The sequence below is a fragment of the Gymnogyps californianus genome, chromosome 2, assembly GCF_018139145.2.
Source record: "Gymnogyps californianus isolate 813 chromosome 2, ASM1813914v2, whole genome shotgun sequence".
NCBI classification, from domain to species: Eukaryota; Metazoa; Chordata; class Aves; order Accipitriformes; family Cathartidae; genus Gymnogyps; species Gymnogyps californianus.
The window spans coordinates 36,958,386-37,225,792 of record NC_059472.1 but is presented as its reverse complement, the minus strand read 5'-3'; the positions used below and the strand labels follow the sequence as shown (position 1 = coordinate 37,225,792).

At 37.8% G+C, this 267,407-nt stretch overlaps 1 protein-coding gene across 1 annotated transcript; it reads left to right on the top strand.

Annotated features, from left to right (window-relative positions):
• The first annotated feature begins 31,676 nt into the window (after positions 1-31,676).
• C2H8orf34 (chromosome 2 C8orf34 homolog) lies at positions 31,677-195,421 on the top strand. Its single transcript, XM_050892351.1, has 13 exons — positions 31,677-31,745; positions 65,055-65,202; positions 66,199-66,330; positions 75,088-75,216; positions 88,399-88,427; positions 95,507-95,676; positions 100,018-100,184; positions 147,035-147,170; positions 168,490-168,575; positions 173,673-173,746; positions 184,792-184,912; positions 189,555-190,057; positions 195,311-195,421. The coding sequence occupies exons 1-13, from the start codon at positions 31,677-31,679 to the stop codon at positions 195,419-195,421; spliced, it is 1,875 nt and encodes a 624-aa protein (XP_050748308.1).
• The last annotated feature ends 71,986 nt before the right edge of the window (positions 195,422-267,407 follow it).

The window sequence follows — 267,407 nt, the reverse complement described above, 5'->3', positions numbered from 1 at the left end:
TGATTTGAAAGTCAAAATGTCTGCAAAGGGACTTGCTACACTCACATGTCAGAGGTCATGTGAAGCACAGTGCGAGTCCGTGATTCAAAAAAGATATGTATCTGTATCAAAGTATGTGTCAGCTAATCTTTGAAAGTTAAGACGCTTCCTTTTAAATGTTACTCATAAGCTTACTTTTACTATGTGTTTGATTGCTTTTTTTTTTCTCTTATTGCTCATTATGTCATGCAGAAACAGGATAGATGATGCTCATACTTTGCTTATACTAATGAAGTGGAATTGCTAACAATTACTTCATTCTTGCTTGTAGAAATCGTAGTTCTCTGAAACTGCTTTCCCAGACAGTACTTGATTCCGCCGCCCCCCCCCCCCCCCATTTCTGTATACATTGTCCTCTGTGGAGCTGCCAGGGTCCCGAGGGCACTAAAAGGCCCTAATTGCCCCAACCAGCCTCACCCCTGCACCCGCTGGCCATGGATCTGGGGCAGCATTTCAGCTCAGGCCTGGGCAGCTCCTGTCTCCAGCCTCATCTCCCCGTTGGACCTTGAAACCTGTGTTATGGGTAGCTTTGTCTCCAGTCCCATCTTATGCTGTTTCTGACTGGACTTTCTGGATGGACCCTGCACCTGATCAATATTTTACCTTGTCTGATCATCCCTGGACTGTCAGCAGAGCCTGTTGTTGTCCCGGTCCTGCCAGGGGGAGGCCACTGCGCTGTGTTCACCCACAGGTCCCGGCTTGTCCTCTTTCAGGGAGTGGACCTGCTCTTGTGGCTCCCCAAGAGGAATATCCCGTGCTGGTACAGGTTCTGCCACATCTAACGTACTACTGGCTTGTGTTGCATTAAAGCAGATTAATGGATTAGAGTGCTGTTGGGGGGGAAAAATGCCCGTTTCCAGTCACAAGACGGATGGGAGGCCTCTTCCATTGATTTTAATCCTGGGACTAGGGGTAGCATCCAAAAATGCTCTATAGCCCTAATTTGGTAAAAAGATTCGAAAATGCATCTCCAGAACATGACAGGACGGGGCGGGGGAAAAAGGTACTGGTTACTGAAGAGTGCAAGATAAGAGAAATGCTGAGCAGTGTCAACATAGCAATGAATGTCCTGAACATTTGACTGCATTTTTCCAAGTATTTAGCACAGTTGATATGTTATTAAACAACTGCATCCTTTATAGAAGACTCAGTGTAAATTCTTACTATTTTGATTTACATCCAGAACTTTTTTTAAAGCTCTAGGTTTTAGCTAGTCATGTTTTATTCTTGTTATTTAGATTTCTTTATCAGGGCAGGAGGGGTTTTAACATCTGGAATAAATAATTGGTGTCTTTCCTTGTGAAGCATAACAGCCTCTAAAACTAGGAGGAAATTGTACAGGATGTATTCTGGGAGCATAATCAAATAAAAGAAACACCAATAGGTTTTGATTCTGCTTTCATTAAATGAATAACCAAATTTTCATTGACTACAGAGAATGAATCCATAATACTGGGCCTATTCTGCCAGAACCGGACTAGCCTGAATGCTTGTCAACGTGTTTAGTTCACCTAATTAATGAAACTATTCATGTCTCAAGACAGAAAGCTTGACTGGAAATGAGAAGCAGACCACATGTAATCAATGGGGTTTTGTCATCAACCAGCCATACAGTAGGTCTAATCAAACCAATACAGGGCATGATTGCAAGCAAATGAACATCAGTACTGCATTAACTAAAGTCAGTGCATCATCGCAAAGTTAATGACAAAGTATCACCCAGATTAAGACAGAAATTATGTCTGATTCTGATCAGTGCTACTTGCTCATATTGTAATACGTTTCAAAATACGTTGAGTGACAGTTGAATTCAAATTCAAGACAAAAAGTGAAGCTTGATTGAATGTTTAGCAATATATTAGATGCTGTTCCGAAACAGGAAAATACATAAAGCTTTTATATATTAAGAAGTCAGGTAGGTGTTTGGAATTTTGACAGCACACCCTGGAAAACTGGTAGCTTGGGAAACATATGGAAATAATTATAATCATGTGCCAATTTTAAAGGACATTTGTGGGCCTGATACAGACAGAACAGACAGTAGGCTTTCATTTCTGGACTAGTTCCCATGACTTTGAGAGAAAGCATTAATATTTGAAACTGTAGTGTGGGACTAAACTACATTATCTGGGTACTCGTCACACAACAGTCATGAGGAGAAAGAGAATCTCTTTTAGTCTTAATCCTTATCTTTAAAGAAACACAAATTCCTACCTAATCATAGCTCCTATTTTTATTTCTAATGTGAGAAATAATCAGTGTCTCTCTACTGTCGTCAGTAAGAAAACAATGTGTTAAATGGGATTTTAAGACTTCTTCCTCTTTTTTTTTTCTTCCTCTTTCGTTTAATAAATTCATTTATTCATGCCAGGTGAGATGCCTTTCAGAGGAACAGTAGAAGTGAAGATTCCAGTCACATTGATGTTATGGGCCTGTTGTGCCTTCAACACGTCTCTTGCAGGCCACAGTCTGTTTGGAGCTTCCTGCAGGAGCGCTTGTCCCGGTGGTGAGCAGTCAGGCAAAGAAAGGACTCTGAAGATGGAGGAGTGACCAAGGTGCTTTCTGTTGAGATTGTGGTAAAAATGCACCCCATTTCCACTGGAGTTTAGCTATGATCTAAATGAGCTTATAACAAAAAATACAGTTCAGTATAGTGAAAGTAGAATATGAGCCTTACTGATGGTCTTTCATAGATCTGATTGCTAGAAAAACAGGAAACAGATATTCTGTCCCAGTTGGAATAAAAGTGGGACAACTGCTTATATCATGTTTTAGAATCGTAATAAAGTTTGAATGAGAAGGGCAGAAAAAACAGTGGAAATCCCTACTTTGTCCCTAGGTATCCTTAATATTTAAATTTGCTTTAGGCCCAATTAGATCAAAAGAATGAGGATGTATCCCTCGTTATAATCAGGATTTCAATAAAATTCAAAGCAGTTCAAAATTCTCCAAAGAAGTAGAAAATTCGATATAAAATGAGGAGCTCATTCTACTGTTCTTCCACTCTCCAAGTCCTGTTTCCCTGTTTCCAAACAATAATAATGCCTGTGAACCTTCCTTAGAGTAGACTCAGTGGGGGGGCCAAAGAATAAACCAGCATGGAAAATGGACTCTGCTCATGTTCAAAGGAAAGAAAATCACAGGTGCCGAAGGCTTTTCAAATGTGCTGAGCCACAACCATTTTCTGTTTTGTTCAGCATTGGTCTGATGTATGTCACTGAGCAGAGCTGTTGGTGCAGTGCAGGAATACAAGCTCTGCCAGATTATTTCAAAGTTGTGATATGTGGAAGTAGGTCTACTTTGAATAAGGTGGGGTGAAATGGAACAAATGTGATTCCCCTTCTTGTGATATTTGCTGGATCACATACAAGACTGTTCAAATATGCTGCTGTGGGAAATAAGACTTTTTGTCAACCTGGATGTTAACAGTCAGTCTACTGAAAAATAATCTGCTATCTGCATCCTGAAGTGACAGCTGTGTAGCGTTTCAGCTACTGGATAGTAGCATGAAGATGTGGGAGGACAGACCAGAGACTATGCTGAGTTCCTCTGGCTTGCACTCTTGTTAGTCCAGTGCATCTTCTGTAGCTTCAGCAGGAGAGATAAAGAATTGCTCCTCTTCTAGAGCACAGCCAGGCCACTGGTGCGCAGTCCCAGGATAAGCACGTTCAACTGTTTTCAGGCAGAGGAGAGTATGATGTTTAGTTTGGACTAAAAGCTTTCGATTGCCAGGCCAAAAACTCTGAGAAGATTTTTATACCCTTTCAGCATGTGGCCCAGTCTCGTGTGTGTTAGATGTTATAAACGTATGTGCTTTGGATCAGGCCTCCTTTGTTTCCAGATCCTGGAGGCACTTACATGAGAGTTAGGCTCCAACCTATTTGCCTGTCAGCCCTAGGCATACCCAGAGCAGAGCTACAGTCATGCAGGGGATTTTTCAGCCAGAACGGAGGCATCTGGAGAGTTTAGGCAGACTCACGAGCCATTTTGAGTAATATCTTTGGACTTAATGATTGACATCCTGGTATAGGTACTGAAGTTGTAGTTATCTAAAAGTAAAATCAGAAATTATGTCATATTTTTCAAAAGTGATTCAGGGCTGGGTTATCAGAATATATATATATATATATATTCAATTGGCGTTCAGATATGGATCAAAGGAATTAATCCAACTTTGGACTTGGATTCTGACATGCAACCTGGCTTCTATTCATTTAGCCACTGGTGTCAACAAATGCTAAGTGTCCAGGTATATCAGTCACTTCTGAGAACAGAACTAATGCTCCTGTTCCATTAGCCAGCTCTGATAATTTTACAGCGAACACCTAAGTTCTTCTGACTTATGGCAAGAAAAGTCTTAAATCCCTTTTATGAGACATTTGTATTTGGATACCTAATCATGAAGACAACCACTTGTTAAGATTTCTGAAGCCTAGTCCAGATTATTTCCATGGCAGTTAGGCATCAAAATGCTTTTGAAAATCCCACCAGGCTATCTGCACCATTTGTAAAGAGGTAGCTTTAAAAGTCTCATCTAGATGCATATAAAATGTAAGATGAAGGAGGTAATATTCATGGTGTCTTAAACTTCCTTCAGAACAGAAGTGAAATACCAATTCTTATAAAGAAACTTGATCTTTCATTTATGATTTTCCAGTCATAAGAGCAGTGCACATTTTTTCATACTCATATGAAGCTCCAGTATTTAATATTGTCAAAGCAACAGCCTTTGACTTGTAGTTCAATTCACTAGGTATTTGTCTAATTTGGCTTGAGTCGTTGCTGTAGAGACCTTTCCCCGTAACTGCCAATCCCAGTGTATGGCAAGTTATATTTAAATTCTTACTGGCAAAATGATCAGTTATTCAGAGATTCTGGTTTATATTCAGAGCTTCCTCTTCTCTAATCTCCTTTCCAAATGTCCTTGAATATATAGATGTCTCGGCTAACCACCTAATGACAGGCTCTCTGGCTGGCTCCCACCCACTGCGAACCTTATTACTCACGTTGTATTAGTACCACCACAGCTTCCCAGGTATCTCAACTACCCCAAGATTTTTAAAAATTGTGCATAATCTGGAAGATCAGAACTCAAGTAAGTCAGTGTTTCTGTTGAAACAGCAGGGATAGAACTAATCCTCAACAAGTATTCCCTGAGGATAATGAAAGGCACCATAATAATCTTAAAGGATTGTTACACAGTCATCATATTGATGCTGTTATTCAGTCCTCTAGATACCACATCATTCTTAGATCCATGTGGAAATGCTATATATAGCCTCCCCGTCCTACTGCAGGATTGCAACTAAGTTAGGAAAGGATGATAGTTCATGACCATGGCAAGGAATTAAGTCTCGGATCAGTTTCCAATCACTAACATGCATATTTACTTAAGGTAAATACTTAATGCATGGAATCTTTTCTGCTTCAACATCTGTGAAAGGTGAATAATACTATTCATTTAACGTTTAAGGTCTCTCTGTTTCTGTTCTTTCTCTATGTAGAAGCATGCAAACGCTGCTTACAAGCATCTGTATCCAAGTTTTTGATGCTCTTAATGCCAACCAACCTTAAAGTCATGATATTTGCACCAGTAAAACTCCATAGTTAACTGCCTGCTTACCTGCCTGCCTTCTTTGGGGCATCCCCAAAACTATGCATGTCTCTATCGTTATCTAGTAAATTATTTAACCTCTTTGGAAATAGAAAGTAGATATTCTCCTGCATATTTCGGCAGCAGTTGTTTTCTTAGAACACAAATGTCAGATCAGAGCTCACACACAACTTTGAGAGTGAGGTGGTATAGCCAGGTCATCCTCCAGCAGATAGGGAGTTCAGCCCACTTGTGTTTATTGATTTTACTAGCAGTAAAGCACTACGTACAGTTACATGAAAGTGGGAGAGGAAGATCCATGTCCTCTGGACTTTCTGGAGAAATGATAACTTTTCAGAAGCACCAACTGAGAGGGGGTGTGTGTTGCTGAATCATTCAGTTCTTCTGGCAGAGGCTTCCAGGAACAGCTGAACCCTAATTATTTCATCACATAACTATAGATTATTCCTATAAGGGCTTACATGGGCCAGACATGCCAAGTCAGGCCCTTGTCAATACTCTTCAGGCTATTAGGATGGTATTTATTCTGAAGCTATCAAAAGAGAAACTATGCAATTTGCTGTCTATAATTCTGCTTGTGATAATTACCTTTGTTTTGCCCTAAACGTTCTAACAAATGTGTTGTTTGCAACAAAATATGTTCAGCGATATCTCTGTATTCTGTCTACATAGTGAGCAAGACAAGTAAAGTTTTATATCAGTGTATTAATTATTTAGCATGTTCTCATTCACTAAGCATACAGAATCTTTCTTTCTCAAATGCCTCCAAATTACCTAACTCGGTGAAGAAGAAGAGAGCAGCTGAGGAGGAGGGGAAGATAAGTAAGCTAGTAAGATAAGTAAGCTCTTTAGATAGAGGCCGTGCTCAAAATCCAGTAACATTAATGGCAAAACCTCTTTTGGCCTCAGGTAGCTTTGAAGGAGCCTTCATTTGAATGAGAAGATGAGAGAAAGCGCTCTCACTCCTACAGATGAAACTAAAAGAATGATCAGAATGGCAGTATAAAGTCTTTCCAAGTTGAGTTCTCACATTACGTGGTGGTTGGAAGCTGGGCAAGTACACAGAGCATTGTATATTCAGGAAAAATACAGACTCTGATCTATGATGTATATTACTCTTACATGGAGAGAAAGCAACTATGGAAGAATTAGAGCAACAGATTCATCTTTCATATACCTGTAGATGTGAACAGGTTTTGGATTGCATTCAGGGTGATTTTTTTTTCTTCATAGAATTTGCTCAGATAATGACATAACTTTGTAGTCTTATTATGACTTGAGCTGAGTAAGTTGTATAAATTGTAATTTTGTAATTCTGCAAAGAAGGATATAAAGGCTTTAGCCATTGATACTGCTCAGAAGCTATATTAAACATACATAGTTGATTGCCATAGTGTTGTTAATGCTGAAGGGGTTTCTGGGAGCAGGATCAAACCTACGATCATAAGAGAAGAAAATGTGTTTCAGAAATTCTGCCATTTTTTGTTGGTGGCAAGTATTTTGTAGAGCCCTTGAGGATGCTTAATGTGCAGAAGTGTTTTCCAGGCTCAGGTGGCCAAGCTGGCAGTGGTTTAAATTTAGATTTGACTGAGCCTTAAAGTGCATGATTGCTTTAATTTGTTTGGAAGTAATGTCTCTAGGACGTGTACCTGGAACAAAACATTCTTTCTACTTTTTAGTTATTTAGGGTTCTTTAGATGCACACACTGTGCGTGTGTATAAAAGTTGTGAAACAGGAAAAAAAAGTTTCATATTGCATCCCAAAGAAAGATTATTCAGGATAGGAATCAGTAAAAGGACTCTATTGCCATTATGCATTTGCTTTTATGTCACTGCAGAATACTTACTGGGAAAGTAATGCATTAATGCATCAGTTACCTCTTAATTTCCAATACAAATTTAAAAAAAAAAATCCAGAGACTGTAAATGTGATTTCTTAGGACTTTTAAACTTCATTCTTCCTGAAATTTCCTTGACATGGCTGTTTGGTATCCAAAGAACAATTTGGCAATTAATTTTCAACAGTTCTTCAGAACTTGCAATGAGAAAAGTGAGGTAGAAGAACATGTGCCTGAGGAAACAATATATTTGTAAAACATAAACAAAATCACCCCAAGCCCTCCCCCACCACACTTAGGTAGAAAATTCGGTATGGTTGGATTACAGTAAACAAAAGCAAATGAAGCACCAAAGAAATGTGAAGAACAGGGAGCTTCTGTGTACTGAATGAAACTTTAATTCCAGGAAGGCGGGGGTGGGGTGGGGTGGGTCTGCTTTGCTGATACTTTTTCTTTTCTTTTTTTCCCCATTGGAATTTATGCAACACCAAACAGCTTTATCTGCTGTGGAAAAAAACCCAATTTTTTTTTTTTTCTGTGCTAAAGAAGTGTCCTGGTTTTGGCTGGGACAGAGTTAACTCTCTTCTTAGTAGCTGGTACAGTGCTGGGTTTTGGATTTAGTGTGAGAATAATGTTGATAACACTCTGATGTTTTAGTTGTTGCTAAGTAGCGCTTATCTTAAGCCAAGGACTTTTCAGTTTCCCATGCTCTGCCAGCAAGCAGGTGTGCAAGAAGCTGGGAGGGAGCAGAGCCGGGGCAGCTGACCCGAACTAGCCAAAGGGGTATTCCATACCATGGAACGTCATGCCCAGTATATAAACAGGGGCAGTTGGTCGGGAGGCGTGGATCGCGGCTCGGGAACTAACTGGGCATCGGTCAGCGGGTGGTGAGCAATTGCATTGTGCATCACTGGTTTTTTTTTCTCCCCCCCCCCCCCCTCCTTTTTTTGTTATATTCCTTTTCATTACTATTATTATTATTATATTTCATTATTATTATTGTTAGTATTATATTTTGCTTTAGTTATTAAACTGTTCTTATCTCAACCCATGAGTTTTAAATTTTTTTTTTTTTCTCCTTTCCTCCTCACCCCACTGGGAGGGGGGAGGGGAAACGGCTGCGTGGTGCTGAGTTGCTGACTGGGGTTAAACCACGACAAGAGATATTAAGAATCTCCTTAGGAGAGAAGGACTATTGACTACTGAAAAACTTGAATTACTAAGTACCTGGGACTGAAATCACTAAAACTGTATGTAGGACTGGTATTGATTACTTGGAGTGAATTCCTGTATTTTCAGTGAAGCATTTAAAATATCAGGAGTCACCCCTCCTAGGAAAAAAATTAAAGATGCTTTTTCATTGTTGCACAGTATTTTCAAAATTCTCAGACATGTCTGCTCCTACAGATTCTACTCTCTAAAGGATGTTTCAGGGCTCAAACCTCAAGCTTAAATTAAAACAAACACAGGGATAAAAATCTACTTCTTACCATTTTTCATTTTAATGGTTGCAAAAGGAAGTCATTCCAATGGAAGCAGCTGAACCATCATGTCTCCTTATCCCTAGAGGAGATTGGAGGGAACCATGTTCAAGTAAGTGGCACTAGCTTAAGTTTCTTGCTACCTATCTCAGAAACAACTCAGAGCTGGCATTTTATAAGCTGTGAAAAGGCTGAAAAATCATTGTGACTTGTCAGTTGAGAAGACCTGCTAAGCAATTACATAAAGCTGTGAGATGGAAACTGCATCAATTGTTTCAGTTTTTCAGACTCCATTTGGGAGTGTCTTCTAGAGCTGAACATTGGTTAATGAAAACTAGAGCTTTGTTCTTTGCAGTAGAGACAGCTATGTACATCTGAATTAGATTGGTGTTATTGCCTTTGGAAAGGAAAAAGAAAAGAGTGCATTTGGAGCCTTAATAGACTAGAAATTTGGTGCTCCAGTGGTTCCAGAGGCATAAACACCATCCTTATATGGATCTGCCTCTTGTGCTGTTTGCAGAATAAGTGTTAGCAAAGATATTTCTACTTGGCTGTATTGAAACAGTGGAGAAAGGGGTGGTTAGTTTAAGACTAGGTGTGTTTGGCTCTGACTGACTCTCTAATGTCTCAAGTAAGTCCAATTTTATTCCACCTTTTTGAAATACCAGTGATGGGACTTATCCAGAATGTCAAGATGTTTCTTTTGGATGAAGTTATGATACAGAACTGAATCTGGATTTCAGCATGGTCCATGGCCTCTCACTGGACGCAGAAGTACTACGCATGGTTTTGCACATCTAAATTGAGCACTGGATCAAAAGCTACTTAAGCCTTGAGTGAAGAATAATAAGATTTAAGCCCCTGAATGCTTAAGTTATTTTTGAAAACAGGACATATCAGCTGAGTTGGTGAGTCTCTCCAGGGCTGTGTTTTAAGGAGTCCAGAGTATTTTAGTATAAGCCTTCATGTTTAGGCCTGTAGCAAAAAAGCTTCTGAAGAAAGGCTTTATGTAGCATGATGACTATGAATATACAACCAAACTACAACTATTTCTACAAGATTTTTCTGGTAAAATGAGGCACTGTCAATATCACGTCTTGCATCTGTGTTCTGCTATGTATAATGTAAAAAACATTTTGAACGCTCTTACTGTAAAGGCTTTTTTGCCAGACAGGAGGTAGAATTTTCTTCGATACTCTAATATTTTGTTAGATTTGTGACATTGAGAAGACAGAGAAGATTTATATTTTGTACTTAAGCAAAACCTGCCGTCATTTGGAAGTTTCTTTTTCCAAAAAATATACATAGTAGCAGAAAAAATAATGCTTATGCAGTTTTATTATGGGTGATACTCTTTTCTGGAGCAATTCCATATACTCCAGAGGTCTTACATGACCGCTGCACATGCTCATTATGACAAGATTTTCAGTAGTACTGAAAACCAGAATTTCCACTGATTTCACCAAGATCCCTGTGTGTTCACTGAAGCAGACAGTTCCATCTTGGTGAAACACTGAACATGAAAAAATAAGGCTTATCGGCTCATTGAGAGACTTCAAAATTCAATTGGTACAGGAAGAAATTTTTAAAAAGTAATGTAATTAAACCATTTTAAAAAATAAAGAAATTCTATAGAAGAATAAATCCAAATAATGAAGCCTGCTACCAAGCAATCACAGAAATTCATCCTCTCCTCCAAAATAAGATTTTTCTAGAACAAGCCGCAATAAGCTCTTATTGCATTGATTTCTATAAAGGACAGCTCTATAGAGAGCAGTGTATTGTGTAAAAAAAATCAGCCCTAACTTTTTTTTTTTTATATATTACCAAACTTAGTTCCAAGCCTTCTACAAACCTTTCATGAAGCAAACTGCCGCCTTATACATTTGAGGTCAACAATGGGACAGAATCAAACTAGGATGAAAGTTGGCTTTTTCAAACTTAAAAACAATGAAAACACTTTTGTAAAGTGTTTTGCTTTGTTTTGGATTTTGTTTTTAAATACCTCAGCATTTTCAAACATTGCCTGAATTCATATGATAGTTAAGTGATGGGAGTCTTCAGAGAAGGCTTTGAAAACCTGTACTTTAAGTTCCATACCTTAAGGCTTCGATGCAAGTCGTATCTTCCAAGGAATGAGCCCACCCCAGCCATGCTCCTAACAGCTGCAAAACTAGAATACTGGTTTCTTAAGCAGATGGTACATGCAGCAGTATAGAATATTGTGCATTCCCAGAATAAGAAAGAACGTGCATTCTTCATATCTTTACTTTTCCAGGAACAAGTGGAGAAAAGGAGAAGACTTCAGCTCCAAGTACACCAATCATCAGGCCCAGGACTGTGAAATTCAGGTTGTCCAAGCAGTGGGTACTGGAGATCATCCTGGAGCAAATCCACGGTCAGAATCACTGAAGGTATGGGCCTGCTGTAGCACAGCGACTGGCCACAGAGGCAGTGACTACCAGAGGGGCTCTGTAAGGAACATGAGGGCAAGAGGTGAGGGACATTAGAACAAGTCTAACAATGCTTCTGGGAGCTTATTAGGTTTCCTCTCATACCTGACCATCATGCTATCATGGTGGCCTTCCTTTTGGAGGAGCCACCACCCTCACACCTCACTGTGCTTACTTGGGGTTGACACTGCGGCTCATGCTGTCTGATACAATCATCAATGGGCTGAACAATGGGATGGCGTGTACCTTCACAGCACAGCTGTGGATGGCACCAAAATGTGGGGAGTGGTAGATGCACTGGAGGATGGGGTGCCATCGTGAGAGGCCTCCAGGAGCTGGAGGAATGGTCCCATGGCAACCTCATAGAGTTCAACAATGGTAAATGCGAAGTCCTTTATGTGGAGCAGCAGTGCAGGCTGGGGTAACTGATTGTCTAAGTGACAGCTCTGGAGCTAAGGGCTGGGGACTGTAGTGATGAAGCTGGTCATCAGTCAGCAGTTGCAATGAAAGCTAACCACATGCTGGGCTCTCTTAGAGCGTAAACAGCAGATCAAGTGAGTAATCCCACATACTTGGCACTCAGGAGACCACAGCTGGAATACTCTGTCCAGTTTCAAACCTTCCCACCATCCCAGTACAAGAGATGTCTACAAACTGTAGAGAGTGCAGCAGAGGGAAGACAGGGCTGGAGCACATGGCATACAAGGTGAGGTTGAAGGATCTGAGCTTGCTCAGCCAGGACAGAAGGGGGTTGCAGAAACAAAGCCAGATTCTTCTGAGAAGTGCAGAGCTGAAGCACAAGATGTGATGGTCACAAGATAAAATATGGGAAATGCAGCATGACCAGTGTTAAGGGAAAGAACATTCATCACCTTAAGCACTGGCACAGCTTGCCCCAGACAGGCTGTGAAATCCATCCTCATCCTTGGAGATTTTCAACACTCAGCTGGAAAACGCCCTAAGCAATCTGATCTAACTTTGAAGTTAGCATGGCTTTCATGTCCCCTGTGACCTAAATTACTCTGTTTGCTGAATCAGTTGCCACCAGATGAAGATCTCAGCCACCAGCATGTTCCTTCCAGACACGCTGACCCCAGACTGGTTGCCAGCTGTTCAGTACAAGCTAAGGCCTCTAGGCTCCACAGGCTTCTGAAGGTGCTAGATGTGGTGAGCCACATTCTCAAATATGGCTCTCTGCCTCTGAAAATTCTGGACAGGCTTCCTGGTCACGCCAGGAGTGTTGAACCTTGTGTCTTCAACAAGTGGCATTGATCTTCTGGACTCAAACTTCCTCTTTGTGATGGGGAGCCTGGCTAGAATGGTGTCAAACAGTCCAGTGGTCTGGAAATGTCTCCTCTATGCACTGCCAGTTTTCAAACACCAGTTCTTGCAGATAGTTGACAATCTACATAGCAATTGCTCATGTTATGCAATGCTGGAGGCTAGGGAAAGCCAGATGCACTTCAGATGGCATAGACTCTTGAGCAGGAGGAGCAAGAGGGGCACCAGCAGGCAGCAGTTACTGCTGAACTGCAGTTGGTAGCTGTGGATACCTCTGGCTGTGTCTACTGCATGATGTTCCACCAGATGTCACACGAGAGGCCTCTGTGCAGGTGTGAAGATATGCAAGGTAAGTGGTATGCCAAGCTGCACTGCAGCTACTCTGCAGTGTGGATGAAGTCAGTGTGCTCAAGAAAGCACTAGTCTTGAACTTGACCTTACCATAAGTAGTTGGCCTCTTTTCCCTTTTATGGATCTCAGAGATAGTGGAGACACATATTTACAGTTCTTCACATGCCAAGAACATGATTACATACCACTTACCCAATTATTACTATTGATTTCAAATGTGTGGTGGATGTGTCAGCAATTTCATTAGACTGTCAAATGAAAGGCAAAGAGATAAAGATCGAATGCTTCACCACTTCCGGATAAAACTATTTGATGACAAAATACAGTAGAAAGGTGAATGCCATTTTGACACTAATAACACATTTTTAGTTCTTCTCAAATAGCCCTGGACACCTGCATGGGAGTTAAGACATTTCATTTTCTGTAGTAAAGGGACTTAGAAAAAGCATAACAAAGAGCAAAAGTAGGAGGAACAGGAGTCCCAGGCTGCTAACTCCAGTCAAGTGCCATCAAATAGTTGCCTACAGTAGTTACTTGATCCATGAATACAACATGACTTTTTGACTAAGAAGTCAGAACTTCTTTACTATAATAAAAAGTTTCAATCCAAGAACATATCAAGAAAAGGGTTGTAACTCATCTTCTAAGTTTTAGGGCCTGGATGTGAGATGGAGAACAGAATCCTAAAATAGAGCTTTAAAAGAAGATAAGGTACGCATAGGAATATAAAAAGGAGAAATACTTGAATACTTAGTTTTCTTTGCCGCCAATAAAAATAGTGAATGGGATTCCTCAGGGGAATGTAGAGATGGAAATCTGGCTAAAATATAGCCTCCCCATGAGGACTGGAAGACTCTACTTCCTCCCTTTTTGGAATGGTCTTGGTTACCTATTGAAAAATTAATAACAGAATAGAGAGATAGTGATGATAAAGAACACATGCTTTCATCCCTACAGCGTAGCAACCGGTGACAGCAAAACAATTCAATGAGATTTAGAGAGCCAAGAATCATTAGAGAGAGAAAAAGCAGAGAACAAATGTGCTTTCCTAGAATGAAACAGCATTGTTTTCTTAGCTGTCTGAATATTCTACAGAAAACTGTACTTTTAAAAAAAAAGTTGGTTTACTCTAAGTACACTTTTTGCCTGTTAAACCTTTTTTAACAGCTTTTCTTTGTTATTGACCAGAAAACAAACTATTTCTTTTTTTTTTTTTTTTTTTTTTTTTTTTTAAACTAGAACTGCGTTTCACGGATGTTGAATGCTGCTGCGAAGAGGATGGGGATTTTTTTCCCTCCATGTCTTTTGTGTGAGAGATCTCAAATAGCAGAGGAAAAACAGGTGAAAATTAGGAAATGCTTTCTATCATAAAGTGAAGAGCTGGAATAGGAAAAGTGTGCAGTCACTCACATTGCAGGTCTTAAGGAATATATTTGACAAACATATGTCACAAATGATACAGATGTAGCTGATTTTGCCTTTGGACCAAAGAATGGCATAAAGGACTTCTCACAAACCTTTCTAGCCCTAATTTTCAATGTTTTTATGACATTCTAGTATGAATCTGAGCTTGCCCTGACCCACAGGCTGATAATGAAATGCAGTCAATGTTCATTTTGTATCATTTGTGGTTTTGCACATCTGCTGGCATCAATAGAAAAAAGCTCACCCTTTGAATGTTCAAAGTCACATTTTGGAACTGATAGTATCTGGTCATTTAGAACAACCATAAAACTACTTCAAAAGCAACCATTACCATAAAATTTCTATTTTAGACTTGAGCGAAGTTATTTTGTTTTATTTTGTGTTAATGTAAAGTTATGCAAAATAGAAGTTAAGCATGAAGATATCCACTTTCAGCTGCTATAAATAAGAATGGCATTATTGAAATAAATTAAACCATTTCTGCCTGTTCCAAAAAGTTATCTGATCATAACCATTTTGCTACACAACTGTGTGTGCATTACAGAAGTAAAAACTATTGTCTGCCACTGCTTTTGGGAAGATTCTTGCTATCTTACCTACCAGGATTTTGAATAAATTGGGTAGTATGCAAGATCTAAATCCAGCAAAATGTAGACTAGAACAAACGTATGGGAGGTCTACCTGTGCAAAAACTGGAATTGGGACCAAAAGGAACTGGAAAGGGTATTCTGCACTCTATAGCAAACATTAATAATGGTTGGTCTAGCCTGTGGAATATGGAGGCTTTTCAAACGAACTGTGCTTTGGTGTTATTTTTTCAAGGCACTTACAACCAGACATGTAATCTTGTACATCTTTATTTCTTCCTCTTCATTCCTTGGGCATTATATATACATGCATATATATACATACATATGTGCATATATACACACATACATATGTGTATGTATATATACCTGTGTGTGTATGTATGTATGCACATATTTCAATCTGTTCTGTTCTTTTGCATTTGCCCTGGCTTTTTTTCTTTCCCATTTGTCCTGTCTGCCTCTGTGGACTGGTCTCATGTTTCCCGAGACACAAGCCACTCAGTTCCTGTTGACTCTGTGCTCATGAAGCTATTAAGATCTGTAAAGTTAAGCATATGTGTAAATACTTCCAGGAACAAGGTCTCAGTTGTCTCTAGATGCCTAAATTTAAACACCTGGGTATTGCTTCTATTTGATCTTACAGTTTCTATGACTTCTATTACAACAAGGCTAACCTAATTGCCTGTGTGCTCCTACGGGCCCTGGCTCCCTTATTAGATATTGGGAATACTTACACAGTACATTTTCCAGTCTTTGTGGATTTTCACTGAATTGTGGTAAGCAATTTTCATCTGCGCGCCTCACTGTTTTGACTTGCCCCTCTTTGTCTAGGAGTTTCTAACCATGCTGAATTCTGCAGTGAATCTTTTTCTAACTAAGAAAATTTGTTCCATTAGTCATTACGAGTTTTAATTACCGAGTTTTCCCTCTCATTTGCATGTATGTTTACGATTTTACTATGTTCTGTGATGTGGGTTTTTTTCCTAAGTATTACTTGCTCTCCAGATGCAGTATTTGTTTGGCTTTGCTCTATAACAAACTTACCAACCCAAAAATCTAATTGCCACTAAAAGCATTAGTTCTGTTGAAATATGTCATATATGTACATTTACACTTCTTTTAATAATAGAATGGGGTTTTTTTGCATAGAGAGAACTTACCTCAAAAGATTTTAAAGGTTTTTAAATTAACCTATATACACATTAAAAGAAATGCATAAATGCCCAATGAAGTTAAAGAATAGAAGTAGTTACGATTTTTGTCCATATTACCTGTTGAAACAATTTCAGAAATGACACTGAAACTATTTAGTAGATATTGTGCTAGTAGTTTTGATCCCACTTGATTGAAAAATCTTTTTTTTTAATTTGTCTTACAACTCACCCTCCCAGCTCTGATAATTTATGAATAATCTTCCACCAAATTTCATATGCTAGTCCTTGTTTTGCTGACAAGTTTATACTGTATTCTCTGCCATACTCCTCGAATTCCTACCATAATAGCAATCACATTTTTTTTAACCATTCCTCAACAATGTTTACCCAATCTGTAGAGCTGCGTGTCTTATAGATGGTCTGCAATTCCATTATAAATGTACTGGTTCCTTGTTTTTATGTTACATTCATTCAATATATCAATTACAATTTTGCAGTACTCCTGCAGTTGGGTAGAAGATTTTACTTTTGTGGACCTGCTTCCTAAAGAAATTGTAATCTTTTCTTTAGAAAACAAACAAAACCCCAACTCCCACCCACAAAATAACCCTCTGCTTTTTAAAACCAGTTTTGAACAGTTGGTAAAAAAATTGCAAGGTGACACAAAGGCAGGAAAACAGTAAATGTAAAAGGTCCAGAGATTAATTTAGAAAACTTTCTGAAGTGGACTGGAGAATTTGCATCATTGTAAGAATAGGTAGGGGAACTGAGGATTTGGGGAAAAAGTAGGTCTCCTACTTCCTCCTCCTCCCTTGGTTTTTAATTTCTGGAATTGATTTTCACATGCAGAGAGCAGACATGAGGGGTTCTTGTTCAGTACTTGAGTCTGCAACAGAGGGTGAGTTGAAGCCCTTTGAAGAGTTCTGTGTACCTGATAGCCACTATTCATTTACGTGATTAAAAGGGAGATCCCAATAAATCTTTGGAACAAATTCTGCTACCCTTATTCATCTCAGATAGCATCTTTGTCCACAAGTATCCTTGATATATGTGTAAGTGGAAAGTTTTATTACATATGTTAATGGTAATGATATTACTTGGATAAAAACTTTCTGAAGAAGGAAGTCGAATTTGGTCAGGAGCTGGAATCCACTCTTTACCTCACAAATAATTTCTGCAGCAATCCAGTGTCTTCTAGCTCATTTGGCATTAAATCACACCAGATCAATCGTCAAGTTGCAAATCACAAATTCAATCTACTAAAGTCCCTTTATGTGTTTTGGAAGAGCATCCAAACCTGGTGCAGCCTGACCTAAATTAGTTTGTGTGAGCTGGTGAGATCACGGAACAATGAGAACTACTGTTCGTTTCTGCCATCACTTAAAAAAAAAGAGTGAATACAATGACCATATTATACAAAGGAGAGCCATAAGGACTTGCTCATTACATAAAATAATTAAATATTAACATATGCATAATAGCATCTAAATAGTTAACGGCTGCAAAATAAAGTACTCATTTGGAGTAGAAAACTGTCACAAATTGTTGGTATAGCTGTTTACTGTGATGCTGAAAGTTCATGCTGATTGCCAGCTGGAGGAAAGAGAAGAGGGAGATGTAGGGCAGAGGGTATTTTTTATCCAGTGATAATTACAGCTGCAAAAGCCAAACACTTTCCTACCTACTGGCTAGTTTCAGCCGCACTCTGTGGAATGAGCATATAAATGTCCTCATGAATAGACAAAAAGGGTTATCGTTAAAGGTATTGCTTGCAAACTCTTGGATTTTTAGGCTTTCTGTAATTGAAACTCTAAGGTTTTTTTGTATATTTCTATTGCAAGTAATAGTGTGTGTCTCCATTGCAGAATTGGGTAAGACAAGGCCAAGCCAAGCAAACTGAACATCTGTATCTTTGCCAACCCTACATAGTTGTATCCATGTTCATTCTATATTAACTTATAAGAAGAGCTAAAACTTTGGGGTGTGTGGAAGGATCACAAACCTCTTTGTAATGTATTAAGCTGTACCATTCTGCATTTTTGTGTAAGGGGAAATGTGTATACCAGAGATCTTTACTACCCACTCCCTTCCCCAGCGCATTATAGCTTATTGGAAGATTTCTAGTAAGTCCACTTGGTAGAAATTCTGAACTGGAAAAGGGAATGCCTTTTTCAACTGCGGGTAGAAAGTAACACACTTACATGGAAAAGCTCTTCTTTCACCTGATAAAGACTTGGTGCCTGGCAGTCTTGTGGCCTAGTCTAATACAGAACAGGAAAATTGTTCTTTCTAGAATCCTGACCTAAGAAATTTGAAATTTCTTCCAACTGAAAAGCTCCCCTATGTTATCCAGGAGTAGAATAAAGTTCAGGTAAACATAAGAAAAGTGCTGATGATAGAAAATACAGCACCACAGAAAGGTCTTTGTAACAAGTAACAATTGTTTTTTTCACCTGGATTGCACTTTTGAAAGGTTTTGCAAATGTTTTAAATGTGATTCTGCTGTGGTTGTCACCTTGCCAAAGTGTTGGGTAGCATTTTAAGAATCTTTTGGGCGGTATATTAATATCAGACTGCAATTATAATCACAGTCCAGTTGCTTTAGGAAAATTTAATTGAACAGAATGTATATGAAACCTATTTGATTCCTAGTCTGCCACTAGAGTATTTTGTATCTATATGGCCCAATTTCTCATTCTTCTTTTATCCAAAGTGATATTACTTTTGTCATTAGCATAGATCAACCACTGCAATTTACATCTTCCCAAACTCCAGTTCCAGTCCACTTCTTAAAAGCACAGTACGTCTTCTTGCAGCATGCATTTTGCACATATCTTATATCTGATTTTATTGTAATCACTCATTTCCTAATGTTCCCTCAGCTCCTATCTTTTATGCTCTGCTTGGCATGCTCCTTGGACTATATCCAAAATGGTCTTTGATCTTATTGTTCAGTAGGCCATATGAGAAAACACATCTGATCTTATCCCACAGCTCATCACCACCATTGTATTCCACATAAATTTTCTTAGTCATGCTAGAATTTTTATTTCACTTACTCTACAAATCTAACGGAAGCTCTATAGGACTTATGAACTTTTACAGGTCACTTTAATGTCCAAGCAGAGCTACAAGCATCGCTTTTCTTGCTCTCAGGGATCAGTATTAGCTTTCTGTTAATACATGGTGGCAAATCTTACTCTAGTTGAGCACTAACAGCCTTACTTTTGCATCTCCACGCTCCAAATCAGTTGGGAGATCACCACTTCCCCATTGGTAACTTTATCCTCCAGTCCAGGCTGGACACTGAAGGCTACGTGTGTCCTCATACTCTTTACTTGCATTCTGTGTGGGCGTAGTCGTGGGCTGATCTGAAGCCTGTAAAAAGAAAGGGTGTGTTTTGGGGCCTGAGCAGTTCCTTTATCCCACGTTCTTGTGTCCCTTCATTTTGAAATGATACTCTGATTCCTTCCTTGCACCCCCTCTGAAGTTTGCTGGCAGTACGGCTTTCTCTAGTGCTCTGTGGGGCTCTTGACTCCATTACCACACTCTCTGCCACTTTATCCTTTGCCTCAGAGTCTGAGGGCAGAATTTCATATAAAGAACATAATGTCTTAATCCAGTAATTTTGATGTATATAAGCTTCTCTTTCAACAGCCTTGTAATTATATTATATACTCATAAAATAAACTACAATTACAGTTAATTTCCTGATTTAGCTACTACCCAGACCAACTGCATTATATTTGTTTTTAAACGTATTGTATACATTTGCATTTCTGATACGTTGTTTTTCAAGCTTCTTGAATGTGAACTGAAACTCAATTACACTCTGTTCTGTACTTGTAAGGAAAATGTCTTCTTGTAGTATTTCCATTTCCTTCCTTTGTCCTTGCAATGCTTTCTGTGAACATTTAAAACTACTTTAAAAACACTTTAAGATACATTTACAATGTTTTAAGAATAATTCTCAGGTGTCAATTTCTCTCCTGCTCTCCTTAGATAATATCCTCATGGGAGGCAGGAGTGATTTCAACCTCTTTCAGAAACCAGAACCGGATAATTTTGTAATATTATGTATTTTTTTAATTTACTGAACGAAAATTTGAAGAGGATGCCTATATGCTAGCCAGCTTTTGACTGGAATGTACTGGTTTATGGTGCTGGTTACAGTGGAATGGGAATTCATATGTGAAACATCAGTTTATTCAGATTATGAGAAACACTAACAAACTGAAGGGTTAATATTTCTTATTGCTAACCTACTTTTAAACTAAGAAAAAAATTTTGTTTCTGTGAGAGTTAATTTTGTCATGAAAAGACTTATAACATGTTAACTTGTATTGGTGTATATCCTACTTGAATTTGTTAAAATGCAATACAGCAGAAAACAGCTCATCAATTTGGACCAGCCAGTCATAACTCTATCAAGGAAATATATCGGTACATAGCTTGATTTCTGTCATGCACAATGACTCAAATGGGTACACATTTTTAAACTAAAAAGAAGTAAAAAATTTGTTGTGATGCTAGCAAATAAATTATTTGGAGAAATATTCCAAATATTAATACTCCAATAAATGACACAGAATATAAACTTTTCATCATCGCAGACTATGGATCAGGAAAGAGAGGACACCAACAGTGCATAAGAAGGGCAGTGACTGAGATATTGAAAAATTCTTGTCAAGAATGGTGGGTGGAAGGGGGATTGAAGAATTTTGAAAATCAGTGCAACTTCAATCTCAGTGCAGGGGTGAATGCAACTTGATGATGGAGGAGAACACCTGCAATGAAACAATTCTTTCTACAGAGCTGGTGTTAGATAACTACAATTATTTTTCTATCCTAAGAAGCTTGAGTAGAAGACTAAAATGGTGATTTCTTGAAGCAAGACTTTACCATTGGTGGAGACAGAAGACTAAATCCTGAGGTACAATTTCTTAATGTCATTGAAGCAAAGTTGTACTGAAGCTGGTTACCTTCTTTACAATTGAACTGAAACATCAGATTTGCAACCTTAAACAGAAGTATCTTTACTACAAATGTTTCAGCATAGGCAGATGAGAAGGGCAAAACAAAGCCTAAAGTAACAAAAACTGAGATTCCCATCCTTGGAACCCATGTTAGCATCTGAGATGAGAGTAGTTAGGGTAGATCCTGGGATAAAGATTTTTTTCAGTGGCAGGAATGCTTCATCTATGCTAAAGAAAGGGGTAGAAGGGAAAGTGGGGTGTGTAAGAGGCCTTTGCAGACTAGACAGAGGAAACTCAGTGCAAAGTAGGAAAAGAGAAAGATGCTGATTTTATGGCAGGAAAATGCATTGTTAGTGAACATCTGGATTGTTCTGTGTAATGTGCTTAGGTACGGGAGACCAAACCTCAGTCATCTTTGGTTTTCTTTTCCCTGCACTCACATTGAATTTGCAGAGCATCCTTACTAATAAACAGTAAAGAAGTAGATAATGTGCTTATCTACTTTGATAGATAATGTACTCATCTATTTTGAATACCTCTTCACAGCAATCATAACTGATAAATAGGTAGTGAATAGGGGGAAAAGAAATGGGAAAAACATTTCAGTAAGAGAGGTACTGCATTCCTGAATGGGCTTGTGGATTAATTATTTAGGAGAATGTTCGCTACCAACTTAATCTCTGATAACTATCCAAACTGATTCTCCAAACCTTTCAAAATGTTCCAAATACCAGTGTACTTTATCTAAAGCTCAGTAATAGCAACCTGCGTACATGCTCACAATCTGTTGGCGATACCGACAATGCTGTTATCTTTCTTACATTTTCTCTGTTTTGAACAGAATGTTCATTCATGCATTTTTTTCTCAAGTGCAGTATGTTGCTACTTAAGAAAAAGGCTGCACCAACAAATCTGGCAGATCAATGTATTTCTGTTTTCTGAAATATAACTTTTCAAAATTCCTTTCAAAGCTTCAGGCTTTCTGTTCTTTTTACCTTTTATCCTTACTGTGGACCTGATACTGATCCTACTAAATTTAGAGGCATAAGCTCTGTCTTGCAGGTGTGATTCCAAACCTCTTGGAACTTTTTCCTCTCTTCTTAGGTACAACTAGACAAAAGTGTTATTTGTCATTTTGACAAAACTGCCAGCATAGCATAGTATAGTGATACCATTTTCTAATGAACCATCATACCTGGTCTACAATCCTTTCCACATTCTCCAGAGAATGTTGAACACTGCATGATTCTAGTACTTTGCTCACTCCCACTATTTATGGTAGTTATGTAGATACTCGGTTTCCTCCCTTAATGGTTTTCCAATCACTTAGCCCTTGTGCTTCTCTCCATGCTTTTTCAGCTTCCATGCCATCGTTTAGACATCATCAAAAAGTCCTTATGTAAATTCACAATTGTGAGTATCCCCCTTTCTTTTTAAAAATCCCTCTCCTACAGCATTTGCCAAAAAGCCTTAAAAGCCAGTCAAATGTAAAAAATTTCTTATGCTTAAAATTCTTATGTACTGAAATCCATAAATTACAGTCTTTTAAGTCATGTATTAATGCTCACCTAACAATTAGAGAATAGTTCTTGTTGTAAAGAAAGCCACTATGCTGAATTTCTATAGTGCATTATGAAAAATACACTATAATTCTACATGGTCAGTTGGCACGAATATTTCCCACCGAACAAAACATTCAAGACTCAGTCCACAAATCCAGCTGGAATAGAACTGCGGTCCAATTCATGTAAACACACTAGTAAGAAGATTTGAAGCAGGTCAGACAATGATTACCAAAACATTAAAATCTTGACTCCTAGAACACTTAAAAATACAATTAATAGTTAATTGCAGTGTTGTTTATAAGCACTGAATTAGTATCTCTATAATATATGTGGCCTATACTTGCATGCTTTATGCTATTGAGGGGAAGTAGGTACCAACCCTCATATTATTTTTTATATGTAGAGTATGGAATTTAAATTTCCTTATAAGAACATGACTGAACCTAAAATATTTCTGTAAAATAGACAAGACATTCCTCTATTTGCATGAAAAAAGTTTCCAGCAAAATAACTGTCTACATCTTTTCATAAAAAAGCTCAGGCACATAGGTAACCTAGTCTCCAAATGAGCCTTTCAATTTTGCTACAGAAGATAATCCTTTATTTCAAAATTGTTTAGGACAATGAAGCTTATGAAATGTAAATAGCTTTATCAAGTACTCGAAAACTAATCCTAGATTAAAAATACATTTTAAAATGTTATTAGGGATGTCATGTTACTAATAACAAGCCAAGCTTTTCCCTCTATTTTGGGACAGGAGACAAATTCAATTACCTTTTTGCTAATTGTCTGATGTACGTTCTTATTGTAATGCATATTCTTTTAAATGTTTCAAGTTCATAATTGCTAGTGGGAGACAGCTGTATGGCTAAGATTTGGTGTATCAGGTGGAAAATGCAACTCATTAGCAAGGCAGCAGCCTATGAAGACCTGTGCATGTGCTGCTTTAAGAAAATCAGTTCAAACTTTATGAAAGCACATAGATGCAGAAATGTTAAACACTAGTTACTTTCATAGCAGAAGTATCAATCTCTCTTTCCAATTAAGCAAATCAGCCATGATGAAATAACGTTGTGTCCAGCATTTTCCATGAGAAACAAACCCAAGGGGATGGATCCCAAGCCAAGAATTTTTCCCCTTTAGAAAGAATCAGATGTGTGTGTGATGGCTGCAACGCTGCCAAGGGCAAGCATTCAATGGCACTTTCAGTCCAAGGTCCTTGTCCTCCTCTTCAAGGACTGTAATGGGCATTGGCATTAATATTTCAAGGACTTCCTCTAATTTCACATCCCTCCAAGTATAAGCAGTAATCACCTAAGGAGATATTATTACCGAATCGTTGCTAAGCTTCCTACTACAGGAAATTAAATGGGATCATTGCTAGCCTCCCTCTCACTAAAAAGCAACACATAACCTCTTTGCCTGGATTTTTGTGTGAAGATAGCAATCTTTAGGTTAGTAAATTTTCAATTTTTACGCTCTTGTCCCTGGGTATTGTCTTCAAATCCAGCTCCATTATGTCTGGAAAAGAAGATACAGCAGTGTTGCCAACTCATATATTTTTTACCATTACTCCTTTTATGTTTAGTGTTGGGTTTTTTCCGCCTGTAGTTCCTGCAATCAAATGGCTACAACAGAATCTTTGCTTTCATTATAAAAAAAGAGTTAGTAGAGATCACAGCTTTGTGTTAGGGGAGAGAGCAGGGGATGAGGGGGGCCCAGAGGCCTTGAAACTGTGAAATGTAAAGGCTTAAAATCTATTTTAAGGTCTCTTGATGATTTTGGCTTAGACTCATATTTATTTTTTTTCCTTTTTTAAATGTTGGAAGTTGGCATTACTGGTATGCTCATTGAGCATAATCCTGTTCATTCTTAGGTATGTTCTGGTAATAAAAAGCAACCCGGAAAACAGTCTCCTGTGCATTTTGGGGATTCATGATGAGTAAGGAGAATCCTTGACTAGTGTTAACTTGTGTTGTTAAGAGCAGAGGAGTCCAACTGGTATATGCAAAAGCTATCTCGAGCGTTGGAAAACTAGTTGTCCTAAACTTCCTCTATCTAGATTGGCTTCTGCACTGGTTTGCTCTTTAGCAGCTTTAGTAACGTTACCTGCTTTCAATAGCTTCGCGGAGGAGTGTCTTATAGGCAGCTAAGGCTTAACAACCCTCCTAGGCTAGAGTTAGCTGTGACTGATCTCCTCTGCTGGCTGCCCCCCCCCTTGAAAACGTCATCACCTAGCAACACACTTCAAACATGTTTACCTTTAAGCACCTGACAACCTTACATGTATGTTTTTAGCCAAAAAACATGCTGAAATGCTTGCTGATTCAGAGCCTACATGACTTTACCACCACAAGTAATTAGGATACAGTTAGCAGTACAAACATTTATAATAACTATGCAGTAAGTATACAAACATATTCCAGTTTTATAGGCCCTTAAGTAAACCCTGCTGTCTGAATGCAATATGCATGCACAAACCTAATCGGACTACAGCATGAACCACAGTTGCCAGCTCAGTCAGGTACAGCACTTGTTCATGGCCATGTCTGACATCTTCCTGCAAAGCCGTTTACAATGCAGTAACCCATGTTAGTAGAGTGTGACTCTTTATTCCCCTCTAGTGGCTGGTCTGCATAATATTAGTTACTAGTAACGGGCTAGAAGAACTAGATCAAACTCTTGGGACAGCGGTACATGCCAAAAGGTCTTGGTTCAGTCCCCGCTGCCGTCCACGCTACCAGAATGCCAACAGTGCACAGACAAATGCTCTGTGGTCTGGCAGTGCTGGAGAGGGAGGGGAAAGGAACAGTTTTTGAAGGCTTGCATTTTTATGCTCTTAGCCACTACCAAATAATTAAATTAATATTTGTATCCCTCAGAAAGGAAGAAGAATGTAACTGTCAGTTGGTGTGGTAAGTCTTTTATTTAGCTATTTGAGTCCCTGGGTGTTAGTGTAGCTGAACATGAATCTGACCTATCCATCTTTAGGAGGGTACTAAGAGCTCTGCTTAGCAGGCTGCATTGTAGTCTTAGCTGGCTTCCTAATAATGCCTGTCTGTAGTCTTCTGTACTGCACTTAAACTGCGAAATCTCAGAGCAGAATTGTCCTTGAAATGTATTTAATATACACAGTCAGGTCCTGCTCTATTATCAGTGTGTTCATAAGTACTGCTACTTTTCCTTTTACTTGTGTATTATGTCTATGTGTAGCCAAAAAGAAAGAAAACAACAATAGAAGTGTTAAAAATGGATATAAGCTGCAATAAAGTCTTGAAAGAGTAGTGATTTCTGTTAATGGTTGGATTGGTAATACGATATTAACTGAATTTTTAAAGTTCAGATGGATTTTTCTCTGAATAAGATGAGAGAAGAGCATTCCTGAACAAACTATTGGAAGCAGGAAAGTGAACATGATGAATGAAAACAAATTACACAATACATCTGAGAATAAGAGGAGTCAAAGAGATAGTCAGTCATCCTCCTTAAGCACAGTGTGGGTTTATGAATCTTGGATTTTCTAGTGATTTGTTCTTGTCCTTATTGAGAGCCTGAGGATAATGCAAGCTTTTAAGTTCCCAAGGGCTCCTGCCCTGCAGGGAATAAGAAATGTTTTACCACAGAGGCTGAGCGTTTGTGGCCAAGATCACAATGTATAAAGGACAAAATATCCAAAACTGAGGTTGAATTCTCTAGGAGAATGATGATGCAAAGGAATCCTTGCTCTTTACAACAAGTCTGAGTCTAGCCCAGATTTTGAAGTTGTATGGCTCTTATCTTGTTGCGAGTAGAAAACCGTAGAAAGGATATTCAAGGTTGTCTAAACTCAAGCTGATGCTTGTGGGGATATTATCCTTTACTGAGTAGGTTTAAAAAAAACCCACCAAACAAAATTAAGTATACCAAAGCATTAGCATGAGCCCTCCAGTGATGTTATTCCCAGTTCTGTCTGCTAACTTGATATGGGATAAAAGGTAAATTGGATATTTCAGTACAACGTACTAAGATGCTTCAATTTCTTTTGACAACATGCTATCTGAGCAGAGCCATTTTTAGGGGAATACTAAATAAAAAGCTAGATGGCAGCTTTCTAGGTCAGGAACTGCTAGACCTCCATTATTTTAAACAGCCTGAAGCACTGCAATATTCAGCCAGTGTGTGTGCGTGTGTGTGTGTGTGTGTGCGCTGTTTTAGAAAATTTTACAACAGGGGTTTGTAAAGTTCCAAGGCTATGCTTTAGCAATAAAAAATAATGCCTCATGTATAAAGTGCAGGAACTCAGAGATTTTATTTTCCTGAAGGTAACTTCAGTTGCATTTTTTTTAAAGTACAAGCATACTTTAAGAACTGCATTTAGTCAGCTGTTGACTAATGGCTCTCTTACTTCTTCATGAAGTAGCTAATGACTTTGCATAGACTATCAAACTCAATAGAAACAGACCACAGTAATGGAAGAAGAATTCTTTGTTATAAAGTTATTACATTAAAGGAAACATTGACAAAACTGAAAGCTTTCTAAAGAAAATATCACCAGGTTTTGAAGAATACTGGCTCTTTTAATGTGCCTGCTAGTTGTTCTGTTTTTTTCCCTAATTGTTTTTTGAAAGGTTCATTAAGGAATTTCTGATGATTTTTGATAGCTGAAACATAAAGCACTTAATGGGAGCTAGAAAGCCATGTAAAGGTCTGTAATAAATTCATATATTGCCACTATAGATTTCTTAGATCTTAATGTCTCTTTTGCACTCCAGATGCCATCTCAAAAAATAAACTTCCTACAGAGCATATGGATCAAATTTTAGCCAGCAGGCAAAAAACTGTTGACTTGGCACTGGGTATTTGTGACCCACAGAGTACCTTAACAGACAGCCAAGTCATCAGTTTCCTTTTCGGCTAGGCAGTGGCAGCTCTGACTCCTGAAGAACACCTTCTTTGCATGTAAAGCCTGGGTAACTTAACTCCAGCAATGATGAATGGGTACTGCAAGTGCCCATAACTTTGAAAATTTGGTGCTCAGCATTGGAACTGCAGCAATCTTATTCCTGAAAAATGGATGACAGGACTGAAATTATGTAGAATACTACGGAATTACTTAATGGGCCCCTACTCCAGTGAAGTCCTTGAACTAAGTCAGTCAAACCGGAAACAAACTACCAAAACATGCACACTCTTCTTCTCTTGGTGAGAAGAGCGAAGGATGAGAAAACCACCAACATATGATGGTAAGAAGCACGGAGCTCAGATATCACAGGTTCAGACACAGGATAAGAACTGAATAGAGTGTGGTCATAAGCATCTTAAAATTAGCTCTGTTCTTTTGTCCCCCTCTCTTTTTTTGGAATCTTATGGTTTTTACTTTGTGTGGTGCATATAATTTGAAATTGGGACACCTTTCATTTTTTGATGCCTGTGTGCAAATTCTTGAAGTCATTTCTGTTCTTGCAGTTCAGTCCTAAGTGTTACGTAGATGTGCATGCTGTATACTGTTCTTTAAAGAAAAGTATCTACAAAATGAAACAAGGATCACAGCAAAGTACAATACAGAGACTATATTTTATTAATTTGGGTTGTAAAGTAATTTAGTGTTCAGTTGCTCATACAAAAAGATTGCTGAGACTAATATAAATTTATGCATGTCCCAATCAGTAACTTTAATCCAAGAGATTTTTTTTTTAAATCTGTGATGCTTTGGTATTAAAGTTCATTTTAAAAGACCTGTATTAGTACCAATTTTAAAAACTAACTTAAAATATCTTAATTAAATTTAAAAAAATGTTTTTCCCGTAACAACTGAGAGGACAGAAGGGACATACCCAGCTCTCTGTGCTTTTTCGCAAATTACAGGTATTTATTGATAGCTATCTTAGTGTGGCTTGTCTCAAATCTAGCAACAGTTTTTGTGCTTTCTTGGGAAAAAAGAGGAAAAAAAGCTAACAGTGAAGTTCCTTTTCCTACTCTATCATGTTACCGAGCCTATGCAGGAGACACCTGTGCTCCCATACTTCAGCACTCAGAGAGCTTTCTGTCAGGGAGCTGCTGGAGACCTTCAGCTAGGAAACAGTAACACGAAGCTCTTGGTGAGGAACTGTCTGTGTTCACGTCCCCCCTAAAGTGCCTAATCCATATCAAAGGATAACCTGTCAGTTAAGTGTTATGGGAGCTGTGGGATTACGAGATGTGTCTGTTTAGAAAGCTAATTCTGCATTTGGCCTCGGAAGCTTTCCCAGCCACAGCAGGATTGCTAGTGTGTCTCCCAAGCCAACTGGAAAGTCTAGATTATATGTCTGGGTGAGAATAAAGAGAGGGAAAAGAAGGTCTAGGGAAATAGGAAGCAAAAATGACAACATATACCAGAAAAATCCAGCATCCTTCGAGATATTCAAAAGCCATCTGGAAATAGTGCTGGGCAATCAGTTCTAGATGACCCTACTGTAGCAGGGGGGTTGGACCAGTCCCTTCCAACCTCAACCATTCTGTGATTCTGTGGGAGAAAAATAAAAACCACAACCAAAACCCTGAGGTTTTAACACCGAGAACTTAGGATCCAGCTAATTGCACAATATGCAACCATAGACAGTTACACTATCTTTAAAACCTCCTTTAATAAATTCTCTTTTCTATTTGTATTGCTGATAGTCTTGTTTCTTTTCTTCAGTTCTCTTACTGGTCTACACAGAGCAGTGACAGTTTGCAGGTCCTGGTGCGGTCAGGTCCCAGCAGGTCTGGAAGTACTGCTGCTTTCAAAAGTCAGACTGTGTAGGGCTATAGAAACATATGTTCTCATTTTTGGATCATGGGAGGGAAGCATCATTTTGCAAAGTGGGAGACTTTTATCCATTGGAGCCGTCTGGGTTCTGGTGAGATTTGTGAAATTTTACAAACATCCTCATCTGATGGGAATCATTAGAGCCACTATAGAGAACCTGCATCAGTGGCAATTACCCTTATGATTGTATGATCCTCATTAGGCTGATTAAACTAGCTTAGCACCATATTATTTAAGTGGCACCAGGCAAAGCAGCTGTACTTTGCTGGAGATGATATGGTAAAACTCTGAGCTGATACGAATTTTAGAAGACTACCCACACACTAAAAATCCAAATAAAAACCCGCCATTTTTTAGTGGCTACTATGGCTAATAAACACACTGCCTCACTAAGACTGGGATGAGCAGTGAAACTGAGCACGTTCCAGCAAAACCATTAAAGAATTCTACAAGCTATTGCTTATGTTACAGGGTGCACTGCAAACTCTCTTTATAATGCACTTACACCTGACCTCCTTCTAGGTAGAGGCATGAGTTTTAGGTCAGTAAGGAGGACTTTGAAGTCAAACAGCAGTCAATGGTTGTGGGAGCAGAACTCACAGTCTTTTGACTCCTGACAAAATTCATCCTTTAACGGCTTCTGAATCAGGAGAGGCTTGTACTCTTGCATTTGCAGAACACTGCTTGATTGGGAGCAGGCAGCCTGATTCAGCAGATGTGCTGAATGTTCCCAATATTCTTCAAAGCTATTCTGTGCTTTTAAAAAATTCTTATGAAAAAATAAGATGTCTTTTTTACTGTTTTTTTTTTTATCAGGTGAATGCTGGTACAGCAGAATCAGTTATTGCAGAAGAACAAAGTGTCAAATCCCGAGAAGCATGTTTTTGTTTGTTCTCCTCTAAAGAGAGAGAGAGGAAAAAAAGCTGGTTATGACTCTGCTTCCAGAAAAGGTGGGGAACTAATTACTCGAAGTGGAGAAAGAATAAATATTGCTTCTTTGATGTAGCCGTTAACTCACTACTCCCTGAAGCTAGCTGGAAATTTCTCATTTACTCCACTGGATTTTGGACGAGAGCCCTTAGCTGTTGGAGGGAACTCGACACAACCTGCGACCAGGTTGCACCTACATAGCTACTTGAATTATTGTATTAAGATGCTCGGTGTCCCTAATTGGGAATTTCATTGGCATCATAAGAAAGGCAGCATTTTAAGATTTAAAAATAATTTAAACAAAAATTAAGGAAGAGCACTGGGTGTAGTCCCTGCGCCCCCATTCCGTGCTCTCCGAGAGACTCGTTCCGCTCCCCCGCGACCCTCCACCAGCTGAAGTTTTCAGGTGCCCGTCAGGCCCCTCACGCCGGGCGGTCCGCGGCCCTCACCCCCCCCGCCCGCAGGACTCCCAGGCTGAGGGAAGCGGAGCCGGGTGGGGTCCCTGGCAAAACGCCGGCCCGCAGGCAGCGCCCCTGGTAAAGCGGGAACTCAGCTCCGCTGAGGGAGAAGCCCGTCCCCGGGAAGGCAGGTGAGCAGCAGCAGCGGGAAGGGGGCAGAGCAGCCCCCACCTCCCGCCCGCTCTCCTCCCCCTTCCCTCGCTCCCGCCTTTTGTGCGCCGGAGCTCGGGCGCCAGCGGCCGCGGCGCTGACGGGAGCCCCCGGCCATTGGCTTCGGGAGCGGCGCTGTGGCGAGGGCGGCAGCTCGAGTCGCGGCTGTTCCCGTAACCAAGGCGCTGCCAGGCACAGGCGCGCGCGCGCACACACATACATACATACACACAGACAGACAGACAGACAGACAGACAGACACAGAGCGCGGCGCGGGCTCCGGGGCCGCCTTTGCAGCTCTTCTCCTCCCTGCACCATGCTCTGCTCCAGGCAGCGCCCGCCCGCTGCTCCCTGAGGGGAGACAGCCCGCCGCCGGCCCGCGCCCAGTTAAGCGGGCGACTGGCACCCGGCTACCTCCTCCCGCCCCCCGGTTACCTGAGTTAGCTCCGTCCCGGGGACTTCGGGCTGCCGCCCCTTCGCAGCGCCTCCCCCCGCTCCCGCTGTGGCAGCCCTTGGGCGGCGGGGGAGTGAGCCGCGAGCAGCCGGAGGGACTGCAGCCGCCGCCGGGGGAGAGGAGCTCCAGCCCCCGCCTCCGGAGCTCTTCATGGCGTCTCACCAGCAGACCAGGATCCAAGCCTACCTGGAGAAGAATAAGATCGGTCCCCTCTTCGAGGTAAGGTGCGCTCTTGCCGGCCGGCTCCTCCGCGGTGGAGGCGGGGATGCCCCCACGATGGCCGCGGCTCCCCGCGCAGCACAGGTGAGCGCAGGGGCGAGGACGAGTTTGAGGCGCCGCTTCGGCGTCTGCCCGGCCGGGGAGAGGAGGGCAGGGCAGCGCCGCCACCCCCGGCCCTGCCGCCCCGCACCACGCGTGTGCCCTCGTGTCCCTCCTCCACGCCCCTCCGAGTGTCGGAGCTCCGCGCAGCCCTGCCTTCCCGCAGCCCTCCCTTCCCGCCTATCCCGCGGATGTGCCCCGCTTCTTCGCCCCGCCACGGGCGCGCCGCTCTGTGCTTCACAAGCGCCCGGGCGGGTCGTGAAACAGCTGCCCCTTCGCCCTCCCACCCGCGGCCCCAGTCCCTGGAGGCCCCCCCCGGCCTCGGAACCGCGCGGTGGTGGGACGGCGGCCCGGCCCCGGCCGTCGGGCCGCGGGGAGCCGCGTACCGGCTCACCTTCCGTGCGCTGTGAGGGGGAGGTGGCGCTCCCAAGCCCCCCCCCCACCGTCTCCAGGGCGGCAGCGCTGAGCAGCGAGCCGCGGGGGGCGTGGGCGCCGCACGGCCCGCGGGCGAGACCCGAGGCGCTGTCCCTCCGTGACCGGCTAGCGAGGAGGGAGAGGTGGATGCCTGCCCACCGGGAAACCCGCCCTCTGGACCGGGCACTCGGGAGGAAATCTGTCCTCCGAAAAGTCCGTGTCGATGGTGTTTTCTGAATTTTTTATCTGCAGTCATACACTTGGGAACCGTATTTTTGCTATAGATTTTCCTTGGTCTTACAAAGATGCACTTGCTTGGATTTGTAGATGCACAGATGTGCATATTTTACTATTTCTGTGCATAAGCTATGAATACTTAGAATTTTAAAGGGTACTAGAGCAATCGTGATTGTTACCATTTTATCATCCTGTTTCTCATACAGTTTTTACATCTAAATGCACATATATTATACTCTGGCAGTATTATCCGAAGACACAAGTCTCCCTTTTTCAGTATTTAACTTGTTCTCAATCACGCTTACTACGTATGAAATCTCTTTTATTCTGGTGTGGTGGATGCCTTGTCTTCAGTCTGTGTTTTGGGTAGCATTTGCCAACCCTCATAAGAAAGGTTCAAATTTTCTTAGAAAACTGTTCGCTAAGGGTCAGTTTTTCTATTTTGCATGGGCTGAGGCTGTTGTGACAGATTATGTTGGCTCAGTGTCAGAGGTGTTAGATATTTTCATTTTGCAATAAATAAAACCCCATTTGATGGAATGGTAACTGGGTACTAGGGAACAGCAGGTGATTTTTCTAGTTCTAGAATTCATAGAAACTGAAACATTTGTGCGGTTCAATTTCTGAATAAAAGACTGTTCAATCAACACAGTTGCTACGGCTATATACGTAACTGACTCCTGTATATTTCAATGGGAATTAAGTGCCTTGGGGTTGTTGAGGAGTTAGGCCCTTGACAACTGTCATTTTCTTCTAAATTTTCTTAACCCATTGTTTTACACGTTAAAATTCAAACAAACTACTTGACATCACTGTTGTGAGTCACTGTGTTTTAACCTAGTTTCTCAGTAGTGTAAGAAGCTCATCTCTATTGTTTAAATAGTAGGATGCTTTAGTTATCAATAGTGGAGGAAAAAATGAAGAAGTTGTATTTGTTACAGCATTTCATATATCACTAAATATTTCACTAATCACTGTAATGTAAGAATGTCATCATGGTAGAAGGAATCTGTGGAAGGCTCTTCACATAACCTTGCAGGCTGTCTACAGGTTGTTAGCGGACTCCTGTATACCAGGAAGAGATTTTTGTGTGAAATCCACTTAGACCTGAATACTAGGGAGTGGATTTAAGATACAAGGCTGTAGCATTCATGTAGCTGTTCAAAGTTATTTTAATCCATAACACTGGGAGGAAGAGGATCGTAATTCTTGTCTCCTCCACTTCCTGATTAGCCATTTAAAATCTACTTATATATTTCATTTTGGTGATGTATTTTTTGTTCTCAACAGTTTTTTTTTTTAAGATCTACAACCTGTGCTTGATCTTGTAGTCCTTAGTAAGGGGAAGACATGTATTTGAAGTTGATGGGAATTGATCAAAGACTGTGCATAGGGTGAAGCTTTATGCTCTATGCTAGTATTCCTATTATATATGCATTGTGGTGTATCAAGAATACCATGTGTTCACAGTCAGATATATTCATTAACGCATCAGTTTTTCACGTCTCTAAAAGTTCTGACACATTGAGAAGAGAGACCTGTGCTTCGTCTTTCATTCAGGATCAGCTAGCATTTTCTTACACCACTTCTGTTCTTGATGCTAATTAATCACCACTTGTCATGGATGACAGCCATCTTTTTTTGCAGTGAGTACTAATTTTCTAATACCAAGTCAGAACAGAGTGGACTTGGATTCAGTTTTCTGCAGTGTTATTTGCTGAGCAGGTTGTGACTATAATTGCTCAATATATGCTTCAAGCCAACATTTTAGGGAGTGCGTAAAATAATATTGGGTAATTGAGGGCAGTCACAGGAAAAAAGAAAGTGGAAAGAGGACATGCAGGCTTTCTGAGATGAAGGCAGGGATGGTGATGCATAAACAGATTGTATTGCATACTTGCATAATGAATGATTAGTGATCAGGAGGACTTTACACCATAGGCATCTACATCTTAGGCAGTTACGCAGGCACAGTTAGCTGATGGCTGGAACAGTCGGTGGTTTCCTGATGATGAAGTACAATTCCCCTGCATTACAGTCAAGAGTAGAAGTACAATTCCCCTGCATTACAGTCAAGAGGAGTAGATGCTGTTAGTTGCTAGTTGGTCATTCTGTTCCAGTTGCTTGCAGTTATCCTGGTAGTGTCTCTTTTCTCCATTCTGTCCTGTATTTGTGGCCTTCTGTTACCATGGTTAGGGCTTTTTGTACTTCATTAACCAGCAGTATCTACTTAAGAACATCTGTTCTTTTGGACTTCATCTTTTTTTTTTTTTTTTTTTTTTTTTACCTTCAGGGCATGCTGCATAGGCAGATGAGTTCAGTTGTATTTCTTTGCTGAAGTTTTGTATGGTTTGACACTTGAATTAGCTTTCTAACTTGTGTAAAAGAGAAGTGTTCAAGAGAAGTCCTGACATGTGAGATGCAGGAAGACTGTAGGCCCTCCCTTGGTTAAAAAGTTGTTTCCATCTCTGTAAAGAAAGGTAGGAGTAACCTTCTGGAGAAAGAATTAATGAGCTTAGGCTGACTCAGCAGGCATCAGTCTTCTACTGACTACCAGTACCTGTTAACAGATAGTAGGAAGTCCTATCCACTCAGCTATGAATGGTAACACACAGATTCACTTGATTCCAAACATTTTTACTAGTTAAATTCTTATTTATGCCTTAGAGAGGTGGGAAGGAAGGTGGGTAGGAATTAGTGTGTACATCTGAGACTGTGTCAATTTTGAGAGTCAAGACAGATGGCAAAACAACTTCCATACTTCAGCCTTGTTTCCCCCTGTTGAATGTAGGTCCTCAAATTGTGTTTTTTCAAAACTGTTACTTCTCTGCCATTTCATCTTACAGCTGCCTAAGGTTTTTGCAGGTAAAATTCCTCTGAACCCTATAGGTCAACTTCTAAATGCCCCAGGCCATGCAGGTGTTGTTAGTGCTGACAGTAAGGTCTTAAGTTAACCCCTTAAATTCTGTCAGGTTTCATGAGGTGGCTTATCCTGTTCTATGCAGGTTTTGTGTGTTGTGGTTTTTATTTTTTTTTCCTTTTGCTTTTGAAAGCTTAAACATCTTTCTGTAAGAGATTATTGGCATCTGAGAATACTGTGGTTAGACACTTAGTTTAGATTTGAGGAATGCCCTTTAGAAACGCCTCTCATGAGATTTTTGTGGTAACACGTAGCATAGCACTACCTGATTTTTTTTTTTTAGATTTTTTTTTTTTTAGATTTAACTTGGAATGTAACAAGAATTCTAAATATGAATTATTTCTGCGATGAAGCTTCACTGTTGTTTTTTTCCATCTTTCTAAAATGTGAACAGGAGGTGTGCGCTTAAAATTGGCTGGGACAGAGTATTCAGAATCAGCACCCACTCATTTCTGTCTGAGTGAAGTGTTGACCTACTTTGCATTTCAAGCATCCAATCCAACAAATTCTTTTGTGTGCTAATAATCTCAATGAATAATCCTGCTGCCTGTGAGTATCCGTACATCTAGACTTCTGTATGACTATATCTTTTCAGCATCCAGTTATGTTCTCATTTGGGCAACCTGACAGTTAGTTTCTGTGAATTTGAAAGCTGGATCAGCACTCTTAAGAACAGATTGCAATAAATCTTCAAGAGCTCCGAGATAAATTTAGTGTTTTGGAATTTTCTCATTTATAGAACTGCAGCTAAAAAGCATCCGGCAGGTACATTGTTGTTATGCAAACCAGAAGACTGTAATTTCTTTGAGTTATAAAAAACCAAAATAACTCTTCTCAAAATAAACATACCAAACCTGTGGTTACCTAAGAATTTTTCTCGAAGTAATGTGGGTTTAGAACTATAATTTTTATTTTGAACAACATAAAGGCTGTGTTCATATTACCACACTTACCTTGTTTTCTTTTAGCAGACAAAATTCCTGAAGCAAATATAATAGGAAACTAATTTTTTTTAAATTTACGGTGGTTTTTTTCCTAAATGAGATGGCATTATTGGTGTATATTATACACTGGCTTCCATTATTTTATTTAAATAAAATAACTATGCTTCTGACTTAAACCTTAACACATCCTAATGCACCTGTTTGGTGACTAACAGTATTTATAGTGCACCTTGTGACTGAGTTAGTCAAAGTTTTGGAATGAATTTTGGAGTTTGGACCGTCTTCTGAAGCAACATTCGCCCTCAATTCTTAAATACACAAATGTAGACACAGTTAACTTGAGTGTCTCATTTACCAGTTTAAGATTCCTCACAGTATCAAATTATGTTTTAAGCGGCAATATCTGCTATGTGAATGATACGGATGCTCTCAAAGAATTATTTTCTTTTGAGCTTGCTCAAGTAATCATTTTCTTTTGGTATTATGCTTAATTGGTTAGATTCTGTTGCTAGCATGAAAGGGTCTGTATTCTGGATGATGTGAATTTACATAGAGAAGCATTTAATTTCAGGCAGCTAGATGGAGCCTTTGGAAGACCAAGTTTTTCAGTACTTAGACATCACGAGCATCGTTTTAGGTAGTAACTAGATTACCCGGTGACATTGTTTCAGCCTGGCAGTCTCTCTTTCAGAGGAGCCAATATTAGCTGTTTTTCAAAGGATGTGTGGAAACCAGCAGTGATCTAGAAATGCCACAGTGTTACACAGTGGGGGTAGGGAATCATATGTAAGTTCTGATTTTTTTTTTTGTTTTCTGCTACAGTAGGACTTTGTGGTAGCCTTGATGTGCACTGAAGTAAAAGACCTACTTAAGGGGAATGAAAGTCGAATGGAAGAAAATGGTGCAGAGATGTCCTTTGCTTTTCGGAGAATTCACTGTGTGTTCTGATAGTTGCCTTGGTAAACTTGTCTTTAAGGGAAAACAAGTGGAAAACCCTAATTAAAACTGTAGACAGGCACTTTTCATGGAACAAACAGTTCCATGAACAATGGCTTTATGCATTTTGCTTGGGTTTTGTGGTGACCAACAAGATGCAAAAGTTGTCAGAAATATCCCTGTGGATGAGGCATTCATAATTCTTTTCTCCTGTAGAATCTGAGTTTAAGAAAAGAGGTTGTTCCTGAATGAGGAAAATCACATGTTTTGTTCTTGCTACCTGACTAGTTAATCTCTCAACATTTGAAAGAACTTGCATTTTTGTGACGTCTACTCCTCTGGGAATTTGTCTGAAATTAGTCGAAGGTTTAAAAAAATACTGGAAAGAGACAGTGAAAGAGATCACAGATACAGGTGTGCATTTGTGTGGTCACAAACATAGATGATAATCACATAAACCTTGTTTCCACAGTGGCAAAAACATTACTTTCCTGAAAGGGAAATGTGGGCTTTCTTAATTGCTTTTTAAAAAAAATTCCTTCTGGGCAGAAGACACACAAAGAAATAAAAATCAAAGTTATATTCTTTGTCTAATAGTAATTATTAAATTTGAAGTATTGTGTCTAAAATATGGAATGATAAAATGAAAGAATCATAATAACTTCCTCTTGTTACATTAACTTCTAATGTTTTTAAACTCTCAAAATGACAATTACTTTGTTTCTTGAGAGGGCAAGCAGAAGGCATAACTAGCTTGCCATAAAAAATAGCTGGGAAAATGAGAGGTAGTTCTCAATTGAGTTGCTCTCACCATCATGTACCAGCAGAGCCTGGCTGCTCAATGCTAAGGTCTAGAGCTAGCAGATGTTCCTGTTTAAAATAAAATAAAATGCCATGAGTCTAATGTCTTTGCTGTAGGACATGCACTGGGACAATGATGATTTTGAGTTTTTGTCTGCCAACCCGTGTAGTAATGAATCAGTCTGGATCAAAATAAGCCCGTTACTACTGCTCTTTTTTTCTTCGTGTTTTATCACATTATGAAGTCTCTTCCAAGCTTTGGATGATATTTAATGCATGGTGTTAGTTAAACCTGAAGTAAGCTCTTCAACTGTTTTGTTTCTTTTGATTAATCCAGTCTTTTGGTACAAAGGACAAATTTAAATATCAAATATTAAATAAAAAACTTTAACGGCTTTAACCGAGTCTTTAATTTTTTCTAATGTGTTCTTTGCTGTTACTGATTTATGCTTTTCCAAGTGGGCTAGATGCTATCCGTACCCCAGAGTCAGCACAGTCTCAGCCTTCTAGTTGTTTTGGAGCTTCTGAAAGGGAAGGGGGCAGCTAGTACCTTAACTGGCATTTCTGCCACGTGTGATGCGCTTCTTTACTGTTCTGGAGCAAGTGGGTTTCTTAGTTAGCTTCTTTATCTGCGCATTGACTAAAAAGACGCACCTAGAATGACACCTGTTATTAGTGCTTGCATTTTTTAAAAGTGTTACTTGGTAAACGGAAGCGTTAAAGAATTGAGTTAGAAACGTAACATTTAAGACCATTTTAACATCATGTTCTTTTACAGTTTGCCTCTAATTTTGAAGGTCTAATCAATACTCTTTCCGTTTTTTCAATGTCTTTTCTTCCCACTCGATACTTTTCATTTTCTGTCTTGTTTATGTAAATGAAAAGGTGGGGACCAATAATTTCTCATTTTCATTTGTCTAGTGATTGTGCGGGGTTTTTTGTATAGTGATTTTTTTTTTTTTTTGGTCCTGTGATATTTTATTTTTTTGGGAAAGCATATGTGTTTTTGTATGAGTGAGAGGTAATGGAGATACTTTGTTACCTCTGGACTTGAGAGGTGGCTTCAGGCATTTTTATGTTCCCCAACTTTTGGAACAAAGACTACCCAAACCCCGTAATGTCTGTAATACCCAGATAAAAATGAGGTGTTATTGACTGTATTCTGTATTATCCCCCTTGCACAGATGTACACTTTCTTATTCTTCTAGCTGTGAAGTATGAGAGAGGGATATCTTCTGTGTTAAGAGAAGATGCTTCTCTACCTAAAACCATGAGAAACAGTTAAAACTCAGCTGAAAGCAAAATCATTTTCAAATAGAATTGTTACAAAACTGTTGGTCTCCTGACTAAGGCAGTGTGCTGTTTCAGACATTACTGAAGGTGACGAAAAGCAGCACTCATTTGATAGGAGGAACGAGGATTCATGAGTTTAATTCTAGGACGTAGGAAAAGAGCACGATCACTTGAAATGCACACCCATGCCTTTGCTAAGACAACCCAACATCCGTATCTGCTCTCAGTATAGAGGGTAATATCCTTTTAAAATCTTGCAACAGTCACATTTTTGATGGCCTTAACTTTTATGCCAGGTACCATATGCCGTGCTGTGTTAATTTCTCCTTTGGCTACTCAGTTTCACTGAATACCTATTTTTAGTTCCATCCAAAAGTGTTCAGGCAGAGTTGTTAGGCTGAAGTTATGATGCTCTTCTGGTTTTGCTCTTCTGTTGGCTTGGGCAGTTTTCTTTCCCTGTTCACATAAAATTCAAGTATTATCTTTGCATTAAACATAGAGTTTCCAGTGAAACACGTCAGTTATGTTCAAAACTTTACATAGCACTGTGACGAAATGTGCTACAATTATGGGAAATGCCCATACAAAATGAAGAATGCATGTGAACTCGCTTACCCATGATAAGTAGAAGGCTATTTTACATTAGCTACCTCTTATAAAATTTCTGTCCATATGGCGAGTGGAAATTGTTACCTTCTTGTGTATTTACATGAAGCATTCTTTCTCTCTCCTCATTTTGCCAGCTCCCTGCAATATTCAATGAGTAAAATCACTCTATTCATGGACCAAATTTCTCTATAGTGGCTGGAACAATATGCTTATCAAGCTCTTTTGTTGGCTTCTGGAGGAGCTGTTTTCTGGGGCAGGAATCATAAGAGTTTGGGTCTTTCAGCTGTATTGAAGCCTTTTTAATTGAATCATTCCTCCTCTCATAGCTTGTTTTACTCCAGACACTCTGGTGATTTAGTATGCAGAACTGCAGGTTGTGAGGCTGATCTAATAGCCACTTGCTGCAGGTCCTGTTCATCTTCATTGCTGGCTGCCCATTCCTGCTGTCCTTGTTCCAGAACTGGCAGTTGTCTCATACTACAGTTACCCAGTTTGGGAAGATGAAATAGAAGAAAAGGAAATCTGCAAAGAAGTGAAAAATGTTCAGTTGGTTTAGCTTGGTGGGTCACCGTGTGGTCTGATGAGGAGCACGGCATTGACTCAGGAGAGAAAATGTAGGTGGCCAGAGGGTGAGGAGTACAGCTGCCTTTTTCTCCAGTAGCAAGCTGCTAGATGGGCACAAGTGATCTCCAAATCATTCCATGAGTTCTAACTAACTGTTCAGCCCTGTGTACCAGGAGCTTGTGTGCTTAAGTTAGCTTCATATGGATCTTGCCTTTTAAAGGTGCAGTTCCCCATAGGTCAGCAAGATGTCATGGACTCCAGCCCAGTCCCTTCTGTAAAGGAGCAGAAGAGAGAATTGAATAATTAGGGAGGATGGCCTAACGAATTAGGAGGAAATGGACCATATGAATACACTAAGTGTGAAAGTGAGAATGGATAGGAAATGGAAGGGGATAGGATGACAAAGATTAATGCTATGTTGCCAATGCATTCTTTTTCTTTTCTATTTTTTTTTCTCATAATCTCAGTCCCTACTTTCTTTTTTTAAAAAAAGGTTCTAGTGCTTGTGGTTGCTGAGAGTATGACCGAAGGGTGAGGAACACAGGGCAAATACAAGAATATATAACTTCTTATCATCTAAAGAAATGTGCATATTTTGCACCATCTGACTCATACTTCTAGTACTTGATCTTGGCAACACTGCTTGGGTATAGATTTGCCAGGAAGTTAAAGGTGTCCTTAGCACTACTATTAACACTGGCTGCTGTGCCACAAACTCCTTCATCAAGATTGCATTGCACTCCAATTTGATAGGCATTGCGTCTCTGCTGACATTTGTATGAGTGGAGAGGTGAACTGATGGTTGTGAAGGATTCCTCTAGTCAGGTATCTATCTCAAAGAAAGGAATCCTGAATTCTAAGTTCCGTGTTTCTTTTGGTGCACTAATGCGGAATAGCTGCTCTGTATTTTTGATAGCAGAATTCGTCCTAGAAGCCTAAATAAGTGGAAGCTGTCACTTCTGGAGACTTGGGAGATGGTTCATAGAACTGAAAAGGAAGGGTAGTTTCATCTGTAGATGACCTTAGGAGGGAACCTGTGGAAACAATTATGGATAGGGCAGTTAGGAAGAAAAAAAATTTATGAGGCAGATTCTGTGATAGTTTTGTAGAGATGGAATTGGGGGGCACAGGTGTGAGTAAGGCTATAGTTTCATTTGAAGGAGAAGAAAAGAGAGAGACAGGATAAGATTACTGGATTTCTGTGACTGGGTTTACTGGGATTTCTCAGACTGAAATATGTGTGTGTGTGCATGTGCACGTGCTACGCAATGCATATAGATGCTCTGAAGCATTGGGACACACCTGAGAATCCCATGTGCGCTGGACAAAGATCCTGCATAAATGCAGTAGGTGCTGTATGTTCCTGTTCAGACACATTGTATTAACTGTACGTGTCCAGGTCAGTTGAGCGTGACATGCTCAATACACCCAGTGCGACCTGGGTATTCATCTTCCTAAGCATTCTGAAGAATCTTGTCCTTCCTGCCTAATCAGGACAAAGCAGAGATGTCCAGGGAAACGCAGGCTGAGGACAAAACCAAGGTTTGCAGATGCAGAAATTCCTCTGGGTGTGCCATCATGAAACACCACCAATAATTGTGCTGAGGACGCACTCTGCACAGGAGTAACCTTGGAGAGATGGCAGGCTGCAACTCACTCACTGAGTATCTTTTTAAGACACATCCTTTTGCATGATGTAGAGCCCCCAGAAGAAAAAAACGGTGTTTCAGAGCTCCTCCTAAGCGTGCACCGGTTCAGAATAATGCCAGTAGGTAATAATGCCTGTAGTCTAATACAAAGTTGTATTGGGTTTGCGTGGCAAGGTTTTGGTAGTGGGGGGGGCTACAGGGGTGGCTTCTGTGAGAAGCTGCTAGAAGCTTCCCCTATGTCCGATAAAGTCAATGCCAGCCAGCTCCATGTCAGACCTGCAGCTGGGCAAGGCTGAGCCAATCGGCGATGGTGGTAGCGCCTCTGGGATAATGTATTTAAGAAGGGGGAAAAGAAGTTACTGGGCAGTAGCAGTTGCAGCCAGAGAGAGAGGAGTGAGAAGATGTGAGAGAAACAACTCTGCAGACACCAAGGTCAGTGAAGAACGAGGGGGGAGGAGGTGATCCAGGCACCAGAGCAGAGATTCCCCTGCAGCCTGTGGTGAAGACCATGGTGAGGCAGGCTGTCCCCCTGCAGCCCATGGAGGTCCACAGTGGAGCAGATATCCACCTGCAGCCTATGGAGGACCCCATGGCAGAGCAGGTAGATGCCCGAAGGAGGCTGTGACCCCATGGGAAGCCCGCGCTGGAGCAGGCTCCTGGCGGGACCTGTGGACCCATGGAGAGAGGAGTCCTTGCTGGCAGGACTTGTGGCCCCATGGGGGACCCACGCTGGAGCAGTCTGTTCCTGAAGGACTGCACCCCGAAGAAGGGACCCACGCTGGAGCGGTTCGTGAAGAACTGTAGCCCGTGGGAAGGACTCGCGTTGGAGAAGTTCGTGAAGGACTGTCTCCCGTGGGAGGGACCCCACGCTGGAGCAGGGGAAGAGTGTGAGGAGTCCTCCCCCTGACGAGGAGGGAGCAGCAGAAACAACGGATGATGAACTGACCGCAACCCCCATTCCCCATCCCCCTGCACCACTCAGGGGGAGGAGGTAGAGAATTCGGGAGTAAAGTTAAGCCCGGGAAGAAGGAAGGGGTGGGGGAAGGTGTTTTTAAGATTTGCTTTTATTTCTCATTATCCTACTCTGATTTGACTGGTAATAAATTAAATTATTTTTTTCCCCAAGTCAAGTCTGTTTTGCCTGTGATGGTACTTGCTGAGTGAACTCCCTGTCCTTATCTTGACCCATGAGTGTTTCGTTATATTTTCTCTCCCCTGTCCAGTTGAGGAGGGGAGTGATAAGAGTGGCTTTGGTGGGCACCTGGCATCCAGCCAGGGTCAACCCACCACAAAAGTGTAAGATAGTGAAGCTATTTGGAGACAAAGGCTGAATGGAGACTTACCAATATGGAACAAAGAAGGGATACACAAAGACAAGACTAAATTGCTAGAGTAACAGATTTAATCTCGATTTCTTATCCTGTGAAGGAGGAATTCCTGAAAGACAAGGCAGGGGAGAAAAAGGAACAAAGGTAAATAAGAAACTCAAGAGAATTTATTTTATTCTGTGTTTCCTTATGATAATAGAAAAAAGATTAGAAAAATGAAGTTGGCCAAAATGAAGATCTACTTAACATTTACTTAAACGCTGAAGAAAAAGTTAAGAAGTCAGGAGAGGAAATAAAATATACAGTAGTTAGGGTACTGAAATGTTATCTGGCTGCTGTTCCTACTTCTGCTACTGCTGTCCCGCTGCATTATCATGTATTATTCTGTGCTTGTGTTTCCCCTTCCTGTCTGTCTTGTTTATCTGCACAGAGACTGCAAACCCCTCTGGCTCTTAGAGTCTTCACACGGTTTAGGAGTTTTCACAGCAAGGCCCTGAGCTCATTATGGCCCTTCTGCTTGCTCTTCTTTCTTTGTGCTGCCTCAGTGCCTGGGAGTGCTATTAATCCCATTAATTGGTGCCACACATTCAAAAAAATTGATTTCTCCTCCCTTCTTCCCTGCTCAGTGTGGCGGTTCAGAGCATTGACAAGTCTCAAGGCTGCAGTGCAGTCCATGTGAGCACGTTGTGTTCCCACAGGGAGCCCTGCTGCAGTTGGTGAGGCCCTGATTTACAAGATGAAGGCCTTTGCTTGTAACCAGGCAGATTTAGTCTAACATTAAATTAATAGCAATCAAATCATCAGGAAGCTTTAATTGGGCAATCACTGTCAGGGTTGGGAAGTTCCTTTGCTGTGTCAGAAACAAACAAAAACATACACCAGTGATTTGCAGGTATTGTTTTCTAAATAAAAAGCATTAGAAAATAAGATTAATAATGCTTTGGCTGTTATTAAAAATAGCTCTACAACCCAAAAACTTATCACAGCTTCTAAAATTATTCAGATCTCAGCTTCTAGAAATGAAGTGATTCTTAGTTGCCTAAGCCGTTGCAGTCTTGGTGGTAGAAGTGTCTGATGAGAAATGATGGACCTAACTAAAGTTCTAGGTACAATTCAATTGTCTGTCCTTAAAAATTACCATTACTACCCATTTAAAGTTTTCAACCGTTAGTACAGTAGTACTCATTTAAATATCCACTTAAGGCTCTAGCTTTCTTGTAAAATATACTCTTTTAGTCCTTTGTTTGAAAACCTAAGCCAGAGGACAGCTCGTGGATGTTGCAGGTTGTGTCCTGGGTAGGTTAGCGAGGGCATGCGGACTAGATCCGCGGTGCCAGTTTACACGGAAGAGATAGTCAAAGTGCAAATGACAGTTTTTAGAAATGTACCAGTTTTGTGTGTGAGTTGAAGTTACCTTGTGTGGCCTAGAAAGTTATTTCAATAAGTTGATCCACATGATGTAATTAGAACTCGTATTTTTTGATGACTTCTTTTAAAGCCATTTTTCCTGCTGTTTTTTCTCTTGGAAAAAAATTTATTCATTAGCTTATATTTTTGTTACACAGAGACCAATATTAATATTTTTTCTTATTTCATACTTATGCTTTGCATAATGGGAAAATGGCTTTAATATTGCAATCATATATGTAAGGTAGCTAATCTATAACTTACGGAGTGGAAAGTGTATCCTGCTTATGTAAGCTGATATTTATTTAGCTGTCCCCATTATCTCAGACCTACTTTATTTGTGAGCATGATATGATAAGTGTCAGCCTTAAGCCTGTGCAACCAATGCACTTGTCCTCCCAGAGGCCAAACAGAAGTGTCCAACATCCTCTCATTTCAGAGACTTTTTTTCAGCTCAGTATTGACATAGTTCTCAGTTTTCAACTGCTCTTTAAAGCTAGTGTGAAGGAGGTTTTTCACATTACTTAGGACTTGGGTATGCAAGTAACTTTTTAATGGAACAAATAATGAGTAAACCATGTGACAAATCATGAAGGTAAACTATATACATGCTTCAGCTTTTTCCCAGTAGCATTACATATGAATCTGCATTTGAATGAATCTTGTTTTCAGCCAGAAGTGCTGGTGTTACACTGAGAGGTACAAAAGAAAGAGATCCAAAAATATGATTAACAGTAGTTGGGTCACTCATACTTTAGCTTAAGTCTTCATGTATCATATTTTGTGTTTGTCCTCAGGATGCAAGGTATGCTACCTTAAATTCCTTCATAATGACACATTGATGAACAGATGTGGGTAGGTCTGAGAATATAAAATTTGTAGCCATCATTTTTGGAAGACAGGGATTGACAGCAATGTATGACTTAGGGCTGGGTAGAAATATTTTATTCTTTTTTTATTCTTGCTGAAAAACACAGCTCCTTTAAACCTTTAAGTTTGATAAATTGAGATGTTTTGTTAAAGCAACTTGTAGTGTTTTTGTGATGAGTTGACTTTCAGCTGAACTTCCTCATTTGGCTAAATTGCTTGATGGAAATTATAGTTTGGATGTCTCTTAAGCTCCTACAAGCTCTCTCCGTGGCTTGACTATGCTGAGAACAAACTGGTAAATCCTGTGTGGAAAACATAGGCCTTAAATATCAATGACATTAATTCTGTCCTCCCTCTTCATGGTTCTCTTTCACCTTGACCAGTAGTGATCACAAATATAGGCCATCCATATAAAATTAAATCACTACACAGGAATACAAAAGTAGGATAGGTAGTGGTTTTTGTTTGGTTTTTTCCCAGAAGTAATGTGAAAAAAGTCTATTGCTGATGGATGAAAAAGTGAGCATTAGTATTTGGGTAAAGCTAGATTATTGCTTTAGATTTGAAAAAGAAGCCCATGAGGATAGACTGTTATGCCTGTGATGGTGTTTCTTTCTGGAGATGGGCTATGAAGTTGAATGGCTATTCTCAGAACCTTCAGAAGAGTGTTTGGCCAAATTTTTGGACTGGGAATAGGTGGACATTTATTCACTGGAAAAATATTGCTGTATCTTATTTATGCCACATTACCATTTGTGTTCAGCTGTAAATAAACCCTGGATAATTTGAGGCTTTTTCCCATTTTAAAAAATTTGAAATAATTGGAAGCATTTGAATTTAAGATGTTGCAAATAATAGCTGTTATACTGCAAAAGTACTTGAATTGTTTTTTCCATGACTACTTATACAGTGTTTTTGTCTAATATTTGAGCATAGGAAAATTTACCATAGTATTACACAAAATGGGATCTCACCATTCTCGTAAGTCCTTATAATAATAGGTACCATTATAATAATCAAGAAGCCTTTCTCATAGCATCTTTTTGCCCTACATTCAGTGGAACATTGAGTTTATTTCTTCTAGTTTTCTATGTTATCAAAAGATTTTGTGAGCCTGATGTATATTAATAATATAATATATATGTATATATATTTGTGGGAAAGAGGAATGCTTTCTATGCCTCCCACCAGCTGGATGATTTTTGCATTTGATCCAGTACTTGAGCATTATTTTTATATTGTATACAAAAACTGTTCAAATAATGACATTCAAGTTGAAAGTCAAGCTGAATGAGTGTTACAGAATGTGTTTTTAAAAGTCTGTGTGATTACTGTGATATATATGAAAGTGAACCACAGTAAGTTTGTATGAGCAATTATAAACCTAACTTTCAAGTGTTTGTGGTGTTGTTTTTTTTTTTTACTTTGAAGCATACTTTTGTTTTAACATAGGAAATAAGATTTGAAAAACAAATATGAAATTTATCCAAATCAAAAATGAAGAGGACAAAACCCAGTTATGTGCTATTATAGTCCAGGGAGAGTTACAGCCCCAGCCTGAAGTGGAGTCTGCAGCGTCGGTGCAGCTGTATAGTGCTCAGTGTTTAGAAATATGCATTTAGCATTGGACCATCTCTTCTGTTAAACACGTGCCTGTCTGTAATCCGTCGTATCTAATATCCGTCGTATATTGTCAACAAAGTTTGATATTTTCCTTTGTAGAGTACAACAGACACTGTTCTTACACTTCTGCTAATCAGTTGTCTTATGATGAAGAGTCATTTTCTGGGACACCCTTTTCTGGGCACGATTGTAGGACATCCAGCCTCTGAGGAGGAGGTGTTTTGTCTGAAGCAAGTTTTCCAGTGACTCTTTCTGTGCAGAAGTTGTATGGGGATCTGTTCTTCCTCATGGTGTTCCAGAGGAAGGGACACGCTTTCCAATACACTGAGTCTGGAAGGCACGGGAGTAGGGTGAGAGGCTTCTATCTCTTCTGATGGTGATCAGATCTCTCTCTGATTTGTAACATCACCTGTGTAAATGCAATTGTGCACTGGTTAAAGGTATTTTTTTGGCTCTCTGATTCCAGTAGCCAAACCTGGGTGAAAAAAAATCATTCAAGTTACAGTTCCACACAAGAAGTTGTAGTTGTGTTTCAGCATAGGGAATTGATGTTTGGATGTGGAAATAACTTGATTAATGCAGAACTGTCCTGATACAAGTGTTTAGATTGAGTCTTTGACATTACATCCTCCAGGCTTAAAATAAAATACAGTATTTCTTAAATGACAAAGGTAAATATTACTTAGATATCAGTGCTGTTCTTAACATGACTACTGAATTATGCCTGCCATTTTTTGTCTTTCCATGCCTTTTAGGGAATATGGTCGTGTCTTCTTTCTCGGTATATTTCAAGATGTGCAAAAGGAATGTAATAGGTTATCCTTCCTGTATGTAGTTAAATCAATTATCTGCTGAAAAACTCAACTATCTTTATACTGTATTTTCATCTGCTGGCTGCAACAAGGAAAAGGTACCCTATTGTGATAGAAATTGTGCAGACATATTGCAAACGAGAACTTCTGCCCAACAAGTTTTGAGTCTTATTTCAAGGCAGCACAAAGCCAGTAGATGAGGTAAGCAAGTAAATGTGTGGAGGGGATCTTGGAGGGATGGTAGTATGAGCATGCATTTTTGGAAGGTAAGCTTGATGCCTGCTTTGCAAGCATAGGTTTTGCTTTGTAGGAGCAGTCAGTTAGGCTTCTTGTTGTTCAGCTTCAGTAGGTTCTGTATTCTCCTAGGTTCAGACCTCAGCCTTGCCAGGTCTGTGTGTATTCAAACCTTGACACTGAAGGGCCTGCTTTTCAGGAGAATCCCAGACGGCAGCCTGGGGGTTGTTCAACAAGCCTGCGCCATTTTTAGACAGAGAAGGAGGCAGTGACTGTACCTTCTCAGGGCTCAGGCAGAGCAATGAACCTGGTAGTGCCAGCAGGAAGCAGTCTGGGAACCCTGGAAGGTGGCTGGAGACACGTAGACCATGCGTAGCTCTGCACTCAGTGTTAACGTTTCCTTTCCCTAGCAATTTTGCTACTGTATCTCTCATACCTGATTCTTCCTGGTTCATGTTGCACTCTAAACCTGAATACTTCAAGCCTGCACTGTTTAGGTCAAAATGGACACCTGCATGTCTTTTTCCCTATGTGTGCCTAATCTTCAATTTGTTTTTTAGTTTGGCTATGATGGGATAGTGATTCTCAGAAGTTTCTCCGCTTTGAGCAGCAGATTTTAATTTGACTTGAAATAAAGAGATTATCCATGAAAGCAGAGCATGTTAGAAATCTGTCAGAACTTTGAAAATAAGAAAAAAAAGGTATCATTAAGGCAGTTCTCTGTCATCTTGCTTGCTGATGAGGAAAATCATACAAGTAATCTTGGCTTAATTGATGGATGATAAAAATGCATATGGAAGCAATCACAGATGGATTTTACTTCCAGCTGGACTGGAATTATTAATGTGTCTTCCCAGTTGGGGCCAAAGATAAATTCAGGTACACTGATATCCAACAGAAATAAAATAGTTGCCAGTATCATGTGGTAGCATGTAATAGATGGTAGTATACAAAATGCTGGAAGAGTATAGAAAAAATTTGGTCAATATTGGTTTTTTTATTAGTTAACATAGTTATTTAGCTACTTATTATAATATTATTAATTCATGCATTTATAATCAAATTTTATTGTTATATCCATGGGCTGATGGCTTCTGCATGGCAAAAGATTCCCATAGTCTTGCATTTAAAGAGGCCAATTCTTTTCATTCCGATTTCATTGTGGGTTTTGCGGGTATTTTTGAAATGGCAAAGTTCAAGTATATATATAATTAAGCAAAAGCTTCATCTACCCCTAAATGAACACAGGTTAAAATAACTGCTAATATAAAAGTGTTACTCATAATAGTAAACAAGGAGATTTTTATAATTGCCGCTTGCAGTTAGAAAAGCACTGAGTAAGAACTGTGTCGAACCAAACTGAACATGACTGTGTGTTCCCAAAGACGTTTGAGAGCTATCAGGTATCTGCTTGCAGATAGTCTGCAGTGGCTTTGGTGATTATTCTGACAAGATAGTGTGGATCTTGTGTTACCTGTGAAAGGCAAATCAGTGTGACCTTTCCTGTGGGGGGAAAAAAAAGATACAAGTAGCTTTAAGTCAGTCAAGCAACTGCTTATATGTGAAATAACCTTTTGTTTTCTTAAAATGCTATATAAAAACTACTTGTTAGTCTTATTTAAGGAGTTCCAGCCACATGTGCAGTGTATAAATTCTGCAGATATAAAAGAACCCTTTGTATTTTGCTGTGGTGAAAATGAATTTCCGGATTTTTCTATGGCAACAAATTCTGACCTTTCCAGTTCAGAAATCTCTGTTGTATTGGTGCATATTAAACATTTAGTTCTATTTAAAAAGCTGATTACAATATTGGTATGAAGTCTTATGAGACCAAGTCAATCTCTCACAGGTAAGTAAAAGAAAATTAAGATGCATATCTGAATAGATATTCATCTATTCAAAGTGTATGAATAAAACTTGTAATTAGACTGAGTATTACCAGCAATTGTTTAGCTGCTGTACTGAAGGAACATCGCCAAATGACATGATTTAAGTAAATTCTAACAATCGGGGAGCATCTGTTAACTTCATTGGAATTTGTTTAGTGATCATTACTTGAGCAAATTTAGGGTTAATTTATGTAGGCAGCTAAAGTCAGGATAATTAAATCTGTGTTAGAAGTTCCCTACCCTGGACTCTGGTAACTCACATTCTCTATTTCGTGTCACTGTAATTGCTGGTTATTATTTGAACTTCCATGTGAATTGTGTAAGAATTCTTGGTCAAGATTTAAAAAATATGAAAGCAATTTTTATAATTATTTTAATGCATAGAACTTACACAGAATATTTAATAACTTCGGCTACACACACTGGACAGCAGAACTCTAAAACATCATCTCATATTTATCTTCTATATAACTGGAGTAAATGTAATGTTGTAGTAATGCAAGGTTAGTTGTATCCTTTTTCTGCAGGAGAAGTAATATTGATTTGCCTTTTACAGGTAATGCAAGAGCTACAGTGCCTTGTTCCAAAATGTGTCAGAGCAGAGTGCCTGCTAACGGACACCTGATAGCTCTGAGTTTCAATTTTTCTGCTAACATGGGCTTCACTGTCTGCAGCTTCATCATGTCTGTTTTCCTGTGGTTTGTATGTTACATATTAGTTGCAAGCGCTGGTGAAACCTGTGGAAGTTTCCAGAGGCAAACATCAAATTGTGGAATGAGCATCAGGCCAAGGCTCCATTGAAAATAAGGCTTTGATGTCTGAATGGGATTTTGTTGTGTAAAAGTGATGCTAACTTAAAGAGGTTCCCTAATATTCATACTTCTGTGATTGCAGTTATGGGATTTCTCAAGACCTCCTTTTTGAAAGAAGGCCAACAAAGCAAAAATCATTGAGGGTGTGATCAAAAGAAAGATGTGCATTTAGTTACAAGCCAAATTGCTGAAATTTCAGTGGAGTCTGGGATTTGTTAGTCACATTGTTAGGTCTGAACACTGTGTGGGTAGTATGTGTCTCAAATCGGTGATCCAGAAACCCCACATACTAAGCAAGAACTCACCTGTAGTACTAAATGCCAAAGCACAAAGCTATGTGTGAAATATTAGCCAGGTCTAGAGTGTCAAGCTGAAGTTGAAAGCAAGTGTTGCTGTGCAGTGTTTCAGAGATAACAGTTCCCTGTTTTCAAGTGTTGGTAGAAGTGAAGCAGCTCTCCACAGTATCAAAAGACTGTGTCTGTATTTTATCTAAATGCTTTTTAATACTAGCCACTGGATTGTCAAATCATGCTCCCTCTTATGTCACTACCTGAATTATCTATCTGCCTGTCTGTCTATGTATCTATCTTACTGTGCAGTAGCATAGGTTTAGCAGGCAGCTTAGAAAGTTTCTTTCCCCTGATATAGCATAGCCTTGAGTTTAAGACAGTATCCTGTGTGGTGAGGAAAGTGGGTTTGAATTTCCTCAGGCTGATGGCAGCCTTATATTGTATCTAGGTTCCAGTATCCTGAATGAGAACCAGAGCTCGCATGCAGCTGGCAGGTATTGGCTTTACTATATTTGTGAGGGGTCTAATATTGGTCACGTATTAGGCATGGTCAGAGAACAGCAACTCCATCAGGCCTCTCAGGAATCTTAGGTGCCAGTCTGTCTAGTCTTCATCAGGTTTTGCAGGATCTGAAAGACTTGTTGTTGGGAAAGTTCTGTGATTTTCTTAGGAATCTCTTGTAGATCCTGTTATCTTCTCTAGTACCTGAGTTACTAATCTCCACAACTGTTTACATCCAAAGACTCTATTACATGGACAGATGATCCCATAGTGGCCTTATAAAACCAATATTCTAAATTCTTTTTTATGTCATTACATCTTTAACTTTAAATGTGAAATTTAAACATGGTAAATGTGTTTTGTAAATCTTTAAAAATTACAATCTTTCATGCTGAACAGATCTCTAACTAATCTATATGAATCCAATCCTATTCAGAAACCTGAAATCCAATGTCATTATCACCTCTCTCTTCCTATAACCGAGGCTGCTTGCCACAACTTTGTATGCAACAGAGGTATGGACTTTGTTCATATTAACCTAATGTTCATAGATACTTCCCACCTGCAATCTCATGCAGTCCAACATTGCCTATTGACAGTTGTTACTTTCATTATACTTCATAGCATTTTGCCCCAGGTATAACATTATATCTGCATGTGAAAGCACCACCCAAAGCCTTAATTAAGAAGGCAAAACCCTATTTACTCAGATTGTTTGGTGGGGTGGTGGTTTTTTTTTAGCACACTCAGTCCACTCTAGAAGATTGGGGTCTGCTGTTTTTCTCAAAAGCACTGATCAAGGCTTGCATCTTGAACTTAAAATGTGGTCAGAAAAGATGGTCACAGAATCCCTCTTCTATTCACTTGCTCAGGGACTGTGAGATCCTGTGTTCAGTGTCCTGTTCAGTGTGCAGGGATTAGACTCACATCTACCACCTCCTTGCAGGTGAGTGTCAGCAGGCTGTAACATAGCTATTCAGGCAGCTACCTTGGAAAAGTAATCTTGGGTTGTGGTCTCTTCCCCATGATTGGCTTTGTTTGATCCTGAAGTTTTTGGATAAAATAGGCGCGTCCCTTAGGTACATCAGATCACAAAGGTTCACTTACCGTTTATGTACCTGGAGTATTTTCAAGTCAAACTGATGGTATCAATACTACAGAGATTGTCAAGATGCAATTTTAGTTTGGGATAACTTCAGTAGCTCTCAGTTTAGATACTGAAATCTTTTACTGGCCCGTAGTGTTCCTAGTACAATCATGAATAACCCCACAGTCCTTGAAATTATGATTTGAACTCTGGTAATAAAAACTTTAATTTTAAATGATTGAACTGAAAATTAAACAGATTCACTCACTCTCTTTCGTAATAAGCCATACTTAAAAAAAAATTATGTTAGATTAAACCATCTGTTAGATTGTACTCATACTTTAGAAGTAAATTTATTATAAGGGAGCTTATTGAAGAAAGTGGATATTTAAGTGGACAGAAACTTTATTTCTAATTCTAAATTTATGGCCAGTGTATGATTCTAGTATCTTCGTTCAACAGGTAATTTCAAAACTGTTTGTATAGTAAAGCCACCACCTAAGTAGCACCTTAGTAGAATTTCTAGAACTGCAAATTGCTTAAAAACTGGAAATCTCTGCCTGTATATATACATATACACCTATGAGAGATTACTGGCCAAATTCAATATTTTAAAGCCTTAGGTCTGTGACCTTTGAGTTTATTTTTTTTTTTACTTACACTTCCAAATATTTGTATTTATGTTAATATGCTTATGCTAAATATATTATTGCTGGTTTACTTTTCTCTTGTTTTGTTGTCTCCTTCGTTCATGTGTGAGATCAGCCTCAGAAGTCTTCCTCATGCCTGCTGGTAAATTATCCTGTGGATAAGTGAGCATTTGGTGGCTGATAGTGTACCTGCTATGCTGAAACCAATGAGTGGGCAAAGCTGCGTGACCGACTTGAGTGAAGGATCTAGGATTCGGAAACGTGTGTCCACAGCTCACCCAATAGTCCTGAGTGTGCTTTTCTTTCTTTCTCTCCTGCTGCGTGGGTGACTGCAAAACAGTTCCCAGTGGGAAATCAGTGGTACATGCTGTTAAACGACTCGCGGTGACTTCTTCCGGAAGTCAATGTTCAAAAGAGCTCTGCTCCTTGCTGGTGTTCTGCATCAGGTGCTATGGTTTTGCATGCAGTTAGTAGCTTTTAAAATAAAACTGTAAAAAAAAAGCTTGTAGAAAAAATGATTTTAAACAAAATTTTTAACGTTAACTGTTGACATGTAAATGTCATATTGTCATTTTTTCTTCAATACTGCTGTCCACAGGGGAAGTTGTCTGAGTACAGTATCAGGCCTTCTAATGTGACTACTCACACCAGTTTTTATTATAGAGCTAGCAAAGTTTTGACAGGCTTTTAAAAGGTTGAAATATGAAGTGGAGAAAATTTAGATTTTTCATTTTGAATGTCTATAGTCCATGTATATGAACAGCCATTTTGTAATGTTGTCGTGGTTTGACCCCAGCCAGCAACTAAGCACCACGCAGCTGCTCCCCCCTCCCAGTGGGATGGGGAGGAGGATTGGGGAAAAAAAGTAAAACTCGTGGGTTGAGATAAGAGCAGTTTAATAACTAAAGTAAAATAAAATATAATACTAACTACTACTAATAAAAATATAATAATAATAATAATAGTAATGAAAAGGAATATAACCAAAAAAGAGGGAGAAATAAACCCCATGAAAAGACAAGTGATGCACAGTGCAATTGCTCACCACCTGCTGACTGATGCCCGAGCAGCGATCCACCCCTCCCGGCCAACTCCCCCCCCCAGTTTATATACTGGGCATGATGTTCTAGGGTATGGAATATCCCTTTGGCTAGTTTGGGTCAGCTGTCCTGGCTCTGCTCCCTCCCAGCTTCTTGTACACCTGCTTGCTGGCAGAGCATGGGAAACTGAAAAATCCTTAAGTGCTACTTAGCAACAACTAAAACATCAGTGTGTTATCAACATTATTCTCACACTAAATGCAAAACACAGCACTGTACCAGCTACTAAGAAGAAAATTAACTCTATCCCAGCCGAAACCAGGACAAACGTGTAAGCGATATAAATTTGACTGGTTTACATGGACAATTCATGGACTATGTGCATTTCTAACTTCTAAGATACATCACAGCTTGTAATATCAGATTTATGTTAACATAATTTTACAGCAAATAAATTTCTTAGAAACAGAAGGAATTAATGCTTTTATGTTTTAGGTAGAGTTTGCATTGCACATTATGAATACATTAATGAATATATGAATTACCATTTACCTCAGTTGTCCAGTCATTATAATGATAATGAATGTATTCTCTTGAATATATGCAAAACACTGAAAAATCTTTTTCACTGTTTTTTGCATATGTACCCATAATAATAAAAAAAAATACTGAATATATTCAGTATTTCCAGCTATGAATGTTTTGTCCCCACATGTATGTATTTTTTCTGCATGAGACCAGAAATCCTACTCCTATAAGGAATTTAAGTTATTGTATTTAAGCCCTGTTTTTAATCTATTTTCACTGACCATTTTCTGAGTTAGCCTGATGCTTTCAGTATTAGTAAAATTCAATACTGTGAAATTCAGCAGTGCTGAAACTCCTGGTGTTAGAAAATAGTCTTTACTTACACTATGAATTTATTTGGGGTGTGGCTGAGCCCTAAGCTTTTTCAAAGTTGACTGTTTCTCTTCCAGTTGCTTGTGCTCTTAGCAGCATTTTGGCAGCTGACGTAAGCTAGAAGTTCATGGGAGCAATCGAAGGCAGTGACTCTGTAGCGCGAGCATGTTAGATTCATGCTGCCACTAGGTACTTTGTAGTTATCTACAAAAATGTAGTCTTATTATTCACTTGTATATGGTTTATGTGTACAACAGAAGAGTAGTAGCGAGCCATGTGAAATGGGGGAGAGAGGAGCACAGCACCAGGCTATCAAACTTGTGGCTCCGAAGAGTTTGCTGTGACAATTGATGTGACAGTGCTTTCTTTGAGGCCATGCCACTGTTGGTGGAATGAACCCCAGTGCACACCTTGTAGCTACCAGTGCAGTGAAGCAAGCAGGGGGATTAGGGGATGTTGCTTCTGCATTATAGCCAGGATTGTTCTTTGCTGGTTGTAACATGGTTTCAGGTGATGGGTGTGCACCTTGCTTATGAGTTTAGGTAGGACTAGGATTTTCACCAGCTTTACACTAAATCATCACTTGTTGCTCAACTCCAGATTTAGGTCATTCTGTCTACTGCTGGAAAAATTAAGAGTAACCGTGTTGAAATCTGAGATTTTAAGTAGTAAGAAATTGGGACTCCTAATTCCTAGACCAAATTTATCAATGTCATACTTCTGGTATTGTGCTTTTAGATATTATAATGTGACTGTAATTGAAAAAAAAAAAAAAAAGAAAGTATAAAATCATGTCTTGCACAGTAATTTTCTTTAAGCATGGACAAATTAATCAGTTTAATTCCCCTAAACTGTGAGAACAGGAACTAGAAAAAAGCATGAGAAGTGATAAATGTGCAACATGTATTTCTGATAAGTTTTTATTCTGGTAATTTATCAGTAGTATATCTAATGTGTGATCTAATTCAGAAATATGTATTTACACTTTCTAACTTTACTGGGATAAGTGATCCGGGGGGGCAGGGGAGAAAGAAAAGCACCTGACAGGGTGGTTGGTTGCTGCACACATTTTGAAAATGTGTATTGTCCAACTTTTCCATGGAATGCAATTGAAAGTATTTCCTTCAATCTTCAAAACATTTGCATAGTTAGATTCTAAAAAAGACCTGGTTATGCTCCTGGAAGGAAGGAAATGCTTGCAATTCTACATTCACAGAGCAGTGATCTAATTCATCAAGGCATTTTAAGCATGCACCTGGCTTTATAATTATTTACTTCTCGTGCATAAAAAAAATACCTAAGCTTAAGTGCTTTGCTGAGTCAGTGCCTTAATATACCAGTTGTTTTTTTCATGTACAGCCTTCTCCTTCTGATCGCCACTCATAAACCCTTAATAACCCTTACTATAGTGGTACTGTACTGGGTCTGGCTGGGATGGAGTTGATTTTCTTTGTAGCAGCCTATATGGTGCTGTGTTTCAGATTTGTGACTAAAAAGTGTTGGTACACCAGTCTTTTCGCTATTGCTGAGCAGTGCTTGCACAGGGTCAAGGCCTCCTCTGTTCCTCATTCTGCCCACCAGTGAGCAGGCTGGGGGTGGGCAAGAGGCTGGGAGGGGACACAGCTAGGACAGCTGACCCAACTGAGCAAAGAGATTTTCCTTACCATATAATGTCATGCTCAGCAATAAAAGCTGGGGGGTAAATTTTCTGAAGTAGCCATTGCTTGGGGACTGGCTGGGCAGTGGGAGGTGGTGAGTGATTGCCTTGGCATCGCTTGGGGTTTTTTTTTTTCTATTCTCTTTTGGTTATTAAACAGTCTTTATCTTGACCCATGAGTTTTTCTTGGTTTTGGTCTTCCCATTCTCTCCCCCATCCTGCTGGGGGTGGGAGTGAGTGAGCGGCTGGTGGGTGCTTAGCGGCTGGCTGAGGTCAACCCACCAGAGGTAGCCAGAAAAATACCTACTGCTTTAGTTCCTACTGTCACCCTTCCTCAGAAAAAAAATTTGTGCCAGGTAGGTAGAAGCTAAGTCAGTGAAGTTTAAACTGGAAATATGATCCAATTTTTTTAACAGTTGCAATAATGAATCGTTGAACACAGAGGAACAAGTAGCTTCACTTTAGACCTTGAAATTGGAATAAGATTACTTCAGCTGATCAGAGAAAGATCAGTTCTAGCCTGTTGAGTTAGCTTTTAGGAAAGGCAGTGATGTGCAGTCAGTGTTGCTTTATGGCTATAATTTAAGGAAATCAGTCCAGGTTGTAATAGTCTTTCCTAGCCTTTATCTATGAGTATTCCTTTCGATGTAAATCCTACAGACCTTTCAGAAAACCAGTAGTTTTCATTTTCTCTTGGTTGAACTGTGAAGTGCCTTGCCTTCAGGGTAGAATTTCCACTGGTTGATAGAGTGGGTGGAAACTGAGGAAGATTTCTGAATTACACTTTAGGGAAAACTTACAGTGTTTCTGCCATAAGACAAACTACTCCCGTTTGATAAATCCTTGCTGAGTTCAGGTAATGATATGGTAGCATAATTCCACAAGCGTGAGATTGTTATGCAGAGATACAGGACTGCTGAAAGAAGTGTAAGCTATTGTAGAAAATACTTGTGATTTGAAAATTGTGGGAGAAAACGTGGTAACTGTTGACATGCTTGGCATATCTGAAAGCAAGTCTTTAAACTTTTGTTCTTTTACTGAATAGTTAATGTTTTAGAGTAACCTAGTACCAGTGACCTCCCTTTTGACAGCATTCTTGTCTGAAATCATTGAATGGGAGAAAGGAAATCTTCAACAAGAAAGCCAACGAGCAAAGGTGTTTGAAGCTATTTTGTGAACTCAGAAGTGGTATAATACATTTGGGACAATTATATTTGAAATATCAAGAATAAGATGAGAGGGAAAAAACCCTCAAAGGATACATAAGTGAAGAAATACAGCAAGAGGTACAGGTAGATATTGCACATTACGATGTGCATGGTGGATTTTGATAAACTGTCATGAGCTCACTCAGTGAAACTTCGGAATTGTCCACCAGACCTCATCTATGCAATAGATTTTTGTTTCTGGTTTGCTAAGTAAGATCAATGATGCATATTTTATCAGCTATTACATACATGAGGACTGTTAGCTATTCAATGATGTTTGTTTTCAGAGTCCCTCTTATTATTCTCATTGTATGAATGAAAAGTTTACCACTTTTGTATGTCAGAGTTAACACCCTGATCTGAGATGCGAAAAAAGCAGTTTGAGACTTTGAATGGGAGTAGTCTGAGTCTGAAAATGTTACCTGCGCCACTAGTCCCATGTTGTAGATTTCCCTACCAGTGCCACCTTTAGGGGAATTTTGTTTGCACCATAATATCAGGGCCACCAGATCAGCTTTGTACTTTCTCTTTAGTTGTACGTTCAAAGTAATTTCTTTGTGGGGTGCATTCCGTGCTGTGTACTGCAGTTTTGTGATATTAAATTTAGCTGCACAGCTAGCTGACATGGCGGGAATGAGTAGTGTTGAGGCTTTGAACAAAAAAAGAGTTGGTTGAAAATTTTTTAGTCAATTCCAGGTAAAAGTTTGAATATTTTCACAAGCTGAATAGGACTACTAATCCCATAGAGGTTTGCTCTCAACTGTTTTTCTACTTTGGTTAGTTTGAAACAACTAGGATGATGCAGGCATGTGAATTGTGTTTATGTGGAGATTTGCTTTGTGTTGAATTTTATTTCATAGGGAGACGTGGTGATAACTTCACGAATGCTTGAAATATGTTGAAGTCCATTTTGATTATAATGTGATTTTCTTTTAATTCTGAATTGCTTGAGAAGATTTAAAGCCTAGCTATTTTCCGAAAGAAGGATGCTGGTATTTTTCCTTAATTTCCATAGAAAATAATCTTTTGTGGTAGAAGCAGTGATGTTTACCTTTCTGCTCTCGTGTAAGAATTGCAGACTTTTATTTTAGCCAGTAAGAATAATGTTGAAATATGCTTTTTAATTTTTTTTTTAATTTCCTTGCTTTATTACTGCAGAAATCAGAAAGGAATTCTAAAGAAAAAAATGTCAATCACTAAAAAGTTTATTAAACTTACTTCCACAGGTTTTCACTCAATTTTATATCTTCTTTGTTCACTCACAGCCTGTATGAAGTGATTAGCAAACCTAAATTTAGACGTCTGCCTGTCTTCTAAGTGTCTAAGCTCCATTGTAGTCAATTAATATATAGCCAATGCAGTCAGTGGAGCCTGGAGAGCAGTTCTTCTTACGCTAAGTGGACATACACTGGCTAATCAACTGCGAGCTCTCTAGGCTCCCTTAACTTCTTCATTGACAAGATCATCATTGACATCGGTGTGAAGACTGCTGTATTTAATTGTCTTAATATGGAACTGCATCCCATCAAAACCTTGTAGTTTAAGCTAAGCCACCTAGTCTCTTTGTTTGGTCAGGAGAGACAGACAGACATCTTCTGAGGGCAATTCACTCTACCTACTTTAAACATCTAATTTAAACCATGAAATGAGAGCATAATACAGCCAAAATCTGTGCACACTCTGCCATAGTCTGTAGACGTCTATATAGTTAAAAACAAAACCTGTGATTGTTGTGTAGTTACTGTAATCAATTACAGGGCAAGATAGAATGTCTCTTACTAAACTTAATAACCTGATAGGTATGTTTAGACATAGCTAATTAGACCTTTCTTGTAATTGGGCCTATGATTAATAGACTGTGAAGACTGTTTCATTTGTATTAAATGCATGGACAGTCACCAGGAAATTAAAATTTGAGCCTGCATTGAATAACTAATAGAGGACCTCAGGATAGCACAATAGTGAAAGATTATTCTCTTTATAAAGAACTAATATATTAAGTTGCTAGTTTAGACCTGTTTTTTTCAAGATCTTTTGCAGCCTTATCAATATGTGCATGAATCTCTCTTGGAAACATCCATAGATCAACTTCTGCAAGTTTCTTTTGAAACAGTCTATCTTACATAGTTTAATAAAACTAGTGAATGTAAAAGCATATGAAGATACCATTACAGAAGACAGTAGAAATAACTGGTTTCGTTTCTGGTTTGGACAGTGCAAGGCAGACGCCTTGGAGGAGTTAACTGCCAGTTTTTCTGGAGCTTATATCACCTTTCTGCCCGTTCTTTCTCATTCTGGTCAGGGCAGAACCTAATTTGGGGCAATACAGTGGGGAAGCAGCAGAAATGCATGTATTCACCCTAGTGCCCTAGTCTGTAGTAATCATGGAAGTTCCTTTTCACCCCTTTTCTGTGCTGTGGTGTCTCTCATGGGTGCACAGGGAATTAATAGCTACTGACATCTGAACAGGCTTCTTCACTTGTTACACATCTGGAAGGGAGAGACTGAGGGGAGTCCCACTGATAGAAAAGACAAAAGGACCTAGAGTGAAAGGAAGACATAGCAGTGGAAAGAAGGTAGAAGGACAGAGATTATGGGTAGTGAACATTTCATCTGGCAGCATGGAGACCCGATCTGCCATGACTTTTTATTTGTTGTTATAAGGCATACTGTGCACAGAAGAACATGTTATAAAGGTAGACAAAATATTTATTTTTCTTATTTAAATTAGGTGAAATTGAGAACCAGTAGAAAACTTAGAAATTTGAGTTAGAAAGGCAAAAAGTATAGTTAATATCTTTAAGAGACGTGTAAGTGTCTTGCATTTCTGTTTTCATGCATAGTTGAAACTTATCTGTTGAATTTTTCATCAAGAAATGAATCTCAGTTTCAATGATCTTGTGCCATTTTTATTCTGCTGTTAATGCAGAGGCGGCTTCATTGAGACTAGTTGGTCTTTTTCCTTTTCTTTTTCTTGTGAAACCTTGCCTACTTAGCACATTGTGAGTCAGATCAGACTGCTGCTAACCAAAAAGGAATTTTATTTTTGTAACTACTTGTACACTTCAGTTTTTCTTATTTAATACCTTCACTTTTGTCATCTTTTTTTAAAACATTTCGAACTTGTAAGAGTATATTTAGAGTACCATGTAGTATGTTATTCCTGCTGTCTATTAAGATGTCATCTGAGCAACAGATGAGAGCATCAAATAAACTTTGGATAATTTCATCAGAAGTTTAAGATGGTTTTACTAGGGAATGGTGCTAAGATGAGAATATCCCTAATAGGCGTTCCTAATCTGTAATGTCTTTTCACCTTCAGTGAAGTATATGTTTTTATGTAAAAAATGAGCTGAGTGCTCACTAAGTACAGTTACTGCCTGTGTGAAGATTTTTCCTTTTTTTGTTGCGTGTGTTGTTTTTTGGTTTGTTTTTTTTTTTTAATTTCTCTTGCCCCTCCCACCCCTTCACCCCATGGCATAGCCAAGCAACCGAACACAGGCAGATAACATATTTCCTTGTAATTGCCAATTTGCTGAGGATGACAAGAGTCTAAAAGGAAGCATGAGCTTGAAGAGCATGGGTTGGGGGCTGAGCGGATGGAGTTAGGTGCCTTGATGGACTGGGTGGCAGAATTTGGTAGGAGGGCAAAGGCAGTGAGGATCATGGAGTCATGATTCTACTGCTGGGATCTCTGACAGTGTGTGTGGCAGGAGGATATGGAAGGAGATAACACCTCCTGCACGTGAATGTGGATTTACACAGAGCATATGTCTGAAGCTATTGTCACTGCTATTGTTATCGCTGGTTGGAGTGGAGGTGTTCTTTGCAAATTCTTCAGAGTTTGGGAACCCAGCTGTGGTAAGTTGGAGACCACTTTCACACCTTGCTTGGAGCAGCTTGTAAAGCAAATCCCTAAGAGCTTCTTCACTCCCCTTTTGAAATGGAATACTCATAGTAAACAGCTATGTCTTCCTTAAATGGCAGGCTTTGTAATCTGTGTCACCTTTGTATTGACTTGAAGTTGTGTTTACTTTTAATGACATCTCTGAAAGTGCTTGAGGCAGATCAGTTTGAGGCTTATTACACAAATAAGTAGTATTTTTTTAACTGCATACTATTTTCAGTTTATGAGGATTACAGCAATGTTATTTCTTTTTTACTTTAGGTGTACAGGATTGGTACAACTCATTTGTTACTCCAGATAGATAAAAGTAGCCTATATCTCTAGTTCTTTTAACTTTTCTAATTGTTGTCACAGAATAGAACTGATTATGGTCTGGGACAGCACAGATCTCTATATCACTCAGGCCTTATTATCAATATGTTAACAGTAGATAAAAAAGTGGTCCTTTTGAATAGGAGCTAATTTCACATCACCTTGGAATAGCACTTTTTTTTTTTTTTTTTTACTTTGTGCAATTATGTTCTTTAGCTTTATTGCTATGTCTCAGGATAAGGTAACAAATCCTATAGTTAGTTTTATTTTATTAGGTCTGTTTCTGTTAATTAACGACCATTTCTTCCTGTGACAAGCAAGTCAGTGATGGCAACAATCAGGTAGCATTTGTCTTACATTGACTTGTAGGCATTCTAAAATTTTTCATCTCCGTATTATCTTTTTTAATGCTACATTAATTTTGTAATGTATTATTAATAGATTGTCACCCATGCATGCCTTTAAAAAATTAATAGTATCAGTGCATGTATCTCAGTTCTTATCATCTTGGTTTTATTAACCTAAGACAGAAAAATCATTTTCAAACCATGATTCAGAGAAATGATTTAAATTACAAGTCAACTATTACAGATCGACACTTTTCCTTTGGTAATAGAATCCTCTGCAGTGGAATTCCTACAGCTATTGTGGTCCATTACAAGCACAAGATTACATCTTTCCACTTGTCACTAATTTTGCATTTTGGCAGGGAAAAAAAAAAAGTTTGCTGTTAGAGTGTTGCCAAGCAACCAAAATATGAATTACTCCAATTTCTGGATTTTTCTTGTATGATGTATATCAGAGGGTTTCTCCTACCTTGGTGAGAGACAGTCTAGATGAAGTTACACTCCATAGCTTTACCATTTCTAAGATTAGTAAGTAGCTTAATTTCTCCCTGTGTAGTTCCATTTCAAAACCAAAGACACTTTTTTTTTTTTTTTGGTTCCCTGTAGATAGTTATCAAAAATCACGTCACAGATGATCATGTCTTCACAAGACATGAGATTGGGCATGTTTTCTCCTTTTTGTTTTCTGAAGTTAAATTTCTCTTTCTGAAATGGAAAGCTTGTTTCTGTCTCATTTTCACTTATACCTATTTGTTTATGTCACTACTTGAATAAAAAGAATGGAAAGTCTTGGAGTGGACAAAGATAACTTGCTGTGTCTTAATAATCCTGCATGCTGTTATTCATGTTTACTGTTATTTGGTATACTCCCTCTTAAGTATCTTTTTCCAATACAATTAACTGATGGTAATACCAAGTAACTACCGGTATTTGAAAAATTATTTATTAAATGAAGGTGTGTGGAAAAGATGAAGTGGAGATAGATTTAAGTGTGTGGAAGTTATGGTAAGATTTATGCTTGGGGATAGATGAAGAGAGAATAAATGCTCTTAATAACTTAGCCATTTTTTTGGCCTGATTTTGTTGGACATTCCTGTAATTTTTTACTTCTGTGGAGCTTTTTCATTTTGCAGTGGCAGCCACAGATTTCCTGTGGAACTATGTGGATTTCAGGGTCACCTCCCACATTAGTCATTGATTTCCTCGCAGGGCACATGCCCAGCACAGAGCCACAGCTTCTTTCTGGATTCCTAGTCTGTGTTTTATGTGTAGGGAGCCAGGAAGAACCTCATCAGCGATATGGAGAGTGCTTCTCTTTACACCCTGGCCTTGCAGGGCTGCAGAAAACAGCAATTAGACAGTATCAATGCATGACATAGGACATGGTTTCCTGTTGATATTGGTTTTGTATCCATGTCTGCAACAGTGTACTAAAATATTTGCTCATGTCTATACAATAATGTTTTGGAGGACTTGCTTTAAAAAATGTCTGCCTGTTTGACCTCGGAGTTCCCAGATATGAATGCATATTCTGACCAGATCAATGTTCCATGTCTGGTTGAGATCAAAAATGCACCAACCTTCCGGATACACCAATTTCCAATGAGAAGAAACTTGAATGTATGGGTCAGAGAAGAGCTACTTGCTGCTCTGAAAAGTTGCTTGTTCTGAATGGTTAAATGAACAGTATTCAGCTTGTTTTTGGGTAAATTTGAGCAGGTAGCGGGGGTTGGGTTGTTCAACATAAATTCCAGTAGATAAGTGACTGTATAGGCTAAGAGCTCTTCAGACATGAACACTTCATAGGGCAAAACTAGCAGTAGTTTGAGGAGGTAGGTGTTTCCAGCTGTTTTCTTCAAAGTTGTAAACAGGCTTTTCCTTTATAAACGCTCCTTTACTTTTGGTAAATACAAGATTAGTTTAGGTGCAATATCCCACTAATTTTTTGTTTTGTTTTAATTTTCTAAAGGAGTTGATGACCAAGCTGATAACAGAGACACCTGACCAGCCAATCCCATTTCTAATTGATCATCTTCAGTCCAAACAGGGGAACCGCAGTCAGCTTCAGAGAACGTTGTCTGGCTCTGCTGCCCTTTGGGCAGAGAGTGAAACATCAGGTATGTTATATATGCTGGAAAGGGCTAGTCTCCAGTATAATCTTCCCACACTTTTGTCCATGATTTCCTGGATGCACGTGTACCTACTGAACAGGTACTACTCTGGTTTTGAGCATGCACAATAAATTCTGTTTGTCCAGTAGATACTGTATTTAATATATATTGTTGGCTATCAGCTCAGCCTATATACATATCATGTGAGTATGGGTCAGAGTTACAGGGTGGAAACAATCCCAGTCTCAATGAGAAAGAAAGTGCATATAAAAGTCCCTTGATTCCCCTGCTGCCCTCTTTGCTTTCCCTTTTCTCTTTGCTTTGTTTTCCTTTTCCCTCCCGTGGTGTATTTGTGCCTGAGATTAGCCTCTATTGAGGTATTTTCTGTAATAATACACATTTTTAACAACCCATCATTCAAACACTTAATGAGAAGATGCTATTACTACTTTATGAACTCCAGTGTGAATAATTTATGATTGTAGATCTTCAGAAGCATAAAAAAAATTTCTGAAATAATATCTGCTCTGATTCTAAAATAGACATTTTAGCTTTGATATTCTGGTACAAGCTACTATTAGAATGTTGATTTTGTATTTAAAAATTGACTGATGATCTGTTTCAGACTGTAATAGATCTCAAATAGTTGCTGATAGTCAAAATGTTAGTTGCTTGACAAATCAACTTTTTATTTATATCAAATGCAAAGTTTTAAGCATAGGCAGTCAAACATGTAAGTGAATAAATGGAGGTTAAGGACTCTTTCATAACAAAAAATAAGACATGTTTTTAATGAAAAACATATTAATGAATGTCTAAATTTTGATGTTTAGGAAATGGAAGAAATATATGAAATTTAGCATAAATCAGAAACAGGAGAACAAAAAGAGCTGACTTTGTTTTGGACTGACAGGTCTTGTTTTTTCTGGATTAATTGTTTATTAAGTCTTTGAAAAATGACCCTACAAATGTTATAATTGCCTGATTCGATTCTTTTAACAGAAAATAAAGGAACAAGGAGAGATTTTAGAAGTTATGATAAACCTTGGCAGGTAAATGCAAAAAAGCCTAAAAAGTCAAAGAGCGACCTTGCCGTGTCCAACATTTCTCCACCGTCACCGGAGTCCAAGTCATGTAAGAAAGCTTCACTGCATTATTAATTCATGCATACTTCCAAAGCCATAGTATGTTTTTCTGTTGAATTAGGATTAAAACGGAAAGCAAACTATGAGCAGTTGAAATGGCTAGATATATGTTAGAAGAGCTTGATTCTTGCTTTACTTTCACTTGAATTATGAGTATTTAATAATACCCTATGTTGTCATCTATAGATAGAAGAGAATTCTAGATAGCTAGATAAAAAAAATAGCAGAATATCTGGGTGTCGTGCACAATTTTATGTTCAGACACCAATTACAATTTGATGTTTTAATTTGCATTGCCATTTTGCATGTGTGAAATCTGTTCTGTTGATATTGGTCCTAACAGATTATTTCAGTGGCAAGATATGGGGGCAGTGTCAGCAGAACAGCTGTACCACTCTGAGAGTTGCTGAAGGAATCTAAATGTATGGTTAAAGAAAAGGCAGAATAGAAATAGAGTGACTGAAGAGAATATTGTCAATGACCTGTAAAATAGAAGTAGTAAAAATAGAGGCAGCAAGCCTTAATGAAATATAGTGCTTCCTTTGTACTGGCTATTGAAGAAATTTAGGTTTTAAGCTTGATTTTTAATGGTTTTTTTACACAAATAAATATATCTACAATATACATACATATATATGTATAGGTACACACATACACACAAATGTATACAAAATTTGTTCTCCAAAATAAAGTGCAAAATTATGTTTTCTTCTGTTGACTATTGTAGCTTTTTGAAATTTTTATAATAGCCAAATCTTTTTCATAACTTGGAGTGTGATTAGGTGGACCAGATGAGAACAGAGATATCTAGTATGCTGCAATAGGCGGCTTGCTGTCTTTCCTCTAAAAGCAAGATGGGGAAGTCTAGACTTCAGTGGAGTCAAAGAAAAATCTCCCAGTGGCCTCAGTAGGTCAAAATATAGCACAACAATGGGTAAAGTAAGTCATGATAGACTTATGCAATAGAGACACTGTGCTTTTGGGTAATTAGCAGTCTTGTATGGTTATGAAACCTTTTTGATTGAGAATAAATAACTGTAACAAGTAAAAAATAGCTGTACAGGTAGCTGTGTCCCATAGCCCAGCTTTTCTCAGGACTGTATTGTTCTAGCAAGATTTATGGATTATTTTTTCTGGAAATGGAGCGTGTGTCTCTGTTTCTTCTTCATGAAGCGCATTCCCTGCTTCAAAAAGACTCAAATTTGGTCATTGGTTCCACTATACCTCTCTATGGGCACATGAATTTTTAAGTCAGTCCAAAAGAAGCATGTGGATTTTAATTCACTTTCAAGAGTAAATAGGGATATTCAGAGAAGTGGTCATAGTCACTCATAATCTGAGTCTAATCTAACAGTCTTTGCTGGATAACAGCAATTTATGGAGATACACTGTTAGAAACAGTGGCCAAGGGTGTTGTGAGCTGTTCCTGTCATCATACTGTGTTCTTCTCCTCCCTCACTGTGCTTGCACTTCAGACTCTGTGATACACATCAAGTAACTTCCATGCCATCTCCTAAAGATCTCAAGTTCTCAGTCTTTATCCCAGGTAGGGGCATGATATCATGTCACTCCGTTCATTCGTGTGCCTACTACAAGTTTCATGCTTGTTGATCCTTAGGTTGTCCCAGGACAGGGACAAATGGGAGGCTGGGCACTCTAAACTACCAGGTCACATGTCAAGCAAAGAAGTAATTTATACATCCATAACAAGACTGGAATCAAGGATCTGTCCTTGTGGACTGAAGGGCATCTAATAATCCTCTTCAGTTGGTAAGGCTTGCTCTCAAGCTACCCAAGTCCCTAAATCTAGCAACAGAGTTTGTGGGACTGCAGCTTTACCCACAACAGAGGAAGATAGAATTAGGGTGTGCTTAAGGCAAATGGAAATACATAAATGGATGGCACTATATGGCTTCATTCTGAGCATGCAGAGAGAGGAGACTAATGTAATTGCAAGGCCATTCTGTCATCACTGAAAGGTCATGATGATTGTGGGAGGTTCCTGATGACTAGAAAAAGGCAAACATTGCATCGATTTTGAGGAAGGGCAAGAAGGAGACTTTGGGGACTACAAACTGATCAGCCTAACCTCACTCTCTGGGAAGGTTATTGAGCAAACTTTCCTGGAAGGTGTTCCCAGCCACAGGAAGAAGGAAAATGTGATTGGGAACCGGAAGCATGGATTTATGAGATCATACATGCCTGATCAGATCAACCTGATTGCCCCCTTAGATGAAATAACTGGCCCTGTAATCAGAGAAAGAACAGTGGATGTTTAATACCTTGACTTGAGCAAAACCTTTGTCAGTGTCCCATAGTATCCTTATAACTCAACTGGTAAGATATGGACTGGATAAGTGGACAACAAGATGTGTGGAAAGTTGGCTCAACTGTTGGATTTGAGGGATTATGACTGGCAATGCAAAGTCCGGTTGGAAAGCCTATCATTAGTCGCATGCTTAAGGGACTGGTACTGAGACCAATACCATTTAAAAGTCTTTCTTAATGTCCTGGTAGAAAGTTCAGTTAGGTTTGCAGGTGAGACCAAATTGTAGGAAGTGGTTGGTATTCTCGGTAGAGGGCTGCTGTTCAGAGGGACCTCAACAGGATTGAGGAATGAGCTGAGAGGAACCTCATGAAGTGCAATGCAGGCAAATGCAAAATCCTGCATCTTGGATGGAATAACCCTGAGCAATAGTATAAGCTGGAGCCTGAATGGCTAGAAAGTAGCTTTGCAGAAAAAGACCTGGGGTGCTGATGGACAAGAACTTGAATATGAACCAGCTGTGGCTGTGTGCTCTTGCAGTACTGAAGGTGAGCTGGATACTAGGCTGCATTAGCAAGAGTATAGTCAGCAGTGTTTATTTTGCACTTTTGAGATGGCATCTGGAGTACGTCATGATAGACAATGGTGTACTGGAGCAAGTCCAGTGGAGCTCCACCAAGGTGATGAGAGGGCTGGAGCATGTGATGGACAAGGAAAAGCTGAAGGAAATCGGTTTGTTCATCCTGAAGAATTGAAAGCTAAGGGGACATTTCATTGTAACCATCAACTATTACACTGGAGAGTGGTAGAGGAGACGTAGCCAGATTCTTCTGTAAGGTGTGTAGTGAAAGGACAAGAGGCAACAAAAATTATACTGCGAGGGTGGTCAAACACTGGAACAGGTTGTCCAGAGAGGCTGTGGAATCTCCATCCTGGGAGATACTCAAAACTCAACTGGATAGTCTGAGCAACCTGCCCTCAATGGACCAGTTTTGAGCAGTAGGTTGGACTAGAAGACTTTCAGAGGTCCTTTCCAGCATCATTATCTTCTGATTCCATGCTTTTCTGTTTATGCCCTTTCCTATTTTTTTGTCCATACCACTGTTTTAAACCTTGATTCCTCCTATTATTTTCATGACTTACTCACCCCTGCAAGTATTTGTCTCTGCAACTTTTTGAAAATACCTTGTGTATTTGAACTATGTTTTTTTTTAATTGCTATCACAGAGGCTGGTTTCAGCCATGTGCCTTTTTGCCATATCTTGCTTCTCTTATTTTCTGCCAACAACCAAATTAATACTCATTTTTTTGGACATTTTTTTTCTGGGTTTATGCCAATATCAGTGGGTACTGTATGCCCCTTCAACCACTCAGATCAGCAGAAAGCAAGCATGTTCAGAAGCCATTTATTACTCTGTCCAGGCTTCCATAGCATATTTCATTCGTTTTGTGCCTTCAGCTTGTACCTCAAAACATTTTTGGGTATCATTGTACATTTGTTTCCAAAGCCTCTCCAACGAGGTAGTAAGGACTCTTCTGAGAGACAGAATGTTTTGGGCCTGCTGAAACCTAAAGATTTACTCTCAGATTTGTGTTTAAAACAAACAAACAACCCCCCACACCCAACAACCTAAAAAGCCCCCCAAAACAAACCTAAAATTTAATGGAGTCCTTCAGCTGTAATGTGTTCTGTTGCAGAGCTTTTGTCTTATGACTGTCTTGTTCAAATGATCCTGAACTTGTAAGTGTATTCAGAACTGAGAATTGTCATTTCATAGGAATCTTTGGAAACATCAGGAGAATTGATTTATTTAATTAGGAAATATTTTTTTTCCTTCAGCAGAGCTGATGTTGAATGCAGTGTGCATGTTATTCCTGCACAGATATCTCTTCCTAATGCATTCGACTTTTTTACTGGAAAGATTCCTCCAGTCCCTCCTCCTGCCTGTTATATCTCAGTTGCACCTGAAACAAACACACAAACAAGAAACCGTGGTATCTAAGGGATCTGACCATTTGTTTGGTGTGTGCAGAAACAGAATAAAGCAGAAGCAGCTGCTGTTGTCTTGCAAGGAAGAGGCTTGAAGCTAGGGCTCTCTGTGTGTGTGTGTTTGTGTATATATAAATATATCTAGTGAAATGTTTAGATGATCACATTCTGTATTTGAAGAACAACAAATTTGGAAGTTTCTAAATAGTTTGTGAACAGACTTCTTGCTTCCCAGCTAGCTACTTTTAGGCAAAGTAGATTGATCTCACCACCTCCATATTAAATCAGATCACAGATCATCCTTTCACTCTGCTTCAGTTCACCATTCTCACCGTATCCCATTTACAATTACAATGTTGTGTACTTCTAATTGCCCTTGGTCAGTCTAGGACTGTAGACCATCGTTCTCTTAGCCTTTTAATGTCCAGGTACTATGTAAACCAGTTTGGCTGTATTATCAAAGAACTCTAATATGAATGCTATTGCAAGATTTAAATACAAGAGTAATTTTATGCTCAATAATAACACATATATTTTTGTTCTTTGAGATGTAAGATGATCATACAATGTATTAATGAAATGCAGGATTTAATGAGCAACTGGTCTGATTCTGTCTGCAAATTATGTCTTGAAAAGACACATATATGTAGATAAAAACAGTGCTGATCTTGTACCATCATCCAGTAGAAAATAAAGGTCTGCTGATTTGTGACAGAATTCATAACACATCTGCGAATGAATCTGATGTGCTTTTGTTGGAGGGGGCGCGCCACCAGAAAATCAGAAATACTGGAAAGTATGTCTTTGCAGTCTTCTAAGATGAGATGGGGAAATCTCAGCTCCATAAAGGGAAAACCTAAATATTTCTGTACAAATGCTGTGGTGTAGATGTAATAAATCTTCTGAATGGTAGGCAAATAACTTCAAGAGAAAGTGTTATATAAATCTCTCAAATAACAGAGAAGTTGAGGCAGGTAATGTGATGAGGGATTTAAAATTACTGATACGATTTTGAGGAATGAGTATAATAAAGAAAGAGGAGGGTCAGAATATTATGAAGGGATTTTACTAAGTGTGTAGTGGCATATGCATGGAGATGATATATGATGGACTTCATATATCATTTGGACAGATCATGGACAGAAGAAGATCATGTATTTCAAAAGATCTCAAGGAAGGATCATATGGTCTTTATACAGTTCTGCATGCTTCATGCAAAACCATCCATTTGCAAATGACCAGTGCTTGCTGATCCTATAGTTGGGAAGATACAGGTTTATATTTTAAAAACATTTGTAAGCAAGCAGAAAATGAACCTTGAAAGGACGGACACATGTCACATGAAGTAATGAAGTAGATTTTAGTTTTAGTATCCATTCATTAGTTGGAAGAGTAGGTAAGTAAGAAGAACTGTGTCTTCTCTAGAAGTAATAAAAATTTCAGTCCGTTCTAATTCTGCTTAACTTTGCCCTCAGTTTTGGTTCAATAGAATGAGCCAAACTCATTGTTGAAACAAATTCTATTGAAACTCAGAAATCTTCCATGACAGCATATCTGTTTTGATACATTTTCACTGAAGTACAAAATGGTTCACTGAAACACAGACTGTAGTACACCAGCAATGCAGAGCAAATTTCCACAATGTTTTTGACTGGTTTCCCACCATCCATCTAGTGAGATGCAGTCCAAGCTTCCTGTGTTTGTGGGACATTTCTCTGAAACTAGGGATCAGACCATTGTCTCTTGAGCAAGTTTCCCTGCTTTCCAAGTATAGAGTCTTGATGCTCTCATTTTCCTGATGCAGGTTGGTCCGTATACTCGGCAGTGGCTGATCCTGGAAGCTCCAGAGCTGTTGAGTAGAACTTATGTTTGTTTCATTCAGCTTCTATCCCATGACAAATTTTATTTCAAAATCATATGGTTTCTCAAAAGTTCTGTCCTTTGGTATTTTGAAAAATATGGCTTGTTCCAAATTGACATGATATCAAATTCCAGCTTGTTGAAATTTTCTGCAACCTGGAAGCTCTAAGGTTTGGTCATCTTTGTATATGGTTTTACTATATTAAATTATTGCCTGTTTGTATTTTGGTGGTACTGTGAGATTTCTGTGGTGAGTTCAGTATAAACATGGAAAGAAAAGTCTGTCAAACTCCTAGTAGGCTAGAGTGAGTGATGCTGTAGAATATAGTGTTGGTACACTGAAGGGGGAATATGAGATGGCTGAAAAAGCAGGCAGTAAAGGAGCATGTGATCTCAATATAAAACAAAGGTGAGCGAAAATAGAGAGACCTCATTATATAATTTCCTTTCTAGTTTACTAAATATTTATATTTACAGTTAATAAAAGTTTACAAAAAGTGCTAGATGGGACATTTTGTTTTCTGTAAATAAGAAAAAGGATGAGAAATACTGCAGTTGTGCTATTTAATTTAATTATGCTAGGGTCTATGAATAGAGGCAATTTTTGGTCACACAAAAATTTGGATAACTTTTAATGAACATAGTGGTTCCTAAACCAGGCAATTATAAATTAAATAATTGGCATTTAAAAGTATCAACAAAAATTATAAGCTGTCCATCTGAGTAGAGGCTAGTCATACCTTAATACCTTAAGGCCTGTATCTGTTCACTATGGAACCACCGTAGCTCATTATTTCCATTGTCCTCAGAAGGAAATACATGACTTGTCTTTTTTGAACACGAAGCAGAACTGGACTCTGACACTCCAACTTGCCACTCTCTTCCCTTCTCCTTATTGAGGCTTCCTGTGTCTCCTTCCTCCTACTCTTACCTCTGTAGGTCCTTTTTGATGTCTCGTTTGTCTTCTGTCTTTGAGAATGTCTGTAATTGCAGTCTAATGTATTAACTTCCCTAATACTTAGCCAGGTTCCTGAGTGGGTGTTACAGACCAGAATATACTCTGGGTTCTCAGACTCTGTATAGATGTCCGGTTTGAAGATGACTTGGTTTATGTCTACAGGAGATGGAATCACGTTCTTTGTGACAGGACGACTTAAACATACCGTTGTCCCATTTCTTTACCTGGAAAAGATGGCTATTGACTTAACTTCAGCTTTCCCTTGTGGAGCTGATGCAAAGTGGAACAGATTCTATATTCACACATAGGGCAGTCAGCAATAAGGCAAATTTCAATAGCAACACTTATTTAACACATTTTTGTAATAGCTACCAGTACTCGAAGTCTGAGCATAATTTCCCCATACCATCATAAACGCACTCTGAAATTCCAAATGATCATAAGATACCACCTTTTTTGCATGATTTGTAGGAGTCTGCAAGTTTCCTTCTTAGCATGTAATGAAAACAAAGTTTGTAAGCATAAATTAGTTATGCTGTCAAAATAGTAAATAAATATTTCAAAGCTGGCCAGGATATATTGGACATTATAGGCTTTGTTTTTGAAGTTATTTTTAAGTGAGTAGTTAGCAACCATTGATAAATGCAACTGGTCCTTTCTGTTGGAAATGTGGACTAGGCATCATCATCTTCACACCAGCATGTGCAGTTCTCAGCACGATAATGCTGTGTTTGGAGACAATCCAACAATTGCATTTGGTGGCGAAGGCAGCAGATCGCTTAGTTCAGAACACTGGCAAAAAGAACATATTAAACTTCAGTTCCGGAGACAGCATCATTTTTCTTTTCATTTCTACAAATTGTTCAAAATGTTGACTTTGGTCAATGCAGCTCTGTTCATTGTCGGTCCTACATATCACAGAAACTCCTTTTCTTCTTCCCTGCCATTGTAGGTAAAGTTAGCTCAGCAGTTGAGAAACTGTTATTTTAAAATTAAATCAAAGGTTTTGGTAATAGATAATGAGTCAGAGACTGTAAGTTCAGGACTGTGCTTCCCAAAGATCGAGTTTGTTTACTTTAAGTATTGGATTAAAGATTATAGGCTGTACAGCATGAACAGTAGGGACATATTTTGTTTCACTGTTTTTATGAACTGTGGTGTCTACACTTTATGATCTTTTTAAAAAAAATTTATATACATCTTGTTTTAAAAGCTTTGTCTAAAATATTTCTTTTTTTTCTTTTTGATAAAATGACTAGCAAAGCCAAAAGTACCAGTTACTCATTTTCATTTTAACGTTTTTCCTTATTGGCCCCTAGGACACACAATTCTGTTTTGATGTAAATGAAGTACCTTCATATGCAATATTTTTATTATATTTTTCTGTTATTGCATTATTTTTATTATTTTTAATTGTTAATATTAATTATTCCTGTTTATACCAATTAATTCAGTTGCAAGAATCATTCCAAGTATAGATTTGTTCATAGATGTTTTCATTTTTACTTCACATTGACCAAAGAAAATATTTCCAGCTGTTAAAATAGGAGGATAGCTAAGTAATTTCCACTCAAGGTACTTGAGCTTGTAAACTCATTGTGCAGCTTTTTTTCTACTGTAGGAGTCTGAACTACCAAATCTAAACTTCATCTATATATCTGTGTATATTTAGTGCCAAGGTCAATAGAGCATCCTAAATGGGATTGGAGGACAAAACCGGAGAACCATGATTTTGATGAACTAAATCATATTCTTCAAGAGAGCAAAAAACTTGGAAAAGCCCTTGAGAATCTGTCTCGCAGTAAGTTGATTGATTTCAGTTTTTTAATGTAACCATGCAGCCTGAATTGTAATTTGGAAGTATATATCAAGAAGGTGGTCTTCTATTCAATGAAGACCAAGTTCATTGACATCAGCAGTTAGATTCCTGTTGATGAGCTTTGCAGAATGTCTGAGATAATTTAGCAGCTCTCCCACTCACTGAAACTACTTCCCCTGCACCTCCTTTTTTGTTACATTAGTTTTCTGCCAGTTTAGTGAGCTGAATTAGCTCATAAAGAGATCAACACAAGAGGCTGGTTTGAGGAAAATGGTGGGAACGTGCAGCAGTGAGACTGCTCCTTCAGGTAGCAGCAGTTAGATTGGATTAATCTTTGTGAAACCTTAACCTCATTGATGGAGATCAGACCTGTCATTGAAAAACAATTAGGTATTTGTTTCCTTGACCCCGATTAATTCCTTCCAGTTTTCAAAAGTAATTCAAATAAATATTTTAAAGCGTCTCAAATAAATACTCAAAAACATGGTAACCAATTATTTCATAACAAAACCCAAGTATTATCCCTTAAAAGACATAGTCAAACAGGAGCAGTATTTAAAAATAGCATGCTTATGTAAGGAGTAGCTCTGAGACTTACTGGATATGATGAGGAATAGCTCCCCCCCCCCCTTTCCTGTAGAAGAGAATTCTGAAGCACATTGGTGGGAGCAAACACTACTAACAATTTTCAAAGTATGAAAAGTACTCTCTGTCATGGTACATGAAAACTAAGTATGGCGTGGTCTGGGAGACATTTGAATAAGCAATATTTTCTTTCTCCTCTCATTAAATTTTATCCATGGCACTTCTTGATTCACTGGAGAAATTGCAGATGGTGAGGTCAGAAACAGAGCTGAATGAAGAATGGAAGATCTGTTTTGTGGAGAATTTTGAGATTCAGCATTTTTCCAAATTGTGTCAAATACCCAAAACTAGTTTGCCCAAATTCCCTTTCTTCCAAATGTTTTAGGTTGATCACAACAATTATATTCTGAGCAGTTTTCACATTTATATTAATTATAGTAGTATAGTTACAGGGCTCTTTTCAAATACATTTCTAGTAAATTGGTCTATCTGTCTCTAAGGAGCTAAACCACCTCCAATCAGGGTCTCTGATTTGCAGCCCCACTATTGCCTGACCATGTTACTGTGATGGGTGCGAGTGTCGTTTTCAAGCCTTTCTCCTTTAGAGACTTGTAACCGAGCTTAACACAGATACAGAAACAATTTTTTTTCAATTGCACAAAGGATTATTTATCCATGCTTTGGAGATACAAACCAATCAGATGTGAGAGTTCAATAATAAAGGACTAAATCCACTCTTCAATCCTACATCTTTGTCTTTCCTTGTGAATATTGTGTAGGTTCCACTGAGCTCTGGCTTCCTTATACCTAAAACACAGTTTGTAGCATTCTGTATCTCTCTTTGCCACAGCGTTTTCTAACTGGAGTGCAAAACACTGCAGGTCTTCTGGGTCCTACACTTGGACTGGAGATGAATGTACCTGGTCAGTGTTGTTAGAGTCAGCTTTTCATAGTTATTTCACAAATGAAACATTCTTCACTATTTCTTGCTAGTACTTGATGTTTTCTGGTGATTTATCAAGATAATACGGAATTTTAATCCTATCCCCCAGAGTGCTTTAAATCACTTGCAGCCTGATACTAAGTTCATTTTCATGAATGTGCTCTCTATTTCTTCATCCAGATCATTAACGGAAATATTGTCAGACCTCTTCATGATTCCATTTCAGATCTGACAACCAGCCCTTGAAAGCTACTCAGTAAGTGTGTTTTTTCCCCACCTTGCAGTGGTTTCACCTAGAATGTAATTCTCTAATTTGTTTACTGGAATATCATCTAGGACAGTAAACAAAGACTTATTGTAGCTGAAGTATTTTACATCTACTTCCTCCTCTTATCCACTAGGCAAGTTTCCCAGTTGAGAAAGCAATTAGACTAATTTGATGCGATTCATTCTTGATAAATTCATGTCGGCTGGTTCTTATCACCTTTCCTATACATTAGATGTTGATAAATGGTTTATTTAACATATTTTATCAAATATTCTCGCTGCTGTTAGATTTAGGCTTGCTGGTTAGTAGTTTCCCATGTCTTCCCTTGTTCTTTTCCGAAGAAAGATATGGTATTTGCCCTTTTCTGTCCTCTCCATTCCTAAAAGACAGTTGCTAATGGATTAGAGGTTTCTTTAGCTAGTTAGTTAAGTGCTCTAGAGTGAATTTCACAAGATTCTGCCAACTTGAATGTATCTAAGTCATCAGAATATCTTTCAGCTTTCCATCATCTGGCTTGCAGTTTTTCCTCTTAAAATCACTAGCGTAAAGCATCTGGCCACAATTAATTTTTTTGTAAAGACTGAAGCAGGGAAAGTATTGAACACTGGGATTTCTTTGTATCATCTGTTATTTGATTTCCTTCTCTTTGATGTAATAGTTCTGTATTTTACTTTGTCCTCTTTTCCTAGTGTATTTATAGTATCTTCTCTTGTGGCTTTTTTTGTTCTTTGATGGTTGTTACTCATTTTGCACTTTAGCCTTTTTGGTTGTATCATTTAAACACTTGCATCAGATTAATTCTAAGCTGTATGTCCTTGTTTCCACTTTTTGTACTCCTGATTTTCAGATCATTTCAGGAAATAAATCTGTTCTGTGCTGTGATTTCTTACATGTTAAGATGATATAAAAATTCAAAATGAAAAATGTGAAAAGTTTGGGAAAAAAGAAAAGGTATAATTTTGAAAATAAATGTGGTTTTATTGTTCTGCCAAAGATAGAATACAGATTGCGCATAGAAAATATCTTAGAGCGTTTCAATGAATAGACACGTCTAGAACTCTAGAAGTATAAGACATGTGAAACTCATTCTGTGCCGTACCTAAACAAGCATCCCACGTGGTGAATTTTACAAAAGCCATGACAAGGTCTCGTAGCTACCTTCTCCAGTGTTAATGCTTGTTTTGGGCAGGCTAGTCAGTGCTTTTGGTTCTACAAGCACGTCCGTAAAGTCTATGAGTCTAATGCTACATTTGATACTAATCTTGTTTTGAAGCAGTATGGGACAGGCACTGGGCTCAACAAATAGATGAGTATGCAGATGATCACAACGTGCTATCAGTGGCTTTTTACAGCACCCTCTCATTTCGTTCTTGAGTATTTTCACAGCGAAGAGTGCCACATAAAACGAGATGTTTGAAGTTAAATGAATTTTCCATTAAGTCCTGGAATTCATTTCCATTTTTAAAGATAAGCTTTGGATCTTGTAGTGAGTTTCCAGGACTTCATTGCCTGCGATGCAGCTGACATAACCTGTGAATTAAACTCTAGTTTCTATTGCTTCATTCACTATGCAGTCTAGATATCTGCTTTGAGAGAAACCTGTGCACTTCACACAAAATTAGAACAGTGTGAAAGCTTTGGAAGGTGAGGCTCAGGCACTTAGATGTCTGGTCTCTCCTATGTTCAGTCCTCCTAGTGATTAAAACTGAACTTCCTTATATTTGGAGCCTTCCTCCCAAGCCCCATCAAGACAATATGTGAGTAATTCTGTGCTACAGTAGATCTGAGAAACCAAAAGTGACTTCACACTCAAAAGTATCTTATGAGTTTTGAGAGACTGGAGAAGAGTATTGCCAAAATTATGGTCTAAGTGCGTTGGAGCTTGGTGATTTAAGTATACCATTTTCCAGAGACCTACCCATGTAGGAAACCTGGGTTTTGTTTGCTTCTCCAATCATATGTGTGTCATTGAAGTGGATTTTGAACTATCAAGTCAACTATTTAGGGGAGATTTTGGTTTATGAAGCAACATACAGGAATATACTGTATTTCCCTTGTGCATGTTTCATTTTCTTCGATTGCAAGATCTCTCAACTTTATTGCTGTCATCCTTCTTCCTCAGCTGATCATAAGTAAGAAAAGTTCCATGCTGTTTCAAATGTATGCTCCTGTATTCGCCTTCTGGCCTGTTTGCCATTTGAAGAGAGTTAAAATCTCCTGTATAGCTAAGGATCTTGCTCATGAATATATCTGTCTTCACCCCCCATCTTCTGAGGATGGAAAAATAGATAACAAGAGATGGAAAACGGTGAATTATGAGTGTTTTGAGTGGAAAAAATGAGGACTAAATCAGCAAGAGCTTGCTGCAAAATAGGTGTGAAGTCTGCCTGCTTTCTGAACAACTTTACATCTTTTGTATGAACAGTTAAGGATTAGAGTGCATCTTGAAAATGTGTGTGTATTGGATGTTTCAGTTTACACATGGTAACAGCATTTGATGACAATGTGTTCTACTGTGAGATAGGTACTTTTTCATAATTACACATAGCCTTTCAACAGTGATAACCAACATTTTGTTAGTAATTTTTAAGTCCTTGTTAAGGCCAGGTGTATACTACAAATCAGAGGGGAAGAAACAAATTTATCATGCTTTGAATTCAATGGACATTCTAAGGTCAGAAAATGGTAGTAACTTAACATTAACCAAAGCTATTTGGTAACCAATCCAAGTCAGTTAGTTGAAGGGGATCCCAGAAATAACGGTATCTAGCTATAACCAATAGGAAAAAAAGTACTCTTTTGTTTCTTAATTTGGAAGGAGAGTAATCAATAAATAAATAATCAGTAAATAGGAAAGTCATCTGCAATCTAGTAGGAAATATTGCTGGAAACTGTAAAGAATCAGAATCACAGCATGGTTGAGGTGGGAAGGGACCTCTGGGGGTCATCTGGTCCAATCCCCCTGCTCAAGCAGGGCCACCTAGAGCTGGTTGTCCAGGACCATGTCCATGGCTTTTGAATATCTCGAAGAATGAAAGATCTCTGAGTCCCAACAGTTATTTCTCATAATGTTAGAATCAGTTGATGTTGTTTATACATAGCTTAAGAAAGACAAGCATGATCTTACCCCTTTAAGAAAAAGATAAAATAGTGAAAAGTAAAAGCCTATGTTCTGTTTATCTTTTATGGGGAAGAAGATAAGCAACAAGAGTAAAACTCTCATAACAATAAAGGTAGAACTAGTTCAAAAAAAAATCAGAATATGTTAACAAACCACTAAAATCATGTCCTTGGTTTTGTGGATGAACCTGCAAGTATGTGGGATGTCTGAAGTTTAATATGTACATCATGAACTACTTCAATGTATTTAGCAGTCTCTGAAACACATTAGAACAGGGTTTCATTTAGAAGCTTCTACACTATAGGAAACTATTAATGATTTACATTGCAGTTATGGAAGATGTACTTGAATGGAATGCCACTAACATTTATCAGACCTCTGAATTTTCCCATTGAAACCAGGCGTTTATGATGATGATGATGATATAACTGCAAATGCATACCTGCATGACCTGTAACTAGACTTTTATCAATCATCTCATGAGGGGCATTGTTTTAAGACGTAATACTTTAGTGGTTTTTTTTTTCAGTCATACACAATTGTTGATCTGAAATGGACTTTAGTCTGTAAAAATGACTTATCTATGATCAGTTGAGCATCTAGCCCTAAATGTCTTCTGCTAATTGAACCACAAAACTAGTCATCAGTATTCTGTAGAGGATTTTTCCTTTCTTCTGTTCAGGCTAAACTTTAAAATCGTGTTATTCTTGTGTGAGATCAATGTTTGTGATTTATTTTGAGATCGACATTTTTAGATAAGCTCAATCAAACCTTTAAGGAAGATAATTTTATCTCAGTACTGCAGCTGTTATCCGATACTGCCTTTGCTCATAAAATCCATTTGCTTTTAGTGTGATGTATGAGTAATAATACAGAATAATGATATTTTCTGAGATTGAAACAGGAAGAATGTGAACATAATTATTGCTATTCAATTATAAAGTAGGGTTTATATGGCTGGGAGATCACTGTTACTTCAGTTATGAGTATCTTTTTCCTACAGATGTTAAATTTTTAATTACCTTTGTGGAGGTATTTGCCATTCTGATCTAACCCACTGTAAGTTTCACGACTAGAGTCTCTTTTTGAGTTACAGTGTCCTTTTCTGGAACAGTATTTGGCTTGCTAAAAGGTTCCCTAATGCTATTGCAGAACTGGGGTTTGTGTGACTGTCTTCTCAGATATGGTACTTTCTAGTTCTTAGAAGAAGGGGGTTGGCATTCAGGGGGTGGTAGAAGGGAGAGCTATGACTCTGTCCTTGGCTGCTGGCCATTGTGGGCTACCCACCTTAACCAGCCTACTGCAGTGTACACCTTTCCCTAAAATCAAGAGTTCTGAAAGATTCTGCAGTGTTGATTATTCTCTTCTGAGATGACCTTGGCCTAGGAGAATTTCTGAGACATAATATTTGGTGGGTACTTTGCATTTTATTTCTCTCTGTTTGCCTAATTCATTACTCACCAAATCTAATCCTGAAACCTGTATTCTCAATTGGAGCCACTCAGAAATTTGGATATAGAAATGCTGCAAATCTAAAGCACAGATTCTTTTGCTGGGGATTAATTATTTTTATTTTTTAAAACCACCATGGGGAGGAGAGATTAAATCCGTGTTTCCTAGATAGTGACTATACTGATACATAGTGTGCTGATATGTTAATGTGTGGTGCCTTGTAGATGACATGGTTTCCCTTGTTATTATATGGCTAGATATTGGGAGGAATATTATCCTAATTCAAGATGGATACCACTACAGAAACTTGATACGTAGTTGTTTAATAATATAAGGACATATGCCCCTCATTGGCAAGAACTCTGAGGTTTCAATTCAATACGCCTTCACAGAAAATCTCTGAGTTACTACTGGAGGAAATATGTCTAATTTTGAAAGTAGCAAAATGACTCAATGTAAGTAAAGGAAGTAATACAAGAATGTCTTTTATGACAGTCAATGACAAATCTATTATGAAGTTCCTATACAGAAATGACTGAGCTGGTTTGGTTCTTGTGTACACATTTTCTGGGGGAAATGCTTTGTTTGGTGCAACCAGAGCAACCATTTTGTGTCCTTTATAATACAAGGATGGTGTGAAATAAATAATTTCAATTTACCTTGTGTTTAATACGTGGTGCAAACAGGCACAGAGCCTAGAATTTACTATGCTGCCAGCTGCAGTATGGCACGAGGTTTTGCCATGGGAAATGCAAGTACATCTGAGATGGCCTGTCCCACGAGTGAGGGAACATATGCTTCCCCTGATTTACAATGGATAGGAGAATGCATTGGGACAGTTAACTACCAGGCAGTTGATACATAATACAGTATTCCTGTGTTCATGCTCAAAGCTGCAGTATTAGTAATGGTAGAATAATAATGCTGTTTCTGTCCTGGAGTTTTTTACAGAACTCGTGATGTACTGTGAGGTTGACAGTCCAGCCGTCCACAAGTTCCCTGGCCTAGACGGATCCTGAGAATAAATTTTGTCAAGCTAGTCAGAGTTGCATTGGGGTTATCTTAGTATGTCTACACTCTCTATGTCAAAACCTGTATGTCAAATCCAGAAGGCTTTGTGTGGCAAGTAGGAAAACTGGCTATTGGGAGCTCTGTGGCCATCTTCTGGATGTTTAGGAAAATGCATAAGCTATTTGCTCCAATTGAACTGAATAATGGTAGTCTGGCATACATTAAAGTAGTAGCATTTTATTTTCTTATGACTGGGTACACATTAGACTTGTCAAATGTACGTTGTGCATTTAGAAAAATGTAAGTCCTAAAAAAAACCTCAACTAATTTTTATTTTGTGTTATCTCTTCCTATAATTATTTAAGGACTACAAATAAAAGGAAAAATGGTAGATGTCTCTGAAGTTTGACAACTTTCATTCTTATCAGAACACCTGTTCTATAATTTCAGGTGTGTATAGCATATGAAGATATTGCAAGTTTTTAAGCTACTGTAAAGCTGATCAGGAATAATGCAGCAGGCAGGGATTTTATGACTTGCCATTTCAAAAAGACCTGAACTCGTGTGGTGCCTACTGTTTTGAAAATTAATTTTATGCTGTTGGATTGAGAGCATTGAAGTCTAAAAATCACTCTTCAAAGAGGAATAATACCACTGAGTGGAGAGGCATTAGGTACTGGATTAATTGTATTTGTTGCAGGAGAGCAGCAACAAATAAAACTCTTCTGCTAAGAACTGCATATGAAAGAGCTAGGCATTTTTAAGACTCATGGAATTGTTATTAACAATGTTCATTTTTCTTTTGAAAGAACGTTCGTTTCCTGGTAAGCTAGAAATTAAGCAGAATGTCCTAAGCACAAAGTCTTTTCTTTACTGTGGAAGATACTAATTCTAGACTCAAAAGGGATTTTATTTCATTAAAACATGGTGCAGATACATTTTGGGAGGTGGCTTTTTCATCCAAGAAGACGCTATAATGCTGTAATGATCATCATCTTTATTTCTCCATTCTTACCACTGTGCTGCTGCAAATTGCCATAGGGATAGAAGATTGGGAACAGAAATCTAAGATAACTGTGTAAAGAATGGTTTTAATAATCTGTGCTAATTTTAAAAAAAGGCATGACAAACAACTGATTTAATATTTTAGGTATAAAAAAGCCGTAAGGTACATGGCTAATGCAGTGAGATATGCTTTTGGGCAATCTGCTTAATCTAGGCATGATAATAGTAATTAAAGTATAATAAGTATTAATAAGTTGTGTTGTTATTACATTGTCTGGTAGTCATGTTTCATTTAATCCTAGTGTGCTAGACCTTTCTTGCAATCAGAGAGTACCTTGTTCTTCCAGTTCTCTTCAAAAACCAAGCTATTGACAGGATGAAAGTGTTCCAGTTGAGAGAGGCTGTGCTAGCATGAAGAGCCCCACTCCAGATTTGTTGCTGATCAGAGATGGCAGTAGTTGTGGCTGTGGAGCAGTTCTGAAGGACTGTGAAAGCATGTTCAGACCAATTGCTTTATTGTTCCAGCATCCTTACAGCACAGAGGGTCATTACACTCAAAAGTAGAAACGAGTGCCCTGAATCTGTCTGTGTAATTCACCAGACAGCTGAGTGGGCTGGGTACTTGTGATGCCTGATCAAAATTCATCACCCTTAATTACTTGTAAAAGGGAGGATTTTTAAAGACGTAAAATTGGCAGTTAGGTACCTAACTAATTCCTGCTGTAAACCTTGTCTGTGAGCCTTAGCTGATGGTGGCAAGCAAACCTCTCACCCCATTAGTTGGAATACTGCGCTTTCTCATTGCAAAAAGTAAGAATGGTAGGACTATTGTATAGTTGTCAATCATAGTATGATATAAAACTATAGCAAATGTCTGTGAGGAACAGCTGCTATGAGAGAAAGGGTAGAGCATACTCCTTTATTTCTGAAGGATTTGCCTTTGACATCAGAAGACCTTCCCCAACAAAGGCAGAACTTTTTCAACAGTCCCCTTTTCATCTGCTGCTCAGTGACTTGAGGCAGAGCAATGATGAAGCAGCCCTACAACTTCCATTCTCTACGCTCACCATCATGCAGAGTCAGGCTTTAAATGCTTTAAGCTGAGGGAATTCAGAAACAGTTGTTCCTAATAACTTGTATTCTAACAAAGCCATTGGATTCAAGCTTGAATAAACTAGATGTGTCAGTTTTTCTGGTATTAGAGCTTTTTGGTGATTAGGATTAAGTTGTGATGAAAAAAGGCTACTGTTTGAGAAAGTGACTAAATTGTTAGGTAAAAAGTTTTTAGTGTATGGACATTTTGGCTACACCTATGGATGTTTTGCCTAAACCTGAAACATACCTATTTCCATTTAGAGTAGTTTCATGGAATAGGCTGTCCCTTTGTCTCTAGTATTCTGTGATTTTACAATAACATTTTCCTGTTCAGAATATATAAAAAGTAAAATTTATATTTCCTCTTTTATGTTGTATGAAAGCCACAGAGAAAAAAAAGAAAATAACTGTACAAGGTACAGAGAGCACAACCAATTATTTGTTGTCAAATATAGAAAATAAGTGAAAAGAGGGTTTTCTTTTTGAAAAACGTTGATCTCTGGATATTAACAATTGCATGAACCAGAGATAGCAACCATTGTTACCATTACTTTGTAGAAATTCAACTATTTTAAATTGTCAATGTATTACTTGAAAATAAAGTAACTGACAGTAACCTATTTGACTATCGAAAAGTCAGGAGTGTGCTAAGGGTTAAGAGAATAACAGAAATCCTAAATACTCCTGTATGATAATTATGACTATCTCTAGTTGCGTTCTCAGGATTCTGGATTAAGGTGTTTTGGTTTTTTTTAATGTTATGGTAAATATGCAATGGGTTTAATTTTTTGAGGAACTACTTTGTGAAAACTGGAGTCCATATTATTCTACCTGAGATCTGCACCCAAAAAATGACCTCACTGTTGTGATTTTCTGTCTACTGCACACAAGGTGCAAGTCCCCCCTCCTCTCAGCTTCAGCCGTGGTATTTTGTCAGTTTGGCAACTGCAAAAGAAAGTTGGTAAGAGTGACCACGCGCTAAGTGTGTGGTGCAGTAGTGTCTTGGAAGAAAATGAGAAGATTTTTTACACCCACCTTTTAATGGGTTAATTTATCCCAGTCTCTGCTAATGGAGTTGTATTATCAGTAACTAATGGAGTTTTGTTAATGTTAATGGGGCTCAAGCCATAACATAAAGGTCTTTATGACTGACAGTATAGTAAATCTCGTCTCCAGAAGAATCACCATGCTAAGATTAGCTAAGATTGTAACAAGCTCCTTAAGAAATTTCTTCCCAAGAATCCTTTTTCTTTTCTCTTGATACCACATCAGAGAGAGAGAGATAAAAAGAGTTTGCAGGTTTAATTCTGTGATTGCAAAGATAAAAGTTTTCTAAACTTTTAAAATTTTATTTTGGCAAAATGTTCTCAGAAACTGCTCTCTCTCCACATGCTTATCTAAGACATACAGTTAGTTTTGGCATCTGTTTGCAATTTAATAAAGAAGAAATTTGAGGCATACTGGTCAATTCAATTACTCAGTCTTCTCTAAATTCAGAGTAAATTCTGGGGAGCCGATGGGACTTATACAAAAAAGCATTTTACTAAAAGCACTCCTTTAGATTATGGATGTTTTTCAATTTTATGTGCTTATATGTAACTTTATTAGAGAAGTTAGTAGAGCTTTTTGTGTGAGGCATATAGTTGTATGTACAGTTTTTCCTATTTGCTATTTGGTACTTTCAGTACTGATCTTCGATTAGCAACATAGGCAGTTGAATAGTAAAAGCATTTAGCATTTTTTGGAATGGAGTGTTGGAAATGGCAGGGTTACCTTTTGTAGTTTCTTTTACCATACTTGAAAAAAAAAATTTTTAACAAGTCAGCACAGGGAAAAATTACTCTTGCGTCCACTCCCAGGTTTCAAAGATCCATTCACAGAGCATCTGTGAAAGCAGAAGAAAAGGGGACCAACCTCCAATCTGAGGAAATAAACCTGTATCAAAACAAAATAAACTGTCTTAACATTATGGGAAATTGCTGAGAAAAGGTAGTTGGTCTGTTTAGAGAGAGCATTTGTGGTTGTAAAATGGATTGAACTTGGTTATGCAAAATACATCCAATGTGATGGAGAGCTGGTTGATGGAAATCGGGTTTTCAAAGTTGAGATAAAGAGAACCTTGAATTAGGTTTTTACTACCTCCAAGAGTGCAGTTATCTTCTCTCTAGTAAATGGCCATTGGGGATTGAAGAAACTCATAACACATTAAAGTCCTGTTGAATGATTCAGGTTGGTGCAACCTGCTGATTATACTGTATGGACATTAGTGTAGTGTCTGGGCTAAATAAGAGTCTGAAGTTATTAAAATGGGTTAATTACTGTGAAGGATAGAAGGGTTAGGCAAAATGGATCTTTTTCAATATAATCTACTTCAGAATTATTGAATGACTGAAAATATTTTGTTAACGCCTGACATATTTCTTATGTGTTGATGAGGTCTTAAAATTATAACTGCATTTCTTCTAGCACTTCACTGTTTTTAAAACAAAAATTGATATAAGGAAGTCCTCTAAACTGAGAATTAGCCATATAGAGTTAATGATTAATAATACAGTAAAAAACCAAAGAATTCTTGTAGTTATGGTATACCAAATAGTAAGAAATAAAAATGTCATGGAAATAAGCTTATACTGCTGTAATCTTTAGTGTGATTTTAGAAAGAGTAACTCTCCACTCAGCTGATACTACATAATTTGCAATAGCATCTCTTGCATTCCTTGGAAGAAGTTGTCTTGATAACATGGTATGAATTAGAAAACAACTTTCCAGTGTGTGTTCTTCCTATGCATGAGTACTTCTCCACTTTATTTTCACCGCCAGGAGATGCTTGTCTTTGGTGTTTGAACTGAAGTTCTAGCCTGGAAGTGTTTCTTATCAAACCTCATAGGAACCTGGGAAATGCTTTGCTTTCAATATATCAGAATTTTCAACATGATAGCATTAAATGTATGATTACTTGATCTCGCCATGTGATATGACTGAGGCATGTAGATGTGTTAAAAATTGAGACCAACTGTGCATATTTAATATGCTACAGGATGGTCATAATTAAAAGGGTTAGATGACACGATGGAAGCAAGCGTAGGAAAGCCTCAGCCAGGCATCAGCAGAAAGGACAAGAGCAAATAAACAAGTTCTTGTTCAGAGGATTTAAAAAAAACTGTTTTGCATTCTACTGTGAAATTTTACTTTGAGATTTTCCTTTCTTTAAATTCCATCTGTTTTCATAGAATTGTTTCTACATTGAACCATGGAGAAAGAGAGAAGAGTCATGTCCATGTTGCTCTGTAATTGCAGCATGATGTTATGCATGCTGGTTGGGGTGAGATTTGCATAATAATGTGTCCATATGTAAATATTATGTTGCTGGTTTAATTTTAGAAAGCAGGTAGAAGTATACTTAAGCTCGTTGTCACTTACTGGCACATCTGCTGTTTTCATTTCCGTAGTTTTTTGAAAACTCATTTTGATAATATTGCAGCTGAGGAAAGTTAAGAGTATATTGTTTCCAGGCAATTTCACTAATGGAACAAAGTATGATACATTGTATGGTACAGCAGTGTGCAGAGAAGAATATGTAAACTTTTCAGATTAAACCTTACTTTTACATACTGTAGTAAAAGACATTTATAGAAAGAATGTTTCTAAATCTTTTTTTTTCTTTTTAATCTGTTTTGTTTTCAGGCATTGCTATTTCTGATGAACTTGATAAGGTAAGATTTACTGTATGCCTAATGAACAGTACAAAAAGACAGATGATTGTGATAATTTTAGGCAATGAGAGCTGCATCTCCCTGTCCTGGCATACACACTTCCGTTCTGTTGGGTTCAGAGGAAGTTTGGGTATGGAAAGCTATATGGGTAAGTACAGTATATGTTGATACATTAAGAGCTTGATCCAGGATGGGCTGTCAACTATGGAAAAAAAATCTCACTGACTTCAAGAGACTCTCAGTGAGGCCATGGAAATGCTTTTCATCTTGATACTATCTTTGCTTAATATTGTTTGTTGGGTTACTTTGTGTACTTTTGGAAACATTTAGCTTTAAATAGCTTTTATTCATGGAGTCATGAATTCTGCATTCTCAGATATGATTTGTAAGAATATTTAGGAATAATTTTTGCTCCCTGGATTTGATCAGGAATGCACAGGGCATAAAGATCAGTCTTTACTTCCTTGCTGAATGCAACAAACAATGATCTCTTCTGTTTTGGCCCTTTTGATACATTACACAGTTAACATGAATTTTAGTTTTAGCTGTAATGAACTCTACGCTGAAAGAGTAATCAAGCTAATTTTTCAAAGTCCCAAAGGAAACAGAACACCTTTATCTTCCCTGTTCTCACCAGTGAACAGCAGTACGCTTCTAGTGCCAAGAATCTTGGGTTGTGTTCATGGTGTCAGAAACCATTACTCTCAGGGAAATAAGATCAAAAGGTATATAAGACACAGGAATAATGCCTAATATAGGAGACAATTTTTAAAATATCTTTCCTTTCTCCTGGTAAAATGAGGGCACGAACATTTCTGACACAAGTGCGTATAAAATACCTCCACTGGGTTCTCCAGGAAAGGCCAGTTAGACAAGATTGATCACTGTTACCATGCAGTCATGTGCATATGGGGCTGCCATTTCAAACCCATGGCCTTTACTTACTGTTTTGCCCTTGATCTTGCTTTATCTAGTTGCTCATATTAAGAGTCTAACAGTATCTAAGTCTTCCTTTCTACTATTTCCTTAACTGTGCTCAGAAGTGATGAGAAATACACTTAGAAAGTCCTTCCATTAGAACCCTTACCTTTAAGAATACTTACGAAGAACTCCTCTTCATTTGATTTTCTTTGCTGAAAAAAACCTATGAAATGCTGTTTGTGGGAGGAAAAAGACATTTTGGGCTAGAGCCTGTTATCATGTATTTTTTACATATTTTTTTAGGAGATGCTTCTGTGTTAATTTTTCTTAAATTATGATAGATTATTGTTCAAAAACATTGATGTTTTTCAAATTTAATTATTTAGTGTGAAAATTGAGATGGGGAACATCATTGGTGAATTTCCTCAGGATCCAGTCTCAGTGAAGAGTTAATTTTCTTTTTGTTACCGTATACGTTATTGTTTATGATTTAAAATTGGAAGGTGGTGGGGTTTTTTTTAAATAAAACTTGACATTATGTTATGTACATTCAATACCATACATTACCTGGCACCTTTACAATACCGCATCTGCTTTAACATCTGTTTCTGATGAGGACAGGTAAATTGAATGTTCTTGAAATCAGAAGCTATTTGTAAAATAAATAAAAAACCAAACCATAAAGCTCTTAACATGCTTCCTTTGTGCAGCATTGCTCAACAGGCTTCCAGGATAGATTTACAGAAGAAGTGCAATTTTTTGTCTCCATGGGCTTTAGTGAACATCATTTCTATTTCTTGTTTTGCCCCTTAAGGTTTTTTAATGGACATAAAGGCTAGTTCTGTGTTAAGAAATTAAGCATAGCCAGGACCATTCTGTGGAATCCTCCCTCCTAGGAATGATCCCTTACATGAGCTAATTCCTGAAATGTTCCTGTGACTTGTTTCTAAGTGTATTGTTTGGCTTGGGCCAAAAGCAACCAAAGATTACCTGATAATGGTTTAACATTAGACAGAATTTGGTTCCATTTCACCTGAGCATGTTCCCAGGCGATGTTTATTTTTCAGGTATAAATGTAGTCAAGTTCATTGTAATTCCTTTCCCAGAAATACATGCTGATACTACAGCTGCCTTATCTAGGCTGTGGCAGCACTGAATCATTTTTCAAACCACATTCATCTGTGGTTTGGATTAACCATTTAACCCTTCAGGTGCATGTCATAGGTCTAGAACAGCATGCCCAAACTTGGCATTGGATTCTGTTAGAACATTGGCATTACACAGATGTCATGAGAGACATAAAACTAGACACAATAATAAATTATTTTATATGCTTTTCCTTGCTTTATTTTCCTGACAATCAGGAACATTCTTGGGGATTAGGACAGAGCCCATAATCCTGCTGTTTTATCTGTGGTTTAGATTATGAACCCGGAGAAAACAGAGAATGCATGTGTATGTTTCTTTATTTTTGTTTCTCATTATGTAAGTATTTTTTAAAAAATCATTTCTTTCTGGCTGCAGTAACCTCTAGCTGCCTTTGTCAGGGGAGTACTTGATCAGTATTGTTGGTTGATGTAACTCCTCCTCCAAGTAATCCAGTTAATTAGTTAGTTGCTTAGTTACTTGAGCATTTGGATTTGGAAAACCAGTTTGCTCTGAATTACAATCACTTTTGTGGAAGGGTGTTTCATTTAAATGGATTCTTGTCAAATACCTGCTATTATTAGCTTTGTGCCAGTACTTAGGGCTTCAGTCCAAGACAGAGGTAGAGAAAATACAGGCAGACAAGGTCAGTCTTTCAGTCAAAATGGAAGCTTTCTGTTTGCCACAGTCTAATAAAATTTCTGAGTTCACTGGTATCATGGCAAAAAAAAAATAATCCTGAGATTACTGCAATTAAAACAGATTTATTGTATGGATTCCCTCCTTTTTAATCTCGTTTACTTCAGATTGCAGAGTTTGGTGTTCTGTCTCTCTTGATGATTCAGCCCGCGTGTCTAGGCCATGGAAGCTATGTAAAATCAGCAACTGGCACTGCAAGAACGGTGTGTAAGGAAAGAAAATGAGAAGGGATGCTTTGTGACTCACAGATTTTAAGGCTAAAGTGCAGAGTTAGTATAATACAAATTTCTGAATTGACTTGCCCTCCTCACCACTGAACAGAAACTATGCATGAAAGTGTGTAGTTTCCTAAAGCTCCTCAATAATGTGAAGAATTTCATGTAAACGAACAAGTTGAGCTAGGATTTAGCCTTTCTGTGAAATTCACAGAATTCTAGGCTGATTAAAAAATTCTAGAGAAAAACACTGAATTCATTGTGAATTTCAGGGTTTTTTCCTCAGTCTGTTTGGACGCTTCCCTGGGAAGTGGAAGTTCAAATACACACAGAAGTATAGAATATCCATACTACTGAAACTCCGGTGTCCTAGGTGAATGCTCTGACCATGGGGCTACTGATGATGTGCCTCCTCTAGAATTTGCTGCTGCTGGAAGACTCTACTTGTCTATATGTCACAAAATAAGCTGTAATATATGTTGCACTGTAGGATGTCTGCATTGTAAGATTCATTGAGGCAAAATGTAGCCAGGATGCTGCAGTGCAGAAATATGTTTAAAATGGGTTTATAAGATAGTACCCATTTCAGCAATGTTTCTGAACCAGACCGTGCAAAAAAAAGGAGTCATGCCCTTTACCTCTTGCCACAGTTGGAGACTGACTAAAATATTGTCATTTTAAAGCAATTTAAAAGGAGGTAGGGGAAGGTTTATTCATCTTCTGGCTTTTGATTCTCTAAAGAACACTTAGTGAATGTTTTCCAAGCTTTTTTTTTTTTTTTTTACTGCAAATACAGAGACTAGAAATATTTTCTTTTTAAATAGATGAGATTTTCACATAATCCTGATATTCAATGGATGCTTTACTTAAGATTCATGTAGTGGAGCTCTCTCAGATAATGTGAGACCTGTCATAACATTGTGGGATTTGTCCTGAATTCCCAACAATGTCTTTCAGTCACTTTAATAATGGGAGACACCTAAGTGTTAGTGTGTTAGAATCAGACTCGAGTGAAGATGATCTAATAATTCATAACAGATTTTGACCCTCAATGTTAACATTAAAACATTTTTTCTGTGCTTTGTCTAGGGTATACTTTCTTCTTATATGTAGTATTACTACAACGAACACAGGTTATAATTAATAAAATAGCGGAAACAACTACTCTAAGTCATAAAAATAAACAAATTTCTTCTCACCCCAAAGTATTTCTCACTATGGAGGTTCCCTCAAAATCCATATCAGAAATTAGGAATACTGAGCTTTTTAAACTATGCTTAAATAAATGAATACACAAATGTTGTTCTGCTCCCTGATAGGGGTTGCATACTGCAACCACATCTCGGCCCAAAGTGAAGATGACATTCCACTGTCCTCCAGTTGTTCCCTTCTTCTCCTGGTCTCCACATAAAGGAAGCTTGAGTGTGTCAATTTGGTAGCCACTGATGTGGATGATAAGTGGATGACACCTGGTCTGCACCATAAAATAATCGTCTAGGTTCATTTAGTGCAGATTTAAATACCTGCCTGTCCTGAAAATATTTCTGTGCACACTAATGTCACTGTCAATCTCTTCTATTATTTATAGGGGAATATAAATTGGAAATCAGTTAAGGTTCTAAGGTTTATAAAAAAAAAAAAAACCTATAAAAATTTGTTTGAGAACAGCATACTTCATCTGAATTTATTGAAGCTTTTGAAATAAGGTGACAAATAAACATCCTGGTGTTCTGAATAGAGCCGTGTCTGATTCTCCATTTACTGTTTTCACTGTGGCTGCTTATATAGTTGAAAGGAGGAGAATAAATTAGGTTACTGAAACTGTGGTATACTAATCTAACAAGATTCAAAAAGGAAAGCAAGGTGATAAAGTGAGGCAAAGCATGGCTATGTAATGTAAATTACATTTCTATTAAGTAGAGTATGAAAGTGCTACTTTAATCCCTAAAATGTCTAGAAAAGAAATCAGCGTAACAAGGATAGACACAACATTCATGGTTTACTTATTCATATGCTGATGGTGCAGTGTTCAGTGTCAGGAAAAACTTACGGTACTGAAAAAAGGGAAACTTTTTAGGTGGTTTTCATTTTCACTTAAGGGACTGAAAGCTTTTAGCAAGATTGACACTGCAAGTTGTTGCAAGTTTAACTAGCTCCAGGAACCATTTTTATTAATTATTAGAAATTATCCTAGGGAGAAAGGGAAGGGAGAAAATGGCTAGAGTAGCAGGAATAAACCTTGGAAGGGGCCAAATGGTTCTTACTGAAAGAGACTAATGTAAGCACCTTGTGTAATGAAGGCATTGTGGGCAGTGGAATAATCTTTTTTTGTAGCTCATAGGCATATGATGGTAGTTTCACCTGTGACAGGTTACACCTGTCAAGTGACCGGAGGCCACTGTTGTCTAGTCTACATTACCTGACTATGACACAGCACCAGACAGATGCACAAAATTTGTATTTGTAGGTACATAAAAGAAAGACACCAGTGGTTAGGTATTCTAAAACCTCTGAAGCCATGGTGTTTTCCTCAGATTTCTCTCTTCTGTATTGGCTGCATTCCATCTTCAGTGGTCCTACTGTGTCATGTCAACCTTGCAGAAAACAGACATTGTGTGAAAAGTGAATTAGTCAAGTGATGGAGTACTCTGGAGAGACATATGGAGAGTGGAGTGCAGTAATGCACTCACAGGCACATTGCAGAAAGCAGAACAAAAGAACAAGGGTGAATGAGTCTGATCCAGGGCCTGGGTCACATTTGGCTCTGTCAAAATGGAAGCTCTTTGAGTTCTGCTGAACTCAGATTTACAGCATCTAGCCAGAGCAGGGTAAATATATTCATATGAAAGCAGTTTGCAGCCTTTTTTTTGTTTCATTTCAGTAGAGGCCTCTACTTCAAACTGTGCTTTTACCATATCAGTGTCAATTAGGAAGAGACTTTAAAAATGGTTTGTTTTTAGGAATATGAGAAAATATGGTTGCTAGGCTAAGTAATCACTGTGCTGTACTTTTTCCAGATGCTCTTTGTTTGGAAAGCATTGTTTTATGGCAGGAATATTTATTGAGACACTGAGCTAGGTAACAGCCAAGGATTTGTTTTCCTAAAATTTTCTCTCGTTAAAGCATAGGAATAGAATGTATCTCTCCTAATTAGGAACACTGTATTTGAAATGTCTTTACTAGCCTAGAAAAGAGTTTAATTAAAGCAAAATAAATATTCCTATCCCATCATTTGATATCTATTTTTTTGCATACATGCATGTTTTTTAATTTGACTATACTGTTGGACGTGACCCTTTATCTACAACCGTTCTAGTAACATTGAGAACAGAGATACTCACCACTCCAGACCAGCTTTTTCATACAATTTTTAAGGACAATTAGTTTCCTTAATCTAAATTCCTAATATAATGATGCAAATTATTGCTATTGTCTTGAATATTCCAGTTGCATTTTGCTTGCTTCTTGTAATCCTCTCCAGCTATCTTCTTCCAGTAAGTGGTTAAAAATATGAGTACTAGTTTCAGAAATGCATTTTATTAAAATGTTAAATACCATTTTCAGAATTGAAAGATACATTATGTAAATCTCAGCAGGGTTATTTTTAAAATGCCAAATGCAGATGTATTTATTAGTTTTGCATTAATTCATAATGCAAATAAGAGTGATGCTATTAATCTACAACAGTCTTTTGGTTGGGATGTTCATTATACAAGTGACCTCATCTGTTGCTTAGCAGAACTGACACAGTGCTGATTTAAGAGTTGTGCGTTTATTAAAAAAAAATTATAATTTTTCAAGATGATACCCCAGATTTCTACAGTTGCTATTGAAAAGTAAGAAATAGGAGACATATGAGGCATTGGGGTGAGCAAACCTCTCTTGGAATTTTGTTAATGGGAATCTTTTCATTAGTCCATGATTGTTTCTGGGTATTTTGTAGCCCTCTGAAATTATAATGTACTGTACTGTTTTTGTACTTTTTTAATAAATAGTTTTATTTTCTATTTCTTCTTTTCTTTTCCTATTTACATGTGTGGTTGAGAACAAGCAGTGCAGTGTTTCTGTTTTGTTTTTTTTTTTTTAATTTTGCTTCAGGACACAACAGGTTTTAACACCCCCCTTCTCAGACCTCGTGTGATTGGAGAATGGATTGGCCGTGAAGAGAATGATGCAGACCCACTGGCTGCTGAGATGCTGCAGCCACCAATACCAAGAAATAAAAATGAGCAGTGGGACAGCGAGGATAGCAGCAGTCCTGGAGGAAGGTGGGGTTTTGGTTCGGCCTAGAAATTTTGTAATTTGTGAAGCAGCGCTGTCTTTATAACACTCTGTTTCTGAGAGCATAGTGCAGGGCTTTTAAATTCCCATGCCATAGTATGGGCAGCATGCAGAATAAATGGAAGACATTAATATGTGACTGGTTTCTTCTCATGCTTTTATATATGATTGACTTTATACTCATTTGCAATCCCATGGTTTATTCCCGTGTATAAAGCTAAGTGTATGTTGACATGATTGGGGTCCATTGTGTAATAATTTTGTGATGTATAGCTTCATTCAGATACTTCAAAACCCTTCTGACTTTCAGCGGTTGGTAGTAGCTGTTTGTTAATCTTCTTGACACTTCAGTGATAAATCCGATTTTCTCATTTAAAGGAAAGATAGACAAGGGAAACAGTATCTATGTTATTTTTAACAGGACTTCCTAAATTCATCTTCAGTTCTTATACTTAGCATCTTGGTGTTAATAACATTTCTTTCTCAAAGAAAAAATTGTATTCTCTGCAGTAAATAACTTCTGATGATCTATTGCGCTTGACTGAGGGTGGGGGAGTATGTTTATTTGTTAATGTGCTTCAGCTACATGGAAGAGGTTATAATTTTTACAAGGAGTCCATTTTCTGTGATTTAAAGATACCTGTTTATCACAGAAAGTGAAGTATTCACAACCTTTCTTTAAAAGGGATTCATGCTTTTTTTTTTTTTTTTTTTTTTTTTAAGTATGAAGCTTGTGCACTGCCTCTGTTAATTGGCTTAAACACCTACGGTTCTCCCTCAGCCCTGTAGCCTTTCTCCTTGGTTATAAGTAGTACTCTGACTGCAGCAGACGCCTTTTTCTTCCTCTTTTAAGAAGGCAGAAACTCTTTGCTTTCCCTTTGAAAAGGTCTAAGGTATTCCTTCACTATGTCCTCCATGTGCCTTCTACATTGGAATTCACCTCCCTGTCGCAAGGAAACTAGTCTGTCACTTGCTGTACTCTTAAAGGCTGCATTCATTAACTTTCCTCACATGTTGGGAATGTTTGTTATCCATGAGTACTTCTTTCTTCTTTTAATTAGATTATTGTGGGGGAAGCTGCGAGTACTACTATTTCAAAGAAGTAGCAGCATGTAGTAATGATCCCTCAGTTGGACTGGAACCAACAGAACTCAGACACTGGGTCTCTCCAGTGCAGTTCCTGGGAAAGTAACGGAGTCAGCAGCTGGCACTGCAGCTTGATTGTGAGGGCCTGGGTTTCTTTTTCCTTATTCAGCAGTCCAATAAAGACACTGAATAAAGATCTGTTCCATGTTGCAGAGCAAATTGAGGATATTGTATCCCTTCTCTCAATAGGAAGGAACAGAAATAAGCATCTCTGTCTAATCCCTAGAAGGGAGCAAAGAGGTTTAGTTCTGAGTAACAAAGATGATTCAAAGCAGTGTATTTTTCTCTTTGTAGAGGGTGGTACAAGCTGTGAGAAACCTCACAGCTAATGCTGTAATTAAAAAAGTGTGATTAAAGGCTTTGAGAATAGTATTTGAGAAGTCTTGTTGAGTATCATGACAAAATCACATTGCCTGGCATATGAAATAAGGAGAATATGGGGTACTTGATGCCAGGAAAGATTCATGGGACACTGATATCTTTAGTTTTCAGGTGCAGTAAGTGCTGAAGTCCTGTTGAAAAATATGTGCCATTAAGTGGGAATACTGATTTTCAGTGGAAATGAATAACTACTAAATTACATGCAGCGTATGGATTTACATTTGGATGGCTGATTTTATGTCTGGGATAATTCTTTGCTTCATTAGCATTTCATCAGCTTTTGTAAGGCATTTATAAAAAGCATGTTTGCCGTCTTGTAAAATAATCATAAAATTGCAGAACTTCAAGACAGTGGTGATACTAAAATTGATGCCACCTATATATGGAATTTTAAAAGACCGGTATTGATCAAGGTTAATCTGAATGTTTAATAATAGTTCACTAATAACAGGCAGTTTCTTCAAGGTTTGATTCAATGTTACTGGGAATTAAAGTACTATTAACAGAATTTGGAATTGACTATACACCAAATGCATGAGACAAGTAATAGGTAATGATAATTTTGTTTTAATGTAGCATATACCTAGTACATACAAAAGTAGTGGGAATAATATGGATTTTATGAGATTAAATGAAACTCAAAATAGTGAAGTTGTTATCAGTTGTAAAGATTTTTTGGCTACCTCATCTGTATTTCATTCGCCTACTTCATACTTAATGTAGCCTAAAATAATTCAATTAGTTACATTTTTACCTGGCAACTGAAAGAGGGAGCAATTTGAAATTCACATTAAATGTTTCCAATTATATCTTGTTAAATTTGATTTAGCAACACTTTTAATAAAAAGTGATAGTTTATTGATCACTAATTATCAGGATTTATGTGATAAGCCAGCAAACTCTCAAAACTAATCCTCATCTTCAGTGACAGCATAAGAACAGGAAAGTGAAAATTGTAGTTGTCCCATTATTTCCAGGTAATATGTTTTCTTTTACCTATCACTAAACATAAGGAAATGCTACATAAATGAAATACTATATAAATATCCAGAGGATTAGGCATTGACAGATCACTGGTAGAGTAATTGCCATCAGTGTCATGCGACTCCCTCTCTCTGTGTTTTTTTTACAGACCATAGCATACAAGTTTTTTTCCTGTTTGGTGGAAGGGGAAGCCCTGGGTCCTTCCTTACACATTCATAGCATTCTATAGGGGACTGAATAGGCTGCAGAGAACAGCATATTCCTGTAGACCACTGGTCTGTTGATAACACGCCCATTTTCAATATTGGTCTTTTCAGCATAAAGCAGATCATAGTGAGTACACGTAGTACATGATATTTGGGAATCTGTGAGTTGTCTGCTTTTTCTGTCTTTGCAACCACAAACCTCACTTTTTGCTTCATTCAGTAGTGGACAGTGGGAAAGAACCACTATTTCCTCCTTAAAAACATACATTCTGGTGATGATAAGCAACAGAAGCACACATGTTGTATATCTGAAAGCCAGGTGCAGTTACTTAAAAAAAGAAGGGGAATTAATTTTGAGTAACTGAAAAGACAGGTTTCACTACTACTTTGACTGGGAAAGATATCTAGCCAGTCTGAGGTAGCTGTATTAGTGATGTCGTGTCAAACTGATGAAGGGTCACCTTTTTGCCCTTAACATTCTGGATTGCTACAGAGGAAAGATTGTATTTGTCACTGGTTTTGTACTACTCTCTGTTGCTGCTGTAAGGGAGCAAGGCAAGGTATTAATATGTGATAAGGGACCATATAAAAGTGCTGATGGCAATCCTGCTGGTACCAAGCTTTCAGAAATTTGAACACCATGAAAATAGGATTAAACTCATTTCCAAGTAATTTTTAGTACTTTTCTATACGAAAAATTGCCTGGAGAAATTCTGAGAAGAAGCAAGGCTCTTGGGAAACTTCCTCAAGGGATAATGTATGTACACAGTGGGGAACTTGAGTGATTTTTAATATGATACTCGTGTTTCTTAGAGCCCGAAATGAACTAGAGCTTGCAGAGGCCCCATCCATATTCTGATGTCCTAAACTCAAAGCCCGTTCTTCATCTCCAAGGTCCACTTTGTCTTATTAGTGTTTATCTTTGCAGTGGGAAATGAACTATCATTGATTATACTAAATTTCATACATTTGCAACAGATCTGCCTTCCTGCAACAGACTGTAAGACAGTCTGAGGTGTTGCTGACACCCTCATGTCGGGCACCAAACTTCTGGCCTGTTGTCTTAATCTTGATATTGTAAGGAATCAGAAATTGCTAATTGCAGCAAGTCCTGCCTTAGACACTTCTGCTAACTTCTGTACAGTTCCAGTTGTCTGTTACTTAGGTTAGGGACACAAGTCAACAAACCATGAGCATTGTTATAACTATGTAGTCCTTAATCCTGTGGGGTCGTGATAATATAACCACTCAAGGGAGCAGTTCTTTGTTGTCAGCTTTGTTGCTGTGCGATCAATGCCTTAGCAATACTGATTAGTAATTGACATCCTGTTGTTCTGTATATGTAGCTTATTTAGACTTGATTAATGCCCATAAAGTCAATGGGAAATTTCCCATCATCATTCAGTCAAAACTTTAGATAGGAACTGAAAACACAAACTGACTTATAACATCCAATGATCAGGGAGTGAGTGATAACCAGCTGGTTTATGTGTGATCTGATGGCATTAACCTTCAGATCTGGAGGACATCATGGGCTACAGTAATTTGACAAACGTGTGACATATTTTGTAGAGAGCACCAGTAAGAGAAAGTTGTGCTTTCCTCCCTCAGCTTAAAAATGGAGCCAAAGACCAAAGGACTGAAACAGCAACAGCAACAACATAAGAAACTGCTGGCTGCCATGCTTTCTCAGGACTCCTTTGATTCTGCTCAAAGCACAGCTCCATCTGTAACCGAAGAAGATATTGATAATGAAGATGATGCAATGGAACTGCTGGGTAACTGCAAAAAATTATGTGTATTTTCTGATACTTTTTTTATTATAGATTAGTCTAAAAAGTGTAATATCCGATCAAACATAGATTAGTTTGAAACTGCTCCCTCTGTTTGAAGCTGAAGTATCCAGCAGCTGTGTGCAGGTTCATAGGGTTTAACTTGCAACTTTCAGGAGTGAATGTAATGAAGACCGTATATGTGTGTGAATAAACTGCCAGCTGCATCAAAATCCCATGAAACATCAAATGCTTAAGGTGCTTAAAGTAATTAATTTGATTTCCTACATAAACCACTTGCAGGTTCTACTTGGAGAATGTATTTATGTACAAGGAGCATAATCAGCTTCACTGGCTTTCATTTGGTTCTTCTTTTTCTTAGCTATATCACAGTTCTAACTTCAGTGGGTTTTATTTGAGACTTACTAGCTACAAATAGCTTACGCAATGTGAATTTGTAACCTCTTCAGAGGATTTGATTCTAATTTTCCAGTAGACTATTGTATGTTAAATTGCGCTCTACAAGGCTCTATGCTCATTGCTTCCTCCCTTTCCTAGAATTACTGGTTGTGAAAGGAGGGAAATTGTTGAAGAAAGTTAATTAATAGTCTCTTTTTTGCCATTTTTTAAAGCTTCAATGTAAGGTGCTTAAAAGGTCGTCACGGATTTAATTTTTTTTTTCCTCCCAGTTTTTGCTATATAGAAATTTGTGGGATCAAAGCATAGGAAATATGCAATTTCAGGATAGCTCAGCATTCTTACATTTATGAATTCTATCACAAATTATTTGTTTCAAGTTGGACCTTAATCTAAAGATCAGAAAAACACATGGTGCTCTACTCTGTTTCTGTTATATTTCTGTTGCTTCCTTACTACAGTCTTCATAGAATCACAGAATAGTTGAGGTTGGAGGGGACTGCTCGAGATATCTAGTCCAACCCCTTGCTCAAAACAATCAGCTAGAGCAGGTTGCTCTGAACATTGTTCAGCTGGGTTTTGACTCTCTCCAAAGATGGAGAGACTACAACATCTCTGGGCAACCTGTTCCAGTGTTTGACCATGCTCAGGGTAAAAAAGTTTTTCGTTATGCTTAAATAATTGTGAATTAATACATACTTTCTTTTTTTCAGTAGTTTTAAGTTTGATGCATGCATTTGTTTTTACAAGAAAGTAGAGATAGTGGGCTGGGTAACTCAGGTGTCACAATGGGTCAGTTAGTTCTTTGTGTTTGAAGGAAGTCACAGTGTTTGTGACTGTGGGTTGCAGTCTTCATGGAATCAGTTGGTATTTCCAGAACTAATCCATGGATTCCAGGGAAGGCCATAATTAGTCTGTAGCTGCGTTACCTCCTTATTTCCTCCTGCAATTTACGGATCTTTCCAACTTTATCAAAGTGACATAAAAAGAAAGCTGAATGGGTATCTTGTGCTGGCATAAACCACAGACACTCCTCTAGGATTCTGTGGCATCTGGAAGGTACAGTAGGTAAGAGTGTGTGTGTGTGATGTTATTGGCCTCATTACATAACAAAAGATTCTATTCTGTATGTGATAACTTCTGTGGAGATAGTGAGGAAAAGGTATCCAATAGATGTGTAGGTCTTTCCTTTCAGACACCTGAATCCCTGAAGGTATCTAGAACCAGAAAGGCAGTATAAAGGAAATTTTATTTTCTAGTGTCTTGACCTTTGGGCAGAATATTATCTGTGTAAAAACAAGTGTTTTGTTTTTTTTTTTAATAAGGACTCTATTGTAAGAATCCATTCTGGTTTTGTGTCATGCAAAACCTGGAACATTTTTCTATCATGCATTTCATTGAAACTGGCAAAGTTTATACAAAATCAGCTTAAAACTAGGAAAGGTCACAAGCAGGACCTCTGGTTTGGGTAGGCTGTTATATAAGTATTTCTGAGATTCTGAAGCAAAATCATGGCATATTTGATGAGTAGCCATGGTTATAGTGATTATAATATAGCAATACTATAGTAACTACCACTGATAGGAAGTTCAATATGCAAATCTTGGTCTTGAAAGTGCTGTGCTTCTGAAAGACTGGCTTTTATTTTAATTCTCATTTTACAATTTGCTGACAGTATGTGTTTTATATTTGATATAACAGTTAGGTTACATCCCGCAGAACTGCTCAAAACTTGAGGATATGACAAAGTGTTACACAGGAAGGGTGTTTTATTTTCTTTTGAAGGTAATATAAAGAACTTGAGTTTCTATCAGCAAACATAGGTATTTTTCATTGCTATATTTTCCAGATCAGTAACTGTATGATACTGGAATTGAATTTTTTTATTATGTACTGCATTAATCCATTAACTGCTTTGATGCTTTTTACACTGCTTATATGCAGTATAACTAATTTCAAATCATGACTTTCTGCCATCACTGAATTGCAGGGCATTGTTGCATATAGCTATTTGACTTGTTCCCTTTAGAGTTCAGTATTTGTTGCTTTTTCAGCCCTTTCTTAAAAAATTACAAAACCCCACGCTCCTAAGTCTGGATTCTGGGAAAACAAATTCTACTATTTATAGCAGATGATTTTAATGCGCACCCTACTTATAATGCAGGTTTTTGCAGAACACAAACTTCCATCATTATGTGTGTTCAATAGAATCTTTTTCAGAGTTTGGTTGATTTATTTAGGTATTAAAAGCCTGAAACTGAGTGTTGGTATATTTTCTTTTAAAAAACCCCCTCCTAGTACTCATATCAGAATTGTCAATGAAGGTTTAGTTAGAATGAAACATTCCAAATAGAAGAAACAATTAAGCTATTATACTTCTGAAGAATCCATTTCGAAAGAAATTTATGTGCAAAGATGAAAAAGAATATTATGGGGTGTCATGGTTTAACCCCAGTCAGCAACTCAGCACCACGCAGCCGCTTTCCCCTCCCCCTCCCAGTGGGGTGAGGAGGAGGAAAGCAAAGGAAAAAAAAGTAAAACTCGTGGGTTGAGATAAGAACAGTTTAATAACTAAAGTAAAATGTAATACTAACAATAGTAATAATGAAATATAATAATAATAGTAATGAAAAGGAATATAACAAAAAAAGGAAGGAGGGGGGGAAAGAAAAAAACCAGTGATGCACAATGCAATTGCTCACCACCCGCTGACCAATGCCCAGTTAGTTCCCGAGCCGCGATCCGCGCCTCCCGGCCAACTCCCCCCTGTTTATATACTGGGCATGACGTTCCGTGGTATGGAATACCCCTTTGGCTAGTTCAGGTCAGCTGCCCGGCTCTGCTCCCTCCCAGCTCCTTGCACACCTGCTTGCTGGCAGAGCATGGGAAACTGAAAAGCCCTTGGCTTAAGATAAGCGCTACTTAGCAACAACTAAAACATCAGCGTGTTATCAACATCATTCTCACACTAAATCCAAAACACAGCACTGTATCAGCTACTAAGAAGAGAGTTCTCTGTCCCAGCCGAAACCAGGACATGGGGCTACGTTCTGATTTCCGTTATCACTCTTTATGTATAACATAAAATGCATAGGAGGGCTGTTAACATACTGGTAACTTTCTAAGTGTGTTCAGTTATGCAGGTGGCTGAAATAGATTACTGGCAGAAAGCATCATAGTGGAAAGGATATTCTTGACTTTAAAAAGCTGACAACTGTAACTGTAAAATCACATGTATTTGTAAATGTAAAAGGGTAATGCAATTGAGTTCTGTGACTGAAAATGATACCAAGGGGCTCATTTTGTATACATCATAATGCCAAGTACTGTGTTTTGTAAATCTAATCGGAAGCTGAAGTAGTTGTTTGTGAAACTCCGCAGTCCTTTTGGAATTCCATGACGTTGGGGCTTAAGCTGTCTTTCACATTTGGCTGAAGTCCACTGAGACTTTGAAATCATGTTATTCCCTCAGTGTCTCACTGGTGTCCATTGGAGAACACTGAACTGTATTTTCCCTGAAATTGCTGGGAATATTGATTGAACAGTCACCAAAGCATGACTCATTTGGTTTTAAAAAAATCAATTGTTTGATTAAGTGTAAGAATATATCTTTGTTTAAATGTATTGCTATGCATAAACATACACATAGTAAAAGCATTAGGTTTTTTATAGCACACTTGGACTTACATATACATTCTTGAGCTTTTTACAAGTAAGGAAGATGAGAAAGAAATTCTGTATTGTTTTATAGAGAGCAAGTCCTATGAGGAGTGGTTGAGGGAACTGGGGTTGTTTAGTCTGGAGAAAAGGAGGCTCAGGGGAGACCTTATCGCTCTCTACAACTACTTGAAAGGAGGTTGGAGCGAGGTGGGTGTTCGTCTCTTCTCCCAGGTAGCAAGTGATAGGACGAGAGGAAATGGCCTCAAGTTGCACCAAGGGAGGTTTAATTGGATATTAGGAAAAATTTCTTCATGGAAAGGGTTATCAAGCATTGGAACAGGCTGCCCAGGGAAGTGGTTGAGTCACCACCCCTGGAGGTATTTAAAAGACTTGTATGATGTGGTGCTTAGGGACATGGTTTAGTGGTGGATGTGGCAGTGTTAGGTTAATGGTTGGACTCAATGATCTTACGGGTCTTTTCCAACCTAAATGATTCTTTGATTCTATGATACTTAGTCATCATGCTCAATCACCTCTTTTCTTGTTGTTGTCCAATCTTTATGCATGCTCACAATATTAAAAGTGTTACTATATGTTAATACATGCTATGTAATAGTTGACTATGAAGGACCACTCCAAAGATAAGTGTACCCAGGAAGCTCACAGAGGTGTGGTTGAAGTTAGAAGTGGTGATAATTGAAGTCCATTTCCTGCAATTGACGCATATGCCAGTCTATGATTCTGAAAAGCCTCCATGATTTCAATGCAAATAATCATATATCTGAGCTAAATTTAAGTGTTTGCAGCATCAGGACTTGTAAAACCATCTCTTCTTTTCTTCAGAGCTGGTTTCACAGTAATAGTGGTTTTTTTGCTCCATGTAGAAATGTTATGTGAAAGTTCAGTGATTGTCTGCCTCATGTTTATTATGTGTAATTCTTGCTATGCAGTAACAAACCAGAATCTTTAAAAATAGAAATGCACTTTAAGTAGTAATATACTTTTAAATTATTGCTTTGGGAGATACTTGATGTCTTCTGTTTGCTTTAAGAACTCTTCTTCTAATCTTTAAAATTTCTTTTTTCCTCAAGAGCTTTCCAAATGTTAATTACTTAATCATTGTAACACCCCTGAAAGATTGGCCGGTGATATATTTACATTTTATAACAAGAGGAGATAAACAGAATTTAGTGGAGAGATTGCCTGTAGGATGAGACAGTAACTCAGTGTCTGGTAGTCTACCCCTTATATAGTCTATACTGCTTTTCTAATAAGTCTCTGAGTGCTTTAATGAAAGGGTGTCCAATCTGCAGTGCTTTCAGTACGTTTCCTCTGGTTCAACAGACATTCCTGATTTCCCTGTTTCCATGTCTTTGGCAACATGCAGGAAACAGACTCTAGACCTGATAAATTATTCTAATATTAGCAGCAGGTTGTTCCTCTTTGTTGTCTCTCCCAGCTGGACAAAAACTTCTCCTCCATTATGTGACTAGAATACATCATTTGCCAGAAGAGAGGCCACAAGGCCCTGGGAAATATGGTATGTGAGTTGCACTACATCTTCAGAACAGTTTTCTGGCCTGCAGCCTGTTTTGTTGGGGTTTAAGTAGAACAATTGTGTGGGAGAAAGCTGTGTGAATTGCTCACCATGTCCCCTTTTGCTGACTCTTCTTTTTTGGAAGCTATTGGGAAATCAGCAACATTACCAGTGAGCATCTCCTGTGTAGTGCATGCACAGAAGTTGACACCACTGGGAGACAGTAGGCCTCTTCTGCATGTACAGACTGGCTGTACTATACATTGCAAAATTTTCAGTGGCAGATGTAATGCACTGGTGCAAGTGTGTGCTAGATCTCCATTAGAAGGGCACTCGGACTCCATGTGTGGATTTAAATACCTTTTTGAGGTGGAAAAAGGAGGTAGCATAGATAATCTTACATCCCTTCAGATGCTGGGAACTGTAAGTTGCACGACATTGGACAGAGCTTCAGTCATGACATGGTACGCTGCACAGATCCTGCCATGCTAAGGTTCACCAGCATTACAGACCCTAGAGCTCTTAGAAGTAAATGGTTTAGTTTAGTTTTCTGTATAAGTAAAGGATTTCATTCAGCATTTCTACTGTCAAGCAAAAAGATGTTCACATGACAACATGGTGGTTTACTTTTAAGGTAAGACCATGCAGGTGGTGTAGTTGCCAAATGCCAGTGGGGAGCTGCCTACAGTCTTCTCCCTTATGATTAGTGGGCTAACTTTATCCTGCGGCCAAGTGATATGTGCAGCACAGCATAGCACAGCACAGACCTGCACCTGCTCAGCCCAATTGTTGTGTGGATCATGAATTCCTTGTTGTACGAGGGTCCTCAGGTTCAAATTACCAGCAACCAGGAAAGTCAGTGTAGAACAGTATTTTCATGCCACTGGAAGAAGATAAGTTCTCTGTCTAGTCAGAGATAGTGATCACTGCTTTAGCCCAACTCACGGGAAAGTGATAATGGAAGTGTTATTTGTCTCATGTTCTTATCACTGAATGCTGATTCTTTACACTCAATGCAATAATAAACATTGATGTTCTCAGATGCCAAGAAAATACTTAGCAAGGTATGATCCAGCATTATTTTTCTCTTATAAAAAATTGCAAAGTTGTTCATCTTATAGTATGTCTTCAAAAGTCAAGTGAAATGTCTTTGTATGCATGACTTGACTATGCATCACTGCCGCCCTCCTAGTGAAATTTGTGAAAAAAAGTTACTGTGTGGATAAATACTTAGATGTAGCTTCTTTGGAAATTGCCATAGGTCTAAATGCTTCCATTTCTAATGTCTTACAGAGTGGTGGTCATAGCTTTTATGAAGCTATTTCTATGAAGTTTTCTGTTTCCTTCAAATTTCAACAGCTGGAAAGAGGCGGCATGCTCTGTATCTAAGAGAAAGAAAAAAAGCACTGGTTTATTGCTTTTTTTTACTTGCATTACCTCTCAAAGTGTGTAAAGCATTTACATACTTTTGTGCTCCTTGATGGTTGTTATTGGAGAAAAAGAAGGATTGTATTATATGGACCAGGCTTAGCATATGAACAGTCACGATGTTACTGCTCTGTGAATGATATGGCTAGTATGAACGAAATATCTTAAGTTTTACTTTTGTGAGATGTAATTGACTTTCTGAGTGATAGGTATTTGACATTCAGTGGCTTTTTCTTTAGAGTCTGATGTGGAAAATACAGTTCATCCCCATTTGAATAGAACTATTTGATTCTAGGAAAAATATCAATAAATGCAATTTACTGTTATCACAATTTCTAAAAGGTCTGATCTTCAGTCTTCTGTTTATCTTCCATTTATCTTCAATCTTCTTCTATCTGTATGGTAGACAACTTCTGATAATCTTGATTACCAGATACTTTGAAACTCCTGAAAGATTTAGAATTTGGATAGACAATGAACAGTTGCAGGCAGAAGTTCCAAAAGATGTTTTTTCCCTCTTTGTCAGTTGAGCGCAGCAAGCAGCTAAGGACCACAGAGCCCCTCACTCATTCACTGCCCCACAGTGGTGGGCAGGAGAGAATAGGAAGAGCAAAAGCAAGAAAGCTCATGGGTTGAGATAAAGATAGTTTAATAATTGAAAGGAAGAAGAAGAAGAAAGAAAGAAAAAAGAAAGAAAACCCCAAAACCTAAAACAAGTGATGCCAAAGCAATCACTCACCACCTCCCACAAGCAGACCAATGCCTAGCCAGTCCCCAAGCAACAGCTACTTTGGAAAAAAACACCCCTCAGTTTTTATTGTTGACTATGACATTATATGGCCTGGAATATCCCTTTGGTCAATTCAGGTCAGCTGTCCCGGCTGTCTCCCCTCCCAGCCTCTTGCCCACCCGCTGTGGGGCAGAGTGAGAAACAGAAAGCCTTGAATGTGCAAGCACTGTTCGGCAATAGCTAAAAGATTGGTGTGTTATCAACGCTGTTTTAGTCACAGATCTAAAACACAGCACCATGTGGGCTGCTATAAAGAAAATTAACTCCATCCCAGCCAAACCCAGGACATCCCTTAAAGATATTTTTTTTTCAAGTCACTACTGTCTTTTTGAAGACTGAGAGGTTGTATTGACATGATGGAAGGTTTCTTCTACTCCCTCTGGCATGTCCAGGGACATAGTTCTCATTTCTTTTAGATAAAGGCTTCTCTTCTGCTCCTCAGATAGGTTGATCAGTGTACAGTTAGATCTCTTGCAACTGTTCTCCCATCGTATATTGCCTTTCACTTACAGCTGATTCTGTTCTCCCCATGGGTGTTTTAGACCATAATTGCAGACTCCAGAATGTCTTTCACACTTGCCCCATGTCTCTTGTGTTCTTTGCTTCGTAATTAGTCTTTGTTGTGCACAAAGGCCTTAGCATAGCACTGAGAAGCGACCATAGTTGTCACAGAGGGTACAGCTTGTAAGTGATGGTATCTGGCTGCGATTCTTATGCTACTGCATAAGTGTACTGTAAGTGGTAAAGACTGTAAAACCTGTAGAGCTCAACAGAGAGCATTATGGTTGCTCTTCAGACAACTATTGGTCTTCTGTGGACTTACATAAAGGCACATTGTTTCCTTCAGGAGGTCGTATTTGCAGTAACTTCTCCTTTCTCTCACTCTTCCCTTTTAACATATATATTTTGTTACTTCTTTACTGTAGTTGGTTATGTGGAGTTTACCTGGAAGGATCCATGTGCAGGATCTAATCTTGAGAATGTGTAATAAATATTGAAGTCTAGTGGAAAGGGTGGGGGAAAAAGAGCAGCAGAGAAACCACCAAGGCTGTGAAAAGGAATTTCTCTTTTAAAAATGGGCAATTATGGATAATTTCTGTTTTTATCTTCAGGCTACAGTGATTAGCTTGCTCTAACTCTAGTAAGTCTCCTTAAATCTTTATCTTTTTTGCTTTTAGTGCAATATATGAATTGTTATTCAGTGCTTCAAACAATTAAGTAAGTAAATGCTGATAATTTTAATGCAAATGTAGTATACAAATAATGCCAGGATTGGTAAATCAATTGGAGTAATTATTTTTACAAAACAGCTAAGGTGAGAAATAACCTCAAAAAGTATTTTTTATTTTTTTATGGCATTTCACTGAAATTTGAACTACAATGTTATTGCAGATACTGTCAACAGTATTTTTTATCAGATTCCTTGATCTGCAGGACTATTGTCTACGGTGAAGCCACAAACTTGAAATCTACTACTAATTTTGAAGCAATGTTTTCATGCATTATGCTTGTCACTGAACACCTGTGTAAAAGTATAACAAATCCCATATTCAGTATTTTTTTCTTTCTGCCAATACATAAAGTCACTGAAGCAAGAGAGACAACACAGGTCTGTTTAATGTCATTCATGGAGTTAATTGATTTCAGTTCATCTTGTGGTCCTATGCTAAAAGACAGCAACATCAGTGAGAATCTTTTAGTTGATCTGAGTTTAAGCAAAGCTCTAACTGGTTATTCAAAGAACAGGGATTTGGTGTTTAAAGTCTTAAAATAATGGAATCCTGCTTTTGAATTTTACTGTCAGTAATACTACAGGTGTTTGATGTTTACATAGAATTTTTAGACTGACAATAACTTGTAGTAAGCTTAGGAAGTTCTATAGTTTGCTTAATAAGGTGTTTGTAAGATTAGAATAAATTATGAATTCAATTAGTCACTTATTGCAACACTTGTGTAGTTATTTCTGGTTTGATAAGCATAAAATGGGTTGAAACTGAAGTTGATTGTGCTTCGGATTTCTAAAGGGAAAATGGAGAGAGAAAACCAATTATAGTTAGAGATACTAGATTCTCTTAAGTTGAAATGTGTTATATGAGCTAATAAAAAGCTTCAAAAGAATGATTCATTTTCAAGAAATAGATGTGTACTGAATATCACGATGTGCAGGAGCCTAAAATGTCATTTGTTTACAGTTTACACAAGGAACCAAAGCTTATTTTAAGTCTATACCTAAAGAACAGAGCGGGGACACCGTGTAATCCTAGTCCCCTGACTGTCCAGATCAGAGACCTAAATGTCTGTACTACCATAGCCTTTTTATGGCCTGTATACCTGGGACTTCTTCTAAAGCAAGGCAAGGGGACACAGCAACATGGTATAGATTACTTATTATGATGTTATATTGATCCCAATATCATGGGATCAGACTGATACTCTTCTAGACTTGCAGTTCTGATGTTTAATGGCTGTGGAGACACAGAGGTCCCTTTAGAGAACCTACAGGAAGAAGCTTCCTCCCACCCCAACACCATTTGGGTGTGGGACAAGAAGGTGGTTCTCACAGCCAAGTCTGTTCCCCAATCTTATTTCTCTGCCCACCTCCAGATATGCCAAGCACATCAGGTGTCAGGCAAATAGTACAGAGCAGTGGTTGAGTCAGGTGGCATATTTTAGATAACATTTTAAGCTATGAAGTTCAAGGAAGTATCTTTTCATGAGTTGAGCATTGTTGTTCTGTGGAATGCATTGCCACAGAAGATTGTGGAGACTACAAGTGTAAATATACAAAACTGGATAAATTCACGGAAGATAGATCAATACCGCTTTACTAAATAGGTTGGTTCTGGTACATTCTCTATCTCAGTCCCAAATTTGGAAATTGCAGGTAACTGAGAGGATTTTTACTTACCGTCTATATGCTGCTGGCTATTTTGAGTCAGGACACTATGCTAGCTGCTCCTCAGGTCTGATCCAACATGAATACTTCACATACCTTGGTGTCTCCCATCAGGAAGAGGTATAATCTGAATCTGTATGTTTGAGGACTGCATGCTATATAATTCTGATCCTTTCCTGAAATTTTAGTGGCTGAAAATGGCCGAGGATTTTCAATAAATATTCATTATTTTTACAAAGTAGAAGAACTGGGATAGGAAAAATTATAGGTATAATAGGTGTTTATTTGCATATGTGAGAAGGGCAAGGTAAGAACTTCAACCTCCCTCCTTTTCTACATTCCTAGTGATTGTCTTTAGCATCACATATCCTGCTTTGCTATATACTTTGTGGCTCTGTGAATAAGGCCAGACATTCGATAGTGTATTCTGTTATTTTTTCTGAATAAAAGTGTATTTTATTGGGAAAATATCAGATGAGCTGTACTAGTGAACTACCTCAGTCAAACAACATGTTCGGTAGTAGGTAGAAAGCTCACATGTTCCTTACATGTAGAAGGTAAACATTTGCTTTACTGTGTTGAATCAGGGCTTAAATCAACAAGGATTACTATGGTAGGTTACTGGAGTTGGAGCAATAGGTTACTAGAACTAGGGTGAACAAGGTACAACTGATTACTGATTTTTCCTTTAGATTCCTTAGATTCCTAAGAATCGTGGGGCTTCAGTTGAAACTGTCTGTAGACAAGCTTAAAACCAATAAAAGGACATATATTTTCATGTACTGCACAGTTAATCTATGGATTTATTTGCTAATGATGTTGTGGATGCCAAAAATTTACATAAGCTGAAAATGAGCTGGACAGGTTAATGGAAGAAAACTGTATCAAGGGCTGCAAGATATAGATACTGCCTCTGCTTTAGAAAGTCCCTGGCCATGAATCAGTGGGGGCTGAGGGATTATGCTAGTAAATAGAATTATAGAATCATTTAGGTTGGAAAAGACCCGTAAGATCATTGAGTCCAACCATTAACCTAACACTGCCAAGTCCACCACTAAACCATGTCCTTAAGCACCACATCATACATGTCTTTTAAATACCTCCAGGGGTGGTGACTCAACCACTTCCCTGGGCAGCCTGTTCCAATGCTTGACAACCCTTTCCATGAAGAAATTTTCCTAATATCCAATCTAAACCTCCCTTGGTGCAACTTGAGGCCGTTTCCTCTCGTCCTATCACTTGCTATTTGGGAGAAGAGACTGACACCCACCTCGCTCCAACCTCCTTTCAAGTAGTTGTAGAGAGCGATAAGGTCTCCCCTGAGCCTCCTTTTCTCCAGGCTAAACAACCCCAGTTCCCTAAGCCACTCCTCATAAGGCTTGCTCTCTAGACCCTTCACCAGCTTCATTGCTCTTCTTTGGACGTGCTCCAGCACCTCAATGTCTCTCTTGTAGTGAGGGGCCCAAAACTGAACACAGTATTTGAGGTCCGTCCTCACCAGTGCCGCGTACAGAGGGACAATCACTTCCCTAGTCCTGCTGGCCACACTATTTCTGATACAAGCCAGGATGCTCTTGGCCGCCTTGGCCACCTGGGCACACTGCCGGCTCATATTCAGCTGGCTGTCAACCAACACCCCCAGGTCCTTTTCTGCCAGGCAGCTTTCCAGCCACTCTTCCCCAAGCCTGTAGCGTTGCATGGGGTTGTTGTGACCCATGTGCAGGTCCCGGCACTTAGCCTTGTTGAACCTCGTACAATTGGCCTCGGCCCATTGATCCAGCCTGTCCAGATCCCTCTGTAGAGCCTTCCTTCCCTCAAGCAGATCAACACTCCCACCCAGCTTGGTGTCATCTGCAAACTTACTGAGGGTACACTCGATCCCCTCGTCCGGATCATTAATAAAGATATTAAATAGAACTGGCCCCAGTACTCAGCCCTGGGGAACACCACTTGGGACCAGCTGCCAATGGGATTTAACTCCATTCACCACAACTCTTTGGGCCCGGCCATCCAGCCAGTTTTTTACCCAGCGAAGAGTATACCCAGTGAAGGGTATACCCGTCAAAGCCATGAGCAGCCAGTTTCTCCAGGAGAATGCTGTGGGAAATGGTGTCAAAAGCTTTACTAAAGTCCAGATAGACAACATCCACAGCCTTTTCCTCATCCACTAAGCGGGTCACCTTGTCATAGAAGGAGATCAGGTTAGTGAAGCAGGACCTGCCTTTCATGAACCCATGCTGACTGGGCCTGATCGCCTGGTTGTCCTGTACGTGCCATGTGATGGCACTCAGGATGATCTGCTCCATAACCTTCCCCAGCATCGAGGTCAGGCTGACAGGCCTGTAGTTCCCTGGATCCTCCTTCGGCCCTTCTTGTAGATGGGTGTCACGTTTGCTAACCTCTCACGTTTGCATAACGATGAGGTATCATTAAGTACTTGTCCTGTTCTTGTACTCATCCCTAGGAATGGGATATCCCGAGGATGCTGGATAAATGGATGTCCAAACCACTTTGTACTTCTTAAGGACACTTAGGTTAGTTTAGGTATACTGCTGGGAAATCCTTCAGCGGCAATATATAAGGAAATCCAGCAATGGATATAATTTCTTTTGTGCCTGAATCTGTTTTAGTGAGGCCGCTGACTCTCCAGTATTAGTAATCTGCAATAACCTCTGCATATACTTATTCTTTAGTTTACACTGAAGCTCAAAATATGAATGTCGGTGTTCAGATGCTGACTGGGGAGATCTGGCCCACTTGATTGACTACTCTGTGTGCTAAACTGCTGCCAGTTCCTGAGCAATCTCATTCTCTTTTTGGAGCGTGCAGGGAAAGGAAGCATGAAAGGAGGAGTCAATTACAACTGTCTAGCTCGTACTTTGGTGAGAAATTACAGGATTTCTTCACTTGGAGATTCAGAAGGCAGCAGTGGAACTGTGTGAGCTCTGCTGAGGCTTCCTTACTACTCGGTTGTACACGTCTGAAATCTCTGTCTTTGTAGTGGGAGAATAGGATTGATGCAGTTATCAGGACAATTTAGGGAAGTGGCAGCAGAGCAAGAGGCAGTATGATTACTTGATTTCAGGTATCATAACCCCTTACAGCTAGCGTTTGACCTGCTTCAGTGAATTCCTCAGCTTTGGGGCTCTTTTCAGCTCCTGAGGAGAGATTGTTCATCAGAGTAGTAGATAGGGAGAGGGCATATTCAAACAGACATTTGTGATTTTAATTCATATTAGGAGGCAAGGATGTGTAGGCAAAAGATTATATCCAAACACGGCAGAGCTTAAAGTTATTTTTCATGTTAATATGTGGCTGATCAGTGTCATGTTTTTCTGAATTGCTAGAGCATCCTTTCCACTGAATAAATTGTCCTTTATTTATATACAGATAAGTTGCTCACAAGAAGATAATTACTGCCAGTAATGGCACTCAGGGAAATATAAATTTAGCAAGGTTTTGGTGGGTGACAATAAAGATTTATTTATATATTTATTTATAAAAATAAAATAAAACATATAAATTATAAAAATATAATAAATACATTTATTGCAAGAGAATTTCCTAGGTATTACACCTTGTCATGGTTTAACCCCAGCTGGCAACTAAGCACCACACAGCCACTTGCTCACTTACCTCCTGGTAGGATGGGGGAGAAAATCGGAAGAGTAAAAGTGAGAAAACTCGTGGGTTGAGATAAAGACAGTTTAATAGGTAAAGCAAAAGCCACACGCACAAGCAAAGCAAAACAAGGAATTCATTCACCACTTCCCATCGACAGGCAGGTGTTCATCTGTCTCCAGGAAAGCAGGGCTCCATCATGCATAACGGCTACTTGGGAAGACAAACGCCATCACTCCAAATGTCCCCCCCCTCCTTCTTCTTCCCCCAGCTTTATATGCTGAGCATGACATCATATGGTATGGAATATCCCTTTGGTCAGTTGGGGTCAGCTGTCCCGGCTGTGTCCCCTCCCAGCTTCTTGTGCACCCACAGCCTACTTGCTGGTGGGGTGGGGTGAGAAGCAGAAAAGGCCTTGACTCTGTGTAAGTACTGCTCAGCAATAACTGAAACATCCCTTTATCACTATCATTATCAACACTGTTTTCAGCACAAATCCAAAACATAGCCTCATACTAGCTACTGTGAAGAAAACTAACTCCATCTATCTCAGCCAAAACCAGCACACACCCCAACTCATGGTGCTCTTTGTAATATCTAACAGAATATGGTGTATGTAACAACACAAAGCAAGAATTGAAACAAAATGAACCAAGACAAAACTATGAATGAAATGCTTCAAAATGTGTTTTTCTGTCTTTCTAAACTGGAATTTGTTGAGTGGAAGGGGTTGGAAATCCCTGTAGAAAAACTGATTCCACTGCCATGCACTGCACAACACCACAGCACCTTTTCCAGAAATTCATATTATGTTTTTCTGATACATTCATTACTTGGTGAAGCCTTTCCAATTGCTGAAACTGTAATTTTATGCTACTTACAGAAAATAGTTTTTTATTTACATTTCATAATGCATATAGATGTTTTAGGTTCTGGTACAGTTAGTGGAAAGTGTATGAAATTTCTAAAGTAAAATATTTGTTGAATCTGATGCACCCAAAACTAAGGAAGTAGTACTGTAAATACAGAATATTATGAATTATCTTACCTTCTTATGTAAGCATTATGATTAAAAACTTGTTAGGTATTGTTTCCCAGTAGTTTATACTGTATTTGCTTCATTTTTCTGTTTTATTTGGTTTTGATAGTTGAGTTTGGCACTATAAATGTGTTTGAGACATAGGTTGTTCGTGTTTTATTCCTAACTAATATATTAAAGTAGGTTTTAGTTACTGGTTTTTTGATGTTGTTCAGCGATATTAGTGGCTTCTATTGAGAGTTAGATTTGAAACTTCTATTTAACCTGTTTCCTCCCCAAGACTGATGATTTATGCCATGTAAAATGATCACCAGAATGCATTAATAATCAAAATATATAATTTTTGTTATATTTGTAATCTTAGAAACTTAATTTTACATGACAGTGAAATTGTATTGGCACTTGACAAGACATGAGCTTACATCCTTCTCATGTGGAGCACTATGGCTCTTTCAGCAGGGTTTTGGGAGAAACTAATAACTCTTATGTATTAGGCTGAGCGCTGAAGCTACTCCTTCCTCTGCCATTAAAGAAAAGTAGAAATAGGGAGGAGAAGGTATATTAAAGTTATATGTTAATGTCAATAAATATGACTTATATGACAACTTCACTTAAGCTACACATATGAATAGATTCTGGAAGGGAACAAAGGGTATTCTGATAAATCATATCCTCAAGTTGTCACAGCACTTGAGAATCCCAGAACTGTGTCCTAGTCTCAAAGATAGAGTCAGCTTTTAGGCGACGAGCCATGAAAAGGCTCAATCTGTTTGAATCTCTTACTTAAAAAGTCTTGTGAAAGCTAAATGTGTGTGGTTGAAATATGTAGGTGTACTCAAAATAGTGTAAGGCCTAAGCAGGTCAGAAAACTCAGTGGCAGCAGAAAGAGTCACTTTTTCATGCTTTGCTTTAACTGTTTTCTGCATCTTTCTTTCTCTCTGTCTCCGTAGATCAGTTAAATTTGTTTCTATTTCAGGTGGAGTATTTAATGGAGTTGATCCCAAGTCTGATAGTGCTAGAATGGGGCCGTGGGCTAGGATTTTATGCATGCCATCACAGTCATGAGAAACCAGGTATCTAATACATTGCTGTCCTCTCACTCTCCTTCTCACACAACCGCCTGTCTTTTGATGTGGAATGTAGCATTTGATCACTAAGTACTAGGTACAATTCGGGGACTTCATACCGAGTAGTCACATGTAGTTTGCCTTGAAATAGTAAGTATTTCTCTTATTGTTAGAAGTTAGGTAATGCCTTTTCTATATTTACTGCTTAGGTGATACTCTTAAGATCTCTTTGCCCCTAAATCACTCATGAGTTCATTCTTGCGTTAATTATTCCTGCTCTGCTAATAGTATGGGAAAATGATGCAGACTTTAATTAAAATTTATTACCTGAGGGCTGATTCCCTGTCTCTCTTCCTTAAGAAAATGGACCGAATGTTTTTGGCTTTTCTCTGGGCAAGAAAGGGTTTGCTTCTTGCTCATTCCAGCAGTCTGTACATTTTGATTCCAGGATCTCCCAGCTCATCTACCCCACCTGCTTTTAGTTTAAGGTAAGATGATGTAAAAGTTGTGTGGATACTACTCCGTTACTACTCCATTATCCTTTTGGTGGGTTTTTCCACTGTTACAAGGCAATGCTTTGTGTCATTCAAGTTACCTTGGCCTCTGTTTGCAGGGTAGTTGTTCGTCATGTGGCATGATAACACAGCACCTGACGTTACATCTTTGTCGTGGTTTAACCCCAGTCAGCAACTCAGCACCACGCAGCCGTTTCCCCCTCCCCCTCCCAGTGGGGTGAGGAGGAGGAAAGGGAAAAAAAAGTAAAACTCGTGGGTTGAGATAAGAACAGTTTAATAACTAAAGTAAAATGTAATACTAACAATAGTAATAATGAAATATAATAATAATAGTAATGAAAAGGAATGCAACAAAAAAAGGAGGGGGGGGGAGAAAAAAAAACCAGTGATGCACAATGCAATTGCTCACCACCCGCTGACCGATGCCCAGTTAGTTCCTGAACCGCGATCCACACCTCCCGGCCAGCTCCCCCCTGTTTATATAATGGGCATGATGTTCCATGGTATGGAATATCCCTTTGGCTAGTTCGGGTCTGCTGCCCCGGCTCTGCTCCCTCCCAGCTTCTTGCACACCTGCTTGCTGGCAGAGCATGGGAAACTGAAAAGTCCTTGGCTTAAGACAAGCGCTACTTAGCAACAACTAAAACATCAGCGTGTTATCAACATCATTCTCACACCAAATCCAAAACACAGCACTGTACCAGCTACTAAAAAGAAAGTTAACTCTGTCCCAGCCAAAACCAGGACAATCTTCTAAGATTTATAGGTAGCAAACCATGTGACTTGGTAATATAGCTACCATCAAAACCAGTACCAAAAATCAGTGCACAATAAATATTAGTGGATTGCCAGGGAAAAAAAAAAAAAACAAAACAAACCCAAACAATATCTATACAACCAGTTACTAAAAACCAACTCTTAATTTTGGCTTGTAAGATTAGCATGTGCTAAGACTTGCCGTCCAGTTTAGCAACTGGTATAGTTTAATTCAGTACAGTTTATTGATGCAGAACTAATAGAAGGAACATTCAAAACATATAGATAAACTCTGACAAGTTTCTGAAAGGCAGAAGATGAGTAGGGAATGCTGAATGTCAGTTCATTATGTTGGAAATCAGGTTGAAATCTATATGTCCCACTGGACACTACCAACGTGATTAACTCCAGAAGACTGATCATTTAGTTGCTAATATGTAGTTAATTATTTGGGTTTAGATTCAGGGATTTGCAATGTGGATTTGTAAGTATGAGAAAGAGACTGAGAATTATGTGGATAATTTTATTGCGAGGGAGTAACTGGATCGTAAGGTCTTTGCTCAGGCTGTAAAACTCTGCCATTTTTTAGTATGAGTCCTAGCACAATGAAATTGGAGTTGACAAGTACTGTAACAGCGTGAGGGAATAGTATTAGAGCTTCAGTAACACATCTTTCTGCAGAAGCGTGGATATTTCAGAATAACTAGTATTCCCAGTAGAAACTACAATGAACTAGTACTTAAAACATTTGATATCTCATGTAAACGTAATATTGTCTACTAAGGCTAAAATAATGAAATTAGAGGAAGTATCCATGATTTAGAGAAGAAGTGATAGTATAGTTAGGTGAATGAACAGAAAAATAGAGCCTTACCTTGCTTTTTCCCTCGAGGCTATAAAAAAACCCCAAACAAAACCGTGGCAAAACCTCATGACCAGAAATGTGGGTCGAATGGGAAGTTCAGCTTTCCTGAAGCTCCAACTGCTGCAGCAGATCTATCTGCTTTGATGTGATGGGATATAGCAGTTTTGAGATAAGATGATAGTAAAGAAGCAGAGATGTTGCCTTTTTCATGGAGAGATTCACCCTGTTCTTACAGCTTGTGTTATCTTGTAGCCCTTCTGAAAAAGAAAAAAAAAAAGTTAATGCATGGAGTTCTGTGCGGGATATAAGTTGTGGTAGTAAAGAGATTGCGGAAGTTATGCTGCAGGAAGTCTAGCAGCTAAGAGCAGGTGACATCTCTTTTAAGACTGTCCAGCATTCATAATGTAGGGGTCCTACCTATGAGGTGAAGCTGAGGGAACTCAGTTTGTTTATCATGGAAAAGAGAAGGCCTCAGGGGGACCTAAGAGCAGCCTCCCAGTGCCTAAGTAGAAGCTCCTGAGAAGAAGGAGCCACGCTCTTTACTGAGGTGCACAGCAGGAGGGTAAGCAACACTGGGCCTAAATTGAAACAGGCAAGGTTCTGATTAGATCTAGGGGGTGTGTGTGAAAATCAGTATGTGGATATTTAACTGCTGGAACAGGTTGCCCAGGGAGACTGTGGAGTCACTGACCTTGGACATTTTCAAGCCTCAGTTGGATAAAACCCTAAGCAACTTGGCTGACCCTACTTTGAGCAGAAAAGAGAGACAGAGACCTCCTGAGGTCCCTCTGAGCCTGAATGATTCTGTGAATTGCTAGTGTAGGGAGGGCCATGAGCCCCTGAAATGTAATTTCGTTGTACTCCTAAAATACTGAAAACAAAACCATTAGAAAGTAAATGTTGGTCTATATCTCAGTAAACTACTGTGCAAATAAATGTTTTACCAAACAGAACATGCAGACTGAGACAAAGAGATTAGATCTGGACTTCAGAAGGATGAAGAAGTGGAATAGGTAATGAAATAGGAAACTTTCTGTGTGATTAGAAGACATGCAGAGGGGTTTAAAATAGTAGATGGTTTGGATAACCTCTATAAGAAGTATATCTGTCATGTAAACATGCATGAATGATTGCTGTATTCGCTTATTCCTCTCATAACTTATCCATATTACTTAATATAAAAACCCAGTTTCAAATCAGGTAAGAAGTATTACAGGTGCAAGCTGAGCTTTTAACTAACCAGTAGCTGATTACAAGTTTAGTCATCCAGAAGGGAGATTAATTTACTGATGAGAATTGTATTAGCTCTCTAATACTGCCAAAATGCTGCCAGACCTCATGGTTATCTCCAGAATGTGTGGAAAAAAAGAAGCCGCAAGCTGATTCAAAACCAAAATGTTGATTTGTGCTTAGAAAGAAAAGCAGATGAAAGAAAGAGAGGAGAGAAAAGTTGGAGTAGTGTCAAGATAAACACTCAGAAGAAAATGTATTTTTATGCCACATTTTAGAAGTTGACAAGTAATTAATATTAAAACTCTACAGATAAAAAGTTAATATAAAACTACCTAGACAAGTAATTACAGCCCATTACAGTTGTTGCCCTCTTCTGAGCCCTTAATGTGGACTGAAATGTCTGAAATTATCTGAATACGTGGTAGTGAATGGCTTCCAATTTTTGCTTTCTCTTCAGATCAAGTAACTTCTAAAACAAAATAGTAGCAGGTTTTAAAGGTTAATATGTAGTTTAGTAGCTGTGAGGGCAGGAAGTTAAAATGAGGAGGTGAAGTGCTGTGAGTAAAAGTTAGTAGAACTACTAAGTTTGACCCATTTAGCTCTGAAAACACACGTAACTGACAGGTTTTGGGGGGAATAAGAGAATGACAAGATAGATGGAAAAGTCAGTCCTCTGAGCACAAAGTTCAAGGCATCCTAGACTGTGTGATAGAAACGTATATTTAGCTAGAAGAAACAAACATTTCTTACAGGTTAGGTGAAAGTGTGGTATTAACACCTGGGCTCCAGATAGAACAATCCTAATGGAGAATCCAAAAAAATCAGTGAATAGCCAATAGAGAGCATATGGATTTATTTAGGCACAACTGCAGACTTTGTCTGGTAGAATACAAGGTGATAAAATATGGGTGTATTTGGTGCAAAGAAGCATCACAAAATTACACATGCAGGCAGATAGAATCTCTACAGACAATCAGCAACAACCTCATGTCTCCAAAATCCTTGAAGTAGACTATGAGTAGTGCACTTAACAATGATACAAGCGGCAACGCAATGTTATTTAAAACACAATTAATGTAATAATTTTAAAAAGAGATGTTGTTTTGACCCACACAAAGCCGTCCTGGTTAGTGAACAAGTGAGAGATGATGTCTTACAGTAGTATCTTAGAGACAGATAGATGTGTGACAGATGCACAGTCATGCTGCTCACTGCTGCAATCTGCAGAGTAAGTACTGCATTGACATCTCGGGAAATGTGGAGAGGAGGATACAGAACTAGAAAAGAGTAGTGCTAGGAAAGTCCTGTGGGAGCCTGAGAGCCAGAAACACCTTGTCCCTTTCGACTGCTACGCAGCCTAGTCAGGATACTTTGGAGCCTCTGCCTCAGTTTAAATATTCTGTTTCATATTCTTCAAAATTCATTAATGTTGTTGTAATATTACTGGGGCTTATAATTATTTATTTAGGTTAAAAAGAAATGGAAACAGGGTTTGCAAACATGCAAATTTTTGTTCAAATTTGATGAGATTAATATTAAGAAAAGAAATAATCCAAAGGCAAAAGAAACTTCTGGTGGATAAGTAATATTTTCCTTTAAATCAGTGATGAACAAGCTACATGAACAATAATGAAATCTTCTATTTCTGTATTGACCAAACCTAAAGATTTTTGCTTGTTTTGTACTGATCTCTTACAAAAACAGGTTCCCATTAATTTTATACAGTACAATGAATTCAATGGAAGCTTGTTTAAAGGTTTGTCTTTGGATGCAAAGTTGTCTCATAACTTGAGTATCACCCTAGCATGAGTATTTGGACATACACAAAATTCATTGCTGAAAAAGTCATGATTTTCTCTGAAAATGATTGGTATAGGCTTAATCTTCTGCAGTACTCTTCAGTACTGCCTCAGGCTAATGCCATTGCCACCTGTGACAACCTGGAAGAGTTTATTTCCAGTTCCAGGAGGGAGTTTCCTGTAATACATGGGAAATAACAGGTAGAATGACTTGGCTTATGCCTCACTGGGAGCCCTGGGGTGTGACCTCAGATACTTTCTGCACATAGAGACGAACACAATTCCAGAGTGAACTGACAGGCTCCTGACTTAGGGGTAACTGCTTTTGGCATGATGGTTCCAGGTGCTGCTCTACATTTGCAACTCACTCTGTATCTCATTGGTGCTGCGATGAGATCTTTATCCTGCACCAAACATTTTATACTCTGAAGACATTCTAATTGGGATACTATGATTGCTGTTTACCCTGAAATTCCAATGCTATCAGTGGGAATTATGTTCAGCTGAGACTTCTGATAACCTTACATTTTATATGAATCTGCAATGTTAAAAGCCATGCAAAACTATTTACTGTGAATAGCACTGTGAACAAACTTAGGCTTTGACCCTGCAAACAGCCTTACTAAAACAAAGAGACTGTTTCTTAGTGCATTAATGCTCCCATACATTGTATGGACTGTTATGTCCATTTGCGACAGGATTGGACCCTACAGATTCAGCCTGTCATTCATGTGTTCTCTGTTTTATTTTGAGTTTGCAACAGTTTTCAGCTTTTTAGACTAACCAGCCAGCATAATAAATGTGATTTACTAGTTCTAATTAATTTACGAAGAGATTGTCTTTTAAACATGCAGCTAAAATAAAGAGCTAAGTTATTTACAGATTATTCTTCATAAACCTGTCTCATGTATTTCATAGTAAAAATGGACACAAATGTGAATGTTTGGGGTAAACAAGAGAATGCTTCTCCAGTTTACAGATCTAGTTCCACAGTGTATTGGATGATTAGAAAATACGAATGTCTAGCAAGGGAATTAAGTATGGTTATTGATGAACTGAACTTTTTTTTATGGCGAGATGAAAAAAACCCTGGGTAGTGAAGCCTGTCTTGGCAAAAGGAAGCTGTGCCCACCAGGGGGCGCTGGCGGTTTTCTTGATGGGTTGATTAATCTCAATGTAGATTAGATTTAATCTATTTCAAAGGCGAACAAAGTGCTTAACGTTGCAGGAGAAAAATACCATATATACAAGAAAATGGAAAAAATTGGTATACTGTAAACCTGTGGTATTTTTCTTTTCAGAGGTTATGAAAATAAAATAGGTGCTTTATTCTAGTAAGAGATGTATGCAAATTCACGCTGACGACTGTGTGACTGCAAGAACTGATAACCAATTTTTAACTCACGTTCTGTAGCTCACTGTTGTAAGCTCTGACAAAATCTTTTTTGCTGCTTTATGCAATGAACATGAATTTGAAACCTGTGATTGTAGATAAGTGTACATCATTTAAAAGAAACATGCAGAAGAAATGAGAAAGATTTTTTTTTTCTCCTTGAAATTAAAAAGTAACGTTTTCATATGAGGAAACAAACATCTTATTCTTCTGTGTAATCAAGAAGTGCTGTAATGTGCAGCAAAAAATTAGGCTTTACAAACCTCCATTATAGCCTGCGTTATAGTGGCTATCTTTGAAACTGCCCAGATTTGTCCATTTTAACAAAATGCGTTTCTTTTTGCCAAATTTTCCAAGTCTAGGTCAGTGATCCTGTAAGCCTGTCGCGTGCCTCATCTAATTGTATGAATTGTGAATATCTGGCTTATGTCATCTTGATTAATGTAGAAGCAAGTGAACTCAGAGAGCAACACTTGTCAAAATGTGGCAGAATCATATCAACAGTTGTTGGTCATGAAGACTGCTGCTGCCCACTTATATTCATAATTTATCCCAAATTTTGTAAACCTGCTAGCAAAGCAGTTAGTTAAGCATAGGGAAGGGAATAAATGCATAGGGAGGAGAAGACGTGCTGATATTCAGCTAAGGATGATAAGTTTAAATTTTTGCAAGAATGAACTTTGTTGTTGTTGTGATGCATTTGAACTTAATTTTATAGCATTTGTAGTTAACTTAGCATGTAGCTAATGCTAGACTTACCAATTGTGACATTTAGATAGTGCTGGAAAATGATTTACAGACCAAAATCCTGAAATAGTATATGATGTAACATGTGCTTAATTGAACATATATTAGTGCATAGTACAAAACTACAGTTAATTGTATCAAAATAAATGAACTAATTTGGGTGGGACAAAGGAGATGTGAAACAGACAGTGGTCATCAAAATGGTCATCTTTGATTCATCCTTCTACCACAAAATTTTTTTAATTCATCCCTGTTTAGCTACAATGATTATAGTGTTCTTTTCCTGACTATGAAATTGATATTATTTCTATAAAATGTTTGTCACAGAATAAAGTTTAAAAATAGTTTCTGTGTAGAGACCAGAAAAATAAACTCTTTGAAAGAAAAGGTAAATGTATAGAAATTAAAAAATTGGTTCAGTATCTCCAGCTTCAGCTGTTCAGAATTTTAACCAATTTGATACTCTCATGAAAATAAAATGGTTTGTGTTGATAACAGAATTTTTGCTCAATTAATGTGTTCAAAAGACATACCGCATTGGAGTAATGGGGCAGCTAGATTTTTACTTTTTTTTAAGTTTTGATGAAAAGTAGTGACGTACATGCAACTTTTGCGATTAACTTATGAAGTGTATGTTGATCACTGTAGAAACTAAGAAGTTAGTGAGACAGCTGCTGTCAGACCTCTCCTACTGAACTGATTATGTAATTTTTTTTCTGCTAAGATGTTGTAGGTCGAATGAGTTTAAAGGGCTTCCATCTTTTTGGCAAAGCAAATTTTTCATTGTATATGTATTGCTTTCTCTTTTCAGACTTTACTTCATACTTTAAGTTTGTAGCACACCCCGTCCTTTGTTAGAATCATGTGGAAAAATTGAATTTTAAATGGTTCTAATCCTGCCGCTATTTTTCTGGTGAGTTGTTTAAGGTGTGACTATTTTAGCTTCTGGATTTTTTTGTTTGATTTGTTTATACAAAAGCCTGTCTTAAATAATTGGCTGAGTTAGTTAAGTCTGTTGAAAGAAGGTAGTGTTCAGAGAACTTGTGGTTTAAATGAAAAAAAAAAGCTTCCCTTTATCTTGTAAGGGAAAAAATTATTTGTTTCGCAAATTATTTTGTAAAAGGAAATGTAGCAGTGAGATATAATCACCTATTTTTTTAAGGCAATCTTTCTACAAAATATTAATAACAGCTTTTGACCTGTGAATATGAAAGGCTCAACAATCTATAATGTAAAAGCCACTGCTGATAGATTTTTTTTGTGTGAGTGATCACTTCCTCATGGAAGATTAGAGGAAAGACCAAGCTAATACTATTCAAAAGATGCTTTTAAATAATATCTATTTCTAGAGCGCAGGCGTTGCCCATCTTCCCCTCAATGAGATAATATGTAATAAGCTAAGGTGTTCATTATAAACAGGTGCAAGCTTGCACAGAAAATACTACTGAAAACCATCAGTAGCTTGACTTAAACTTTACTATAGAGAACAAAGTATTTACCTGAATCTGTTGCTGCAATTCAACTGTAATTCCTCAGAGAGAAGAGTGCAGAATGGAGAATAGTGTGAATTATTTTGTCAGGGCATGCCATATATTAACTGAAGTGAGTTGGAATGAGCAAGAAAAGAATGCAAGAGAAAAGAAAGGCATAATTATAGCTTAGCAGGCAAAAAGTAAAGTGCATTTATAGGGATTTTCATTTGTGACAAAACTACACCTGCAGGAGTACCTCAAGGAGCAATAACTTTGTAAGCTCTACCATTAGTAAGTGGGTTATCAAACATATAACCAAAAATAATAGAAAAGTACGTATGTAAGTAAAACAGCAGGACATTTAATCAGACATTCAGGAATACTACGCTTAGGGTTCTGTTGCATATGTCATTTGAACTTCTTGTGCATATGTGTTACAAGATAATTTTTAGATATATGATTACATTTTTTCTTGTTCTCCGTGCCTGTTTCCAGCCAAGCCCATCCTTCACTTTTCTCTCCATTTTAGTTACATTTCATCTTTTCTTTTTTTCTGTGCTGACTGCGAGGCACGGTCTCAGTTCTGGTGCCTGGTAGAACAATGCTGACAACCATCCAGCAGAAAAATTGGTTTATTGTCCAATACTGGAGCCTTTGGGAACAATGTATTATGTAGAGATGGAATATTCACCAGATAGGGTACACCTGTCCATATTCCCATATTGTAGACAGAATAAGATGTTAACCTTAAGAGCTGTTACTAAATGTGGATGAGTTTGAACTTTAGAGACACTTAAAAGGAGGCCACATTGGCTGTGTTTTCCATAGAAGAGTCAAAAAGGTGCCTGATAGCAATGAAGTTCTCATGACTTGCCACAAAATTTTGGATTCCTGCTTCAATGTCTGAATTTTAAGAACTCCTTAGTCAAATAGATACTTAATTTTCATAATATGGGCAAATGTACTTTTATGTTCCTAACCCTTAGAAATGGATTGAACAATTTAATTCAACAAGTTAAAAAAAAATCCTTTTGAGAGGTACAAGAAGTAAGGAAAAAATGAGCTGAAAGTGCAATTTTTTATAAGAAATATATTATAAGAAACTGAAAAATAATCATACATTGGAAATCGTTCAACGTTTAAAGCTGTACTCATCACAGATGTCTCTGTTTTAAATAACTTTTGCAAGGAGATGACTGGAGTGGTAATCTGGAGATCATTCATTTTCTGAAGTAATCTGCAGAATCATAGTCTCTATTGTTGAGAAAATATACGTCACTTTTTCCACCTGAAGTTCGGTATATTTAGATGAATGACCTCAAGTAATCTGCATCAGAATAGTCTGTAATGCACATATATGTATGTATATGTTTGTATATATATGTATATATACATATATCATCTTTTCTGTGACTACAGAATTTTGCTGTTCTGTATTACTGACGATAGGGTGTTATTCCTGAGACACTGCCATGAAGGGAAGGATTGCTCTAAGATTTTAGATCTGGAGTCAGAACTTACAGTTTAAGAATGAATGTTGCAGCATTCTTGTAGTTTGTTGCTAATAAAAGGATAGGGCATTTCCTGTGACAAGTAGTTATATCTTTCTTCTGTGTTTCCCTGTACCCTGGGGATCACTGAAAGTGGCAGATTATTTTTTCAATGCACTTTAGTTTTGAATTTGTAACATTTATAATTCACATGGCTATTTAGACATGCTTTAAAGAAGAAGTGTGAATATTAGATTTGACTGAATAGCAGACATTTGAATTATTTTTTTAAATGTTTTATTCCAAATAGGATCAAAACAGGAATTTTAGAATTCGCTCTTCATCTGAAAATGCCCAATTCCCCTGCTGCAGGCTGGTGAAATTGACATTCTTGTCAGTTTTCCCGCTAATAGTAGCTGTGAAATTGACAAGAATGTCGATTTCACGGTGGAGCCACCTGGGACTGGCAAGATCTGTGGCTCAGGGGCAGCCCCTGTGTGGATTGTGCGATTACAGACCTGGGCCACCTAGCTCAGAATTGACAAGCATGGTGTATGCCCGAACTCTGCAGTTAGGAGACGGTTATAATGGCATTTTGACTTAAGTGTGCAGGAAGTAAACCTGATCTTTGGTTAGAGCTAGAGCTTCTTTAAACTGCAGGCTTCCAGCTCCTTGGAAACTCCAAGGCCCTGTGCTCTGAGAGGCAGATGCTGACTGGTGCCAAGTAGGCTTTCTCACGCTTGTGTGATAGCAACAAGCAGGTTCCAACATCACTGTCTCTGAGACAGACCTACCAAAATGATTGCTGCTGAGTACGAAAGCTGGGGTAACTGTTCTGGATTGGGTAGAAGTATAGGAAACGTGGTACTTTTGGAATGAAATATGTTTTAGCTTAATGACACAATGCTTTTGAATATAGCTGAAAGAATGAACATGGACATCTGAACATCGGTCATCCACTGTTAGTGTGAAGACATTTATCACTGAAATACTTTTGGTGATGTTCACCTAGAAAAGATACTAACATGAAACGTGTTAAATACAGAACAGGTAACACCAAAGTTATCTTTTCATTATCAGCTCAGAATTGCTTTTCCTAAAAGAAAGGGTTAGAATCTGGAATATTGTTGGTGATCATCAAACTACATTTCTGTTTTCAATGGTCCGGAACAGTTGCTCAATTCTGAAAAGCTTGTGCTCTTTTCACCTCTAGAGAGGCATTCCTTAACTAACAGTATAGGAAATACTTCTGTCTGTGGTTTTACATATTTTAACAGGATGGGCTCTCGGCTCTTGTCCCTTTGCATGTTCAGTTAACAAAATGAGCTGAAATTTAGATAGAGAATAAATAGCGCGTGTACCCCCTAGGCATTGCATTGTCCCTTAAAGGTGGTCTGCCCAATGCGAAATAAATGGATCTTGGCTGTGAAAACAGATAATGTTTTCTTGGTGTAATCAGGCTGCATCAAAGGGGAAGCTGCCAGGATTTACAAAACCATTTAATACAAGGAAAGGTTCTGCTGACAGAATTGTGAATGCAAGGCAAACCCACATTTCTTTACTTGTATCTTTGTCACAGAATTAAATTTCAGAAAGTTTGTAACTGTAACAGACTTTGACTCTTAATGGTGTAACATCACATTTATGCAGTATTTCAAGTCACCTGTATGTGAAGATTAGTTATGACTGTGATATAGCAGTATTGAGGAGCTTATAAGCATGTTCAGCGTCTCATTGGGAATAAATAGTTAAGTTCTGTTTTGTTTGCTTATTAACCTCCCCTGACTCACACATTTTATCAGCATACATCAGAACACTTCTATTGCACCCTGCCATTCCAAGAATTGTCAAGAATTATAAATATATAAGTATTTGCTTGTATGTTACTAGCATCAGTTTTGTGACATGGAAAATTAGATTTGTTTGTCAGCTGGTATGTAATGTCCCAGTGTCATTAACTCCCACTGAATATCTTTCTACAAATATCTTTACTTGAAATATTACAGACCCCAGTGCTTATTTATTAACCAACATCTTGTGTAATAAAAAGAGAAGATACCCTTTTTTAAAGTAAATGCTTATTTTAAATTAAAACTAAAAAAAATTTTGAATTGATTAGAAAATTTGTTTCAAGTGGTATGACTCACTTAAAAAGTTGGTATGTAAATTTTTCTATGAGTTTACCTATGCAGTTTGATTAATTTTTAGTTAGCTAGTTATTAGGTCCAGTTTTGAGAAAGAAGACATCAGAGGCGTTTCTGTACAAATATTTCACAGCTTCAGATAAGAAATGGATGGTTAGGATGTGAGCTATAACATTGCTTCTGAGGTTAATATTGGGCTCAAACACTAAATACTTAATCATTGCTTTCTCTTTTCTCTCAATATTTAGTAAACCAACCATTTTAGCAGGGGGGATTTCTACCCGTTTTTTAAAGGTGGACATGTGTAGTGATGTCAAATTTATTTTTCTCCCTAGAAAGCTATAAAAGGGGATTGTTCTAGTGACTAGGCTTGAGCGCAGCTGTCTGTTCCTTTTTTGTGTAATTATGATTCTATGAAGGTGTCAGCAAAGTATTGGCTAAGCAGTACCAGTAGGTATGACTTACTTGGACTTTCATAGAAAAACCTTTGTCAAAGCCTCTCACAAATGGATACTAAGGAAATAAAGTATTCACAAGATGAGAAATAAAGTGCTGTCATGGATTAGAAGCTACCCATGTGGCAAAATAATAATAGTGAATAAGTGCATGATACTTTTTGATATTTATTATTTTAGCAATCCAGTAGCCGTGGAGTACCTCTATTAGAATGTTATAGTTTAATATATTATTATTCTTCACTGGGAGGTAGGTGATAAGTAAGATGATATTTACAACATTACACAAAAATATCCAAGTTGGTCAGGACCAGAAACAAGTGAAGGCTTTTCTAAAAATTAACAGCACGCCAGTAGGTGAATTTTGTGGTTGAGAAATGTCAGGGAACATATGAGAAAGAATGATTTGAACTACAGCTACAATTTTCAGACTACTAAATTAACGTGAACGGTTGTGTTGAGGTATTTGCAGGCCCGTAACTGCTGTGGACATAAAAGGAGCCAGGTGGGCTTGGCCCATGCTATTAGGTCAAAATGTAACATTGTCTGCGCATCCTGCTTGACTTCTTTGAAGTCTCTCTCCGTTGTCCAGGAGTGTATCCAGTGAGCTATTGATCTCAGAGTGAATACAACAGAAGGGAAGGAGATTGGAAAATGTGAGAGGGAAATGATTGGAGACAGACAGAAGTTGAAGAGTTTTATACATATCAGTTTAGAGAAGGAATGAAAAAGGGCATGCAAAATCATTCGTGAGTATAAATTGGTTCTTGTTCGATTTCTGACAGACTTGCAGCAGGAGATTGTTGGCTGAAGTTATTGCCACCCTCAGCCATCTGCCTTGCCCTGCACCTTTAATAGATATGGAAGCCCTCAGGGCAGAGACATCTGATCTGCTTGTAAATCAGCTTGTGAATCACTGTTGTTTTCAGCCCAGTGCATTAAGGAAGCCTGTGTCTGCCTAGGAGAGTAGCAATGTCTGTCAAAGGAGAGGAAGATGGTTTCAGTTGGTAGCAGAATCAGGCAGGGTGAGTCTGCCAGAGACCTCATACATTTGATATTTCAAGGACAAAAGCTTATAAAACTGCAACTACTGAAATCTGATAAAAAGGGAAATGCTTGTTTTATCCAGCGTGTAGTTAACTGGTGGAAATGTTCACAGTAACATAGTTGCAAAGACATGAGCTTAGTGTGATGTAAACCAGTAGTGATATCCCCTGTGTACCATTTTTCCCCCTCTAAGTTTTCAGCCCCTGTTTTCCTGTGAGGCTGGTTTTCTATGCACTTACATGATTTTGTATGGTGTGCCCATCTGTCTTTGAGTTCTAGTAACTTTTAAATCTACTGACAAATTTCAACAGAATTTGACAGGTCTCTAATATATGAAATTTCTTCCAATTTCCTGAAAATTGGTATCTGGATAGAAGACAATCTCATTAGTACCACCCCTGAAGCTTCAGTGCAAACTAAAGAGGTACTATTGCAGATTGATCAGTGTTATGGCTCTGAATCAAACAAAGCAAGTGCTGACTTGCTCAAGCAATTTGGGACAAGCTGTTTGAGTTAATGAAGGAGAGGAAAAGAAGGAAGATGGGTAGAATTACTGGGAGAGGATACTATAAGAAATATGGAGGGAAACAGCTGAAATTAACATGAAGGAATTACTGGGATGTAACACAAATCCATAAGAATTCAAGAGTCATTAGGTTTGCTGCTTACAGAGTAACTACCTCTACTTTTTTTTCTTTGTGTTTCTTTCCCTGACCAGGCAGATTTTAATTCTATTGTTTGATGCAAGGTGTGTGCTCTTACTGTTGAACATGATACCAAGTGCAACACTGAATTTAAAAATCATAAGATAAATGTAATTTTAATGCTGCAAGCAGTAAATAATATGACAAACAGTAAATAACATGACAAAATCCAAACTTTATTACCTGTTCTTATTTGAAAACAGTTGATTCAACATATATGAAAAGATTGTTGCTTGGCCAGCTATTCTTTCTAATAGTGTTTTGCATGTGAAGAGATTCTGAGAGTGTTCTGTTCTGTAAAATTAAATTGAAGTGGAATAAATTTTTTCTAATGGTTGTAATTGCTGAAAGCAAAAAAGAGGATGGAGGAAGAATAAACATGGAGAAGAAAGGATAGAGTGAAGTAAAAGATCATTTATAGCAAAGTAGAAAGGGAACAAATGCTTTTTCAGAAAGGTAACTCTTCTGATACTTGCAGTACTCAAAATTAGATTTGGAAAGCCTTGATAAAAATGAGAGGAGGGAGAGATTGAAAACAAAAAGTAAATAAAAGCACCTCTAAAGAGCTGTTCAGCCCACCTACAATTTCAAGTTTCCCATTTGTCTACTTTGATTGCTGTCTTAACAAATTACATGATGGAACCTTCATCAGGTAAAATTGTGAATACTGCAGTAAATACTGTGAGTGTCCTGCAAACAAAGGATAACTTCAAGCACTCCAAGTCAGATACCGCTAGCAGTGCCAGCTTTTGTAATGTGTATGTAGCAATTTTGAGCAGACCAAGCAGCTCATTAACCATTGCTGTGATTCACAGGGTTACTGTGGCACACAATACCTTGAGTTTACAAGTTCAGTGCTAGCTTAGACACATCGCTGTAAGAACTGCAGTGCACCTGCTGACATCAAAAGTAGTGCTAACAGGTTCTTTTCTTGTGTGTTCTTTAATGACCCAGCATTCATGAAGACATAGTTCTTTGTATGAGAATATACTGGCAATAAGTATTATTATATGTAGGACATTTTGACTATTAATGTAGCAAAGATGAGAAAGACGCAAAATGTAGCAAAGGCTATGCTGCAAGAGAAGTGGTGGAATGGGAGTCTATGGAGACTGAAAAGAATTCAGGATATGAGAAATTAAAAAACAGGAGAATTAATAAGAAGAGAAATCAGAGGTAATAATCAGTTTATACCATCACACAATAAGAATGCTGGAAAATAAATAAAATAGAACCTAAAGGAGCATTTCAGCTGAAGGATGTCAGTCCGTTGTCATAAATAGCTACTAGACCCTTCGCATAATTAGTGAGAAATGAAAGGGTGAAGGAGAGGAAGTACAGTAAGAATACATCCAAATACCAAATCTAAAAAAAAAAAAAAGTGTACCCATGGACAAAGATGAGGCAAGAAAGAGGAAAGATGCTAGATTTAAATATAAGGATTTGAGTTATCTTTGATATTAAATCATTTGAAGTCTACGGAGTTATAGTAAGTATGAGTTGACATTGGAAGCTGTTGTATGTAATTCTGTATTCTGAGTCCTTTCCTTGTTACACTTATCATTGGGATTTTTTTCCTGTAGTCAAGAGTGTTGATTTAAGCTTAATATCTATTTTTGGAGCAAATTTATCTTCTAACCATTCGCTTTGGAGCTGTGAAAGTTTTGGCAATTTCTGTATGTTGTCTCTGTACTTACCTACTACTGCAATGATCTCAAGATAATACATACAATATTTTTTGCATAAACTAAGTCCAAAACAAGAGGTGTTCAAATAACTCCTAAAACTCATTTCTAATATCTACTGAATATTTCCTCAAATTGTAGCCTACAGGATTTCAGCTTCACATTCCAAGGAAAATAAAAATGATATTTCAAGGTGACGTAGTGTTGTTATTTTCTGTGAAGATCCTTCCTGGTGATATCCTCTATTTTAACTTCAATAACCATCCATGACCCTGGTTTAATTTAACTGGTTTTATATCACCAGACACTGAATTGAAAAAATATTAAGCTGTATTTTAAAATCAGCTCTTCTGATTGCCAGTTTAAAACAGTCCACGTCTGAGCAAGAAACCTCGAAGAAGATATTGTGAGTCTGAGCTGGGCCAAAAATCAACCCAGGAAAAAAGAGCTAACCTTCAGACAGATCAGGTCCCTGGCCCAGCTCATTGTGAGCCACACAAGCACCACTGCTAGTGTAAGGATGAGAAGTGTTAGTCAGCTGAAGTGGGAGACGGGCAGGTCTGACTCTTTCAGTGGCAGCGCAGACTTAGTTTAGCTTAAACTGATTGTGAAACTGCTCCTTAAATCATCACTGTCTTGGAACAATAAGCTGCACAGGAAACGCGCTTAAAAGAGTTAAGTCCTGGCTTCACTGCAGTGAAATATGAGTTTGGCCACTGATGCGTATAAAGCCAAGGTCTTGCTGGGAGGGAGTGTGATCATGGGAAGAGAGATGGTGAGTCACCTTTGGAAGAATATGTAAAAATGAGGATGGAAATGGTTAGCAAAATATTGAGATATTGAGCAGCTGAAAAAGAAATGAAAATTTAATAGGATATGTATGTATGTATGCAATGTTAAATGCATAAAGTTTGTACATTCCTGGACTGAGCAGTTGAGGTTACAATGTGCCTTTGTGACAGAAGGAGGAGATTTGAACACAAAAAGGTTACAGTTATTGGTTTGCTGTTTTCTGGGTAACATTGCTGTAGCCCAAGTTTCTTCTCTGTAAAGAAATGGGGTATCTTTGAAGTATACAATAATGAAGGAATAAAATAGAAATGAAAAGAATTATAGTCATTCCGTTGTTTTTACTTCTCTTCAGAGAAAGTTTACGGTCCTGGGAATAATTAAATATAAATAAATATGCAAATAATAGGATTTTTCAGTTTTGATTTTTAACCAGATGCAAAGAGAGGCAAATCCAATTGTAGTTTCAAAAAGGTTTCTCCCCTTATTTTATTAAAACCAGAAGTTATAAAGAGATTGTTTTCTTTTCAATATGATGAGACTAAAAACTTGAAAAGATGTTGTAAATGAAATAATAAGAATACAAAATTGTTCTTAAAGGCATAGTTCATAATAAAAAAGCGATAGTCACATATTTGTCCTTTCCAACAAAGGTAAAGAGCATACTTTCTTTTTTCTCCAAAACATTCCTACATTATTGCAGAATTTTAAAATGTTACTGACTTTTAAATTTTCCTATTTTTGAAACTATAAATGCTGACATTGAAGTACCAAAGTAATATTGCATATAATCCTTTCCTAGTCTTCCTTCAAGTCTCTTCTGATGTGAAATTTCAGCTTCAAGATTGTTCAGAGAATTAAAATATTGTCCAGTAGGCTGGAAAAAGTAACACTTGTATTATATAAAATTTACATTTATTGTTATTGTTTATAAATCATTATTATAAATCATTATTTATGGTTTATGTGAAATGCAAATGAGGGATAACTAATTTTGTTCTCATACATAGTCTTTTGCCTAACTAAACTCAGCTGAAAACATAAAGCTTCAAGACTGAGAAGATAAGCCATACTTGCCATGTGCAAGTTTTACAGTTTTCATGTAGAAACATTCCTCTTGTTGCTTGTTGATTTCTGAGCACCTGAAGGCAAATCAGCTGGTTTCATCTGCAAACACTATAGAGATGGGTGCGTGTCCTGCCTATGCCTTACAGAGAAGTTGTGATTCACTGTGGTAGTTCCCTGTTACAGTATAAAAAAGTAACTCTAACTGAACATATATTTCTTTATTCAAACATTGAACCATGGACCAGAGTCCTCATTTCTCTCCTACACGTAGAGAATACAGTCATTCCTAATTAATGCTTACTTGTGGAATTATTTCCTCTTGCTCACCTGCCACATCTCTAAAAGATTACTCCAGCCCATCAAAGTCAAATGCTTTTTCTTGATATATGGATTACTCTGTATTTTATTTAGGACACTCAGAAGCTGACTGAATGGTTGTCATTTTTACATATACAAAGGAACTTTAGGAATCATTTCATTTCTGTTTCTGACTGTCAGTTAGTTAGTTAGTATATATATGACCGTAGGCAAATGTGAATTAATGACTGTGGAGAGGCAATTCCTCAGAATGTCACAGATTTAATTATTCAATCACTATCACCTAAATGCAGAAGTACTCTAAGTAATGTTTTGGATAGAGGAGACTTGGCAAGGTGTTTGACAATAGTTTGCAGACCTGTTTCTCCATTTAGCTATATGGGGAAATGTATCTTTGCAGGGGATTTTATCAAATGTTTTTCATGCTCACTTGGATGCCCCTAGAGAGAGAGAAAAATGTTTTGACATATTTGAGTATTTCTGAGAGGAACTGATTTTCCTGCCATTTTTCAGGAAACGGATAGTAACTGGGTTATGTCAGTCACAAATAATTAGGCTGAATTTATTGTTGCATTTTTTTTATGAATACTCACATCATGATCTGATAAAAATAATACTTGTTTTGTGAACTTTGCTCTAAATGTATGTCTAGTTACCAGTGACAAAATATTGTTAAGGTCTAGCTGCTGAGCAGTAGTTATTTTTTCATCTCTGAATATTGTCTATCAATGTGTTCAAAAGCATTGGTGAAAAGGCTTGAATAATGTATTTGCTTAAGGAATCAGAACTCTTCTGTTAAAACTTCCAAATTCTATAAACATCGTAATTATACCACCAGTGCGTTGGGAATTCTGTTTCTGATAACCTGTTCTTTAGAATTTGTTTGGATTATATTGGTTTGGTTTGTTTATATTGGATGTAATTTCTAACTTGTAAATGAGTAATAATTTGGCAATATTTCACATTATATTGAATCTTCACATAGATAAATGTTTCATAAGTAGGTGATACCTGAAACAGAACATTAAACAGATGGGAGACTTTCACTGGTGTGATGGGAAGTTATTTTAGCTGCTATGGGTATTTCCTCAGGGTGCTTATTGAAAGAGTTATGAGAAGGTCTACAAACTAAGCTGCTCAGGTGATAGGGAATAATAAGAGTTTTGGACAGCTGGGAGAGCTTCTTGCTCAGGACTGTTTTGGGGTGCTCATCTGAAAGGAAACTTTGAGTGTACATAGATAATTGAAAATGTCATTTGGGAGCTGAAAAAAGTATTTCTGTGGATCTGCCAAAGCATTATCAGATATTACAAACTGTTTCTTGTATTTTGGGAAACTGAAGGGGTGTAGTATTTGGAGGAATGCAGTTGAATTGATATGGCATCGTTTTATGGATGAGCAAATGTAACTGTACATTAGTTTCAGAATAATATTTGTATCCATGATAATGAAACGGATAAATTACTAAGTTTTGAAAATTTCTTTGAGCACATCGATGACCTCTCTCATTTGTGATAACTTTCAAAGTAGCTGGAACTTCAGTTTTTCTTTCAACTATTGGTAGAGCAAGACTCATCCATTAAATCTGCATTCACTTTAAAAAAATCTTTATACAGTCATAATATCAGAATTCATTTAATTCATGTACATTACCATATTTCAGGAATTCTAAGATGAAGGAAAGGTGATGAGAAGGTAAGACATTGTGTTGATAGCAAGAGATCTTAACCTGCTTCTCATGTTCAAGCTTATTTACAAGTTTAGTCATATTAGATTATATCAGCTTGACATTATTCAGTTAAATAAGAAAAAAAAAGGCAGTGATTACTTGGCAAATGTAATAATTTTTTTTAAATCCAAAATCATATCTTTAATGTGCTAACACATACTATTAAGAATCATATTTTGATAATATATTAGGAATGCTTTTCTGAATACATAGCTGAATATTCTGATATAATACCGGTTTTGAAAAACTTTGATTCTTGTGTCTTGAGAGAAGCAAAATTACACTAAGTTTTAAGGTCGTTAAAAACAGCAGTGTTGAGTTGCAGATGGGGTATCCTTCCATCAATGTAAAAATGATGTCTTGCTTACTTTTATTTCTGATACTTTGATAAACATCTATTTTTTTTCTTCTGGTGCTTTAGTCCTGTAGAAACATGTTCATATTCTGAATTGTTAGTGTTGCTTAAATACCTAATGCTTTTACCCCTTAGGGTATGGCTCTGGGAGATGGGCTGAGCCTAAATGAATATGATAGATTTCGTTTATTAAAGAAGGTGGTCCTACTTCCTCCTTTGTTCCTTCACGCAGGGCTGTACGCTCCTGTTGTTTCCTTTAAACTGATTTTAATGCTTGTGTGACCCCTCGGTGTGCCAATGCAGCTCACTAAGCCAGATGCAGAAGATTCCAGCAATAACGTAATATTTTTCCCCTGAATGAGCTCACACCAGGGTCAGACAAGAATCAAGCACCGATGTCACTGGGAAGGGTAGAAAGGGGTAAGAGCATGGAAATAAGTGGGACTTTCTGTATCACTGGGAACAAGCTACTGGATTACAGAACTGCACCCTTAGTGACTGCCGGTTAGCACCTTGGAGTTTGATCTCATTCACCCACCACCTGAGCTAATAGTATTTCAGGGACAGTGAGCTTTGCTAGTGTGCCTGAAGACTGAAAACCATGAATCACTTGGCCTTTTTGCGTTGACCTAACTTTCCTCTTAGTGCAATGCTACCTGTTTTCTTTTTGCTTGAAATTGATCTCCTCTGCTATATGTTGTTGAAGATGCTTTCAGTTTAGACTTCTTAATATTTTATTTTCTCTGTTCCTCCTGTTGATATGAAAGTTTGACCTCATTTCATTTTTAGGTTATCTGTCGGTCAAACTGCCTGCACTCTAGGAATTTAGTACAGATGGTTCTTTTTGAGAAGGAAATGTACGGAATTAGTAATTTATCTTCTGTGATGTGAAATACTCTTTTCTGCTGCCTCCTTCCAGCATATGATGATTGTGCTGCCTAAGGTTTTGTGTTTCCTTCATCCTTGTTATTTTACAACTCTTTGAGGAACATTTGCTATATGATGTTGAATTGGCTTTCCATTCTAGGATCTCTGCCTCCCTCTCAACTGATAGAATTGCTTTGAGTGGTTAGCCTGCAGTTTTTATACTCTGCAGAGGATAGCATACAGCGGCCACCAGGGGATGTGGTTGACATTCTGTTCCACTGCTGTGGACTCCAAAGTTAAACATGTCTCAAGATCTACGGGAGTTTCACAGCTCTCATATTAAGGAGCTAAAACTCAAAAGAGAGAAACTTGCAATATTTCAGATAAATTTTCAGTCTGTGGAGTCAATGGCAAATTCCACTTGAGTTCGATGGAGTCATGATTAACCTTAGTATGTCTTGAGAAGCAGAATTGTCAGGTAACATTCTCTGATTTGTTTACAAGATGGTTTTATAGCTCTGAAATGAGATCTTCTGGAGAAGTGTGTGGTTCTAATTCATATCCAGAAGATAAAGTAGTGCTAAGTAAAACCAAATGTATCTCTATGATGTATAAGATAGTAGGCCTGAGCTAACATTACATGAACTAACATGCTGCAATGCCCGATTTATTATTTAGGCAATAATCTTGTCCTGCAGTATTCAGTGAAAGTGTAGCAACCACATGTATTATATGTATCACTAGATTATTTGCCATTTCAGCCAGCTCTGTCTTGTATTGCAGTATGCTTGTGCAAGCATTGTGGCAAAACCAAAAACCTTCTAATTTTCTCTTATCCAAAACAAAAGCATGAGCAAACATAATCCAGTAGTGCACTGAATTGGTAGGTTACACAAAACAATCTAACAGAATAAGCGGCAACTATACAACACCCCCAACTACACAGGTTTTTCAGTAACCAAAAGTTGCTTTAAAAAGCATTTACTTCTCTTCAGTAAAAAAATTATTGGAAAACTGTGTGGTTTATTTGGAACTTTATTACCTGGCTAATCTGTTGGGTGTGTGGGATGGTTTTGACATACCTGCTAGTTTATCTGCTTGACCCAGCTGGAGAGATAAAATTATATTTAAAAATTTTGTTCTAGCCTCTCTCAAAAGACGTCATTGTTTGAATTTAATCAATGAGTGAGGAAGAGCATGTGCTGTCAGCTGTGATGCCATTGGTATGCTGATGGTATCCAGCTCAGTGTCTGCTTCTCTGAGTGTAGACAGTGCAGTCTTCCAGATGTCCCAGTGTCTGGCCAAAATAGGGATAGTGATACAAAACAGATGGTCTTGTCTCAGGACAAAGCAGAGTTGATGCAAGCTGATAGAGGGATGGAACTGGAAGAAACAGCAGAGCTTCAGTTGTTGGATGCCATCTTATCTTTGATTCACAGTTAGCAGAGGTAACGAGGAGGGCAGTTGTCCCTTTGCAGCTAGGTAGAAGTTTGAAAAGCAATAACAAAGATCCAAAGTTTGTTTCTTCTAGCTTATTATCTAAGGGTTTTGGTGATTATCATAGAATTACTGATGTGTTACTGTCTCAGTCAGGACTTTAATGCACCTAGAGCTTACTATGAACTTTCACATAAAACATACTAAGTATCCTTTGCTAAATGTGCCTGTGCACACAGAGAGTTTAGAGATTTCTTTGCTTTCTCTCTGCCTGCCCAAACTGTCCAGTCTGAGATCACTCATATACGAGTCCCTAAATTAACTGGAAGTTTGCTAACACAACAGCTTCATCTGCAGCCAGGTGCATTTGGGTATTCTGCTTGACTGAAAAGCACTTTTTTAAAATGGGAGATGTGCTAGTTTCTCAGTAGAAAATTTAAGCTGTACAAGCATCTTGCTTCTTACTTGGTGTGTTTCTCTCTTCATGAAGAAGATTCTCTGAAGGACAAGTAAGGTATTTGACTACATTTGGAATCTGATCATTTTAATTAAAAGAAAAAAGAAGTTGAGGAAAGAGAGATATTTCCACTGTAGGAATCCTTGATCTAGATAGGTTTATGGAAGAGAGCAGGCAGATGCTCTCGTAACTGGCACTCCAGAAATGCTTGTACTAATAATTTTTCAAAAGAAAGCTGTTGGAAGGTTCAGTGTTTCTGGAAATGTTAGGCAAAAGATTATTTGTAATTTTTATGCTTTGCCTCAACTTTCATTTCAATAAAAGGTGTATGAATTTCCACTGGCCTCTTGACAAGCCAGCTAAGCTTAATCCTGCCAAGGGGCTGGTAGCATAAGTTAGGTGGATGCAAAGAAATACAAATGTGGCCCTCAGTGCAAAAATTGATTCATACAAAGCTAAACAGTTTAATATTGTCTCTGACTGGCTGAAAATTCACTGTAGTTGCTTTATGTTTAGTGAGGTGTACTACTGAATTAATGAATTATTATTCATCTTAGCTCATTTTTGTAAAACTTCATATAAACAGCATGCAAATTATCAGTTTAATTCAAAATAGATTTAATAAAGAAAAACGTAAGCAACAATGTAATGTGAAATTCAATATTTTGGAAATGTATTGTAAGGAACATCTGTACTACGTTAACCAAATACACTTGAAAAATATTATGGCTGGCTCCTCTTTGTTAGAAAATAAAAAACCAAACTGAAATTAAAAACAAAATTAAACCTTTTAAAGATATATTCCTTTCTAATACTTTGATATTTTTTATATGATTGAAAAAAAGCTTACTGATTTAAACATGGCTTATTCTATTATTATGACAAAGCTTTTTTTGGTGGTTTTCTTTAAGAATGCAGAGTTGGACTGAGGTCTGAAGTGCATATTCAAATAAATATAGTGATTGCATAAATAAATTATATCAGAATTGGGACTGATTAGAAATATTGATCAAAATTTGCTTTTAATTTTAAAAGTTGTTTTACTTAAAGCTAAAGTGCAAAAAAGAAAAAGTTTGCCAAGGAAAAACATTAAAAGACATTCCTTTAGATGCCTTCTGAAGTCCAGAATTTCTGGTTGTTTTGTGGATTTTCTCATGATCTTTTTGCAGTTCTATATTATTATTATAGTGCAAGTACTTTTGTACAATTATGGCAGTTGCAATAATGCATTATAGAATGTGATGTAACAAGTGAAATATTCTAGATTTTATTTTATTGGAAATGTAGAAGTAATTAATGTGCTCCAATCAATAGTAGATTCCCATTATTGTAAAAATAAAGTGTTTGAAATAATTCTTTTGCACTGAATGAAACTACCTAGTTGATAGTTTAGACCAATGTGTCTGAAATCACTATTGGTGTGGAGCAACAGTGGTTATATAGTCAGTTATTGTTGCTGAACTAGTGGGTGAGCAGTGGTTATTTGGTGATATTAGATCATTTGTCCTAGGATTACCAGTAGGGAATGATAAGAAGGCATGATGCCAGTTCTTTTCAACAGTGGTTATGGACTTTCTCATTTATATAAAATGAGACTATAATGTTGCATTCAGTCAGTGGTTTGGGCAGTTCGGATATTCAAGACTTGTTTTATAAACTTCATCTGCCTGATTTGGAGCAAGGGTCTGAGGCCCAGACACTGCATCTTAGAGACACTCTCATCCCCTAAGTCAGTGCTACATCAGTCTTGCCTGCAAGTAATTTGTTTCCTGTAGTAAACAAGCATCCCACCTAGTGGAAAAAGGGAGAATAAGAAGGAGGCCTGCAGGCCAGTGCTTAGTGTAGTTGTCTAAGATCCTGAAGTGTGCTCTAATGAAACTGTAACATCTTCATCAGAAAAGGCTACCTCCTTTGTTAATTCCTGTCCCAGCTTAAAATAGGAAGATGGAGAAACTGAAGACAGGTTGCTCTCACTCTTGCTGATTAAAAGTGAGAACTCTAATCAATGATTCATTGTATGTTTCAGTACCTACAAACAATGCTGCTTTTTGTAGTCCCATGTTGCTTTTGTGTTTTTGACTGTGCGGTGGGATTCTGCTAGATTGGCTCTGACAAATGATACAGGTGGAGGTGGACATGCAAACTCTAGGACTTAGCAGCATCAGGTTTCAATTGGTTTTGTGTGTGTCCATCAGTGGAAGCACAAACATTTAGGGAATTTATTGTCAACTTGAGATGCTTATAAAGTAAGATGTCTTCAGAACATTGGGTTCAGCTAAAATGGCTCTAAGGAGTGAAAGTCTCTTGATGGATTTACTTAGGATGATATTTGCATCAACAGTCTCTGGCATGGGTCTGAACTGGACCAAATTCCAATATTTGAAGATGTTAATAGGAAGACATATTAGAACATATGTACCAGACTAGCAGCATTGTCGACTCCATGACATCAAAGTCATAGACGAATAAGAAGAAACAAAGTGAGATGTCCTGTAGCTAGTGTATTGCAGAAGATAACTCCAGTTTTGCTTCTGTTGAAGTAAATGATTAAACATCATTTTCAGGAGTGGAGTATCAGGTGTTCTAGATAAATGGTTCTTCTTTGTCTGGAAGCTTAATTCCTGCTTGTCCCAACTGTTCTTTTGGAATTAAGGTGGGATTTTTATTGGGCTCTCTTGATATTGGTGAGAAAATTTATCTAAGACGGAGAGGATTGGTTAACATAATAAGAAACATACAAGTATGACATATAAAGCAGCTTCCTGGAACGGAAGCAGAACTGCTATCGGCAGTAGGGTTTTGTTAGTTTGGTTTTTTGGGATGATTTTTTGGGGGGGGGTGTTTAGTTGGTTGGGTTTTTTTAATGAGGGTAGTAGAGCATATTAAGAGCCTGTGCTTCAGTCAACAATCCTTGACAAATCAATGCTCTGTACATGGAATACATCAACGTCTATCATGATGTAAGAACACTGCCTTGAGAAATTCATTGCTTCAAAGAAAGAGGCATTATTTTACTGGTGCTTCAGAATTGACCGGTGGCCTGCAAGAACATAAATCAGAATTCGTTATCTGAATTTTCTACTCTCACATGAAAACATTTAGTGCTTTTCTTAGCATTAGACTGAACAAACTCTGAGCTGTCATAACCTCTCTAAAGATGAACCAGGACTTTTTCCAGCTTTGCACCTTATACTTCTTGAATTACTCCTGGGAAATTACTACATGTTTTATAATGGAGGAGGGAGACAAAAGTGACTGGATCATATCAAACAATGTAGCACATAACCTGATTACATGAGCCTTCTGTGCAACTGAACTTTGACTGCATTTAATAGTTTTGCGTAAGAAGAGCTCTGTACTTAAAGTGAACAGTGTGCGAGTCTTGTAGGAGATGTTTGTAAGATGATTCCACACCCTCTCACCCCAAGACATTAGGCAATCTTGCACAGTTTCTAGAATACTGGGCATTAGTGCCCCTTTCCATCTCCCCAGCCCTTCCTCCCCAAAAAGAAAGGAAGTAAATAATTACAAACAACGTCCTCTTTAAAACCATTACCTTGTTTCTGGGCTATGTTCTTGTTTAGCTGAAATAGATACCCTTTTCCCCCTTCCCTTTTTCATGAAACTTGACTATAAAAAAATCGCAAAGAATTTAGCTTAGTGCAGCATTATTATTAATATAGAAAACATCTGGTTCTATGCTATGCTGTATTACACTTGTGATCTTTATCTCACTTTTAAGTGTTTTCATGTATTGTTGTTATGGCAATGCATGAAGATTGCAGCTGAATTTATTTTGGTGAACTGCTGATTTGACAAAAATGTAAGGGGTTTTTGTTTGTTTTGTCGGTAGTTTTTTTTACTACACAGAACATACTTAATGGAAATTACTATAGGATCAAGGTAGGATCTTGACATACCTTATTCATGTAGAGAATAGCAGAGAATTAACATAAAATCAAAGAAATACAGTGCACAGTCATGCATTAAAATAACAAACTTTTATTAGCACAAGTGAGATTGTTTCATTTACGTGAACTTCCAGCCTATCACTGTACAAAGATAGGTAACAATTTGCTAAGGATTTGAGAAGTTTCACAGTATTCTTGTCTTCCATCATATAAGCAGTCATCAGCTTGGCTTTTCTTTCTCTCTTTTCTCAGTGAATTACCTCATTGCTGCTCAGTAAAATCACTGAACTGCTCAGCTGTATCATCACTAGTTGGTCTAGCAAAGAATACAAAGAAAGAGAAAAGATTCAGTGTTCCAGAGCCTGTAACTGAATTGACTTCTCAATGAAATCCTTTTTTGCTAAGACTGATTCTTTTTGATGTTACATAGAAACACCTGAACCTTTGGAAACCTTTTTTTAATTCTTAAAATGTGTTATTGCACTCATTGTTTGTATTTATTTTAGTAACAACCTTATTTATGAACAAATACTCTTCTGCAAAACACACATTAATTGTTGAACAATATTTATACACACACACAGAGTTTAGTACTAAAGTTACTGTATGATTTATTGTTGGCTTTTTTTTAATTAAGGGCCTTCAATAATGAATGTGGTCAATCAGGAAGATTGCCAGATGGCACAAACTTGCTCACAACTCAAAAATTCCCATCCAAAGTTATGGGTATTGGGAAACAGGCAGCTTCTCAAAGCCCAGTTGCTTTAGTGAGAAAAAAGGGCAGTATCTGCACTGTATATTTGAGGCATCCAGAAGAAACTGAAATCATTCAATACTGAGGCAGAGGTGCAGTAATCAAAGTTAAATCAAATGCTGCAGTTACTCTTCAGACTTGGTAGATGGGATTATACTTCTCTGTCTAGTTGGAATATTAACAGCATTTTGTAGCTTGCCATGGACAAATTCCATCCAATGCTGAATTAGATCAATGAAGATTCCTTGAGAAAAATTAACGATTGTATATGATGTAGGTTTGTTTTTTTTTTTAAATCTGCATTTTAGCATGCACATTACTGCTATTGGTCTAACAGCATGTGACAATAAATCAATACTGCTAATATTCTTCCTACTTGTCTGTTAGCTACAACTATAGGCACCTCTTTCTTGCACAAAGTTTCACTTAATTTTCTCTTGAGAGAAAAATGTTGGTAGTTGACTAAAAATGAAAAAAAGCATGGTTTTGATATACAGATTCAAATAAAAAGGTATGATAGAGGGCAACCTATGTCATTGCTCTATTGGAACAGTCTTAGTCGTCAGAGAGCCAAAAGTTAATCAAGCAGAGAACAGTTGAAAACCTCATTTAAAGAAATCACATCTGTTTAGGGGAAAAAAAACCTGAGGCATATGCTTCAATTTCATTTAAACTGTAATCCATCCAGTGGTTTACATCTGTTTAAAAAATGGAACTTTTCACACCTCTTTAAAGCACAATTAAACTGTATTTATTTTAATACATAATGTGTTCCGAATATGTAATGTATTTTCTGAAATGACTCATAGATGATTGATTTCATAATTCTTTGTCATATAGCCTTCCAAGTCCTTTGAAGTAGTTTGTATATTAACCATAGATGAAATTTAAAGAAAAAGGTGTGGAAATGGTGTAAATTGATGCCAGAAACTTCAGTGGAACTATCAGTTTATACCACCAAGCCAATGAATTTTGGGAGGGAGGAGAGTTTTCTTAAGCAGTAAAATAAAACATTACAGATAAGAAAATCTAGTGCAAGGACTTCAGTCACAAAATTTTCCTTTAAGTTTAGCCTTGCTGTTCTTGGATGTTGCTTATTAAAATGGGTGTCTCCCAAAAAGAGTGTTGTTAACATGGCATAATCCTGACAATCTGACCATACTGCCCGGAGTTCAAAGCACAGTGGTAAGAGTAATGTCTATGAACTATAGAGGACAACCAGAAATATTTCAGGTAATGATTCAGGGGGTTGTATCTCACTCTTTTGTGTATGAAGAGGAGCCTGGTACTCCACTGCGTATCTATAATGACTACTTGTGTATTTTAAATCCTAATTGAACATTGCCTCTTCTGATGTTCAAGTTCTCTGTGACTTTTCTGATGTTGGGATTTAAAGTCTGCCTTTATGCACTTTCTGCTCCCAGATCCTTTAACATCGGGTTTCTTTTGTAAACATAAATATATGAAAATACATGTGTATACATTATCTGAAAGACATTTTAATAAGATGATCACATACTGTATACTTGCAACCACATGCATCAGTCAGAAGATGGAATGGTTGGTGCTCATTTAATAGCAGCTAGTCAGTGTTTTGCTTGTTCACCTTTCAGCTAGAAACTAACCAAATTATAAACAACTGAAAATTGGGCTTTATGGATACATTAGGTATACAAAACTTGCCTGTCTTATGTTAACAAAAAATACACAGATTATCCTTAAAGAATATCCTGACTGTAAGCCAAGAGAATTCATTTACAGTCTGAGCTACACTATTCCAGTGTGATCTTGGGCAAAAAATTCTCTGAAAGCCTCAGCTATCTTCCTGCAAAATAAGAATGGTTTTACAGTAGTAGAAAATTCAGTTATTATTATGAGTTGCCCAAATATTGCAGCAATATGGTGGGTATAAGTATGCACATTTTGGTCTCTTTCAATGTGATATATGTATCCATTTCACATTTTCTAGATTTAGCAGAGCACTTTTATTTTAGCAATATTTTTTGATTGCTAAGTGAATAGATGATGAAAAAAATCAGAGGAGGAGCACAGACTTAAAAAAATGAATTTTCTCTTCAATATGCCCTATGTCAAATGGAGCTATTGGACAGCATCTCTTGATGACTATTTTTTTCTAAATGAATCAGAGAAATAAAGATTGAAAAAATATGCAGCACTGTTTGAAGTTGAAATGATACTGAATATTTTTCAAGGAACCCCTTGTAACAGGATGATAATATATATAAATAAAAATTCTCTCAAATGTCTTTTCCTATTATTATACAAGTAACTGTGTGTGTTTTCTTCCTAATTTTTGAGTTGTTCCATTCTTTATTGATTCTACAGATGAAGCACCTTTATTGCTACAAAATACAATCGTGTGTTCATCCAGTCGTTCTGTCTTGTTGCAGAGGATCTTGATGATCTAAGAATGGAAGGAGTAACAAGTGTGATGTCTTCTGGGAGCAAATTCAATCAAACTCGAAGTGCTCATACGGCTGAGCCTCAAGCAAAGGTCACATTGAATATCTGCGCAAGATGTGCCAGGTAAAAAGCAAAACAAAACCAGATCATGCTAACCAATACATTCTTTTCCCCAGGTTTTCAGCTATGTATTGTGCTTATGGGCCAGGTGATGACCTCTCCTGTGCTAAAGAAAAAATAGTTACTTAGCTACTGGCTACCCTATGACCTCTGGCATTTGCGTTGTGCAACTTATGTTTATGCTTGATAACACGCATCAACAGTGAATCAAAGAACATAGTTTTAGGCCTTACTTCACAGCTTGAAACTATTTTAAGCCTTTCTGTCTCTGAATTTCATTAGTTATTTGAGCTTCTGTGGTTTTTCAGGGGATGAATCAGGGAATTTAAAGGTTCAAATCCAATTTGAAAAGCACCTGTATAAATGGAGATTTAGTTGCACAGGTGCAGTTCAGGATTTCAAATAGTTGCTTCTTAGCACTTTATAATCTCATCCTGTTTCACCTCTGAGAAATAATTTAATCAGGTTGAACCCCTTTTAGTTTTGACAGCTGGAAATAATTCTTGCATTTACAGTATGAGGGCCAAATAAACAGGTTGGTATTCCTGTAGCGAAATCAATTTGAGAATGCAACACTAACAGAAACCCCTTAAATTTCCTAGATGCATTCTTCTCTGTAGACAAAAGCTCATTTGGAGAAAGGATTTAAGCCTGTTTAAATGACAAAACTAGCCTTCTCACCCTTCTGTTAATGGTTCAGATTAGCAAGAACAATACAGAGGCATGCCAATTTTATCTGCCTGCCTTTGCCAATGGCTGCTCTATTGTGCAGTTTGAGAGGGGATTAGCCGCTTGTAAATAAAAAGCAACCTGTGGTGAAATTAAGTCAAAAGTTTGGCCATATGCCACCCTACGTTTCTACTTTTTTCCCATTTTGCTTGTAAATTACTGCTTTTAAAAGGCACTTATGTAGGAAGAGGGGCTTCAAAACATTTTCTGCTGCTCTGGGAGCATAACTACAGGCATACTGAATCACCCATGCAATAGCATCTCTTTAGCAGGGTTGTGGAGCCTCAGGGAACTTCAGCTCACAGTACTGTCAGAACAGCAGTGACTGGATGGCCTTGTAATTCTAGAGAGTTTTGCTGTCAGCAGTGTGGCCTTATGCTTTAAGAAAAGAGCAAACATGCTAGTCATGGGATTCTTCCCAATTCACTAGAAACAAATTGCTTATGTTGTAAAATGTTTCCAAACAACTAGCTACATGAAAGTGTGGCACCTTTTTTCAACTGGCAGCGGTTGTCCATGGATTAACAAGTAGAAAGGTAAGGAAAATAGAAATGTTAAGTTTTCTACATGGTCTTTTTGAATTTACATAAAATCTTGTATGGATTACTATGAAGGTTAATTAAATTTTAAATTCCCTAAAGTAGCCGCTAACAGCAGGTGCCAAGATGCTATATATTCTCTCAATCCTGCACACCAGGGAACAAACGGCTCAGATCTTGAGCCAAACCTAGCAACCTTGGCTATTGCTATTGTCCTTTAACTGGCTGTACTATATGAATCTGCAGTCTAAAATATGAGTTGTGAGAGAAAGATCTCATAAAATCCCCTTTTGTCACTTCACTTACCAGAGAATGCAAAGCAGTGCTTTATTTTGCCTATACACCTTCATTTCATTCCCTACCCTGTTTAATGAAGTCAGTGAGCAACTGGATGATACCTACTTGACTGTGGTTCTTTTCACTCTTGTTGCAGTTTAGCAGTTTCTTTAAACTTTGGAGGAATTAAAAAAATACACCATCTCATCAGTAGCAGGGGAAGTCAAAAGAGAGAAATGGGTATTGCTGTTGTATTCAGTAGTGATGGAACTAGCATTTATTCTTCAAGATGATTAAGCCTGTCTATTCTTTTGGAGTGTTCCTTCCTTCTTACTGAGTCCGACGACACACTTCCTCTCTTACTTCAAGACAGAGTTATTAGTGCAGTTAGCTCTCTCTTTCAATACCTCCACAGCATATTTGTCCAGTGCCTTCTTGAAGTAGCTGAAGTAGTGGGTAGAGAGAGTTGCATGAAGCAAGTGGCTTCAAGGGCATGAAGATAGTTTTTTTCCTGTTTGGTTCCAAGAGCAATTCAATTTTCTGTTACTCAGTGATATAGCCATTGAAAATACCGTGCTATAAAATCACAGCCCGAGTATTTGGGTCATCTCTATGAAAGTTTCTCAGTGTTGGCATTTATCTCCATTGTTATGACAAAGCCTAGTATTTATTATAAGGTCATAATACAGAACCTATTAGTATATTTATTTGTTTTAGAAATGATATTTTTATTTTTTCATATTCTCTAAGTAGTCTTGTGTGCTGTACAGTTTATATATAAATACTATGGGGTTTGATTGTAGGCACATTTGAATACAATTGAAAAAGAAGTCAGTATAAGTTGTTATGCGTACTTTTGGTTACAGTTAGACAGATGTCTTTCCTCTTAATTTTACCACTTTTTTGGTTGTATAAAGTGATTTGAAATGAATGGAGCTATTAATGGCAACGGGTGTTCTGTAGATAATAGGGCTTGTCAAATCAGATTACCAAATCAGGTTTGCTGAAGGTATTTTGGCTGTCTGTAGGAGGAATATGACTTTTTACTTGAAATTTGATTGGCGGAGTTCCAAATGTTAGGAAACATGCTTCTTGGCTCAGACAAAGTTTAATTTTGCTCTTGCATTTGCATAGTCTAGTTCTTTCACCTTGCTGTATTTTTTTAAAAAATCCTCTGCTCTCATTACTCTCTAGTCCATTTACCTTCTATGATACCTCCTCCAGAAGGTTCCTCACTTCCTTGGACATGTTGGGGCTCTTCTGAGAGGGATTTATTTAAACAATTGAAGGAGTTCCTCAGTACTAGCTTTAACTTAATTTGGCTTAATTTTTTGGGTCTCACTTGGAAAGGACAAATAGTCTTATTGAAGTTCCACTCTTCTTCATTAAAATCGTGTGTAAGTTTTAGACCCTTCTGCTACTAGGATTACACTTTCTTGCCCTAGATCATTAGAGCTCCCTCATTATTTGAGAATTAGAGAGAACAGGTCTATGGCTATGTGTAGGTTTCTTTAGCCTGAAAGAAGTGCTGGTTTAATTCTGTATGCCCACTGAGAGCACCTGCAGTAGGGTACAGTGCAACAATATGTCTTATCTCTTCTGTGGCTTCTATAACTTCCTACAAATGGGCTAAACATGGGAGTACAGTGACTTGTGAGAAGAATGGACTGAACCAAGTGTTTTCCCCATGCTGAGATACTTGTCCTTGGACTTCATTTAGCTCCAGTTTAGCTGCTTCCCTTTGTACCACTCAAATATATGAGAAAATCAGGACCCAAATTCCAGAATGTAATAATAGGAGAACAATACTAGCACCTTCTGGTTCCCTCTTTCTCTGTCAGTACAGCGTTATTCCTTTGCTAGTAACTGGCATTTAGTTCAAGCTAGTATTAAATATCCTGTGTAGCTGGTTTTCTCTGACTATCACTAGGCTGTTACTCTGCACAGTAATAGTTCTTCCGTTTGAACTCCCCTGTTCTATTTCTGATGCAGTGTTTAACACAGTGTCAGAGGAAGATCTTAAAAAAGAATGCCAAATGGGAGTGACTATAGTTAGAGATAAAAATCTACTTTGTTACAAGGCAAATTAAATCCAGTTTATATTGTGGGGGAAACCTGCAATGCTGTTGAGGCACTGCATTTGGCAAAACATTCTCCCTTGCCTTAAGTCTTTTAGACAAAAGTAAGAGCTTTTTCACGAATCATAAGAAATGAGACTGAGAATGGACATACTTTGAACTAGAATAAAACCCCCAAACTTTTAAGTTTTTTTTAGAAACTGGTCTCTAACCTTCAATGCTGATCATTTCACCAATCATCTTCAAATAATAGATAGACAGAGTTATCACAGTCCAGGTCAGTAATTTTAATAAAAGGTAAAGTTCTCCACCCAGACATCTAGGAGGTAAAGATGGGGGATTCTTTCAAGCTATCACACCAAGCTGGTTTTTACAGCTTATGATTAAAAGAACCAAAAAAATCCCCCCAAAACCAACCAAACAAAAACCCCCCAAAACCCTAAAAAAACAGAGAGAGAGAAAGAGAAATAAAAGGAGAGGTTAATTGTCCTTGAGTATAAATCGGTTTGTAGACTGGAATATAGCTGTAAGAAACAGAGAGCTTACTGTTTTCTGTATAGATGTTTCACACACGATGAGCGAAATGCAGATGGATAACAGCTTTAAGAGGTTTTTCAAATGGGAAAGTAGCTACAGAACAATGTTATTCCCATAGCTGCTCTTGGACTACAGTGCAAGTTAAGCAGCATATTAAGTCATCTAAATAAAGGGGTGACATCATTCACAAGGTGGAACAAAACAAGGTTTATAGATACAGAAAAAAAGGCTACAAACCCCCCTGTATTTGGAAGGTTTGCTTTTTGCTATTTAGTCCGGAAAATTAGCAAAGACACTTTTGGTACAACTGATCTGGATTTAGATCATTTGAGCAAAATTATAATAAAAATTCCTTCTTCATCTAAGGGCACACCTAGTCTGACTGACTTAGAGGATAGACTGACTTATTCTATGACATGATTTTGTGAATCCTTTCTCACATACAGGCAAAACAAATGAAGTTCAGGTTTGGCGGATGAATCGTAAGACACCCTCACACATAAGCAAAACTCATATGGGTTAAATAAAGATCTAAATGACAATTTGTAAAAGCCAAACAACACTTCCATATTTTCTCATGTATTGTGGCTTGCACATTGAGCATTTTGCAAGAATTTAATCAGGCATAAGGTATAAGATAATATTAATGTACTATTGAATGAATTTTAGGGGTTTTTCTTTTTTCTTTTTTTTTTTTTTTGTAAGGACCACCCATTAGCCTTGTATGCCCACTGCCATGCTCAAAAGTTAAATCTTGTTCTTGTGGAGTCTTGCCAATGCATTCCTGGAAGTAAGAAGCTTTTTGTTTTTAATAGCGCAAGGGCTGCATTCATTCTTTTTAACATCAATAGAATACAAAAAAGGGGTTGCATGTGATTAAAAAAGAAATGGGATTATAGAAAACATACTGTGCCACAAGCTTGAAGGCTTCTCAACAAGAATGTTGGGAAGGAGCACTAGTCGCATACAAATGTATGTTTGAGATGCAATATTTTAGTTATATTTTAAGATTAGCTAGAGCAAAAGCACGATGTCCTAAGGCCTTTTAGCATATTAGAGGGATCAAATATATAGGTATAAACAAACAAAGTACGTCTGTACATTAAAAAATTAAATGTGGCTTTTCTGTCACCATTGGGATGTGGAGTACAGTTGTAGTAACTTGTGTGCGTCATCTGCTAATGTACAATAAATGAGATGCTCTGTGCATGCTACCATTTGCAGATGCTCTCCAAAAACTTAGTTTGGAAAAAATACTCAAGAATTCTTACGTCAGTTTGCCTTGCCTGTGAAATCTTCATTGTTGCCCTGCTCATCGTCTGTATCTCTGACTCCTTTAAGATGTCTTGTCCTCCAAACAATCTTCAAGTTAGCTTGCTTATTTACCAAGGCCAATTAACTTTTCTGTAACCATCTGGCTTTTTGCAATATTTTAGTAAGTTTGGTTTTCTACAGTGTGGTCTCCACCACTTCCATGTGTACTTGGGACATAGTCATATAAACTACGTGGTACTATGTGAAATTTAAGAATCACATGTAGGTTCTCTGAAATACACCACTGGACTTCAAGCAGATCTTCATGACATAGAGCCACGAGGACCATGAACGTGTGGGGGAGGAGACAAGAGAATTGAAGGATATAATTCGTCATAAAGCTATAATTTGCAATAAATTGCAGAATAATGGTGGAAAGAATAGAACTGTTGCCTGAAATGGCCATGATATATCTCTCTAGAAAGGAACAGGAATTAATTGTTTGGTCAGGGAATTCTCTGATGTTAATCTAGCTTCAACCATTTTAGATTCTTACAGAATAAGAGTTTGTATGGAGATGCTTTATCTGAGTATCACAAAGCTATAACAATGCTAATGAGACTTGAGATCATTAAGAAGCATTTGGTGGAAAATTTGATAATGAGCTGTGGGGAAAATAGTGTCTGAAGCTTGACAAGTAGATCTCATTTAACTATCAAAAGCAGAAAAGCTAGTGACTGTAAATAGAGAAAAAACTGCTGTTAAACAAGCCATGTTACTGTATGTACTGTTCACAGACAATACTACTGAAACTTCAGACAACAAAGAGAAAAATTATTGAAATTAATTACTCTTGTGAGGAAGATCATACATAGTGACAAAAGACTACATTTAAAAAGCAGTTGAAGATGATAGGCTCCTGGAAGATTTCCTCAAGCGAAGGAAGGAAGCCTACTGAGCTTCCTCAACGTCAGCTGTACACTAGATCCCTTCCTTATTGTTTATGGCTAGTCTGCTCTCATTGTCATTGTGTTCCCTGCACAGAAACCATTGGGGTGGCTGACTTGTCTTTTGAAATGGGATGGGTTCTCCTATCTTGTCCAGGCATGTAATCCCAGACTAACTCCACAGCTGGGGACGGGAAGGTGTCAGGGAATGGGTGCTGCACCATGCAACGTTGGGATAGAGTCTGATCAGGTAGGATGAAGAAGAGGGGCAACCTCTGACATCCCATATAGATGCCATAGATCCTGGAAGAAGGGAGGATGCGGAGTTTGCTGCTGGTATGGTTTTTAACAGGTGGTCTAGGTTTATGTTCTGCCAAATTAGAGCAAGCCATCCCTGTAGATGCTTCTGCTCTGTTTTCAGTGGACTGCTGTTCAAGTCTGAGTGTGAAGTCGTCTTTCCCAGACTGAGCCGTTTTGGTGTGAGTCACTCTAAAGGGAGTAGTACCTTGAAAATGCATGCAGGCCTAAAAGAAATTAAAACTCCATGGACTGTTTTCCCCTTATCCTGAGCATATGTAACAGTATGTGGTGTCTGGGTGAGATGATAAAAGGCTATGCCTACGTGGAAATCTGGCAGGGAGATTTCTGCTTGTGCAAAAATTCCTTAGCTGCTACACGAATTGTCAAAACTATTCACTCATAGCATCTGCAGATGCTAATTTAAAGTCTGTTCAGGTATTTGTAGGCAGTTCAGGTATGTTTACGTGAACTATAATCATCCCTTTAACTGCAGTGTTAATATAAACCAAGAGGTGATGGCATTAGATAGAAGAGAACCTGATCACTGAGAATATAAAATTACCTATTCCTAACAGAGTTAGGAGTAGAGCACTGTGTATGTGACTTCAAAGGATGTCTTTAAATCCCTGTTTTTCTTTATGGACTTTAACTTCCTTCCTAATTTAATGTTTAGTGGGGAGTAACCTACAAATGGTGGATCCTGGAATGCCTATGACTAGAAATTGGGATTTGAGGAGAATAAATTCTAATTTCTGATATCAAAATGATGATATAATATGATACATCTATTTGGAAAACCTAACATTACGTTTCCTCTTCAGACTTGACGCATAGTTTTGCTTCCTCTTTTTCCTAGCTTTCTTTGCTGCTCCCCCAAGGTCTGTGTAAATAAATGCATAGTGAGTATTCTGTCAGAGCAGAAGGTGCAGAGCATCCAGATGACTTGCATCTGAATCTTTTATTATGTTCCCCACTGAGTTCCATTTTTTCTGTTTTTTATTGACCACTTGATTTTCAATCATTGTGACCCCTTTTTCCCTGCTAGCTTTATGCTCCATGGCGAATTTTAGGTAAATTTGTCCTTTTGTACATTTAAATGGGTTTTGATTTGTCTAGAGTGCAGCCTTTTACATAGAAATGTAACAAAGAACCCCCTAGGAGTTGTATTTTGCTTATTTGTGGGTTTTATAGAAGTTTTTAGTCTTTTCCGTGTACACATACCTTTGAAACATGTAATCTTTTCAAGGAAACAGCTAATTTCTGTCTATCCATGCAGCAGAAGGGTAGGAAACAGGATGATATCGTGTCATACAATTTATATTTCTAATTAATCAATAATATATGGATGTGTCCGAAAGAATAACCTCTAAAATCCTCCATATAATCCCTGGTTTGGCTCTGTACACTGTGATGTAATACTGGGGAATGGATACAGGTATACGTGTGGTTTGGTACATGTATTTGCATAAAGAGTAGTTTTTGTATGTCTGCCCAGTAGTGGTAAGGCCAGCTTAGTGACTCAGTTTCTGGCAGAAACTTCTGGTTTGTTAATATTCCTGAAATTTGGGAACAAATTACTTCAAAGTACCAAGGGAAAAAAATGTTTCCAAACTAAAGTGGTTGGTACAGAAATAATTTTGGGTGAAAAATTCTCTGATTGGAGTTCAGGCACAGAACGTTAGGAAGTTTATGTCTTCAAATGTTACCAAACCTTTTGATTACATATACATATTTTTTTCTTTCCTGTCTTGCATTTCATATTAGCTTTCTGTCTGTGTACTATTTCTAAGTGACTTTTCTTACAGAGGAGAAAGTACTAAACATTCCAGATGACTTGTGTCACTATTTTTCATTCTTTTTTTCCTTTATTTTCTTTTTTTTTAGTTTTATTGGACCTCTTGTTTCAAAGAGCTGAATTTTCCTCATGTTTGTTTGTGCTAGCTTCACAGACTTTGTCCTAAACAAAGTGGTTTATTTGCATCTTTTTCCTTTTAGGAGTGGCAAACAAGCAAATAAACTCTGTATAGGAGTGCTTTATAACTTTTAAAAGTCTCCCTTCAGTTTGGAAAATTGTGGAGAAAACCTATATTTTTCCTTTTGCTACTTAGAATTTCTTGTAAGGTAGAAAAATGAAAATTACAGGAAAAGAAAAAGTTGTGGCCAAAAAAGCTAGTCAAAAGATTTTCATTTAGCTTTTGGCTGAGTTGAATCTGGACAGTGATTAATTTGCCCAGCTTTGATGCATAAATAACCACAATAGTGTCTTCACTGTCTTCTCTTGATTTTATAAGTGCTAAATACAGCTAAAATAAATGACTTAATCTTTCCTTTTCTGGAGTGGTGTACCACTTCGGTATCTCACTTTTTCTTTCAAAAAAAATACGAAAACACGAAAGAAAAAATAATTCAGAAAATGTTTTTACTGGTCCTAGTGGTTATCAGAGACAGGGAACATAAATTAATTTTTAAGAGTTATTAGGTTGATTTGCTAAGTTTTCAGAGTAACACATTGGCTTGCCTTTTCTTTCACCGACTTGTGTTTCTTTTGAATATCTTACTATATGCAAAATAGAGACTATCTGTGTGATTTCAAATAATTTTTTGAGTTCATGGATCTAAGTTTGACCTCTAAAATGCACAAGATATTATAATTTTTAATCCCAAACCTTAATTGGTTTTATGGCAAACTCCCAATGAATGTATTTTTTAAAAGAATGGCCAAGGTCTCTCTATTTTCAAAATCTTAACCGTGTCTTGGGAAGGGAACAATATAAGACAGGAGATTTATATCAAGTGCTCAGACAGAAATCCCAGGAGGATCAGACTTTTTTCCTTCCTCTTTTTTAGCAGAATTTCCCACTGGATAAATCCACCAAGCAATAATTTCAGACCTATTAGAAGTTCCACAATATACTATGATAATAAAAACATCGTCTGTTATCAAAAATTATGTAAGCTGTGAAGAAACCAGTATTGTCAGATGAAGCATATATCTCTCTAACAGGAACAGTGTGTGTCTGTGTCCTTGCATTACACAGTATTTTCAGGGATGAAGCATTTCCCTCTGAGTTTGATTTAACAGCTGTTTTATTTCCTTAAAGGCTGCATGTGTGGGGTAGACTTGTTTTTGACATAAATAACTGTCAATCAGCATAAGAGAAATGGAAGAACTGTTTGTTTGAAGAAAGGTAAGTGTTTGCATGTTAGTGAAAATAGACTTGTACTTGAAATGTGTGCACTAGGTACATAAAATTTGCATGTGAATTGCATCTTATAGATACATACTAACGTATTGTTCTCATGATAGGACTGGGTTTGGAAATGTGGCACTTAGTGCACCAAGTTCATCTGGAGATAGCCCTACTGTAACTTTACTGACAGGAAATTAGTATCTGGTTTTAGTTATGAAGGAAGAATACAGTATAAGATGCTGTGAATTAATGATGTGTCACTAGAACATCTTTTCTAAGAACTATTGTTCAACAGTAGCTGTATTTTTTTTCCTCAGGCTGGTTGTAAAAAGATAGAACTGGTATGAGGAGGTTGGTACACTTGTAAACATTTAAAAATGCTGTTGAAAAATTCTAAGAAGAGTAGACTTAAAGGATTTTTTAGTTCTTTTGAATGTGCCAGTCTTGATTTGTAATAATGAAAGCAGTAGGAGCATATTTGAAAATGAAATTAATATTACTTTGTCTAGTCCTGAAAATTATTGTACTATCTCTCAATTTAATAGAGGGTAACATCCATTTCATCTTGTTCTTCATTTGTAGATCTTGTCAAGACATCTCTTTCTCTTTTCTCCTACAAAACACATTTAACCCCCTCAATAATTTAAAAAGACAAGTGCTTTCCCAGTCCTTTCCCCTTTCTTTTCCCTTGCTCTCTTTGATGTGTGCTTTGCAAGCTAATTCTTTATTGCAATGTTTATAGATACTTTCTGTTTGGTGCTACACTGTGATGTATATCAGCAATAGCAGTTGCTTCTGGATGCAAATGATATAGGAAGGAAACCAGGAGATCATGAGCTTGGGGAGGCTTGTTGGTCATAATTTGAGGCTCTGGATAACCGTTTAATATAGCTCTTAAAAGACACACATGCACACACACACACAAAACTCTTTCACAAGTCCTAGAAAAAATGGTTCACAGGGGAAGAAAGAGTGTTAAGTCTGAAAAGACTGACAAAGACTGTAATTTTTCCCCTGTGAGATAATGGTTTGAAGCCAGCAGCAGATAAAAGGTTGCCATAAGAATGGCTTAATTCCCCATCTTGTAAAAGGATTAGATAATTCAGTCTCTTTATGGATTCCTTACTCTGGGAAATATATTTCCACTTTTGGTTCTCCTCAGAAATAGCTGCAGAGTGTACTTATTTAAATGCACAAAGACCTGCATTCAGGCATTTTGAAAAGGCAAACAGCACACAGAAAAGATTATTTTGCAGGCTGTGTCAATGTGTAAGTTTTGCTCAGCAAGTGGATATGCTAGTTTTACCAGCTGAAAGCATTATGGCTGTGAATTACGTATTGGTGACATGGAAACTTTCCACAAAAATCTTCAAGAGTGACTGGAAAATAATGCTTTTAATTTGCAAAAAGAGAATGGACTTCAACCAAAATCCATTTTTAACTACGGTTTTTATGAATTTTCAAATCATTGGCTGTGTTTTAGTGTGCAAGCACTGAGAAATAGTGTCCTTAAGAAAGTGAGTGCAAAAGTAAGAGACTGTGATCCAAATAGTATCAGTGAAAATAGAGTTATTTTAGATTAGCTGTACCTTAGGTTAGGGTGAAACTCAAAGAATACGAATGCTATATATCTCACATAAATAGAATTGATGGTTGTAACAACATACTCCTGCCTGAGAGCTTTGCACCACTTCTTTAAAATGGATTTAAAGGAATTATAAATCTCTGTTGGGGAGCATGCTGAATATGTCAGTAAGTTTATATTCCTACATTTTATTCAGAAATTTTGTTAAATGTCTGTATTCATTCATGTAGTCTTACAGTTTAATTTTGGAAATGTCTGCCTTCCTGGATAGTGTTTTGCAGGATAATCCAATAGTCCTCATGCTTCATTTCTCTTCAATGGTGATGCTTCCTGTATTTTAGTCTATGGTGAAAACAGAAGCTATGACACTGATTTTTTAATATAACAAGGTGACATGCTGCAGAGCTTTCCCATTATTACTTCAGACTTGAGAGATGCCAGCCAGTCATTACTTACTGAATTCACAATCCTCTGTTGTTTGCCCCCATAGTTCAAAGACTTTTTTCTTCTATAGTTTATTGATCTGAAATTTGTATAAACTTCTTTTAAAATCTAATCTTCATTAGGAAGCTAGAGTAGGTAGCTAAAGCAGATGGAGAGTTTTACCAGCAAAACAGTACTTTTGCCTGTATATTGTTTAATAATATTTATTTACTATAATTTTACCATTATATTAACTGGCATAGTCTATACTGGAAAACTGATAGCTTTTTGTCTCTGTACCTGTGAATACACTAAGAATTTTGCTGGCGGTTTTAACATTTTTATTTTTGTAAAAGACATTAGTAGAACAAATGGAATAGGTCAGAAATTCCTGGCTTTATATTTAGGTGCTGGAGAAGCTTTGGATTTTACACCAGCATAAAAGAGTGCAGAACTTGTGGAGACAGTAAGTCAAGGTACATGAGATCAGAATTTGGATCACTATGTTTGAGAACAAAGAATGAAATAAACTCACTATATTATAGGCAAGTCAGGACAAATGATTATAAAGTGTGGAGTACTGTTACTGGTGTGGTGTTGAGGTTGCTAGGGAAAGGAGCAAGAAAACATTCAATGTAACCTAAAAGCATGTGGAGGCTTTCAGGACTTTTGTTGTCTGATCTCTGTTGCTATAACTTCCCTGGAGTTACGTATTTGTTCTAGGGAAATTATAATTCAGTATTATAGTGATATCAGAGAGAGATGTTAGATGTAGATGTACTGTTTTAAATTACAGAAAGGAAGCAGATGATTTGAAAGGGAAAAAAAAAGGAAATCCAATAAGTCCAATTTATCCTTCTCCTCATCTCTGACTGAAATTCCCTTTGGTTGCCAAAGAAACATCATCATGTTCTATTTTTAATAAGTTTCTTTTGTTAATAAGTTCGTGATATTCATTAATCTTACAAAATGTATATTACAGTTTTTGATCCAAATTAATAACTACTTTGTAAAGAAACTAACTGTAAATCACTGAAGTATTTGTTAGGATATTTCAAGAGCATAGTTAACCTACTTTGAAATAATTTAAGTAAAATCAGTGATTCAACAAGCCAAAATCTCCTTAATTAAGATTCTAATACAAACATGACACTACCTCTGTTTTTCAGAGTTGAAAACTTTTCTTTGCAGTTCTAACCTTAGAAATGTACACTGGTCTCGGATGAACAAGAAAACAGCTTTACAGCTCTTTTTGCTGAAAGATTTAAGGATTCTTTGCTGAACTTTCCCTTACTTCTCACCATATTTATCTAAAAGAAGTCAGCTGAGTCTTCAGCAAAGCAGATCAGGAATTTTCCAATGAAATGTGTGTTCTTTAGGAAATAAAGATTCACAGAAACCAAAATGTTTTACAGAAATTATCCAGATTCAACAAAATTTAGCTGACACAGGGCAGAGCAGAGAGAATGGCTGGAGCTGCAATTCTCAGACATGTGATTTCCCACTTCGTCCTCGGGGAGTGCCCTTTACTGTCTTGGAGCCCCTGGAGGAATTTTTCTTTATTACTAAAAAGCCAGCAGAAGCATTTGTATTGCCTTGAAATAACAGGTTTTCAGGATTTCTTCTCAAGTGGAATTTCAAAGTTTCTGTTATCGTTCACCTCTGGGGAACATCAGAATTTGAGCAAATTTATCCAGCTCTAGTTTGCTATGTTTAAAAAGAAAAAGAAGTCCCATAGTCACGTACCAGAATTTGAACGCCAGCCACGTACACAGTAATTATATAACTCCTGCCTGTAGTTGCTTATTTGGGGTTAAAGGAGATTTTGTCCAAAAAATGATAACCCTTCTTCTGTTTGGGTTTTTTTGGTTCATGTTTGGGAGGAATAGAATGGGAATTTGGTTATTTGAGTTGTGACATATTTCTGAAAGACTGTGTCAGAATAGTATTAAACTAAATATAATCCCAATTCCTCTGTCTTTGAGTGAACAATCACCCTCCTCTGAAGGTGAATCTCCTCTCCTGTTTAGTATTTGATTTGACACAAAAATTTCCTAAAGCACAACCTCTACTATACACTAGCACAAGGCAATTTATAATGCACATACTTTGAATTAATAGTCTACACAAAGAACAAATACTAAAGAACATATATCTCAATATTAGGTATCAGAAACATTTCCATTTCTTTGTTTTCAGGATACTTTATTCCTTCTCATTAGGCCCTGATGTTAGAAGGTACCTATTGCTTGTGGTTAAGTGTTTTTAATTGTTTTTATGAATCTGATGTAGTCCTTGGAAGTAATTTTTTTTTTTCTTCTAATCCATTAATATTGCGAGAATGGTGTTCACCAGTGAACTTTTTTTTTTTAATTGTAGTATTCTGCTATAACATGGAGTTTAATTTCATTTACTGTTAATTTTAAGAATATCATAGGACAACAGTGTTGACACAAGGGACAATCATAGTGTATGTCTACATTTAGTGCACTGAAGGAGTTGTTACGTAGGAATTCATCATGCGTCTGTACTTGCAGTCATGTACACACTCAAGTATAGACACACCCATAGTTGCCCTCAAAGCAGGACTTTGTTTTACTTCTTAAAAATCCATTTTGCTCAATCATAAATGTTTCCACAAATTTCAAATCTGAAAATGCATGCCAACTTTAAATCGTGGAGGAAAAACACAATTTTAATTCAACTTCCTCAACTGTTCCCTGTTATTTTTTCCCCAAGATATAGTTTAATTCCAGTGTCCTATTGTCTAGAAATTTTGCAGCTGTATGAGGGCTACTGCATTGTTTTAGAGGTGGTACAAATGGAGACATCACAGCTCCTCTAGCATTACTCTCTCCTTCCATCCCCACTGTACCCACACTTTATTAGGTACCCATTACAATTAGTCATTTTAGGATGCTGTTAGATGGATTTTGGATTCATGTAAGGAATTGTTTTGTAGGATCATCTTGTCTCTTTCTTTTCAGCTTCTAAGTGAGGTCATCAATCTTTCTAAAGCAGCAATTACCATAATGTCAAGAAGCTGTCCTCTTAATAGCATATGTAAATTGGATATTGATGGGTATCAGAGAGATTTGAAAACAAGACCACTGGTTCTGTCACATGAAAAGAATGGGGAAGTGTAATGACATGCCATGTAGCTGATTACAATAAAGAAGAGCAATAAACTCACCTGGACTTTGGATACTGTCAACATTTATTTTCTTGTCAAATATGTGAAGTTTTGGGAAGGACCACCTTTCAGATAGTAGTGACAAGTTTTACCAGACAGTCTGCTTAAGTAATATCAGTTTTATTAGAAGAAAAGATCACTAAGAAATATGTCCTAGTCAACTGTATTAGAAAAAGTAGATGTCATTTCAAAGATTTGCATACTGCAGAGAACAAACCTTCCTTATGTAGGGGTCCTTTCTTGTGTCTACTTCTATATAACCGTAATTAGATAAAATTCTGTAGATAGCTTCAACTGTAATATTTTTGGCATAATTAAGTAGCATGTGTTAGAGTATCAAAAGGACTTACTGGTGAATTTCAGAAACTAAAAGGGAAACACTCTTAGTTTTTCAAAGTCATCTAATGGGGAATATGTTGCTGCTATGGAAATCTCGTTGTTGACTTTAAAAAAGCCTTACAGCATGTATTCATTCATACCACTTATTCATTCCTTCTTTAGTGCTAACAGAATACTCTTTGCTTTATGCAAATACATGGAAGAATCTGACTATAATCTGATTCAAACAGACAGTACAATCTAGAAACAAATGATATGCTGGATGACTGTTCAAGCTCAAAGCAAAGCTGATCTTGCAGAATGACTGCTCATACTGTGCCAATTTATTTCCAGCTGCTAAGTAATGCTAGAAGAGAGATCAAGATGCACTCAGTGTTTTCTCCTGATAGTAATGATTGGATTGCCTCAGGGATGTTATTGTGGCTTTGAAAACAGGGTGGGAGGATGAGGAGGTGCTATGAAGGGAAATAAAGTTAGTCCATGAGGCTTTTCCTCATTAAGTTGTGCCATCAGAAAAGCTCAAGGGTCTTTCTTTGAGTGCTAGAATGGGTCTTTCTGAAAGGTCAGGCACAAGGGAAGCTTGAGACTTTGTAGCACTTGATCAGTCTCTTCCAGCTGGACTCCACCAAACAGCCACTCAACAGAACTCATCTACCAGGCAGAAAATTCAGATCTGCACTGAATCCTTAGCCCACCTGCATGGTGTACGATGTCCCTGTCACTAAATTCATGTTACAGATACTTACATGCTGCATATTTAATCCCTGTAAAATTCCCCTGGAACATTCTGTCATCTTGAAAATGGAAGTAAGTTGAAACATTTATGGCCATTAGTCTGCTTTATTTCACTTTTTTTTGCAACAAATGGAACTAGAGTAGGAACTAGTATCTGATACTTCTCTAGGGTATTGCTTCTTGCACTGCCCACAGGATGAAATCAATGAGTCAGTGAGTTGTTTTCCACCTCTGTAATCATAGGAATTTACAAGTGTTTCATTAAGACTGTTGGTAATTGTGAATACCACAGAACAATGTGTTCTGAGGTGTTGTTGGGCACTCAAAATTGCCAGGGAAATATTGAAGATGTTAAAAAAGAGGTTGTCATATTAGTCAGAATGGGGTTTTATGTAGGTTATTTCACACAGCCTCATTGGTGAGAGGTTACGCAACGTAAATCATGGAGTTAACCTCATTTTCATTTCAGTTTAGCAACTGGGATTCAAATAATAGTTTTATCTTAGTATTTTTTCATCTGGTAAAATAGGTGACTTCTATTGAAATATCAAATTGTAATATCCTCGTCTTGATGACATGTCCTGTTCTCCAACAATCTATGTTTTAAGAAAGAAAAACATCCTAAATGCTCAAGTTCAGCAATGCACTTAACATGGGCATGATTTTAAACCAAAGAGTAATCTATGTAGATAAATGTGTTACCGAATCAAAACTGCAACATTTGTTTTGTATCACCTTTGTGCATGCTGAAGTAATTTTTCATTTTTCTAGTAAAAACTTAAGATGGCTGAACTTTTAGACAAAAAAAAAAAGGTTGTTTTTTTTTTTAGGTAGGTTACTTCTACTTCCACATACTGCACCATCACTAATAGAATAATTAGCATGGTAGATAAAGGCAACTCACATGGAAATAATACAAAATCTTTGATAAGGCGATAAACATTTGTAGAAAACATTGCTTTTTCAGATGTCAAGTCAAGAAGAAATATTTTCCTAATCTGAATCCTAAAGGAATCAACATGTTTTCTTTTTGCTGACTTTAGTCACTACCATTTCTTAGATAATACTGTGTGTGCTTATAGATTGTTCAGGAGTGTGAAAAGACCTTTTCAAAGTAGTGGATGAAAAACAAAATCTATAATTTCAATCTTGACTCTCTTTCCTATTTGCTATTTCCTTCCTCTGATGAGGCAATATAGGATTTTATTATGCTGTGACTCATTCAAGGAATGCAGATGAAATTGTTTTGTCCTCTTTTTGCATACTCTTATAGTATCATATTTGCTAAATCATACTGGCAGTACAACTGTGTTTCACACACCCACAAGCTTGTTTGTAGTGATAGACCTGGTATACTGCTGCTGCACCCATCCTGTAGAACTTATTCAGAATGTCTTTGGTCCTGAAGTCCTTGGCAGTTTTCTTGGAACAAGTCCTACAATGCATTTTTGGGTCAAAGGAAATTGAAATATTTGCCTGGAGGCTGTTTGCCTTTGTAGCTCTTGAAGCTCCAACATGCAGCTGGTTGAATGTAGCTGAAACAATGGCCTCTAAGCAAGAGATCACACTATAAACAGAATGTGTATAGAAAAAAATGCTGGCTATCAGGTATCAAGTTTAGACTCTCGTTAAAATAATTACTAGCTGAAATAATGTTTTGGTTAATAACTGAAAGAGTCCATAAAGTATTAGTAAGATAGTAATTTTTAGGTAACTTGGTTTTGGGGGTTTTTTTTAAAGAGTACACATTGAAAACAACAGGCAAGATTTTCAAAGCTAGCCACCAGTTTGGAAAAGCCGGACTCTTTTTAGATTGCTTTGCAAACAAGGATGTGACTCATATATATTGCTCTTTTTATAATCGCCTTTTCCAAAGCAGTGGATGAAAAGTACCAACACAACATTTTGGTCGTCATTTTACTTTTTTTTGCTGAAGGAATTTCTATCTGGTATCTGGCAATAAAGAATCAAGTCTACCTTGGAGTTTACACTTCTGTGTACAACTAGTCTGCAAGAAAAACAGTTGGAGATGAAAATGCTTTTGTAGTACCAGGGACCAGATAAGTGGATCTCATAGCTTAGGCCTTTCGACATTAATGATGCTTGCGGCATGGTGCAACACACTTTTCTTGGAAGACATTCAGCAAGAATGAACCAGGGAAGAAAGCAGCATAAACAAGGACAGATTAGAAAATACATCTCTGATTGTATAATGAGCTTCTGAAGTATTCAGAAGCTTTTCTAGACATATGCTTTTTTCTAATGTATTGCTTAAGAATTTTTAAGTGTTTTCATTTTACTGTGGAGGTGTCTGATGAGTAGTATTACTATTGAAGAAGAAATCAGAATAGTCCAAGTAACAGAATTCTTTTGGCGAGCAATAGTGTTTGTGACTTTTTTTTTGTTGCTTGAGTCACATGAGAATCTATTCCAATATGAATCCACATGTAAGAAATACATAAATAAGTTGAAAATTGGATGTGCAGATGAGATCCAGATATGTCAAACATCTTATTCACCCATCCATCCACCCAGTTCACCCAGCCATTTCCTCCTACAAAGGGAAAACATGTGAAATGGCTTTTCTGACTAGATACATTGAAAAGATTTTTTTTTTGCGTGTTTTTCATGAGGCAATGGGCCACTTAAATATATGTAATTTCTAGAATAAGATGAGAATAATTTCAGTTGTTCATGTCTGGTTTGGATTTATGAAAACTCAGAATGGGAACGTATTATAAAATCTTGAAAATTCTGATGGGATGAAAGAAGCAGTTCCTACTTCTAGAGATAATTTTTTTTATGACTGCAATATAAGCAGAGAAGATTGGAGTAATTTTCCTTTTAATTAAAAACAAATAAACTATCAACATGGCTGCAGAGAAGAGTACATCACTTCTGGTTCCTGCGATTCCATGCATATCCTTATAAGCTTGAATACGTGCTTGCAGTAAACATGCGTATGTATGTAATGAAGGAGGACAGGTCAATTTTTATGCAAAGGAAAATTATGTGATTTTTGAAATCTTCCTTTTTCGTGTGGTTATTTCATTTGCAATTTGTTTTCTCCCTATTTGAATATCTTTATGATAATGGTACAAAGTTATTTGCTTCTGTTTTGACTGTCATCTTTAGAATAGCCTGTTTGACAAGCTAGGCTTTTAAAGAATTGGTAACTAGAGCATTACAAACCAGATATAGAGTTATAAAGGATTCATAGAAGTCATTTTCAAAATTAGGTTTACAACTTCTAAGTTTTACACTTTTGTTGCCTTGAGGAGTTTTGTGTTCTGTGGAACTGCCTCCTCAGGTAAGAGTCATTATGAATTTACATTGAGCTTTCCGTCATAAATAAACCGTCCCAGGGGCAATAAAAGGAGATAAAGTAATTGTGGGAGGGGGAATGGTTTTGAGAAGGTAAAAACAAATAGATGACTTAAGATCCAAATATATTAGATAACTGTGAGAGTCATAAAATGTGAAATTGAGATAGGGCAGATATGGGGATTCTGCTTGGTTTCAAAGGTTAATTCAAAGTTTACTGTAAAGCAGCTGCAAAGAGTGAGAATACAGAGTGAAAGGAACTTTTTTTAAGAGATAAGTTATTTCTTTCCCCAAGGTTTTACTTCAATGCATTTTTATGATTCCTGGACTTTGCAAAATTGAATTACATTTTTCTTATTCTTTTCATGTCTGAATAAATTCAAGGTAAGATAACCTTTATGTAAATGGCAGTTATATTGTGTTAAGAGCTACAAACTATTTCTTCAGAGCAGAATCTGTTCTCAGGATTCATAAGAGCCTGAAGAAGGATGGTGGCACTCTTGGGATGCTCATTTAAAAGAACAGATACAAGGAGTATTTTTGTAAATGGCTGTCAAGGCATTGCAGTCAGCTGATGCAGGGGGAAAGCCTGAAGACGAAGCCTGCTGTAATTTTCTTGTAAAAAGTAACACAGGAGGAGGAAATATTCTTGCATCTATTTCCCTGTGGTGGATTAACCTTGACTAAGGGCCAAACCCCCACCCAGCCGCTCGCTCACTCACTGCCCTCAGCAGGACGAGGGGAGAAAATAGGATGAAAAAGCTTGTGGGTCAAGATAAAGACAGGGAAATTGCTTACCAGTTACTGTCGTGGGCAAAACAGATTTGACTTGGGGAAAATTAGTTTAATTTATTGCCAATTAAAATAGATTTAAGTAATGAAAAACAAAAAGACAAACATTAAAACCATACCTTTCCTCCTCCCTTTCGCAGGCCCAACTTCACTCCTTCATTCCGGACTCCTCTCCCACCCCCTGAGTGGCACAGGGGGGACGGGGAATGGGGGGTTGTGGTCAGTCCGTAACGGCTCCTCTCTGCACCTCCTTCCTACTCACACTTATCACCTGCTCCAGCGTGGGCTCTCCCCACGGGCTGCAGTCCTTCAGGGAAAAAATCTGCTCCATTGCGGGTTCTCCACGGGCCACAGTCCCTCCAGGACATATCCACCTGCTCTGGTGTGGGTCCTCCACGGGCTGCAGTGGATATCAGCTCTGGCATGCTCCTCACCATGGGCTGCAAGGCAGTATCTGCTCTGGAGTGTGGAGCACCTCCTCCTCTGACCTTGGTCTTCCCTCTGCTGTTTCCCACTCTTTCTGTTCCCTGCTCTTCTGCCTGCGTGGCATTGTTTCCTCTTCCTTATGTTCCTATGTTTTCTCCAAGGCGACGCCATTTTGGCTGAGGGGCTCAGCTGTGTCCTGCCATGGGTCTTCTGGAGCCGGATGGAACTGCCTTTGTCTGGCACAGGGCAGCCCTGGCCTCTCCTCACCAAGGCCACCCCTGCAGCCCCTCCACTGCCAACACCTTGACACAGACACCCAGTATAGTCCTGTTCAATTAAAATATTTTTGAATGTAGTGAAGGAAGCTTGAAGTTTCATATGCACATGATACCACCAAAACTCCACTGTTGTTAAAATAAGTCTTACAAAAATACATAAGCTAGGATTCAGTTGACTGTTTCTTAGAGGCTAGTTTTGGTTAGTAGACGATCTGGGATGATATGATTGAACCATGGATGTTGGCTTTTCAGCAAAGCTACCCTTTTAATTAGGATAATGTTGTGAGTAGGGTATGTAGTCAGAGATAACAGTCTTCTGTGTCTTACCTATGGAATACGATTGCAAATGGTTTTGTTCCATTTTTCCACAATTTAGATTGCAAGGAGATAATTTGGCAGAAAGGCCGGAAGATGTCTCCATGGTATCTCAAACATCTGAGCCAGCAGTGTCAGACTCTGATGGTAAGTTATATAAATATTTGCTGCTCATAAAAAAAACCCCAAACACCAACATCTTGAATTTAAGAGTAGAGGTTATGGCTGTAAAAGAAGATTAAACACTTCCAGAGAGTGTTCCTGGGCTTTTGAACTCAATGATTTACACTTCAAATCTGTTAGAAGAACCCCTAACATGGTTTTTGTCATGGCCAGTTAGCACTCCAGAATAATTCCTAGGCATATTTTGGGAGCCACCTTGAGCCAGGATTCATTCTTAGTAGACAGTTTGTATGTTAGCACACTATTTTGGATGTAAAATAGCTTAATAGCATAGATGTGGGCTGTTCATTGCCAGTTGGCCTCTATGCCAAAGAATGGTCTTTGAAATATTTAATTTAATACTACAGATGCATCCAGAGGATTCAAATAATATACAGTAAAAATAAAAAGTTATATAATTTCTCCCGTTTTTAAACTAAGTATCAGAAATGCTTCTCTGATCTCTCCAAGCACCACTGACTAGAATTAAAATGCAATAAAAAGGAGTTTATACAATAGCTCTGAAGAACATTTTTCTCCTCATACAAACATAATACGCTGCGCTAATCTGCAGTCAGGACACTCAGCCTTATTTCAATTTCTGCTCAGGTTTTTGAACAGAATAAATGGAAAAGGCACTTCCTAAGGGATATCTTGCCAGAGAATGCCCTGCTTTGCTATGAAAGATTACGTTGAAGAAGGTTAACTTTATCTTAGCTGTCACTGGAATGGAGACAGAAAGGAATAGAGGTTTGGACAGAGAATCTGCAAAGATAAATCTTTCAGTCCATTCCCTTCCTGTTGGGCAGGACCAGCCAAATCTATTAATTGGAGGATTTGATTTGCAGTTTAGCCTTCAGCAGCCACAGACAAGTTAGCTATGTTGATTACTTAATGCAAAACAAATAGGAACTAACTTTTGTTGTTTTTATTACCTACTAACTGTCTGCTATTTAGTGCTATTAGGTGTGCTATTAGGTATGACAGCAACCTGAGCTTTCGCTCATTTCTCTTGCCTCATTTGTAAACCAATGTATGTCAGCATTAGTAACTAGTACGTCTTTAAAGATAAATTTTTCAAACTGGTTTTGTGAGAATGCGTGGCTTCATGCAGTCATGCCATTTGTTTTTCCTTTCATCTGCCATTGATCACTTTATAAAAAAAATTAATAGGGGACTCAGAATCTCAAAATATGATGTTCTTACAAGCTTGATGAAGATTGTCAGCCAGAGAGACCCAGACTGGTGACTGCACTCAAGCCCTCTGAAAGGAAGGCAAAATTCTTCTGTTACGAGACTAATCCCCAGGAAGGGAGGTGGTGCTGGCTGGTTTGGGATAGGTAAGGGGATATGCAAGCATGAGATTATTGTAGCAGAAGCAAGTAGAGGGGTAAGACATACATGTAGGAAAAAGTTCTACAGTTCCTGAAACAATTTGTTTTGAACAGATCTTTGTCTTCCTTTTTCCTTCCTGTGTACGCTTGTTCTTGAAGTGGAAATATGCCCACTTTGCCATGTCATCTTCTGAAACTGTAGGCTTCAATAAAATAGTAAGCTGTTGCTAAGTGGCAGAGGCACCAGGATTAAAGAATGTGAAACTGTCAGAAGGTACTGGATGCTGTGTAATAATGAAGCTGGATCTTTCATGGTCACAGAGTATGGAGCACAAGAGTGCTATAGCCATTGTAACTCGGACCACTTTATATGCTTCTGGATACTCTGTAGTCAGTGTGGATATAGAGTAGATGGAGAATGCTTTCCCTAAAAAAACACCTACAATAAAAATATAGGGAGTAAAAGTTAAATAGGTAGGTGGGGCAATGACATTCATGTTGTTATGAACACATCTATCTCATGTCTGTGAATATACATGAAGCTGTTAGTCATATAGCTAGAAAATAGCAAAGCCCCTAGGGCAAAAGGACTGAGGTCAGCAGTGAGATACTGCCAAATTTCTGTCAAGAGGCACTCTCAGAAATGTTCAGCCTTTCAAAATATATATTTTTTTTCCCTAAAATGTTGGCTAGTAATACATTTTGATTTGAAAAAAAGCACGGCCGGATTTTACAGGTAGGCACAGACTAGAAACAGGCACAGAACTCAGGCAACTGCCCATTCTATCAGTCTTTCCTATAAATGCAGCACATTACTTGTTTTCTGTGCATCTGATATTTATTTCCAATAAATATTATGTATGAGAAGAAGATGATAAAAGAGACTCCTAAAGATACTGTTAGAAAACCCTAAGTAACCAAGGCATCATGTTGCACTGAATTTTTAGTTATGTCCTCTTGAGAATGTATTATATCATGAAAAAGTGACTAACAGGCTTCACTTACCAGGTTTATTTGAATTTATTTTCTGTTCTTACTTATCAGTACCAATGACCTTACTGAGAGCAATCTATGCATTAGGAAGTGCTGATGTAAACCATTCGTTCAAGAATATGCAAGAAGGTGCTGATGCACAGCAAAGTTGAGGGTAGTTTTCTTTAGATAATGATCTGTTTCTGGGTTAGTGGGAAGTTGTTAAGTTGTTAGAGCTGGAGCATCTCTCTTGTGGATTTCAGATGAACTAGGTTCAGAAGTAATTGGCAGCACATCTGATCTAACAGCCCTTATAAATAAGCCTTACTAAAGCAATTCCACCTAATAAAGTCAATGTAATAGCTTATGTAAAAAGATCATCTGCAGCATCAGGCACTATACTGACTCCACTGGCGATCTGGTTCTAATTAACCACTACACTGATTTCCCTCTAGTATAATCCTGCTGAATTGGACAGAGTTGTGTTTGATCTAAGTAGTAAAAATGAGAGATGGGAATCAGGTCTCAAGATCGGAGAACACAAGATGCTTTAACACTGCAGTTTCTTTTTACTGTCCTAAACTATACCTCTCAAAACTGTTTCTCTTTCCCATTGGACCGCTTCACAGGAGAGAACTAAGGGAAGAATTTAATAGCTAGGTTCTTGATTTTGATTAGAAGCAGCAGCTTCGGTGACCACACAGCAAACTTCCCCTGTAGATGCCAAGCCTGTCAGGTTTGTCTCTTGGATCAGTCCTCCATTAAGCCTGGCTCTTGTTCTGTGCAGATAGAAGGGGAGAATGGCTGAGGCTTCAAAAGCTAGACACTGCAACAGGATTGATCCAGTAAAAATTGGCATCTGTCAACCCCCGGTCTGTTTTTCAGGTTGGGGGAATTGTAGAAGTCATCTGCTACTGTGTGGGTTTTTTTAATTTGGATATTAAGAAGTACTATCACTAAAGGATAATTATTCATTTAATCCCAGTTGCCTATAAGTACAATAGGACCTTGTCTCACTTGTTTCAGTCTCTTCTGCTGAAAAGTACCTTACCCTTTGAGTAAAAGCCATGATATAAGGCAGAAAAAGAAGACATTATTGCAAATAAGATCTTTGCAGTCAGTGCATTCTTGTAGAAGGAAGCTTAAAATACAATAACTTATTAGGGAGTAAACTCTTAATATTGGATAAATGAAACGTGTAGCACTTCTAAACTTCTAAACCACTCCTCAGTTTGTCTGAGAAAAGCTATTTGTAAAGTGAGTTACTTTGCAGTGTAGTATGCAACTCCACATATTTCTGAGGTGTGGGCAAAGACTTGTTTCTTTTGTCCTGGAATAATACAATTGGACTGAAAATGATAGATTATATGGTACTATGCCACAGTGTGTACATGTGGTATTTCCTATTCTATTGTGTTATTAGATCTACAGATTATGCTGTGATACATAATATTTAGTTTGCTAAATAAATTTTACTAAGCAAATTTCACATCAGTAGTTCATTCCGTATCAAACAGGAGTCACTGGTTTTTATTATTTGCAGTTAGCCAGCTCCTGTTTCTATCCAGTAGAAACTAGAAAGTTTCTACTTGAAGAAACTTGAAAAGACTAGGATGTGTAGCTTCTACATTTTTTTTTTTTTTCCTTTAAAGTGCCAATATAGTAGAAAGTTCAAAACAGGCATTTGGATGTAGAGGAAAAGTTTGAAATTGGGGATGTTCAATAGAAATAGGAATGTATGAAACATATAGTGCTATTCCAGAAGGAACTGCATGACCAGGGTAAAAAATAAATAAGGATGCAAATATGTGGGAATTAGGGTTGAGAACTAGATATGGCAGTGGCAAAAATGTGGCATCATCTCCCAATTCCTGCACAGTTCTCTGACCACAACTTTGCATCATCATCACCTCTTCTTCCTCCGCTTTCATTTGTGTTTGCAATGAATGTGGTAACCATAGTTGCTGTACTTCAGTATAGTTCTGTCTTTATAGTAAGTATAGTCTGAGATGTTTAACAAATCAGGGAACTCTGGAAACGTAAGGACTTCCCTGCTAAGTGTCTGAATAACAGCAGAACCTAGGGAAGATCAGGACGTCTTGTTTTCTTAGGCTGCTTATGAACAGCATCTAAGTGCCTAGCAGACTGTCAGGCAAAGAGTGAAACTGCATAGCATGTTACTTGGAAATTGCTTTCTCTGACATAGGTGCATAAATTCTGTTTTAAGTCAGTACGTATGTGTCAAAGAGGCATTCTAGACTTCTCACCAAGTCATGTTGTTTTACAAATGTGGCAGTATGGGCACAAGCTATAGCTTGCACAGCTTTTAAACATAGCCTATAGTGACCAGAACTTCTTACTTCAAGGATTTTAACTGTATTCTAATTAGTTTAACAGAATTAATTAAATTTAATTTTATTGATTTTATTAAAGCTGAAGATCCACTACTCACTTGTGTAAAGGACAAACAGTATTTATTTTTAATAGTAAAAATAATAAATAACCTATGAGACACCTTGGCAGCTTAAGGAGCTTGCTTATCACTCTAATTGTGTTAGAGACACTGTTCCACATTGCATTAAGCTTATAAATTAAAATCAGACATAAATTAAAATCAGGCATAAATTAAAATCCATTGAAGTGTAACTGAAAAGCAGTGCGTTTACAGTAGCCACATTTACCTTCCCAGCAGTTAATTTATAGGCATTTTATTTTCAAATTGACTAATGCTTACTTAATTAGAGTGATTTACTTCTCTTCTACCTCTTTGGAACAGCTCAAGTACCCGGGGTTGAAACACTTACGGAAGATATTGATGAATTTCAGAGTGCCTCTCAAGTGGCAGGATCTGTAAGTATCTGCCTTTATGGATAATCCTGTGATTTTTAAAAGTAGTTTGATAAAAATTAGATTTTGCATAAAGATAAAAGTTGTGATTGTCAGCACTGTCATCCTGGAGAGAAGAAAACTTAATTTACCTAACCCTTCTGAATTTTCAGTTCTCTGGCTGTTTTAATTTTTTCGTTCCAGGAAGGGTGATATTTTGAAATAAATTATAAACTCATACAAAACCATATGTTGTTGGACTTACACGTATAGCTCCCATTGAAAGTGCAGTCATTTTATACTACATCTGTATGTTCTTAAATGTTAGTCAAATATCCATTTTACCAGATAATATTCAATTTTACAAAATTAAGAGAACAAAATAATTCAAACTCCAAATTTCATTATGAAATATGACATTATAATATCTCCACTATAATTTAGCTTTCTGGTAACATTTGCTTGGAAACTAATAAACAAGAGGTGTCTATTTAAAATTTATGTCTAATTTACATATTTTTTAAAATAATACAACATTATGCTTGGTAATATTTTCATCTGTTCTTTTATTTTGAAGTTTAAGAAAATCTCTGCAGATTTGCACTTTGCAGAAAATATAACCAGCAATAAAATAATTTTTGAAAAATTATATAATCAGAATTTTGGCATTAGTTGTATTGCATCAGAAATTTGAATACAGGTTAAAGAAGGGATTGCTTTTTTCCTAAGGTAATTAACTTGACAATAGTTGTGTGTTTTTGCAAAATTTTAGACAGCTGTAAGAGGACACATTAATTCCTGTTCAACCATAGCAATACTGGTTTATAACACACTTTGGTGTTGATAAAGTAAGTGAAAAGAAGGGCTCAGTATTTGTTAGCTAAGGAAAAAAGGGCAGTATTAAAGAAAAAAAGCAAAATGACAGCGCAGACTGATTCTGCAGTCTTTCAGGCAGCTGATTGAGTACTACTACTAAAGCTAAATAATACTGAACATACAGTATTTCCAACCAGAGTTATCAAAGCACTTGGCAGTTATGGAGTTCCAGATTAATTCCTAAAGCCCTTTGAAAACTTGGAGGGCAAGGACCTCACAGAGCATTTGTGGATATTAGGCAAAAGGAGTAAGGAGCAGAACTTTAGTTGCCATTGCTTTGAGCTTCTTTCTCAAGCCACCTTTCCGCTTCACACCAGTGAACAGAGAATCATAATAGATTTTGCAACAGTTTCTGAACCCACGTTTTTCTTATTGATTTGGACCCACAGCTATCAGCTTTGATTTATCAGTTCTGCAGACAGGTAGCATAGGGAAAGAGCAACAAATAAATTGAATTACACAGAAAAATAAAGATACAAGAAAAACAAAAGATTGTTAGCAAAATCTTGCTACAGAAATGTACAGCCTTCAACTCAGTATTTTTAGATATATGCTCTGTGTGTGCATGCTTATGAACGGACAAACAACATGTACACGTATCATTTAATGGTCTGCTAATTCTAGGCATAGGTAAGGTTGCCTGGAGCAGTAGACTGTCAGAGGCAGCGAAGTTGCTGGGCTGAATCCCTGAAAGCCACACTGGCTATTGTTGTTATTGCCAGTGCTGCAAGGAGAAGGCAAGAAGAGCAGTTGCAGCTCTTGCTCTGCCCACCCAACCTCTCCCTAGGGCAAAGGCAGCCAGCTTCACTTTCCTGAGCTCTTGGAAAATTCCTTTGCCTAAGTTACTAAGGAGCCATAAGCCAGTAACTGTCAGTTCATCTGCCTTTGCGGTTTTCTGTGTTTTGTATCTTAAAACTCTTGCTTAAATAGTGTGTAGCTAGCTGATTGTGTACTTTTATCTCTTTAAAATAGCTTGTTATTCAGAATAAGATTCAGCTATCCAACACCGTATGTTTGTCTGCAACTGTATCTCCTCAAAACGAAAAAAATGGTCCAATTGTTGTTGTTGTCTTTTAGGGCTCTGAAGGAATAGAGATCTGTTCCATGGTCCCCTAATAACTTCCAGTGAGACTTATTCTTTGACAATCTTGACATATAAAATATAGAGGTAAAACTGAGGTTCCTCATAGGAAGGCCATGAAGATAAATGCATTCTTGCAATGGATTCCCACAAATCCTTCAAAACAGTAAGAAATATGCCTGTAAAATTACTTCAGAATTGATACTAAAATACATTTTCGTGACTTGAAATGATTTTCAGATATTATACGAGATACAAGATGAGGGAAAAATAGAATAAATATGATGTTGATCAGACATTTCTCATAAATTGGGCAAATTGGTTCATGGCATTCACTCAAATGTTCATATTACATGTAAAAATTCCTGATCTGGTTCAAGATGTGCCATGTTTAATACTGGTACTGCATTCCAGTAGGGTAATTTGAGTCTGTTGCTAGTTAAATGGATCATTATCATAAATGTCTCTCTACTCATATGTATTTGACAAATATTCTTTAAAAGTGCCTTGGCCTTCAGAAAAGAAGTGTTTTGAGAAAAATTGTGGGATAAAGTAGCAAGAATTATGCGTAAGGATCTTCAGAAAAGAGCTGTGTGGGTTCTTTTTTCATGTCCTGTGTGTAAGTCCACATGTAAGATCTTTGATGTGGACACTAAAGCGATTTGGATACCAGTACTTAGAAGAGATAGACAACATCTATGTCTATAACAAGGTTCATGTAATTTATACTATAGTTACATTATGATTTTCTTGTAACATTGTATATGTTTACTGTTCTATTTCTGAAGAATCTGGAAGTTTTTGTAATTAGACCTTTTTCCTTTAAACCTTTTTTAATAGAATCTTTTGCTATGCTTTATTTTTCATGAATAGAGTTGATATTTGAAAAATTGAGAACTTAAATTTTCAGTGCTGCGCAATCCCAAACAAGGCGTACTGACTGAATAAACGAGTAAAGCTAGCAAAAAGCAGTTTGAAGTATTTACAGGGATCAGCACTCTTCCCTAGTGTTTTGCAAGGATTCAAAGTGGAAACAAGCATTCAAAATGCCCTTAGAGATCCTAGTTTACTGCAGGGCTCATTTTCTGACAAATATTTAATGTAACAAAAAGTGCTAGGCAAAATGCAAAGCTTTTTCTTGAGATTTTTGCAGTGTGGTGAACTCAGAGTCCTATTTTACTTTGTGTTTCTGTAAAAGAGTTTTATAAATATTTAGCTAGCAAGCTCTAAGAAAACACTGAAGGAAAAAATCAGGTGGGCTGGAATTCTGACAGAAATGGAAAAGCAAGCTATCAAGGCTAGTTACTAAATTTACAGTGACTAACAGAAAGAAAGAGGGCACATGCACTGGGCCGTTCACATTAAATAGCCTTTGCCTTCCCTCTGAGTTGCTTCTTTTACCACCTGGATCTAATGGGACTCATGCTTATTGGGTTTTTTATGTGAATCTTTGCATTCACTCGCTTTGCCTTGCATGTACACATAAAAAGGTATATTTTTCTTTGCAAATTATCCGTGTAAGGCAAACCAATCCAAGTGTAACAGAAACTGTGGAAAAAAAAAGTTGTCCAACTGCAAAAGGCATTTCTGCATGAATTTGCTTTGGGTTTTTGCTCTTTATTACTGTGGGAAAAATACTCTAACGAGTTGCTTTATAAAGGTGTTTTGTTTTAAATAAATTTTCTCCTGTTTTCCCTACTGCTTTGGAACTTTTCAGTTGCTTTCCTAGAAGGAATACACACATGGATTTTCTGTGATAAATACAGAAATTCCTTAATGGTAATTCAATTTGTTGAATGACTTGAAGCTTCATGCACAAGGAAAAATTAAGTTTTTAATTCTTGCTATCAATATATGTTGAATACAGCTATATTCTGGTGATACATGATTTAAATTGTAATTGTTAGAAATTTTCTTAGCTTTTCCCACTATTTTCCCTGGGAACAATGCTGAGAAGTTACTTAATTACTTGTACAAGTTTGAGTATAATCCACAGCTCTAAATCACCCAAACTTCAGTATTTAAGTAAATCTATAAATTATTGGCTGGATTGGGGTCACTGTTTAGCATTTAGCAGGTTAGTCATTAAAACAAGTATTTTAAGGTTCCACTGCCACTTCAGGAACAACAGCAGTGTGGCTGTGAGATGGTATGAATTATAAAAGACTGTCGTGGTTTAAGCCCAGTCAGAAGCCAAGCACCACACAGCCGCTCCCTCGCTCCCCGTCCCCCTCCCCCTGCTCCTGGTGAGATGGGGAGGAGAATCAGGAAAGAAGGCAGAACTCATGGGTTGAGATAAGAACAGTTTAATAACTAAAGTAAAATATAAAATTAACAATAATAATAATAATGGAATATATTAATACTAATACTAGTAATGAAAAGGAATATAACAAAAAAAGGGGGGGGGGGGGGGGCGGAAAACCCAGTGAGGCACAATGCAATTGCTCACCACCTACTGACCGATGCCAGAGCAGCGATCCGTCCCTCCTGGCCAACTCCCCCCCATTTATATACTGGGCATGACGTTCCATGGTATGGAATATCCCTTTGGCTAGTTCGGGTCTGCTGCCCTGGCTCTGCTCCCTCCCAGCTTCTTGCACACCTGCTTGCTGGCAGAGCATGGGAAACTGAGAAGTCCTTGGCTTAAGACAAGCACTACTTAGCAACAACTAAAACATCAGAGTGTTATCAACATTATTCTCACACAAAATCCAAAACCCAGCACTGTACCAGCTACTAAGAAGAGAGTTAACTCTGTCCCAGCCGAAATCAAGACAATGTTATACACAGAAAATTAGTGTGTTCTGATACAAAAGTTTTCAAATCCAAGTTAACTTCTGTAAGTATGTGGAAATTCAGGCACATAAAGTTAAAATTTTAAATTTTAACTTTAAATTTTAATTCTTCTGTAAAAATAATAATAACAGATAATATTAGATTAGTGCAACTTCTCCACAGCTAGTCCAAAAAAACCTGCAAATGTGTAAGTTTAATTACTACTTGCTACATTGACAATACAAGTTAGTAGAAGAACATAATATCAAGGTTCTTGGGAAATAAGTGGTATTTCCTGCAAGTAGTTAAGCAAGTAGTTTGAATTACATAGCTTGAACCTCTTTTGTTGAGACCTCCCCTGTGTAAAACAAATTCCATAAAATAGACATAGCATTTTGTACATACAGCTGCCAAATAATTATTTCTTACTTTTAAAATTCTCTTTTACTTTGGAGAGCACCTGAAGCACTCAAAATTTTTTTTCGCTTCTTACCTGCTGGTATCGTGTTACATATTGCAAAACTTGAGCCCCCCTGGGTGCCTGCCTGACCCCTGTGATGCATGGCAGGGCTGTCCCATCTCCCTGCCCAGACCCCCAGGGATAAGGACTGCTTCCAGAAAGGCCCCCGCTCCTCACAAGTTCGGTTCATCAGCCCCACTGGCAGGCGTTGCATGCAGCGTGTGGTTAGTGCTTCCATGGAGACCTTTCGTGGGGCGTACAGAAGGGCAGATGTCTTCTGGAGTGAAAATAGTCTTATTTGAAAATATTTAATACTCTAAAATATAATCTTAAATTGAAAGAATTTTCTGAACTTTAAAAAAATAGATGTAAAAAAAAAATCAGTGCCTTGTTTTTACTTGTCTAAGATTTTGACAAATATGATCAAATATGACAAATTCAAAAATATTAGTCCAAATAACAGTAAATAAAACAGGACTGAAGCTTAGAAAAAAAATCATTCTGATTACATTTCAGAAACTAAACCAAATGTGATTCCCAGGTGCCCACGTATTTCCTCCCTCCCTCTTGCCTGTAAACAGAAAAACTGTGTAAGTTAACTCAAACTACCATTTTTTTAGTGTAAGGTTTAGCGTAAAATGTGCTGGCTGACTGCCACAGGAAGCAAAAAGCTTGTAATTTCAATTACATGGCATTTCAAGTAGAACAGGCCCTAATGTGGAAGGTGGGGATTAGAGGTGGCTGCCAATATTGCAGCAGAGCTCTGAGAAGGTTTGTTATTTTACCAAAAAAACATGTTGACTAGCTCACCTTATGTCCTTGAACAGACTACGGAAGCTGAAAGATTAAACATTTGGTGAACTCTTACAGAAAATGCATGTTGTGTGGAGAATCTTAAAACAAAATATTGCACAAAAAGTTCCGCTGCATGAATAACAACTGTCCTTGCCAGCTGTTTGGTCAGAATGGAAGGGACACTTGCAAACAAATTATTTAATAAAGTGGATTTTTTTTGTATTTGGAGGGATGTCTGTCAAATGTGTCTATTTAAGATACTTAAGCTATTTAGCAAAGAATGGTAAGTTATACACACAAAGCTAAGCACAGTTGTCTTTCTTACAGCATTATCTCCTGAAGTTACCAATAAAATTTGCACTTGATTAGCAAAACTATGTAGAAGAAAAAGTTCAATCTAAATGCATTGCATATATTTACAGCTTGCCAGGAATGAACTAATTAATTGGTTTTCACCTCCTTTTCCTCATTTCATTGTGATCATGCAATTCAGATAGTCTTTAAAAATGAAGAAGCGCTTTCTCTTGTGAGGTGGGGACTGTTCCCACACCTGAAAAGAGATTGTGTGTGTGCATGGATGTGCATGTGAGTACCTGGGTGTTTTACTCTGTAGGCCAAAATGACATAGAAATATAAAGCTGCATTGTTTATTAACACTTTTTATGGTCAATAAGAAAGAGTAATTTATTTTCTAACAAGCACTTGATTTCCAGGTGATGTTGTAGGTAGTTTGGAGGCCTTCCTCTTGGCCTTAGCTATTCTGAAATGTTGCACCTCTGTAGAACTCCTCAGGTGTCAGCAGGTATTTCACAGCCCATGTCAAGTCAGCTCAATGGTGAGATCAAGACGTTCACATCTGCACTGGCTTTTTTTAGGGATAAAAGCTATACTGATATATGCTGTCAAACTAACGTTGTGCTGCAGATTGAAGCACATATAGTGATCTTGGAAAAACTTTCTTATTCTTATTCATGACCTCCTTAATTGTATTTCTGTTCCACTGTGACATTCCCAGTAAGTTATGATACTTTCCAGAAGTTCAGGGAACCAGTGATGAGAGAGATTACCTTTGGCTTTATTGTTTGTAATTTTTTATTTTAGCAGTAATTTGGGTAAATGATCTAATTAAAAAAAGCATTAATGAATGTATTGTATGTGAAGAAATTACGATGATATGTAAAGAAAGCCACTTAAGAAATTGACACATAGTTGACCCTAAAAGTTGACAAATGTATCCTGAGGGCTTTGTTTGAATATATTTCTGGCGCAAAGAGACATTGCCTCACCTTCAAAGTTTGAAGGTGATGAACAGGGCCCAGAGCTGTTTCTACAAGTTACAAAGACAGGGACGTCTTTCAGGAACATTCTCATATTTAGATCTTGTTAATCTTGTTAATGTAAATAGGCCATTTATAAATTTTGTGCTAATATTTATAAAGCTTAATGAACGATCAAGGGCAGTTGTAGTTTGGAAGATACTTTCAGCTTGTGTTTATATTTTAGGAATAAGGCTGTTGCATAAATTGTGTGCTGGAAACACTGAGGACCTCTGTGTTTATGCATTATTCACCTAGATGAACTCATAGTCTCAAAATGTTAAAAAATATTTTTTTATGTTCAGTATTATTTAGATATATAGAAAAAACATTACCTGAGCCTGCCTCCAAAAATGTCGTTGGTTATAGCCCTGAAATATCTGGCTTCAGAGAAGGAACAAAAAATGGTTACACTACAGTTTTAATGTCTTAATAAACTCTTGTACATTTTTTTTTTTCCAGATTATTATTTTCTATCAAGTGAGTGTTTAATTGGAAGGCACTATTATAAGCACACAATTTATCATGAAATTAAATTGCTAATATTAAATATCACATCTTCCATAACTAGTATTGCAGTACTGTTCTGGTCTTTTGTGAAGCTATTGCCTGACAAAATGACATAAGCTTATGATATTACATAGAACAGAAAAATGCACATGAAGTGTTACAAAATTTGGGGAAAAAATTCGTCCAAAGTTACCTCATTAATTTCACAGGGTGTTGGAACTGTGTATCTGAAAGGGAGTTTGAACATATAACAATATGTAATGGTACAGACTGAATATATGTAAATGTATTTGTTTTAAATCATATACAAGATTAATATTCTTAGAAAGAATGTATACATCTGTGCTACATCCAGAACTGAACACAAACTCTGTGTGTCTTTGTAGCTGTATGTTAACAGGATGAAGGCAGACACAAATATTTATTAAATGCATGTGTGTACCTTCCGTTGTGTGCCTGCATGTACTTATACACAGGCATATCTATGTATCTTACATGAACTTATATAAGATTTTAAAACCTGTATTGAAACATACAAAGGTATTGCTGATGTTTGATGATCTTTGTGATTTGGAATCTCCTAATTGCAAGTGATTTAATTTAGACATTACTCATGTTTTTATAAACGTCTAAAGCACTATCATGATGACTACCATTAAAGAATCATTTTTCTCCATTTATCTTAGATTCTACTACAGGCAGTAGAGAGCTGCCTTTACTCAGACAGTCACCTTAGTTGTACGTGTCTTACATGATTGCTGTGCATAAAGGAAAGACGTACAGTAGAGGAAAAGGCAGAATGTAAGAAGAAACAGTAGAGGTTTGTAGAAGAGAAAGATAACTCCGTTTCATTTCCAGAAAATAGGACATGGAGAGTGAAGCCCTCTCACAAGGCCAACATCTGGAAGTCTGTGTTTTTAGGAGGTTAGAGAGTTATTGAAAACCCGTAATAATTTGCTGATAAACTTGAATAGTCAGAGTTAAGAATATTAGAAGAGCAGTTTGGTCTTCAAGTATTACCATAGACCACTGACTAGTTTTTATTCCGTACTTCATCAGAGTTGTATATGTGCATGAAATTGTATATTCAAAAAGGATGCATCCTTATAACCTTGGGGAATTTTCCCCCCATAGTCATTATTGAAGTCCTGCTGTTTTTTCCCCCTTATGAAAATATACACTATAAAATGTATATAAAAATGGCCTTTTTCCACCATAAAAATCTCAGAACAAGAGTATATCTAAAAACAGATTGAAAATTAAAATATTAGAGTTTTGTTACAGGCTTTTTTCCCCCTTCCCATCTCTTATTCAGTTTCATTTATTTCAGAGGAATTGTTCACAGAATAAAATATTCTTCCGTCTAGAGACAGTTATTGGGTAACTAATATCTATTAGAAATAAACATTTAGAGATGTGAGTAATTTAATACAGATTAATATTCTGTAGTGACCTCAACAAGCCAGACTATGATTTGGATGGAGAATTCACAATGAGGACTGAAGTGGCAAATGCTCAAAATCTCTTGGGGGAACAGGTGAATCAGGTCCAGTGATATGTCTGAAATAAATGTGTTTGCAGGATCAGTTCCACTTCTGAGTAACTTACTGTTTTATTCCGCTGTTCCTGTGTATTTACGTGGGATTAAATACAGGTAGCTTTAACCAGAGCAGAACTAGTGTGAAAAACAATTGGCAAATCAGAAAATGTCATTAGTATTCTAAAAATGTTGTAACTTAGTAACAACAAAATTATCTGCAGCTTCAAACTATTTCATATGCTGGTAAATATGACTAGGCTTTTTTATGTACATACGTGCAGCATTACAGTATAGCTGTTGCTTTATAAATATGAATCTGTGTTAACATATTTTAAAGATATGTGATTCACAATGATCAGTTGCATACAAGGCAGTGTTTATTTGGAACAGATTAAAAATGATGTAAAATATATCCTATATAACATTTTACTTCTGTGGAATTATGCTTACTTTTCTAAAAGGGAAGGCAGCTACAGTGTTTTATTTAGTGTTTATAGGTAAAGCAAATTTTTTGTGAATAGAGATGATGCCAAACCTGTATTTTCATGTTCATCCTTTGAACTGTGGTACGCCTTTCCCTATGACATGAGAGTCCAGCCAGAAAACTACCATCACGTGCTGCAGCTATCTGCAGCAACCCACATGTCTGGTGGTGATACAGTTCCAGACTGCCAGACTGCGTAGCAGCAGAGCCCTATATGCCTTCTGTGAACGGGGTCACCAGTTTGGGTCTCCCTCCTCTGCTCAATCATTCTTCTCCCTGAAATTACATCAGCTTAATGTCTTTGAAACTGTGGCCCCTCTCTAAATTTGTTTGGTGTTTACTGAAAAATTAAAAAATTAGTAACAAGTGAGTGACGAGACCATTCCATAAGCCTTGTTTCTTTAGGAAACCTGGGAAATCAACAAAACCCCGTAGACTACAGATGAAATGTTTTGGGGAGGTAATAATGTAAAATTTATTTCAGATAGGCTGTTAAGAATGCTTTAATTAATGTTTTTGTTTGTTGTTTTTATGACCATCTTGCACACTTAGTCATATATTTTTTGTGTATTTCAAATAAGCATTAAAAAAACTTATCAACTTTACCTCATAGTATATTTAAAAATCATTTCTTGTAACTGTATTGAGTGGGTTCCAGAAAATGCAAATAATTTTGAATACCACAGTGTTCAATAGAGAGGTGACTGGGGAGGTGGTCTGTTTGCCCGCATCCCTTCCAAACTGCTATGTTGCCCTGATGATTTAATTGCTGTTCCTGAAAGGAACACTTCTTGCAATGATAAAACAGCACTGGCAATTTTGATTAGGAAATTCTGTGATATTCCCAGAAGTACTGCTTTTGAGAGATACAGTGCCAAATGTTACGGTAATTTAAAGTAAGTGCAACCCCCACTAAGTAACTGAAACTGCGCAGAATGTAAATCATTGAAGAATTTGTCCTGTTATGATGTCTCAGCATGGAACAAGAGCTTGTGTGAAGATATATATTTGAATTACTTTGGAACTATTGATTTTAAATAATTCCTACTATTTATGTTATTTAAGGTAAGAAATGATATTTTGTAATATTTTGCATAAAATATTATATATTCTACATAAAAAGCACCAGATCCACTGTTCTAAATGAGGATACCACTTTTTTTATTGTTTCACATGTAAATGTGAAACTACATTAAAAAAATATTCCCTTTTCTTTTTATCTGTGTAAGTCTCAGACGGTTTGGACCCTGGATGCCATGGGTGTCAGACCTGGAGGTTCCCCAAGGCAGAAACTATTAAAGGACTCCTTAGCAGCAAAAGAACTTCAGACCATGGAGAAACACCTAGCTGGTATGTATGGTAGCAAGGGATCATAAAACGCCTAGTAGTACTCACCCAGCTAGCTCTGCCAATATTTTAGATGAAGGAAAAAGTGATCTATCTCACATGCTGATGAAAACAGATAAAAACTTTAAACTTCGCTTTTTCTTCATTGAAGAGAAACAGCACAATTATTGTTGTGTTTGTAGATGTAATGAACTTTTCTGTAATTACGGTAAATATGGTAATTAAACAGTAATTAAACTGTGTTAAATATACTGCAGTCTGACAGCTTAATAACACACCTTTCTTTTTGTTTTCACATTTCACCAAGACTTATGCAATAAGGAGGTACTGATCCTTCACCTACATTTAAGTGGTCCTTAGAAAAAGCTGCAGTGGATCTTTAGCTTGAGAATAGATTGCTTTGCAGGAAAAGCCCACCTTATTCATGAGACTTCTGGCTAAGTGAAGTCTGTTAACTTGTGTGCAGTGGAACATCGGGAACATCTTTGATGGAGTAACCATTTCTAAAAGGTCAAACTAAAAAACCTTCTTTTTTTCAGTGAAAATATGTTTCAGAGCTCTATAAAAAGTAATGAGGGATAACCTAGGATACAGTTTGCAATTTGTTGTTCTTTGTAATCAATATTTTCTTATATTCAGCTTTAGTTATAAGGTATGACATAGACCTATAGCATGGTAGTCCTGTATTATGCATGCTATTTGTCATATGGTGAAAGGCTACGCTTCATGGGCCAACTCTATGAAAAGCAATGCAGAACTGGAACATAAAGACTGTGTATGTAAGGTGGAGGGAGAAATGAAATTTAGCTGACCCTCCTTTCAAGTAATTCAGAGAGTGAGGCAGAGAACTTACGCCTTTCAGTGTGATTTTCTAAAAGACTTTGGACATTTATCCTACCAATAATATTGCTGTGAAAGGCTTGGGAGCTGTATCCTCTTTAGAGAGAGGTACAGCTGTTGTACGTTTGTCTAGGGGCTGTTGCAGCTGAAGTCAAGGCAGAAGACAAGGCTATGAGCACAATGAGGGAAGCACTTTAGAAAAAGTTTTTGCTTGGAATGGAACAAGAACTAAAAATTATGATATCTACAAATGAAATTTTAGATGTTTTTTGTTTCTGACAACAGAGATACTGTCATTCAATTTTTCTTGACAGGTTCAAGTCACTGTAGCTATTAGAGATGTAGCCACTGCCAAACTAAACTGAAAATCCCTGAGCCCTCTCTCCAAGCTGAAACTGCCAGGAACATCTAGTGGGAACCAGGAGACCAGCAGGCCAAGCTGTGGTCATCAGGTTTCTGTGACATAGCAGGGACCTGAGTACCCCAGGGGCCTCTGCCACTGAGGTAGCACTTGCCTTCCTTTGTGTTGCTGCAGTTGTCACTCAGGAGGGATCTGGTGAAGATCGCCCTACTTTGATTTATGTCCTAACTAGTCACACTTCCATGGTTGTACAAGCTGTTCTTGTATGCAGTATGCTCTGAAACATGCAGTTCCTTTAGATCTCCCTTGACAAAGCTGACAGTAATAACTACCATATTCAATAGAAAATGGAATATTAAATGCTTAATTGACCATAAGCTAACTAGCTACATTCACTTAGTCTCCAAGATTCAGTCTGCTCCTGTGTGACCTATAAGGTCTTCTCTCTCTCACATCAATGCTGTTGTTGTCATTTGGCTTTGGGCCTGTTATTTCAGTAACGCTGTAACATGGGGTTCAGTCGTTCTACCATTCAGTAATTTTTGTCTGCCTGAGAAATTCACAAGAAAACAGCCCAATTATTAGACATTGGACTCTTATATTCCTAGTAATTCATGTCCTATTATAACACCAGTGCTGCTTGAGACAATTATTCCCCTCATAGACAAGCATAATTTCCATGAAGAATCAGCTCAGAGGACCTCAGATAATAATGCTGTGTTTTTGCTTAGCCTTATTTGTCTCATACATTTGCAAAGTTCATGTGTCTCTGATATCAGCAAGTCTCCTTGTTTCAGTTCTCTTATCAAGCGCACTGGAACCTATTAGTTCTACCCAATACTGGGCAGTCATTTAGATGCCTGAATTATGACTTGGATTACCTGTGTAACGATAAAATGTGGTCCCCTGTCTCAGATACACCTTCTTAAGGAGCCTGACTTTCTCTTATGGACTATGTGCTGGATAAAACTCACTCCTAACGTAAGGCACAATTTGGTGCCTGTGCCTAAATTAGGGACTAGCACCAACTGCCAGCAACTGCCTCGGTATCTTGATATTTGAAAGCAGCATTTTTACAAAGTCAGATATTGAATCAATCAGTTTTCTTTTCCTTCTCTACATATGGCTCAGTAATGCTTTTGTCTAAGATAGTCTCTTATGTTCCTGTGGCTGCTTTATATCACACGCAAGTGGAGAATACATTTTTTTGGTAGTTAATTCCAGTATCTTGCCAATTTGATTTGTTACACTGATTCTGTGGTCATTGGATACTTCTGGAATACATTTTATCACAAGAAGAACTCTTAAATGCATAAACGGTTTGTAAGCACATTATGAATCATATCCTTATTCTGGTATTTCTGATATGAAAGTAAAATGCCTTTGTGTTGCTCTGTTGCCTGCATTTTATTTTCCTTTAAATTACATTGACAAGGGATTTAAAAATCCTAAGTCATAACTCAATTCTGGTATTTGCTGTGGTTCATATAATACTGTAAAGCTGGAGATGTGTGATTTCTTTTTTTTTCTTTCTGGTTGAAAAGCTGATATTGAAGCAAAATCAAAAAGAGAATGTATGCTAAGTAATACTGAATAATTACACTATGGAAACATGTTAATTAGATGTGGAGAAATTATTAGAATAATTGGTTTATCTGTAGGCTTGATTACTATATGGAATTAAGGAAACATGAGCCAGAATAAAATGTTTATTTAACTCTTATTAAATCATTCAATATTCAGATAATTTCTTAGCATACTGAATGGGGAAGTTAGAAGTCTATAATTTTGAAAAGACATAGGCTAAGCTGAATTTTTAGAGGAACATATTCCTCATTTGGTTTAAATCAGGTAGCCCATGTTGTCATTTATTGGCCCCTGAATTTTTGCCAGGCATCTTACAAGTTTCAAAGTGATGTGTATTGATTTTTTAAAAGCATAGTGGAAGAGTACTTCAAGACATAATTATTTCAAAATGGAAAGAATTAGTTTTAAGAGGTCAGCAAGGTAGCAATTAGAAATATTCTTAACTATGTGCTAGAAACAATAACTATGTTTTGAAATTTGCTAACAGCAAAACATTTAATCTTTAAAGAGTTGAGAGACACTTTTATCTGAGGCTTTCACAACTACTTCAGTTTTACCAGCTTTTCTAGTAACAGCATTTGAAATGTGTGGAGTATCTTGTATTAGACTATCAACAAGAAATTAACATAGCTTATTTTCATGTTTTCAAGGTGTTGTTATAAAATAAGTTAAAGGCAGCACATCTTTAATTATTTTATATACAGCATGCCTTTTATATCTACTGGTAAACACAAGTGAAAGAAGATCTGATTTTCCAATATGCAGTTTAGAATCTGTTTCTTTTTGGACTTTTAGAACCTGAAGTTATTGTTATCGAAATAAAAATGAAATGCTTATTTTATATGAGTTCACTTAATAGGTGTTTAAATCAGTAGAGCCTTACTGATTTACAGCTTCTGGGACTGTGACTTATACAGTTTAATGGGAAATGGCATTGCTTTTCTAAAGATAACCAACTGTCACTATTCACAGTGAGAGTGAAAATTCATAACAATTGTGTAAGATAAAATAAACTTGAGTAAACTGTTCCTTAAGCTTGACATTTTTACTTGCAAGGACTTTCAGTATGTTAGCAATGCTAACCTAAATTCCAGCTACCCTCACCTAACTTTGGTGGATGTATCTGATTTAATTCATTAGTAGCATTAATATGATTTAAATGAATTCAGAAGACACTTTTCATCACTACCCTGATCTGTTCTGTTTTTAAATAGGATCTTATTCCTTATGGCTGTGTGAGGGGTAGCAACTGGACCACCAAATAGTGGCCACCTTTTCTCCCCGGATTCTAGATGTTGGTGACCCTGTCACCTGCTGTGGCACTGACAACAGGCCAGAGCACAAAATTCAGATTCAAACAGGATCACAGATCTAGATGTGCCAGAGTTCAAGGGTTATTTCCCCCAGAGTTTTGGCTGCACAACAGACAGCGAGGCCAGAAGCAAAAGCCTTGAACCAGTTTTGGATTGCCCTTCACTGCAGCTGAGGATGGCAAGTTTAGCTCACTGCTCCATCTTGGTTTGATGCTAATGAGAAACTGTGCAAAAGCCACAGAGATAACTTTGAAGAAATGAGAGGGATTTTTATACATTGTATTGACATTCAATGAAGTGGTACTATTTCGTTTCTGCGGGATAGCTGTGTTTGCAGTAAATCAAATGTAAATAAACTTTGAGGAAATGCTTGTCAAACATTTGAACTGTTAATTCTGATGCCTTATATTTTAAGGGTGAATAGATTTTCTCTGCATAGCTTCAGATTGTCACATTGGAGAAAATCAATTAGTTTTAAACCAGAGAGAAACAGAAAGTGAGTTTCTTTCTTTCTTTTCTTTTTTGTTTGTGTGTGTGTGCACAGATATTGAGAAGGACCTAGCACTATGGGAAGAAGCAAGGCTCTCAAGAAGCCCTAGTATCCAACATCATAGTTTAGTTATATCTGACCATCAAGGCAATCTTCAAGCTACACAGGGCCAAAATCTGAGGCCTCAGGTGCCAACTCAGACAGGGAAGAACATTCAGCTCCAAGGAAACAAATCACCACCGCTGCCCACTAACAGCAGAACACAGGTCTCCAGTGTTGCAAACAGTAGGCCTCCAACACCCGGTACACAAACCAACAGGCCACCAACTCCATCAACTCCGGGGAGCAGACCTGTGACCCCGAATAGCTTGCTGTCACGGCCTCTTACCCCTAGCAACCAAGGAAATAGGGAAGGCATCATTAGTATGCAAAGAAGCAGATCTTTGACATCTAAGAGCCAAATGGGGAGGACCCTCAGTGCTGCTTCAGGGCTCTCTGTGCAAATGAGTGGAGACATTGTTGGAACTGTCACTACTCAGAGAAGCAGTTTATCAGAAGTAAGATTTTCAATTTAATGGTTTTGCTATGTTTAAGACCTGCTATAACGTGAAAATTAGATTGTGTTTTATGTTGAAGTAACATCAGTATACCTAATGTAACTTACTACTCTGAAAAGAACTTGAAATGTAATGATGAGAAAATTAGCAAGGAAATACTGCTCAGCTTTGAGAGGTACTGATTAGAGAATGTCAGGATTATTACAGAAATCATACTGAAACACTCGTGCCCCCCAAATTTTCCGTGAGCTCTGTAGGGTTTTGCCTGCATGATCCATAGCAGTTTTATTAGCCTTACAGTTTCTAAGAGATGCATACCTCTGGAATATTGAACACAACTTTATCTTATCTTTATGATTCCAGGGTAATTTTTTCCTGCTGCACTGGCAGTGCATAATACTTCCTTGGTCTACTTTTTCTTTCATTTTTTGGTTACACTGGAATGATTAGTCAGGCATTGCTGAATGGACAAATTTTCCGAAACACAAAACTGAACTGCAATGAGAAAATGTCCAACATCGTTGAATCACTGTCTACTACTATGTGCATGTTAACTAGGCTGATTCACAGCATAAAAACTTCCTGTCCCATATCAATGGCTTTTACAGGATTAGTCTTTGTTTAAAACAAAACAGAACAAAAAGTTAAAGTACCTTGTAAATTTTGAGTGGGATTCTCCTCTGCTAACCTTAGCTGCCTTAAAGATAACTTTAGTGTGTAGGCAGTGGAAGTAAAAGCACCTGTGAAAGAATAGCCCTGCTGTCTATCTCAGATACATGCCTTACAAAAGTGAGTTTTTTCTCAGGAAATGCCAGTCCTTCTACATTGACTTGAGAAGGACCTATATGTCTAGATTGCTGATTTTTTAATGGTGGAATAAGTCAGTTCCCACCATTTATTACGAATCTCTTTGTAATCCATTTGTCAAAGCCTGGAGAGCTTTTTTCCAAGACTGAAAAAAAAATCATACCTTTAGATAATTGTTTCTGAGAAGTGTCATTTGTTTAAAAATCTGCTGGGTATGACACTTGACACAATGTATTATCAGTTAAAAAAATTTAAAAATGTTGTTTATAATAATATTATTATAATAATCTATATAATAATAATAATATGTATTATTAAAGATGCTTATAGGAAAATTAGAGATTTGATACTTAGTATAATCTTGCAATTAAGTATATGGCCTCCATTATTTATTATGAAAGAAAGGAAATGAGGCACAGATAACTCTAAAACTCAAGAATTTGGAGAGGAAATCTTACTTAAATTTGGTGGTGAAAAAAATCCTCATTTTGGTGTTTGAACGGAAGTGCCCTAATCCCATCACTCGAGCTACTTCTTCACCTAGAATTGGATATCCAACTTAAAGACATGAGGACTGAAGGTGACTACAGTTCTGTTGAAAGTATCTTCACTGGTAGTTGATATATTTTCAAACCAGAAGTTTTCCATGGAAAAAAATATGTATGTGTAATGAATTTCTTTTTTGACAAACAAAAACCCTTTGTTTCCTGTTTTGAGGGGTGATTGTGTTTGTGTGTTGGAATTTTCTCACCAGAAAATGAGAACTGAAATTCATTTTTAACTAAAAGAAACAAAAAGAAAGGAAGGGTTTCATTGTTTCCCACTAAACACTTCACTCCTCTTTTTCTTTCTTTCTTTTTAAGCAGTCCTGTTCTAACCTCATACATAGTCATGTGATACCAACTAGAATTATTGTATAGACTCTTGAAAGTGCCATGTAATGAGCACTGCATCTCCACCAAGGGACATCCAGTCTGTCCATCACTTCTGTTCTTTCCTGTAACAAGGCAGGCAATTAAAAATGCTTTCTTCCACAGCCTTTGTGTAGTTATAGTAATAATAACCATAAGTCCCATTTCATTTGCTGTGATTTGTTACTTCTGTTTGCCAAATCCCAAGCTTTGCTGATAGCTCTTACAATAAGTGTCCTGTTATACTTTTAATATATGTATATATATGTCTCAAGAACTTTAAGAAATGAGCAATATTATTACCTTGTTTTACAGTTAGAATAGCATGTCCAGTTTCATCCAGCAAGCCCACTGTAAAGCTGGTGTTAAATCTCAACATTTCTATGCAGGATCTTATCCTCTGGTATAATCCCTTCTAGAAGCGACAAATTCTTTTCTTTCTCTTTGCTCACTGAGTACAATAGTACGTTGGCTGCTAGTGACCTAGCTCAAACCCTGTTTATCCTTTCCTGACAAGCACAAGCGACCTTTGACTTCACGGAAACTCATCTTGGGACTAGCTCTGCTTCCAAGGGGCAAACTGCTAATATGACACGTTCATACTGAGGACCTTCCTCTGCCAAGCTGTAAAGGCCCTCGGATGTCAGAAAGCAGCTGAAGGAGGTCTGGCCAGTCTGCTTTGGGAGCTCTTTTAAGCTATCTTTGCCCACTGAAGTTCCTGGTCACTTAGAGAAATGGGTTTAGACAGAACATACCCAGGAAGTATCTCTGTTCAGTGGCATTTTTTGTCATGTTAGAGGTGTCCCCCTATTTGTGGCCATGTGGTTTCATTCTCTTGTGTCACAGCTTCTCTCTAACCATGGAGACAAATTTTAAGAAGTCAAAGGTGGCCTGGGGTAGGAGAACAACAACAAAGTTCTGTCTTTCTTTGTACTTGTACAGATCACAAACGTATAAAACTGGAAGCTGATACTGTAAATTATTTTGCAACTTTCATTGTAGGTTTTGTATCCTCTTCCTGTATAAAAACAGTAAAATAAAAGAAGGGAAATTGCCTTTATTCTTCTTAGCCTTATGGTGTGAACTGGGAATTTCCACTAGATGTGAATACACTGTAGTTATATTGCCAATCTTACAGAAGATACTATGATAAGATTTTGCAAATAATTCTGCTTCCTTTCTCTTAGGTGGTGTTAATGGAATTAACCAGTACAAAGTTGATACATATTTGATGAGAATAAGTCAGTTGAAAAGGATGTGATTACTGGCTACCAGGAGCATGTTTTACTATAAGGAGCTTGAATTAAAGAATTCAGAATCTGCATGAGTTTACACTGTGTGCTGTCACTTGTTTATTTATCAGGAATTTTAACATATCTCTCAATGCCTTGTATATGCTTACTAGTTTGTAATGTGTTTCAGAGTAACATAACAAGTCTAAAATACAAAAATATTACTGATAAATACAGTTCAGAGTTGTTAAGTTTTAGTAAAGTTCATGCTGTAGCTCAGGGTGATTTAATCTTGTTATAGCACAAATCTTAAATAATTTGGCAAGTACTTGACATATCAGCTGTTAAGAATGTTTTGGATTTTTTTAATGCTCAAGACATAATGATCTGAGATTTTGTGACAAGTTTCTGCCTCTTGGCACACATAATATTACAAAGTTCTAACAGGTGTGTTTTATTATCAGCTCTGTTCAAGGCTGAATTGAATTATAGCAAAGAAATGCTACCTAGAGAAATAGTTTTATTATCTCTATAAAACTAATAAATCAGGGTTCCAAATCCTTTGGCAGAGATACTTTTATGCATTTACCTTATCCTTTGGTGTTTTGTATAAATTGACAAAGGGATGTTGAATCCTGCTTATCTCTTTAGGATGGATTCCATTAAAGTGACACAATTCTGTGATAGTTATCAATCGCTGTTGAGATGAAAATTCTACTGACTCCCTTGTTTGCCATTTCATTTTCTGAACACTTGGAATTTTACAATCACTTTATTTATCCAGATAGTTTAAAGTGGTATTCAGTAATCTTTATTGGTCTGTCATTGTTAACAGCAGGAAATTTCAGCTTATTTGAATATAGCATTGATTAACACAAGTTTTCCTCGTACTTAGTGGAGGATAGAGCGTAACTTGATGAGATGAGGACACTCTTTTTGGTCAGATACTTCCATTCTGTTCTGCTGCCTGGCTCAGTTCTTTGCTCTGTATTTTTGGAAGATTAAAAAGTATGCTGATCAGTGTAAGCGCCACTCGCTCCTACTGCAAGAATCCTGTTCCATGAACCAAAACACTTTGCCCAGTTCAGTGCTGTAGTCAGCAACCTTCTCGAACACTGAGCACATTTGAAATGGCAATACATGTGCGAGGCCTGGAGCTCCTGCCTGAGCTTAGTGTTGGGCCATTGCAGCAGTCTCTGTGGATTTTTTAAGAGATTACTAACAGAATTAATAATTTACTCCCAGTGAGTTAGATCTGGATTGAACAGCCAAGAACTGATTTAAACAAGCCTGGTTTCTGTTTGTAAACCAGATAGACTAACAATAAATATTATGCTGTAGCGCCGTGCAATACCATTTAACTTTGAATATGTAGATTCTGGTTTTCAGTTGGTGTAAAAGAAGGCAGGGCTATTACTCCCCCTTTTTTCAGGTATTTATAAGAATCTGGCCAGTAATTTTATGATATCTGGCCAATGTTTAAGTTCTTTTTCAGAGACTAGACTTGCATGTTTGAACTGCTGTTGAAAATAAAACTATGCATTCCAGTCTCATCTCTCGCCTTGAATATTGCAAAGGAACCTGTCAAAATATTTTATATGTCTGTGTGTGTACGTGCTTGCATACATATGTGTGTGTGTATGGAAAAATATTTTTATATACATACATATATACATTATATAAAAAAGGAGGCAATTGTAAAACATTTTAAAAAGCATATATTCAGCTGCGTATGGATTTTTAACTGTGGAAAACATTTATATTTTGATGCTTAGAGTTTTATGGTATCTTGGAGACAAAAATTTCCATAGCATTTTTCCTTCCTAGGCTTTCTCCTTCTCCAATAAAACCATAGGTTCTAAATCAAGTTTCAGGTCCTTGTTCTTACTAGACTGGAGACGGTGAAAGTTCCGACAAATCAAAGCCTTACTTAAGCAAATCGTGCATGACATGTCTAGGCATAGTCCAAAAACTGCAAGGACAGATGGAATATCTGCATTAAGATTTTGTTCTGTGTCGCTGCATTTCTAAGATGAGTATGTATATATCTGTGACTATAGCAGATAGATAGCTGAAGAGACCTTTTTTTTCTTAAGAATAGATAAATAAATAAGAATTAAATAAAAAAAATTCTAGGGAGCCTGCATATCCTCTACATTCTGTTTTTATTTCACGGTAAGGTGGGTTTTTCTATTAAAGGCTTTCTCCTCTCTAGTTAATTGAGGCTAGAGTGTTTTCTACAGTCTGCATTTATATAGAACCATTCTCTGTCATTTTATCTAAAATAGATCTGTTTGTGGCAGGATGAATTCTTACAACAGCTTCAGCTTTCTCATCAACCTTGGATATTGCCGAGTGACACAGAAAGTGAAGGAGTAGAAGCTGACCAAGACAAATGTAAGTATATTTGTTAGGACCAGATAATATGTCAAAACCCCTCAAACTTTTAACTTCCCTTTTTCATATCTTCAAATCCTGTGAAGATGTCATGCCTGTTCACAGGAGCTTTTCTCGTAAGTACCAATTACTCATTTGTTTGAGGGCTGAACTTTATAGGATCAATTTACATAAGCTTTCCTACAGTCACTGGACAATGACAAAATGATCACAGACCACAGTTCACTTAGCTAAGTGAAACAATGTCCTGATGTGTTAAAGTAGCTGTTCCAGAGAAGTAGCATGAAGTTGAAATAGATACTCTGTTTAGTAAATCTGTATTGACCAGCAAAAAAAAAAATCCACAAAAAAACCCAGTAGCTCTGAAAAGTAGAGCCTTCCTCCTCAGGCCTGTGACTCCATTATCTCTATTTTGCCTGCATTCTTTTGAATTCCTCTGTATGAAAAAAAAGTTCTTAATCACACAAGTAGTCCTTAATATCCTACACTCTTTGAAGCAGTTGTCTAATCATGAAAGCAAAGGTCAGCAGGATCATAACCTGAATGACAGAACAAGTAACAACAAGTAACATGCTATAAATTGCAATACATTCAAACTGTAGCAAGTTCTATCTGCCTACAAGGTACCTGTAAATAATCTTGCTGAAAATATTAAATGTTTTGCATTTTCTTTTTTAATTCACAGTAGTTTTGTGATCTGCAAGGGTGAATATGCAAACTATTTCCTAACATATTTTAGGTGATATACTTGAACAGATGATTTAATCAGCATGTTTAGAAAACTTAATACATTCTACTAAATCTGCTTTAAACATGCAGAGTTAAAATAAGAAAAAGCCAATTTCTTCACAGAATGGAACAGTTGTGTAAAGGATTAATGTTTAATAATAATCATGCCAGATAAACAGAACATATTTTTAAATTATGCCACTTAAAAAAATTAAGAGTTTTCTATTCATATACCAGTTTCACAAATCCATACATAGCCTGGGGTTTGACTATGAAATTTCAACTTGCATAGTGAGATACTGAAGAGCATGTGCCAGTATTTTTAACACTAGTGCAGTGTTAAAACGAAGTTCTGTGTGTCCAGCTGATTTTAGTCCAAAACCAGTAAGTCCAGTTTCACTTGCACCTGAACCTTTCACTTATCTGCATGCTGAAGCTCACCTTAGGCGGCCAATGGGAGAGCCTGGTACCTGCCTTTTCTGTGCACGTGAATTTTCCTCTGTATTTTCTGTAATGAATTTACAATCCCACAAACATTGGTAGGACTGGCTGCGCACACATAGACTGGTGCTAATTACGTGATCAGGGAGACTGATGCTTCAGGACACATCAGATGCACAGCATGGTTCTTTTATAGCTGCTGTACCTGAGTTGCATGGGGGTGGGGACTTCTGAGCATCCAAGATCCTGTGCTATAAGATTCCAAGAATCCTGGTAGATCGTTGTCACTGCCCAGTGTGACACAGTGGTAAATTATAGATAAAATTTCAGTCCTACCACTGGATCAGTAGAGATGATAGTTGCCTAACTAGTAACAATTGCTTTTCCTGGATCTGATGGCACCGAGAACAGAGAAGGGAAAGAAGGTAGCTGTAAGCTATAGTTTCTCACCAAAAGTTAAAGCATGTTGTCGAGGTCATTGTCCAAATGCCTCTTAAACACTGACAGGTTTGGGGCATCGACCACCTCTCTAGGAAGCCTGTTCCAGTGTTTGACCACCCTCTCGGTGAAGAAATGCTTCCTAATGTCATCTAAACCTCCCCTGGTGCAGCTTTGAACCGTTCCTACATGTCCTATCACTGGATGCCAGGGAGAAGAGATCAGCTCCTCCCTCTCTGCTTCCCCTCCTCAGGAAGCTGTAGAGAGCAATGAGGTCGCCCCTCAGCCTCCTTTTCTCCAAACTAGACAAGCCCAAAGTCCTTAGCCACTCCTCCTACTACATTCCTTCCAGCCCTTTCACCAGCTTTGTTGCCCTCCTCTGGACACAGTCAAGGACCTTCACATCCTTCTTAAATTGTGGGGCCCAGAACTGCACACAGTACTCCAGATGAGGCTGCACCAACGCTGAATACAGTGGGATAATCACCTCTTTTGACCGGCTGGTTATGCTGTGTTTGATGCACCCCAGGATGCGGTTTGCCCTCGTTGGCTGCCAGGGCACACTGCTGACTTATATTAAGCCTGCTGTCAACCAGCACCCCCAGATCCCTTTCTGCAGGGCTGCTATCCAGCTACTCCTCTCCCAATTTATACTTGTGCCCAGTGTCACTGTGTCCTAGGTGCAGGATCTGGCATTTGGACTTGTTAAATTTCATCCCATTAATCGTTGTCCAATGCTCCAATTTCTCTAGATCCCTCTGCAAGGCCTCTTGTCCCTCAAGACAGTCAACAGCACCTCCCAGTTTGGTATCATCAGCAGACTTGCTAATGGTGCATTCAACTCCTGCATCCCGATCGTTGATAAATATATTGAACAGAACTGGCCCTAGAATTGAACCCTGAGGAATGCTGCTGGTGACTGCTCGCCAGCCAGATATAGCCCCATTCACTACAACCCTTTGGGCTCTGTGCTTCAGCCAGTTCTTCCCCCAGCGCACCGTGAACCTGCTCATCCCGTAGTTGGACAACTCATCCAGAAGGATGCTGTGAGGGACAGTATCAAAAGTCTTACTAAAATCCAGAAAAACTACATCTACCGCCTTCCTTTCATCCACTAGGTGGGTGAGCTTATCATAGAAGGATATCAAATTAGTTAAACAGGACTCTCCCTTTGTGAACCCATGTTGACTGTGCAGTTAACTGCAGTGTAGTTTCTGTATCTGAAATCTAATAATGACAAGTGTTATTAAAAATAACAATAATAACGTTGTTGTCCCCATCTGAGGTTATATGCTAGTGTCACTGGCAAGCAGAAAGTGCAGAACTGCCACTGCTGACAAAGAGAAGCTGCCAATTCCCAGTTGTAAAGTAGAGAGTCAGTGAGGGGCTTGGCATACTTGCTGATGCCAGTGCTTGTAGGCAGAGCAGCTGGTAAGATTACACATCATTTTTCACCCTAAAGTTAATAAATCTGTATGGATGTTGTGTGTGTGATTTAGTGTTGAGGGGGCCCAGGAGTTCATAATTTATGAGTTTGAGCAGAAGAGCTGCAAAATTAATCTTTACAATAGCAACACCTGTTCTTTAACTCAGCTTTTAATAAATTATACGTGGATAATATTTACCACATTCTTTGACTACTTTGAGATAATAGCAGCCAGGTGTAAAGCTAGTTTTTGGTAGTGGGAAAGCTAAAAATACAGAAAGAGAAGCTATGTGAGTCGCCTTGAGTTCTTTTAAATCAATACCTTCTGGTTAGTGTTCTACAAGAAAAAGAATGAAAAAATTTTGGGGGTAACAGTTTCAAATGTAGTCAGACTTAAGAGTTTAAAGAGGCTATTTTCAAAGCCAATGATAGCTGAACAGAATTGGGTCACTGGCATCTCAACATCTCCCAACAAACATCATTTGCAAAGCAGATACGACAGCGCACATCTTGTCTTACGGAAATGAGATCTAGGTTTTCAGTTCTTGTAAATCAGACTTCAATTTCTAAATCCTTCAGGCTCTCTGACAGCATTTTAAAAATTTGTCCTTATCAGCAAGATCCACAGATAACTGGAAGTCAATCATTTTTAAAGTTTCATACCAATTATGACAAAATTTGAAATCAAATAGATACTCATATAAAAGCATATAAATGATTACAGCTTATAAGATTTGTTGTGTTAAAGAAGGAAAGAAAAACATTTTTAAGAAACGTTGATTTTTTTAGCATACCTTCTCCTTCTTCCTGTTTATGTGCTTAATTAAGTTTGTGGCCAGAGAGAGAGAGGTGTATAGTTATTTGCTCTTGTAATGTAAATTTTGTTATTAATAAATAGGAAGCAACACATGCTTTTTTAAGAACTACTGTAATTTAGTAACTAAATCTCTTCTGCTTGCTTGATGTGTTCTCCTTTGCTACTCTGTACACACTGAGCAAAGAGAAGTGAAAATGGCCAAGGCAAGATGATCATAAATCAAGAGTTTGTGGTTCTTTTTTTATTTTAGTGTCACTAAAAAGCCTGTAGACAGGGCCTCATGTGTCTTCCCCCTCAGCTGTCATTCTGAAGACAGTTCCCCATTGTTACCTGTAGTATTTTGCTTGTGTGCTGATCCTCTGCAAAGAGTTTTTGGAGGATGCATAAAGATCATTCTTGGAAAGAGGAGGGATCTGGAGAAGATATTTACCACTTCTGCAGTACTTCAGTTTGGTGGGAGTTCGTTGAGCTGGCAAAAATAATTTTCTTCTTTATGGGGTACTGATACAAGGAAACAGAAGAGCTGCATCTACAACCACCAGAGCATTTCTTAGCCAGCTTTTATGAGAAGAAATTCGGATTTTCAAGGAACTGGCAAGAGTCAGCTTGAATTTTCCCTTGAGAACAGGTCCTACAAAGACTGCTGGTTGGAAATTTCTAATGCATCACTACCTTCCAAGAACCTTGAAAAGACAAAGACAGTCTTTTGGTGTAGTTTGACCTACTGTCTGTAGTCCTGGCATGGATTTACTGCCCAAAAGCCCGAGTCTGCTTTCTTGGGTGCCTAACTCAAGAAGTGACCCTCACAGCAGATTTCCCCAGGTCTCACAGCCTTGGATAGAGGATCCCTACCTGCAGTCAGTCTGTTTGGCACATGTACATGATAGGTGAATAACGTAGACTCTTAGTGAACTTGGTTAATCTATATGAAATATACATCTATGTGTATATACATTCCTTTGCCCTAATCTGCTTAAGGCATCTCAGTTTCTGTAGTCAATGGCACACTAAGTGGTGTTGCCACTATCACTTCACTCCAACTTGCCAACAGGAGCACTAGATGCTCATTTCTAGCTTGGCTGATCTGGGACAAGGCTTGAACTCTCACCTACTGACCTGTGGCAAGAAACTTAAATGTTTTGCCACTATACATCTGCAAACTCTTTTCTAAGGTTTGGTGTGGAAGGTCTACTGCTGATAAATCAAAGCTGATTGTTGGGAAAAAGTGGGATTTCCACTCCATTCATTCTCGCACTGGTCTTGAAACTCTGCAGTCAAAGACACTCTGCTGATGACTTCAACAGGTGTTGAAGAAAACCTGCATTTTCCCATTCTGCACAAATGTGCACCTAGCAAAAAGACTCAAAGAATGAAAGACCGTTTTTTGTAGAATCAAGAAATTCAGACTATTCCAGTAAAATTCCAAATGGTACAGTATTTGTCCATGGGTAAAATTCCTACACTGAGCAAATTCACATGGCTAAATAGTTTTTCTTAATAATGAAAATAGGTGTTCCTAAGATTTGGAAAATTGCTTGATCAGAGTTGATAATAAGGAGGAGTTTACTGCTGGAATATGTTTTTGCTGTGAAAGTTTCCTTTTGCTAGAACCAGGTACTACTCAGTATGAGTAAGAATGACAGAAACAGGCTTAGAGCAGCAACTGTTGATTGCAACCTTTACGACATTAGCACAAACACATTCCATTTCTGTCAGTCAAGTTCAGCTATTTGTATTTGTGTTCTGCTCAGGTGGAGTATAGCAGTACTGGAAACATCTCTTTCAGTGGGTATGAGTTCAGGGCAAGGCTAGATTTGGTTTCTCTAAGGAGTAAGGTAGTTATGAGGCATTGCTCAAACGTATTAGTCAATTATATGTCTGGTTAATAAGAACGTAATATTTGTAGTTGGAAATTTTTCCCGGTGAATAGTAAATTCGCTATAAATATGCACTTTTTTGTCCCAAAAGTGAATCTGGGTTGAACTGCTGGGAGACTTTAATTCCATGAATCTTCTGGAGAAACTTATTGGTATCTTTCTTTCATTTAATATTTCAAGAGTGGTAATAAACTGGAGTTGAAAAGTTGTATCTCCCCATCCCACGTAACCTTTTAAGGAGTGTCATAAAGCTTTTGTCTGCTTGGGGTATGAGTCATTTTCCAAATTTCTCCAGTGTGCACTTACATATGTTAAAGAAGATACGTTGTCTCTCATTCTCCCTACCAGTGGCTTAGCTAGGTATTTAGCTTGAGACAGTTCTATGTCCACTTCAAAAATGGGATACCAGTAAGGACTGTGTTCCTATAAACAGAATTTCTGCAGGCCTATCGGATGGTCTTGGCTGGATGTCTTGTAACACCCGTAGCTCAAGCTGCACCATTTCATATAACTGCTTTTTGAGTCTGAAAATGAGAGAAAATTTTCTAGCATGGAAACTTGCCCACTTGGATTTAATTATTTATAGATAGTGAAACAAAAGTAGAGATTGACATTATTTCTACCAGAAGTTAGATGACTGTTGGATAGTGAGGGGAGAGTTCAAATACAGCTAGGGAAAGTTGGAAGTAGACTCAAGATTCCTATTTTTTGAATCAATGTGCTTAAATCCAAAGCTGCCATTATCTCCTTATACTATTAAGGCTTTAGCTCATGTCACTTTATTTCTAGTGGCTAATACCTGGTTTCATCTTGGAAAAGTTCACATTGAACTAAATATTTGGAGGAGAAGGGAATTTTCGATTGCAGTGAGGAAAAAAATTCTCAAAATTTGTTTCAGTGCAGAAAGCTGTTTTCAGTACAGCTTCCAAACCTAAGGATATCTTTTTCTGCAACTTGCATTATTATAGTAAACTTGGATTCCCAAAGACATTTAATGTAATTAAAAATGACACTGTAATTTAAAAAATAGTATAAAGAATTATGAGGGCACACATTAGGTAAATTAAAAGCTGGCTCACTGAGGAATCAAAAACTAGAGTTTCTAATGGGAAGATGTAGATGAATGGGGCTCATTAGGGTCTGATAGGTTTGGATAATGGGTGGGAAGGACAAGTTGAAGTTATTAAATGATATGAATCCCCTGGTATAATGGCCACATTCCAGTAAAATGCACTTTATTATAACCAGATGAAATATATTTGAACCAAATGAAATATATCTGGCACCGGAGAAACATATCTGTCTCTGCTGCAGAATAATGAGGCTTTGTCCTGGAAAGCAGTGACCTAATGGATTTAGGATGATCACAGAAGATCATCTCAGTGTGAGCTCTCAGCATAATGCTGTCACAAAGAAGGGTAGACCATTCCTTGAATGCCTAAAAAGTTAAGTAGCAAAGTAATTATTCCACACCATATCAGTAAAAACCTGTGGTTTTGGTGTCTTGCCATTAAGAAAGATTGGAATTACCTGAGAGATTTCAGAAGGTGATTTAAAACAACCCAAGGTTTGGGAAACCCTGTTAGGAGTTCGCCTCACCTAAAGGCATTCAACTAGGAACCTCAGAGATGACTTGGTGTCTGTAGGTAGACATTTAAATAAAAAAGATTCAACTCATCAAACTGTGATGAAGAAAATTAAACACTATGTCCTAGCAACCAGGAGCCTTAAGCATTGTAAGCAAAAGTTAAAGGAGGCAATGAACTTGGAGTCATTAACACGAGGTGATAAGGCTTTCTAAATGACAGATGATAGGTAATACAGTGGGAGATTCTGTGGGCTCTATACAGGTATGCGTAGGCTCTATAGAGGTATACAGGAGGTCAAACTAGATGATCACAGTAGGATTTTTTGTCTTCATGTCTATGAATATACTTATTCTTATAAAGAGCAGTCTGGATATGCAACTTCAGTTGCTTTCCTGAACACTGCATGTTAGGCATTGATAAAGATGTACATGATGCAATGATCATGATTCTACATTTATGCTACCTGTTTTCTTACAAACCCTTGAAAATGTGCATAACTGTATGTACATGTAAACACATTTTTGTCATTTTTATTCTAAGGTTTATTCTAGTGATTTAAAACAGCAAAGCTCCCCCCCAGTTGTTTTTATTATAATTTAGTCTTTGGAATATAAAAATCATTTACTTGAGCAGGCAGGGTGCCTCTGGATAAAGTAATGGCTGTCCTTAATGATGCAAAAATATGTCATAGAATCATAGAATGGTTTGGATTGGAAGGGACCTTAAAGATCATCTAGTTCCAACCCCCCTGCCATGGGCAGGGACACCTTCCACTAGACCAGGCTGCTCAAAGCCCCATCCAACCTGGCCTTGAACACTTCCAGGGATGGGGCATCCACAGCCTCTCTGGGCAACCTGTTCCAGTGCCTCACCACCCTCACAGTGAAGAACTTCTTCCTTACATCTAATCTAAATCTACCCTTTTTCAGTTTAAAGCTTGAGCTATTACTTGTCCTATCACTACATGCCCTTGTAAAAATGGGAAATATAAGATAGGACCGTTTGGATTAATATTGACCATAACAAAGATATTAATAAAATACTGTTAAACTTTACTGTGCTCTAGATAGTCATAGAAGTCTGTAGATTTCAAAGCACAAAATATGTTCATGCTAATTTTATCTGCATGAATGTCCAGTATTAAATGGCAGTGTATATAATAGCAGTGATAAATATTTCGCTTTTAAAAGATTTTATTTTTTTTTTAATTCAAAAAACATTTGCAAGTGGAGTTCTAAGCTTTCAGGAGAAAATATTGGCTGTCCTTAATTTTTTAATTCCACAGAGTTCTATGCCTTGTATAAACAACTCTGGATAGATATACAGGTAAGTTCAACAGATAATCATCTATGCTCATCACTAAAAAACTGTATTAAGCTTTATTAGAATTTTGTTCCAAAATAAGACTATAAACATATATTGATTTACATACGTCACAATAAAAATACTCCACTAGCTGTATATTGATATAGCAGGCTATATATATTGATATAAGAACTTCGATTTGAATCACAAAATATAGTGTATGTGTTGAAGCACAGATTGTTTAATATTGTTCTGTTAAAAGAGCAGTCTAAAAGGAGATAATAAAAAATAATAAACTTGTAGGAAAGTAAAGCTCTTCTCTAATATGAAAGAATTTCAGAGAATAAAATGAACTAAAGCTTTTACTGACTAATCACTGACAACCAGTTAACAAGGCTAGCCATTATAGCAAAGAAATGTAACTTTTTAATGGGAATGCAGTCTAATTTGCTGCATGTCATGAAGGAACTTAAATTAAATCACTTGATTCAGTTTTGATTATATCAGATTGATCCATTCCCTTTTAGACTTTGCTCTTCCAAAACACTTGTTGAGTAAAGGTAACTTAGATATAGCTCTTTGTGAAGGCATGCACTGAACTGAGAACTGATCTCATTGAAAAATCTCTGAGTAAAAAGAATATTTTTACTCAGATAATTCAGTCCTGTGTTGTTGCTCAACTGCTCAGCCCTGTGGCTGCCCAACGTTTGTGCTGCGTGAATCAGGAGGAGCTATGGAGAATATCTGAGTCTGACAGTGGTGAGCTGAAACTGCTTCAGCTGGCCTTTCAGCCAAAAAATGCTCATGAAGCAACACCCCTAGGGTTTTAGTAAAGACAAGTAACTATAACCCTATGAAAATTGTGAGGTACAAAGTCATCCTATGGAACTGCGTCTGGCCTTAGAGGGGCATATCGATGAGCTGTTCGACTGGGGGACTGCTGTCCAGACTTTCCAGTTGGAAGAAACTGGCCATTTCATGTGTCCTTCATAGTACAGAGCATTGGAAAGAGCTAGGGACCAAATTACACTGATGGGCCCATTCTTTTATGCCTTTCTTGATTCCTTTGTTTGCCATGCTGGCTGAGTGCTTTCGCTACAGGCCAAGATCCTGCTGCAAACCTGTGTGTGCTTTTTATTCCATTTAATTGTCCCAACTTTTTTCAAGAGCTATCAAACCCAGTCATCTTTCACCAGTGACTTGTGCAGTCATTTACATCAGTGAAGAAAGAGCACAAAGTAGCCCTGCAGTACTACCAAAGCACATTGGTCGTGTTCTACACCTACTTTTCACTCAATTTGTTTGAATGCAAATGACCCATAAAGTGCAAGACCCAAGGAGCAGCAAGCAGGGAGTACATCCTTTTGCATTAAATAAGGCCTTGAAAGGCTTTTGGCTCCACAACTGGCTGATTGATTCAGCAGAGGGGCCAGATTGCTGCAGAAAGCAGAAAAAATGTAGAATGCTTGACTGTAATCCCAGGGTGCAAAAAATGACCAGGAGGTGAAGGATCTATGAAAGAAATCTGTTTTCTTTCTTTGGCCCAGTATTCTCCAAGCTCTAAAAAAAATTAACACTCCTTATTATCCTATTGCTGTAAATGTGTTTTACAAGGCCAAGATTTATTCTAAGCCAAAACTGTAGAAATTTCTCTTTTATCATGAAGAGGAAGGATTTCAAATTCAAGTAGGAAAAACTCTGTAATGGAGAAAGTTAAGATTTTGTGACATAATTACAGTGACTGTTCTTGACCCTGTCAGGGAGAAAATCCATGAATGGGAAGACTGAGGGAGAGGGAGAAGAGAGGAGGGTTGATCCTAGATATGTCACTTCTGTTCATTTCGGTTAAATCTTGTTTGGCAATGCGTAGTGCCAGTGTGAGTGTTACAGCAGGATCTGGGCAACGCTTATTTTCTCGGTGTCTTATTTCCCTGATCTGCGAAGTGGGATGATAAAATGTGATAACTGACAGCAAAGCTATAAGAAATCACCAGTTAATATTTCTAAAATGTGTCATGAGTCTGGGCCCCAATTCTAATGTCTATCTATATTTCTTTCTGTTGTGATTTCACTAAATTTAAAATGGCTGTAGTTTTTCAGTTATTTTCCCCAAGTCAGTCAGTGGTGGCTTCCTGCTTGTATTAACTACTTTTAAATTATCGTCATTCCCTTTTATATTGGAGAAATCAGCCTGTCAGGGTATGACTCGTCTCACCTACCTTCAGCTATGTAAAAGTGAGAAAGTCTAGTCCAAGCTATTTGTTCTCTGAAGTAAGGAGAGAAACAAAGGGACCTCAGAGGACAGCTAGAGATCTGTCTTACTGGGGGACTGAGACAGATCCACTGAATCCCATCACCCCTTCAGGGTGTCTTTCATCTCTTGCATCTCCACCTTGACGCTTCTCTATCTCATGGCATCTGAAAGTTGATTTGATCTTGCTAATATCATTTCTCATCAGTCAAGAATTCCATAATGAATATGAGGTAGCACGGAATATATTTTCTGGCTGGCATCCCATTTCCTTCTGCAGCTAAGAAGACCACAGTCCCTGGAGTTTTTGTGGGTAACAGTCGCAAGAAGAATCTGCAAATGAAACAGGCTTACATATAGTTGCTTTTCTGTTCCCCCCCTTAAGACAAATTTGTTACCTAAAGATCAAACTGTGACAATGCTTGAATATCTGCTAAATGAAGTGCCTCCAAGGAAAACAGTTGTTAAACATTAGGTATAAATGACAAAAAAATACATATAACGTTAATAAAGGATAAGAACTGGTGCTAAGATTTCCTAGGCTTTATTTCTTTTTTCTGATGCAGAGTTTTTCATGGTAGGTACCTTGCTCTGCTGAATATCAGCACAGTATCAGACACTAAGTCCAGGCTTATCACCTGGCAAAGTGAAACTTAAAGACCTTGTTCCAATTGTATTTAATTGATTAGCTGGAGATAATGGGAAGAGTTTGTTTCTGCCAAGTTTCTTTAATCTCCCAAGAGGGCTTGCATAGTTATATGTTCATAAGGAGTGAATAAATATGAAGCTGCTGTGCCTGATTTCCTTCAGTGTTTAAAAATGGCAAGGTGAAGGCTTCTAAGGTAACATACAGACCTTTATGCATTCAGCTGTGTAATTAAATGTGGTTGTGGGGTTTATTTCCGGTTTATAACCCTGATTCTCTAACTGGATCCATGTAATAGGTCCAGTTGCAGCATTACATTTTTTACAAACATTTGGGGGAGGGCAGGTTGTGTTACAGTCAGCAACATTTGCAAAACAATCTGTTTCAATATGCATACGTAAATATTTGTAAAAGCTGAATTTCCATTTTGCTTTGGGGAAGGTTTTCAACCTGAATGCAATCAGAAATTAAAACATTGCTATGTCAGCTTATCTGATCACAGTTGCCTAGTATGTTTGATGCTTTTTGCAGCACTGGTCATTTTTTGCAATCTATTACTACTATTGAAAAAGCAGCAGCAGAAAAACCCTCCAAAACACTGAATAATTGGAACAAATAATATAACTAAAGAAGCTGTGATTTGCTTCTGAATATTTTGGAAATAAAAACGAATCGGGTTTCATCAAAATACTGATCAATTTTGCTTATTTAACTGTGAGTTCAGCATTATGGAAACTTTTACAAAATGCAAACACAATGAAGGATTAATTTTCCCTTTTATCCTATTTTTGTGTACATTAAATTTTAGCCCTAATTTTTGTGTTTTTCTGTTTGATTTCACAGGTTTGTGAAATCAGTGGGATTGTTGAAGAACAATTTAATTAAAACAAAATTACAGTGATCAAAACTACACCTGAATATTTGCTTTAGTTTATACATCATAATTTTAAATAAAGTTATTTTTCTAGTATCAGCATAAGCGGAACTGCTCTGATATGTGGATGCTCTAATGCACTGAATCAGAGTATTTACTGTGGTACAGTGGCCTTAGGAAAGAAGGGTAACTGTCGCCTTTTAGTATAAAGTTACTATAATGTTTTTGTTTAGTTTACACCCCTGTTATTTTGGATTGACATTTGATAAACTAAACTCTGTCTGACCAAACCAAACTTTACCTAGAGATTTTATGTATTTTAACTTGTCTAAGGTTTTCTACTCCTTATATTTTTGTAATCTTTACTCTTTTTTAGATTAATAAACATTAAAGTATTCACCCACATCTGCCAATGTGTACGTCCCATTCAGGTCTCACAGAGAACTAGCTGTTCACTCGTAGTTACCTGCAGAGAGAGGTCAGAAGGGGGAGTGAGTGAAAGAGTATGTCTCTGGGTAGCAGAAGCAGGTGTTGCCCCTGCCGCATAGCTTTGTATTGAGTCTATCTACTTTGATCTTTCAAACAAATAAAGACTCTGTTAAAAAGGGAACATATCAATAAGGAATGGAGCATGCATGCAAAAATAAAGCACCTAAAGAAATTTCGTATATATGATAAAGCATTATAAACCCATATGGATTACTGAAACAAATTTGCCGTTTAAAATAAGCTAACTGGTGTGTGCTGTGTGCTTGGAACTTTAGAAGATGCTTTTGCACAGACATCAAATGAAGGGGTGTGGCAGTTGCATTTACTGATTTCATTTACCTGTTAATTCTGTCAAGTGTGTTCTCAGTTTCCTTTGTCTTCAATTCTGTACGCTTGGTTCCTGTATCTTAGACATAATGATATAATGAAATTGCTTGCAACTATTAAAAAATACAGTATAATGAACCATCTGTTTGTTTAAGAAATAAAAATGAATTGTCTGTCGTGAACGTTTCATAGTGTGAACTTTTTTTGCTGTCTCACAAACATACAGTGCTAAAAACACAAAGTGCATGGTGTGTCTTAGTCATGAGCAAGTAAAATGGAAGGTAACATTGTGATGAACAAGTACTTGCTATATGTATCACCATAGTGTAGACTTCCTATATTTAAAATGTTTAGCATACTGGAACTCCATGGGGATAGTCCCTTGAAGTTCATTTCAGGAAGGGGCTTCATTAATTTGTCATCAATAAAGAAAATCTGTTATGCTGTGTGTATTTGCAATATACTTGAAGACTCATCTGCATATAGAAGAGCATATTATCACTGATATTTAGTGAGTTGTGCTCAGTAAAGCATTCTTGTGACACTAGTATCTCATTTTCATGGGTTTTATTCTTCCTTAGTGGCCTGCATTTCATATTTTACCTTGACACTACTGAAAAACGTAAAGTAAGTTCGCCTTTTTTTCTTCTTCCAGTTGCTTCACTGAACATCTGTTAAGCTCCATTCTTCCTGCTTCATGCCATTACTGGGTGAAATTATGACCATATTTAATCTCTGGGAAAAATCTCATTGACTTCAGTGGAACTAAGATTGCCCACAACAAGTTGAGAAAAAAATTAGAATTTGGCAGTATCTTAATTCTAGAAGTTCTTGCATGTCTAAGAACTTGAAGACAGTTTTGGCTGGGAAATGCAGAGGGATTTGGTCAGGGGCATGTCTGGTTTTATATTTTGATTACATGTGAAGAAACACAAGACAAGCTTTATGCAGGAAGGCAAAATATAAATCCTGCTTCTGGTCTTCAGAGGGCAAAAAATTTTTCAGTTACAGATATAGTGGGTACCATCAACACTCATTAGAATGATTAATAATTTAGCAAGTGTGAAATGTATGCAAGTGTCTCAAAGTGTGATAGGATGGCTTGACTCTTGAGTGGTCCCAGTTGTAAAAGCTGTGAAGTCTTGGGTGCCTGAGATCTGGCTGTTCTTGGGACTGGCCAGAACAATGGTATTTTTCTGGGACACTTTCTAAGCTGAAGGGTAGAGGGTAAAACCATGGAAAATATTACTTTATTTTCACACTAAAACATACAGAAAATCCCATGTCATTTTTTTGTTTTAGTTCTCATGATTTTGACATGATCTCATGACTTTTTAACGCTTGTGGTTGGCACTACTCCCTCTATAGCGTATGGCAAGCAGTCTTGGCGGATGCTAGCACTCAGGCCAGCAACCACTGCTGGCACTGTAGAGAAGAAGCAGCCACCTGGTACCCTGACTGCGAACGAGCTGGCAATGAAGCGTAACAAGTCAGGAGAACTCCAAGGAAGAGCTGAGATGCGCTTAATAGGCAACAAGCAGCTGGGCTTAGGGGGCTGGCGAGTATAAACAGCAGCTGGGAAGGCCATGTGGAAGGCATGTGTGATAAACTTGTTTTCACCTTTGAGCTGTGGGAAGCCTTACTCATTTTCTGTTTGGCCTTTTTGGCTTCAGGAAGCAGTTTCCGTTTGTCAGTTGCTTATGGAATAAACTCTGCCTCCATGGTGCCTAATTGAATTGAGTCAGCTGTGCAAGTTCTTCTTGTTGACGCTGCGCTAGTTAGTCTGGCAAGAGTATCGAGGTGGGGTTTTTTTGTTTTGTTTTTGACTCTGGACCAGGCACTTCAAAGTCATCACAAAAAGTTCAGTGTAAGCTACGTAGAAATGTGCTTCTCTCTAGTTGCATGGGACAGAGTAGGTTTAGTGCTTTTCAGAAAGATACTTCATGGGTCATTGCTGATGCTATTCAATTACTGCTTTTTGATGGAAAAAGAGCCATGATAAACAGATAAATTTTTCCTAGCCGTATGTTTACATCTTAGTTTTTAGAAGCATTTACTAATGCAATGATGTAGGGGCATAGTATTCTCAACAGTACTTGTTAATGAAAAAAATGCAAACGTATCTCAGTATATAAAAATGCATGTAGCTTGTCTAATAAGCAGCTGTCTTTCTTTCAAATGCCAATTTATAATAAAATGGCTTTTATTGTCGTATGAGTTTCTGCTGCGTCCTTTTAAGACCTTCACACCCTTGATACTTTATCTGAAGAATCTTAAAAGCAACCTTAGTGTATGTCTATTCATTTCAATAACACAATAGTATTAATAGGTTCCCTTCTGTACTGCTCATATCAAGTAACTTCATCATTTGGCAGATTTGAAAGAGTGACTTCTTGCTACCCCAGTGTCTAGCTCTAGGATTTGTAGGTGCGGCTGAGGGAGAAATGGGAAGAAATTTTATTTGCAGAAGTTATTAAAATGAAACAATTTCTTTTGAAATATTATCCAGTGGAAGATTTCTCTGAGCAAATCCGTATCTTGAAAACTTAAGCAATAATTTAAAAACAGTTACATAACAACCAGCTGTACTCTGCACATATAGTATTGACAAAAGCTCTGGCCCTGTGGGAATATGCTTCCTAAAAGTATGACTTTATTTGCAGTTTAAGTCTCTTTCTCCTGAGTCAGTAATTACAAAAGAGGGAGGGAGACTTGTTTCCTGCTCCCTGGAGTATTGCTTCAGGTATGTCTACATTTCACTTAGAAAGGTAACTAGCTAAGTGCAGGGGAAATTCTATATTGCAACGACTAAACTCAGAGAGATATATGAACTAAATGAAAGTTGACTTGCATGCATGTGACACTATTGTTTCAGTGCTCTGGCTATATGTGGACACGCTTTACATTTAATCCAATGAACTATTAATGTAAAATACAGAAAAGCTGCCCTGGGATAGATTGCAGCAACCTGGACTTCTCTGCAGCAAGTACACTAACCATGAAGTTACCTTGCTTTTAGTAGCTTTATATGACTAGTTCCAGGCAGCTTCCCAACAAAAAAAGATGTGCAAAAATCCGTGTTCAGAGGCAAGTAGCTCTTCCTATGCTCATAGAAGTTTGGTGCCCATTCACTCTTGGCCCTCGTTTCTATTTTGTCTGGATTAGGCAGCAGCTAGTTAGGCAATGCAAGTACCTAGTTTTGTAGATATTTTGCCCTTTACAGTTTTAGCTGAAAGTGCAAAAGCTTGGGGATAATCCACTAAAGTTTAAACAGACCACTGGTTTGACAGCATTAGCTTACTTAGTGGTATATTGCTGAAATATTAGTCAAATTAGTTTAAATTACTTTTAATTATCAAGTTGTTGGTTAAAGAAGACACATCTTTATAAGTTAGAATTCTGACAGGACTGTTCCTTATGACTTTGGTTGCTGTTTTGTTTCCTGACATGTTATATAAAACTAAAGCATAGCCAAATAGAATCTAGTTTTATGGCTTTTTTTTTTTCCTTTGGATAGTAGAGTCAGAAACTCTTTTCTATGGCTTGTCTGCTTAAGAGAACATGCAGCAAATTTAATATGTGCTGGCCATGGAAGTTTCATCTACGACAGCTTTAAACCTATCAAGGTGCATCGTCAAGTGAAAACACTGTACTGGACCTTAAGTTCAGTTCAATCAGCAAAGCAGTCTAGTGGTGGTTTCTCTTCCACAAACACAGTACAAATGTATAAATTTCACTTTATCGAGAACTGGAATTTAATCTACGAAGCTCCATACGTATCTCTGTTGTTGGAAGATGGCAGTGCTTAGTGATTAATATTATGCCAGCTGCTATTCCAGAAGAAGTTCTACTGTAGAATTTGACACACTCTCCAACTAGTGTATCTTTATTGTACGAATAGTATCTGTATTATATTTGAGCTTCACATTATTTTCCTTTAATTAATTATCAGCCAATCCTGGAGAATGCTTCTGGTTCTGAAGCAATTAAGTTGAACCACTGAACCAATGTCTTCTGTAGATTCATGGGCTTTCTTTTGAGAGCTTAGTGATGGAATACGGTTCTAAATTGTGAAAGAGACACAAGGAACCTTCTTTTTGCCCACCAAAACGAGCTACAGCACAGCTCTAAAGAGACACCACAGGAGAGTGAACATAAATAGTTCCTCTTGTGACTTACTTGAATGCTGAGCTGCTGATTCTCACCAGGGACCTCCTCTCCCAGAAATGTACACATGTGTTTGCCTACAGAGGGAGTGTAATAGGAAATGGGGCTGGGAAGGGCCTCCAGATATCATTTAGTTGCTAACCCTGAGGCAGCATAACTGCAGCTAAACTATTTCTGACAGATGTTTGTCTGATCTGTTCTGAGAATGTCTGGAGATGGAGAATCCCTCTCGTTTAGAAAATCATGTACCCAAGTGCTTGTACTTTTGCTTGACAGTGGTTTCTCAGAACGAGATCTTTTCCCCTTGAATACATTCTTCACATCTTAACTGTTTGCACCTTGTTTCAGCTCAGATAACATTGAATTCAGATGCCACCCAAAGCAACAGAATGAAATACTGGTCCTGTAAAACCTTTTGAATTTTTGCAATGATGTAAATGTGGCTGAAGAAGCATTGTTAGAGGCGATGAGATGTGTCAGCCACTGACAGCAAGGACTTGTGCTCTACAGGGTGCACATGTTGCTGCTCTGAGAAGCCCTGCTTTTGCACTGGAAATCACATGTGATGAAACAGCAAAGGGTCATTTGAGCCTCCATGCTTCAGTCATTGTAGCTGTCTCCAAAAAGCGCATGAGGAATTCATGAGTGCATTTCAAAAACTTGCCAAAATGCTCCCTGGGGCCTGATAAGTACTGTAATTCAAAATCTCTCCGTAAGTGCCTCCAGAAATCATTCTCTTCCTATTGATGTGTGTAATCCAACACCTACACACTCACAATTCCACATTTAATAAAGTGTGGGGCCCTTTAGCTGAGATTCCAAAGCAACTTATACTTCCTATCCCCCTCAGGTGATGCTACATTTCTGTGTCCAGAACACATTATCTGTTATTGACTTTTCATCTGGACACAGATCTTACAGAATTTAAAATATTTTCCTATGAGGATGTGTTGAAAACATCTGATGGGCTTGCCTGGGGTACTGTGATGCATAGGCCTTCTGGGAAAGACTGTAGCGTCAACCTCATCCATAATTCTGTGTCTGCTCTATGAAAAGACAGTAAGCTATTTAAAAGACAGAGCTAAAGCTCTTCAGGTAAAAACATAGCCAAAACTCCAGCTGGAGATGTACGCTCACTATTTCCCTTTAAAAGCGATTCATTCACAGTATGACAAATTATACATTATCTTCTGTCACTTGTTCGGTATGCTAAATGTTTGTAGAGAATAATACCATGTTCAAATGCTAGAACACTGATTTTTCAGCTTTCAGACATGTCAGAAGAAGGTTAACTCATTTAAGAAGAGTAAATGTTGTAGCCTGTAGATTTTAAAATTATAAGAGGATGAATTCAGGAATGTGGACATTTTTATTCTTGTATCCAGATGAAGTATCTGTGGTCAGAATGTTTTATTTGGGGCATGATCTAACTTGATGTAAAAAATATACAGTATCTCCTTCTCTGCTCTGTTCCACTGGAACCACATTCAAGTAGATAAGACGCACTTCAGCAACCCTTATAATACTTTTAATATTAATTCTGTCTTCACTAGTGATTCAGAAATCTGAAAATCTTGACAAGTGTCATGCAAAGTGGTCCTTATCTCTTCAGAGAGATACAATGAGACGTTACCAATACTAAGGAATAAGCTCTACAGAGAGTGTGGGATATTGACATAGATTTTTGCTAGACTTCAACCTCTGATGGTCATGGGGTATCATGCTTTTGGCTAAACTGCTTACCTGACCCATGATATTTTTCAGCTCTATGCTTAGTCTAGTTATAAAATGCTATATGTTGGTCTATTATAATAGAGACACTGAGATAAAGTTTTATCCTATACTTACTGATACAGGGGAAATACCACTATTAACCTTTGTGTATATGGTATTCACTTCCGTGACACAGTTTTTGCTACATCCATTAGAATGGTCTTCCATTACTTATAGCATTAATAGATTCTGTGTTCAAAAAGCCAGCTCCTTTCTGAACTGTGAAAAGCATCATATCCGAATTGCCCTGTTGTCTTTTTAAACTGGGGTATTCTCTTCTTTGGTGGGCAAACTTGTCCTAGCAGAGAGCAGCCTCCCAGCAGCTCCATCCTCTTGGCCCACTGAAGGATCACTTGCATCCTTGCTGCTGTTTCCAGCAGATTCTGCACTGTACAGTGAAGTTCCAGCTCTTGCAGTCCTTACATTTTATGAGCTTGGAAGTCATCCAGTTTTATTCTTGGACATTTATTAAATATCATCTGAAAGTTTTAATCATTCTTTCTAAACTATTTCTTTTGGGGATAGGAGAACTTTGACATAGATTAATTACAGGGCTACAATTTTTCCATTAGGAGTATCTGTTCACCTCCTTCCCACTGCCTCCATACTAAATACTGTTTGAAGTACTTAATTGAGGTGGCTACTCTAATCCAAATATAGCATTTTTCAGTGTTTCTGGGAAGCAATTCTAGTTTTTCCTCCTAGTAATTGTAATGTACCACTACCATGGATTTTGGGGAGAGTTAGGGTGATAACTGAGATGATAGACTTGAAACTTAAGTTGGCTCAATTTACAAAAGGTGCTTAGGGGCAAGGGACATCTTTAGGTCACCCCTCTGCTCCCCCCCCCCCCCCCCCAACTCTTTTAATATATTGCTTACTGAAGTGGAACACAGCTGTTTGTTTCTTTCAGCACAAGGAACAAGCCTGCATGGATTTATGTTTCATTGGTACCTTGGCAAGGGAGGAAATACTCCCCCTCCACCCCTCAGGGTATTTCTTTCCAAGAGGAAGCTGAGATCCTTCTTTCCAATTTTACTTTTTGGTCTGAATGCAGCTATGACAGACTGTTTATAAGAATGTTTATGATATTTCATTTGTTTGAAGATTTGAACTATCATACCACTAATGCAGTGCAAATAAAAGTAATATGGTATTATTTTCCCTATTTGTTCGTACTGAAGGATTTTTTGGAAAATACGGATCAAACCCACCAGATGTCGAAATAATTATCTGCACCAGACAGTACTGATATGGCGCTAAGTTCGGGTTGTTGCTCAAGCTCAGTCGATTGCCATACCTTCTACTCTTGAGAGTGCCACAGGCAGGCGACCGATCTTGTCATAGGTCAGTGATTGCCTACAAAATTAACGTAGGAGAGTCCTAATATTTCTCCTTCCATACCTTTCCTGTCCTGGAGAGTCTAATTGCTGATTTTAATATGTTCATTGCCAAAATATGGAGTCACTTCTCTTTTGAACAAAAAGGGCATGCCAGGCAACACCACTATATAAGTTCTGAAGTGTAGGTACTGGAACGGAGCCATGTGAATAATGTGTGTATAATGGCACAGTCTGAATTGGTTTTATTTTTTAATAAATGGTGAAGCAAAACACAGCTTTGCTTTTGTGTCAGAGAAAGCTGATTTCCATGAAAATATTTGGGGATTTCAAGAATAAAATTGTGGGGGTTTTATGAACAAACTACTATTTAAATATAAATGGCTTTACCTTTTCAAATTTCTTTTTTGACACAATATGATAAAGTTATGAATTTGCTGAATTTTATTTATGGTGTTGTATTGCTTCAATTTTACCAAAAGCATTTCAAGGAAATGTGGAATTTTTTAGGAAAAAAATTGCCTGCTTGGTAGGATTCACCTTATGCTTGTAACTCTAAGTTTTATCTTGATCTGTCTGCCTGCCTGCCTGCCTGCCTATCTATCTATCTATGTCTTTATCTTAGCATTGAAGGAATGAGCCACATGAGAAACAAACTTCACCTTTTAGCATGTTGGACTCTGTAGCATCTTTGAATTTTAATACTTTGTTGATGTTGTATTGTTTGTAAAAGCTGAATTCTTCTATATGAAACACATTCATAAGATCTGCCAGTAAATAATCTCTCATTTCTCCATTTAGTGTGCCAACAATTGGTCTACATTTTAATTTCATACCCTATGATGTCATATGAATACTGTAGTGTTCTGTTTTATGGTCTTCATGCTTTTTCACTATTGGAAAAGTTTGATCATAGTTCACTTAACTGTCAAATTTAGTTTTCACCATAGCAAACTAACATTTAACACTCTCATAGGCTGGTGTGAATTTTTAGAGACTGTTCTCCATTCTTCAATAAAAAATGAGTAGTCTTGGCTTATATTTTAGTTTGTATTAGTTTGTGTTTCTCAGTAGGAAATCACATGCTACCAGATAAGAGGAATTTTCTGGGCTTTTGTTGTTTGTATCATTTGTTTGCTTTTTTTAATTAGTTGGGTGAATGGCATGGCATTTAGCCTCACAGAATATGTAGCTGAGTGTCAGCTAGTGTTATGACAACCTATAAGTGTTTAATAGTTTTTCACAGGTCCAGAGTGCCTTAAGGTAGAAGCAACCATGATCATTTGCCAAGTATATGGGGTGAAGGGCAGTGAAATCTGTCCTGAGCTCCACAAGGTTGTGTGCTCCAAGCTCATCAGGTTCCTCTCCTTTAAAGCTGCTGTAATGGCATTTATGCTGCACCTGTTTTGTCCTCTTTCTGGTCTGTCTTCAGTATGTGGCTTGCCACATGAAGCTCTTATTTTTGCATGTCGGCTGGGCTGCTCTGTTGCCATTGTAGCTCTCCTTGGTGGAGTATGGAAATGGCCTCAGATGTGTCTTCACAGGTAGAGAAAAGTTTGTGTGCGTTGGGAAGTGAAGGGAGTTTGTACACGGGTGTTTCTGTACTACTGTATGGGCTGTGTATGTGGATATTTCTGTACATCTCTCTATCGCTGTCTTTTTGAACAGGTGGAACTGGGTGGGTGTCTCTGTGTACCATGATGGGAGGTCTCTGCGTTGCTCACAATGAACATCCAAACTTGCTCAAGTGCTTGGTCATATGTTTCTGAAGGGCTCATGCCACTACTGCTGGGCTACTTCATCACTATGAACAGAAGCCCCCCGAGCAAGCAGATTGCTAGATCAGTTTGGCAGAGATCCTTGTTGACATCCTTCGATGCACCCCAAATTCTCTGTCTTCTCATAGTGCCCTTGCCTTGTTGACAGCACTTTGAGTCTTCTGTGGTCATCCGGCACTGGTGTCCCAGGAGGGTGTCCTGCTACTGTCCCAAGATGAATGGTCCTGTCTCAGGTTTGAAAACAGGCTTAAATCCACAAGTGAAGGGTGTTGTTCTTATCCTTAAAATGATACAATTTAGTGTTGCTTATGCTGCTGCCAAGCAACTTTTTAGCTCTGGACTGGGCTGTGAGAGGGCATTTAAAAATGCTTTCTGAAAACCATCTATTCGATGCTGATGTGCTGAAACACTGCAGAAAGTGCTTCCCCCAGTCCCACAACTTGGCTTACAGGCAGTATTTACTGTAATCCATTTTTGACCTGCAGAGCTTTCAAATCTGCCCTTTGCTTTGTGCATTCTGTACAAAGAGGTACCAATTTTCTCTTTCGTGAGGGAGGGAACAGTTATTCACATGGTGAGAGATCCTGTAACTTTGCAGAATGAGGAAATCATTTTATCGATGGCAGTGGAAAGCAATATTTATGTCACAGACAGGAGGAACACTTTCCAATATATTATACAGGATTCTAAATTTATTACACACTTTCAATTTTTGCATTCTAAAAATTCCTTTTTTATAAGATCTAAGGTTCCTATGGTGAAATATTTGGAAATTGAGATTTTTCTTATTGCTTGTATTGCCTTGAAGTTGAAATTGTTCATTTAATAAATATTCCCTTTCTTTACATGTCATTAAGAAGTTTTCTTCTGTATAGAACAAATTTCAGTGACTGGCATACTGGCATATTTCAGAGGAATGAGATTTAGTTAGACCTAACATACAGGACTGTGGAAACAGGTAGAATAAGCAGATAGATGCAATGTTTAATCTACCACTGTACAATTTAAGTATTTTTGTGTGAGGGTTAGGAAATCAGTTTTTGAGCTTTAGCCCAGTGCAAAAACAAAACAAGTAGTGGCCTTTGGCCCTTTTGGAAAGTGATTGTGTATTTCCAGTGATGACAGGCAGCACCATTCTTTGATTTATAGCACAGCAACTTTCATTTAATATTGACCATATGGCAATTTTCACCACCTACATTGTTCAGGGCCTATGTCAGTAGCACACGAAGCAGTGAACCTTATTCCCAGGCAATTCAACTAAGACAGAGGATGCTGCATTGTGGCATATTGATTGATAGCACAAAGCCGTGATAATTAGATCTCTCGGAATCCTTTATAAGCGGGCTGTGGGCTTTTGAACCTTATTGCGTTATTTTGACGCTATTGAATTATCAAATGTGCCAGCTTGTTTTCAAACTGTGTGTTTGAAATACATGATGACAAAAAGGTGTCATGGAACAAGTTTATGTAATATAACCCACAGTCTTATTTTAATTTATATTAATATATAGTTTTAATTCATGCAAGAAAAGGGGGGGAATGTTATTATTGGGAATCCTTGACACTGTAGCTCACATCTTCAGATGAGCATCCCAGATCTTTTACAATGAAAATTTTCCTCCTAGCAATTTATTTTTACAGTTCTAATTGCTGCACTACACATTAGAACAAAACTGAAGGTAGGAACACTTAACCTAGAATTTGGAGAGGAAACTTTTTTTTTTTATTATTATTTGTGGAAATACCCATTATTGGAATTTATTGAGGTCAGTGACTTTGCTGACATGCAAGACTGTAGGAGGGCGTTGTGGTACAAGTGAAGGGAGGTCAGTTTGGTACCTCACTGTATCCATGTTATTTCTCCACTGTATATGGTTCTGTGTGGCTAGTTGAAAAGGGAAGTTCTTTTTTCCATCTAGTGACAGTGCCACCAGACATGCCAGACATCTTTATGTAGGGGCACGCTGCTCAACATACTTGTCCCCATTTGGCAACTTTTTTTGCTGAAGGTGTGTGTAGAGTTCTGCCCTTCAGTTGACTGACTCAGGATGATTTATTGAATACCTAAAGCTTTGTGAGCTAGACATGACAGTTTCACTGAGGCTGGATAGCATCTGTCTCTGCAGTTGGACTACCTAACGGCCAGTACGTGCATCCTCAGGTCATCTGGACCTGTTCTGTTAATACTGGGTCTACACCAGCTACTTCTGTGAAACTACCCCTTCCCTTATGCCAGGGCTAATGTATCGCTGGCTGTATGATGACCTGAAAATGAACCACTGGCTTTTGTCAATCGCCTTCAGCCAGGCTGGTTCCTGTATCTACTGCTATTGGCATTTGAACTAGCGACAGGCTTCTGTAAACCTCAGTCCCATCTTGGATCCAAGATACAGCTTTCATGATTGCACTACAGGCAGATGGAGGTGGGGTGGGAGGGTGAGGGGTGGCAGGGAGAAATGCTGATCCAGTATAAACAGACAGTGCATATAAATAAACAGTAAAACCACATGTGGACAAAATGGTCAGTATGCATTCTCTAAGATTGCAACCTCCCATCTGGTCCCAGCTCCTTTTGCAATCAGTTTTGAACTATTGACTTTACTAGGAGTTCTCTCAGGTGCTTTCTGATCCCATAATTACTTCTATAATGGAAAATGGAATTAAATGATGAGAGAGAGAGAGAGCTCAAAACATGTTTACTGTATCTGTGGTGAGAATGAGTTGCTGTGATGATAGAGTTGGAGAAAAAATAAGTTCTGGGAAGGACAAGAGTGATAATCTTTGTAGTCAAGGAGAAGGAAAATAAACTAACCTGGTAGAAGAAAATTATTATGTCCAACTCCTTCTGCCTCAAGAATGCTAATAGACATTGGCCAGGCACCGCTCATCACTAGAGTGAGTTGCTGAGACTCACTCTAGCCTTTTCAAACATTCAGTTGTTTGCAGGTCCTGCACACCAAGCTACATATTAATGTATGCACAAGGGACTGGCATTCGGGTTTGAGTAAGTATCCTGCATGATGGGTCTTATCAAAACTTACTGCGTGTCCCTACTGGCTGTCACAGAGGGAATACACTTGTGACTGCTTGGCAGTAGGTCATGTGAGGAGCACCTCCCTGGCCTCCCTGGCCTCCTGCTCCTTACGTCTCCAGAACATTTATGTGTCTAACTTCCGTGAATTAAATCTGTTTGGTGGTGTTTCTTCTTCTTTTTTTTTTTTAACACAGTGAAGTACTTTATTTAGACACACCCCATGGTTTGTGTATGCATTTCAGCCACATCAAATCACAATGATTTGCTCTAATACTATCTGTAATTGTAAAAATTTAGTAAATTTATAAGGATCGAGCACTTTCATTAAAAGTACCTCAGTCCTGTCAGGGACTTGTCAGTATCCTTAAACTCCTAAATATATGACTTCTAAATGTGTAGTGTTTAAAGTGTTACTCATGTTTTGTTTCATATTAATGTATGTGATACAGATTTTTAAGGAGTTCTGCCCATATTTTGAATTGGATTTGAGGTGCATTTCTTGTGTCTTTACATAAAAAGAGCCACATTTGGTAGAAGTCAGTGTAGCTACAACAGTTTTGTCACTGGCAAGTCCCTAATTTGTATAGGTTCCCCAATCTGGTTTGTCACGAAGGTAAAAAATGCTGCTGCTGATAATGATGATAAAACTGAATAGAATGTTTCCTTAGCAGAATTCTGATGGGGATTCATTGTCCTTGCCTGACACGTACTTTTTTAGACAGGGAATAATTTATTCTTGGAAAAAGAATCTTAAGTTCTGCCCAAGTATGCCCAATATGCCTATATAAATGTAACATATACTGACTTCTTCTATGTTGAACACCAGTGTTTACTGGCTACAGAAACAGACAATACTATGATGAAAATGAACAAATAAAGGAACTTGTTTTTTATTTCTAGTTCTTTGCAATCATCTATCCTTTACAATCAAGTAGGGCCACTTTTTACGACGTTTGATGAAAGTAGAGTAAAAAGGGAACTTGACTGATTAGAGAAGTACAGTTCGTAGACTGAAGTGATAAGAAACTTCAAACTGTAGGCTGTAGGCCGATACCACTAAAACTTTAAGAGCTTTGATATTGATTTTCCAGCAGTGGGATTTCACACCTTTTGCTTTCAGATTTCATTACTGGTCTAGGACTAAATAAAAAGGGAGAGGCTTCTCTTAGATGCCAAGAGAGTTGATCACAATACCACCTAACAGAAGGGAGAAGAAACTATGAACACCATTATTGTCAATTCGTTTGTTGTGTATAATCCCTTAAATTTAATAATTGTGTTGTGGCAATTAAAATGATACCAACAGCATGCTGGTGTCTCTTTTAGCAGATTAAGAAGTCTGGATCTTCTTTACTTAAAAAAAGCTTTAAGTTGAACATGTGAAGTCAGATATAACGCATGTTTCACTGAACATTTACAGACTTCCCAAAATTGTTTGACTCTTTATCCAGAAAGGAAGAGAGAAGTTACTTTACCTAGTTGCCAATAAGCTGAATAACTTAGCTCACTTAGCTGTAAAACCACACAGTGCATTGAAAGATTAGCTAAAAGTGTCTCTGGAAAATCTCCAGGCCTTTTTTTTAAACTAATGCCATCTATTTTTAATACATTTTGGCATGACACTATCTTCTTTACAATAAAGAAGCAGGAAAAGCAGCTGTTTCTGTTTGTGCTTCCCTGACGTGACAGAGTCCCTGATCCCCTTCAGCCACCAGTTTGCTATTACCAGAGGAGTTTGTAAATAAGAACTTTTCTGAGTGACTTGATAGAGGGATGGCTTGTGTTAAATGAAATGGGCTTGTCCATACTTTATCAGTTGTGATGGTAGAATAGGAAATAACTGTTGCCAAAATTAATTCCTAATATACTGACTGTCTATGGTAGAAAGGATGCAAAAAATACACCAGAAGGCAAAAAGAAGTCACTGAGTCATTTCTTTTCTCCATAAAGCATGCATTATGACTACATCCATTGTCATGCTGTTGGGTGAGGGTCTCCTTCCATTCCTGTGGCCTGTAATTCTACATGCAACCTTTTGGTTTTTTTCATCTACTATTCCTCATTAGTTTGCCAAGTGCCAATTAATGTTCCTATCCAAGGAGATACTTTCCTTGCTCATGCCTATAGCCAGATTGAAGTCAAAGAGAATTCAGAAGTTGGTGTGATAAACAGGCTCTGCCCTACTGTCAACAGATACACTCAGAACATACTTTTCGCGTATGTAAAAGCGCTGAGTCACTAAGTACACTGTGTCCTTTGTGGGAAATGTTTTGAAGTAGTCCTTCAGGAGTTGTAAACTCATTTCCCAGAATGAGTCTTAAAAATAGTCATACATTGCATGTCTAAGAGGTATCTTGCCTTACATAAAATCCTCAGATTAACCCTTTTGCTCATTCTCCACTCATATTGACATTCCTGCCTTTCAACTGTGCTGCTTCACAACACTGCCAGATGAATGTGCTAAGCACTTCTGGTTTACAGGACTTCCACTGGTGCCCGTGGGAGCTCAGCCCAAGGTCCAAGGACCTTATGTCTAAGTGGCACTGTTGACTGTGTGTTTGGGAAGAACAGAGCTGGAAATTAGGGAAAAGATTACAGTCAGATTAGTCTGTTCCTGGAACTGACTGCAGTTAGTATAGCTTCCTTGCATGTGGAAAACAAGGACTCCTGTCATATAAATAAAATGTGGGCCAGACACAGTTTCAGCCACAAGCTTTCTGTAGGACTCTCCTGCTATTACGAGCATCAAATGCGACTTTTCTTGACAGTCACTTTGGTTTGAGATTAAAAAGTTCTTACAGCAATACTGGTTGAAGTATTGCTGCCCCTCGTCCCCGTTTGCCATTGCTGATGTGTGCTGCCCTCCCAGTTTTGTTGGCGAAGCTGCTGGTGGTGGTTGCAATGTGAGCTGGATTGGAACCGAAGACAATTTTTTCCAAGATGGAGGAAAAAGCAGTGAACAAAAAATGGTGTGTATTTTCACACTGATCTGATTAATGATGCAATTCCAGAAATAGCCATGCTAGTGCATTTGGGTATTGAAGGATACATATCCAAGCTCCACACCAGACTGCTCAGATGCTGGGCTTGATAGTAATGCTTCTTCCACAGCAAAGGAGCAAACTGATGGGATAACAAATTGTGACATGAAGAGAAGAATTACTCATCTTGGGAACCTCCCCAGGCTGGTTTGACTTGGGTTACCAGTAGCACTTGTACATGAACATGCTGTTAAACAGGCACAACATGATACTGTAATGAGTTATGTTGTATAAAGCTGGATATTAATCAAGAACATCCAGAGAAAATAGGTCATGATCTGATACGATTATTTTTTATCAGGGATCCAGTATTAACCTTATTTACCGCGATGGATGTGTCCCTTTGTTTTCGTGTTCCTTTGTTTTCGTGTGTATGTGCTGATTGATTTTAAATGCTGTAAATGAGTAGAACTCAACACTGAATAAAGGTTATCTTAGATATTCAATAGCAATAGTGTATTCTTGTCATGGGCATGTTTGAAGAATGGCTCTTGATCAAATTTCACTTACACTTCTTCTCAGTAACTGAGAATGTAACTGTATTTAATGACATGGCCTTTTTGTTCCTCATGAGTATAGCACCCAACTAATCTGCTCTGATTTTAACTAATGTACAACACTAGAAAGTCAGGTCCTGTTGAGATCTGGTTTTAGTAGATCTGATAGGTATCCTTCATAGTATCTCCCATCTATTTATATTTATATTAGAAAATCTTTGGCTTTGGATGGCTGGTAATAAAAGCAGAATCAAATGAAATATGGAATGTGGTATGGCTTCAATAATAATTAAGGTTGAAGCCCAGGTGGATGTACTGTTGCAATTCATAGTAGCCTTATCCATTGGCATCTTTCTCTATCAATTGAAAAAATCTCTTTTGGATTTGTGCATTGCTAAAAAGCATATACAAATGAATGGTTGAATGCTAATTTTTATAAACATTTAAAACATGTAAGTTTAAATCAACATTTAAAAACATTTCCATGCTAAGAGTAAAATACTTCAAAAAGCTTTATCTTAGTATCTTACTCCAGTTAAATATGAATGTTAAAATGCTGAATTAAATTCCATTAGGGCTAATAATTAGATTTTAATCTTTTTTTGTATACATTTTGAAATTTTTGACAGGTTAAATCAGCTGATACCATATGTGCTGTTGGCTCAGCTGATGCTGTCTCATTCCAAGAGGATAACCACTAGATGAATGCCATGAGATTTAAAGAATGCAGAATAGTGCCTGCTTTTAGCCTGCCTCATTTTAAGGGCTCCCTCCATTTGATTACCAAGGTCCTTGGGGCATAAAACAGGATAACCCCAAACTAAACTGTATTTTTGTAACCTAACCAAAGGATGAGCCTTGCAATCAGTTTGCTACATACTTCTGATTACATTAAATCAGCATTGTAGCAGTGACAAATCAGTCCATTCAAATGTCAAAATTTGAAAGTATTTGTGACCTAAATGTGATCTGTTTTCAAATACACGTTCCTATTCACAGTCTAAACATAAAATATATTGATAGTGGCAACCAGCTTCACAGCAAGGCATTTGTGCATTCCTCTTTGATTTTAAAGAAGAGACTATATAGACTATATAGACTATATAGACTATACCATGCTCCACATTGTTCATGTTAAACTGTTTAGTGATTTAACCTTTTATTAATTAACAATGTCTGAATATTGAATAGAGTAGATAAAATGGTTATTGTTAAGCTGAGCCAACATAGTTGTTAGGGTTTGTGGCCTCTCTGTTATTGTTCATGTAGAAGCTATGGAAAATAGCTGTATTATGAATGACTGTATGAAATATTTTTGAATACCATGTTATTGAATTCCCCATGGAACCTGGCTGGATTACAGCACTACTTCTTTTCCTACCCATTATCAATAAAATCCCACAGAGATCATAGTAGACTTTTAATGACCTTTGCTTATAAAAACATCAAAACTATATCTATCCCAACTTGACAGCTAATTAAAAAAGGTTTGTCTCAAGTCTGATGTAGACATTGGTTAAATAACCTGTTCAAGCACCTTCATTCATACTTACACTGTATTATGAAATAACAAAGTTTAATAGTTCAAACACTTTTCCTGTACAGAACACAGGCATTTTATCAAAACTAGAACATTAGAAACACAAACCAGCATTGAAACTGCTATTTCTCAATTTTGACATGAATATTAGCATTTGCCAAGTGAAATTGTAGTGATCACAGCAAAATTATTGCCCTTATTTCAGCTATGCTGAAATCAAGTTTCATCTTTCATCTGTTAAATCTCTATGGTAAGTATTCCTACTTCCACTGAGAGCAATGAGAGATCTGGATGTGGGATCAAACCTTTTGCAAGAAGATTTTTCATGTACTTTTTCCCACAGCCCCACAGTTTAGGGAAATCCACTCATTCTTATCTTCTGTTTTGGTTTTTTTTTTCATTCCTGTCTTTGCAGGCAAAATGAAATAAAAACTGCTAGGTGAATTTCTGACTACGCGTGGGCACTGAAGCAATGTAATGCACAGAATGCACAATTCCTTTAATGGAATGTCACTAAATGCATATGTAGATTATCTCAGCACTAATAGAATCTCATTTTCATATCCAAAACACACTGAGTTAATCACACAGACCCCACTTTATTGAGTCTGCCCATTAATCTCGAATTTTAACAGCTCTAAGTTAACAACTAACACTAAATGTCCTGAATCTTTTCAGACAGAAAACCAACGGATGGATTTTAGCATAGATAGGTGCTAAATCCAGCAACGTTCTCAGCAGAAAAACAACTATCCTGTCTTTTGAACGGCTGCAAATTCAGAAAGTGTCCTAGTCCTCACTGAGCTCAAATCAAAGTCTTTCAAAAAGTGAGAGAAATGGTTACTTTCACTCTCTAGCTCACTCTGGTGTTTAAGATACTTCCCGCAGAAAGGCAGCTGCATGGTTTTGCTCTTCGTGATTCAGAACAAGGTTTTGAATATGATTTTCCAACATCTTGAGTGCTTTAGGCAGCAGGATACTGAAGCATTTTTTAAAAATTGTTTTTACTCTAGGCTTATGAATACTGAAAATTTATGAAACGGGGAACTGCCCTACCAGGCAAAAGAGCTATGTCAGAATAGTTAGTGCTCTAGTTGTGAGGACACACACTTGAATGGGTTCATGGCCACTCACTTTTGCATCCAACTTTTTTGAAAAGTCTGTGCATGTTCCTACAGGAAGATTCTGTAATTAATATTTTCCAATGATGAAATATTTCACTGGAAGTTCTTGGCCTTTCTCCACTTCTGAGTGCCTCTGTGAAGGATTTGATAAAGTCGCTAAAATTTGTTTTGAAGAGTTGAAAAATCAGTAACTAGCCCTGGTAGAAAAAATAGATGTGTGAATAGTCATCTTTCTGTTTTATTCTGTACCACTAGCCTCCTGCTGTGTGTTTTCACTGAGCAAGAAAAGCAGCTCTGATAATGCCAAGACAATGCAAACTTTAGAAATTATTAGTGTAGACATTTCTAAATGACATTTCTAGATGACACTATTGTCCTGATCAGTCGAGACTACTGATAGTCATTTGGTGACATATTCAACCGTTTAGATTTCTAGAACTTACATTAATTCAGGGAAGTGCCACAGTGACTCATTTAATCCACTGTAAAGCCCAATCACTATAGTAAGGATATAAATATTTGTGAGGTGTTCTTCAGAAAGGCAATTTAGCTCTTCTGGTAAAGACTACAGAGCTATTATTTAGTCCAGTGCAATATTGCACATCCTGTACCTTGCATCACGTAGCATTGCTCTGTACCTGTGCATGCGCAATCTTACTTGGGAATAAATCCAATAATGATTTGAAGACCCTTGTAATTAGTGGATGAAATGGCAGCTTTTGGAAGCCTGCTTCTGGAATGGTATCCAGAGCGTGGAGTGAGCTTCCCGCAGTCTCCAGAGAGGGCACAAGGACAGTTAGATGCCACATGGTAAGATCCAGCGTATCTAGAAAATGATGCAGAAAGCTACCAAAAGTGGTTAGACAGTTAGGAAAAATGCAACGCAGCGATGGGTTTTAAGCCTGGCTCTGCACTCACTGATTGACATTGCAAGGAGCTGTCTCCAACCATCAGCATATTCAGCTTGAAAGTAGCTTCTGGAGGGACTCACTAATGCTCTCTCAAAGAGCTGAACAGACCTCTCTTCTTTCTTTTTCTTTCTTTCTTTCTTTCTTTCTTTCTTTCTTTCTTTCTTTCTTTCTTTCTTTCTTTCTAATTAAATGACCCATTTTGTGCTTGGTGGTCCTGCTTGTATATGCTCCATATGATATAGTGTGTATTATATAATCAGTAAGTTACACGATTGTCTCTTGTCAGCCACAAAACCTACGGTAGAGCTTCAGACACAGCAGAGATTAAAAAAAGCCTCTTTTCATATTATAATTTAATCACAGGCTACTGGCCTTATAGACATGCAGAGTTTTGTTTGGTGAGCAGGCTCAGTGGTTGCCAGTTGTGCTGTGAAGGTTGAACTATGCTGAAAACATCCTTCTGGTTATCATACGTGGGTAGGTCAGAGGTCCAGTTACCCGGATGGAGTTTTGCCTGGGTTCAATGTCCTGATTTCCCCATTAAATCAGTTTCAGGGGGAGGCCTTTATTTTGCTATAAAATGTGATAGCTATCACAAAAGGAATAAAAAATATTGCATTGGATTTTTGAATAATGATCAATTTCTTTATATAGCCAGGTCACCTACATTGAATGTATGGTTGCTGCAAGCCTGGTATTGTAGTCCCTGTTGTGGTTTAACCCCAGCCAGCAGCCAAGCACCAAGCAGCTGATCCCTCACTCCCCCCAGCTCCCAGTGGGATGGGGAGGAGAATCGCAAAAGAAGGTAAAACTCATGGGTTGAGATAAGAACAGTTTAGTAAGTAAAATAAAATATAATACTAACAATAATAATAATGAAATACAATAATAATAATAATAATAGTAATGAGAAGAAATATAACAAAAAAAAGAAGGGGGAGGGGGGAACCAGTGATGCACAATGCAATTGCTCACCACCTGCTGACCGATGCCCGAGCAGCAATCCACCCCTCCCGGCCAACTCCCCCAGTTTATATACTGGGCATGATGTTCTAGGGTGTGGAATACCCCTTTGGCTACTTCGGGTCAGCTGTCCCGGCTCTGCTCCCTCCCAGCTTCTTGCACACCTGCTTGCTGGCAGAGCATGGGAAACAACTGAAAAATCCTTGACTTAGGATAAGCCCTACTTAGCAACAACTAAAACATCAGTGTGTTATCATCAACTTTATTCTCACACTAAATCCAAACCACAGCACTATACCAGCTACTAAGAAGAAAATTAACTCTCTCCCAGCCAAAACCAGGACAGTCCAAATAGCTGCAGAAGAAATTTTCCTTCTTTCCACCCACTCCCTGACAAACAAATACCAAAGAAATATCCCACCTTGTCTTCTGTTTAAAATTCATTGCTAAGACTGGGTAGTCAAAAAAGGGGAAAGCAGTGGAGCTATTTTAATTTATAGACAGTGCTTTCATACATAGGAAGAAATAAGCATCATTAGGAAGCACATTTGGACTAAGTGCCTTTTCTGGAAATATTTATGCTCTACTCCTTGGATTTGTCATAGTACCAATATTCAGCCTACTTAGTTGGGAGGTAAGTGGGCTTGTGTCATTTGATTCGTTATGGGGCGCAGGCTGGTCTGTTCCAAACCCAGAAATATTTGTTCCTCAGAACTGTTTTATGATTTCTGGGATAGAAGTAATCTCCATTTGTATGATGGTTGATTCCCTTATTTGTTATGTACATCTAAGACATCTGTTCAGTTTCAGGGGGGTTCCACACTATGCAGCAATTAAAATGACTTCTATTAATTACATACTGTATATAGCACTGTATATATGGGAAGCCTATCACAAATCACATCAGTTAGAAAGGGCATGTTAATGGAGCTAATTGCTTTAATGTAACTATATTACATATTGGGTATAACTGAGCTAATAACATTACCCTTTTATAACAATCAGACACCTCAAATCTCATTTGCTACTTTTAGAGCAATGTCCTTTGATTTAGTAATGTGCTGGAAAGGGCTGTAGTCATTGTAGCTCTATGAAAAGACTGTTATAGCTGGTAGTGACACTGTGAGTATAAACTTCTAAAAGATGTGTTTAATTTGATATTGAAGACATATACATTTAAAAGCAACTTTACTAAAAAACTGAACTATGTTCAGATAGAAATGGCATTCAGCTATTGTATTTTAAACTTCTTTCCACTTGACATCCTCAGAAATATGTGCCAGTTATGATGGACTGCTCTATTATTTGCAAGATTTAATGTGTGCTGCGCACCGTATTTTTCCTAAGTAATGCTGGCACGAGGCTCTTTTCTGCTTGAGATTCGAAGCTGTACCCATCACAGTGGTACAACCCCCTTCAAATATTGCATTTATGGCAGTAACTTAGATCTATGTTTTTGTAAACTGTTTTTTTGTATAGTTTTGTAAGTAGTGAGCAGTATACTTCTGCTTGGTTTATTCTGAGTTTTGTTTTTCCCCCTCTATCCTATACCCTGCCTTCTTTGCCATGCTTTCTAAATGTTTTCTTACAGTTTCTCTGTACAGTCTTGAAAATCTCTCCTGACTTAGTCTGTGGGTAGCAACAGGAAGACTTTTGTGAGTGATAAAGGCTCACTCACAAACTAAAACCAAATGAGACCTGGGTTGAGCAAAATGTCAGGGTCTTGCAAAATACCTGCCCCGGCCATCAAGGCAAACATCCTTTCGGCTGCAAAGTCCAGACCTCAGAAATTCCTTTTTTCCTCCTCATTTCCCTTCTTTCCCCTCCTTCTTCCTCGCTTCTTAGTACCTTTTATTATGGAAACAACCTCTCTTTTTCTAAAAAACTGAAGATTCCAAGTCTTGCTCTCCTTAGCCCTCTTGCTGCCTGTTACTCTGCAACATGCTGGCTGGGAGAGCATCCCTCTTCCAGATTCAGGAGCCAGGACAGGGAGGAGACCAGAAAGCAGTTGTGAAGTTTGCTTGTGCCTCACAACAATGCCTGAACTGGGAAGCATGCACTCAAAGGAGGAGAGTAAATAACAGTAAACCTGGTGCTCTGACAACGGTTATTTAGGATGCTAAATAGCAACACTATGGAGCATTTGCAGCTACTAAATGGGACTTGGTCTTAATCTGTCACTATATAAAACTGTCATTAGTTACATTCACAAGTACTTAAACATCTCCAAGCAAAATGAGTTAAACAGCATCTCATCGTTTTTTAATGGTTTTACAATTTTAGTTTTAAGAGGGTAGTAGTTATTGCATGCTTGTTGGAGTGTGCTGGTCATGATAATGTTGGTCTCAGAGCAATGTTTTCTTGGGCTGGTAGAAGCTTTTGGAGATCTTTTTTCTTTTTCCAAGTCCCTGTCCTTTGAATTGGTTAATGGAGGCTAACACACGCGTAGGAGATATTGGTTAAACCTTTGTTAGTTCTTTCAGTTCTCACCTAATTTAGGATCTGAATGCTAGCCCCAACTCCATTAGCACTGAAATCATCAAAGGTGTGTTAATTTGGACCACCTTAATTTACATTAGTTTTGTGATCTAGTCCTCATGATCTCCTTGAAGCACCTGACCGTTAAACTCAGACATGTAACGGTTAATGTAATACTGTTTACATAGTTTGTCTTATTAAAATTGATTACGTATCTTGGACAATCACTACTGTACCACCAGTCCCAAGACAGCACTATAATTCAGCACCTCCTCTGAATGCCCTACAGACAAAGACATGCCCACCTGCACTCTGCATCTATACACTGCCAACATGCCAGTGCCGAAGCAATCAAAATTTGCTGCAGCTTTGCTGCAGTTTTGTAGCCTCTGCTTTTTTTGGACTCTGAAAGGAACAGTCTGAAGACTGGATTTGTTTGGTATTTTCTGAGTGTTTTCAGAATATAATTTGAATCAATCACCTCTTTCTTTTTTTTAATATAATTTGATTCCAAACCCGTACTTTTCCATTATGTTACTGAGCTAGAATTTCACTTTCGCTAACTAGGATTGGAATAACCTCATATTGGGTCTCTGAATGTGGCAGTTGACATCCTGAATTTATACATTAATATATTTTAAACCACAATTAAAATACACTATGTTGCACTTTAAAAACTGATCTCATAATCTTCAATTTAGCTCATTTTTCCCTCCTTTCACCCATGCCCCCATTCCAATGGTGGATTGAAACCAGGCTTTCTGGCTGCAGCCTTTTGAGATCTGAATTTGATCAGTGATAGAGCACTGGAATGTCTGATTTGAAGTAGAAAAGATTTATTACAATCAATGTCAGTGCATGCAAAGTCACGCCATCCTGTTTTGCAAGTTACCTACTGCCTCTCTCTTCTCTCCAACTACTCCACCCCACTTACACCTTACTGTAGAACAGTCTACTTGCAGTTCCATCTCAAACAAGGGTGGTTTTTTAGTGAGTCATTCAAATATGTAATAATTATGATCAAAGCATATTTCATAAATTGAAATTAATCACATTTTTAGTGTTGGCCCATGAACAGTAAACTTCTTCTTGTAGGGAGCCCTATTAGAGATTAGTGAAAGTTTAGAACTTAATTTCTCTTCAGTGCATTTTTGGGGTGTAGTAAATGATTTCGTACAGACTTTCTGGCTCTATGTGAGCTTTCCTTTTGGCACAAGTTTACTTAAAAATAAAAATGTAGAACAGACAGTAGCTGCATTTCGTAAAACATTCTATTATTTCAAGTTGATTTTTAATACTATATCTAAACTGACAAAGAAAAAGCATGGCAAGTGTGTTAGATATAAATTATCTGTGATGCTTTTAATTTATAAGGGAGATTGTGATTCGCTTTTAAGCACGAAATCATATGAGCAATTGGCAACTTAAAACCACATTTTCATTCCTGTTGACTTTCCTATAAACTGTACACGGAGTAAATAAAAAGTGTACCCATCAGTCAGTAAGAGAGTTTGTGGGGTTTTTCTTTTTCTTTCTGTAACATTATATATGTACATGTAAAATTTAGCCCAGTGGGAGCAGTTTGTTTATGACAGAAATCTGTTTCAAAGGGCTTTTAAACATAGAGTTTATCTCACATAGCGTGAGACTATCTGGTTTTGCTGTCACAGAGATTCTAATGACACGCTCACGGTGTAAAGATGAAATGAAGCTCCTTTCCTGAAATATGGGAAAGATTCCACAAAATGTCTGTTGCTCAAAATCGATAGTGGAAGAAAATCAATTTACTGAGTAATAGATCACTTCAAACAGTGCCAAAAAGCTGTGAATTATTTGAGGGATATGACCTTGCTGTCTCTTATTGTCCCAGAGGATGATGAAAGTAGAGAGAGTTAATTTCATGTATGTCCCTCATGCTGATATTTATCATCAGCACTGATAGAATCTTAAATATTTTTTAAAAAAATGCTTACAGTACACCACATCCTCCAAGATGAGTTTCTAGGGTTGGCCAAACATTCCAGATTAGTTGCAACAAAAGGGAAAACTTTAAAAAGTTTGAGAAAGAACATACATGACAGAACGTGCTAGCTGCTTCGCAAGATAGGCACAAAACATGACGGAGCAAAATATAAGGCATGCTGGAGCACAAAGTAGAACAAAATTTTTTAAAATGGTCTCTTGGATGTCTCTTTGGAAATGGTCTTTGAGAAGGAAAATCAATTGGAAGGGTTCAGCACAGCTCTTGGTGTGGCTGGATTTACTGTTTAGAGAGGCTGTTGGTACAGTGAAGTCCCAGAAATTCCAGATGTTTTCAGGATACGCCCACAAGCCAACTAGAAATGTGGTTATAGGCCATGTGGGTAGCCCAGAATCCTCAGGGTTATTATTATTAAGCTTTGCCAAAACTTTTCACAGAGTATCCAGAAAGCTGGATTAAAGACAAGAACCTGCATGCTGATTTCTACCAGTGGTGCGGACCCACCTTTACAGGAACCTCTGCTATGAACAGGCCTTTGCCAGTGAATTTTTCCATCTAAAACCAAGAAAGATAAATTTTCCTTTATCTTAGTAGAAGTCCTATTTTCTGGAGGAGCCATGAGACCCTCTTTCCCTTTCCCTGTGCAGAGGCGGCAGTCCTGTCACTTCATGTCCCAGAGACCCTGTAAAATGAAAGGGTGAAGCCTCAGGTTTGTACTGGGAGACTTTGGAAGTAGGGGAGCACATAGACTGATATTTCTCTCCAGAACATTGAGCCATGAAGGTTAGGAGCAGATTCTTTAATTGACAATTTGGTACTTTGAATACACGCAGAGCTGAAACCAAGCTAAGTTTGAGGGCTAAGAGACTAATTAGCTGCTATCAGTTTGCAAATCGTATGTTTAATTTACATGTAATACAGTTTTCCCACTCTTGACACTGAAGGAAGTTTGCATGTGCTGACAGCCTTAAGCCATTGAGATTGTATTTGATTCTAGGATTTACGAGTGAACTTTCCAGACCCTTTTCTGAATGATTTGCGATTCAGTGTGCGTGTGTGATCTGCCATGGCAAGATCTACAGAATTAAAGGGGAGGATACTTTTGAGAAGTTTTTTAATTATATTCAGAAGGCAAGTGTTTGTTAGAAGATGATTACTCTTGTGGAATAAAATTGTGTCCCTTTCGTGAAGACTCTACTGTAATTGTTTTGCTAATTTTGACTTAATGATTGTAGTGAAATGCTCAAAGGTGGACTATTGGTTACTGAGCTTTAGTTACCTTACCTGAATGTTAACTGTGTTTTAACAGAGCCAGGGTGCACTTGCTATAAGAGCTAATGCCACTACTAGTTCACAATATGAAGTTACTTCTGTTTGTTTTCCTTTTAATTTATTTGAATGATGTAATCTGTGCTGTTTCCTCTTGGTCTATGCTTACTAACCTCAGTGCAGCTCCTTCTGATATTTTAAATCACAGTGACTTTAGTAGTACATGCAATTAAAAACCATGTCTGGATGTATCTTAGCTGTTTTACCTGTTGTAGGTGTAAATTATGCCTACTTAGGTCACAGAAGAAAGTCTGTTTAATCTGTTTCAGGTGGTTAATCTCAAAACACCACCTCTAGCATCCTCTTTCTAGTTTGTCAATCTCCTTTCCTTCCACTTTGTGTTGATAAGTCTACTGACTCCTGTGGTGGACACAACTGCCTACCTGCACCACTTATCCTCTGCTGGGTTATCCCATGTCTGACCTCTGTTTTGGCTAAGCTAGCCTTGCCAGCCTCAGTAGCCATCATCTGCTGTCTTTTACAGACATTTATGCATTCACAGGAAAACTCCAGTCAGGCATCCATCTATTCTGTTTAAATCCCTGCTGCTCCGCTGCAGTGCTCTTTACTAAGCAAGACATCAGTCAAAAAATTGACCGTTTTTCTAAACTCATCAGCTGAACAGGCCTTCAAGTCATGTTTATGGTCCGTCTTGGTTTATTCTGGCTAAGGAGCTGCCTTACCTTATTTCAGTAGCTGAACTTGCCCATTGTACCCCTAACTTTATTGATATTTATTTGGACAGCAGAAGGGAAGCTGACTGGGTGGTGCTTGCATAGCCTGAGTCACTGGAAGGTACTAGGGAGTGGCTGGGACATGAGGAAGGCCTAGAGGTCTCTCCAGGGAAAATCTGGGACTGTGTGCAGAGCTTACTACAATCAGGCCCTTATACTTGTTTGAAAGTTGTACATACTTCTCTAATAGAGAAATAAATACAAATAATAACACCTTCATCTTAGCACTCATACTCTTTTGAGCTTTGTGTTTGTAATATATTAACATAGGCAGGCTTTGACAAGTACAGTTTTTCCATGTTTTCCACTGTGAAAATTAATCTGCAAAGGTTAATAAATGGATATTACATATTTCTGAAGTATATAGTCAAGAAACAGAAATTCTTTATTATTTATGCAGGGACTAACTGGCAAAGTGAAGGCAAAGACTGTGACTGAGGTCCTTGTGCATATCAGATACAAAGTGTGCTTGGATCAATTCCATGTAGATGAAGACATATGCACAGCTCAGCTCACCTACATCTGACACACAAACCCAGGTGGATTTATTCTCCCAGTATGTATGCCTCTTATTAATGCTATTAAAAATTATTGCTCCAAACAAGATGAAAATATGCCCTTAAGCTAGAAGTTTAACATTTATTTCCAATCTTATTTTTGTTTTTTTGGAAACATAGAAGAGAAATATCCCTCGTTTCCCAGGTGGACTAAAGGGGAACAATACAAACTTTGTATTTTAGTTTTAAAAATGTAAACACAGATGAAATGTACTTCAGAGCTCATTTTGCCAAAGCTTTTCTTGGATGATTTCCATCAACATACTTATTGTAATTATTTTCCAAATGTTACCCATGTGATTCTCATTTGCTACATGTTTAATTCCCTACCTTAAATTGGGGCACTCAGGTATTACTAAAGATGGCAGACACCTAAAGATTTGTAGGTTCAAGTTGCATAATGGCCCCACAGTGGTCACATAGTGCTCATGCGCTCTTATATGAACTACAACAAGAACTGGTTGAAATTCTATGTGTGGATTCAGTCCTGTGCCTTTTGAAGCTAAAAAGCAGATGTTATCCATGGCATGATACTTCACGTATAAAATTAATATTTAAAATTTACTCTTTTTAATTTATTTCTGGTATTCCACATGCAAAAGCCTAAGGGTTCCCATCAAAAGTAGCTAAAACTAGTCATTAAAGATCAAAGCAATTGCTGTACAATTAGGGCTACCATTGAATTATGTTATCCTCATCATCTACTTCTCTTATTCCTCCTACCCTAGACACCAGCCACAAATAAACATTGTCTCTCAAATACAGGTTAAAAGCCAAAACTTGTCAGCTTAGACACTGGTTTATCAATCATAACGGTGTAGCTTATACCAACAATAAAAATTCTGGAGGTAATGCTCCTTTCACTTATCTTTGTTCTATGGCTAAATCACTTCATTGAATTTAACACCAACTGCCAGCAGTAAAATGTGGAGTCTGTCCACTAAAATGTCTTCATCCTACATGAACATGGCCTTTTTCCTCCTCTTTCACTTCGTTTTCTACTTTAGAAATGTCTGGTTGGATCACAAGGGTGTTAACGGGTTATCTGGCAGTTGGGGACGCTGTAATGCTGACACCAAGGTGACTTTCTTGCGATCCCAAAAGAACATTAAAAAAATCCTAGAAAAGGGCCAGCCCCAGCCAAAATGTTAAATGCAAATCAACTCTATCAATTCTAGGCTAGATCTCAAGACAGAGTATGATTTCCTCTTGTGACATTTGAACATCTTGGCATACCTGTGGAGAACTTGTAATTCCCTGAAAAATGTTCTGCACAGTGCTTTTTTGTTTAATAAATCTTCAATTTGTGTCAGAATATCTTTTTAATTTTATGTAATACAATATACTGCCCCATTTACTGAGGCAGAGGGTAGAAAACAGAAAAGCCAATGGATCACATCCGTCAAAAAGCAACCGTTTCCATCACTATGCCCTACATCCCTTCCAGTGTAAGAGGCAGAGGGCAGCCTTGCGTTTCTTTATTTTCTATCCTCCTTGGCTTTACTTTATGTTTTAATTCCAAATGTTACGAGACACAAGGTGGGTTATTCAAAATTATTTATTAGCTTGTTAAACTGAAATGCCTTTGCTCCTTGGCCAAGTTTTATAAGAACCCACAAAACATTGAAGTACCTCACAGGCAGTGCCCCACCTTTGTACATGACACCGATGCAACAGGACTTGATTTTTCAATATATCTTTAAACATATTTTTCTAACAAGTACACATTCTTACATGTATTTTCTTTCACTTAAATCAGCCAAGTTATATGCAGTCATGATTTATGTCTCCCAAAGGATCTTAAGAATTTAGAATCTATAAGCCTGATCCTAAAGTCTTTACTCAGGCAAAATGCCTGAAATAAACCAGAGGATATGTAAGGCTTCATGTAACATTTGGCATGAAGAAAAAACACCATTAACAAAAGCAATTACAGGTATCAAAGGTGAACTTTGCCTCATATCTAAAAGTGAAGGAGTAATAATTAAGATACACTATGACTTATTCCACACATACAACTTTCACCAGTTTCCTTGATGGACTCTATATTTCCAGCAATGATCATCTACTCCGTCACAGCGAGCATTGGTACACATATATGGGCATATCTTTATGAGCATTTTAGCTCGGACCAGGTGAGCGAGCACTCCTGAGGAGACTCATCCCCACTCGCCGTCAGTCCACGTTGCAGAGTGCTCTCCCAGCACACAGGCCGGCTGCCTTTTGAGCTAAGCCAAGCCAGAAAATGCGCTCCAGGAGCTGCACTAATGCACCCCCACTGCTCACTGGCATTTGTTCCACACGGTCAGACTACAGCTCATCTGAACCAACCCCCCATCCTCCTGAACACAGATAGTTTGGAAGTCAGGTCCTCAGCAGCGGCCGTTTTGCTCTCCGGATCTGCTCATGTTGGGCCGCACGACTCGCCGGGGTAGATACAGCCACATATCATGTTCCTCATGATCCTACTACAAAGCAGACTATAACTGCAGTCTCAGCAACTAACCCACATGTCTGCTGCACATCTGTGTAGTGAAGAAGTCTGCGATATGGTTTTTTGGGAGTTTGTTGGTTTTTTTGTCGGTTTGTTGGTTTGTCAGGGAATCTTGAAGCTGGAGTCATGGTTTTCTGGTATCAAATGTAATTTCTTTGAAAAGATCTGTTTTATCTGTTTGCCCTGCTCAGTCAGTGTCTCAAGCTACCACGATCTCAGTGTTTTATAGACAAATCATATGTTATTTGAAAATCTCTTACCTGGAAAACTGCCCCATTCTTATGGTGGCAAGATTAATTTCACTAAAACCAACACAATTTAGGTTTGTCAGCCGATAAGTTTCAGTGACATATGTCAAAGGTGCAGTCCCACAGTGGCTTGAGCTGATTGAAACCCAGGCTGCCCCTGCTAAGCCAGTATTCCCTCTGCCTTAGATCACACTGAGCTGCCCAAATGCCTGCACAAAGGAGTAGTTCAGGGAGCTCCCCTGTCAAAGGTTTGTGGTGGAGTTGTTTTCAGCAAGTCAGCTACCTGTGGCAGCTTGCTTTGCCATTTCTCAGCCACACTGCTGTGGCAAGGATGACTGGGACAGGGACAGGAGTGGGGATGAGGCCTGGACCACGATAATTCAGACTTAAATAGTTTTATACTGCAGTGGAACTGCAGGCTTCTGCAAATGGAGTAACACCGATTTATAGCCATTGAGAACATGGCTTGTAAAATTTAAGTAAAAAATCTTACCTGGTACCCATTTCAGAAAACATTCACTCCGTATTCGGTGTGACCCAATACAGAATTGGGATTGTCCAAGTTAATGGAATGAATTGTGATACAGTTCCTAAAAACCCCCACCCTTTTAATGGAATCTTTTCCCTGGTTCATCTCTCTGTTACCCCTTTTTCCTCTGAGTGGGAAGTTCACATTAGATCATGACAAAAGAGCACTAGGAAAAGTCAAGAGAGAGCCCACTTCATGTACTGTTTTGGAAGTTCCCTAAAGTGAAAAATGATATTCTTGAGGATGAAGATTCCACAATGCCTTAAGGTACAGTACATTCTCTAACAATGATGCCTAAGCATCTTTTTTTACTATCTATAATACTTTCAGCATAGTAAGATTACAGACATGCTAGTAAGGATTTGCTGGGAGCTATAACAGTCAAATCTTTCCATAAATTATCAGCACAAAAAAGCAGCCTTTTACTAGAAATTGATTTAACACTAACAAAATTGTGCTTATCTTAATGAGTTAATCTGGTGTTCAAGTGCATATCATATACATTTCCTTGGGGCTTTAAATAGAATCTAAAATTACTTGTAATGGATATTTAAAGTGAATTGTCTCTCTCCCATAGCAGTGAAACATTAGGTCTATGTCTGAATTAATGCAATGGATATTTAAACAGATGAAATGGAAATTTCAATGGAAATACAGAATGGACTTTTCAATATAGGAGCATGTTAATTACATTCCAGGACTTGATTTATGGGTTCTTTTATTAATGTATTTCAAATAAAAGGCTATAAAATTGGAAGGTCATGAAGAATTGCTGACATCACTTATTAGGATTATTTGCTGTCTTGGACACTTTTATTGATACCTTAATGCTCAGTAGCTTTAAGCTACCTACCATGCTGAAAACAAAAGACGATTGCTCCAGTTATTTTCAATGGCTGTATATTCCGTAACTGCAGAGTGGTGGTGCCTTTTTTTTTTACAGCAGAAATGGATCTTCCTTAAAGCTATTCAGTATTTGTGATGGCTTAAGATTTTAAAATTAATTGAATACTTAATTAAGAATTAATCTAAAAGTCTTAAAATTAATTAAAAGTTCAGCTTGGAGAAGGTCAAACAGACCTGTTTTTTTTATTAGGAGTGACTTCTGGGTATGAAATCTGCTCAGGTGATGATGGCAATACCTGAGTAATCAAAGTCAGCAATAAACCAGCCCTTCAGTTATGAAGAAGGAAAAGTCCATTTCTTGAAGGTGTAACATTCAGGTGAATACTAAAACTCTCAGTGTAAATCTGATGCAAGTTTAGCAATAGTATTTTCCTTGCTATTCCAAACAAATTCTGTTCACACATTACATTTACAATCTGATTTACATTTACAGTCTGATGACAGATTACATTTAATTCTTATTCTTCTTCTCATCACAACTGTCCCCAGTTCCTCTAGAAAGGTTAACTTTACTGTAACTGGATCTATCAACCAGAGACTATACTGTTGTGAGCAAATGCACACTGGTGTCAATAAACTGTCAATATTGCAGAGAATTCACAAGAAAATCATAATATGTTGGAGGAGCTTTTCTCCTAAAAATAAAGAGATGCTCTACAAGTGAACATCTGTAGCATACATAGGGAACGTAGACAACAGCCACTGATGAAGAACAGTGCTGGAGTCTTTTAAATGCACTGTTCTGGAGAAAAAGTAAAATCATCTGACTTAACATTATAATCTGTCCGTAGCCAAATGTTTTATTAAGCACAGCCAAATCTTGTTAATCCATATTACCTATATTTCTAGGAACACCCAAACTACCTTGTAGTTTGCACTGCTGTTTTATTCTGTAACATTGTATATCATGAATACAAAACTGTAAAGCCAATTAAACAGAATCCTGCTCAAAGCAAAATAGGGCCAAACCCAAAATAACATTTAAATTGAAACACAGAGGAGTATATACAAAAATTTTCACCCTATGCTGTCAGAATAAAAATGAAGTAGAAACCTCTAGTTCCTCCATATATAATGCTTTACCTACATATTTCTATTCTCCCTTACAGTCATTTGAACAGTATGTTCTAGTATATTGCAATACTAGTTAGACGTTTATTTTAAAAATTAAGAAATGTTTAGGAAATGACACAGTTTAGCCAGTGGCAAATAAGTGAAATTAAAAGTTGGCCTTTTGCCACTGAAAACAGAGACATGCTGCTAATGTGTTGACTCAAAGCTCATAACATTTCTGGCAAATGAAGCATGAAACATATTGTCAGATATGTAGAGACTGTTACATCCAGAAAACTACACTACAGGAATGCTAAGATTGTAAGTCAAGCACTCAGAAGTTAAAAATTGCTGGCATTAAATCTGCCTAAGTAACATTAATTCAACCTACTTGTACATGTGATGGTGTTTTTTAATTACATGATAATTGCAATACCTGTTAAGTGCACTGAACGTAGTGTACTTATGAGGGCAAGTCCAACTGTTAGTCCAGCTCTGGCTGGACTATTTCCATCCAGTCAATTCCTGTTCTTCCATATGAGCAGATGCTTGGACCTTGCGGGGTCGCCTCGATGACATCCTTCTGGGAGGGGGAGGTGGGAGGCACACGTCTCTCTGCACGGCCAGGCTCAGAGCCAGAAGTCACGGTGCCAACATAACCTGCAAAAAGAAATCCCAAGAGCAGGAGCTAGCCCTGCATCGACAGAGCTTTGGTCACCTGATTTATTGCATGACTCTGCTTGTGGGAACACTTGATATATTTTCACAGAAGCTGAAAGGTGTCAGTGAATGAAACAGAGGTTTTCAAGAAGAGAAAGGACAATATTAGTACTACAAGAAGCTGAAAAACACTCCAATATTGAACTGGCCCTTATCTCTGTTTCTGCAACAGAGCTCTTCATACGATGATGATCAAATGCTTTTAATTAACTTTCTCACAGCTGCCTACTGCCAATCCCAGCACCAGCTGTAAGAAATGGAAAGAGAACTTCTTCAGGAAAATCATACTTATTTGTGAAGCATTATGATAGTACTGACATTAGGACTGAACTCAAAGACCAGGAATGAATACTTATCCTGTATTTAATACATTAATCTGAGAAGAAGCATAGAATACAGCCATGTAGCAGCCATTGTCTGTTCCATAATCACACGAAGGAGGCTGCAGAAGAAATGGTCAATAGTGTCATTCGAGACAGCATAATGAACATGTACAAAGAGTTGATTTGTAACAACCTTAATTCTGACATTTTTCACTTTTGGGGTGGATTTGTTTTTCTGGGTTCTATTTTGTATGTATTTTTAACACAGCAAACTGAGGGAAGGAGCAGGGGAAGGAATGCCTGGCCACAACTGCAGGGCCAACAAGAAGATTGGAAACTTCAGAACTCAGCAAAGATCTCAGCCATCCGAGTTGTCCATGGTTGCAGTGGTAGGCTATTACCTAGTGTGCAGCCACACATTTTAGCAGTGGTTTTCACAGCAGTGGGTTTCATTGCACTAGAGAGGGACTCAGGACTGCTGCTTTTCTTCCCAAATTTCTGAAGGGAGCAATTTCACCACCAGCTATAGACACATTCATTTCTGCTTCCCAGCCCTCTCCTGCTCCCTTCTGCTTCGGTCCAGACCTCCAGCTTCTGGTTCTGACCTCTCTCAACACGTGCCTTTTGGTTCCTTGTCTCTCTTTCCCCTTGGATCAGGTTGTTTCTTCCTTTACTGCCAGGACACTAATGTGAATGGCATGCCTGCCAGATAGAAACTGGTTTTCTTTCTTCAGTTCTGGACTAACTGCATGACAAGACTGCCCCAGCCCTTGCAGCGCTTCTCCCAGGGAAACACATGCATATTTCCAGTATTCTCAGCCACAAGCATTTAAAAAATAAGGAGGCAGACCACAACAAATCATGAAACGGCCTTCACAGTCATAAGACTGTGTTAAAAAAAAAAGACTTCTGTTGTTCTTTTTATTAGACTTTTTGGTTGTTGAGTTTATTTTCAAATCTTTTTTTGAGACTTCAACATGTACTCACACCATTTTTTCAGGCTTTTCATTGTAATAGTGAGTGCTGGAAACCTTCTTTAGAAAAATATTGGCAGCTGAGATTCTCTTAAGCTCAGCAGGACTTCAGAAGTTGGCATTTTAAGAAAAACCTAATATGGTGCAAGAGATGGGCTAGAACCAGGAGCACTGTCAGCTCTGCCCCTTGGCCAGCACACAGGAGCTGTGTGGGGACAAGGCATGCTCAAGGCCCAGAGTGTCCTTGGAGAATTTAGCTGCCAGGCTCCAGCTGACTGTGCTGAGCATGTAGCAATGTGCTTTCCAGAGTTGTCTCCATCAACTTTTTAATTGCCACAGATTTTTGTAGGGAGAAACCTACTGAGCAGATTCATGTCCCTGCTCCAAGTGGCAAGGATACTAGACTTGCTTAACGAGGCAGCTGGAAGCATTTTTACATGGACAGCACATTTTAATCTTATCACTATTCCTGGAAATGGGTGAACCATTTAAGATGACACTCTTTAGAAGAACTCAGCCTGAAGCGAGCAAACAGCAGGACATACTTCAGCATGAACAATTGAAATATGGCAAAGTTCTGAGCAGCTCAAAATAGAATTTTACTGGGGAAAAAAAAATTGGGCAATTAGATGTTGTTACCACTCGTGTTTAACATGCAGTGAACTTGGGGATTCCAATGAATTTATTCCATATTTACTTTAATATTTGTTTCAACATTCAACTACGTATTGATACTATGTGACAATGTTTATCTACTACAGTTACTGGATTTAAATGTCTAATTTTAATTAAATTATGTATGTAAAAGGATCTGTTCTTTCATATTAATGGATGATTCCTTTATTTTAAAACCCATCTTTAAATGTCATTTCAGGAGGTTATCCTACTATAAAATTCTGGATTATACCAAGATATATTTCTGAATAAAGGTACTATTCAAAATTTCATTTTAACTTATAACATTTAGAAATAAGAAATTTGGTTTCAAGAATAGTGATTATTTTGTCTTTGTGGCAGTTTTGGAGCCAAATTCTGCCCTGTCACTTTGAAACTCTTCTTTACTTAATATGTGTTGGCAGCTTCTAGAATGGAGAAAAAGGGGCAAGATACATTTGACAACCTTCAAATTTACGCTTCTTGATTGTTTTCTACTTATTTGTATACAGATCTGAATTCAGTTGGTAAATATATTTCTTCATAAACTATGGATATCACAGGTTCACTTGCAACCCAATGTTTGAAAACGCTGGAATCTTTGAAACGACGACAGGCCAAACCCTACCCTATTACACTGGACTAAATCCAAAATAATTCAGTGAAGAAAACGAACATTTGAAGAAAAAGACCTGGAACTCAGACTTACCCCAATAAACTCACTCCAGATTCACATTAAAGAAAGGCTGACAGCTCAGTAGAGTATCTAGCTGTGAATGCAATTTAATGAATACAACCGCGATTCAAATTAGTCAGGAGGAGGACTTAACAGATGACTGTTGTGGTACTTGTGTCACACTTGTATTATATTGCAAACGTGACTTTCTTTTTTTGCTTCACCTCCGAATCTGCCCCAGATATAGAATACTTAAACCTTTGTATCCTATAAACCTACAGTTAGAGCTCTCATAAACTGCAAAAAATTACATCAGTCTTCTACATACAACTCTTAAAGCTATTAAATGCCTACAGTATGCTGCACACAAGTGATAAAAGTATGTATGTGTGACACTATGTCTGCTTGGTAGTGGAAAAGGAGAGAGAGATGTTGAAATACCCAATTCTACTATTAAATAATGACTTGCTTATGAGACTCACTGACCTATTAAATACAAACATCTGGTTTAGGTGTTCAGGATCCAAATGAATTACCCACCAAAGACTAACCAGGCATATCAGACCTCAGCCCACTCCCAACAACCAAATCACCCAATATTTCACTTGTGGAAAAAGTTAATGTTTTGTTAAACATGGGGCTAGTCACATAAAAGTTGATTTTTCCAGTACTGACAATAAGGCTTTATGATTTGTGTTACTGTATTCTTCAGCTGTGTTCCATTGCTATTCTACTAAACCTACCAAACAACTTCAGATTTCTCATGACTGTCCTCAGTCATGCTGTGATCCCATCCTATCTGATAATTTATGATAAGGTCTTGTTGGAACTGGGACAGAACAAACCTCAGAACTGTGGAGAAGTGTTTGTGTTACTGCCTGACTGTAAGATACACTTTTGTGTGAGTCAGTATTAAACAAGAACTTGTGCATGGTGTTGAAGGAGCTGTGATAAGTGGTAGTGCCAAAGATTTTAGTGATACTAATCTGGGACCTGTTTACTTGTAATTATTCTATTTTTATGACCCTAATGGGCATGGGTCAGGCTTGGTTCATCACTTATATGGCTTGTTGTGGCCATGCCACATAAGCTTCAGTGTTGTTCTGGGAGAGAACTGCTCAAATCTCCATGGCTGCTGAAGGCTGCAGAGGAAGAAGCATCAGTGTGCCTCCCTTTGCTCTTACCTTGTCTGATATCTATTCTCAACACATTGTTTTGTTGCTGCTCTACGGATTCACTGAGAGACAATTAGCCTTGCCTCTGGAAAGGCAGAAATCAGACCATTGGCTTTGTATTGCAGAGAACAAAGAAGTGTGCCACCACTGGGTGTTTGGCACTTCATGAAACGATGTTTTCTCAGAAGCCTGCATTGAGCCTGCCTCCCTGGCAGGAGAAAAGCTGCGTCTGTGTGCAAACCAGGTGGCTGCAATTTCTGTCTAGCCATGCTCAGGTCTCAATTATCCAGTAAGGCATCTGTGCCTCCTATGGTCCTGGGTCCTTTAACCCAGGGGGAGAGATTGGATTGTTGTAGTTAGAGTAAATGAGCTGACTGCAGAAGTAGTCATAGCAAAGCTCCTGTCTCCAGCAGGTGAGCCGAATGGCTTTTTCTAACAGGAGCAGCAGTTGGGCCCTGGCACTACCTGCAGAATAACATCTGCTAGGAGGCTGGCAGAGAGCAATGGGAAGAGTTGGCTCTATGGGCTATAAACCTTGGATGCCTTCTTACCCAACTTTTGTCACATTCTCCCATTAGCGAGCCAAGTGTTGCTGAAAGAGAAAGGAGTATGTTGTCTCACAGAAAAATGAACACTGGAGGGAAATTCCCAACCCTGATATTAACGCAGCTAAGCTCTCCTTTGCTCTGGTGAAGGAATGCAGAGCTGTGTGTGAGGATGTGAGGATGGGGAATAGAGAACAGGTGGAAATATACTTTAGCAAATGCATGACATCTGCCTTCTTACATACTCTCTAAGTGAGAGATGCCTTGCTAATGGCTGTACATAATTTTCTTTCTTCTTTCCCCCCACCCAACTCTATTCTACTCTTTATTTTTTATCTGCTGGCAATGCTTTGTAAAGACGGTCTACGTGCTCACTAGTCTATAAACGAGCTACTTGCAGAAAAGTGCATGCAAAAGAGCAGTGTGTAAAAAAGTCATTAATTGTTGATACCTTGATATTAACTAGTCCCATCTACTGTTTGCATGTTTTATCCAATATATTTCTGATATTTTAGATTGTTGGCATGCTGGAGCAGGAACTGCATTTTACTACGGCTTTTTAAAACTACATTGAAATTGCAAACAGTTTACATGGAGCAGGAGCCATGAAAATAAATTATTTCACAAAAAGAGATTGCACTGTACTTCTTTCGGGAACTTAAGTAACTTTCCTGGTACTAAACCGACCAAATCTAGGCTGTACTGCAAAATTTAGCATAAACATATGGTCACTTGTGTTAAGTGGAGCCATAGTTATGAAAGCTTTAAACTCATCACAGTCAATCGTCATCAGTGGCAATGCAAAAATAATTGTATTTAGAGACAGGAAAACTTCTCAGATAAACATATTAAAAACTGTTTAACATTTCCTTTTGATGCTGTTCCTGTTTATCAGTTACTCTTCAAATAGGTTAATTTGAAAATGCTAATAGGTGGCTTAGCGTTGTGCCATCAAATGCTATATAGAGTCCCCAAACATAGATTTGTAAGGCTAAGCTAGCTTAGTAAACTAATTTAATAACTTATATTTAAATATACTTAAGGACAATGCAATAAACCTAAACAATTCATATACTAGAGCTGTTTTTCCTCCATGAATCTGTTTTTAATAGCTTTAACCAACATAAACAACTCTTATTAAATCATGTATAATTTTGGAACTTGGGTTAAAGCATTCCCACAACATTTGGTGCAGATGTTATAAAGTTATAAAAATCTGCAAAATACCCTGTTTTAAAGCTGGGCATTTTAGGATTAGGAACAAGATGGGTAAACTGCATTAATGTCGAACACGCTATAAATTGTGAAAACATTAGGCAACTGCTTTTTGCCTTGTTTGCCTTTGTGGTGAGGGTAACAAGTACTGGGACAACTGGGAATCTGCTTGATCACAGAACATAACCTGCCATAGAATTTTGAAATATTAGGGGTTAAGGCCCAACACTGAATTGGGTCCAACATACAAATTCGTTCTACAAAATCATTGTTCTACAGGTACCACCATTTGTTACGTATCATCAACATTTCTTCTTGTGTGATAGAGGTTCTTCAATGTTCACATGCCCAGAGCTACCCCAGTTCCTGCACCTACTTCTTCCTTTTCTTGAGTGGGATTCAGGACCTAGGAGGACTGGAGGCTTAAAAAGCGAGCCAGTACCTGGTGTCCTCTGGCCATGGCTCCATGGACAAAGCTGGCATAAAAAGTCTTTTCTCTCCCGTTCTTCAACTGATTGTTCTCACCCTGCACTGCCCTCCTGGCTCCCTTTCCTTCTCCCAATTTTGCTGTGTGGCAAAGGCAAGGCTGTTCATTACTGCATCGAAATCTTCAGAAGGAATTTACTGTCCCTCGCAAGTGTGGTCAACCAGCCTTACAGTAGTGAGGGTGGAGAACTTCTCTTTCTTAATTTAGACCTGACTGATCCTTGTCCACTTGCTTACCTGAGATACCAGCCAGATGATCTAACCCTTTGGGCCACATTCACACTCTGAACAAGCCTGAATAAGACAAGAAGGACCACCCTCCCAATGCCACCAAATAAGGCTTGAGGATCGTGATGTGATAATAAATTGAACAGAGCAGCCTCGCATTTCGTATCATGTTCCTGTAGTTGGGCACTCTGGAGGTGCCATGCAATTCGTCACTGATGCTGGGACACATCCATCCTAGAACCATAGGGTAGTTTCAGTTATGTACGGAATATGATTGCTTGTAAAACTACCTTTGAAAATATTGACTGAGAGTGAACAGTGAAATACTGTTTATGAACTGTGGGCGTCTGAGCACTGGCTCTGAGGGGCATGAATCCTGATCACCTTGATGTCATGCCAGCTTTGAAACCTAAATGTTGCCTGTAAGGTGCCATCTGAGGGTACAGAAACATTTCGGTGCCCAACCCAAAATTTCCTTAGAAGCTGCTGAGGGGTGTTACAATCTCATAGCCCACGTACCAAGGGAGGAACTTATGGAACTCCAGTGGAAGTGGTGGCCTAAGCAGGGGACTCGGCGAATGAAAAAAGATGTGAGGTACTGCAATAGCATCTCAAAATAAGTGATTTTGGTTTTCAGTTTAAACACTTCACTATTTTGATAAATCATTAAGAAAACCCAAAACCTGAATCAGAATGTGCTTTTTTTTTTTCCCCTGAGCATGCATGGGTGTACCACATGTGGATTAAAGTAAAAAGAAGAAACCCTGTGAGCCATGTGAGCCATTCGCTTTACAAATGCTAAGTTACAGAAAGACAAAATTAGAACATCCAGTTCACCCTAATTTTGTCCTGCATGTGCCATACAGTAACAGTTGGATTATGATTGTGGAATTTCAGTGTCTGTGGGACAGCCTGGCATGTCTGTGTAAACTGCTGGTAAGGGTACGTCTGTGCGAGGGCGCTGCCTCTGAGTTTGAGAGCTGGAGCATGGGAAATACACTCCTGCTACATGACCAGGGCTTGGATTTCTCTCTGAACGTCTAAAACTGCCAAAACGTTTCAGTCACACACAAATTTTGCTAACTCTTGCCTTTGGCAGCCACCAGTTCTGCCTACATGTTATACTAGTGTCTTCCAAAGATACCCCAGATAAAATGAGTGGGAGTAGCTGCTCACGGTTAAGCAACACCCATACTTCCTCCCCCTCCCATCTGCCAGCCTTTGCCTTGTCTCTCTCAACTCCCCACCCCCTGACACACATTCCTAAATTTTCCCTTCTGTCACTCAGGTACGCACTTAAAACAAGTTTCTTCCTCTTTTCTGCCTACACTATCAAGTGGATCTAGCATGCATGAGGACTTCTGAGAAGTATTTTATATATGTGGTCACATTTACTCCTGCCGGCTGTAACTGAGAGTTATGAAATAACACCACCACTCTTCCCTGAAATCTCGTGCTTCAGAGAAACTCACTGAGAATTGCTTGAAGGGTGGCTCTTTCCCATCGTGCTCCATGACAGTAAAGCCAAATGCCCCTAGGGAGAAGGATGACCTCCTAACTGGTTAGGAGATGGAGACAAGAGAATCCCATTAAGATCAAAGGGTTAGAAATACAATTTGCAAGATCACAGCCCACTGAGGTCAACTGGGAAAGAATAAGGGGAGATGGCAGCCATGTTGAAAGGGGACTTCACAAGGCTTTATGAAATTTCTCTGCTGATTAACTTAGTTATGCAGCATGTTTGGTGATGAAAATTAACACAAAAATGTCAAGAAATCACTAAATTTTCCTTTTTTCAAAAACTGACAATAATTCAAGGGGTTTTTTAGCACTTTTTTTTTTTTTTTTTTTTTAAACAAATGTGGTGGCTCTGATGAGTCCCTGCCTGTGAGTGAAATTACGCAGGGGTCCCCAAATTGCTTTGAGAGTGTTTCTTGCAAATAGTATGCACTGTACATCTAAACCTAAAAAGAGTGTTTGATTCCAAGTAATGCATCTGTCTCAAATAAAACAAAGCAAAACAAAAGACTGCATCCTGAGACCCTGAGAGACAATGAATAAATTAATTTGTGGAAAAATAAAAGAAAAGATGCAAAGGCATGGATGTATGCTTTCATTTTTTATGTTATAACTTTAAAGAAATGATCAGAAAATAAAAATCAACAATTTTATTTGTTGGGGTTTTTTTGCTTTTATAGTGGAAATGATGCTTTATTTATAGGCCTGCCACTAACTGTTGCTAGAACCTAGTGTTCCTTCTCAAAATTAATACCTATAAATAACTGACATTGGAGAGAATAAAATCCAGACTCTTGCACACATATTGTATTTGTACATCTTCTTTACTTAGTTATCTTTGTGTTTTGACCTATATAATTTTTCTCTAGAAGTCTAGACAAATTTAACTTTAGCAAATTAAAACTTGAAATGACATTTATTTCTGTTAAACAAATATGTAACTTTGAGAACATAACTAAATATGTTATGAATTATAACTGCAGTGCACTAAGTCACATACTTGCTTGACAGAAATAAATGTTGGCTAGAATCAAATTGTAGAACTCAAAGTGTACTGCTTTAAAAATAACTAATTAAAAACCTAGAATATTTCTTTGGGATGTATTAAACCAGGATAAAAGGAAGTGCATCTCTGGTGTAATTGTATTAGCTTTCACACACTCAATTACAATTTTCAGACAGCGGGGAAGAAATCAGGGATACTGTTAAATAGCATCTGCTAAGCAGATACTTGTGAAAGACTATGAGTCATTACTGTGTACAGTACGTAGTTTTAAAGGACGATTTTTGATGCATTAAATGTTAATCCGTGTAATCCTGGTTATCCTTCCTTGTCTCAGCTGTTTATTTCTAGTTACAAGGTCATTCAGCTCTTTTCTGTATCTCACGTTGAATTTTACATGAGAGCCATGAAACATTCATTTCCTTTTATTTCAGCTGCACAATTTAAAAAAAAATTCCCTAAAAAATACAGATGCAAAGTATTTTGAACCTTAAGAAAAATCTTAGCAATTTTGGAAAAATATCTTTATAATTTTCCTGCCTGAGATCTTGCTTCCCATGATACGGATTATGACTTGGCTTTCAGGACTGTTCTCATTTAATCATGTTGTTTTAAATCCAATATTGAGATAAATTTGGAGCTTTTCCCACTTACTTCACTGAGACATAATCAGTTCCTTGTTGAAATAGTTTTTTGCCCTGAACATTCTAACTTTCTCATGTGATAATTTCAAAATAAATTCTTAATGTTAAGCTAGATGATCAAATTGATAACAAATCTGTGGTCTTACCCAAGCAGTGAGCTAATACAACACTCAACATCTTCGTTTGTTCCTGAAAACAAAAGTTATACCAATATTGAAGGAAGTATGTTTTTTTCCTATTACTTTTAGCTCCAGAAATTTAAACTGTAATCCTGAAACCTGCATGTGCTCTACATCTGCATGGGGCAATTACCTTCACTGGGAACACTCACTTTATCTAAACAGCTCCCTAAGTGTGTTTGCAAGATTGGAGTCTTAGAATATTTTGATTTTAAACAATACGATACCATCAGTACGTAATGGTGACTTGGCGCTGTCATTCATTCAGAAAAATGGAATCTAAATTGTTTCATCCAGGACTAATCTTTCTCTTCAATGAAAACCATGGGTTTGGCTTTTTGTTGTACACAGTGTTGTTTTAGAACAGCGCTTGGTCACTTTTTGAGCAGGATTATATGTCATATTGCCTGTGATAGCAGTGGACTCAGTTTGATGACTTTGGAGATCCCTTCCAGTCTTGTGCTTCTATATGAACCCAGTCAGTATTATTGTTGCTGTTTGGATGGGAATTTTTTTGGTTTTATGTCTGAAATTTTATTTGAAATATTGCCCTGCACAGCAGCATGTGTGTTACACTTAAAATGTAGGCTGACAGGATTTCTACAAGAGTAACCTGCTAAAAAAGATACCCTGTGATTACAAATTTAGTGATATATTCCTGCAGTGGCGAATAGAGAACAAGACTGTATCCACTGCTTTTTTTTCCTTCTAGGTTATCCTCTTTTAAAAGTGTACCCTGTAGGTGTTCATGTTAGCTGGTATTTCCTTTCAGCGTCTCCAGTAAGTTATCCTTTCATTGTGGGTAAGTAAGAGTTTGCAAAACTTTGCACCCTTATTCTTAAATTAAATACTGACAAGGAATGGAAGTGTAAAGCATGCTAATAAGCAAGACCTCCCTGTGGGAACCTGTGATAGAAGACTGTTTCACATTGAGAGGCAGACAGCGCTGTTGACACAGGCTGTCAAAAAGGCTTCATGTCTTTGAAAGAAAATCTTAATCTTCTTTATTCATGTGTGAACAGGTCCAGGCCTTCATCCCGTAGCTCATACGCATTGACTGTTTAAACTGTGGGTTGCTAGGCTTTGGGTAGGGTTTGTTTGCTTGTGTCTACATTGTACGAATGGATGAGGACTGAAAATTAAAATCTGTCTGACACAGAGTACTGCTTTTCTGTCTCTGTTTGAAGAGACATGGCAACCCAGGGTGAAATGAAAAGGAATTTTATTGAGCGCAAAAACCGCTCAGTGTTTAAATGTTGGACGCAGGAACTGAATGGTCAATTTGGGAGGCTTGTAGGTTGTTTATAGACATTGGGATGGCTGTCAATCACAGTACAATGGTGAAATTTGTGTCGGAAAAAAAGTGCTTTTTAGTGGCTGAACTCCTGTTTCCTGTTAAAATGCTCACATCAACAAACAAAAAGAGGTTTTGTCTGAAGTTTACAAGCAAGAAAATTTCAGAATAACAGAGATGCTGCTACTGTTGTGGCATCTTTTGATCATTGCGGCACTGACTATTTAACATTTAAAACCAAATTTTACAGAGAAAGATCCTATTGCTCTGTGGATCAGATTCTGCTCTACTTCTGTGGCTTATAAATCAGCAATAGGTCAATTAAATGAACGGAATTGTGCTACTGAAAAGCAGTATGACAGTGGACTCTGAGACTTTACTCTGCATATGTCTGTGCTATTAAATACTTTACTTAGATATGTTTTATTTGTTATTTATATGTTTATAAATCAATAGCAGGAGAAGCAGAAGATAAATAGCACCTATAAAAAAGTAATCTCTTTCAGCACTTGTTAATAACAAGTAGAGGAAAGGGGCTTATTCCAGAAGCAATATCCCCCTTTCCAGTTATTGTTAAAGCTAATTGGCAGCATTTTGCTACTTCATTTTACAGAAGTTTATATTATCTCAGCTATAAAATTTCATACTGAAACTTGGCCAAATGTCAAACTTCCCACTATAGGTTTTGGAACAATTAAAAAAAAAAGAGGGAGCTGAGGGGAAAACAGAAATAAGCCTGTTTTAACAGAAGAGAATTTAAAATGGTAAAGCTGTTGGCTTTTTCTGGTTTTATAACATGAAAAAACATGTTTTACAGAACACTGGCTGAGAACTCAGCCCTCAAAATCTGATATAAAATGTGGTTTCTGGGCCCCTGTGGGATTCATAGGAGTGAAGAAAAAGAAAACAGTTTCTCCCATTGTTTTCCTTTCACCTCAGACCATTGCAGCCCCCCAGCCCTAGATCTTTCTGCTCCAGTGGTGGGGGAAGCAGAGAGGTTCAAATGGAGCAAGGCATGGCAGACCTATCACCCAAGTGACAGGTCATACTAAGTTCTTCCAAACCTTATGAGCATTCAGCCCTTATATTTTCCACGACCCCTGGGAGCTTGCAGAGTGTGGTAGGAGATGTCGTGCAGTTTTCAGGTTCTGAGCAACAGGGCTCTTCCTTTGTGTTCACCTTCATATTTTTGCTAGCTTCCTCAATGTACATATATGTGTTTACACTCTTTTCATGTCTTTCTGAACAAGTTTTTCATTTGCATATGCAGTAATAAACTACTTGCCATTTTATATGGCAGAAGTCTGTGTATACTTAATCCTGGAATAACTACCACCTTCAGTGCTGTCAAATATAGTAGCTATTGCCCAGATCACTTGCTTCTTCGTCCTCTTCCTTAAATATATAGCCTTAAAAATCTGCAATATAGATAATGACTGAAGTGTTCATGATGAGGAACTCTCCTGTGTAATAGTTAAATGAGACGGCACATGTGAGGGCAGACTCTCAAAAAGAAAAGTTCCTATCGCTCTGCAGATCTCTGAATTTGTTGGTTATTTATCTTTTGGAAACTTTGCTTAATTCCTTTAGCGGCTTAAGTTATAGAGCTCATACAAAACACAGAGAGGTAATCATATCACTGCTTTCCAAACTGCAGTTGCTCTTTTTTTTGAGATCCATCTTTCCTTCTTTCAATTTAGCATAGTAAACCAGGTACAGCCCTAAACAGTGATTTAGTAATTGGTTATTTACTGCAACTCCCTCTCTTCTCAGGTTTTGTTGTCTTTACAGGCCTGAGAGAAACCAACAGGAGTAACTGAATAGCTAAAGAATACTTTAATTTACATTTGGAGACAGAATGAATTTTTTTTAGTCCCTGTGTATAGCACTCAACCTGCTCAATGGAGAGCAGAAGAGGAAGGTCTCACCTGGAGGTTCATTTTATCTCCTCATGCATGCCACATTGCTCATTGCAAAAGAGTTTTCCCTCTGCATTCCCTTTAGCCGCGGCTGCATTTGGCTTCAGTGGGAATGCAGCTTCACAAGTGAAATGCTGTGGGGTTTTCCAAGCACTGTGCTTCTGTTCTTGCCCCTGTACTGCCACCCTCAGCAGCTTTGGGTGATTTGTAGCACTTAGCTAGACACCGTTTTTCCTTCTTCTGTAAAATGGGAGCAGTGATAAGGGTTCTTCATAAAAACAATGATGAAAACTGATTTTATGAAGAGCATAGTTGCTGTTGTTTATTACTACTCATAAGTCTCAGCTGAGTAAAGTCTTTCAATTTCTTTATAGTTCCCTTCGCCAATACATCCACACAGCTTGTGTTGCTTATTTACTCAGGTAAATATGTCTTCTCTTGCAGAACACTAGAACACTTATATTTCTGCTTTCACTCATCATCTTCCATGTTAACTCTTGTAATGTCCTACTACTTATTCTTCTTCATGTTCTAATCTCTTTGAAGTGTAGCAAGGTGGCAATATATGCTATTCTTGCATGGTCAATACATTATTCTTGTTTATTACCAAGCCACTTCCCCTTAGTACGCTTAACAGATATAGCTGCCCCCGGAGACAGCTTCCTATAGCCTCTCCCAGCTCTATCTTCTTGTGTCCAAGGTTTGCTCCCTTTGCTGTCAGTAATGCCAAATGCAGAGCTTTCTTAATATGCTCACCCTATTCCCATCCTATCAATTTCTTCCTCTCCGCCATGAGCTGCTTTTGAAGTCTTGATTTGCCAAGGTCTTCCCATCTTAAAATGTCTCCTAAAGACTGACTTACTCTATAAGTATTGTAAAAGGAAACAATTTTGCTTGCTCTTCTTTCCCGGTGTGCTTTAGTCTTTCCTCTGCAATGTAGAGTCCTTGGGGGCAGGGACTGGGTTGGATTCTCTGCATGTGGACAAGTACTTTATTTTTTAAGAGATTATAGCTGGCATAGGGGGCTGTTGCAAGCTCGGCAGATAGCTGGGAACTGTATGCTGCATAAGGTGGTCAAACAACAAACTACATCTTTCAGGCAGCAAGTGTTCCTCCCCCTCCCCTCTTCCTCCAGGCTTTATTCTGGAGGTCTAAGTTTATAACAAAAGAAACAAAAAGGTTTTTATATAAATGGAAAAGCAAATGGAGCCCAGCTCATGTTACAACTCAGCCTTCTGACAGCCAGGAATGGAGATCTGCCCTATTTAGAGGCCTCTCTTTGCTCTGAACTGCAAGGGAGCTTTTAATATTCCCTCACTTGCTCTGAGTGCTCTCTGATTAGACCTTCAGCTCCAGCTCGGTATTAGCCCAAACTGTACATTTGGCAAAGGTTGCTGCAAAAGTTTTGTCTGTACAGTAACCGCAACAGTGGAGCCATTATGCACTGCCTCAGCGCTATCAGGGTATAAATAAGAAGCCAGGTATATATGCACAGTGTTGTGATTGCTCAGAAATTTCCACTGTGTTGCAAATCCTTTAAAATAGTACACCGAGAAAGTATTTTGACTTTCCATTGGTCATAAAAGCCAACATTTTTAACATGCATGATTAAATTTAGTCAGGGAGATAAATGTGTGTTGTTTTTTCTTTTTCTTCAGAGATTGATGGAAACTGCCCAACACTTTTGGTATTCGTGCTTAAATATGTTTAAATTTAAGAGGGTGCTTTAAGTTAATAAAGCAGGTGCCAGAATGCCTTAGCTAGGCAAAGGCTAAATCCAAACTTCTTACTCAGATGCCTAATTTTAGGCAAGGCAGTATCTGTAGGATTAAATATCTTTTATTGGACTAACAATTTAGAAAAAACAGACATGGGACTACAAATCATTCTCTTGTTATGCACTTAAAATTTTGGACAAATCATTCACACTTAAGAGGTGTTCTGTGCTGAAAATAAAACACACTTTATACTTGATTTCTTGGTGTGCAGACTTTCTGTAAGCCATGTAACAAAGGTGGAACACAATTTTAAAAGGCAAATGCCTGGAGAAGCTGCAAAATGTAGTGAAGCCTGCATTGAAAGCCACAGATTGCTGCCAGGCTTTGAGATTGAATCATTGTAGTTTCATGTTAAGCTGATTTGTAGGTGACGAAATGTTTTCCTATTTTTAAATTCTTTTCTTCCTCTAAAATGAGAGCTTCCCCAAGTTTATGGTCTGTAAAATAATAAAAAGTTTGGAGGGTGAGAGAAAATAACAAGATTATGCTGTGACCCCAAAGCAAAATGGAAAGTGTGGTCACTGGCAGGAACAATTTGAATCGGATACATTTTATGGAATAAATCACTATCTGGCTTCCTGTAGGATTACCTCAGTACATAAAAATGACTAAAGAGAATGAGAAACTTGGGCAGGACTATTCAAAGTAATGCAAACATCGCATACAGACCATCCCACAACTCCTTTCCATGCAAGGCTCATCCAATGTCATCATCTCTTTTCTTAACTTTCTTTGCCCTTTGTTATGCTTTCTGCTTTTGCAGGAGAGGGAAGCATGAGGAGGTTTCAGGGATATTATTTTCTCTAGTTTTATAAAGGGACCAGATAACAAAACAGAACCCAGATGACCTTTAGAGCTGCGGGTGACCCTGTTTGATGAATGCTGGGCACTCGTATTGTGATGTGTTCTTTCCACTTAGAGCCCATAAAATCTGAATTCCTAAAGTGGGTAGCTGCAAACCTGTGCTGGTGAAGAAACAGATGGACGTAAATCATTGATATTTGGAGCCAACCATTTTCATGATGCCAACTTTCATGCATTGTAAAAATGGCTAATTGCTTTTCTTTCCTAACTGCCTTTCACTCGCTGAGATGCCATTAGACTTTAGCTCTTTTTTTTTATATACCTGGTTATTTCATTGGTGCTCCGCACCCTATACCTCTGCTCCTGTTTCTCAGGATGTTAGACAGTGAATTATCTATTCACTTCAGAGATATCCCTCCCAATTTCAAGAATGGATGCAGAAGGGAAGTTGGATAAGCACTTTGTTTCTAATCTAATCTAAAATCTACTAAAAAAAAATTATGTGTGGGTTGATGTGTGTGTGTGGGGAAGATCCTTCAGTTTCTGCTAACAGGAGAAAGATTTATGGGGAGAAAGACTTCTTTAGATGACTTTTGCTGTCTCATGAGAAATACTATATGCAGATTTACAAATCTACCTAATTTTTATGCCTGTACACTCCTCCTCAAAAGGATTGCCAGCTTTGTCAAACAGTGAGGTTCGAGTGCAGTTAGCTTTTCCTTCTCCTGGAAAGAATACATTGACTTTGACTGGTTTGCCCTTTGTCAGCCTGGTCTTTAGGACTCTGAATCTCATCCTAAAGTCTGCTCTGTAGACAGCAAAGTAGAAAATGAGTGTTCATTGCCTGAGCACTGCATTGCTGTAGCTAAAACTGAGAAGACTTCATTCTATATTGTAATAGGTCTGGCAAAAGGAAGCCAAGAGCCTCACAGGGGGCCAGCAGGTTTTTGGTTCTCAGTCTGAGTTTGCTTCTGAGCTTTTTCTTAATATCACAATGGGCTCTTGCTGAGTACTTCTAATGCCTCAGCAATGAAGTCAGGGTATATTATGCCATCTGTCCAGGAGTCAACACTGCAGGTCAAGCTAATTTAAACTGGCACTTTTCATCTCCCTATGCCTGTATGCATTACATTTAATAGTTTAAGTGAGTGATTGTTATCTCCTGACCCTGCAACAAAGGACAAAGCTCATGTTTGTATTTTTTCATTATCTTTAGTTGTCAGGTCTAGGGACATTTGATCCTTTAATGCAAAATATAGTTAAATCAGTGACTGATACTCAACTTTTGTTTTAGGAATGATTGGGTTTTTTTAAATTATTTTTCATCCCCTCTTCTATCTTTTTTTTTTGAAAGGTAAGTAAGAAAGCAAATTTATATATGGTGGAATTTTGTAAATTTAATCCTGGATTGAAAAGTTTAAATGTAAAAATCAAAACCATTTTTTCTTCTTCACTTTGACAGTTAAAATTTTATGGGGGGAACTGTTTGCCCTGTGGCAAACAGAAAAGTTAAGTGATGATCCTGGAGCAAAATTAAGCTCATAAATACTTTGGATGCTATGAAAAGAGCAACCTCTACATCATTATTTCTCATTTGAGCTCTGCAACAAACTTTGGAGAGTTAAATGTATAGAGATGATAGGTGAATCATCAGAATGGAGGTTTGATAAATGAAAAATGTACATAATAGTATAATAGATGTTGTAAAATCCAGGGAAACTTGTCTGAAGATTAGTACTCAGTTTGATTTTCTGTCATGTTTTTCCTCCTTCTTTCTGCTATTTCTCTGACTTGCTATTTCTCCGACTTGCTATTTCTCCAGGCCACCATGTTTCCAGCATTTTCCTTTTTCTATCCCCGGAGAAATAGAATCGTTGCTGAGGAGGGAAGGGGAAGAAAGACCACACACAAGTATTTATTTCTTAAACTTATCTGAAGTTTGGAACAGGAATACTGTTCATATTATTAGGTTGTCAATAAGCTATTTTCCCTCATTTACAAAAAAGTTATACAACTACAATAACATAAATCTATCTCCTGCAGCCATACTAGCCCAGGGCACCAAAGTTATGACTGTTGATCTGAAGTTAATTTCAGAACCGATTGAGGTATATCTATGCAAATTAACTGTGTAGACAGATATATGTGTCGTTAGTTTTTGTTGCAATAAAGAATCTTCTTCTTAGAGAAAACGTAGTCCTATCTGACGGCCATGGCCAGCTATTGATCTACTACCTTTTCGTGAAGTGAACCTTTTGTCATTAATCAAATCCGTGGCACCATTCAACACACACACACAAAAGTCTAAATGTTAAGAAATGCGAATAAATACTTTCAGCCTCAAACACTACACTGGGGCAGAAAGAAGAGGCATATGGCCCTCCTTGTCATCCAAGAGACCCTGAAACTGAGAGAAACCAAAGGAGAAAACGTGACTGACCCAAGAGCAAGCACGCAGACATAAAGGTACAGCCTGCCAAAGGTACAGCTTATAGCTGAAAATGTTTGAACTGCCAAAATTAATGTTTTTACAGAAAGTTATTAATTTCACACTTACTCTCTATACTAGTGATGTTAGACTTAGTATGAGGAGCACAAACATATTGAATGACTCATTAACAAGGGTAGAAGGAACAGAAAACACAATATGCAATAGGTATTTTTCATATAATACTGAATGTAATTTCATATGCATGTCCTTATACAAGGAAATTTCTGTGCTACAAATAGGTACAAACAGGACAAATAAGATTTTTAACTAGGATTAAAAGTTGGAAAGAACTATAGTTCTTTCAGAAACATTGGCAACATTTTCAATATTAAGTCTTATATTTTAATACTGTTTCTCATATCTACTGCATCTGAACTATACTGAAATTTAGTAATACTGATTTATGGTTTATTAATCATAATGTCAGTGTAAAGTAATTCTTACCATTATTGTGAGTTAAATATTGTATCCTAGGTAAAGGTTACCTGTCCAGAAGCTAGATTCATAATTGAGAAGTAGGACTAATGGCATATTAGACCATTGGTGAAAGAGGAAAATTATGAGAGGCTATAATGGTGACTTCATTGGCTGTTATAAATCTGGCAGTGTAATGATGTCACATAGAGCTCTGTCTTTAAAAAGACATTAAATTAATCCAGTAAGGCAAGACAAAAGTGGCTTAGAATTACATGTTAATATTAATCCAGAGCACACTCTAATATAAACTCAAAATCAATTTCTAAAGAAGGGCCTTGGCAAATGTAATGAATAAGTACAGAAACTCCCATTATCAGTAATAAAACTATTAAAAAATTGAAGAATGAACATTTATTAGTTTAAATGTGTTGTACTTACACAACATGATAGAAAAGTGAGGTACTTATTCATGCTTGCAATTCTATTGTATCTAAATCACAGGAAGGACCATTGCAAAAGAGCATTTAGAGAGAACAGGGAAGGGACTGGTAGTCATTAGCAGCAAAATAAGTGAGAAGTTTTTGTGGGAGAGGGAGTGCTGGAAAGTGATTTGACCTCCTTTGCTTCCAGCAGACTAAATGATGTTATTCTACATTATAAAAATGGACTTAACAACTGGGTATTTTCCTTTAATTCAGCTTAATTCCTGCCTGTTGTTGTGTTCAGCCCTTGCTGCCATGGCAGCACATTTCCGCCCACGAAGAACCAGAGCCATTGGTAACACCGTTGATGGTGCGTAGTGCAACTGTCCCCTGTGCCTCCTAGAGTACTGTTCCCCACAGAAGAAGACACACTCTGGATTTTGCCTCGATTGGCATGGCATAATGAGTCCTGCACAGGAATCAGGAATTTCCTACACAACTTTCTGAGATCCTTTCTAGCTCTGTTTTTCTATGGATAGGCTTTCTGTTTCTTAGTCCCAGCTGAACTTAGGGGTGAGCTTGCTCTTTCGCATTTCCCGAGAGAGGAAATCTGTTGAGGGAGTTGCTGTCAAGGACCCCAAGGTTCGGGGAGCTCGGCCTCCAGAAGACCTTTTTAGAGCACAAAACACCAGCCAAGCCTGTGGCTCTGACTCTGCTTGTCTTTGTGGTAATTCACCTGCCTGTTTTGTCTCAGACAGTCTTGGATTTATGAAGTTTTACACTGTGTGTATATATCAACCATAGATTTTTGAGTGGGTGAAGGCAAAGCTGTTTGTGTATCATTTACACTATTCATTTTTCTTCCTGAAACGCTCATTTGGAAAAAAGCAAACAACAGAATAGTACCTTACTGCATTGCACTCTGAAGAAATTCTGTGAACTACCAGTTGGTCATATAGCCCTGTGTTCATTTTTTCCAGCAGATGAAAATGCAGCAGAACAAAAAATTCATGTGATGTGGAGCCCACAAATCCTTTTTGTTTGCATAAGCTTTTGGGAACGGCAGATTTTGTTTTCCCTGCACATCTGACTTTACATGAATTTTGCTTTTTAGGAAGAAAGGACATTCTGTGGTTTGGTCTGCAGATGGCTAAATGGATGATCGTCCCTGTGGGCTTTATAAACCAGGCTTTTGGCTTGGTTGGGAATAACATCTTAGGAGATTGATGCCAGTTTTTTTTTTCCCCCTCTACCGTGCATAGTGCTCTGCTGATCTATCTTTGGAACAAGTCATATGCCAGTTGCTTGAGAAAGGAGATCTATTGGTAACTGACATTACAAAGAGTCCACAGAAGATTAAAAGAATATTGTTCTTTCTTCTGCTCTTCTTTTATCTTCCTCTCTTCTCTCAGAGCTTTTGTAAGTTTATTTAGTAGGCAGGGATATGGTACGTAATAAATAAGGATATTTTATAACAAGCTTCTGGCAAAAAATATACTGGACTTACTGATACTTGATGAAATATGAAAGAAATAAAGTGACAAATTTATAGTAATATTTGGCTAGGTATACACATTAATAGAAGTTATTTGTTGAAATTGCTTCTCAAAATCAGCAAATGATTGGAAATGATCAGAAATCATTAGGATTGATGCTGTGGCAATATTAATATATTTCCTATCTGTTAAAATTTTATTAAGCCTTTCTCCCTATTATGTAGAAACTACAGAAATGTAAATCTTATTTACTGTGCATGACCAATAAACAAATTAGCCAAAGACAACTTTCAGTCTTATGCCTTTTCCCTGAAGAAATTTAAATTAATAGGATGTTGTTAATATGATGTTAAAGGGGAAAAAGAAAAGGGAAAAAAAACCCTATTATATAGCTTCAGGACAGAATAACTTGTGCATTTTTTTCCAGTAGTGACATACTGCCATGTAGTGGCACTTTATCTCAATAATTACTTCTTATTTTGTTTAACAAATGCGTGTTTTTTTCCTTCAGTCAATCATGCCTGGTAAGCAGATGTTGCTTTAAATAGTACAACCGAAAATGAATTGGGTGCTAGAGGCTCAGAAAACTGTTCTGCTTTCAGAAACTGGAAAGCCCATTTCTGATTTGGGAGCATTGACAGTCAATCTGAGTTCAGAGTTGGAGAAAAGTTGTGTTCCGCGGCGTTATTCTCTTCCTGCCATACCCTGCTTCGTGCTGGTGTTGTAGGACGTGTTCTGCACTTCCCGCTTCTGTCTGTTGCAGTAAAAGTGCTCAGGATGATGAGTTGAAGTTGTGGTTTACTGCAAGAGCATTATAGGGGTGTCAAAGCCCACTGCTGTCTTGGAGACATTTGTAAAGAGCCAGTTGCTGCTGTAGCATGTTAATACACAGCCATTTTACACAGGAACACCTTTTGAGAAGTTTTGTAGCTTTCCATCCAAAAATTACTTTCCCTGCTTAGCTGGAAGTTTTTTTTACATGTGCAGTCTCTTTGAATTTTTTTCCTATGTTTATTTTCTTATAAAGGTACAGCTGACCTCACATATTTACAAGCAATAGATAAAAATACTTGGATAATAATTAAGGATGTCATTTCTGTTCTATAAACTGGCTTGGTTTGATTTTAATAAGTGCTGAACTCGATCCATCTGGAAGTGAGGGCCTAGTTCCTTCAAAAAGATAAACACACTAGAGACTTTGTACAGCTATGATGTCTGCAATTTTTTATAAGCTAGCAGAGAGGCTGTTTTATTTAATATAGTTAACATTGAAAATATGATTTGATTCTAAGCTTAAAGGAGAAGTGCAAATTCTAAACCACAGGCTTTGTTAAGGCTTTCTAATTCCATTCCAAGTATTATGGAAGTCTGATGTTTGAATAAGGCCAAGTCATCTTTTAATTCCTAAACTGCCTCCCATAAAAGGCTAGAAAGTCTTTGATCTATGTAAAAGAGAAGATCACCAGGGAGAAGCCTCTGCTTCTGTTTGTCCAAATGTTGCAAGCAGAGTCTCCAGGCTATAGCTAACAACTCAAATTATATTTGTTTGTGTCTTAGACAGACTTGTTGATTTGCATATAAAAGGGATTTCAATGGCAATATCAGCTCTTTCATGGGATTTGCAATGGAGGAAAAAGACTAGTTAAATTTTGATCTAATAGACTGGCCTGCAATGATGTAATGTAATCAGTGTCTAGTAATACAGATATTGCCTGATGTTATACTTCTAAAGTTAGCTGGTATGTACATACCAAGGCCAATAAAGGCCATACAAAACTGAGGGATAGAAACTTTTCCAAAATTAGGCTAAAGGCATGGAAATAGAATAGAAAGAATAGAATAGAATAGAAGTTTTCCTGAAAAGAAGAAAATCTCTGGAAAGCTTATTCTAGGAGGAATAAGGAAAATTCAGCCTCAATGGATGTGTAAAGTTTGTAGAATACAGTTTCTAGCAAGGTTTCCGGAATTTTTTTCATTGGTCACTGTAGAGGTAAATAGAAAGTACAGAACTAGGCTGAAGGGCAGGTCTGATTATTTAATAAGGAACAATGTGAAGGAAATATAAGATTTGTAAAGAAGGCTATGTGCATCAACTTATGTTGTTGGTATCTAGTTTTATTTTGAGTGAAGTGGGAAGTACAGCACTGTGCAACAGCACTGTTGTCTGTCTTATGACTGAAGTGGTTATACTTCTTGTAAGCAGAAAGGTTATTTATAATCAACTGTGAAAATTGCCTAAAAGTAATTTTTCTGCATAGCACACTCCTGTAATGACCTTCTTTTTCCAGAGAAGGACAAAGATAGTTTCATGAACAAACTTTCCCAGTCTTTGTTTTCTCCCTTCCATTGACAGACTTAGGTGGGAGCTTAGATAGGAAGGAAGAATTGTTCTTGCCACTCAGACCTTGCTGTTGTCTTCTTGAGGGATGCACAGCCAATGAGTATTTGTCATAACCAGGTGCACATATGAAAGGTTGTTCTACAGAAGGATGATCAGCAACCATGTGATCAGGCTAGGCTGGTGCTTATCTCTTCATGTCACTAGAGTCCTTGACCACATGCTAAGGATGATATTTGCCTTCTCCATTATCCCCATTTGACCATTATCTTATTTGCCTTTTAATGTTAGGAAAAAAAATCATAATTCAGCTCACATGAGCAAACTTTATCCCTTGAAGCCTTATATCTTCCTTCTTAGTATGAAATATAACAACTGTAGAAGTAAATGTACATTTTTAACTGGAATAGTGAAGATGCTAACTAGACTAGAATTTGTTTCTGGTGTTAAATACGATGCTTCATTATGTTAACTTTTACTGTTTCTGTGAGAATGATGTAATATCATGACCTCATATTAAAAACTAATGCAAAGTACACCTGCTCTTCTCCAGCTAGCAACTCAGTCCTCTTAAACAATGGGAATGTGTTGCTTTCCTGTCTGATATTCTCAGAAAGGCACTTGTGCCCCAAATACTATCTTTTTAGACTGATGTAGTTAGAAAAATAAAGGATGTCATCTGTTCTGCAAACTTTGCCTTCATTATCTGTGTAATGACTAATTGTTAGAGTAAAGGGTCTGGATAATCTTAATGACATCTGAAGAGTTCAAAGGAAAGTCTGTAAAGTTTGTCATCACTGCTTAAGTTGTCAAATCATAGAAAATAGTCCTGGAAAAGACCTCAAGAGGTCATGAAGTCCCTAAACTTAAGATCAGCTATACCTATCTTTTTTCCTGAAAGATGTTTGTCTAACCTTTTCCAGTGATGGAAATTCCGTGACCTTCCCAGAAAATCTATTCCAAAGCTCTTTCTTAATGTTTAACCTTTGATGCTGTCACTACTTGTTCTTTCCACCATGAGCAAGCAGAACAGATGATTTTCTTCTTCTTGACAAGAGCTTTTCATGTAATTGAAGGATGCTATGATCTTTCCCCTCTTTGCCAGCAAACTATTTTTCTGTCTTTGTGTTTTCTAATCTCTAACCATTTTCTTCGCTCTTTCCTGGAGAGGTGATGAAGCAAAAAGATTTGATATCCTCCTTCTAACCCTGTTACCCTCCTTTCAATCTTCCTGCTAGTTTAGTAAGGAGAATAGAGATAAGATTCTTTGGATCATCATGTTCTCTCCCAGGCTACCTGAAGCATTTGCTCTGGTGTTGTTAACTATTTTTACTTTTGTTTAGTTAGCTCTTTGCTTTTGCTGCTGTTTTTTAGATGTTTCTGTGTTGAATATAAAATCATTGATGTTACTCTAAAAAAATTACTCTTCCGAAAAGTTCTGTCACTTCTTGTCTTGCTGAACACATTTCTGTCTGCCTGAGTAGGACAGGTTAGATGTGCCCCTTTGCATTGAAAGCTTTGGTTTCATTGTTTTCCATATGGTCTGCATCTGTAGTTAACTGTAGTAGTTAACTTTGGTTAAAATATCATCACCAAGGCTCTGATTTAAACCATTGCCATAAACAAAAGCATTATTTTTAGGGGATGTCGTTAGGGACATCATACCCCTTTGGTTCTTGCAGCCAGTTTTTTCTAAGACATTTTGCCTTGTTTAGAGCTTCAGAATCACCTTTGTATTGAAACTTCACAGTTACTTAGCAGCAGGGGTTTCGGTTCATTTTGTGTCTGCACTTCATCTATTGACTGAACTCCACCCATTTCCACTATGAAGTGTGGGTCACTGCTTTTTTCTTTTTCCCTAAGCAGCTGTCCTCCTGGCAGTCCTTGTGGTGAACTTCTTCCAGGTTTGTTTCAGTCCTTGAACTTTACAGGACTGAGCCAAAAACTTTGTCATGTAAGTCCCATTAATAATCATCTGTTTCTCAGGCTCATGGGATCAGTCTTTTGTTATGTGCTCTGACTGGAAACTCCCCAAGCCACGCCTGATGGGTGATCTCCTTGTAACATCTGTTCTGGGACTGTGTTGGTAAGTCATTATCAATTGACGTGTTGTTGCCTTGCTAATGCAACCTGTGGACAAGAGATTAGCTGGAACTGGTAAATGTAAAACCGAACATTTAGTGTTTGGGCTTTGGAGAAGTGTGGAACAATATCAAAAGTATGTGTCAAAAATGAATGTCTAAATTAGACATTGAAATAAATTGTCCACCACCACCACCCCAATAAAGTTAAGTAACAGTACTTGCACGACTTTGTGACGGAGGAAAAAAATATTTCTTTTAAGCTTACTCTGTGGTCATATTTATTCTGTGTGGTTCCAGCTGAAAACTGAGGGCATATCCAAGCTATATTTACCTGGTCAGTCAGGCACCAGATTAACTGTGTGCCCATGGACAGACTTGCTTACATTCAACAAACCAGTCACTGCCTAGCTATATAGGCTTGCACTGAGCTCTGAATCAGCCCCCTGTAGAAAATCTTAAATCAAGCATAGTGCTTCAGCATGAGCTGAAGATCATCTTTGGGCAGTCTGAATGAACTGGTTGTTGATAAGGACCAAGCCAGCTGCTGCCTAGTCTAGAATGGCACTTCTTAAGCACAGCACTCTCGTGACCTTGTTGCTAGCTGAGTGCACGGTGCCTGGATCAACATATAAAATATATTTTACATATGTATGTGTACATTTTTATATATATAAACCAGCAGGTTTTGGACTTCTGAGTTAGGCAGAGCACTTGGGAGCATTTTGTTGCTCTGAATCCCTCACTTGTGGCATCTATTGGAACACATTAGTCCTGGGCAAGCGTGTTGTATTTCCTTCTGTACATAAATGCAACTATGTGACTTAAAATAGCCTTGTGCATAAAAGAACATAAAGATAAAATTTTAAAGGACTTAAGTCAGATAGCAGTCTCGGGATTTGAAATTGCTTTAGCCTGGAAAATCAGTTTCTGG

Bases quoted from the DNA above. Each gene is read 5' to 3' on its own strand.
- C2H8orf34 (XM_050892351.1), top strand. From the start codon at position 31,677: ATGGCGTCTCACCAGCAGACCAGGATCCAAGCCTACCTGGAGAAGAAT. The intron at 168,576-173,672 runs GTAAGTTATATA...TCTTTGGAACAG, and splicing joins AGCAGTGTCAGACTCTGATG to CTCAAGTACCCGGGGTTGAA. The intron at 173,747-184,791 runs GTAAGTATCTGC...TATCTGTGTAAG, and splicing joins CCTCTCAAGTGGCAGGATCT to TCTCAGACGGTTTGGACCCT.